This window comes from Mchenga conophoros, linkage group LG10 (genome assembly GCF_057382185.1).
Source record: "Mchenga conophoros isolate Kocher_MC1m ecotype Shallow Benthic linkage group LG10, M_conophoros_male_GT1.1, whole genome shotgun sequence".
NCBI lineage: Eukaryota > Metazoa > Chordata > Actinopteri > Cichliformes > Cichlidae > Mchenga > Mchenga conophoros.
The window spans coordinates 623149-911506 of record NC_140535.1 but is presented as its reverse complement, the minus strand read 5'-3'; the positions used below and the strand labels follow the sequence as shown (position 1 = coordinate 911506).

General features: G+C 42.3%; 5 protein-coding genes, 3 long non-coding RNA genes and 2 pseudogenes across 12 annotated transcripts; 5 read left to right on the top strand and 5 right to left on the bottom strand.

Annotated features, from left to right (window-relative positions):
* Window positions 1-2835: 2835 nt before the first annotated feature.
* On the bottom strand, window positions 2836-50347 carry hlcs (holocarboxylase synthetase (biotin-(proprionyl-CoA-carboxylase (ATP-hydrolysing)) ligase)). Of its 2 annotated transcripts, none has more exons than XM_085288063.1 (11): window positions 50109-50347; window positions 46760-46900; window positions 43899-44061; window positions 42657-43636; window positions 41603-41782; window positions 34919-35199; window positions 13016-13083; window positions 11600-11760; window positions 8964-9078; window positions 4373-4586; window positions 2836-3398 (listed from the first exon to the last, which is right to left on the bottom strand). In XM_085288063.1, the coding sequence occupies exons 1-11, from the start codon at window positions 50157-50159 to the stop codon at window positions 3227-3229; spliced, it is 2526 nt and encodes an 841-aa protein (XP_085144189.1). In that variant the 5' UTR covers window positions 50160-50347; the 3' UTR covers window positions 2836-3226. The 2 variants fall into 2 exon arrangements, with proteins under 2 accessions (XP_085144189.1, XP_085144188.1); XM_085288062.1 differs by lacking the exon at window positions 50109-50347 and adding an exon at window positions 49578-49913.
* On the top strand, window positions 49861-52620 carry LOC146565155 (uncharacterized). The gene is made up of 2 exons (XR_014894051.1): window positions 49861-49997; window positions 50120-52620. It is a non-coding gene; the product is annotated as an uncharacterized LOC146565155 (long non-coding RNA).
* Window positions 52621-57937: 5317 nt separating this feature from the next.
* rexo2 (RNA exonuclease 2) lies at window positions 57938-66353 on the top strand. The gene is made up of 7 exons (XM_085288091.1): window positions 57938-58177; window positions 58448-58531; window positions 58610-58687; window positions 62755-62866; window positions 63700-63808; window positions 64269-64322; window positions 65925-66353. Exons 1-7 carry the CDS (start codon window positions 57953-57955, stop codon window positions 66040-66042), a joined length of 780 nt encoding a protein of 259 aa, XP_085144217.1. The 5' UTR covers window positions 57938-57952; the 3' UTR covers window positions 66043-66353.
* Window positions 66354-82110: 15757 nt separating this feature from the next.
* On the top strand, window positions 82111-201046 carry LOC146565153 (CXADR-like membrane protein). 2 transcript variants are annotated; one of them, XM_085288084.1, is made up of 7 exons: window positions 82111-82299; window positions 169525-169682; window positions 170594-170792; window positions 189733-189900; window positions 190623-190745; window positions 194169-194310; window positions 200024-201046. In XM_085288084.1, exons 1-7 carry the CDS (start codon window positions 82266-82268, stop codon window positions 200349-200351), a joined length of 1152 nt encoding a protein of 383 aa, XP_085144210.1. In that variant the 5' UTR covers window positions 82111-82265; the 3' UTR covers window positions 200352-201046. The 2 variants fall into 2 exon arrangements, with proteins under 2 accessions (XP_085144210.1, XP_085144209.1); XM_085288083.1 differs by lacking the exon at window positions 82111-82299 and having other exon boundaries at window positions 167262-169682.
* A 16398-nt stretch (window positions 201047-217444) lies between these two features.
* Window positions 217445-219178, bottom strand: LOC146565152 (uncharacterized). Of its 2 annotated transcripts, none has more exons than XR_014894042.1 (3): window positions 219076-219178; window positions 218209-218652; window positions 217445-217675 (listed from the first exon to the last, which is right to left on the bottom strand). It is a non-coding gene; the product is annotated as an uncharacterized LOC146565152 (long non-coding RNA). The 2 variants fall into 2 exon arrangements; XR_014894043.1 differs by having other exon boundaries at window positions 218209-218690; window positions 219076-219171.
* Window positions 219179-230699: 11521 nt separating this feature from the next.
* Window positions 230700-234693, top strand: LOC146565151 (uncharacterized). The gene is made up of 6 exons (XM_085288035.1): window positions 230700-231083; window positions 231393-231655; window positions 231851-232041; window positions 232175-232268; window positions 232450-232643; window positions 233264-234693. Exons 1-6 carry the CDS (start codon window positions 230886-230888, stop codon window positions 233449-233451), a joined length of 1128 nt encoding a protein of 375 aa, XP_085144161.1. The 5' UTR covers window positions 230700-230885; the 3' UTR covers window positions 233452-234693.
* Window positions 232769-236347, bottom strand: LOC146565150 (uncharacterized; annotated as a pseudogene). Its single transcript, XR_014894041.1, has 7 exons — window positions 235719-236347; window positions 235320-235448; window positions 234920-235113; window positions 234276-234423; window positions 233976-234180; window positions 233745-233900; window positions 232769-233679 (listed from the first exon to the last, which is right to left on the bottom strand). The product of XR_014894041.1 is annotated as an uncharacterized LOC146565150 (transcript).
* Window positions 236348-236529: 182 nt separating this feature from the next.
* Window positions 236530-240906, bottom strand: LOC146565149 (uncharacterized; annotated as a pseudogene).
* A 1530-nt stretch (window positions 240907-242436) lies between these two features.
* Window positions 242437-244163, bottom strand: LOC146565148 (uncharacterized). Its single transcript, XR_014894044.1, has 3 exons — window positions 243009-244163; window positions 242764-242934; window positions 242437-242684 (listed from the first exon to the last, which is right to left on the bottom strand). It is a non-coding gene; the product is annotated as an uncharacterized LOC146565148 (long non-coding RNA).
* A 5948-nt stretch (window positions 244164-250111) lies between these two features.
* LOC146565147 (uncharacterized) lies at window positions 250112-266860 on the top strand. The gene is made up of 3 exons (XM_085288033.1): window positions 250112-250536; window positions 254681-254807; window positions 262907-266860. Exons 1-3 carry the CDS (start codon window positions 250264-250266, stop codon window positions 264502-264504), a joined length of 1998 nt encoding a protein of 665 aa, XP_085144159.1. The 5' UTR covers window positions 250112-250263; the 3' UTR covers window positions 264505-266860.
* Window positions 266861-288358: the final 21498 nt, after the last annotated feature.

Below are 288358 nucleotides of genomic sequence, written 5' to 3'. Positions count from 1 at the left end.
TTAGCATCAGAATTGTTGTCTTAGGGCCAAGAAAGATGCCAAGTGGATTTATTTTACCAAGTGGATCATCATGGCCTTGCCATATTGGTCCATTTGATTGACCTTTATTATAATTATGAATTTATTTTATTTTCAGTTGCTACAAACGGGACAGACATGACTGTGGGATAGGACAGGGAGAAAGAATGAAAGAAAGAGAGGGAGAGAAAGAAAACCAGAGGGGAGAAGAGACGGTGAGAAGGGGGGAAGAAAGAAAAAAAACAAACAAAACACCTGGATCACCTGTATGGAGAAAAAAAACAGAAGAGAAAGCAAACAACAAAGAGCAACATAATAAAAAACAGCACCATCACAATAAACTAGCTAGCAGTAGATAACAGTATTTACTAAATATTAAACGATATTGTGCAGCACGCAAGATAGACAGCGCACAATGTGCTTTGAGGCAGCAGCCAAGAAAGCTGTAGTCCGCGTCTGTGAACACCCGTGTGTACACCTGTGTGCATACCTGTGTGGATCAGCATGCTTGCATTCCAAAGGTTTCTCCATGTAACGATCTGCTAGGGAGTGTGGGGAGCCATAGCCCCGTCCACCAGGGTATGAAGCAGGTATGGAGGAGATCCAGGCCCCAGATATCCAGAGGCCCCAGAGTACAAGGACCCGAGGAGGACCACCAAAAGGGGGGGGGGGAACCGTGCCACCCTCCTGGGAAGAGCTGAGTAGAGCCCCAAACGAGAGGTCACCCAGCAGCTACGGAGCAGAGGCCAGAGGGGGTTGCAGTGGCGTGCCCGCGGGCTCTGCTGGCAGCCAGCTGTGCCAGAGACGACCGAGCTTCAGGCCCAGAGGGCAGAGGCCTGAGGGCATCCCACCCCCGGAAGGGGCCCAGCCGGGCCACAGGCGCCAGGCCCCGCCAATCGGCCACCAGGAGTGAGCCTTTTCTGCTTCTTAATTCAGATCAAACTGAGGTTATTGTACTCGGCCCTGAAAAGCTTAGAAATATGGTCTCTAAGCAGATTCTTACTCTGGATGGTATTACCTCGGCCTCCAGTAACACTGTGAGGAACCTTGGAGTCATGTTTGACCAGGACATGTCCTTCAACGCACATATTAAACAAATATGTAAGACTGCTTTCTTCCATTTGTGCAACATCTCTAAAGTTAGAAACATCCTGTCTCAGAGTGACGCTGAAAAACTAGTTCATGCATTTATTACTTCCAGGCTGGACGACTGTAATTCATTATTATCAGGAAGTCGTAAAAACTCCCTGAAAAGCCTTCAGCTAATCCAAAATGCTGCAGCAAGAGTCCTGACAGGGACTAGAAAGAGAGCAGATTTCTCCTGTTTTGGCTTCCTGTTAAATCCAGAATTCAAAATCCTGCTCCTCACATACAAGGTCTTAAATAATCATGCCCCATCTTATCTTAATGACCTTGTAGTACCATATCACCCTATTAGAGCACTTCGCTCTATACTGCAATAGGTGTAGGCTGCACTGGTCACTCCACTTCATTGATATTTATATTTTAAAAAAGTGCAACACTGTAACAACTGCCACAAAAACCAAAAACTTTTGTACTGTTCAGTTTGTACTGCTGCTCATTCCTGTGCAATACCCCATCTGCCCCCCCCCTCACATTCCTATTTAAGATTTTCTTTATTTAATCACTAGTGTGTACATATATTTATATATACATACATATATATTTAGTCAGTTAACTGAAAATCTCTTTTTTCTTTTACTATATCTAATTAATATTTTGCTCTTACTATTTTTCTATTTATTTATTATTTTATTTTTTTCTACTGTACCATTCTGCTGAGTGACTGTCTTCTGCTCGCCAAATACATTTCATTGCGATGTTGACCCTGTGCTAACTTGCATATGACAAATAAAACTGAAAACTGAACTGAAACTGCTGGGGGATTCCCATGATGCACTGCGTGTTTCTTCTTCACTCACTATGTGTTAACAGACCTCTGCACTGAATCATATCTGTTATCAATCTCTGTCTCTCTTCCACAGCATGTCTTTTATCCTGTCTTCCTTGTCTCACCCCAACCAATCACAGCAGATGGCCCCGCCCCTCCCTGAGCCTGGTTCTGCCAGAGGTTTCTTCCTGTTAAAAGGGAGTTTTTCCTTCCCACTGTCGCCAAAGTGCTGCTCATAGGGGGTCACATGATTGTTGGGTTTTTCTCTGTATCTATTATTGTAGGGTCTACCTTACAATATAAAGCGCTGTTGTTGTGATTTGGCGCTATATAAATAAACTGAATTGAACTGAAATATAATAGTGATGTCCAGTTGACATAAGCGGGTGTCATTACTGCTGACGTGATTAAAATTTTACAGAATTGAGATTCCCCTCCGTGAATCACAACTTTAACGTGGTGGAGGAAAAAGCAGTTCAGAAGACCGTTATCTGAGTCAAATCGAATGTTTGTTTGACAATTTGTATTCAAATAGTCATTTTCATGAATGCAGGACGTCAGGAGAGTGGTGCAGTGAGTGTGAGAGATTGTCAAGAGGACAATGATCCTAAACAGTGCAGTTAAAGCATACCTGGAAAAACATACAATGGAACACTGACAGTCCTGGAATGGCCTTCCCAGATCCTGAAGCAGTTACTGAAGCAGTGGGGGATCAAAAAAAACGAACAAAAAGCAGCTAACATCCAAAGAAAAGCTTTGTCAGTGACTTGCTAGACTTTTCAACACATCTTTATCCTCAGGCCTTTCAGGACACTCCAGGGTCCTCCATATGTCGGAACATTTGAAGCTTCCCCTGAAAATCATGATTACAGAAAAAAGGGTCTAACCAGGGAAATGACAAAAAAAACGTGTGTGGAAATCTTTATTTTGCTGAAAATAGCAACAGTCCAAATCGCACTGTTCACTGTTTTCATGGAATCATTCTAGTGACGGGTACAAGATTTATTTTGAAAGACAAAATGAATATACATTGTAAGACATTAACATCATTTAGTAGTCCCAGACCAGCACACCAGTCATTACCAATGCAGAGATCTCTGCATGTTTTTTCTGTCTTTGTCACTATTGTATGTTTCTGAACAAGTAACCTGACCAACATAAAAACATCTGGTTAACATGGTCCAGTACACACACACACACACACACACACACACACACACACACACACACACACACACACACACACACACACACACACACACACACACAATGAGTCTGTGCTTTATGAATTTGGTCCTAATGTGTTTTGATGACCACCAGATTCTTCAGCATATCAAACGAGTTTCCATCCGGCTCCACTGAGACCACACCCTGCTCCTTGCTGTGCACCTGGAGGAAACCGTTGTGGTCCAGACCCATCACCTGAACCTCTGGGCCGTCCTCACTCCAGAGACGCACCCAGGTTCCACTGAGGTCAGAACAAAGAGAGCAGTTTTTACAGTTTAAATGTGAATGTGGGGTCTAGTAAACTTAATTAAGTTGAACAGTGGTTAAAACCCAACTCCAGAGCCACTTTACTCTTACATGAAAAACAAAACATCATCTGTTTCAGGATTTTATGTGCCATTTTTCTTTTACACAGTTTTGTTCATGTTATGCTTCGTGGGGCGATCGTGGCTCAAGAGTTGGGAGTTCGCCTTGTAATCGGAAGGTTGCCAATTCGAGCCCCGGCTTGGACAGTCTCGGTCGTTGTGTCCTTGGGCAAGACACTTCACCCGTTGCCTACTGGTGGTGGTCAGAGGGCCCGGTGGCGCCAGTGTCCGGCAGCCTCGCCTCTGTCAGTGCGCCCCAGGGTGGCTGTGGCTACAATGTAGCTGCCATCACCAGTGTGTGAATGTGTGTGTGAATGGGTGGATGACTGGATGTGTAAAGCGCTTTGGGGTCCTTAGGGACTAGTAAAGCGCTATATAAATACAGGCCATTTACCATTTATGTACTTCTGAATGCACAATGGAATATAAATTAGATTTGACTGCATTTTAGTAGCGTTTGAGGATATATGTACATAAAAGATTAAAAGTCTATTAACAGGCGAATCAGAAAAAGAAAGTTAAATATGACTGAATGAGATTTAATCACAAGATAAAGAGAACACATTTAATTACCTCAATTTGTATCCACACAAGAGATTGTTAAATATTATGTAATTTGTAATTAGAGAGATATATGACATTACAGTTTCCCTGTATTAGAGACTGGGTCAGTAAAAGCAAAAATAGGAAGTGGTATCATAAGGATACTTGATTTGAATCCGGTCAGTGCATCTCTACACTGAAAATCGCCCATTAAATCCTTGTTCCCATGTTGCTAAAAGAAAGTGTGTGATTCTAAGTAAAAGTGAAATCTTAGTTCAAAGCATCAAGAGTTGTCTACGTTACACACCTGTGGAGCCATCTCTTGTAGTACGTGGGCAGGACAGACTCTGGGCCTCCTTGCTGGAAGTTGTCAATAAGGGCCTCCAGGCAGTTGACAGTTCTCGCGATGAGCTGGGCACAGCTGAGCGGCTGCAGGCTGCAGTTGTGCTGTAAGTTGTACGACTGGATCAGGTCATTGATGCACACTGTTGGGTTGCTGTTTGTCACATTAACCCCACAGCCTGTAGGGAAGAACACGTTTAAGAGATAATTACAATATTCTGAGATAACCTGGGTTTGTGCACATTCATCCATGCACAGCTCTCGAGGTTCCTCCACAGTGTTTTGATCAGGATCGTGATTTTGACTTTTACTCTGAGTCATTATTGCACCTTGATTTTTTTCCTCTTTAGCCACTATGTTATAGAGTTGCTGCTGTACTTGAGGGATCGTTGTTATGCTAGACAATCCGATTTTGGCAAACTTTAGCTGTCAGACAGATGGCCTCACATCTGACTGCAGAATACTTTGCTGTTTTACAGTTAAATATGATATCTCATGGTGGACTGCAGCAAAAGCCCAAACCATCACCTCCCCACGCTGTGCTAACAGAATTCGTGTTACTATAAAAGGACATTGTTCCAGAAATCTTCTGGTTTATTCAGATGCAAACCCAAGCCATGCTACCAAGTTCATTTTTGAGAAAAGAGGCTTTCCTCCAAACAAGCCAAACAATTTCAGTCCAATCGTACTATCGTGAACTTTAACATTTAACATGCACCAATGAGTGAACACACTGTAAGCAATTTCAGGCCCAAGGTGAGGACGCAAAAATGTTTAGCTGGATAGAATGTGTGATATGTGAATATACAGCAGAAATGTAGGTATAAATTCTGCTGCTTGTTTTCTATGGTCACCAATGTGTACGTTATTTTCATGCCGTTTTATTCAACAGATTATAATTTCTTTGCAAAAACAAATTCCTTAAAGCAGAGATGAGAATACAACAGAGCTGTATCGAACACCACTGATCTGCAGTGACTTTGGTGCAGAAATGAGGGGGTCATTCAGGCATTGTTTATAAAAGATGAACTCCAAGAAGCTAGAATAGTGGTGTTTTGGTACAATAGTAGCAAAGGGCCAGCATACCAATGTTTTCCCTGATAAAACCTTACTGTCCGTTCTGCTAGGATTGTAACATTTTATTCTTTAACTGACTTTGCATTGTGTCAGCTGTGACAACCGGGGATGCCCCATCCTCTGCAAAAAAACAAAACAAGGATGTGCACAGTGTGTACTGGGTAGCTAGTGTAAACTCCTTGCAGTGTCGAACAAATAAATCAACCAAGCTGTGAGGACCAAAGAAACCACATAAACAGGAATGGTTATTTCCAGCCAAACCAGTTTGAAAATGATCGGCAAAGACCATAAGAGACACACACACACACACAGCAGGGAAGTAAGCGAAGAAATGAAAGAAAAAGCAACAGAAAGGTGGAGAAGGGAACTCTGAAGAAAAAGGAGCGCGGCCAGACTCTACCTGCTTTGCTCACAACGCCGCCCCCTTGTGCTGATGCTGGGGGCAGTACCCCCACTGTTCCAAGTAAAGACTGGCGTCCTGGATCTAGATGAGGCTTCGGATCAGAAGGCAAATGCTACACTTCACAGGGAAGTGACAGAAATGGCAGACACAGGGGTAAAGGTGGTAATTCAATCCACTTGGCAGGTGAATGAACTGAAGCAGGCCATTGCTGAGCTTACCTTGAAACAAGAAGGATCACTTAGCACTGGGAGTTCACAAGCCCCCTCGGACTGCACACCAAAAAGATTATCCACGAAGCACAAACCAGTGCCAGCACGCCCTCCATGCCATCGACAGGCTGCATATTAAGGGTCAGCCCTACAGGAGGACTCAGATTGGAGGACGAGATCCAAGACAAGTGGAAAATTGGAGGAGGATCCACACGACTTGAAGGAAACAACCAACAACCCAGATTCAGGGTACACTAGTGGGAGACTTCACAGGGGTATTCACTCCTCCACCAATGAGTGGTGCAGAGGGGTCCCAGCTCACATTTGAGAGATCTCCACCCCAGACTCGTAGGATGTGACCGAGAGGTCAAGGCGGGGAATCAATACCAATAACCCAACTGCCACTACGAGTAGTAGATGGAAGAGGCCTGCTGTATGTTCCCCAAAGAGACATTGAGGCCTACCTTCCAAATTTCCCCCAGTGGGAGGAGGAGCCTCAGACCACCCTAGAGGGAGAGACGATGGGAGACACCTACGGAGGTGGAGACCCGAGGGCCCTGCTGAGTAAGTTGGAGGGGAGAGACACCACACATTAACTACTAAAGGAAGCCAGCATCGGGTCATGAGAAGGATACGCTATACTATTCAACCTGTAATGGGATCACCTGTGGGAGTTCTAAGGAAGGAATGCCCAACTGACAGACTATCGGAGACATAAAAAAGGAAATAACACAAAGAGATGCTGGAGTGCTTAAAATGGGCTGCCACCCTGTAGGAAAGGCATGCAGGTGCACAACATAACTCCAATAATGCAATCCAGGCAGTCTGTAGCCAAATCAGGCACAACAGGGCCTCAGGAGCCTTATCCCTCTTTTCCAAACCCATTCACAGGCAGAGGAGCAGGAGTGTCCAACCAGAGACAGTATGAAGGAGCGCCAAGGCCAAGGTTCCCCAATCAGATGCCATTCTAGATCTATGAATAAATCTTCTTTTTTTTGGTACCGGTACTAGTTTTATTTTGTTGTATTTATCCGCGACACCTTAAAGGCCGGTCTGTGAAAATATTGTCGGGCATAAACCGGTCCGTGGCGCAAAAAAGGTTGGGGACCGATGAACTAGGTCACGGGCTGTCACACATGCAATGAGCACAACCCAAGGGCGCCCTACAAATGCCCAGTGGTAAGGTTTCCAGTCTCAGAGGCTCCACTTCAAGATATCACAATTGACTTCACTGATGTGGGAGTGGGTCAGGTACTTTCTGGTGATGGTGGAAAAGTTCACAAGCTGGGTGGAAGCAGTATCATGCAAAAATGAATCAGCGCAGACTGTAGTGAAGTGGCTGAAAAACAAGTTAATACCCTGGTCTGGGGTCCCGAGGAGCATATGCTCCGATGATGCCTCGTATTTCTCAAATAAAGAACTGGCAGGGGTAGAAAAGGCTCGAGGTATAACACAGTTTCAGGGCCGTTTGCTATCCTGCCTCACAAAGGCTGGTGGAAAGGGCAAATAAGACTCTGAAGAGAAAGATTCTTGATTTCTCTTATGGAACTAGACTGATGTGGGTGGACTCTCTCCCCATTGCTCTCATGTCAATGAGAACCTCCCTGCCCTGGCCCACCATGAGTCATATGCCCTCTCTGGATGTCTGGCAGGTGAGTCGTGATGAACATACGACAGCGTTGACTAAACTGACCAGAGTTTTGTCTAAGCAGGTGCAGCTGGCTGAGCCCGAGGCAACTCCAAATGAGCAGTAAAGGTTGGTGAGTGGGCATGGGTGAAAGTTCACAAGAGAAAGTGGCTTGAACCCAGGACTGGACCCTATGAGGTGATTCAATGTATAACCCATGCAGTCCAGGTAAAGCTGGAGCTAATTGGTACCACCTGACACACTGTGTACCTGCACAACCACCCTAGCGAACTTTGGGCGAGGTGAGGACTAATCTGGCAGAAACCGGCGACAGACAGCCGACAGAAACGCGTAAACCCCTGCATGTCCTTGTTAGTATAAATAGCGTGCTTTCTAGCTATTCCACTTTCCTGTGATTGTTGTTGTATTCCATGTGCTAGACGGCTATCGGATAGGTTGATCGTAGCTGTTTTGTCTAAGGAGAAGAACTCTACATCATAACAGTTGCCATTGTTCCGAGTGGAGGAGGAGTCAGAGGGTGACGAGGAAGAGTAGGTGTAACAGGAGGGAGTAAAGGCCTCTGAGGGCAAAAGCAAGTGTAGTGTTGAAGGTTTGAAGCTCCAGGGCACCACAGATGCCCTGTAAAATGGAAAGGGGAAGACAATGTGTGAGATAAAGGTTTACACCTTAACAGGTGTAAGAGGAGGGACTATTTAGTGTTATAGTGAACAGCTTAAGAATTTAGATGTCTAGACAGTGTTTAGTTAGAAATGGCGACAGTGAAGAAGCTTCAAGGTGAAGGGACACAAAGTCCTATGATAAGGTGGGTCATCGGGACGGCGTGAGACAAAAACAATATCCAGTATCTCAGCCAGGGTGGCCTTCATGCTAACTAAGATGTGAGAAGTGATTAGGTGAAAGGTGAGAGAACAGGGAAAAACATCTAGTACCCGTGTAGCAGAGTAGGGGCCTTCCCTTTTAGGTGCTGCTCTTCAGGATTGCTGAGAGGCTGGGACCACCTCGGGGCGCCAACGAAGGCAGAATAAATGTACACTAGGATTTCTCCTCATCGGTTTTAACCAATCAGACGCCCATTCTCATATAAAACTTTGTATACTGCTACATTAAGGTACTCTCTTATGTTAACAAGTTTAAAATGAGCATGTTAGTTTAGCCATGTGAGGAACGGCTTCATGTTGATATGAGTGAAATGTGTCCGTTGAACCGTGCAGATTGTCACCTATGAGCAGATGAAAAGTTGATCCCAGTACTGTGGAAGTCACCAGCACTCCTCCGAGCTTCATCAGGTTACCGTAGTAGATGTCATTGGGCCACTTCACCCTCAGATCTATGTCCTACAGGAGGTTAAACGTCATCTATCTTACATGTACTTTAATACCAACACAATGATCTTTATTATACTTCAAAATGTGTGAAAATAGTCTAATAACATTTCCATGTGATTAACAAGGTTATGGTACCAAGTAATTGCATGTTAATGACCATGCTTGGATATGTTAATTTCCATTATGAGGTAAATACTAGGCTGTCTTCATGCATGCTCTCCCAAAAGGTTGATTCTGTCCATCTGGATGTTTTCAGTGGGAGAAATGTTTCATCATCAGGTGACGTCTTCAGTCTCAGCTGACTGCAGGTTTCCAACCTTATAAACAGGACATTTGCACAAGGACTGAAACTAGCACCACTGAAGGAACGATGGGCTGGGAGGTCAGTTCCTTGATCAACCTACGCATACGGATCAGTATTTAAGGTTTGACTCCACATCCACTGGAGCACAAACTGGGTGTCATCAGGACGCTACAACTGCTGCGTAAGTGAAAACCCGTAGTGATCCCGTACATGTCAGGAGTATCGGAACAGCTGAGACGCATTTCTTCCAAACACCGACACAAACAGAGTAACATAGTGTACGCTGTTAAGTGCAGGAGGATTGCCAGGATTTATACATCGGGGAAACCAAACAACCTCTGGCTAAGAGGATGCCACAACACAGAAGAGCCACCTCGTCAGGACTCTGCAGCCTGTTTACAGCTACAGGCCAGTGGACACTCTTTCAATGATGAGGATGTAACATCCTGGACAGGGAGGAACGCTGGTTTGAGGGCGGAGTCAAGGAGGCCATTTATGAGAAAAGGGAAAGACCATCTCTGAATGGAAGAGGGGGCCTAAGGGTAGGGCTGCTCGATTATGGCAAAAATGATAATCACGATTATTTTCACTGAAATTGAGATCACGATTATTTGACGATATTTATTTAACCCTTTAAGACCTACTATAGAACCAAGTCCACCAGAGCTTATATTATTTTTTTACATGCTGTAGTGCCATTTGTGGGAGCATTTCAAGTTGCTATACATCAATACAACTGTTATAGCCCATATTTTAATAATATGTATGCATTAAGTCCATAGTAATTACATAAATTGCAAAAAAGTGCAATAAACTACAAAAAAAATTGAAAATCGCTTTTGTTTTGTTTACATATATTTCTACTTGGAGAAATTTAAGAGGTTTATCCCTCAAAACTTTAAATACAATAAAGTTGCAAAAAATAGTTTCCCACCACAGGAAATTTATTTTGAGTGTCTTCATAGTTTTATTTTGGAGATACAGCAATTTTTATATACTGCAGGAAAAACAAAAAAATCCTATGATGCAAATTTGCAAAGAAAACAGCAGGTGCATCATTTCACTGTGGGAAGTGTTACGAACAGCTGATAGGAACGGCAAAGCGTGTTTCTGGAATATTATGTTTTTGTTCCTGCAAGCGCTTTTTATGCAATTTTTTCAAAGCTATATGTGGAACGAAACCGTGACCGAGGACAAGCTGATGGCATCAGATGTAAGTACAACTCCTCCGGTTTCATATGCAAAACAAATTATTGCGCTAGCTTACACGGTTCAGGTTCTACAGGGATTTAAAAATAGTTACACAACACGGAGCGTGCTGCTCTGACCGGCTTTAAAGGGTTAACAATAACTTTAAAAAAATAATATAAAATAGTGTGCAACACCACTGAAGTTTGTTTTTTTTAAACTCTCTTTTCAACCAGCGGCAGTCACTCTCCAAATAACTTCTGCTTAGCTTTCCGAGCTTCCCTCGGGTCCTCTTAATCAGCGGTCTCCAACCTTTTTTGCGCCACGGACCGGTTTATGCCCGACAATTTTTTCACGGACCGGCCTTTAAGGTGTCGCGGATAAATGAGGGAGGGGCTAATAATCGGCTCAGTCATTTTTAATGATCGTTGAAAGCCCAGATCGTAATCGTGATTAAAATTCGATTAATTGAGCAGCCCTACCTAAGGGTACATCTGTCACCATCTTACATGCTGTGATTGCAGTCACTGCCCAACTCTCTGTGAATGGGACTCATGGGCTTTGATCAGTGGTTGTTGATCAATGTCCATGATAATTTGCATATTAATGATCAATCACAGTTCATTCAGTGGTGCTGGTTTCAGTCATTATGCAAATGTCCTGTTTATAAGATTGGAAACCTGCAGTCAGCTGAGACTGAAGACGTCACCTGGATGATGATGAAATGTTTCTCCCACTGAAAACGTCCTGATGAACAGAATCAACTTTTGGGTAAATACTAGGCTAATGATGGGGGAACAAACACAGGGCATATGAGGAAAAACCTAAAAGAATGAATAAAATAAAACTTACAGTAAGGGCACAATCATCTTTTAGAACAATAGAAGAACATCTAAGCAGGAAAAAGGCCGTAACGCTGCAGTGCTTCGAATAAAATGCTTTTAATACAGTGACATTAACTGGTAGTAATGCTGTAATAAGAACATGGACTGCTAAACAGTTGGATGTCTTAATGTTATTATGGAGATATTGGGATACCTGATATCCAGGAAGTGAGCAAACAGCCTCCACTACAGCAAGAGCAACCAGGTGCTGCAGGAAGGGAATCCTCTGTCCGAGCTTGGAGTTCAGCTCAATCTGGACATTCAGAGTGAACATGGCACAACCCAGAGGGCTGAGCCAGGCATTCCTTCCCCGACCTACAGCACAAAGCACAAGCAGCAAGTTTTACCAAACACCTAAAGCATACTGTGAAATAGACTACCAGTCAGAAGTTTGGACACACCTTCTCATTTAATGTTTTTCTTTAGTTTCACACTGTTTACATCGTAGATTCTCACTGAAGGCATCATGAATGAACACATATGTAATTATGCAGTAATGAACAAGTGTGAAATAACTCTCAAAGCCAGCCTTTGCTTTGATTACTGCTTTGCTCACTCTTGGCATTCTCTCCATGAGGTCGTCGCCTGAAATGGTTTCCAACGGTCTTGGAGTTCCCAGAGATGCTGAGCACCTGTTGGCCTTTTTGCCTTCACTCTGCGCTCCATCTCATCCCAAACCATCTCCACTGGGTTTAGGTCAGGTGACTGTGGAGGCCAGGCCATCTGGCACAGACATCACTCTCCTTCATGGTCAAACAGCCCTCACACAGCCTGGAGGTGTGTTTGGGCTCATTGTCCTGTCCTGGCATGTGGCTGCAGGATGCTGTGGTAGCCATGCTGGTTCAGTTTGCCTTCAATGATGCTTTTCCTTAGTCGTGGTTTCTTAGCAGCTGTTTGACCATAAAGGCCTGATTCACACAGTCTCCACTGAACATGTAGAGATGTGTCTGCTGCTGCTCTGTGTGGCATCTATCTGAGCTCTGATCTGAGCTGCTGCTTGTGATTGTGATTCCTGAGGCTGGTGACTCGGATGAATGTATCCTCAGCAGCAGAGGAGACTCTTGGTCTTCCTTTCCTGGGCCGATCCTCATGTGAGACAGTTTCATCGTAGTCTTGATGGTTTTGCGACTCCACTTGGGGACACATTCAAAGTTTTAGCAGTTTTCCGACTGACTGACCTCCAGCTCTTAAAGTAATGATGGACTGTTGTTTCTCTTTACTTAGCTGATTGGTTCTCGCCATAATATGAATTCTAGCAGTTGTCAAATAGGCCTGTCAGCTGTGCACCAACCTGACTGCTGCACAACACAACAGATGGTCCCAACGTCATTAAGAACAAAGCAAAGGGTTACTTTAAATGTCTTATATTTTAGATTCCTCAGAGTTATTTATACATTTTCTCTTTGCTGCATTATTCTATATATCTAGCTTCATGTATTTGATGTCTTCAGTTTGTATCTACAATGTGGAAGCAGTAAAAATAAAGAAAAACCATTAAATAAGAGGGTGTGTCCAAATGTTGGACTGGTAGTCTACGTACAAAATGAAAATAAAAAATGAATGCACTGACCTCTTCCCTGGCTTTGTTGAGTAGCTACTACTAGTAAACCCATGTCTCTTGGTAAGTGTACAGTCAGCCTGAGGAGAGACAGAAATGTGTCAAAGTGTCTCTGTGGGACATGTTTCAAAAATTCTCTTATGAAGTGAGACACACAGAGCAGCGAGTTCCAACGTGTTTATTTTACTCGCAAGGAAGCAAAAGTAACACAGTGAACGTCTAACGAATGCAACTGCTCACCGGGGCAAACCTGGTGTTTCATCTATACACTTCTGTCACGGCCAGGGGATCAGCAGGCCGCTGACTAGTAGCGGTCTCTTTCTCTCTCTCGCCAGGGCGGAACTCATGGCGGGTTCACGCCCTCGGCCCACGCCCCTCTGAAGAGGAAACACCTGGGCCTCATCAGTGCAGCCAGCATTTAAGCCAGGGAGTGGCTTCTACTCATCGCTGGATCGTTGTGTGTGACTCGCGTCAGTGCAGCCCGGCTCTGAGCAAGTTCTCTTTCGTTTCCCTGCGCAAAACCTCTAACGTGTGTTTCCTTCTGTACATAGATCCCCTGGACCCGACCCTGCATTCCCCGAGTGGATTCCTGTTTTTTGTGAGTGTTTGGAGAGAGACTGGTCACGATAGGAGAGAGTCAGAAGAGGAGCAAGTGTCTTTTCCCTACCTGGATTTCCCCGGAGCCTTTTCCCTGTCACCGCTTTGTATATAGCACTACCCCTGTACTATTTGTATATACACCTGGTGGAACAGTAATAAATACCAACTGTGCCTCTGAGTCCTGCGTGTGAGTCCTCAAGCAAACCATGACACTTCCAGTGTTATCCTGGGAACAGATGTGTGTGACGCTCTTACAGAGAAACTTGGTGTGTTTGTACTGATTCCAACTGCTTTGGATAAAACACAGCAGAGGAGCCACAGCAGGCCCGTGCACAGAGACACGTTTCTTCAGCTTACTGTAAAGAGTGTTGTATAGCTGTAATCATTTTCTATAAGACCATCGGTGAAAGTGATATTCTGTGTCACACTAATGATGAATTCTCTTAATTCAGTCTCTCTACTAAATCCAACAATCTCACTAAATGTGTGTTTATTTTTCCCAACCTGGCCACTCCAAACTGAGATCCAGGACAGTGACCAAGAAGAATCCAATAACGTAAGTTAACTAATCATTTATATCAGCGGTCCCCAACCTTTTTTGTGCCACAGACCGGTTTATGTCTGACAATATTTTCATGGACTGGTCTTTAAGGTTTCGCGGATACATACAAGGAAAAAAAAAAACCAGCACCGGTACCAAAAACAAAGAAGATTTATTCATAACACATAGGAAAGGACCCAAAGAAACCAAGTTAACGATAAAAATGATAAAAAATAACGATAAAAACCAATAAAATCCCTGAAAACCATAAATTTCACACCCGAGTGTCAACTCTCGCAGCCCGGTACCAAATGACTCACGGAACGGTCCGTAGCCCGGGGGTTGGGGACCGCTGATTTATATGATGAAGGAATGATGCAAAATGGGATGAGTCGGACTACAGAGATGAGGTCAACAGACTGACTGAGACTGACTGAGTGGTGTTCAGTTAACAACCTCCAACTGAACACCACGAAAACTAAAGAACTTATCTTGGACTTCAGGAAGGGCAGAGCAGACCCGTCCCCACTTTACATTCACGGGAACTGTGTGGAGAGGGTACACTCCATGAGGTTTCTGGGCGTGCAGATCTCTGATGACCTCTCCTGGACTGCAAATACCACGGCGGTGGTAAAAAAGGCCGAGCAGCATCTCCACTTTCTGAGAGTGCTCAGGAGGAACAACCTGGAGGAGAGGCTGCTGGTGACATTTTACAGAGCCACCATAGAGAGCATCCTAATGTACGGCATAAGAACATGGTATGCAGGGTGCTCAGCTGCGGACAGGAAAGTACTGCAGAGGGTCATCAACACAGCCCAGAAGATCACTGGCTGCTCTCTGCCCAGCCTGGAGGTCACTGCAAACTCTCGGTACCTCAGCAGAGCTGGCAATATCATCAAGGACCACTCTCACCCCAGCAACCAACTGTTTGAACTATTACCGTCAGGCCGACGGTACAGGTCACATAAAACCAGGACAAACAGATTCAGGGATAGCTTCTTTCCCAGAGCTATCACCGTAGTAAATAAGCACCATACCGTCACTGCCATTATATTATGCTGCTATTCATACTGTCATTATATTATGCTGCTATCCTGTATATATCGTACTTACTATTGTTTGAGTACTTGCGATTGTTTTATTGTACTTTTTATATTTTACATTTATATTTATTATTGAATCTTGCACCAAGGGAGTGGCACTCCAATTTCGCTGTACTCTGTACAATGACAATAAAGGCTATTCTATTCTATTCTAAAATACTTTGTGCATGTGTACTTTAGATAAGTCTGATTAGATATAGATAAGAGCACTATATGAATGTGTGTGTGAATAGGAGAATGAGACTTGGACTCAATTTAGCAGAAATGTGCTGCAGGAGAACCACGTCAATACAAAAGGATACAGTTAAAACAGTTTTAACAGACAGAACTAAATAAAAGCAAGTTTGCACAGGTAGGTTCAGTTTTTAGGTCCAGTAGGAGAAAAACAGACCATGTGACCATGAAGGGGAGTGGACATGGTCAATAAATCTTGAACTGAAGCCTAAATTTCCAGTCCTATCTATGCTCTACACTCGTGCTTCCCTTCACCGTTCAAATGAAAGTCAGAATTTCAAATTTGAAAAGCACAGCCTTCCTCAGAGTGTCAGTATGTCTGGTCAGGGATTTGTTTTAAACAGCTCTCCTTAACCATGTGTCCATTACTGTTGGCTACAGTTCACACCAAACACTTATGTGTCTGGTGGCTGGGCCTTAGTCCATGGGGCCCGGCCGGGCACAGCCCATAAAAGGGAGATGGGCCCATCCTCCTGTAGGCCCACCACTCGCAGGAGGCACCGTGGGGGTCAGGGGCAATGTGTGTTGGAGGCAGAGGCGGAGCCAGACATTTGCAACACCCAGGGCTTAGCCCAAAAGGGTAGTATGCATGTGGGATTTTTTTTTTGGGGGGGTAGAAATGACTGAATGATTAATTGGCTCTGTTTTGAGTTTTGTTCAAAAAAAGAATGACTTCATATAGGGAAAAATATATATCACATATGCAGGACACCTTAAACTAGTTTTTTAATTAAGCAGCAAGGCGGAACAAAATCAGGGCTGTATCAAGACACGAGGACTAAACCCCAATTCAACCAGAGCCAGAACTGATCCGGAATTAAATCAGGACTACTGAGGACTTAATCAAGACAGAACCAGAATCAGAACTAGATGATAGTAGCACTAAAAATCATCATAGACCTGCACTACACTTATTTTTTAATTCTACCAAAGTCCACTATTTAGATTTAGAAAAGTTTATATAATTATTTAGCCTTGTTGTGTAAACAAGCTGCATAACTTAATAAATATAGAATTTGAAAAATAACAAACCTAAAAAGAAACACTAGGTACGAGATACATGAGGACCTATGATACGGTGATACTTTTGGTAAACAACCATTTGACTAACATGTGTGTCTCACCTGCTCTTGTTCATCTCTGTTCTGTCCTCATTCTCTCTCTCCCTCTCGCTCCCTCTCTGCTCCTCCATCTCCCTCTCTGTGCTGACAATCATCAAATATACAGCTGAAACCAGATATTTACTCTTCAGATAAAAACACTTTTTTTAATTGTAACGTCAAATCAGACTAAATGTTTATTTTTTAGATAAATATAAAAAACACATTTGTTAACTTTAAGAGTAAAGAGAGAAACTATCTGTATTTCTTAATTGCAAATGGCACCAAATTGTATTCAAACTGAGCCACACTTATGGAGCTCCACAGTTCTTTTCCTGGTGTTTTGGTTGACATGTCTTGATTTTCCCATGTCACAGAAACAGGCTCTGTGTTTTGCCTTATATGCATCCACAGCTGTGCCACCAGTTTACTCACATGGACTCTACGAACCAATCAGAAGCTTCTTCAGCTCAGAATGGAATCGTCTGGAGTTTTCTTATTAATTAACAATAAACTTAGTGTATATGTACTCCTAAATTTGATGAAAGTGATAAAAAATAGACAGCTCTGTCTCTCTTTATTCTGACATTTAACTAATTCAAAAGATATTTCAATATTTATTTATGCAAAACAAGTTTACTCTAAATTGATGTTGTACAGTAAAAATGTTTTATGTTTTCTCCCTAAAGTGTAAATATCTGGTTATAAATGTGAATATCCTGCTGTGTACTGAAATCCCTCTTGTTTTGCATAGAAATATACTGAACAACATACAAAGCATAATATATAAAATAACATTTACCTGAGTTTTTTCTTTGAAAGAAGCCTCTAATGTCCATTCTTATATTTCAGTACATAACTGAAACCGATTTAGTCGGGAGGGTAAGAACTGAGAATATGAAATAAACACGCGTAAGCTAAGACTCTCTAAAAAAATAGCATTTGTTCGGCTTTTCATTTCGCCATTTGTTGATTCACTTGAAGAGCGAGTAACGTAATATTGGTCAAGTGATCAGTTTGATATCAATCTTTCGTGATGCACCGTCATATTTACATTATTTATACGGTACGAATGATTTGCTTTGGTACCTGGTCAAACTTAAGCTCTCCTTAGTATGGCTGGCTGCGTTTCTCCAACAGCGCACTAACAGGCAGCAGCGGCCCCGCCCTCTCGCTCAGTGCCTGAGCTCGGATCATACCAATATCAGGGGGATTCATGCACAGTCGTAAATTCCCACAGTGTGCACTATGTGCTTCGAATATTGTGTGTACTTTTTGTTTTATACAGTTGTCAGCCAGGCATCTAACTATGAAAAAATTACACTCCAAAAGACCCCGGGCTTCTGACAAAACAACCCGGGCTTAAGCCCAGTAAGCCACCCCCACGCTCCGCCCCTGGTTGGAGGACGGCCCGGAGCGAGGCCTTGTCAGACCGATCCCCGGCTACCAAGAGTAGCAATTAGTACATGGAATGCATGTATAGTTGTGGTCAAAAGTTTACATACACTTGTAAAGAATATAATGGCTCTCCTGAGTGTCCCGTTATTTCTAAAACTCTGATTTTTCTCTGATAGAGTGATTGGAACAGATACTTCTTTGTCACAAAAAACATTCATGAAGTTTGGTTCTTAAATGACTTTATTATGGGTTAACAGAAAAAAGTGATCACATCTGCTGGGTCAAAAATATACATACAGCAACATGAATTAGCAATTTTGGTGACTTAGAAAGTTGTCAGTGAACTGAGCTTCATAGCATGGCCTCTTCACTTCTTGTGAGTGATTATGAGTGACTACAGCTGGTGACTTCTCTTAGGCCAGTTAAATAGGGCTCATTGGATACAAACACCCACAAACGCTAAAATGGGAAAGTCAAAGGAGCTCAGCATGGATCTGAAAAAGTAAATTATTGACTTGAACAAGTCGGGAAAGTCACTTGGGGCCATTTCAAAGCAGCTGCATGTCCCAAGAGCAACAGTGCAAACAACTGTTTGTAAGTATAAAGTGCATGGCACTGTTTCGTCACTGCCAAGATCAGGAAGAAAACGCAAGCTATCACCTGCTGCTGAGAGAAAATTGGTCAGGAGGGTGAAGAGTCAACCGAGAATCACCAAAAAGCAGATCTGCCAAGAATTAGAAGCTGCTGGAACACAGGTGTCATTGTCCACAGTCAAACGTGTTTTGCATCTCCATGGACTGAGAGGCTGCCGTGCAAGAAGGAAGCCCTCGCTCCAAAAGTGGCACCTTAAGGCTCGACTGAAGTTTGCTGCTGATCACGTGGACAAAGATAAGACCTTCTGGAGGAAAGTTCTGTGGTCAGAAGAAACAAAAATCGAGCTTTTTGGCCACAATGTCCAGCAATATGTTTGGAGGAGAAAAGGTGAGGCCTTTAACCCCAACAACACCATGCCTACAATCAAGCATGGTGGTGGGAATATTATGCTGTGGGGCTGTTTTGCTGCCAATGGAACTGGTGATTTACAGAGAGTCAACGGGATAATGAAGAAGGAGGATTACCTTCACATTCTTCAACATAACCTAAAATCATCAGCACGAAGGTTGGGTCTTGGGCACAGTTGGGTGTCCCAAGAGGACAATGACCCCAAACACACATCAAAAGTGGTAAAGGAATGGCAAGTCAGGCTAGAATAAGTGTTTTAGAATGGCCTTCCCAAAGTCCTGACTTAAACCCCATTGAAAACGTGGACAATGCTGAAGAAACAAGTCCATGTCAGAAAGCCATCAAATGTAACTGAACTGCACCAATTCTGTCAAGAGGAGTGGTCAAAGATTCAACCAGAAGCTTGTGGATGGCTACCAAAAGTGCCTAATTGATGTGAAAATGGCTAAGGGACATGTAACCAAATATTAGCACTGCTGTATGTATATTTTTGACCCAGCAGATGTGATCACTTTTTTCCATTAACCCATAATAAAGTCATTAAAGAACCAAACTTTGTGAATGTTTTTTGTGACAAAGAAGTATCTGTTCCAATCACTCTATCAGAGAAAAATCAGTTTTATAAATAACGGGACACTCGGTAGAGCCATTATATTATATTCTTACAAGTATGTAAACTTTTGACCACAACTGTATGTATGAATGACATAATGCTTTTAGACTATAAGTCACATTGAACAACACATCCATAAAAAACTTAATCTATGACACATTTATGGCCTTTATCTAGCTCTCATCAATCCTCAGTTAAATGCACAAGCATGTGCTTGGACTGTGGGAGGAAGCCAGAGCAACCAGAGAGGAGACTCAAACACACCAGGACAGCAGGCTAGCCAGCAGCCTTCCTGCTGGGAGGTGCTACTGCTCACCACTGCACCACCATGCTGCCCAGAAGTCTTGTAATTTGGCCTGGGGACAAATAAAAAGAACACTTTTCTTCTCTGAGTTTCACTGTTGTTTCACTGACCCGAGCACTTTTTTCTATGCTCTTCATATGTTTGTATCATTTCAATACTTGGGGTTAGTATACTGCCATTACATTTGGTATGTAAACTGGAGCAAGCGGGGCTCGACCACACCAACCTTCCGATTAGCAGGTGACCTGCTTTCCCACCTGAGCTACAGCCACCCACAAAAATTTAAGAAGATGAATTTATATGGACTGCATACCCAGGGAAAAGCATTGACCTTTACGCAGCAGCAGAATCGTTTTCAGGAGCTCCGCTGACATCCCAACCACAGCCAGGCAGCAGGTCATTGGTACAATGAAGCTGAACATTTACTCTGCAAGGTTCTAATCACTGATCCAAGCACTGTGTTTACATTCAGCTCCAAATGCAATTAAAGCTCAGTCACTGACTCAAGGCAACTGTTGGTCAGTGAATACAGACTGAAGCAGCACACTCTTTCTGCTGTTGTAATGCAAAGTTGGTGTGAGGTCAATCAAGCTTAAGCTCAGTCCCAGTGAGAGGGTTTCCCAGCTGTGCTTAGAGCTTTGTAGCACGCTGCCTGTAAGAAGTGTTTCCAGCTCAGGGACGTGTGAGAGGACAGGCTGTGTAACCTCCACTGTAACCTATATTAGCAATGAATTCATAGGCCTTTAGGCTCATAGCCAAGGTCATTGGTACAGGTGATTATGATATATGTTGTAGGACAGACATAATAGTGACAGGGCCTCGTATGAACCCCCAAGCAAAATTTACGTCAGTCTTGAAAGGATATCTTTTGGATATGATGAGCTGACAGTAAAGAGGAGGAATGTAGCCGAATCTTTTCCCCTGTTTTAAAGACACGTTTGTTTCGGATCACAGGGGTTTTCAAACCCTTTGTCATCGCTGCAGTGGTGATTTGAAAAATGTTGCCTCATGCTGGAGTTAATGCATTCACAAGATTTTCAGAAAACTGTGACTTTGACCTTGAGCTGGAGGTTATTGAAATTCACATTTTTAGTAGATACACCTCTGGTGTCAGTTTCAAAATGCTACGTTGCCTCATTCTTGAGTTGTTGCCTTCACAACAGGTGGGTGTCCATGCTGCCTGCCCACCTGCCCGTTGGGTGATGAATACAGCCAAACAGCCTCTTAAGGCTGAGGGGTAAAAACAGGTGACAGCACACATTTTAATAATGTTTCTGGTGCCCAATAACTGGCACCATGTGCTCACTTCTAAAAGGTCTTGAAAACTGATATTAGTCTGTGACATCATCACAGACTAATATAATATATTTGTATTTAAATGAAGTTGCAGTCGAATGGTTAAACCACGACACCAAATAATTCAGTAATTCAGAGTGGGGAGGGCTGGAAGTGGCTGAACCAGAATTAGTTTGTAAAAATGGTGCAACTTCAGTGATGTGGAACTGGTTTGGTGTTTGTCCGTCAGATACCCACCAAAGCACATTTGTTTCGTAGAACATGCAAGTGGGCCGTCGTTATTGCCGTATTTGTCGGACTAAGGGGCTTGTAAATCTGGGAGTAATCTGGGTCCTAAACGCCGTCCCATTCTGGTCCCAAAGTCAAACGAACACTGCAGCATCACTGAGAGTTAAAAACTGTCTAAATTCTTTCATCTTTAATAAAACGATCAGCATTGCTGCTTTACCAGGTGTAACTATGAAGTTTAACATCCAGGCATCCATGAAAACCGAATTTATTACATTTAACGGTGTTAGACGTTAGCAGGAAGTTAGCGGAAGTTAGCTCGCTAGCTTCCACCTAAGCATGATATAGCATGTTCTGACTGAGAGATTTCTGAAACAATTCAAACGTACAGCTCTGCTATCACTTCCAACATAAATGAAAACAGAAAACTAAACAGCAGTGACGTTTGTAGGGTTACTGAAGTTGGGCTAGCTGGTATATAATGATCTGCTACGTGATCGCTAGCGACACAGCTATGTTAGCATAGCATAAACACAGTGAAGCTGGAGGATGAATGCTAACTTTATTCCACTCGATAAAAGTTAATGTGAAGGTTCCCGATGGTTAGAGACAAATGCAATCTCATGGCAGGATGCTGTAAACGGACCAAACTTCAGTCAGGAGAACAACTGAGATAATCCATCCACAATACGAGGTTAGTCATTAATATACTGCAACAACATGGGAATAGAGCAGCTGTGATAGAATACAGCATTAATGAATCAATGGTACAGAAGTGGAGGAAGCAAGAAGAATGAGTTGAATAAAGTTTGATTTATCTGACTGCTTTGTTTCGTTTAATATGCCTTATAATCCCGTGCACCTTATGGTCCGAAAAATACGTATTTGACCTTTTTATTTGGCACACTGCAGTTTAATGTTGCAAAGCACCTCTTTTTAACTTCAGTGGATATTATACATGGTTATGCTCAGGATATGTCGGCCCATTTCTACTGGAAATGCCTTTTGGTTAAGCTTTCAGCAAGGAATTTGCATTTGCACTGTTAAATTTTTATATAGCTTTAATGCACATAAAACAGCTGCTTGTTTAAATTAAAATAAATGGATGGGTTTTTTGCGCTAGTAAAGTTGTGGAGTTGTATTTTATCTCACATCAATTATATTGTCACTTATATCGTTATCACAAATTTTCAAATATATATCGTGATAAATATTTTTGGCCATATCGCCCTGCTCTATAAAGCAGCACATTTGACACACAGAGAGAGGAGGAGCACGCTCTGAACTCTGTTTGGGCGGCAGCCGAGCCGAGGGGGTCACCCTCAGACCCCGTAGGTAGGTCAGGAGGATAAACGGCCGCCACCCGAGTCATCCTGTGATGAGGAGCTACATGCCATCTTTCACACACAGCTATGAGGCAGCAAACAAAGAGAAGAGTGGAGTCTGGTTTTTACTGAACAGCTTTCACGTCCATCCAAACCACGGCTGTGTCCTAAAACACACACGATGAAGCCTTTCCAAACACAGATTATTGCATCCTCCAACGTTGCCACCAGCCGCCCAGGTCCACATCACTCACCACTTACTTCCCAGATTAAAGCATCCCAGATGAAAAGATTATTCCTGCCATCAATGCTCATTTTAAAAAAAGGATTTGCAGTAGATAAACGTGTTTGCATTGATGCTGGTGCAGCAACAAAGGGATGATCAATAAGGGAGGACAAACTAATCTGTAAATGTGATTAATTGAGCTAATCCTGTATACTCTGGTGCAGCAGAAATTATCATTTCCAAATAGCATTATTGGAAGTGATCAATGAGAGAGGGCTGCTCCATTACTAGCGGCCAGCTGAGGCACCAACGACCTTGCCTTGCTGACTGCCTGGTGTGGAAAGGCCAGCAATGCTCAACAATCCATTAGAGTCAGCGCCTTAAAATGAATGGGATGCAAATCAGTCTGTACACAGCATGTCACAATGGAGCGTGTTTCTGGTACATAAAGAGCACGTTGGACTACGCGACTCTACCTGTAGCTAGCTTTTACCTTCAGCTTGATTTCAGAGTCTGGAGTTTATCTTCCTTTGCACTCACACACTGCAAACTCGTGTCTGCTGCATGCTTTAAATGGATACAACAGACACGGGTTTGCAATCAAGAACCAAAGAAGGCGATTTGCTCCATGCACAGCTATGGGCTTCACACACAGTAGTGTAGCACATACACACCAACTGACCTCCTCTGCAGGTTTGGTGCTGTTTTGACTTCATCACTGAAACACACTTTTGCATGCCTTCGTCATCACTGTGTAAAGCGTGACCTAAGTGGCGCTGTGTGGGAACAGCTAATTGCAGCTGACCTCTGCTTAAACTTAAACTTAAAGACCCTCCAGTGGCTCCTCATTTCTGTTTCTGTCATCACTGACTAGTGCAGCCATCGTTTTTGTTCAGAATCATCACAGAGAGCCTGATAAGTATTTCTTTAAGGAACACCGAGCTTCTTGGTGCCACCATCTTTCCTGCAGGATGGCTTGCGTTGCACTGGATTCCGCAGCACAGGACTGAGTCAAACACGCCTCCATATGTTTCTCCAAATACGACGCGGAGGACGTTTAGGCATCTGCTTCCAATTTTTTATAATTGCAGGTGGAGCATGCAAGGTCAACTAGGGCAATTTGATTTTTATGGTCTAACCTGTTGCCACAGAAGACGAATCCATGTTGTTTCCACCACAGCCGTTGTGCAGCATGTACTGTTCACAGGAAACAGGACCTCATCCCACACACACACACCGTTAGCCTGGAAGTTCGATTGCTTGTCCAAACAAATGGTGAGTGGACAACTGGAAAAACAATCTCGTAAGGTTGTTTTTTTTGTTCACAGAATTTTCCTATTTGTGTGACTCTTACACCAAAACACCATTTTCTAACATTATTTACGGAGGCTGCAATTTCACAGTAGTTTTTACGAAGCCAATGGTTTTAAACTGGGTTATTCAAAAATACGTTTCACAGAACAATGAAAACTGACTCTTTATGACCACAAGTGCAAATCCACTACTGCTTCTCTTCATTTATGCATGTCAGTTTTTGACTGAAAAATAAGGGAAATATAATACAAGAGCAAAAAGTGGACCCTTGGGTTTTCATGTCCAAGTTCTTACAAAGACGTGAACATGTAGTCAGTGTTGCTGCAGACCCAGGGATCAAGTTCAGCACAGCAGGAAAAGAATCATTATGCTCTCCAGGCTAGCTGAGTGGCCTCTCGTAGTCTCTCATGTTTTCCACCAATAAACACTTCAGCACGTTAACAAACCTTAACAAAACACCAACTGCTTACTGATATGCCCACCAGTCCCATCAACGCTCACACTAAAAATCAACTATGAGGAAAATAATGACAGGAAACAGCATACGACTCGAGCGGAAGATTTGATTAGAGCAAGTCCAATGTCACAGTCTTACAATGCAGGTTTGCAATGGTTAAACAGTTCGTGTTTTCATGTTCACTTCTTCTTCTTTTTATTACTTAAGTTACTGTGTCGTGTTGTACGTAGCGCCGATGTGGGATAGTTTTTCAGTTTCATTGTACTATTGTACTATGTATGACTGTGCAATGACAATAAAGAGTTATCTTATCTTTAAACTTTTACTCCTCTTATTTACAGAAAAATCCAACAATCAGATGAAACCCTGTGAGCAAGCATTTGGCAAAAGTAGGAAGGAAAAACTCAGTTTAAACAGGAAGAAACCTCCGGCAGAACCAGGCTCAGTGCCAGTACCCGGCCCACAGCTTACGTGTAAAACAGCTGTGCAGATGTGAAACCGGTCATTTGATCTACACTTGAGAGTGGTGTGTGTGTGTGTGTGAGATCCTGTGTGAGGGTGTTGTGCGTCGTGGTTGGGTCTGCTGTTGCGAGAATGTCTCAGCAGCCTCCCTGATGCTGCGGGGTAGCAGGTATATGTGTACATTTCTAAATAGTTCATTGGTACATTCACTCTGGGTTCGGTTGCACTGTCTCCTCGCGGGGTGACTCACAGAGTTAGCCCGTACATGTGGAAGATGAAATGGGCTGGAGAGATAGCCTCGATATGATAGAGAACGGTTACATTGTAACCTTGGTTCTCTGACTGAGAAACTAACTCTCCACCTTCAGGCCACTCGGAGACATGTGCCGATCAAACCATCACCGGTTTCACATCTGTGCAGCTGTTTTATATGTAAGCTGTGGGCCGTGTCCAGGCTAGCTGGAGTGTCTTAAAGAAGTTTCCACACACCATGACCCAGCGGGGGTCATACCCCATACATGTGGAAGATGTAACGGACTCGAGAGATAGTGTCTCATTCAGAGAACCAAGGTTACAGTGTAACCGTACGACCTACTGATCTCTCTCTATACCCCCCCCCCCCAAAAAAAAATATTAAAGCTTTTGTTAAAATGTAAAAAATGTCAAACTAACACTCAAACTGCTGAGGAACAAGTAAATAAAAGAGCACATTTTCACACTGAAACAAAGGTGACATAATATCAGTGAGACTTTCATGTCATTTCCCAACAGAACACATCTTCCCACGTACAACCCCTCCCTTTAATAAAAGTCTATAAACAAATTCAAAAGTGAAATTAAAAGAGAAACTGCAGTGTGAAGCTTCTCACTGACACACAATGAGATTCCAGTGTGGTGTGAGCTTGTGAGAACACCGTCCTGTGTCTCAGTGCTGACTGTAATTAGCTGCTCACAGCCAGACAAAGCATTAATACCCTGAACAAACACACAGCCTGCCAGCCATTGAGCCTCAGCTTCAAGACTCTTCATTCAAGCAGCTAAACCTGCGTTTTCATCAGCTATTCAGTTTGAGGCAGCGCTGACCAGCAGGAACTTTGCTTTCAGACCGTCTGTGTCTATTAGCATTTGTGGCAATGCATAATCCTCCTTCTGACAGAAGAAAAGCTCGGTCATTGTCACTTCAAAGGACTCTAATATCTGAAATTCGTCTCTTCAAACTTTTGTTAAACAAACACAACTGCGAGAAATGAGAGACCAGTCCCTTAATATCCTCACTAATCCATAAAGCTGAGGTTTCTTATCATGAACAATAAAACATCAGGAACAACAATATATCTGTGCAAAAATACTCAGCTAGCCAAACAAAGTAAATCAGTGTCTGGAAGCTCGGGCAGACTACAGCTGCAGCTCTAGTTTAAACACACGTTCTCGCCTCTGTAACCACCGACTCTGTTATTCACTCAGGTCTGAACTGCATACAAGTATTTCTTACTTTTTATGATCAGCATGTTTTGATTATGACCTGAACAGTGCAAAAAAACTCATATTAACGGTTAAAGAACAAACCTGGATCACAGCATGTTCAAACAACATGTGTGTGAATGGCTGTGGGACAGTAAGCTTTAATGTTTCAATGGGTCCAGTTCCAATTTCACTGCTCTGATGATCAGAAATAAACAGCGTAGGTTTCGCTAATTCGAAGAAAGTCCGGATGTGCTGAGTTTTGTTCGTAGCATACACCCCTCACATCTCACTCCCATTTTGTAAACCTTCCCTTTCACTCTTGCTGCGATCCTTCTGACCACTCGTCTCCACCCTGTCACTCCTACATGTTCTCCACAGCCCTCACTTACTTCTCTGCCACTCCTGACTTCCTGATGCAGTACTCAGTTACTTTCTTGGCACCATATTGCCAACAGTTTTGTTAAAAATTCCACCGCTCCCTCTCCTAAACATCTCCATATCTCCACAAAAAGCGAGAGCGAGTCCAATCACAAGTGATACACCATGAGCCAGCAGCCAGAAGGAAGAGGAGAAATGCCCGAGAAGATGAGCAGCCTCAAGCAAAAGAGAGACTGAGGAACGTCACGCTGATAAAATAAAAGGCGGATGACACCTCAACACAGTATTCTGGTAAGCACATGAGAGCGATAAGGACGACGTGAAGCTTTCTAGGCCCAACTGAGAGACAGACTTACCAGTGTGAGGAGAACAGAGCAGATTTTTTTCCCCTGGGACCAAAACCAGACCGACAAATGCAGGAAGCTAGATTTCCATGTGGTTTAGATCTTGAAAGTTCCACAGCTGAAGAGCTGGTGGTTACAGAAGTAACCACCAGCTCTTTTCTCCCGCTGGTTCACCAGGAACCAGCGGGAGAAAAGAGCTGCTGAAAAGAAGATGGATAAACTGGGAAGCAAAACCATAACTTGATACCTTGGGCTGAAAAAAGGCAAGATTGAGGGGAGGTTCAGACACAACACCTTGCCAAGCCCCAGAAATGAGCTACACCTGAAGTACAGGGGCGCCTGTTTAGCTCAGGCGACCACATGCTGTATGGCTGAGGGTGGACTTGCAGCCCTTTGTCGTATGTCTTCCTGTCAGTCTTCACTGTCCCGATCTAATAAAGCTGGAAAAAGGCCCAAAAAAGGTAAATGCTGGATACATGCTGGGAAATCCCGTCAACCATTGCTACAGGTCCTCTGAGTCACTGGGTCCAAGCCAAAAAAAAAGGATTTGGGTGAAGGGGCATAGAACGGGAGGTTATGGCTGCTGTTTAGAAGAAACCATCAGGAATTAAAGATAGGCTAGCTGCAGGTCGCAGCAGATGGCCCCGCCCCTCCCTGAGCCTGGGTCTGCCGGAGGTTTCTTCCTGTTAAAAGGGAGTTTTTCCTTCCCACTGTCACCAAAGTGCTTGCTCATAGGGTCATATGTTTGTTTTGTTTTTTTTAAGAGTAGGCCTACCGTACAATATAAAGCGCCCTGAGGAGACTTGTTGTGATTTGGCGCTGTATAAATCAAACTGTCGCTGCTGCACCACCCAAAGATGTCCTTGGATTAAAAAAGTGAAGCATCTAGGAAGGGTGGCCCTCGCCTGATGAGGACTCATCTGACGGCCCACCTGGTAACAGCTAAGGTCTGAAAGATAAACTTCCTTTGCAGTTTAGAATCACACAAACACACAGTTGTGATCAAAGGTTTACAGACGCTTGTGATAATTTGGGGTCAATCAATGAACTGTTCTTTGTGGACAGCATACACTGTGTGCAGTGTGAGTGGAAAGCACTCTGCTGGCAGCAAACAGTAATTGTGATTTCTTGTTGATAAAACTTTCAGGTAAATTTTCAAGTATGACATCACCATAAATGATGGTGGATATGAAAGCTCACTTTTTTTATGCCAGGCTCATTTTCTATCCTCCATTTATTCTACGTCCAGGAGCAAAACGTAGCTTACCGTGAAAAACAACATCTACAGCTGTGTTCATCGATGCAACAATTAAAAAACACACTGTGTGCTGCTCTAACACTTCACCTAAATATATTCAGAATTATGGTATCAATCCCTTTTCAATATTATAACATATGAATATGCATAAACATTCTGAATAAAATTCACAGGTTAATGAAGATCAAACTATAAAGACGTGACTGAAGTGCTCAAGACAGAAACCATCTAAAAAAAGCTTCTGACAGTCTGGACTGATGAAACCACGATTGTAGTTTTAGCCGAACGAAGGGAAGTAAAAGCTATGGAGAAGCTATGTTGACGAGATTTTCTTTTATTTAGAAAAGAACCAAATAAGATGAAAACGTCTGTTTCATTTGAAAAAAAGGCAGCGACACAGTGGAAGCCCAGATGTGCCATTTTGATTGGGATGTGTATTTTTACACATCTGTGTGCACAGGAAGCTTTTTGAAAGATTTGTGAAGCTGAACTTGTATAAATGATCACTTTTTACTCAGGTTTGGATGCATTTGTAGAGCTGTTTTCATTGTAGTCAGATTGCTTTGTATGGACTGAAGCACACGGACTTTTTTCTTATACAGTGCTTTTCTACTAAGCACCATATACAACTTCATTCACAGCCATTCATACAAGCAGTTTTTTCTATGCTTTGTCTTACTGAAGTGTTTTCTATCTAACATGAACATAAAACTATAGCAGGCAGGGATCAAACCAGCAGCTCTGTGATCAGTAGATGTTCTACCTGAGCTACGGCCTCTTGTGAGTCCTCAAAAATGACACACAAAAGTAACTGTCACTTTAAGCTTGTGTATCAATCCATGCACATTTGTAACACGTCTCAACTCAAAGAAAAATGGTGTTTTTCCAGTGGCCAAGTCAGTCACATGATCACAACAAACGGGGAGCAACTGAAGGTGCTGTAATAAAGATCTATCAGAGCATCTCCGGGCAGGAAATGCAGTATTTGGTGATGTTGTGGGTTCTACACTTCATTCATCTAATTATTGACACAAATCCTTACATTTAAATTTGTTACTTCTTCCAGTGACCTCTGAGCCCCTCAAAGATGTCTGTGATCCCTAAACATCTTCTTATTAAATTCAAGCTCAAAGTCTTCAATCATGTCATGGTTGTTTGATATAAAATCCACTGTTGATGTAGTTTTTTTTTAACCTGAGCACACAGAAGAGCTCTGAACAGTAGTGATGTGCGATACCACTGATTTCCTTTCCGATCCGATACCAAGTAATATTCAGGGTGGTATCGACGACACTGATCCGATACTTTGTACAAAAACTTATTTTATTTATTGTATCTCAAATTATAGCATCATAATGATTACAGGACATCAGATTACTTGTTCTTATCACGTAATAATGCAGAGTTCATCATATAGAAATAAAAATCCTGAAGTTGTGGCTATTTGAACACGTTGCCTGCCTGCAGCACTAAAGGACTCCATGAGAGACGTCTGTCTCCCCTAGCAGCACCTGTCCTTCTCCTCCTCTTCAGTTCGCCTCAACATTACCCTCGTCATATTCTGTGATACGATTTACTCTGAGGTGTTTGACGAGGCCAGTGGTGTTGTCACAGCACCTCACTTTCTTGCCACATGTATCGCAAACCACGTCTCGGCTGTTTGTGGATGTAAAACACGTCCGCACATGACTCCAGTTACGCTCAGCCATTGTTGTGAGTGCGCACGCCAAGGGGCTGCCACATTTATACAGCCATATTTCGCACATGACTATGAAAGGCGGAAGAGGAAGTAGTTCCTTCCAATTGTAGACGATCCGAATGATATAGGTTATTTCCACTGTGTTCCTGTTAATGATAAACTACAAATTTACCCTAAATTACTAAAATATCGATATTTTAATGTGAGAATCGTTTCTAGAACATAAATGATTGGTATCGGAGAAATCGATATTTCAGGATTGATCCGCACATCACTACTGAACACAGAGCACCTTGGGACCAATGAGCCAACAGATGAAGACAATGCTGAACCTCTAAGGTTCAGTAAAGGGAGTTAAAGGATACGTCATCTGATGGCAAAGCAAAATTATCACCAGATGAACAGATGCAACAGACAAAATGAAACGGCTGATGTGCCACTGAAAAAGCAGAGACTGCTTTCTAATTGAAATCTACTTTAAAGTAACTGAAAGTTGAAGAGCTTGAGGAAAACAAAGTCCCCACCAGTTTGTGTTGAACTGGAGAAAGCCTGATCCATGGAGGCTCCAGACCAGTTTACCCATGTTTCTCTACAACTGTTTAAAACTGTCAGTTCTCCCCCCTCAAAAAGTGGTTTTCTCTTGAAATAATAAGGATCACGACTACTTAAAAAACACGAATGCTCGGAGAAATAGAACAGGCATTCCTTAATAATAACATTAATCAAGGCCACTCCAGAGAAACATCTGGAAACTCAAACATTAGCAGTGAAATCAAACTGCAGCAACACGTTTGGGGTTGTATGGCCTACTTATTCACCCCGCTTTAGTTTCTGCATAAGCTTAATGACAACACTGTCTGTTCCAATCAGCTCAGCGCTGCTCTACGATCCATTTTTCAAACTTTATGACAGTTTTAATTGCTCCCACCTGCTGCCTCATCGACCCGCTCAACAGCCACTTTCAGTCACATGTGTGGATGCAGACAAAGAAGTCTATTAGGTGCAACTTGCCTTTGCTCCAGTGAGGTCACTTGGGCATTAAATTAGTTCCAGCCCAGTTCCAGTACGAAACACTACATGCATTTGAAAACTTTGTCTTATCTTTTTTCTCTCTCCGTTGTTTGCTGTCAAATGTTCATAAAGAGGCACTTTGACCAACTAGTGAGTGAACATCATGGAGAGACTGACATCCAGTGGTCTGTCCTCCATTATCCCTTTGCTTATTCAACATGTATTGCATGCATGCATGACATGCATATATGCATGTGCAAGGTTGGCGGTCTGGGCCTTGTTAAAGCTGTGTCTGCACTGTAAGATGTATTTTTAGTGTATAACTAACAGCTGATATTAAATGTCAGCACAGTTAGTGCAGTGTTGTTAGCCAGGGATTGATTCCTAATCTCAGTCAGGTCACAAGAGAGCGAGTGAAAAGCTTTGACTTAAACTATAAGCCACAACACTGGAAGCACTGGCAACTCCAAAAAACAGCATGTTGGGTCCTGGTAATCATGCTGATATTACTATGATAGTACCACTCACCTAATCTTTGGTCCAAAAACAACACACACCTCATTGCCATGTCAACCCCCCCCCCCACATGTGTGCTGCAGAAACCAATGAGCCCAAGGTGTTATCTTGACCTCCAAAGTCCCCAGACTTCAGTTTGACTGAGCATGCACAGGATGTGCAGGTACATCTGATCCACAATCTGGCATACCCCACAGCACACCAGCAAAGCTTCAGTGCCCATGTCTGCAGGCAACATCCAAACTGAGCTACACACAAAACTAGCTGGTGGTTTTAATGTTAGCTGCATGGGTGTATTCTGTGCAAACCATCATGACAGAAAAAACATGCAGTCAGAGTTTAAAGGAAGTACACTCTGTCTTAATTCTAAGCTTTCATGCATATGCTTAAATTATTTAAATCTAACCTCAGATGTAAAACTGTGTGTTTTACATCTGACGTTAGATTTAAATCCTTTTTGACTTAACAAAAGTTCAGCCAAATGCAGAACACATGCATGAACCACGTGAAGCAGAAATAACTTGAAGTAATCCTTTTCTGTACGACTTCAGTCTTTCACATGACTGCCCAGGCCCTCTGGCTGCAAAACAAGGTCAAACCATCATCGCTCTACCACTGTGCTCACCACTGGCACCATTGGTGTTGGTGCCGGTACGCTGTTTGGTTTCCACCAAACGTGCTACTGTGCATTACGCTCAAACATCTCATATTTGGTCTCGTCCATCCAAAGGACACTGGTACAGAAGTATGGTCGTTCGTTCAGGTGCAACTTCGTGAGCCTAAGCTGTGGTGTGGTTCTTTTTACAGAGAAGAGGATTTCAACCCTTCCAAAGAAGCCCAACTTGTTAAATCTTTCTCTAATGGTACTATAATAAACTTTAATATGCTACCTGATACCTGTAGAGTCTGAGATGTTCTCTGAGTGTTTCATGGTCTGAGACTAGGGTGACATCGGGTTGTCTCCTCTAAAGACTGGCAGCTGTATTGAATGTCTTCTAATTGTAAATAGTGTTTTGTACCGCAGATTGTTTGCAAATGGCCTTCTATCGCTTCCCAGAAGAGAGTTACTTTTTAAGATCATTGCTGGCCTTTTTCCTCCTTGTGTTAACACACCTCACTCGACCAGCAAACTGCCAAAACTCCTGCTTTTATAGCAGTGCTCACACTGATGATGATCAATTAATGCATTTGATTAGCAATTAGCGCATCTGATTTCTGGCTGCTACTTACCCTCTTAATGCCTATTAGGCTTGGACATGTAATAGGACGTTATTAGGTTTTCACACATTGCTTCTACATTTTGACAAAATTAGTGTCAGATAAACACTGACAGCTGGGACAGACTACAGCCCCAAGCATGAACAAAAAGACAATGAATAGAAATAATGACATGTGTGATGTGTTGGTGTTCATCTGATAAATATTGACATACATTTCAAGACCTGCTAGGGACCAGAAGATATTGTCATTATTTTTGTGATTTAAAATGTAATCTAAAGGTTCTGTACTTTCTATGACTACTTGCTCCTGAAAATTTGGGTTTGCCATCAAGAATTCTAAGCAAGGTTGGAAGAAATATCCATTTTCTCTCTTAAATATGCAAATTTGTGCATCAACATACCCTGAAATCCATTTACCAATTTAGCCAAAAAAAGACAACCCTAACCATGGATTTCTCTGGGATTGATGTGTTTGGCTCAGTAACAAGAAAAGATTTTCAAACCATGTTTGAATTTCCATGTAAAGACCTGATCTCACTTTCCACATACGAGCTTGTATATGAATTTACAGCAACTGCTGTGATAATCTTTTTCTGCTTCATTTGCCTATTTATTAACATTTAATGAATGAAGGTGCTCCAACTAGCACTTCATTTACATTATCATGCCCAACACTGCCCAGCCCCAAAACAAGTCACCATCTGGACCAAGGAAATTAATAAGAACTACTAATTATTGTAGTATGTTTTGTTTGGATTCATCCAAAATCAGGAAATGAGCAACTTCTCATTCCTTAAACAACCCAACATGTTTTCATGGAAAACCTGTTAGTGGAAAAATGTCGAGCTGTTTCAGATGGGTCAAATTACTGGCCTGCATCAAGCAAAGAAAGAAACCGACTCTACTAAATACGAGTTAAGAAATGTCCAATGCAATAATACCTGGAAACACCTGGACACAGGACTCAAAGCTATGTGCCGAGAACTCAAGGGACAAACACCCAACTGTTGTACTGCCGCACAAAAACTATCAGTAAGACTTATTGGAAACAAATTTCAGTTTGCTGGGACGCATAAAGACTGGACCCTGGGGCCGTGGCAACAACTCATGTGGTGTGATGAGTCTAGATTTAGCCTGTTCCACACTGATGGACATAACAGGGTAAAGAACAAGATCTTGGACAGCTGACCTGTATGGCAGTGTTATGGGCTACAACGTGTAAATACTGACCCATACTGTAGGCATATATTATATCAGGCTCATCCTGTGAAAGGACAGGTCAGGGAACATGACGCATTATAACACATGGACTGGCTGGACGTTACCTCCATCAAGAGGCATCTCTAGGATGTGCCGGAGAAGACTTTACACATAATGCAACTCCATAGTTTGTACTTTTAGGTCTCGAGCATTCTAAATAAGATTATGTTATTTCGCCCATTTCAAGCCAAATGCAGTGAATGATATGGTGTAAAGCAGGGGTCTCGAACTCCAGGCCTCGAGGGCCGGTGTCCTGCAGGTTTTAGACGTGTCCTTGATCCAACACACCTGATTTAAATGCCTAAATGACCTCCTCAAGTTCTCCAGAGGCCTGGTAATGAACTAATAATTTGATTCTAGTGTGCTGACCCAGGGTGAGATCTAAAACCTGCAGGACACCGGCCCTCGAGGCCTGGAGTTCGACACCCCGGCTGTAAAGCTACAGCCCATACTGCCGTAGTCTCATCTCAGAGCTACTTGGATATTTCATTGTTAGAATAAACTCCTGCTGGCCCAAGTCCACATTTCAAACATTAAACAGATTCTTAGAAACACGCGTTACCCCTCTAATAGATCCATGGTAGAAGTGACAATTTCGGCAAACAGCACAGTGTGACCCAGCAGCTTGGTCTTCAAGTTCTTGCTGTAGGTCTCCATACTAAAGTGGGCCCAGCTCTGCGACTCTGCAGAATTAGTGACCAGGGCCACAGAGCCTTCAGGCAGCAAAAGAGCATCCTGAAGGTCTGAACCAGACATCATGACGAGGGAGGCCTTGGACAACGTAAGGACACCGTTGTGTTCTGCATGCGCCTGGAGCCATTTCAGGAATCTGGCCTTGGCCTCCTGTGTTGAATACAGAAGAGAGGACATCAGTTTGGTTTTATTTTACAGACTGTCAGTAGTTTAAATTGCTTTAGGACTTATGCACAACCACAGTGGTATATCTTAATAATTCCGGTCCGTTTTAAGTTGAGAAGTGTGTTTAAGGGCACAAGTCACCATCAAGTGCAGCTCTACTAAGGAGATGCTCTGTCCACACTGCTGTCCTGCGCAGGCCCAACCCCCTCAGTGAGATCAGCAACCACCTCCCTCTACATGGATGACATCAAGCTATATGCCACTAGTGAACGAGACACCGCCGCTCGCCTAGTTTCAAGTCACTGTTACCACGGGGACCACTGTTACCTTCACCCTCCACATCTTCTCGAGGTCTTCTCTCAGCCCGCTTTTCTTCCCTTCGTCCTGACGTTGCACTCATTCAGTATCGCTACATCTATCACTGAGGTCGTCTTCCCCTGCGCTGCCTGCAAGGAAAGCTTCAACCACCACCTGCAGAGCCGGAGAATGATGGCTGAGACTAGTTCTGCTGGAGGTTCCTTCCTGTTAAAAGGGAGTTTTTCCTTCCCACTGTTGCCAAGTGCCTGCTCACAGGGGTTCGGTCTGATGGTTGGGCTTTTCTCTTTATTACTGCAGGGTTTTTAAATCTACAATATAAAGTGCCTTGAGGTGATATTTGCTGTGCTTCATAAATAAATATAATCTCGTCTTGATATCATCCAGGAGTGTGATCAGGTCAGAAACTGCAGATGGTACAGAACAGAGCCACATGAATGCTTCAGGACAAATATAACAAGGCATAAATGTCTTAACTGGTTGGCTATAAAACACGTATTCATTTATTCTTTACTGATGTTTTCAGAAATATTATTTTTTTACAAAGATTCTAATTATTTTGTATAAAAATTTCAGTGTACACAGACATGAATATTCTGGCAGACAGGCTACAGGATTTTAATACCAACGGTAAAAACCAATAAAATAAACAGAACAGCTTTATACAAGACTAAGGATGAATGGACTCTGTTACCAATACAGAAACTGGATTTAACTAAAGTTTAAGACGATATTTATTTGCTCTGGCCTAATTTATTAGGGGTGCAACGATACTCGTATCGATATTGAACCGTTCGATACAGTGCTTTTGGTTCGGTACGCATATGTATCGAACAATACAACATTTTTAATTTATTTTATCAACTTTCCTTCTGATGATGCTGTCTGTGTTGAGCGCTCAGTGGATCTGCGCTCGACAGTGCAGCCTAGGCAGAGTAGTCGAACGCAGATTCACTGAGCGCAGGGCAAGCTAGCGAGACAGAAGCTAAGCTCTCCTTGCAACATGGCAAACTGGACCTCCCCCACCCTCATTCAGATCTGGCGTTTGGAATTATTTTGGTCTTCATGTGACGTATGACCCTGAAGGTAAGCGCGTCATGGACTAAAGTAAAACAGTATGTTGGATGTGCCACGCAATGCTCAATTACATGGGTGGGAACTAGTGTGTTAGCGCAGTTAGCTCGTTAACGTGTTGGCCGTCCAGCCCCACGCACGGGGCGATCAGGGGTAGCTCGTTAACGGAGATTCGCCGTGTTGTGGCGTTAATGTCATTTCAGATTAACCTGAAAGCACTAGTGGGAACACAACGAATATGACTGCACATTTACGCCGACATCATCCTAGTGCAAAGACAAAAACAACAAGCATGCTACTAACTTTACACGAGTCATTTAGACAGCTGTTAGCACGTGATTCTCCTTATGCTGCTGAGAATATAGCCCAGAAGAAGCGGATAGTATAGCTTTTATTTTGGAAAGACACATTTCTCTGTAACAAACTCTTTTCCAAAGATGAGTGATTCCTCAATCAGATACAGGGCTCGCAAAATCGCTAGCCCGACGTCCTGGGGCTAGCGATTTTTCCAGTCGGGCTACCAAAATCTATCTCTTCCCTGCCCGTCGGCCTATCGTAGGAAGGAAAAATATATGTCAATGCTTTTGCATTCTTTCAGAAATGTAGCTGGGTAATTATGTCATTGGCATCGGTGAGCCACTGTCAATATGTGACATATTGAAGTCGCGTTTGAATTTGCGCTTGTTTTTTGCTTTCACTTTGCAATCGTGCGAACTGTGTATAGAGAGCGACAGCACTGATCTGTGAGTGATGATAATTTGCACCAATTCCTCTGACATCGTCTTATTAATCGTTAGCTTACTATGCAAACATGACAAGTGAAATCTCCTGCAGCTTAAACATGTGAGAGGTTGATCGCAGAGAATCGCTGAGCTTATGTGAGTGCGTGTGTAAAAGCAGCAGGATATATATTTTAGTTCTGCTGAGCCAAATAAGACAGGTCAGGGTGAAGAAGTGACAGCCAAAGAAAAGCTTACCACAAAACGGAGAAGTTATGACAAATCAGACTATAAGGCAAAAAGAAAGTGCAGCTTTATGGTTTCATGGACAAAATAATTTCTGTGGCTGCGATATGATGAGCTAAATAACCAGGGCTGCACATAAGTGGTCCGCAGGTGCGCATTCGCTGTCAAAATAAAAAACACGCACAAGATATGAAGTTGCAACGCCTGTTTGCGTACATAAGATTTTCAGGAGGAGGACAGACGTTTGTTTAGAACTCTTAAAGATGTCGAAGAAGCTCCTTTAAGCAATTACTTTGGTGTTCCTCCACCTCCAAAGAAATGTCAGGGGTCCGAACCACAAAAGAAGCATGTATTCTCGGAAAAGTGGTTGCAGGAGGTGAGCTGGCTTCAAATAAATGATGAACGCACAGAGATGTGGTGCAGAATGTGCCGTGAAAATCCCACTCTAGGACAAAAACAGCCTTTTATATGGACGCAAACGCGCGCTGCAACTTCTTATCTGGTGCGCGTCTTTTATTTTGACAGCGAATGCGCACATGCGGACCACTTATGTGCAACCGTGTAAATAACATAATGTTCTGCCGGGTGTGTTGTTGGTTTTCCCTCGATTTCTGAGTCGACAAGCGCCTTTGTTACTGGGACCAGTCATTTTAAGAAAGGCCCCCATTAGAACCCATGAGAAATGCAAGAAATGCATTATTGCTCAGTCTGCAGTAAACTGAAGAGTCCCTGCCCGAAGGGCTACCAGGGATTTTGAAATTTTGCGAGCCCTGAGATATATATATATTTTATTACTTTGTTGTTTCAGCAACATTAAATTTAAAAACTGTACTTTTGAGGTAAAATATATATTTATAATTTTAATAAATGACAAATTAAAAAGGCATGAACATTTTTTTGTATCGAAAAAATATCAAACCGTGACACCAAAGTATCGAACCGAACCGAGACTTTTGTGTATCGTTGCACCCCTAATAAATAAATAAATAAAATTATATATATATATATATATATATATATATATATATATATAAAAACAAACTTGAGTGTTCAAACCCAGCTCATCACCACGCTCAAAGTGGCTGCAGGAGCAGCTTTTAATCAAAGGTAGTGCTACTGCAGTGACCACAGCATCGATGTGATGCAAACCAATAGTATGAATGTTAGCTTGGCAGCATTTTTAAATAAAGAAACAATGAAATAAATTACCTTTATTTTTATCATACCAGTGGTTTAATGTGAGTAGTTGATAATGTATGAGATATGGGTAAGAGAGGGAAGATGACTTTGCCCATTTAAGACAAAATGAATGGTGTACTGCACACCAAATACATGGACTGATTCTTATAGAGCACTTTTTCTACTCTCCCGGAGTTCTCAAAGCTATACAACATGCCACATTCACCCAATCACACCCATTCTCACAAGCACTTTCTGTAATCCGAGTGCTTTCTGACGACACTCACACACATTCACAGACCGATGCATAGGAGAGCAACTCGGGGTTAGCATCTTGCCCAAGGATACTTGACATGTAGACTGGAGGAGCCAGGGATCGAACCACCGACCTTCCGATCGGTAGGTGACCTGCTCTGCCTCCCTGCAGCGTCTGTATTGGCTACAGCCAATTTCTTTTAAAATGTGACACTCAGTCATAGAGCTGCTGTGAAGAAGGGCTCCTGCTACTGAGCAATGTGGGCCTTCAACGCCCCCTAGGGGTTAAAAATAAATAAAAACTCCCAGCGCCAAATTGTTCTCTCTCACACACACACACACACACAAACAGTGCATGAATATTTCCAGTTTTTCCAGGATGTCTGTACAGCACACAGTGACAGTGTCTGACAGCACTCAGAACAATGGGAAAGTTCACCGAAGTCAATAAAGAGCAGAGGAAACCTGCAGGTTAACTATGAACTGAGGATCTGTAATTCAGATGTGTCACCTTTTTTTTGGCCTGGATGAGGAGCCAAGGTGTCCTCCTCACTATGAGCCAAGACACCAATCAAATTAAATGAACTAACGTATTATATTTATATAAAAAATGAAATTACTTTTGAGTAAATATCTCAGCAGCTGTGAGTTAGCCATCATTCACACAACACTGATTGCTTTATCAGGGCTGTAGCAGATTAGCACTCTGTGGTAACGCTGCGCTCTCCAACCTGAATCCTGCACTGGATCTAACTGGTTTTTGAGAGTTTGGAGGGCGGAGCCTAAAGGGAGCAGGCTCCTAATGTGATTGGTCACTTTGATGGACAGTTCAGATTACTGCAGTAAACCAAGTTACACCCTTGTAACAGTGCTGTCAATGATTCAGTTACAGTCAGCTGACTTACCAACATCTCACCCGCACTCTGAGGGATTAAGCCATTGGATACAGGCTAAACACTGAGACACATTTCTATATAAAGAGTAGAAATGTGATATACAAGAACCAGTCCATTTACAGTCTGGCAAATGTGCCATAACTGCAGAGTCTGCACCAATCCATGGCACGCTCCATCTTCCTACGAAGACTCCAGAACCACAGGATACTTGAAGCTCCTTACTTTGGGCAGCACTGAACAATTTGACACGTATGGCCTAGAATTAGAGACAAGCACAGGTGGAATCCAACACCATCCCAAGGATGTGGACACAGCTGTCACCATTTAAGGACCTGATGGCACTTAACAATAGACGCAGAGTTCAGCTGTGCACCCTACATGTGCCCACAATTCCATATTCAAACCTTAAAAGGAGCATCTTAGGTGAACTTTCAAAGGTCATGTCACCATGTTGGATGGTGAGTGGTTGAAAGAAGCTGCAGCAGACGACAGCACCAATCAGCTTCATCTGTTAGACGAGGTTCCTTCTGCGTCAAAGACATTTTCTAATTATTCAGCACGAACAAGTTTGGAGCCTTCGGTGCTTTCAAACTCTGTTTCCATCCTTGGGTTGTGAACAGTGTGTCATTGTGTGACCTAGCCCTCTTCTACAAGGCCAGGAAAACAACTATTCATGAAGTTAGATGGGTATCTTCATTCTCAACATCTAAATGTGATCATAGATGATCCGTGTTAGCTTGTTGCTGCTGTAATATTGCCAAACGGAATAAACGCTGTGTCAAACATGTAATGGACAATCTTGGTAGATTTAAAATGTTCTGGCAATCCCGCCCTGCTGGCAGCACCGTCCCTCCACAGAAGTCTACCAGATAAGAGTTACCTTCTACTATTGCTCCCTAACACGAGTTCAGATTAAACAAAGGCATCTTATTTGCCTTTTTTCCCCACATTGTTATGATGTCATAGTTTTGCAGTGTGGTAGGTCAGTTGCAGTGTTGATCCTGGATCTACACTAGTATAATGCAGGAACTACATCAACGTGGGTGCCTCAGATACACCGTTAACTGAACGTGCATGTGTCTGGTTTATTAACTTTTAGAGTTAGGGTTTGGTTCAGTTTTCACACAGGGTTTAGGTAGCACTTCTTTGGAACAGCTCGTTTTGTTGGTTATTCTGGCCATGGTTCACCCCGGAGTTTAAGCTGGTGGAGCAATAAAGCTCACCTTAACTTTGAATTGGCTACTGGGTTTGTGGCTTTGGGGGCCGGGGCGGGGACACCCGTGTTTGAGCTTTATGTTGCGCTACGGACGTAACAAAGGACACCTTTACCATGTTATTAAAAAACTATGATTAATTAGAATGAGCATTAATACAATTTAATCAAAGTGATAGAAAACGTGATGTAACTTGATTCTGTTGCAGTTTTCAACGAAGGCTCAGTCCCCAAAATTATCTGGGCTAGCTCCTTTACTCAACAAGTTATGAGGTCTCAAAATGCCAGAAAAAGAAGAGAGTAACTTTATCCTAACCCTGTAACTTACAGTAACTATAGTACTTCATATTTAAAATATAGCACATTTAATGAAGCAAAGCTACTGTACTTCAGGTGGGAGGCACTCACTGAACCTATTTCACATGGAGAGATGAGCCAATAGGACATGAAGCTGTTCTTAGTCTTGAACACAAGAACGCTGAGTATCTTACCTGAGAGGTAGCGAGCAGGTGTACCGCACTTGGACTTGGAGTCTGACTTGGTTCACATTTGAGGCCTAGAGAGGTGAGGATTTCTGTCAAGACTTCATACCGCGAGGCATTGTTGACCTTCAGTTCATCAAAAGCATCCAATGGCAAATTCTGAGAGTTGGGAGCAGTTTCAAAGTGGACCTGCAGATATACATGTTTAAGTAAAAACATCAGAAGATGCAGGAAACATTGATGTGGCAGCAAAAATGAGTATTATTTATTTTATACTGCAAATATTTGCACCTAATAAATCTGCTTGTAATCTAGACATCATATGACTTCGGGCTTCATTTACTAGCCCAACAGTTAGCAGTACCACATACCCACTGTCAGCACCCGGATTCATTCAGAATGCATAAATAATGATAATAATAATTATGATAATATTTCTAGACCCGACTGCAAAACGAGGACAGAACAGTTCCTGGATTATAGAAGTTTCAGGCTGCTGTGGCAGTTAATTTACTGCTAGCTACACCATTAATAAAGGAATCGTGTGCTATAGGGAGACTGCTAGATCAGCTGATCTTCTCTTAGATCTGCTGCTATAGGCTCAGACTGCTGGAAACATCCCATGATGCAATTATCCTTCACCTGAAGGCATTTTTGCCTCTATTGGACAGTGCAGCACTGAAGATGGAAAATCAGGAGAAAGAGCAAACATCAGAGTTGAATCCAGGCTGCTGCACTCCTGTGGTGGGGAGTACCCACTGAGCCACTCACACTCATGTCAGTCACTGAGACCTCACACATCTGAACCTCTTTCTTCCCGTTAAGAGATTTTCCAACTGCCGCCAAGTCCTTGGACGTGGGATCGCCTGAATGTTGGGCTTTTCTCTCTAACATCACATGGGCTTTATGTGTGAGGCAACTGTTGCTTTGATCTGACACTACAGAAATACAACAGCATGCAGGTTCACTGTCCCACATGTGTTAGCACTACTGCAGGCCTCAATAAAAGCATGCTATTCATTGTCCCCGAGGACAATGAATAGCATGCTTTACATGGGTTTACCTGACAAAGGACAGCTTCTCCACTGTCCCCTCCGTGGGTCAGTCGTACAATAACCATATCCTTCTTATGGGGGACATCCCCTTTCAGCTCCCCCCACAGTTCAACTTCTCCTCCCCCCCGAGGATCCCTGATGTAGACTTTCCCACTCGCCAATATACTCAGATTCAGCTCTGTGCTGTCTTCCTTGGTGAAATTCAGCTTGTTGACCTGCATGCACTGGCTCTGCCTGACTTCCAGGTAGAGTCCTGCAGGGCACAGAGAAGAGGCTAGCCCGAGGACTTTGCCCCCCTGGCTCAGGTAGGTGAGAAAGCGGGTCTGAAGCTGGGGACTTAGGGTTTCCTCTTCTGCCAGTACCAGGAGTCTTGTGTTTTCCAGCCAGGGATCATTCAGTGCCTGCTCTGGCTGGAGCGGATAGATGATGTTACTTTCCGTGTTTATACATTCTGATAAAAGCTGGCGAACTGTCTGAAAACGTTCCTGACAGCCCCCCGTGTAGACGAGAACATTTGGGAGTTTGCCACCGCTTTGACCAAAAAACCCTCGGGAATCATTTTCAAGTTCATCGAGACACTTGTTTCCAACAGAGTTATCATCCGGTAGGTCTGGAATATTCTCAGCGGAGGCATATTTGACAGAGAGTATAGTACTGTTCTCCAGTTCCAGACATTCATGGCAGCTGGACAGATGCAGGTGGTGTCCGTGGCCCTCCATGTGGTGATGATTCCCCAGGGAGTGTTCCTCCAAGTCACCGAGAGATTCCAAATCCTGGGAGCTGCGGAGTGGCTCTGACCCTCGCCGGTCCTCTAACCTCCTCTTTACCTCTGGGATGAGAAGGAAGCTGCCTTTACGGCACTGCAGATGATGGTGGCGAGCTATGGGCTCTCCAGTGCTACAGGGAAGCAGTGACGACTGTGCCCGTGGGCTCTGTGGACACTGCTGGTCCAGCAGTGCACTCAGAGTGGATTCTTGCAGGAGGACAGCTGTGGAAATACAACCACACCACAAAAACATCAGAACCATCTACTGATCTATCTTTGTATTCAAACTTCAAACAACTGTTTCTGTCAACCACTAAACTACTGAACAGTAAAACAGTAACAATGTAAGCTCTTTGGTACAGTTCTGGTATCCAGCAGCTTCGGAGAACAAACAGCTCAGAGCCGCTGAAACCTTTCATTCAGCTGCGAGGTGTGATACCATGTAACAAAAACATCGTAGAAAATCTACTTGAAGACCACATACGGACTATCTTTGAGGGCGTAAGTCCATTGTCCAGCTGGAGGCGATCTTCTATGAAAGCTATCCCGAGCTGGCTGTAGCTCTCCACGCTGGCTCGAGCGACTGCCCTGAACGGCTGGCCAGGGCAACACGCCACAGGGAGACAGCAGTCGGACAACTTCAGCACCTGCACAACACACAGTGACACGTGTTAGAGTTCAGCATGCCCCGCCTACTACATCATCACCTGGTGTAAGGAGGGATTAGTACAGAAACTATAAGCCTGTAATGATGGTCACGTGTCTATTTTCACCTCACTTCATAAAAGCTAACCTAATAACAACCACAGCATCATCCGAACAGCATCAATGGCTCCATCAGCACAAACCAGAAGAACATGTACCTTATCCCATATTTGTTAAATGCATATTTTTCTGTGTGCTACATTTAACATTGCTAAAATACTAAATATGAAAACCATCATAACCACCAAAACCATTATTATCCACATTCTGCATTTTGTGCCGGTTCATTCAGTGTAGTGTTTTAAAGAGGCACAAAGGCTCCAACAAGGAAACAACGGCCTCATTTACACTGATGTCACGTCAGCACCTGCCAGCTGCATGCTAGCTACAGACGCTTGTGTTAGAAAACACACTTAAGTACAAAGACCTGGTGAAGTACTCTGATTTGTGACGGCAACATTACAACAATGGGATTGTCCCATTAGCATGGTGGGTAGCTAATGTGGCTAACGTTACGTATGGCCGATGCTCCCTTCTCTTCATAGTTCTGTATTAAAGCACAGCCAACTGTACATTCAGCCGTTTTTCTTTCTGTTGGAACAAGCATCAGCTCATTAGGACAAAAGTGACAACCAGCCAAAGCCATTTAAAAGAAAATTATTATCACTTTAGAACCACGTCACTGACAAAAATCAGCATTCACATAAGCTTAAGCCCTCAGCTACGATTAAGGGAACTTTCTGAATGTGACAAAGTGAAGTACAGTGGTTGCAAAAGTATTCGGCCCCTTGAACTTTTTCACATTTTGTCACATTACAGCCACAAACATGAATCAATTTTATTGGAATTCCACATGAAAGACCAACACAAAGTGGTGCACACGTGAGAAGTGGAACGAACATCATACATGATTCCAAACATTTTTACAAATAAATAACTGCAAAGTGGGGTGTGTGTAATTATTCAGCCCCTGAGTCGATACTTTGTAGAACCACCTTTTGCTGCAGTTCCAGCCGCCAGTCTTTTAGGGTCTGTCTCTACCAGCTGTGCACATCTACAGACTGAAATCTTTGCCCATTCTTCTTTGCAAAACAGCTCCAGCTCAGTCAGATTAGATGCACAGCGTTTGTGAACAGCAGTTTTCAGATCTTGCCACAGATTCTGGATTGGATTTAGATCTGGACTTTGACTGGGCCAGTCTAACACATGGATGTGTTTTGTTTTAAACCATCCCATTGTTTCCTGGCTTTATGTTTAGGGTCGTTGTCCTGCTGGAAGCTGAACCTCCGCCCCAGTCTCAAGTCTTTTGCAGACTCCAACAGGTTTTCTTCCAAGATTGCCCTGTATTTGGCTCCATCCATCTTCCCATCAACTCTGACCAGCTTCCCTGTCCCTGCTGAAGAGAAGCCCCCCCAGAGCATGATGCTGCCACCACCATATTTGACAGTGGGGATGGTGTGTTCAGAGTGATGTGCAGTGTTAGTTTTCCTCCACACATAGCGTTTTGCATTTTGGTCTCATCTGACCAGAGCAGCTTCTTCCACATGTTTGCTGTGTCCCCCACATGGCTTGTGGCAAACTGCAAACGGGACTTCTTATGGTTTTCTGTTAACAATGGCTTTCTTCTTGCCACTCTTCCATAAAGGCCAACTTTGTGCAGTGCACGACTAATAGTTGTCCTGTGGACAGATTCCCCCACCTGAGCTGTAGATCTCTGCAGCTCGTCCAGAGTCACCATGGGCCTCTTGGCTGCATTTATGATCCTGAACGCTTTAGGTAGACGGCCTTGTCTAAATCGAGAATCTGTGGCAAGATCTGAAAACTGCTGTTCACAAACGCTGTTCACGTGTGCACCACTTTGTGTTGGTCTTTCACGTGGAATTCCAATAAAACTGATTCATGTTTGTGGCTGTAATGTGACAAAATGTGGGAAAGTTCAAGGGGGCCGAATACTTTTGCAACCCACTGTAGGTTTATTTATTTGGACACTAAACGTTGTTACGGTTACTCTCTTGGTGAGCAATGGTGAGGACAAACATGGCGTTTAAATTATGAGTTTCTTTGAAAGAAATGTGGCATTTTTGTTGTTGTTTGAATCTTGCCTGTAAATTAGCATGACATGGGACCTTTTAACTTTTATTGAAAAGTTAAAAGGTGTAGTAACTGATGAACGTCTCCAGTAGAGGGCACTATTGGGCTTCTTTTCCTGGAGCAACTCTCCTGTTATTAGTTTCATTATTACAGCGTCCAATCAGTCAGGGGCAGAGGATGACTACTTTGATGAATAGTTTTGTTTTACACTGCAGAAAAGCTGCGATCAAGAGAAACTACTGAATAAATGAGCAGATACCTCCACCTTTTTTTCCTGAGCTTACCAAACAAAATCCAAATTTTATTAATTTCATTATTTTAAAATTTTGACATTTGTCTTTAACCCTCATGCTCGGGTCCTCTACCAGAGGCTGGGAGCTCGAGGTTCCTGTCCAGTATCTTTGCTGTTCCCAGGACTGTGCTCTTCTTAGACATCTGTCCTGAGCTGTGCTGGAGCCAGTCACCCAGTCAGTGTTTCATTTATATTTATATACATACAAGCTTGTTGCTTCATAATGAGAACAGAAGTTAAGAAAGCACATTGCTTACTTTCTTTTTAGACGGCCGATGAGAAGGAGAGCCCACTTTATGTTCTGTAGCTTCTATGATGAAAAAAATATTGTCTATTCGTGGAGCACAAACGGTAGAGGACAGCAGGAGAACAGTCCACTGGCTGAGGTCCTCACATACCTGGAAAAGTACAGACAGAACAGACGACAAGTTCAAACACTACAAAGTGTTACACATAAAGTAGTTAGTAACAATAGTCGCATGTTTTCTCGGTGTCCCATTATCAAGTATGGTATCAGCGTGGTGTACAATGTGACCGATATGAAAGTGTTGGGCTAAGATGTTATTTCGTTGTGGGAGTGGCTTCAGCATGACCAGCTGTTAAAGCTCCGATGCAAAGACGAGTCCCTCATACTGTAACAGCTGACCTGATCCTCTGTATTCACTCTTCCCATGCTTGTGCAAGACACGAGTGGTAGTTACAATCACCTCGTTCTGTTTTCATACAAGGGTGCATTCTGATCCTAACACTGCTCAGCATTTCACCATGCTCCATTTACTTATTCTGCTACATTACTCAGGCTCGCAGGCCAGACCTGAGGTGCTCGACTGTGGATCACACCAGCAATGTACTATGCAGCAAAGTCTGTGCAACATCCTACCTAATGATCCAGGGATCTGTCTGATAATGGAACCAGTGGCCTGGAGAGTGGGAACTCATGAAAGGGCCCGGAGGGTACTATTAGTGGGTTCATCAACAAAGCTGACATGGCAGACTGACCTTTACTAATACACAGTGACTTACAAAAGTATTCGGCCCCCTTGAACTTTCCCACATTTTGTCACATTACAGCCACAAACATGAATCAGTTTTATTGGAATTCCACGTGAAAGACCAACACAAAGTGGTGCACACGTGAGAAGTGGAACGGAAATCAGACATGATTCCAAACATTTGTTACAAATAAATAACTGCAAAGCGCCGTCCAGCCCCATGCACAGGGCGATCCGCGGTAGCTCGTTAACTGAGATTCGCCGCGTTATGGCGTTAACGTCATTTCAGATTTACGCTGACAGCACTAGTGGGAACACAACGAATATGACTGCACATTTACTCCGACATCATCCTAGTGCAAAGACAAGTGGAAGCAGACAAAAACAACAAGCATGCATGCTACAAACTTTACCCGAGTCATTTAGACAGCCGTTAGCACAGGATTCTCCTTATGGGGACCTGATATGTTTAATATGCTGCTGAGAATATAGCCCAGAAGAAGCGTATAGTATAGCTTTTATTTTGGAAAGAGCCATTTCTCTGTAATAAACTCTCTTTTCCAAAGATGAGTGATTCCTCCATCAGATAGATCCTGTAATTTGAGACAGATGTAAAAAAATATACGAGTACTGGCTAAATATGAGGAAAAATGCAGCACTCCTACAAAGTCTCATATTCCAGCACACATTCACAAAAAGACAAACATTCAAACTGCAAATGATACGGAGTGAATTAGTTTAATGTTGTTTATGCATGTTGAACACTTCTAACATTAAATTTTAGGTCATGATGATTTGAAGAGCTGAGACCGGAGTGACACAAGTGTTCAAAATAATTAGTTTCTGATTTATAATTAGATTGTTAGCTTTTTTATCTAAAGCCAGCATGCAGGCTTAAGAAAAACAGCAAACACCAAATGAGCTACGTCTCAGTCTACAAATGTTACCGCCCAGAAACAAAAAAAACTACTGAACCAGTCTTGCTGTCAGAATAAACTGGAATATAGCCAAGCCAACTCCCGTGAATGATTCGCTTACTGCACTTTTCCAGCTGACAGCTGGTGTGTCTGATGTACTGGCCACCTGGTCTCAGTCAGCAGTGCCCTGCACTCTCAGTGTGAGCTGACAGAAAGGTGACTGTGGGTAGCACCCAGTAAACATTGCTTTGAACTTCAGGCAGCGGTACACCACATCTGCATGCTGCCATGTGACTGGCGGATTGGAGATTTGTGTGACTGGAGCACAGGCTCTTTAACAGCTGTACCTATTAAAGTGCCTGTGACTGTATGCCATATGTATTTGAAAATGTGTCTCGATTTCAGTGTTCTTGAACTTGTTTGTAGTTTTCTGTAATGTGTTTGCCTTTATTCTGACAGATGCTGCTGTTACCCAGTCACACAGCTGCATAACTGCCTGTAAAGTCTGTCATTCTGGCACTACCCTGGAAGTTCAAATCCTAGCAACCAAGCCAATGAAAAAGTAGGATGTAGCACTACACCAGGGTCTGGCCATAGACTCAGAGCAGCATAAGCACATTGTATAGAGCACAGCTCACAGACACCAGTGAGACACTACAGTGGGACACTACAGTGGAACACCACTGAGACACTACAGTGGGACACTACAGTGGAACACCACTGAGACACTACAGTGGGACACTACAGTGGAACACCACTGAGACACTACAGTGGGACAGCAGTGAGACACTAGTGAGACAACAATGGAACTACAGTGACATTACAGTGAGACACTAATGAGACACCTTTGAAATTACAGTGACACTACAGTGAGACAACAGTGGCACAATGAGTTTTGTGTTGTTGCTGCGCGCGCGCGCACGCACGCACACACACACACACTGTATCACCGAGTGAACGCCAGCCTAACTCGCAGCTTTCCATCCGTTTAGCTGCGGTACAGCTTCAGAAAGGTGCTCAGCGTGCTGTTCAGCTCAGGCTCCGTGGGGACCTGCGCGTGAGCCCACCGCACACACACAGCTGTCAAACTGATTAGTAAGATTGTAACGCGTTCAGGAAGTACTCGCTCTCCACGGTATGACGTAAGCGTGTGTCCGGTGACCAACCTGAGGCTCGCTTACATACACGGCCTTATCTCCCCGCTGAAGAAACACGTTGTCCTCGAGCTGAAGCGAGCCTGAACGCGCGCGCGCGGCGCGGCGCGAGCACAGGCTGAAGCTGAAGCTGCTGCTGTTCAGACCGCTCCGGATCAGCGCAGAGTAGCACCTATGAAAGCGCACCCACATGTAGACGTAGCACAGCGTTATGAGCATGTTAGGCTGCGCACCGAGCGCCCATGGTGGCTCCTCAACTGAAACCAACTCGGAAGCATTACTGCGTCCACAGCCGAGACGCTAACAAGAGGACGCTACAGCTCTTCTTCTTTGGTTTCAGTGGTAGGTAGCGACAAGCGGCGGGGCGCATTACCGCCATCTATGCGAAAACCATTTCGGTTTCTTCTTCGAGGGATGACTGCCCTAATCCAGGTGATCTAATGGAGCATTGTTTACATCCAGTTTGAACGTCTCGGTGTCGCGTTTGTTTGCAGTCCTTTAATAAAGTCAGTCATTCACAGTGAGTGTTCATGTTCTTCATACCCTCCTGCCAGCGTTTACGCAAACGACTGTCCTGTCCATGTCATGCTTCATCGTGCTAACAAGCTACCAGCGGCTCTGCTGAAGCTGTCGTGGTCCATCAGCTGCTGCAAGGAGGACGTGATGAAGCCGACCGATGATCAGTGTGCGCGCGGTCTGCGTCAATATGGTGAACACAACATATGATGGTTCAATCACCATTTTTGATGCAGACTTGTGTCGGTGGAGCTGAATGACTGTCCACAGGGCTGTGATGTGCAGCAGCAGTTTGTGCCTGCTGTTTCCAATAAAACTCGTCTGTGTCAGATTCTCCCATTTCCACTCGCACTGCAAAAGCTGGTGATGTCTGAATACTTAATTAAACTTGTGATCTCTACACAGAAGAGTGAGAGAAGGAAGGAAGCTGAAGTTAAAAGATTGTAGTTATATGAAGAAAGTTAGAATATAAAGTATTTATTGAACCTTTGATGAAGAAAGACATTAACAACCAACAAATCAAAGCCGTTTGTCATTCATAAATCCAAGTTCATGTTAAAATGCTTTGGTTACAGTGTCACAGATTTTATATTCACATATGAACAATAGTATTTATTAAAATAAAGTTATTAACTTTATTTGTTTACACATTGTGAGTTCATTGGTGTGAAAGTGTGCCCCTCCTTCCTGATTTCCTCATTCTTTGTGTGTTTATCACACTTCAGTGTTTCAGATCATCAAACAAATGTAAATATTAGACAAAGACAACACAAGTAAACAAAATGCTGTTTCTAAATGAAGGTGTTTTTGTTTGAGGGGTAAATAATCCAAACCTACATGGTCCTTTGTGAAAAAGTGATGCCCCCTAAACATAATAACTGGTTGGCCCACCCTCAACAGCAACAACGGCAATCAAGCATTTATGATAACTGGCAATGAGTCTTTGACAGCGCTGATGAGAAACTTTGTCTCATTTTTGCAGAATTGGAGGATTTTTGAGCAGAACCGTCTTTTCATGCCACAGCATCTCAATTGGATTCAGGTCAGGACTGTAACTAAGGCACTCCAAAACCTTCATCCACTCACAGTTGGACTCACTGGTGTGTTTTGGATCATTGTCCTGCTGCAGAAGTGCGCTTCACCGTGAGGTCTTGAACAGATGCTCAGACATAAAGCAGAACAGCCCCAGACCGTCACACTACCAACACCATATTCTCCTGCTGGTATGATGTTCCTTTCCTGAAAACCAGATGTAACGGGACACACACCTTGCAAAAAGTTCACCTTTTGTCTGACCAGTCCACAGAATATTTTCCCAAACGCCCTGGGGATCATCAAGATGTTTTCTAGGAAAACTGAAAGCCTTTATGTTCCTTTCCTCAGCACTGGTGTTCATCTTGGACCTCTGCCATGCTGGCCATTTTTGCCCAGGCTCTTTTTGTCTTATGGTGGAGTCATGAAAACTGACCTTAAGGGAAGCAAGTGAGGCCTGCAGGTCTTTGGATGTTGTCCTGGGGTCTTTTGTGACCTCGTGGATGCACTCTTGGGTTAAGTTTGGTCGGCCGGCAGCTCCTGGAAAGGTTCACTGCTGGTTCATCCACCTTTCTGGATAATGGCTCCCACTGTGGGTTGCTGGAGTCCCACAGCTTTAGAAATGGCTTTATAACCTTTCCTAGACTGAGAGGGCTCAGGTACTTTGTTTCTCATTTGTTCCTGAATTTTCTTGGATCACAGCAGGAAGTCTGACTTCAGAGGATCTTTTGGTCTATTGCACTTTGTCAGGCAGCTGTTATGTAAGTGATTTTTTGATTGAGCACAGGTGTGGTAATAATCACGCCTGGGTGTGGCTATTCGGCTTTCTAAAGATGTGATACACCGCAGGTAATGTTTTCACACAGGGCAGGTTGTAGGTTTGTGTTTTTAACCAGATGTTTAAGATGTGTTTACATTCAAACTACTTTTCATCACACCAGTGTGAAAAAAGGCCAACAATGACTTGATGTCAAAGTAATAAATGATCAATGCACCGATTTATTATCAAACTATACACACATGTTCCAGTGAGATATCCCTACAATTAAAATCAGTCAGTTATTGGAGTATTGTCTTTAGTCATTCTAAAATGATGTGCTTGTTTTCCAACCAGGAGACCAAAGTTAACGTGGTATTGATTAGTTAGCCAAAACAGTTCAACCATGAAGAAGTGTTTCTAAAAAGGAAACGAAGAAGGCTCAGGTGAGTCGCAGGTGAGATCGTACTGTAGCAGACAATAAGGAACAAAACAGACCTGTGACGTAAACATTAAATGATCTAGCTGATCAGGCTGCAGGACAGATGCTCTCCTCTCTAATGTACCCATCACAGAATAACCATGGTTACAAGGGGACTCTGAAACTCACGATCGGTGTCATATCGATGCAAAAGTAGTAAAACATAGTAAAAGAAATATGCTGTGTGCATGACTGCTGTCACTGAGTTTTTAAAACAAAGTGAATAAATACTTCTGGAGGAAATCATGTGAATAATGAAAAAACACAAATCCTTTATTATCCTGTTTTGTGTCTTTTTCCAGTTTCTCCAAAAGGTGATTCTGTTCATCTGGACGTTTTCAGTGGGAGAAACGTTTCGTCATCATCAGGTGACGTCTTCAGTCTCAGCTGACTGCAGGTTTCAATCTTATAAACAGGACATTTGCATAATGACTGAAACCAGCCCACTGAAGGAACAATGGGCTGGGAGGTCAGTTTATAATCATCAATATGTAAAGTCTCATGACCATGGTCAACAACCACTGATCAATAGCCATGAGTCCCATTCACAGAGAGTTGAATGGCTGCAATCACAGCATGTAAGATGGTGACAGATGTACCCTTAGGCCCCTCCTCCATTCAGAGATGGTCTTTCCCTTTTCACGTAAATGGCCTCCTTGACTCCGCCCTCAAACCAGCGTTCCTCCCTGTCCAGGATGTTACATCCTCATCATTGAAAGAGTGTCCACTGGCCTGTAGGTGTAAATAGACTGCAGAGTCCTGGCCTGATGAGGTATATCTTCTGTGTTGTGCCGTCCTCTTAGCCAGAGGTTGTTTGGTTTCCCCGATGTATAAATCCTGCCAGTCCTCCTGCACTTAACAGCGTACACTATGTTACTCTGTTTGTGTCGGGGGACCCGATCCTTGGGGTGGACCAGTTTTTGGCGCAGCGTGTTTTGGGATTTAAAAGCCACAGAGACCCGGTGTTTAGAAAAAATGCGTCTCAGCTGCTCCGATACTCCTGACACGTACGGGATCACTACAGGTGGGCAGCGGTTGTCCTTCTCTCCTGGATCTGCTGGAGCTTTCTTTAGGAGCCTTCCCAGCTTTGACAAAAGTCCAGCTGGGATAACCACATTTACTCAGGGCCTTCTTGATGTTCTTCTGCCTCCCTGGCCGCTGTGTCAGGTTTACGGTACACATCAGCTTTTAGATGTCCCCCATTACTGATGGAGAATTTGCATAATTAAGATTAAGGAACTGACCTCCCAGCCCATTGTTCCTTCAGTGGGCTGGTTTCAGTCATTATGCAAATGTACTGTTTATAAGATTGAAACCTGCAGTCAGCTGAAACTGAAGAAGTCACCTGAATGAGTGATGAAACATTTTTCCCACAAAACGCTACGCCCAGATGAACAAAATCTACTTTTGGAGATTTACTTACCTGGATGATTGAGCATGCGTCATGACGTTTTTCCAGTTTCCATTTTCTTTTACGTATCTGTTCAAAGATAGAAGTATAGTGCTGTCATAGCAGCAAATATACAACAAACATCAAGCACTTGTATAAAATGGGAGTAGAAACAGAGATATGATATATACTTATAGAGATATAGCTATAAATATACATACAAAAGAACAAGTATAAGTGCCAATATATGTTGTGGTGTACAAAGTGACAGGGTGCACTGAGGTGTGATTAATCTTGTTCCACATGTGTGGATCTGACCCCAGTGGATTAATGAAAGAGTCTGACAGCAGCAGAAGGAACGACCTCCTGTAACAACGTCAGACAGCCAGGCTGAAGGAACCTGTTGCTGAAACTGCTCTTTTGTCCAGGGTGTAATGGAGGGGGTGGGAGTCCATGATTAAGAGCAGTCACTGATCACCTCCTCCAGGGTGGTGAGCTCATGCCAACGCCAGACCGATAGAACATATAGAGCAGCGTGCTGCAGACACAGAATGATGCAAGCCTTAGAGCTGGCGATGGCTCCGTGGGTGGCCGAGGGGAGCCCATCATTTGCAAAGTGATTATGAAAGTGCTCTAAAAATAAAAGGAAAAGGAAACAGAGTCAGCAATAAAGGAAGTGATGTGACCGAGAAGACAGACGCCATTGGATGCAACGTGCACAGAATCCAGCAGGAATAAGCAGCAGCATTAACATCTGCAGCTGTGTTCAACACTGGGAGGGAAATTGAAAAGAATTTAGAAATTCCAAATTCCATAATTGATATCACTTATCGATTCTCATTGGCTCCGCTTTGAGACCATCTCTGAGGCATCAAAGACTTTACATCCTGGACGGTCAAATGTTTGTGGGTGCTGGAAGCGTTTCCCCTCTTTGTTGTGATCATTACTCCAAAAAGTAATTATTGCACATAGAACACTTTTCTTAAAAGTAATGACGCACCTTACTTAATTACACCCAGGAGAAAGACATTTGTTACGTTACTCATTACGTTACTTTCGTTTTACTCTTATGATGTTGTAAAATGATCTGAAACACACTGCTGTCTGATAATAAACCCAGAGGCCATAGCCGCACACACGATTCTACTGTAGAAACATGAGCAGGCAGAAAGCTGCAGCCTGACTGCTCATCACTTTGTTATGTTTGTTTTAACGTACCGAGCAGTACATGGCCAGGCCCCAGATGATTTATCCAGGCTTCTCACAAAATACACTGCTGCTCGTTGTCTCTGCTCAGAAACAGAGTTTGTTGGTTGCTCCCCGAACACGACTGAAGAGGAAAGGGGGCGGAGCCTTTCAGTCTGTGGCACCAAGGCTGTGGAACAGTCTACCTCCACAACTACGTTTGGTTGACTCTGTGGAATCCTTTAAAAAGCAGTTAAAAACTTTACTGTTTAAACAAGCCTTCGGTTGACCAACGCTTTTTACATTTTGAATTTACATTTAACCTCTTATATTGTGTATATTGTGCATTTTGCAATTTATCGTACTGTTTATTTTAATCTTTGTGTACAGCGCTTTGTGACTACCTGTCTATGAAAAGCGCTTAATAAATAAACTTTACTGACTTACTTACTTACCTGTTCAGGTGCTGGTCTGGGGTCAGCTTTAACGTCACTCTGGGTTCTTGGCTAGCTTAGCGTTAGCATGCTGCCGAGTATGATGCAGTTGTGTCTGTCGTGGAGCAGTCTCCACTTTACTATCGCGCTCTCATCCTTCTGTGTAGTGATGGGCAGATGAAGCTTCATGAAGCACTGAAGCTTTTCATCCAATTGGTTCACCCCAGTGCAAAGCGTCTTGAAGCTTCATTTGCTCTAGTAGGACATCTACTGGATGTAAAAATATTAGTTGGCATGAATTTGAAGAGTGTGGCCGTTTGCACACAGCCTGTAAATGTCAACAACAAAAGGAGTGTGTAAAACATCTATATTGTAGTGATGGCAGCATACTGTGTATATTTATACTGGCAGTATGGAAAATGATCATTTGGAAATGCTTAAAATGGAAATGATCATTTCCTGTGAGGTGAGGTGTGGTTGGGGTGTGGACAGTAGTTGTGCTTTTGTAACGTTGAGGTATGGACAGCTACACACTGAGGCTTTGAGCCTCAGTCCTGCCCACATTTCATTCTCTAAAAACTAAATTTTCACTGCTTTTATGACCTTTTTAGTGGGGATAACATTTTAAACATTTAATGATTTAACAAATCTTTTGAATCCTTTGTCCTCCACAATGCTAAATGGCTGTGAGTCCTCAATCACCATGCTGACCAGGTCTTCATCTATTTGAGATTGTTCTCCTGAGGAAAGACAACAAAAACAAAGCACAAATATAAATATCACACACGTAACTTATTACAGTTGTATAATATTGATATATCCTTTAGTAACATTACAGCATGCTATATTATCGTGGCATTTGATGGCTCACCTGGTCTTGCTCCATAATCGGTGTTCCCCCTTTTCTCATGCAAAGCTCTGTAGTGCCTAAGCATGGATGAGGTGTTGTTGTTATATCCCAGCTCCCTGGCACATAGCAAACACTTCACCTTGTACAAAAGTAAAGCTGCTTAACATAAATTGTATTGCACCATCAGTATTATGAAAATACATCTTCTGTAGAAATTTACATACCTTGTTGGGAGTAATAAAATCACAATGTTCCCACACAGGGGAGGACATCCTCCTCTTCTTAGCTGGCTCCATTCTCTCCTAACCTTCTCTCCTCACTACTCGACACATGTAGTGATGGGTTTTCTAGCTCTTTTTAGAGAACCGGCTCTTTCGGCTCGACTCACTAAAAAGAGCCGGCTCTTTCGGCTCCCAACGGGCTCTTCAGGTTGTTTTGTTGCTTCAATTAATTTATTATTAACAATAATATAAAATTATGCACAAAAGGAATTACTAATGTAAAAAAAAGAAGTTGTTTTATTTATATATGTTTATATATAAATATATGCGGTGGCCCCTAGAGACAAAGCACGTACAAACTCCAAAACACATTTCTAACATTAACTGAACTTCCAAAACAGAGCTACCTAGATCACTTAAATGACACAATTGAAAGCATGTGTGTATTGTTTGTGTATTTATACACAGGCACTCATATATATTCAAATAATTTAAAAAATGTTCATTTACCTGTTACTACCACACACCAAATCCGGTCGTTGGTACTTGCTGGCTTGTGTAGCCACGAGGTAACAAAGCTCAACACTGCGCCCAGCATCCTGGAGCACTTCTGTTGTCTTTTGTACGTGTTTTGAGTTTTTATGTGGTTCTGAGTTTTTACGTGTTTTGGAGTTTGTACGTGCTTTGTCTGTAGGGACCACCGTAAATATACTTTTATTTATTCACTCCACATAAAATGTAATAAATAAATCATATAATACAAAAACCAACTATTCACGGTTCAACTTTTAACTATTTAAATTTTCAGCTTTTTCCTTTTAAACATATTTAAAGTGTAACAACATTAAACACTGCAAACCACAACACAATTAAATATAAATTAAAAATATGAAAACAAAAAGAAGATGCACATTCTCTGTCATATGGGCCTGCATGAATAAACTTTCTGAATCCGTTATCATCCGCAACTGAAAATAGTTGTGGATGATTACTATACCTTTCTAATGTGACGTTGTTGTCCCTGCTCTCTTTCTCTCTCCCTTGGTAGTTACCTAGCATGTGTAACTACCGCGCCTCCCCCCTTCTTCCCAGCGCAAAGCACAAGGCTCACGAGTGGAGTGAAGCTGAAAAAAGTGTGTGAGAGAGAGGGTGAGAGAAAGAAAAAAAAACATGGCTCCCAATAAGGAGCCGGCTCGCGTCGTTCACGTCAAAGAGTCGGCTCTAAGAGCCATTTCGTTCGCGACCGACACATCACTAGACACAAGCGTTGAAGCCTCGATACAGTCACATCACTACTTCTGTGCAGTAAAAATGAAATAAATGTCCGCATCCACGCTACAGACTGCGGCACGGTTTCAGTTGATCGTAGCCAGAGTGCAAGAACTGACAGGCAGGCAGACCAACGACTCCAAGCACCTGGACTTCAGTAGTGATCTTGATAGCTGTACACGTACATCCACACCAGCAGGTGGCAGTAATGCAGCAGTTCGTTGCTGAAGTCTGTGTTTGAAAAGTTTTCTTATGGCAAATAAGACCGGAAATGGGCTCAGCATGCCGGTGTGCTCGCGCAGTTCGGCATGGGTGCTCGCTACATTCAGCAAGAGTCTGTTCGCGCTGTCTCTCGGAAAGGCAGCGCTTAGCCGGCCAGGAAGTCCGCTGTTAGCACCAGCCGCAGGTCAGGCATCAACAAGAGGCAGCATGACAGCCACGGGCATGTCCCGGAGAATGGTGTGGGTGGACCTGGAGGTGAGTCACGTCGTGGGAACTGTGGTTATTGCTACAAGGCACTAAACGCTTTACTTAGCCTTTGAATGTAACGGTAAGCTGTGGAACTAGATGGCGCATATAGCGCTGGATGCTGGAATAGTTGTGTGAAGTGTCCAACGAGCTGTAGGCAGTCCACGCAGGAACATGGCACGCGGGTGTGCAGACTTGAGCTGCTGTTCTCAATCTGTCTGTGCTGTTTATAATGACGACTACGTGTGTGTGTGTGTGTGTGTGTGTGTGTGTGTGTAGATGACAGGGCTGGACGTTGAAAAGGACCAAATCATTGAAATGGCCTGCCTTATTACAGACTCTAACCTGAACATCCTGGCCGAGGTAATGTGAACGTGAACACTGGAGCCTCTGCTCGTCTCTCTGTCATACAAGTTCAAGGCAGCTGTTGTTTTTCTCCAGGGGCCAAACGTGATCATTAAGCAGCCCGACGAGCTACTGGAAGGGATGTCAGAGTGGTGTAAAGAGCATCACGGAAAGGTAAGCCGGCGTTTGTTCAGGGGCTCGTACCAGTAAAGCAGAAATACAGATTGTTTTTCTACACGTCTGTCAAAAGTCTGTGCTGGAAAGCACCTCTGCAAGAAAACAAACTAATCTAGAATGCTAATGGGAACATGCAGCTCCTTACAACCACGGCCTTTAACCATAGCGTGAGCACGAATGTTCCCGGCTCCTACACTCTTATGAGTCTCTGAATCAGTCTCTTCTTATTCATCGTAGAGATTGTGCAGACATATGTTCTTTCTGCTGGTTGCACTGTGCCATTTGAATGCTCCCTGAGTCAAAAACACTGATACTAAATATAATATATATTAATTAATATATATTAATATATAAATCAAATTGAATTGAAGCTTTAACGTTAGTGTTTTGGTTGCTGCCGTGGTGGTCGTTCTGGAGTGACCCAGTGCAGATGAAAGGGCGGCGTGTGGTATTATGGGCTGTTACTCAAGCGTTCTTAGGAACTTATTGTGTTCAATACACAAAAACCTTTACTGGCTAATTCGTGTCAATTAATAAAATCTAAAATGTTCACTCACCTAAACTTAAATGAAGGTTCTGGTTAGTGTAGCAAATCAAGTTTAATACTTGTCACATTACTGAAGTCATTTTTATGTTCCAGTTTCTCACAGGCTCATAGGTAACTGTACAGGTGAGACCTGCCGTTTGCCTGTAGGACAAATTCAGAACACGAAGGCTCTGCTTGAGATTCCAACTCTTAAACTTGCTTTGGTATTGTTTCACTGAAATTCTTGAGATTCAAAGAGATGTTGATGTGAATGAAGGTGGCCATCATTAGGCTGACAACGTAACACGAACCCATTAAAAACATTAACCTCTTACCTAAGGGTGGTCCTTAAGTTGACATAAGGTAAGTGGTGACCAGTGTACTGTGGGACGTGTCGTATCTCCCACAGTACACCAGACACTAGGGGTGCAACGATACACAAAATTCACGGTTCGGTTCGGTTCGATACTTTGGTGTCACGGTTCGATATTTTTTCGATACAAAAAAATGTTCATGCCTTTTTAATTTGTCATTTATTAAAATTATAAATATATATTTTAACTCAAAAGTACAGTTTTTGAATTTAACCCTAACCCTTGTGCGTGTTTTTTATTTTGACAGCGAATGTGCACCTGCGGACCACTTATGTGCAGCCCTGGTTATTTAGCTCGTCATATTGCAGCCACAGAAATTCTTTTGTCCATGAAACCATAAAGCTGCACTTTCTTTTTGCCTTATAGTCTGATTTGTCATAACTTCTCCGTTTTGTGGTAAGCTTTTCTTTGGCTGTCACTTCTTCACCCTGACCTGTCTTATTTGGCTCAGCAGAACTGAAATGCTTTTACACACACACTCACATAAGCTCAGCGATTCTCTGCGATCAACCTCTCACATGTTTAAGCTGCGGGAGATTTCACTTGTCATGTTTGCATAGTAAGCTAACGATTAATAAGACGATGTCAGAGGAATTGGTGCACAAATTATCATCACTCACAGATCAGTGCTGTCGCTCTCTATACACAGTTCGCACGATTGCAAAGTGAAAGCAAAAAAACAAGCGCAAATTCAAACGCGATTTCAATATGTCACATATTGACAGTGGCTCACCGATGCCAATGACATAATTACCCAGCTACATTTCTGAAAGAATGCAAAAGCATTGACATATATTTTTCCTTCCTACAATAGCCCGATGGGCAGGGAAGAGATAGATTTTGGTAGCCAGACTGAAAAAAATCGCTAGCTCCGGGACGTTGGGCTAGCGATATTGCAAGCCTTGTATCTGATTGAGGAATCACTCATCTTTGGAAAAGAGAGTTTATTACAGAGAAATGTCTCTTTCCAAAATAAAAGCTATACTATCCGCTTCTTCTGGGCTATATTCTCAGCAGCATAAGGAGAATCGTGCTAACAGCTGTCTAAATGACTCGGCTAAAGTTAGTAGCATGCTTGTTGTTTTTGTCTTTGCACTAGGATGATGTCGGAGTAAATGTGCAGTCATATTCGTTGTGTTCCCACTAGTGCTTTCAGGTTAATCTCGTTGAAATGACCTTAACGCTACAACACGGCAAATCTCCGTTAACGAGCTACCGCCGATCGCCCCGTGCATGGGGCTAGACGGCCAACACGTTAACGAGCTAACTGCGCTAACACACTAGTTCCCACCCATGTAATTGAGCATTGCGTGGCACATCCAACATACTCTTTTACCTTAGTCCATGACGCGCTTACCTTCAGGGTCATACGTCACATGAAAACCAAAATAGTTCCAAACGCCAGATCTGAATGAGGGTGGGGGAGGTCCATGTTGTAAGGAGAGCTTAACTTCTGTCTCGCTAGCTTGCCCTGCGCTCTTCCTTCTGACTATGCTGTCTGTGTGGAGCGCTCAGTGGATCTGCGCTCGACAGTGCAGCCTAGGCGGAGTAGTCGAACGCAGATTCACTGAGCGCTCCACACAGACAGCATCGTCAGAAGGAAAGTTGATAAAATAAATTACAAATGTTGTATTGTTCGATACATATGCGTACCGAACCGAAAGCACTGTATCGAACGGTTCAATATCGATACGAATATCGTTGCACCCCTACCAGACACATTGTCATTTCAAAAATAACCTTTTTCCCCAATCGTGTGTTTAAGTCTGACGCCATTAGCTGTGTCCTGGTCCAAACTCTGTTTCAGGTCCCAAAGTCAAACAACACTGCAGCATCACTGAGAGCTGCAAACTGTCTAAATTCTTTCATCTGTAATAAAATGATCAGCGTTGCTGCTTTACCAGGTGTAACAATGAAGTTTAACATCCAAGCATCCATGAAAACAGAATTTATTACATTTAAGTTAGAAGTTAGCAGGAAGTTAGCTCGCTAGCTTCCATCTAAACATAATATAGCATGTTCTGACTGAGAGACTTCTGAAACAAATTCAAACGTACAGCTCTGCTATCACTTCCAACATAAATGAGGACAGAAAACTAAACAGCAGTGACGTTTGTAGGGTTACTGAAGTTGGGCTAGCTGGTATATAATGATGTGCTACGTGATCGCTAGCGACACACCTATGTTAGCATAGCATAAACACAGTGAAGCTGGAGGATGAACGCTAACTTTTTTCTACTCGATAAAAGTTAACGTGAAGGTTCCCGATGGTTAGAGACAAATGCAGTCGCATGGCAGGATGCTGTAAACGGACCAAACTTCAGTCAGGAGAACAACTGAGATAATCCATCCACAATATGAGGTTAGTCATTCATATACTGCTGCATGGGCTGCAGTTACATCGTAAGGGTTTAAAAACTGAGAGGCCGGCAGTGATCATGGACTGTTTTTAGGGGCTTGTTCAGATTAAACAGAACAAGATACAAAACATTAAAACATGTTAAAAACACAACAGCCTTAATAAACACAGAGTTGTTTGGACTGAAGCAGGGTTCATACGTCATCACTTAAGGACCAGGTTACTAGTGTATGAAATTTACTATCATTCAGGTGACAAAGTCCACATGCTTAACTCCAAGGTTTGACGTATCCAAAACAAAATCTTCTGATCCTCTGTAGCTCTTAAAATGAGATAAATGCAGCTTTGCACAAGAGCATGACATGTGACACCATGTCAGACTAACGTTAAACCAGAATGTAGACAGTGTGTGAAGTCTCCCTTTGCTGCTTCAGTAGAGGTTAAGTAGCACCAGGTGCTGCTAATCAATGGACTGATTAATCAGAAGTTTTGACAATTTGCTGGTCTGGACATCAGCAATGATCTTACAGAAACAGTTGGTGCGACCCGTCAAATCATTTAAAGTTCATCATTTTACAGTGAGAAAGATTCAGGGAGGTGCAGACAGTTACCAATCTTCCCAGAAGTTAATGTTATTGTAACCTCAGGTTGTGCAACACTGAGAGAAAACCCAGACACAGCAGTTCAGATTTTAGTATTTGTGCTCACGCCTGCTTTTCCTTTCCACTTTACTGTTGTCTTGTTTGAACGATGAGGCGTGTTTTAAAGTGAAGTAACAAAGTCTGTTGGTGTAATTGTGTCTTAGTCAGGACTGACCCAGGCTGTACGGGACAGTAAAATCACCCTGGAACAAGCAGAGTATGAGTTCCTGTCCTTCGTCAGACAGCACACACCACCTGGACAATGTCCCCTCGCTGGTAAACTCTTTCTGTTCATGTCCTCAGAACCAAGACCTGGGCACAAAGTTATGATTCTGCATGTCTGTCTGTGGTACTGTGTGGGTGGCTGGATTATGCCTAGCATCTCTGTAATGACTCTCCGGTGAAGCTACAGGAGCTCGAGGAGAATCAGCTTAACTTTTCTAATTTTCCGAGGTTTCCATTTGGGTTGCTGTGATTACTCTAATTAGATCGGGGTGGGGAACTCCAGGCCTCGAGCACCTGCAGGTTTTAGATCTCACCCTGGATCAAATGTTCATCACCAGGCCTCTGGAGAACTTGAAGACATGTCGAGGAGGTCATTTAGCCATTTAACCTGCAGGACACCGGCCCTGGAGGCCTGGAGCTCCCCACCCTGTGTTGGATAATGCACAGTGAGCTCATGAAAGTGATTAACATGCTGAGTGTGAAAGGACTGAGTCAGGTGTCAGTGTAGGTGATCTGTTTCTTCTGCTTCACCCTCCTCATACTGGACTCAAAGCTCAGACTATCCTGTAGATCAGGGCTGCCCAATCCCAGTCCTCGAGAGCTACTATCCTGCAGCTTTTAGATGCATCCCTACTCCAACACAGCTGAATCAAATGGTTTGATTACCTCTTCAGCATGCCATCATGTTTGGCAAAGGCCTGATAACAAGCCATTCATTTGATTCGGGTGTGTGGGAACAAGGATGCATCTAAAAGCTGCAGGACGGTAGCTCTCGAGGACCGGGATTGGGCACCCCTGCTGTAGATCATGTGTGTAACAGCAGCACATGTGCTGGTGTCAGTGATTGGCTTGAGGAGTCATGCTTGTGATTGGTTGTTCTACAGGTAACTCTGTGCATGCAGATAAGAGGTTCCTGGACAAGTATATGCCACAGTTCATGTACCACCTTCACTACAGAATCATCGACGTGAGCACCATCAAGGAGCTTAGCAGGCAGGTGACTTTAGGAGATGTAAACTGTGAGAGTTGTTGCAGCCAGGCCGCTTTGCATGAGCTGACCTCAGAATAATCTGGCATCTTCATGTGGAGAGCCACTGTTAAACACTGTTGGTCACAGGGAGTGTCGGTGGGGGGGACTACACCCATAAACATGAATGTATATTATGTCTAATTTCCATTTCCTAATTAAACCCTTTATAGAAATGAATGGCCACAGATTCATGGCTCAGGTATTTTAGAGTTTACAGTGTTTGCCAGAGACAAGCTGCACTCACTCACTTGGTTTCTCACTTTGATGTGAACTAAAGTTGTGAGAACCGTTTACTGGAGTTAATGCACCGCTGCACATCATAGCAAAGAAAAGGTTGCATGGCATTTTCATCTGCATGCTGCCCATACATGAAAATCATAAATGTATCAGTACGATTGACTTTCTTTCTACAAACACTTTCAGACGTTGGTTTCCAGAAGAATACAAAATGGTGCCTCACAAGAAAGCAACACACAGGTAAATAAAAAGAAAGCTGCATCAACATATATATGAAACGGCTGATGAGCTTCAGTTTTATTTATACAGCATCAAAACCTAACAACAGTCGCCTCAAGGTGCTTTAGATTGTAAGGTAGGCCCTACAGTAATACAGAGAACCCCAACAATCAGAAAACAGTTGACCTCGGGAAGGAAAAACTCCTTTTTAACAGGAAGAAACCTTCAGCAGAACCTCCGGTTGGGGGCGAGGCGACGAAGACAGGATAAAGACATGCTGTGGGAAGAGAGCCAGAGATTAATAACAAGTGTGATTCAGTGCAGAGAGGTCTGTTAACACATAGTGAAGAAGAAGAAACACCCAGTGCATCATGGGAATCCCCCGGCAGCCTACACCTATTGCAGCATAACTAAGGGAGGATTCAGGGTCACCTGGTCCAGCCCTAACTATATGCTTTAGCAAAAAGGAAAGTTTGAAGCCTAATCTTAAAAGTAGAGATAGTGTCTGTCTCCTGAATCCAAACTGGAAGCTGGTTCCACAGAAGAGGGGCCTGAAAACTGAAGGCTCTGCCTCCCATTCTACTTTTAAATACTCTAGGAACAACAAGTAGGCCTGCAGTGTCAAAGCATGACCTCTCTATAAGAGAGTGAAGATTGCACCTGATTATTGAAGATCTTGGATGAGATGTTGAACAGAATAGTGTACAGCCAACCTTTCTCTTCCTCAGGGTGATAAGGCCTCGAGGCCCTGCAGGACACCGGGCCTCGAGGCCTGGAGTTGAACCCCCCTGGTGTAAAGCTAGTTACACAGATGCTGTATTGGGTTTAGCTTGGTCCTGCTGAAATATGGAAATATGAAAAAAGACATTGTGGGAGCGTATGCTGCTCTAAAACCTGTACAGTGAGGGGAAAAGTATGTGATCCCCTGTTAAGGTTGCACACTTCCTGAACTCAGCAGTCAAACAAAGAAACAAAGCACAGAGGACTTTCACATTTCTACCACAGGTGCATCTGTGAGGAGGGTGAGGGGTACCACTGGTGTTCATTCTTAATGAGGACAATAAAGACACGTCCTCATAAGGACAGAGATTCATATTGCTGTGTGGTAATTATGAAATGCATCTTGGGCCATAGTGATGAAGGAACATGGACATAATGAAACTTGTAGTGAAACAAAGTTTCTATGGGGAAGCAACCTCGTGCGTTACTTGTAGAAAAGTGTCACGGCCCAAACACATTACTCTGAACTGTTGTAATATATTATTTTGTAATAATAATAATAATAATTTCAGTCTATTATGTGATGTTAGTGGACTATTGCACAGTCCGAAAATGTAAAAGGCCTCCACAGCCTAATCTTCAGACTTTGCTGTTCATATCGCTTTTTTAGACATGAAGCTGACATTCTGATAGGTTAATGGAAAGTTTATGTTTTTTTAAATCTTCCACCATAAATATAAGTTTAAACAAACACGCAGCCTGAGCTCAGGGCGTGGAGCTGAGCTTTTAGGTGAGAGCCACCTTTGCAGAATCTTGTTTTAATCCTGGAACGAAGTGTGCATGTGGAGGCGAATGTAGAAATATCCACGATGGTGAAGTTAAAATGGAGCTTTTCTTCTTTAGAGCGTTGGAGGACATCCGGGAGAGCATCAAGGAGCTGCAGTACTACAGAGCCAACATCTTCAAAGCATCAGAGAAGAATTGCACGATTGTTGAAAATGGAGGCAGCAGTATGAGTTAGCACATAGAATGAGAATATAGTCTTCAGTGTTATTATTGTATTGCCATCGGTTTTTGTTTGTGCACTTGCGAATGCTCAATAATCCTTTGTTAGAATATTGTTAGTGGTAAATTTAAAGGTTTCATTGAAAGAAGCAAGCAGCAGTTGGTTTTTTGTTTTTCTTTTCAGGAGAAATCCTTTTGTCCAGGTTCATGATAGTGATCTTTGGTAGATTGGATTTTTGTGTTGATTGAGACAGTGTCTGATGCAATTTTCAATTGTTCTTGTTTTGAAAGTGAAACCAAATAAACCTGGTTGTGCCTGTGGAAAAACTTCTTGTTTCCTTACTGTCATGTACCACATGATGCAGGAAATGGGAGCAACTATAACAGAAAATACCCAAATATTTGTTTATCCATTTCAAGTTCTTTATTTTCAATGTGCTGTGGTGTAGATAACTGGAAATGCAGTGCAATGACATGTTGGAATATTTAACATCTAAGTGAAGTGACGGACGTGAATGTTCCAAACTCAAACGTCTTCATACTGTTACATTTCTAACAGTACAGTAGTTTTATTTTCTGATCATATGTTTGGAGCCTTTATTGGACAGTGGCAGCAAAGGGCCACTCTGGGTCAGATTCAAATCCTGCCCATGTAGCATGTGGTCTGCTTACTGAGCTAAACTGGCACCCATATAGCAGGTTTGAAAAGTTGTCATTGCTGACTGGTGACGTGGGTTCAACATAAATGGAAATGATGTGTTACTTGTTTGAGTCAGTAAGTCAAAGCTCATACACAATATGCAAAGAATGTACAGCAGGGTGGTGTTAGCTTAGAGTACAACTTGGTTTAAACTGATTTAGACGAAGTGCAATGTCTTTGAAAGTGTAAGAGAATCTTTTGAATAAATGGAAAATGCTTCAAATCAAGACCAGTAAGTTACCTGACTTTAAATTCAGTGCACAGTATGTATTATTATATAAACCTGTGATGTTTGACAGCCATTGCATTGCAATCCATTGTAGCAGCTCTGCCATGAATTCTTTACATTTTAGTTTTTTGTTGACATTTTAAAATGTTCATTTTGTGTTTATTTTCGAGGTAATATCAAAATCCTTCAAAGACAGCAATCTTATCAATGCCTCTAAGGCTTTATTTGTTACGTTACATTGTAGCCATTCTCTTTGGTCTTGTCCAAAGGACATTGTTCCAGCGTGGTGTTTTTTACCACCTGTCATACTGGGTTTGGTTTGCCAAGCTGCAGTTTTCTTCTGTATAACCCCCTGCCAGATTGATGGGTAGCAGAAATTGCTTCTCTAAGATCATTGTTGATGTCCAGACCAACAAACTGCCAGAGTATTGACTCAAATACTTTGTTATTAGTGATGGGATTTCCAGCTCTTTTTAGAGAACCGGCTCTTTCGGCTCCCAACCCGCTCTTCAGGTTGTTTTGTTGCTTTAATTAATTTATTAACAACAATACAAAATTATGGACAAAAGGAGTTACTAATGTAAAAGAAAACCTGTGGTTTTATTTATATATGTTTATATATAAATATATACGGTGGCCCCTAGAGACAAAGCACGTACAAACTCCAAAACACATTTCTAGCATTAACTGAACTTCCAAAGCAGAGCTACTAGATCACTTAAAATTGAAAGCATATGTGTATTGTTTGTGTATTTATACACAGGCACTCATATATATTCAAATAATTTAAAAAATGTTCATTTACCTGTTACTACCACACACCAAATCCGATCGTTGGTACTTGCTGGCTTGTGTAGCCACGAGGTAACAAAAGCCCAACACTGCCCCCTAGCATCCTGGAGCACTTCTGTTGTCTTTTGTACGTGTTTTGGAGTTTTTAAGTGTTTTGTCTCTAGGGGCCACCGTAAATATACTTTTATTTATTCACTCCACAAAAAATGTAATAAATAAATCATATAATACAAAAACCAACTATTTACATTTTAACTTTTAACTATTTAAATTTTCATCTTTTTCCTTTTGAACAAATTTAAAGTGAAACAACACAGAACACTGCAAACCACAACACAATTAAATATAAATTAAAAATATGAAAACAAAAAGAACATGCATATTCTCTGTCATATGGGCCTGCATGAATAAACTTTCTGAATCCTTTATCATCCACAACTGAAAATAGTTGTGGATGATTACTATACCTTTCTAATGTGATGTTGTTGTCCCTGCTCTCTTTCTCTGTCTCTCCCTCCCGCTCTGTTCCTGTGCGACTGCGAGTGTAACTACCGCCCCTCCCCCCACTGCTGCTGAGCGTAAGCACAAGGCTCGCGTGCGGAGTGAAGCGGAAAAAAGTGCGAGAGAGAGAGGGTGAGAGAAAGGAAAAAAACAAACAAACCCCACGGCTCCCAATAAGGAGTTGGCTCGCGTCGTTCACTTCAAAGAGTCGGCTCTGAGAGCCGTTTCGTTCGCGTCCGACACATCACTATTTGGTATGAAGATGCACAGTAAAGAAGGTCAGACATCAACTAGGGAGAAAGTAGAAGGACAAACAAAGCCATATTGTCATTCTCTATGTAGCAGGTTTATCAGAGAAACTCAGGAGAGTCTTCTCCAAGCACAACATCCCAGTGTACTTCAGACCAAACAACACACTCAGACACCAACTGAGTGGAGGATGATTTTGGAGTGGGATCAGGGTGTAGCCACACAAATATACTACGTCAACCTCCTAAAAGCTTGGTGAAGGAAAGACACGAGTTAGGGCCCAAGGTGCCAAATTCAACTATTCCTGCCTCACTCTATTGCAATAGGGTTGGTAGATGCAGATGTGTCCTTCCCCTGCCTGGACACTCCACACTCAAAGAGCACCATTTTGAAATGTGTTACCTATAGTTTAGCTGCATTTAGTGTACTTCCTGGGTAAAGTCCACTCCGGAGTACCAAAATTGACTGATGTTGCATTCTTATGGAAAACTTGAGTTTTGCTGGAGCATTTATGTGCTTTGATATTCCTGCTTGACTTAATCTCTCTTATCTCGGTTTACTTCATATTGGCAGATGTTCCTTTCATTTAATTGGTTGTGGCAACTACTGTCTCTGTGTATTTTAATGGCCTTTTAAAATTAAATAATACACAGACTCAGGCCAGCTGATAGAAATGTGAAGTTATTGAATTTCCCAAATGAATACATTGACATGAACAGCCAGTGAGTGGAGCTATTTTCACTTCACCTGGCTCCCGGGGTATGCCATGAATCAAAGTGTTGTGAACATACTGCCTACGGCTCAACTGATTCAGTAACTGTCCCTGCTCATTTCATTGGAAGAGACGGACAAACAATGAAGGCTGTACAGCTCGAGTTCATGACACCATCACAAGGTCGGAGGCTGCACGTGTCAAAACCCTAACGAAGAAGGACAGCCTGTGTGGCTGTGCAAACATGTATGCTGCCACTCTAGCTGACTTTGCACTTTAATAAAGTAGATGCAAAAGTTAATCAGTAAAAGAATGTAACAACCTTTATTACTGCTTTATTTGCCTTCACTTTTACCTCCAGTTACAACTTTATTGTGGCTACTGTCAGTCAGCTCATCGGAAAATCAAGGTAGTGAACATCAGATTAGGGCTGTGCGATATGACCAAAATCTCATATCCCGATATAAGACATCTATCGTCCGATAACGATATAAATCACAGAAAATTAACATTTTCTGTAAATTCTGTGAATCTCGGGCAGCTCGACTTGCCTGAAGTGTTTCCAGCTGTGCGTCATGTAGCTGGAGTCGAGTGTTTTAACTGATGCATGAAACGATACATTTTTAGACATAAGTTGTAACGGCGCCGTTTTCTTTGTGAGTATTTATTACACGGCGTGCTGCGGGGAAAAGCTTGTTTTAAGTTTGAGTCTAAGCTTTATTTTTTAGCACCTGGCGGCTCTTTTTTACTTCTCATCCGTAAACACTCTGCATCTTTCACGTGATTCAGTTTATTTTGAAAAGTCTCAACAGGATCTTGAGCTTTATTGTGAAAGGTTTATGTGGAAAATAAACAAGCAGACACGCGGTGGTTTTACCGTTGTTGTTGAAAGAAATTAAGAAATGAATATAGCCGCTACAATGACCATCAGAACCATGAAAAAAATATTGCCGTAAACAGTTTATTTTGCGACACCACGAAACAAACGACAGCGTAAAATGAAACGATAGATGTTTTTATATCGTCATCCGATATATATCGTTATATCGAACAGACCTACATCAGATTGCCCCGATGCATCCGTGGCAGTGTGTATGACAGGTAAAAACATGGGTTGTACAAATGTGTGTGAGTGCTTTGTCTGTTCATTACTTACATATTAAAAATACTATACTTACTAGGCCTAAGAATCACCACCTTAAGCGTGAATGATGCGGTGAATACTTTTTAGAAAAGACTAGCAGTTTTCTACATCAGTAGCATTTTAACCACACAAAGCACTTCACAATACAAGCCAACAGAGTTTTGTGTGGCAGAAGTTGTGAAAAGGTGGAGCTGAAACACTACGAGAGAAAAAGAACCAAAAAACTCAAATGAGCTGACATGGTAGCTGTGAGGGCTGCTGCTGCACTTTAAACAGTAGTAGCAGCAACAACAAACAACTAGCAGCAAGCCCTCGCTCTCACAGCAGGCTGCTATTAGCACCACCTGTAGAGAAGTGGGGGGGGGGGTCCCAAAAAGAGTGAGGAGGTGACCGAAATAAATAGGAGGGACATAATTAGGAAGGGAGAGATTCAAGTCAAATAAATTGCTACTTTGACCATGAGCCACTCCTAGTAGCTAAAGTGTAGCTTTTAACTGTCACATGCTGCAGTGCAGTGCAACTAAGGACCGACCCTAAAAAATCTTGGCCCTAAAAGTCTAAAAAATATGATGTCCAACCCCAGATTTCGTATTTGATAAGGTTTGTAGTCAGACCTTGATCAGGTGACCGTGAATCCTTCTTTAGTTACGTTGCAATAGCCGTAGACTGCTGCGGGCTTCCCATGTTCACTCACTTTCCCCTATACCTGTTCACTTAAGTTATTCAGCAGATCAAGATAAAAGACAAGTTAAAGTACAGCCCTCAAAGAAGTTTGCAACAACTATGGTTAGCACAAAGTAGGGATGGGTATTGATAAGATTTTCACAATTCCGATTCCATTTTCGATTCCATTTTCGATTCTATTTAACGATTCGATTCTTTATCGATTCTTTTTAAAAAAGGAGAACACTAAGTTCGATTAGCTTAGAACTTTCTTTTATATCTTCTCTTTGAACAAGGTAGAAATTTAGGAGTAACATGGCCTTACAAACCCAACAGTGAGATCTTAAGAGATCCATAGCCTACGGCTCTTCAATGGGGTGTCACAGGGTTCCCAGGAAAAAAAATTGTAAATGTAAAATAATAAAATAAATATTCCTCTGTAGCAATAACAAAGTATAACATAAATTATTCAGTAGCAATTACACAAGAATATCCAGTAATGTCCCTGCCTACAATTAAACACATTCACTTACCGAAAATCGGTGGCATCTGCTGTGGCAAATGGGTGCAAGCCTTTTACCACAAACTTAGTCACTGCTCGGTGGCATTCGTCTATCCTGACCTGAAAGGAGACGCTACCGGTAGACTGCAGCCAGCCAGACTCTGTGTCATGGTCCTGGGCCATGTGGGCCCAGTATTCTTAGTTTTCATGTATTTTTGTATTTTGTTCTTTATTTAGGCCATGCTTCCTGGGTTGATCTGTTACGTTGTTCCTTATGTGTTTTCCCTTCGTGACTCTTACCCCCTGTGTGCCCCTCTGTGTATTTATGAGCCCTCGTCTCTCTTTGTGTTTTATTCTATGTTTTCCCCAGCCCGTTATGTCTGCGTTCTCCCCGTGCTCTCTCTCCTCCTGTTTGAACCTCTGTGTACTTCCTGTTTTACTTTGCCCATCTCCCATCAGTGTTACGTTCACTCCTGCCGTGTCTTGTTATGATTATCAGTGTCACCTGTGTTCCCCGTGTGCATCCACTTCCCCTGATCATCCCTCATGTGTATTTAGTCTCTGTGTTTCATACAGTCTGTGTCGCGTCGTCTGTGTTCCCACCCTCCATGTTTCCATGCCCGGTCTGTTGTATTCATAGCCTTACCTTAGTTCATTCCCAGTTTAGGTTTCTGTTTAGTTATTGCTTTTGAGCTGCCCTTATTCTTGTTTGTTTCTCTTGCGTTACCAGCCACAATAAAAGGCTCGCTTTTGTTTAAAGTTTACTCCCGTGTCACTCGTGTCTGCACCTGAGTCCTCCACGCACTCTCCACACGGTCTGTCACAGCGGACCGTGACACTCTGTCTGTCTCTCTCATCATCACGGTCACCTAAATGCACAGTAATGGCAGGTTTTGTAATAAGGCAGATCGCGCTAACATAATATGCACTGTTAGTTGATTGTTTACCTGCCGCATTAACGGGAGAGGACGTGCAAACGTTACCGCTGCTGCTGGGTTGAGATTCACGAGTCCGGAGAGGAATTAAAAACATGACATTCATTTAAGGTCATCGCGTGTTTTGTGAGCAAATGCTTTTGCATGTTCGTAGTGTTTCCTCCCTTAAATGAAGTATCTACTTTGCAAGTATTGCAAGTTGCCCTGTTGTCATCCGTTCTCGTAAAGTATAACCAAACTTTTGAGCGTTTGAGCCGCTTACGCGCCGTGTTTCCTGCCAGATAAATGACGCTCAGCAACGTGGTGACGTCATTCGGGGCGACTGGAATCAATAAGGGAATCGTTTACAAAAATGGCAAACGATTCCAAGGAACTGAAACGGTGGGAACCGGTTCTCAACAAGAACCGGTTTTCGATACCCATCCCTAGCACAAAGACACAGGCTGCACATGCAGTTAAAAATCACAGCTTGTCAGTTTTTGTGGCTCTTTAATAACATAGGACATATGTCATTAGAAAGATCAAAAGCTCCTAAAAAACTGCATTTGTCTAACGAATAACCTGTTTGGTTTAAAAATGTGAAGTTTATGATTTCTGTATACTAATATAATTCAATTCAGTTTTAGTTATACAGCACCAAATCACAACAACAGGAGCCTCAAGGCGCTTTATATATATCAGATAACCAGTGTAAAGCAGCAAACGTAAAACGGCAGGTACAAAAATGACTATAAAGCAAATAAGGACAAAGACATGAGCAGATAAATGCAGTGACCTTCCCTCACTGAGATACATACAGCAGTCACATTCATTTAAAGCAGAGTTGGGAAAAGGCCAGGCACTTAATTAACTCTCCTCACAGAGAACAGAAGTGGCACTAATCTAAAAATAGATAAGGTTCAGTTAGCTAAATTATATATACCTGAAGCTCCATCTAGGTATCCCCTCCTCCTACATCCTGCAGTATGTATCTGAGCAGCAACACAAGCACACACTGAAGGTAAGTGTGACTGCACTCAGCTTAAACATTAGATGTGAAGGAGGATAAACACCACTTTTCATAAAACAAACAGGAAAATGTGGCTTTCAAGAAAGAACTAATTTTATATTATATGGTAAAAAGTTCACACTATTTAACCTTGGAAAAGTTTTAGTAACGGGCAGCATTACTAGATTCAACTCCAAAATCGAATCTATTTTTACAATTAATAATTTTTGGCCAGAAATTGCAGTCTTGAGAAATTAAAGAGTGTAGTAGGCATCGACGTTGTCCACATATGCTGCAGTTTATTGAGGATTACGTAAATTCATTAAATTCAATTCAATTCAATTTTATTTATATAGCGCCGAATCACAACAAAAGTCGCCTCAAGGCGCTTCATGCATGCATTAAAGACTCTAGTGTGGGCTTCTGCAAGACTGCTAACCATTAGACTTATAAATGATGACTCTGTTCCTGGTTAATGCTCAATATCTGACTTTGTGTAGCTGTGTGTAGCTAATGTGTCCAGTCTATACACTGTTAGACATTTTATTGTATTTTTACAGTAACTTACTGGCAACACTATTGCCAGTAAGTTACTGTAATTACTGATCTACAGTATCTTTACCGTTGTGATGTTTTACAGTTCAACCACTTTACTGTAAACGTGGTTTACAGTTAGAAAGACTTACCGTGATTAAGTTTTATAGTATCACTGTACTGCAAATGTGGTTTATGGTATAACACTGTAATTGTGTTTTACAGCAAATAAAAATAATGTTAACATTCATATTCAATATAAGAACATTTACAAAAAACAATATAATTCAATAAAGTAGTCTCAGAATAGTGAATTAAACCAACATTTATTGTTGATATTTTTTTTAACAAGAAAAACATTTTTCAACTGAATAAAAACAATGTCAATAACCAAAATAAATAGAAGCGTACATGAAAACTACACAGTCCTTCACCTTTCTGTGTCTGATTTTTTTAAGGAAAACAGTTTTTCATTCCACTAAAAACAGGACAAACCCACCAGCATGAACATTAAATAAACTATTACAATTGTAAAACAAAAATCATTTACAAAATGTAATAATTATCAGTGGGTCCCAGGAAATAGAATGTGACATGGGATTTAGATTTCCGTTACCAGGATGGTCGGGTTCAGCGTAGTCTTTATCACCACCTGTCAAAGACACATCATCAATATTCATGTTTGCTCAGGTTATTCACTTGTTCACATCTGTCTGAGATCATTCATACTGTTGTATGGATGTGTGTACAGTATGTATATAATTATCAGCTATGTAAAAGATATTATCATCTCTGTATTCTTACCTAGTTGGAAGTCCTCCATTCAAACTCAGAGAGCCACTGGAGGAAGGTGGTGATCCGAGGGCTGATGCTTGTAACCTTCGGTTCTCCTGTCCTCAACGACTGGACAGTTATGGGACCATGGGTGGTGCCACTCCCCTGCCGCCCGTCTCTTCCATCAAAATGACCTACCTACCTTTTCCCTTTCTGCGTAGGAAACGCTTCAGGAAACGGGGTAGAAGGAGTGGTGCCCGCGTTCGCGTCAAGGCTTATATTAGAGCCATGGCTATGGATTACCCTTCTACAAGTCGTGAGCTGTCACGATTTATCTTCTACTCCAGGAGCCGCCTTGCGGCGAAATTGTTAAGTCATCGTTGGATATGCCCTGTTGGCCCTCAAACCTATCCTACCTGTCCAGTGGCTTATCACTCTGCTCGGTCTTGGATTACACCGCCTGGCCGTGGTGTTCAACACAGCAATCTCAACACCCTGCGACGGGCTACCGCTAATGACCTAGCTCCTCGGACTCGGATTGCTTTATTTAATGTTAGGTCTCTTTCAAATAAGGCCTTTCTCTTAAATGACTTTTTCCTCACCACGGGACTGGATGTTCTATTTCTGACGGAGACATGGACTTCTCCGGGTGAGTTTATCCCCTTTTCTGAGCTTCTCCCTCCTGACTGTGCCTTCTTTAGCTCACCAAGACTCACCGGTAGAGGTGGTGGCCTAGCCTCGGTTTTTAAAAACAAACATGAAGCACGGCTGCTACCCTCCCCAACCTATTCTAGCTTTGAAGCTCAGTTATTGGAATTGACTGGCCCTCGGACTACTCTGTGTGTTGTGGTTTATCGTCCGCCTAAATACCACAAGATGTTTATTTCTGAATTTGCTGACTTCTTGGGATCCATTCTTTTTAAATATGGTTCTGTTATTATTTCTGGTGATTTTAACATTCATGTCTGTTGTATGGATGACCAATTGGCTAACGATTTTCTAGCACTAACTGCTTCTTTTAATCTTACCCAGTGGGTGAATGAGCCTACCCATGCTAAGGGCCACACCCTTGATTTGGTTTTTTCATACGATGTGGATATATGTATTAAGGAAATTAGAAACACTGGACTTTCCGACCATTCTCCGGTTATTTTCGATCTTGACCTTGGCAACACCGGATCACGCTTTGAGGCTCCTCTTTGCCCTACGCGTACTGTGAATGCTGATACTCTGTTGAAATTTTCTAATTCTTTTGTGAACTTTTCATTTACTACGTCAGATTGTCTTACTCCACATACGCTTGAGAATTTCGCCAATACTCTATTAACTACATGTTCCTCTATCCTTGACATTGTAGCACCGATCAAAATGAAACGCCCCAGAACCTACTCACAATGTTGGTTAAATGATTCTGTTCGCGCCTTACGACGTATGTGTCGACGGGATGAGAGGAGGTGGAGGAAAGATAATCTCCAGTCATCATATGACATTTTATGCATTAGCCGCTCGAAGTTTCAATCAGCTGCCAGAACGGCTAAAGCAGCTTTCCTATCTAAAATTATCACCACCAATGGAAACAACCCTCGAATTTTATTCAAAATTTTCAACTCTGTGGTCAACCCCTGCCCCTCTATGCCTCTGCCGTGCTCCCCGGGCCTTTGTGAAAAATTTTCAAGTTATTTTTTGGATAAAGTCGCATCTCTTAAACCTACCCTTCCTTTGGTGACCGACCGTATGCCCACCCCTGATTGTTCTACTACTTTTTGTCAATTTGAACCTGTTTCTCTCTCTACTCTGAAGCATCTAATTGAAAAACTGAACAATACTAATCTTGTACATGATGTTCTTCCATCCCGTATAGTCAAGGATTGTTTTAGTGCAATTGGACCTTGTCTATTGTCCATATTGAACTCCTCCTTGCTGTCCGGCTATGTACCATCAGCTCTTAAACATGCTATAATCCAACCTGTTCTTAAAAAAAGTAACCTCGATCAAAATGATTATGCCAATTATAGGCCGATTTCCAAACTTCCCTTCGTGGCTAAAATTCTTGAGAAGGTAGTTCTGCTTCAACTTCAGACCTACCTGGATGAGAATAACATTAATGATAAATATCAATCGGCCTTTAAACAACACCATAGCACTGAATCAGCGCTGCTTCGTGTCTTCAATGATCTTTTACTAATGGCTGACAATGGACGCCCCTCTGTCCTAGTGCTATTGGATCTTTCATCGGCATTTGACATGGTTGACCATAACATACTATTGGCGAGACTAGAGCACACTGTAGGCATCAAGGGCGCTGCCTTGGATTGGTTTAAATCTTACCTCTCCGATTGGCTCTCTTCGGTTCACTTGGCCACCTCCTCCTCCTCCGCTGTACCTGTTTGCTGTGGTGTCCCCCAGGGATCTGTGCTAGGCCCTACCCTGTTCTCACTGTATATGCTTCCTTTAAGTGTCATTTTTGAGAAACACCACATTGCCTTTCACTATTATGCCGATGACATCCAGATCTATTTTGAGCTGAATGATGATCTAGCTATGTCCGTGAGTAACTTTCGAGAGTGCATGTGTGAGGTCAAGCAATGGCTTCTGGCAAATTTTCTTATCCTTAACGATAAGAAAACTGAAATTATGATCTTTGGCAGTGACGCTCTTCGTGCCAAACTTCATGATGCTTTTAGTTTTCTCACTAGTTCTTTCCCTGACACTGTTAGGAATCTGGGTGTGCTACTTGACAGCTCATTTAAACTTGATAAACAAGTATCTGCTGTCGTCAGATCTAGTTTCTACCAACTTCGCCTTATTTCCAAGGCCAAACACTACATCCCGCACAATGACTTGGAAAAGCTTATCCATGCCTTTGTAACGTCAAGACTAGATTACTGTAATTCACTTTATTATGGTCTCCACTCTACCCTTTTACATAGATTACAGACAGTCCAGAATGCCGCTGCACGCATTCTAACTAAAACTAAGAAGTTTGCTCACATCACTCCTGTCCTTGCTGATCTGCACTGGTTGCCTGTGAAATTTCGTATTCAATTCAAAATTCTGTTGTTTACTTTTAAAATTACTAATAACACAGGGCCAAGTTATCTTAAGGAACTCTTAAATTCATATCTTCCTACGAGGGCCTTAAGATCTTCCTCACAGTTATTGTTGGTTCAGCCCAGATCTCGCTTGAAGTCTAGAGGTGATCGAGCGTTCGCTCTAGCTGCACCTGAGCTGTGGAACAGTCTCCCGATTGGCATCCGGGCGTCTGATTCTATTCAATCTTTTAAATCACGGCTTAAAACATATTTGTTTGAACTTGCTTTTTCTACTAGTTAAATTCTCGCCTCGCTTCTTGTGAGTTATTCTATTAATGTGTCTGGTTGTTTTGCGTTGTCCTGCGCTGTCAATGTTTTCTATCACTGTGTTTGATGGTACAGCTTTACTCTGTTATAGCTGTGTGCTATAGTTTATTCTTATTAGTGGTCTTTACCTGTGAACATAATCTCACACTTATATGACTCTGACGTTATAGTGCTAATTATTTTATTATTTTATTGTTGCGTTGTCTATGTTCTCTATCACTGTGTATGATGGTACAGTTCTACTTTGCTATAGCTGTGTGCTATAGATTATTCCTATTAGTGGTTTTTACCTGTGAACATAATCCCACACTTATATCACTCCGATGTTTTAGTGTAAATCATTTTATTGTTTTATTGTTTTATGTAAAGCACTTTGGCATGCCCCTGGCTTTTAATGTGCTCTATAAATAAAGATTGTTGTTGTTGTTCCTCTTTACGACACGACCTGTCTTGCGGCTTGTACCAAGTTTTGCAGGGCATTTTGTTCCCATGTCTGGATTGATCCTCACAAAGAACCTTTTAACGGAAAAAAGGCTGCTTTAATTTCAAAATTAAAACATACATTACAGCAATCACCTATATGTTTCTGCAACTGTAGTCAAGCTATCACATATATTTCATTCTTAAATGGTGTAAGCTTTAATGGTGTAAAGTATTTACCTCTGTATCATCTCCAGTGTGATGGACGCTGACTCCTGATACTCAAGGTTGAAAACGTAGTATGACGCAAAGAAGACAGCAAGGGTGCTGGCAAAGTCATGCATGTGCTCAGGCTCATAAAATACCGTGCCCTCCAAACTGATCATCCAGCGGCTTGCAGACATGAAATTATTCCCTAAAAACAGACAAGAGTCCAATAAGACAATGTGCTCACCCTTACAAATAAGGTTTCCACAAGAATGCTGGATAGCAGGCCTCACACTGTACAAAAATTGAATCCACACGGTTTGCTGCTATTTCTCTTATTATTTATTATGTAATGAAAATTATGATCAATTACAGGAAAAAACTGCCTAATGTTTTGGCATTTTGGCCTGTGCTGAAATGTTAGGCTGTTTTTTCCCGTTGGTCATTGTGTATAATAAATAATAAGAGAAACAGCAGCAAACTGTGTGTATTCTATTTTTATACAATATAAAACAGACAAACCCCTGTTAAGTAAGTTGTTGTGGGTACAAATACCACAATAATTACATAGATTTTTTACAAAAATATTACAAGAAGATTGAAACTATTTACTTACCAAGCGCTATTACCCTTGGTGTGATGAGTAAGGTCATCTCTCTCTCAACAGACATCTTGGTGGAAAAAGCCTTTAAAACACAAAAGGAACTGATTTGAATGATGATACCCAAAATCATTGAAATATTTTTCCTTTGTTTATGTTGACAGTATCAGACAGAAAGTTTTTTGCCACACTCCTTAACCTCACATGGTTTACTGAGACTATCATTCCCTGAGTATTTAAACTGTGTGATCGACCTGTTTAGTTGTGCATAAGTGAAATGCTTTTCCTGTTTCACTAAATGACTGATGTACAATGCCAAGTCATTAGAGACTACACCTTCAAATAAATCATGACCCAAACATGGGGGAAGCCCAGTGCAGACATGAAAATATTTCAGAGAATTGAAAGGTGAGTCAAACTTTACCCCCTGTACCATGTCTTGGTCAGTGGTGGATAGCTGTTGTACACTCTCCTTGTGACCAGTGATGGTTCTTTTTGGACCAAGCTTTAGTGGTGTCTTTTCAAAGTCTGTCCTTTCAATCAAGCAGTATCTACAAAAATGCGTACTACAACTGAAGTTTTCAGTGAAACCACCTAAGCAGTGTGAACCAAGATTATCTCCACAAATGGAAATCAAGGCCGCTTTGAGGGTATTTCCATCATCTGTCTCAATCACTGTATCTTCTAGATCTTTAAGGTCTGTGATAATACTTGAGAAAACTTTCTCCTGACCAAATGTCTTGAAGTCCCTTTCTCTGCACAGCATCACCAACTGCATGGGATCAACTGAAGAGCGATTGTGTGGCTGGACCTCACCTAGACTCATGTAAACCCCCAAAACTTTATGTTTTTTCTTCCCTGACCCAAGAGGATTCACAACCTCAAATCCATCCTGGTAAAGGATGATGGACAATGAAGAAGGATTGTCTTTTAACAGAGCATTTTCTTTTACATTTCTTCCATCTGCCACATCCTCTACAACCATGTTGGAAGAGGTATGATCTTTGGATTGGTGATATTGCTCTTTAACACTTGACTGTCTAAGGAGGGATTTTAATGTCTCTTTGATGGAAATGTACTGGCAAAAGCATTCCTTTCCAGCAGCATCACTTCCCAGATAAATCTGGGTGGGTTCAACATAGTCAAAATACTGCTTGTAAAATGTTCTCCTTGTTTTGTCAGATCTGAGTATTCCTTTGTTGTATATTGTGAAGACATCCTCTTTAGAGAGATTTTGAATAATCATTTCTATCTCAGTTTGTGGTATGTCTAGCTCAGAAAGCTTGCCCTTCAACTTGTCAAAAACATCTGACATAGAAGTGCTATGGACATGCTGAAATCCATCAAGAATACACTGTATTGTGCTCGCTGGCAACAGCATCTTGGCTTGCATTTTCAGGTAGAAAAGAGCCAAATTATGTAAAAATGTCTCTTGTTGAGAGAGAAAGCAATCTACAGTGTTTGCATGGCATTAAAGATAAAGATGTAGCAGAGGCAGCAGCGTACTAGATGGTGATGGAGGAAGTGAGGAGGAGTAAAACTGCACCATCACTGACTTGGGTTCAGATCTTGTACTTTTCTCATGGTCTCCCCTCATACATAGAAAGGTCTATTTTTGTAATTTTGCCTCTGTACATCTTCACATTAAATCAAAAAGTCAAGGTGAGATTAAAGTACACACTTTGTTTTTATTTTGTTCAGCACTTTTGCAATCACAATTATGATCCGAATGTGATGTCGTACTAAACACTTTTTCCAAGATGAGCTCTATAAATTCTCTCTAGGCTCCTCTTGTTTGTGTGTTAGTTTTATCTGTTTATTTATTCATTTCTATCAGTATTATTTCTCTTATTTCAGCATATGTGTAATATAACAATGTCTAGCCAAAGGCACACAGAGAAAGATCCAGGAGAAGGGGGGCCATCAGTACTGAAGACCTGAACCCAAATACGACTGTTGCTTCACCCTCTGCATCTTCTCTAGCTCCTCTCTCAGCTCTTGGTATTTCTCCAGATTCTTGCGTTTCTTCTCCCTTCTTCTCACTTGTAATCACAACATCTATTACCAAGGCCATCTTCCTCTGCTTGTCCACTACTTACTATGTCCAATTGGTAAGTTACCACCAGTTTGTCTGTCTGTATCAGGAAGTTCCACAGACTCGGTCATTCTTCACCACCCTTGGGGGCGTCTCCCATTTTGACCTCGGGACTTCCAGGCCATACTCTGCACAGATGTTTCTGTATACTATGCTGGCCACTTGGTTATGGCGTTCCATGTATGCCCTGCCTGCTAGCATCTTGCACCCTGGAGAGAGTTTTGAAAATGATTTTATACTTGTAGTCTGTAATATCTATTAGACCTTATATAGATGTAATATCACATTCTTGTATAATAATTGTATAAATTGCAGGTCACAGCAGCACACAGAAGGTCCAGTTTATTTATAGCACATTTCCAAACAGTCCATGATGCAGAAAGGGCTTAACGATGTAAAATGATAATAAAATAAATAAAATCCACAACAATGAGGCAGTAAAATGTAGAAAAACACACAAGTAACTAAAATAAGTGATTAAAAAAATCTAAAACAACAACTAAGGCTGTTAAAACCAAAATGTTTAGGTCAACGTGCGTTAGCAGCCAGACCATAAAAATGTGATTTTAGTGACGATTTCAAATGTTTGTGCAGATCTGGGCATCTGCACTCGTCCGCAGCTCTGCTTGTGATTAGCTGCAGGAGTAGCAGCAGGACGCACAGACAGGAAGACATCAAGGAAGCAGCACGCTGACGAGCAGACAGGTCAGCAGACACGAGACTTTGCGCTCGGATGAAGGGCGATGCTGACTGTGGCGTGCAGTTGAGGTGCGGTTCCGGGTCTCGCTGTAGTCGCGGTAGAGTCCTCCCCTGCTTGGATTTGTCCTTGGAGGGATGTCGGCTTCTCATCAGATCAGTCTGTTCGTGGGTAAGCTTTGCTTTAAATGTCATACAGTGCAGTGTGTGTGTGTGTGTGTGTGTACTGCGGGTTCTTGCTGCACTCCCACACAGCTTTGAAAAAGTTTTCGCGGTACTGTTTGAAAAGAAGCTTTGAAAAGCACCTCTGTGGATTAATGTGCACATACAAGATAAGGGCATAAATACCTCAGTACAGTAGACACCGCACAGACTGCTTGTCAAATGACAAAGGAAGATTGTTTTATGAAGGACAGAATTATTCCCGTTTATATTATTAGAGAAATAGAATAAAAGACTGCACCTGAGCTGTGGTTTCACCTGCAGACAGAGTAAGACCAGTGTTCTTCCACAGGATATATGTGTGTGTGTGTCAGTGCTCATGTTGATAAAAACATTGGACAGCAGTGTTGTTGATGGAGTTTTTACCGTCACAGTACTCACTGCCCACATTCAGCTGACTGCCATTTTGTGCCAAGAGGAATTTGTCACACATTTCCAGATGGACAGTCTTTTGAACATCACGAGCATCGTTACTCTCCGTGCTCTGAACCTTTCTCACTTTATGTCCTTGTTTCTCTGCCTGTTCTGTGTTAGGCAAGCAAAGAAGACAAAACGATGGATTGAAGTTTGGAATTAGGTGCTGATTCCATCCTGATTTACCTTCATAGTGTGTAGGGTGTGTGTAGCTATTTATGTGCAAATTTCACATTATGACAGAAATGCCTAAGACTTACCAAGCATGTTAGCATTTATTGAGAAATATGAAGGTGGAGTAAACAGAGCTGCTGCAGGTTCTGCTGACCATTACTGTTTTAGAAAACAAGTCCCACACGAGAGAGAAACAGCACCACCATTGGTATGCTTGTCTGTGGGTGATGAGACACTTCATTACTTGCATTATGGGAAAATGTTAGACGAGCCACAGCAAGCACAGCTTGTTGTACTTCATCAGCTTGTCGTGCAGCTAAGTAAATGTGATGGAGCCACCATGACACATCAGTTTGTTTGTGCACTGACACCATATCTGATTATGTGGGTCATGTAGTAGTATTCAATTTAGGATTCAGTACAGTTGAAGTATGAAGATTGCTAAAAGCTGTCTGTAAACCAGCTCTCGCCCTCATCAGTCCTCAAAAAGAATTCATCTCTTTCAGTTTGAGTGGGTTAGGGTTTTAGTGTACTTTCTCTTTGAGCTTTAGGAAACTCACCTCTTTGCCTCCTGTTGAGTACTGAGAACTATCGACCTCCTTGCTTACATTGAGCTGATTTGCACAAACAGTGAGTTCGGCCTTATTCCTCTGCTTGTGTCTGGATAAAGAGATCAGCAGTGGCAGGCCAAAGGCTCTGTTAAGAGTGGAGATGATAGACGTTAGGGTGTGATGTGTTGCAGCATTCTGTCCTCAAATCTGTGGCAGCTGCCCTCCCTCGTCTCCTTTTCTTCTTGTTGAGTGTCTCAGCAGTGTGTGTCATCGGTGACTTTGACAGCCAAAAGACTCAAATAGGCCAATAGCTTTGGATTTGTTGTTCTTTGGGATGTGGGGAGCAGTGCACTCCCTCCGCCCGCAACGATGCACATGCCATCTCTTCTTTCCATCACTCCAGATTCACCTTAGGACTTCAGTGTGCATCTCGCTCAGACACTCGTCATGTTTGATAATCAGAGTAGAATCTCTGTACACTTAATGTCAGAGTGCCGAGTACAGAAGGCCTGTTTCACTCAGACTAAGGAGGTCAGGTGGCAGGAAGTGGCAGTTTTGTCTTGTTCATCCAGAACTGTGAGAAATGTGAGTAAAATGTATACCTTAAATACATCAATGTAAACTTTGTTTAGACTTGGCTCTAATCATCGCTCCATTCTTGATGCAACCATGAGTTTATGTGCCAGTACAGATCCAGTCGGTGGTGGACACACGGTCCTGCCTGGTGGAACTGATATGGGGCTGCATGCGTGTATGTAAACACTGAGTTTTAATTGGCTGTGTACAGCAGCAGGGATTGGTCCCCCTTCTGTCTGCAATAAAAGTTTGCACCACATGATAGTTTTTAATGAACTGATTTCTCACATTTATGAGTTTCCATCAGATTTCAGAGCACTGAATGAAAATGACAGTCACAGGTTTGTTTTCTTTTTTCTCACTTGTGGCCATTTTTCCAGTTCCAGTATTTAAACCTTCCCTGAATGGCTTTCAGAGTAATGATCATTCAGGGAAGGTTTAAAACCATGGAGAAGTCTTTTTATGGCTGTGGGTAGGGATGGGTATCGTTTACGTTTTATCCGATACCGGTGCCAAACTGGTACTTTTGAAACGGTGCCGGTGCTTAAACGGTGCTCAAACCGGTGCTTAAAGAATGGAGAACACAAAATTGGTCCAAAAACCTCTCATGTTCAGCTGTTTTTTTGTAAAAAGATAACAATGTTAGCCTTTTCTGCAGCTATGGGGCATATATGGTATCACTCTTGGCTGGAAGCAGTGCTTAAACAATGGAAAAAACACAAACTTTGTCCAAAAACCTCTCATGTTTAGCTGTTTTCCACTTTTTCTTTGGTCATTTTAGCCTTTTTGTCCAGGGTGAAGGGAGTATCTGCCATCAAACAAGAAGACAGCCGCATGTAGCTATGATGGTGTTTGCTAGTTCACCTTACATGCATTAATGTAATAACGTGGTTAGCCTACTCAACGTAAATTACACACGAACAACATGAAGCTACTCACGCAGAGAAGAACGGCTGCTGCTGCATCATCATCCTCATCATTTCTGCTACACTGGCAGGGCTAGGGGCCAGGACTCTCCTCTTCTGGTTTTTGGGGGATGTTGCTAACTCCGGGTCCGATAACAGGCACCACACCCGCAGTAGATGCGCTCGGTGTGAGGTCTCGCAGCAAGCTATCAAATACGGCGCATTTCTCGGCTTTAAAAGAACGCTATGTGTCGCCAGGTGTTTCATCAGATTTGAGGTGTTACCTCCTTTGACAGTATCACAGTATCAGCTTAAAGCACTTGTTGCTGCTGAGTTTGCATATTTTGCTGTGAAGTACAACCAGACTTTGACCGCTTCGCCTTGGACATTTTTAATCTGTAGCTCTGCTCTAAAAGAACGTACGTACCTGGACCCGCCTACTATCCTCAGAAACGTAAAATGATTGGCTAGAATTCAAAGTGTATCACAGCTCAGAAAAAAAAGCACCGAAATAAAGCACCGAAATGTGCGCTGCTTTTCGGTCTGGTTACTACTGTTTATGTCAGAACCGGTGCCATCATGGCACCGGATACCGGTACCCATCCCTAGCTATGGGTTTGATTTCCATCATTACAGATGGTTATACATTACACATGTATAACCATGTTATTGCACTGAGGACTGAGGTTACAATTCACTTCCAAAGTAATATTCCAATATTATTTCTCCACAGCCACATCGGAGTGGCTGTAGGTCAGGAGGGTTTGGAAGGTTGTTCGATCCCTGACTGATCCCCAGTCTGCATGCCAAATAACCTCAGGCAAGATATTAAGCCTAAGTTGCTGTGCGATGCATCCATCAGAGTATGAATGTGTATGAATGTTAGTTAGTGAGCATTTAAAAAAATCATGGAAGAAACAGCTTGTATGAATGGGTGAATGTGGCATGTTGTATAGAGTGCTTTGAGTACTCTGGGAGAGTAGAAAAGCATCCATTTACCATTTACACCCACAGATTTAAACACTGTTCGGTCTGTGTGGACGTATTTTACAATTTCCAATAGAATACAAAGCAAAACCCTTTAGTGCGACCCAGACAGGTCACCAGTCTGCCACAGGGCTACACAGAGAGACCGACAACCATTTGAATTTAGAATTACCAGTTAACCTAACCCCACAAACCCCACAGTCTTTGGACTGCTCTGTAGCCTGACAGAGCAAACCACCATGCCACCAGTGAATTAAAGTGAAGCTACTGCTCATTTCCAACCCATGCCCCTTGTTGGGCTTTTACATCCATAGCTGAGGGCTCTGCCTCCAATTCTGGAAACTAGGAACAATAAATAAGGCTCCACTTTTAGGGCAAAGTGCTCTTAAGTACAGTAATGAATTATTTGTAAGTGAGGAGAAGATTTTAAAAGCATTTTTTCACATTCAAGGGTGGCCAGTGAATAGAAGCTAATATGTTATTAAGGACTTAGAGCAGTCAGGATGTTTGATATGCATCTTACAGGCCATATGGAAACCTGAACTTATTGATACAGTTTTTAAAGGCAGATATAATGATTTTATTTTTGTCTGAATTTATATACAGAGAATTACAAATAGACAGTCTTCTGTATTTCCTTAAGCCATCTCCCCCAACCAGTCGCAGCAGATGGCCGCCCCTCCCTGAGTCTGGTTCTGCTGGAGCTTTTCTTCCCCTTAAGAGAAAGGTTTTTCTGCCCACTGTAATGTATTGCCTACTCATAGTTCATCTGATTGCTGGGGGTTTCTCTGTATTATTGTGGAGAGACTGTTGTTGTGATTTAGTGCTACATAAGTCAAATCAAATCAAATCACTTTTATTGTCACATCACATGTGCAGGTACTCTGGTACAGTACATGCGAGTGAAATTCTTGTGTGCGAGCTCCACAAGCAACAGAGGTGTGTAAAAATACAATACCGTAAGTACAAGCAAAATATAAAAATGGGTAAATCTGAGAATTATATGAATAAACATATGTAAAATATAAGAGTGTATGCGCATTACTGAATGTGTGTACTAAATATGTATATCTACGTGTGTGTGTGTGTGTGTGTGTGTGTGTGTACATATTTTAAAAATGAAATAGACTAAACAATAAAATAAAATATACAGAGGTTGGCAGTTGGGAATGTGCAAAACAAGTGGCATTTATATACAGTGTGGAGTGCATAATGTTGAAGTTCTGGTAAGTGAGGGTGAGGTGACTATGAAGTGTTCAGCAGTCTGATGGCCTGGTGGAAGAAGCTGTCTCTCAGTCTGCTGGTTCGGGACAGGATACTGCAGAACCTCCTTCCCGATGGAAGCAGTCTGAACAGTTTATGGCTGGGGTGACTGGAGTCCTTGATGATCCTCCCCGCTTTCCTCAGGCACCGCTTCCTGTAGATGCCCTGGAGGGAGGGAAGCTCACCTCCAATTATCCGTTCAGAACACCGCACTACTCTCTGGAGAGCTTTGCGGTTGTAAGCGGTGCTGTTGCCATACCAGGTGGTGATGCATCCAGTGAGGATGCTCTCAATGGCACAGCGATAGAAGGTCCTGAGGATGCGGGGGCTCATGCCGAATCTTTTCAGTCTCCTGAGGAAGAAGAGGCGCTGCTGCGCCTCTGCGTAGTGTCGTCCGCAAACTTCACAATGATGCTGGAGTTGTTAGTGGCTGTGCAGTCGTAGGTGTAGAGTGAGTACAGGAGAGGGCTCAGTACACACCCCTGTGAATGAATGAATGAATGAATGAATGAATGCTTTATTGGCCATATGCAGGTTGCCCCACAGAGGAATAGGACCCCAGTGGAGCACCAGTGTTCAGTGTGACGGGGGATGAGGTGATGCTGCCCAGTCTGACCACTTGGCGTCTGTCAGACAGGAAGCTAAGGATCCAGCTGCAGAGGGAGCTGCTCAGTCCTAGATCCTGCAGTTTCCTGTCCAGCTTCGAGGGAACGATGGTATTGAATGCTGAGCTGTAATCTACAAACAGCATCCTCACATACGTGTCTCTCTTCTCCAGGTGTGACAGGGCAGTGTGTAGTGTCAGGGCTATGGCATCATCAGTGGACCTGTTGTGGCGGTATGCAAACTGTAGAGGGTCCAGTGAGTCGGGTAGTGCAGAGCAGATGAAGTCCCTGACCAGCTTCTCGAAGCATTTGCTTACGATGGGGGTCAGGGCTACAGGTCGCCAGTCGTTCAATGAGGAGATGGTGGAGGATTTGGGTACAGGGACGATGGTGGCCAAATTGAAGCAGGCTGGGACTACAGACAGAGAGAGGGAAAGGTTGAAGATGTGTGTGAACACTCCAGCCAGCTGAGCCGCGCATGACCTGAGGACGCGGCCGGGAATCCCGTCCGGACCAGTAGCTTTGCGTCTGTTCACCTTCCTGAAGCACCTCCGCACATCCTCCTCAGACACAGTGTGCGCACTGACGTCATCCGCGGTGCGCACACTGTCCGTCTCATGGTGTTCGCTGTGTCGAATCTAGCGTAGAATACGTTTAATCAATCAATCAATCAATCAATCTTTATTTATAAAGCACTTTTCATACAGAAAAAATGTAGCACAAAGTGCTTTACATAGTTAAAAGCAGCCCACCCCACCCTCCAACTCACTCCCCACACTCTCAATACACATATATCCCCCCACCCCCCCCCACACACACATACACACACGCGCACACTTAAAGAGTAAAAATTGGGCTGGGCTCGCATGAGCCAAGTGAGGAAACATTATAACAGAGAGCCGTCTGCACCAGGAGCCGGTCACAGACCGCAGCCTCCGGGCTGGGCACACAGCAGGAGGGAGGCCAAGGAGCCCCCCAAACAGGCTGAGAGGACCCCAGAGACCCAGCAGCCACGGTCAATAACAGCCCCGGTGCAGAGAGCGCCCTCCGAGGAAACACTGGAGATATGACGCAATACGATATATACAGGGTAAAATGATAAAATAAATAAGAACAGGATACAATATAAATATAAATATAAATAGAGTAAGAAGATTAAAAAATGAATAAGAATAAAATCAAAAAATATTAGGTAAATCCTAAATTAATAATAGAATAACAGGATAGAATAAATAAGCATAAAAAATAAATAAACGCTAAGTAAAAGCTAAATTAAAAAGGTGGGTCTTGAGCCTGTTCTTGAAAACATGTACGTTCTCTGCGGCCCTGAGCTCCTCCGGCAGGCTGTTCCACAGACGAGGACCATACCACTGAAAAGCTGCCTCTCCGTGAGTATGTGTCCTGACTTTAGGGACAATCAAAAGGCCAGTACCAGAGCACCTCAGGGTCCGCGAGAGTTCGAATGGTAAAAGCAGATCTGAGAGATAAGAAGGCCCAAGACCATTAAGACATTTAATGGTTTAGATCCTCACACAGAGAGGCCGTGGTCTGCGGTGTGCTGGTTTTCCCTCTAAAGTCTGCGATCGTGTTTAGTCCCTGCCACATACTCCGAGGGTTGTCAAACTGTTGCTCCACCCTGTCCCTGTACTCACGTTTGGCTGCTTTTATCGTCTTCCGGAGTTGGTAATGTGCGTGTTTGTAGTCCGATGTGTTCGCGGAGGCAAAAACGGTGTTCCGTGCCGCCAGTGCTGTGCGAACATCTCTGTTAATCCACAGTTTTTGATTTGGGAAGGATTTAACTGTTCTGGATGGGACGACATCTTCCACGCATTTCCTGATAAATCCGCAGACTGAGTCTGTGTACTCATCGATGTCATTAGCAGCCACGTGAAACATTTGCCAGTCCTCATGATCAAAACAGTCCCACAGCGTGAACTCCGATTGGTCCGATCAATGGTGCACTGCTCTCAGGGTTGGAGCTTCCTGTTTCAGCTTCTGCCTGTAGGCGGGCAGGAGCAGGATTGAGCGGTGACCTGATTGGCCGAACGGGGCGTGGGTGAGGGCTTTGTACGCATCCCGGAAAGAGGTGTAGCAGTGGTCAAGTAGCCGGTCTCCACGAGTGTTGAAATGGATGGTGAAAAACCTGAAGAAAGTTGGTGAGACTTTCTTCAGGTTTCCCTTATTAAAGTCCCCGGTCGTGATAAACGCTGCCTCTGGGTGTGCGGTTTCCTCGCTGCTGATCGCGCTGTACAGTTCCCTGAATGCTCGGTCAGTGTCGGCTTGTGGGGGAATGTAAACAGCCGTAATAATCACTGCTGTAAATTCCCTCGGTAGCCAGAATGGCCGGCACTTAATCATCAGGCACTCCAGGTCCGGTGAGCAGAAGGATTTTACCGGGTGCACGTTCGCATAATCACACCAGCTGTTGTTGATCATGAAACACACCGCCGCCTCTGCTTTTCCCAGTAAGATCCTGTGACCTGTCTGCGCGATGCACGGAGAACCCCGGTAGTTGTATTGCGGAGTCCGGTACCTTGTCCGATAGCCAGGTTTCTGTGAGGCAGATCACGCAGCAGTCCCGCATCTCTCGCTGGAATGAGATCCATGCCCGAAGCTCGCACAGCTTGTTCTCCAGAGACTGCACATTAGCCAGTAATAAACTGGGTAACGGTGGTCTGTTAGTGCGCCGTCTCAGTCGAACCAGAACGCCAGATCTTCTTCCTCTGCGTCAGCGTTTGCGGCCTCCAGGGGCCCAGAACAAAGGCGTCTCAGGTGAGATGAATGGGGGGTCTGCAAACGGAGGCTCCGCGTTGCAAAACTTGAACTCCGGAAAGTGATGAGAAAGTCCATCTCTTATGTCCAGTAAGGTTTGTCGGTTGTACACAGAGAGACATGTGCTACTCGTGAAAAAATAAAGGAAAAGTAAAATTAAACACAAAAACCAGCTGTTGCTTGGGGGAGCTCGCGACAAGGCTGCAATGCTCGGCACCATCTAAAATTGAATTGAATTAATTGATTTGAGCTCAGTTATATCTGATATTGTCAACAAATGTAACGATGTATCTTCTACAAACCAGCAGATACCCAGTGTGTGGTGTTTTGTAAAGATGCATATTAGTTAAGTCAAGTGGCTTCACTGTCATTCCAACCATGTGCAGTGGTGATCATAATTAATCATGCTTTATATTGGACGTGACAAAGAGTTAGTGTATTAGAAAAAGGGAAACAACTATTAGTGTAACGTAGACTTGAAGTCAAGACCGCCTAAACCAAGACCAAGACAAGACCAAGACCAGAGGGTAGCGAGACCAAGACAAGACCAAGACAGACTGAGTCAAGACCAAGACAAAGTCGAGATGAGATCAAGACCAAGACCGAGACAATAAAGCCTTTAAACTGCAGCCAGATGCTGCTTTGTTTACGGGTGTCAGGCATATTCATGTGTTTTTGCGATGCACTTGCACAGCCCTCCTCACCACTGTCTACTGTCTCACCCACTCACTGAGAGGACAGACGCACGCTCCACTTGACTGTCGCGTCTCTCACCCTCTCTGTTTTTCACATAATGATATTATCCTATATCCTCGCATGTGATTGGCCACAATATGGAGGGATTGGAGCATAGCTGAGCCACTGTGTGAGAGCTGAGCAGCGAAAGGAAATTAAGTGAGGAGTGGCTCTCGCTCAATGGGAGTCGACTCTTCTGATTCACTACAAAGTACTCTCTAAGCACGGCTCGTAGAGCTGATGCTTTTGCACATGACACATTATCGAATGTTACGTTGTGTGTCACTCCAAATCTCCCAACCACTATGTCGATCTGAGACAGCAACACCGAGACAGCGAGACCAAGACAAGACCAAGACCAAAGTCCGTGGAGACCAAGACCACGTAAAAGTGGTCTGGAGACCGGTCTGGAGACCAAGACCAACTCTAGTGTAACGGGTCAGTGCAATATCAGGACAGTCAGAGCATGTGTAATCCTGGGGTTTGTGCAATATAATTGATGTGTTTCCGTTATTGTTCTCTATTGTCCTCTGTTGTCCATTCTTCTTGTCATTGTTTGTTCTAATATGATGTGATTACTGTTTTTGTTCTTGTCACATGATCTGTAAATAGTGTCTCTGTATGTTTTTACTAACTTGTGTGTAAGACCAACCTGCCAGAGGGTCTGCAGATGGAAATTAGCCCAAGGCTATAATCTGGCATATTTGTTAAAATGTTCATTAATATGTATTTTCTCTCTTTCTAAATAATTAAATTAAATTAAATTAATAACATTAAATTATTTATTAAAGGAAACAATGTTCTTCCAAGATCATGGTGCTACATATAACAGACAATCAACATGGGACTACATAAAGTGCAAGTGTGCAAAAAACAAAAATCAAATCAAATCAATTTTATTTATATAGCACTTTTAAAAACAACAACTGTTGACCAAAGAACTGTACGATAAAATAATCAGATAAAATTTAAAAGGAAAGTAAAATAAAAGATAAGAAAATAATAAGAATAAAATAATGACAGATTCATACAGAATTAAGACAAAGAGTAAAAATGGGTCTTTAAACGAGTTTTAAAAGTATCCAGTGTTGGTGAGGTCCTGATATGTAAAGGCAGTTTATTCCACAGTTTCGGAGCAGTCGCAGCAAAAGCCCGATCTCCTCTGTGTTTTAATCTGGACCTAGGGACAATTAGAAGCATTTGGTCCGCAGACCTCAAAGGTCTTGCTGGAGTATAGGGCTTTGGAGTTGTCACGCCGCAATGCATTATGGGAGCGCACCACCATTTTAGCAGGCCACGAATCAAAACAAACACACTGTGTTGGAAGGAAGATTGCTACGAACCACACTTAAAAGCAGCTCAAAAGAAAAAGGACGTTATAGAGACAGATTGCGTCCAGATGCAAAGAGACGGTACTTACAAAAAATAGCGTGCATTGGAAATGTAGACCCGTATGAAATACGGCTGTGGAGTAGAAACCCTGAAGACCAACCGCTATTGACTTAGCCTGATATATTTTCGTACCTTGTCTGTGGAGTCAGTGCATACACAGCGAACCAATTTTGCAATTATAAATGTCTGGAGGCGCACATCCAATTCACCAATGATTGGGTACAAGATTTGGCTTTTTTTAAGCCTCCACGTTGTGAATTCGCCGTCATTCAAACAAAGGTAAGTCAGCTTGAGTACTGCGAGTAAAATGCGTTTGATTTCCCCCTGAACATTCAAGTTAGTGCATTCATGAGGGGAAATTACAGTGAGAACATGTGGAGGCTCTGTTAGATGGATAACATAGTGAGATCAGTGCATTGATGTGACATTGTCCTGAAGGATGTAGTTATTCTATATGGTTAAAGAAATTGCACCAATTAATTCATATTTATTATAAATAATCCTAATTATACACCTTGCTTCCGTGTTTGTGTCCTGTGTGACAAAATGTATTCTATTTTGGTTTTATACATTGATTAATGACCTGCAGAATCTCCTTATCATATTAAGTGATTCATAAAAGTCGAACTTTATGCTTTCCGTGATATCCGTAATATCAAGATGGCGCCAGTGTGTACAGCCTGCCGTCTGACTCTGTTTGTACTAGTGTTTTATTTTTACTTTGTGTTAAACCATGCTAACTCTCTGCTTGTATATGATCGCCAAATGCTGCTGGCTTTAAGATCCTCTCAGTTAAAAACTCGTTATTGCAATCGTGGATATCAGGGAACCTTCTCCCCACCGCTCCTGTCAGGAGTTCCAGCTTGTCTCTGTTGTGTTCCGGCGCTACCTCAACTGAGAGGGCGCCGTAGACGCCATGGGAAACGCAGTGGCTTATTGGTGAGAATGAAGGCTACCTGGACACGATTTCGAAAAATACCTCACCCTATCCCGACTGGATTTGACCGCGTCAACTACTGGCACTCTCTGGACATGGCTTACACTTGCCTGACACCTGTTGTCGGGCTTACGACAATAACCCCGCGCCAGCGTCCCCCCGTCTTCGCTCAGGTGGAGTAAACCCTCAGAACCTACGGCCGATAGGTCGGGCACCCACATCGACCGCTGAGCCACCTGTACCACTAAGATTAAGTCTTGTTAATGCTTGATCGCTAGCAAACAAAACTTTTATTCTTAAGGACTTCTTTACTGATCGGGGACTGGATCTAATGCTTTTAATGGAAACTTGGCAGAGAGTCAGTGAGTCCAGCTGTTTTACTGAACTTTTACCGCCTGACTGTGAATATCTTAATGTGCCGAGGATGACTGGGCGTGGTGGTGGAGTGGCAGCTGTTTTTAGGAAGAAGCTCTCTTGCAAACAACTCACTCGTATTCTAGTTTTGAACTTCTGACGTTTGAATTGAGGCATCCCCACCCGACACTCGTTGCAGCTGTATACAGGCCTCCAAAATATCACAAGGATTTTATCCAAGACTTTTCAAACTTTTTAGCTGGAACTGTGCCAAACCATGATCGAATCTTAATCGTTGGAGATTTTAATATTCATGTGTGTTGTCCCTCCAATTCATTGGCCAGAGACTTTTTAAGTTTGATAGACTCCTTCAGTCTTGCTCAACTTGTGTCTGGGCCAACCCAGAAACAGGGTCATACATTGGATCTTGTGCTGGCTTTAGGGTTACCGGTCCTAAGCATGGAAATATGTGATGCTGTTTTTTCTGATCACTGTCCTGTTGTGTTTGATATACTTATCTCTCCGCCATTTTACACCTCTTATTTCAACACGTCGTTGTCCTGTCTTTAACCAATCTACAACAGAACAATTTTCTATTGCTTTTAAAAAAGTTTTAAGTTCTCCCCTTGGCTTTGGTACGAAGGAAATGACAGTTAATTTTTATGATATATGTAAAACTATCCTTGATGAGTTCGCTCCTTTTAAAACTATAAGCTCGAAACCACGACCAGACCCATGGATAAATAAGGCCACTCGTTCAGCCAGACGAGAGTGCAGGAAGGCTGAACGTAAGTGGAAAAAAGATGGGCTGCAGGTGTCCTATCAGGTATCAGGACATTGTAAAAGCTGAAAAGTCAAGGTTTCTTTCTAATGTTATTGAGAATAGCTCCAATAATTCTCGGGTTCTTTTTTCAATTATTGACTCTGCCCTGAATATTTCCCCAGCTTCTTGCATTAATAGTTCCTCAGACACCTGTGAAAGGTTCCTGCAGTTTTTTTATCAATAAGATAAAACAGCTTCGATCTATGATCGCCCTGCCTTCACATGACGTTTCTAAAATATTCACCTGCTTTGCTGATTTTGATCAGTTTGAGCTTGTGTGTCTTGATGAGGTGGAGGAAGTATGTAATGGCACAAAGACATCATCGTGTCCAAATGACATTATTCCAACACATTCTAAAAAAGATTTTTAAGGTTGTCAGTTCTGACATTTTAGCTATTTTTAATAGCAGCCTTAGCTCAGGTGTTGTACAGCCTGTTTTAAACATGCTATTGTACCGCCTGTACTTAAAAAACCTAATCTCAACTGCTCTGTCCTCACTAACTTCAGGCCTATTTCAAAGCTCCCCTTCCTGTCGAAAATTTTGGAAAAGATTGTGTTTGTACAGCTGCAATCTTTTGTAAACAGACACAATGTTCTTGAGAGGTTTCAGTCTGGTTTTAAAACTCTTCATAGTACAGAAACTGCACTTTTAAAAGTTCTTAATGATCTTTTATTAGCCACTGACTCAGGTGACTCAGCTGTGCTTCTGCTTTTAGATCTGACCGCTGCCTTCAATACTGTTGACCACAGCATCTTAATCTCGCGGTTGGAGCATTGTGGCGTAAAGGGCACCCCATTAGAGTGGTTCAGGTCATACCTGTCTGACAGGACCTTCTCTGTGAGCTTTGGCGATTTTATCTCTTCCTCAGCTCCCCTTACTTGTGGTGTTCCCCAGGGATCTATACTGGGGCCAATATTGTTCTCCATTTATATGCTGCCTCTAGGTCTAATTTTTAGAAAATGTAACATTTGTTTTCATTCATATGCCGATGATACTCAGATCTATCTTCAACTGAAGGGAAACAGTCCTGCCTCACTAGATCCCTTACTTCAGTGTCTCTGTGAAGTTAAATCTTTGATGGCCTCTAACTTCCTTAACTTCAATGTGAACAAAACTGAAGTGCTAATTTTTGGACCAAGCGGCAATCCCAGCACCTCTAATGTTAACCTGCACAGTCTTGAGCCTTTTGTCAAATCACATGCCAAAAATTTGGGGGTTATATTTGACAGCAATTTCACCTTTGAAAAACAAATTAGCTCAGTCGTACAGTGGTCTTTCTTCAAACTGAGGCTTTTATCTAAGGTGAGATCATTTTTATCTTTTAAAAACTTTGAACGGGCGATTCATGCTTTCATTACATCCCAGCTGGACTATTGTAACTCCTTATATGCTGGAGTTAGCCAGACCTGTCTGGCAAGGCTGCAGTTAGTCCAGAATGCTGCAGCTCGTTTTCTGACACGTACTAAAAGATGTGAACACATTTCCCCGGTGCTCGCCTCCCTTCATTGGCTCCCTGTCCACTTCAGAATTAATTTTAAAATTTTATTGTTGACTTACAAAGCCCTGAATGGACAGGCTCCCGGGTATTTGTCTGACGTCTTGCAGACTTATACCCCCCTTAGATCTCTTAGATCAAGTGATTTTTTGCTTGTAGCTGCACCAAGGTCGAGGCTGGTTCATAGAGGCGATCCAGCATTTGCAGTTGTAGCGCCTAAGCTGTGGAATAACAGGCTCCCACGGTCAATCTTTTTAAATCTTATCTTAAAACGCATTTTTATTTACTGGCTTTTAATACAGCATGAGAGTTATTTGTTAATTCATATTTGGTGTTTGCTATCAATACTCTAAGTTATTTTATTAGGTATGTTGTATTCTTGTACAGCACTTTGGTCAACGCTCCTGTTGTAATTAAATGTGCTATATAAATAATTAAACTAAACTAAACGAAACTTTCTCCATCTCTAAAGTGATTACATCATTTTTTGTTGGCAGATTTAGAATGTAACATGCAGCGTTCTATAGATGGATACATAAAAAGATAAAAAATTACATGTATGTAGGGATGGGTATCGTTTAGGTTTTATCCGATACCGGTGCCAAATCGGTACTTTAGAAACGGTGCCGGTACTCAAACGGTGCTCAAACCGGTGCTTAAAGAATGGAGAACACAAAATTGGTCCAAAAACCTCTGATGTTCAGCTGGTTTTTTTGTAAAAAGATAACAATGTTAGCCTTTTCTGCAGCTATGGGGCATATATGGTATCACTCTTGGCTGGAAGCAGTGCTTAAACAATGGAAAAAACACAAACTTTGTCCAAAAACCTCTCATGTTTAGCTGTTTTCCACTTTTTCTTTGGTCGTTTTAGCCTTTTTGTCCAGGGTGAAGGGAGTATCTGCCATCAAACAAGAAGACAGCCGCATGTAGCTATGATGATGTTTGCTAATTCACCTTACATGCATTAATGTAATAACGTGGTTAGCCTACTCAACATAAATTACACACGAACAACATTAAGCTACTTACGCAGAGAAGAACGACTGCTGCTGCATCATCATCCTCATCATTTCTGCTACACTGGCAGGGCTAGGGGCCAGGACTCTCCTCTTCGGGTTTTTGGGGGATGTTGCTAACTCCGGGTCCGATAACAGGCGCAGTAGATGTGCACGGTGTGAGGTCCCACAGCAAGCTATCAAATACGGCGCATTTCTCGGCTTTTAAAAAAAACCCGCTGGCGTGTCGCCAGGTGTTTCATCAGATTTGAGGTGTTACCTCCTTTGACAGTATCACAGTATCAGCTTAAAGCACTTGTTGCTGCTGAGTTTGCATCTTTTGCTGTGAAGTACAACCAGACTTTGACCGCTTCGCCTTGGGCATTTTTAATCTGTAGCTCTGCTCTAACAGAACGTACGTACCTGGACCCGCCTACTATCCTCGGAAACGTAAAATGATTGGCTAGAAGTGTATCACAGCTCAGGAAAAAAAAGCACCGAAATAAAGCACCGAAATGTGCGCTGCTTTTCGGTCTGGTTACTACCGTTTATGTCAGAACCGGTACCATCATGGCACCGGACACCGGTACCCATCCCTACATGTATGTGCTAACTTTCTAAACACTTTATTCTTGTCTTTAAATGAACTTTGTCTGTGTGTGTTTCAGGTCCTGCACTCTCAAAGACTGAATAAACCAGCATTGCAGCCATGGGTCAATGTGAGCATCACAGGGAAGGTTGAAGCCACCCACTGCACCTATAAGGCCGGAGTCGTGGAGACCTGCAGCCATGTCACTGCTCTTCTGTTTAAAGTACACTCAACAAAAATATAAACGCAACACCTTTGTTACTGCTCCCATTCCCCATGGGATGGACGTAGAGACCTAAAATTCATTCCAGATACACAATATAACCATCCCTCCCAAACAGTGGTCACAAATCAGTCCAAATGTGTGGTAGTGGGCACATCTGCTATATTGAGATAATCCATCCCACCTCACAGGTGTGCCACATCAGGATGCTGATCTGACATCATGAGTAGTGCACAGGTGTACCTCAGACTGCCCACAACAAAAGGCCACCCTGGAATGTGCAGTTTTGTCTCACAGCAAAATGCCACAGATGCCACAAGCAATGAGGGAGCGTGCAATTGGCATGCTGACAGCAGGAATGTCAACCAGATCTGTCGCCCGTGCATTGAATGTTCATTTCTCAACCATAAGCCGTCTCCACAGGCGTTTCAGAGAATATGGCAGCACATCCAACCGGCCTCACAACCGCAGACCTCGTGTAACCACACCAGCCCAGGACCTCCACATCCAGCAGGTTCACCTCCAAGATCGTCTGAGACCAGCCACCCAGACAGCTGCTGGAACAATTGGTTTGCACAACCAAACAATTTCTGCACAAACTGTCAGAAACCGTCTCAGGGACGCTCAACTGCATGCCCGTCGTCCTCATCGGGGTCTTGACCTGACTCCAGCTCGTCGCCGTAACAGACTTGTGTGGGCAAATGCTCACATTCGATGGCGTCTGGCACGTTGGAGAGGTGTGCGCTTCACGGATGAATCATGGTTCACATTGTTCAGGGCAGATGGCAGCTGAGAATGTCCCAGTTCTTGCATGGCCAGCATACTCACCGGACATGTCACCCATTGAGCATGTTCGGGATGTGCTTGACCGGCGTATACGACAGCGTGTACCAGTTCCCACGAATATCCAACAACCTCGCACAGCCATTGAAGTGGAGTGGACCAACATTCCACAGGCCACAATTGACAATCTGATAGACTCCATGCGACGATGTGTTGCACTGCATGAGGCAAATGGTGGTCACACCAGATACTGACCGGTTCTGGGTCCCCAGACCCCCAATAGCGCAAAAAACTGCACATTCCAGGGTGGCCTTTTGTTGTGGGCAGTCTGAGGTACACCTGTGCACTACTCATGATGTCAGATCAGCATCCTGATGTGGCACACCTGTGAGGTGGGATGGATTATCTCAATATAGCAGATGTGCCCACTAACACACATTTGGACTGATTTGTGACCACTGTTTGGGAGGGATGGTTATATTGTGTATCTGGAATGAATTTTAGGTCTCTACGTTTATATTTTTGTTGAGTGTAGAAGCAACAGTGTTGATCTGTGGCACAAGGACTGTTACAGATGAACCTGCATACTGGGTTTTGCTGGGTAATATGACCAAGATACAATCAGTGGTTGGCCATAAGATAGACTTCTCCTCTTCAGCTGCCCCCAAAAAAGGCTCTCAATCAAAACATAAACAGACCATCCGTAGTGACAGGTAAAAGAAGCCGTCCTCAAAAAAGAAAAATTCCACCTGCTACTGTGGAGGAGTTGGATCAACTGATGGGGAAAATATTTCTCTAAGCATAGTTCTGTTCTGAATAACCCATAATGTTTTATTTAGGGCATAGGTGTCAAACTCTGGCCCGCGGGCCAAATTTGGCCCGCAGCCTAATTACATTTGGCCCGCGAAGCCATACCACATTACTATTAGAGCTGGCCTACTGGTATTATATACACCCAGCACGCCCCTGCGGGCGGTTTATCCTTCAAGCTCGGGTCCTCTACCAGAGGCCTGGGAGCTTGAGGGTCCTGCGCAGTATCTTAGCTGTTCCCAGGACTGCGCTCTTCTGGACAGAGATCTCCGATGTTGTTCCCGGGATCTGCTGGAGCCACTCGCCTAGCTTGGGAGTCACCGCACCTAGTGCTCCGATTACCACGGGGACCACCGTTACCTTCACCCTCCACATCCTCTCGAGCTCTTCTCTGAGCCCTTGGTATTTCTCCAGCTTCTCGTGTTCCTTCTTCCTGATATTGCTGTCATTCGGAACCGCTACATCGATCACTACGGCCGTCTTCTTCTGTTTGTCTACCACCACTATGTCCGGTTGGTTAGCCACCACCATTTTGTCCGTCTGTATCTGGAAGTCCCACAGGATCTTAGCTCGGTCATTCTCCACCACCCTTGGGGGCATCTCCCATTTTGACCTCGGGACTTCCAGATTATACTCGACACAGATGTTCCTGTACACTATGCCGGCCACTTGGTTATGGCGTTCCATGTATGCCTTGCCTGCTAGCATCTTGCACCCTGCTGTTATGTGCTGGATTGTCTCTGGGGCATCTTTACACAGTCTGCACCTGGGGTCTTGCCTGGTGTGATAGACCCCAGCCTCTATGGATCTTGTGCTCAGAGCTTGTTCTTGTGCTGCCATGATTAGTGCCTCTGTGCTGTCTTTCAGTCCAGCTTTGTCTAGCCACTGGTAGGATTTCTGGATATCAGCCACCTCCTCTATCTGCCGGTGGTACATACCGTGCAGGGGCCTGTCCTTCCATGCGCTTAGCGTACAGCCTCAGGGTGCTGGACTTGGGGTGAAACCCTCCATGCATGGTAAGGAGCTTTCTTGTCTTTATGTCAGTGGCTTCTATCTCCTCCTTTGGCCAGCCTATTACCCCAGCAGGGTACCTGATCACGGGCAGGGTGTACGTGTTGATGGCCCGGATCTTGTTCTTACCATTCAGCTGACTCCTCAGGACTTGCCTGACCCTCTGCAGGTACTTGGTGGTTGCAGCTTTTCTGGCGGCCTCTTCATGGTTCCCATTCGCCTGCGGGATCCCCAAGTACTTGTAACTGTCCTCTATGTCTGCAATGTTGCCTTCTGGTAGTTCAATCCCCTCAGTTCTGACTAACTTCCCTCTCTTTGTTACCATCCGACTACCATCTGCCAGTCTTGTTAATGATCTCACTGAGGGGGTTCAGGCCTATGCAGAACAGCAGTGGGGACAGAGCATCTCCTTGGTAGATCCCGCACTTGATGGTGACTTGTGCTATGGGCTTGGAGTTGGCCTCTAGTGTTGTACGCCACATCCCCATTGAGTTCCTGATGAAGGCTCTTAGGGTCCCATTGATCTTGTACAATTCTAGGCATTCCAGTATCCAGCTGTGGGGCATTGAGTCATAGGCCTTCTTGTAATCAATCCAGGCAGTGCACAGGTTGGTCAGTCTGGTCTTGCAGTCTCGACTGACTGTTCTGTCTACCAGTAGCTGGTGTTTTGCGCCTCTGGTATTCTTGCCTATCCCTTTCTGTGTGCCGCTCATGTATTGACCCATGTGCCTATTCATCTTAGCCGATATGATGCCTGACAGGAGCTTCCATGTAGTACTGAGGCAGGTTATTGGTCGGTAGTTGGAGGGGACCGGTCCCTTCTTGGGGTCCTTGGGGATCAGGACCGTCCGACCTTCGGTTAGCCATTCCGGGTGTCTCTCGTTAACTAGCAGCTGGTTCATTTGTGCTGCCAGACGCTCGTGGAGTGCAGTCAGCTTCTTTAGCCAGTAGGCGTGAACCATGTCGGGCCCTGGTGCTGTCCAACTCTTCATACTGGAGACCCTTTCTTGGATATCTGCCACTGTGATGGTTACTGGACCCTGTTCAGGGAGGTCGCTGTGGTCTGCCCTCAGATCCACTAGCCACTGAGCATTGCCGTTATGGGTTGCGTCCTTCTCCCATATGCTCTTCCAGTATTGTTCCGTCTCCAGCCTTGGTGGTGCTGTTCTCTTATTATTGTTCCCTTGCCACTGAGAGTACACCTTTGCTGGTTCTGTGGAGAACAGCTGGTTTATTCTCCTGCCTTCTATCTCTCTGGTGTACCTCCTCAAGCGGCTGGCCAAGGCTATGAGTCTTTGCTTGGCAGTTTCCAAGGCCTCAGGTATGGACAGCTTGCTGTATTTCTTATGCATCTTCTTTGTCGCACCTTTCTGCAACTCCGTTAGTTGGCTAACCTCCCTCCGTGCTACTTTGATCTTGCCCTCTAGCCTCCTTCTCCATGGAGGGTACTGCCCCTTGTGGCTGTTCAACTTGTAGCCAAGCATCTCTGTCATGGTTGGCTGTGTGGCAGGCGGGCAAGCAGGAGTGGTGGATCCAAAATGCAGGACTCAGACACAGAAGTTCAACTTAAAGCGCAGCTTTATTGCTGGAAAACCTCTTACTAACTAAACTCACCCAAAGACAAACAAAAACGCTGGTGGACTAAAACACTGAAGCAGAATACTGAACTGGAACTAGAGCTAGAGCTGGAAACAAAACACTGGTAACACGGAGGCAAAACACACACAGCTTGTTGAGGGTACGACGCAACACTGACACAGAGAAACACAGGGTCTAAATACACTGGGAAGTAACGAGGAGAATGAGACACAGAAGGAGAGCACAGCTGGGGGAAATTAGAACTGACGAGACAAGCAAAGCAGGACACATTCACATAAGTCACGGACCTTCAAAGTAAAACAGGAAGGATCACACAGAGACGCGAACTTGACACAGTGGAGACTGCAACTAAGAAACACAGACATAAACCATAAGGCAGAGGACTCTAAGAACCGAGAGACACAGAGGGGAACTCAAACATGCAGACACAGACTTACACAGAACAGAGGGGACATAGAGAAACATGAAGGGCAAGGGATCGAAACTAGAAACCATAGAAACTCACACAAGTACAATAATACAAAAATTACAAAGAACTGAAACGCTGGGTCAGGAGACCCAGGACCCTGACAGTACCCTCCCCCCAAGGGCTGGCTCCCGACAGCCCAACACAAGGAAAAAAAAAACGAAAACCGCCCAAAACAGAAAACAACCCGACCAGGGCGGGCGGCGGGGGTCCAGGAAGGAGGGCACGAAACAAAAACACCGAAGCACAAGAAAGCCCCAAAACAAAACACGAGACCAAAAAAAAGAACAGTTCAGGGGGCCGGCCAGGGGGCCGACAGCACAGGAGTCCAAAACAGAAGAGTTCAGGGGGCCGGCCAGGGGGCCGACAGCACAGGAGACCAAACAGTTCAGGGGGCCGGCCAGGGGGCCAACAGCACAAGAGTCCAAACAGTTCAGGGGGCCGACCGCGCGGAAGGCAGCGGCGGCGACGACGAAGGAGACGACGGAGCAGTTCAGGGGGCCGGCCGCGTGGAAGGCAGCGGGGGCCACTCAGGCGAAGGCGATCCGGACCAGGCGAAGCACAGGCTGAAGCTGGGCCAGGCGAAGCACAGGCTGAAGCTGGACCAGACGAGGCTGATGACTCGGACGAAGCTGGACCAGACGAGGCTGATGAAGCTGGACCAGACGAGGCTGATGAAGCTGGACCAGACGAGGACGAAGACTCGGATGAAGCTGGACCAGATGAGGACGAAGACTCGGATGAAGCTGGACCAGACAACGACGAGGCGGCCGCAGGTGGCGGCTGGACAGGCTCCTCGGGCCCTCCAGCTGACGCGGCGTGAGGCTGAACGGGCCCCTCGGACCCTCCAGCGGAGACAGGAGGCTGAACGGGCCCCTCGGACCCTCCAGCGGAGACGGGAGGCTGAACGGGCCCCTCGGACCCTCCAGCCGACGAGGCATGAGGCTGGTGTGGTTCTCCGGAACCACCAGCTGACGAGGAAGGCTGCTGGACGGGCTCCTCGGGCCCCCCAGCTGAAACAGGAGACAAAGGCCGGAGCGGTCCCTTGGACCCTCCAGCGGAAACAGGAAACGAAGGCCGGAGCAGTCCCTCGGACCCTCCAGCAGAAACAGGACACGAAGGCCGGAGCGGTCCCTCGGGTGGCTGCTTAAACTCCAGGGGTCCAGAATCAGCTGAGGACTGGGACCTAGCCTCTGGGGAAGCCCTGGAGCGGCAAACTGTGCCAAAGGCGGCTGAACTACGAAAAGCACCTTGAGGTAAAACTATACTTTCTCCCTGCATGGAGTGAGTGTGTGAGACCACTATTACTGGAGCCAGAGTTACGGGTAGCGGGGGCACTGGAGCTACTGGGGCCTGCGCTACAGGCGGCACTGGAGCTACTGGGGGAGGCTGCGGGGCAGCTAACCGAGCTGAGGGAGGCTGCGGGGCAGCTAACCGAGCTGAGGGAGGCTGCGGGGCAGGTGACACTGGGAGCTGAGTTGCTGGAGACACAGGTGCCGCTGGTGTACTGGGGTGAAGGCAACGAGGATGCAGTCCCTCTCTTAAGGGAGGATGGAATGATTTAGTGATAAGGCTTGATGGGAACAGATGCTGATGCTGAGAATACCAGGCAGCGAGGGCTTCCAGGAGGGTAGCTGACTCTACCGTGCCTGGACCGCCCATGCCAAACAGTTCGACGCATATCCTGGCTCTCAGAGCTGTTATTAGTTGTTTTAATCTGTTAATGTCCAAAAAACCAGCTGTGCAGAGGGTGGAAGACAAAAAGTTGTCAAAAAAGACCACCTGAAGGAGTCTCTTGGGGGTGTCCTCAGCGTGGATTACTTCCCGGCAGTAGTTCCACAACTGCGCGAGATACTGAGACCGTGAGTCCGCAGGATCCATTTGATGGTTGCGTCGTTCTGTCATGGTTGGCTGTGTGGCAGGCGGGCAAGCAGGAGTGGTGGATCCAAAATGCAGGACACAGACACAGAAGTTCAACTTAAAGCGCAGCTTTATTGCTGGAAAACCTCTTACTAACTAAACTCACCCAAAGACAAACAAAAACGCTGGTGGACTAAAACACTGAAGCAGAATACTGAACTGGAACTAGAGCTAGAGCTGGAAACAAAACACTGGTAACACGGAGGCAAAACACACACAGCTTGTTGAGGGTACGACGCAACACTGACACAGAGAAACACAGGGTCTAAATACACTGGGAAGTAACGAGGAGAATGAGACACAGAAGGAGAGCACAGCTGGGGGAAATTAGAACTGACGAGACAAGCAAAGCAGGACACATTCACATAAGTCACGGACCTTCAAAGTAAAACAGGAAGGATCACACAGAGACGCGAACTTGACACGGTGGAGACAGCAACTAAGAAACACAGAGACATAAACCATAAGGCAGAGGACTCTAAGAACCGAGAGACACAGAGGGGAACTCAAACATGCAGACACAGACTTACACAGAACAGAGGGGACATAGAGAAACATGAAGGGCAAGGGATCGAAACTAGAAACCATAGAAACTCACACAAGTACAATAATACAAAAATTACAAAGAACTGAAACGCTGGGTCAGGAGACCCAGGACCCTGACAATCTCACTGATCACTGCTGCCGTATTGTAGATCAGCTTGCTAGTGTCGGTAATCGTGGTTGTAGGTATCGTCCGTAGTGCTGCATTAACATCATCTAGCAGACCTTCTGAGGGTACTTCACGTAATCTTGGTAACTGACTACGGGGGATACAGGTTTCAAGCTTGGCCATGATCCTATTTTTCAGGTCAGTTCCTCTCGCACTCAACGATCCTTCTCCTATTGCACTTGGGGCTATGTACCCAATCTCGGGTGGGGGTGATGATATCTCCCCCCTGACCTGGCGTCCTGACTCCTCCTTGCCGTAGCATTTGTGTTGTACCTCGTCAATCTCTAGCTGTGAGAGCAGTCCCTTCTTTCGAATGTTGGAACACTGAGCTACTAGTTGTTTCGCCGTCATTGTGGATGTTGGATATCGAAGAATCCATAGGTCCCGCATCCTATTCATGTAGCCCCTTCCGCCGGGGTTACTTGCGTAGTAGCATTCCAACAACGCCCTGTTTTCGTCTCTTGCCCACCGATGCCTTCTTGTTCCAGTAGCCCACTTTTCGTCAGGGTGCCCTGGTTCCTCAACACCTGACGCGGACCTTGTTGATCCGGGCGACGTCCGAGCCGGCATGCCTTCATATTTATCTGTCTCGCTCATGTCTGCGGTAGGCTTGCTTAGCATAGGGGGTCTAGCCTTAGGACCCTTACTGGATACAGACGCCCCAGGCAGGAATCGAACTTGCGACCCTCTGCTCCAAAGGCGTGTAGTCTACACTATCCAGCTGATATATATATATAGATATATTTATATCTATATATATATATCTATCTATATATATATTGTCTAGTATTTAAGCTTTGCTTGTTCCATATTCAGTTTTTCAGCAAAACTTGTTTGACTCCATAAGAAGAGATTCATTCTTATATCTGGAGGAAGATTTTTTTTTTTTCAATAAATATTAATGTTAGCCCGCGACTTTGTTCCAGTTTTGAATTTTGGCCCACTGTGTATTTGAGTTTGACACCCCTGATTTAGGGGGTCTACATTTGTGCCTGACGTGCATTGCCATGTAAATAATTTGCATTTACTGAATATGTACTTACTACATATAAGTAACACTGTTGAAAAGTTGAATAAAGAAACAAATAAATGTTTGCCTTTTTTTTTTAATTAAAACCACTTTGTAGAACATCACATCAGTAACAATGTAGAATCAATGTCATTAATAGTTTACAAACGACAAAATGTTCACATAAAATCATGACAGCATTTAAATAATATCACCCACTACTAGCATTCTGTAATTTACTCTCTTTTGAAAACTTAACACTACATATACAGCACAAGACTTTTAAGAGTATTTAACAAGAGCATGTTTCCCTGGTTTTACTACCACACTGGGGCACATGTTCACCCTCACATGGAAGAAGTAATCTGATTGGCATGCTGGTATGTAGTAGAGATGGCACGATACCACTTTTTTATGCCGATACCGATATGAATCCGATATAGTGTTTTTTAATCAACAAAACTGTTTTTTTAAATATCTTGCTGCATTTTGTATAAGTTCATACTCAAGTTTAAAACAACAACTACACTAAAGCTATTCTGTTATACCTGTATGCAAAAGAGAATATTTCATAGTTCAGCAATACTGATCAATCTAATAAACTTAGACCTACACCATCCTCCCTATTCTGGTATTTTAAAGAGTACTTAGCATAAATATTAAGCAACCTAACTAATAGGGTTCCAACTCCCAGCAACAACAAAAATAAATAAATAAAAAATAGGGAACCACCCCTCACGCTCCACCTCATGATGCTTAATCGACGTAATCAACCTTAATTTGATGCAGTGTGAAAAAAAATGCACAGAAATCAATTATTTTTCAAGAAATATTAAATAGATTCAACAGCTTTCTTCAACAAAATTGCAGACTGCACAGATGGTACCTTCCCAAAGGAAAAAGTACTATAGCTTACTAGGGTATATTAGACTTAATAGTCACTGTATACAGTAATTGACTTCTATTCATTTTACATCAAATTAAAACTTTGGGTGTTAGATAATTAATTATTAAAAACAAGACATTTTAAATGAGAATAAGAAAGAAAAGTATGTCTTTGTGCCCCCTTTTCCCTGTTAATGCCCTATCGGCCCCCCTGGCTAAACTTTGCTAGATCCGCCCCTGCACAGTTACCAGCGTCAGCTACGTAGAAAAAGATCCTGGTGTAGAAAGTAATATTAAATAAATTCTAACAACAGCTGATCAAGCTTAAATGTGCTGCTGTTGTTCAGCTGCTGGTTTCCTCTTTCTGGTGCAAAGTGGGCCAAAAGCAAACCAGAGACACGGACTCGCGACAGAAAAGCCGATCAGCTGATCATTGATCAGTTTCATGATTGAAGTAGCAGCAGGAGAGGCAGTCGCTCCATATATCGCTTGTTAAGCTTAACGCAGGAATGCTTTACAAACATTCAGAGATGGACTTACACACTTGCTTTACTTCTCTCGGGGATAACTTTGTCGGAGATGAAATGCCGGGTAGCTAGCGAAGCTCCAAATGCTATCCAGACCACCACAGGTCCCGCATGCCACAGCCGCTCTATCACGTGATGCATACTGCTCCGACGTGCTAACGTTCTGAGGTGAGTTACGGCGTGTTGCAAGTTTTCTGAGGTGCTTTCGTGATATTTAATGGATCGGATTACATTTTTTATTTTTCTCCGATATCCGATCCAGTAATTTAGGTCAGTATCGGACCGATACCGATACGTAATATCGGATCGGTCCATCTCTAGTATGTAGCATGTGGTTTGAAGCAGGGATTTTGTAGTGCCCCATGTGTAGCGTTGGAACCCAGTCAGGATTTGTTTTATCCATTTCATAGGCTGGTTTGCTACAATAATGAAAAACAATTAGGAACTCTATAGAACGTATATCTACAAAATCACTCATTAGGATGTTTGTTCTAATTTGCTATGACCTATAAAACCAATAGGCTATAAAGAGTAATATGAACTTATTTAGATCCTACTCGTCTCACAGCTGCTATCCAGGCTAGATGCCCTCTTTTGGTAACATCCAATACATAAGCTCCCGCACGTTGCTTCTAAGTGGGTAAAGAATAAAAAGCGAGCCCATTTTCCAGCTTATTCCCTTCCCGGTCATGTGATCTAACAACTTACAACACAGCAAGGGCGAACCTTTGCTGATGCTTTTGCTCCTTTAGCCCTTTGTTTGGCCTGCTAAAATGGTGCCTCGGCAGTCACGTCCCCTCCCATGACATCATGCTCCAAAGCCCTATACCAATTTAAAAGATCAGAAAGATATATAGGAGCTAGTCCATGCAATGTTTTAAAAACAAGTGTCAAGATCTTAAAATCAATTCGAAAACTTATTGGCAGCCAGTGTAGCAAGGCAAGTATAGGGGATATGTGCTCTCGCTTCCACTTGCCAGTCAGAAGCCTTGTTGCAGCATTTTGAACCAGCTGTAGTCAGCCAATAGATGACTGTTAGGTCTGTCTAGCACATAAACCTATTCGCTGTAACGTTCAAGACAATTTAATTACACAACAAAAGCATTGAACACCAAGTAGGCAAAGTTCTTCGTGTTACTCATGCATGAGGGAGAGAACCACGACAAGTGCCGTTCCTTCGCTTGACCCCAGTCGCTCTCGTCCGCTCCCCCATAACATTGTTCTTTTATTGCGCTCACATGAATATACATAGGTTCATTAACATATGACGTCTACATACACACAAAGAGCACCTTGCCTGTGTGTGTGTGTGTGTGTGTGTGTGGGTGGGTGGGGGGGGGGGGGGGGGGGTGGCAAGATGTGACCCTGTGAAGACTCCCCAAAGCTGGTGCTGACATAGCTACGTTTATCCTACCAAAAACCAATAAGACAAGGTACGACCTCTCTCATGCTCCCAGGATGTAGGTGTGAATGCCAGAACACTCTGGAATGCACACCAAGCCTTTGCAGACTATTAAGGATCAAACCTCTACCAACATGACATTGATTATACAACTCTAAGCATATATGAGTAGATATTTCTAAGCATAAATGACAATCAACCATACAATAACATAACAACGACGAAGTAACATCAGAGTAGAGACTGTTGCAGAAGTCGAGGCGAGGTGAAATAAAGGCATGGATTGCTTTCTCAAAGTCTCTGAAGCAGAGAAATGGCTTCCCCTTTGCAAGTAGGCGGAAGTGAATGAAGCTGTACACAGTACACAAGACAGTGCAGACACAACAGTGCTATAGAAAAGTGCAAAAGACTGAGTATTGTACAAAAAGTAACTTGGTGTATGAAGGTGTGTGTGTCAGTCCCTCACTGTTCATATTAAGAATATGTGTTCCAGCTCAGAACCCTGTGGAATTTAGTTACTAACTTTTAATTCAATTCAATTTTATTTATATAGCGCTAAATCACAACAACAACAGTCGCCTCAAGGCGCTTTATATTGCACAGTAGATCGTACAATAATATATACAGAAAAAACCCAACAATCATATGAAGCCCTATGAGCAACCACTTTGGTGACAGTAGAAGGAAAAACTCCCTTTTAACAGGAAGAAACCTCCGGCAGAACCAGGCTCAGGGAGGGGCGGGGCCATCTGCCACAACAGGTTAGGGGTGAAGGGAGGAAGAGGGGACACAGCCAGAGATGAATAGTAACTAATGACTGAATGCAAATTGGTTGGTGTGAGAGAAGGAAGACAGGATAAAGACATGCTGTGGAAGAGAGGCAGAGATTAATAACAGATATGATTCTGTTAGGTATGGCTGTGTGCAGGCAGGAATAGGACCCAAGGTGCAGACTCCGGAGACAGACGTGAACTCAAAAAAGGCTTTAATTTAATACTCAAAATATAACATAACTGAAAAAACTCAAAACAAACTTAAACTAGAGAAATGACAGAACACACAGCTAGGAAAACGGTAGATCACGACACAGACACAGAGAAACACTGGGCTTAAATACACAGAGGGAGCAATCAGGGAATGGGTAACAGGAGGGAAACACAGCTGGGACAAATCAGAACTGACGAGACCAAAGAAGCGTAAACTGAACACACTGAGATAAGACACAGACCTTCAAAGTAAAACAGGAAATGCATAACACAGACTGAACAAAGACACAGGCTCATAAGCAGGCACTACAAAGGGAACAGAGACGTGGGAACAGGGCAGACACAAAACACTGACTGAACACGGGGATATAGGAACTTAAGATACACATAGACGCGAACTAGACAAGGGGATGCAGGTGATAGGGGAGACAGAGCAACTAAAGAAGACAGAGACCTAAGCCATAAGACAGAACTCAAAGAAACCAAAAACTAGACAGTATAAATAATATCATAAACTCAAAAACCCTGGGTCGACGACCCAGGCATCCTAACAGATTCAATGCAGAGAGGTCTGTTAACACATAGTGAGTGAGGACGGTGACTGGAAAGGAAAAACTCAATGCATCATGGGAATCCCCGGCAGCCTACGTCTATTGCAGCACAACTAAGGGAGGATTCAGGGTCACCTGGTCCAGCCCTAACTATATGCTTTAGCAAAAAGGAGATTGGCATATAATTAGCTAAGACTGCTGGGTCTAGAGATGCTTTATAAGTAAAGGTTTAACTGCAGCCAGCTTGAAGGCCTGTGGTACATAGCTGATTATTAGAGGTAGGTTGATCATATTTAAGTTTGAAGCATTAATTAATGGCAGGACTTCTTTGAGCAGTTTTGTAGGAATGGGGTCTAAAAGACACGTTGATGGTTTGGAGGAAGTAATTATTGAAGTTAACTCAGAAAGATCAATTGGAGAAAAAGAGTCTAACTTAACATCAATGGTACTAAGAGTAGCTGTAGATAATATTATATCTGTAGGATGATTATTGGTAATTTTTTCTCTAATGATTAAAATTTTATTTGTGAAGAAGTTCATGAAGTCATTACTAGTTAACGTTAAAGGGATGGTTGGCACAACAGAGCTCTGACTGTTTGTCAGCCTGGCTACAGAGCTGAAGAAACCTGGGTTGTTCTTATTTTCTTCAATCAGTGACGAATAGTAAGATGTTCTGGCTTTGCGGAGGGCTTTCTTATAAAGCAACAAACTATTTCTCCAGGCTAAATGATGATCCTCTAAATTTGTAACACGCCATTTCCTCTCCAGCTTACGAGTCATCTGCTTTTGGCTACATGTTTGAGAATTATACCACGGAGTCAGGTACTTCTGATTAGAGACCTTAGTTTTCACTGGAGCTACAGTATCCAGAGTCGTACGTAGTGAGGAGGTAAAATATTAACAAGATGATCGACCTCTGTTGGCGTAGCGTTCAGGTAGCTGCTCTGCTCTGTGTTGGTACAGGGTATTAAAGATGCTAACAGTGGGTGGATTATATTCTTAAACTTAGTTACAGCGCTTTCAGGAGACTATCTCTCCACACCGTTACATATTCCATATGTACGGGGTAACTCTGTAAGACACACACCCCGCGAGGAGACAGTGCAACTGAACTGCCGAGAGTGAAGGTGCCGGGAGTCAGTGACAACGTAATAGGCACACCACCCTGGTCAGGGCTTCGCAGACGCAAAGGCCGAGCCAAGGGGCGAAGGCAGCAGTCTGCAGACGCCAGACTGGCCTGAACCGGTCATGCAGGATGCTGGACTGCAAGTGACCGCAAGGGACGCAGGGCCGCTCAAGGTCAGCCCAGGAACCGTGAGGCAGACCGTCAAGGAACGCAGCACACCAAGCTGTCAAGTAGCATCCTGCTGGTTGCATAGGCCTACGACATGCGGGCAATGCCAGGCAGAGTCGGCGCTACAGGCTGGAGAACTCTCACTCGCCACAGTGAGGTCCGACTGGCGTGTAAGCCGGCAAAGCGGGCAACATGCCAGGGGAACACAGCCAGCAACCGCAGGTCAAGCTAGGGATATGACCCGTCCATCCTCTAGACAGTGACATAGTGCCAGGGAGAGAGAGCCTTTTGCAGCAGCTCGCCCACTCAGTGGATGGCCGGGCTAGGACGAGGCTCTGGGCCTGTTCCAGGAGCAAAGCAGCTGACCTGCACCATCCATGAAAGGGGAAGGGCTCAGGCCACAGAGGACCCAAGTGATGAGCGACCCAAGGTTCGTCACGAGGGCATAGCAGCCATTCTGCACCGTACAGGCTGGAGAACACTCACTCGCCGGCTGAAGAATCAGACACAGTGAGGTCCGGCTGGCGTGTAAACCGGTGAATGCGGGCAATATGCCAGGGGAACACAGCCAGGAGCTGCAGCAGCTGATATGCCAGAGATAATCCAGCTAAAATAGGCTGGTGAACGCTTACTCGCCACAGCGAGGTCAAACTGGCGCGTAAGCCGGCGAATGCGGGCAACACGCCAGGAGAAGACAGCCTAGAGCTGGATTGCAGCCAGGGACATGACTCGTCGGGGATGTCAGCTCACTAAGCCGGCTCTGCCAGCCACGTAGACCCGCAACATTTGGGCAATCTGCCAGACAGAGAGCCAGCGCCGAAGGCCGGAGAACTGTCAACCGCTGGCCGATCCATCAGATGCAGCGAGGTCCGACTGGTGTATAAAACCGGCGAAGCACGGGCAATATGCCAGGGGAACACAGGCTACAGCAGTGCTGACCACTTGGCCCCACTCAAAGGATGTCAGGAGGGAGGAGGGCAGCTGGAGGACAGCGGAGCCTAGGCTCCGCGTCCTCCCCGCCTCAACTGAACATGAACACGCCTGCATAGGCCCCTCAGCTTCTTCACAGCGAGGTGGCCGCAGGGTAGACAGGCAGTTCCATCAGCCAACCCTGGTCGCTCATAAACATCAAGTTCCTGACAATCAACCTTCACCAGCCCAGGCCTCACAGACGCAGGGCCATGGGAGGTAATGCTGTGGGAGGGGCCTGGAATCAGGCGACCCAGACATGGGTTCACTCGTCCGGGCCCCACTCCAGTGGTAGCCAGAGGGGATGGAACTTCCTCAACATCCACCTCACGATAATCAATCTCTACCGGCCCAGGCCTCGCAGAGGCGGGGCCATGGGAGGGAACACTGCAGCCATCATCCCCATTTAGCCTGAGAGGCACAGGATTGGGGCGGGCACTCCATGCCCAGCCGCCTGCAGCTGTCATGTCAAGCCACCAGCAGGGCATAAGTAACCCTCACGCCCTGTTAGGGCATGCCGCCCTGTCCAGGGAAGGCCCGAAGTGGCAACTAGGGACCGGGGGGGGGGGGGGGGGGGGGGCTATTGGAGGAGGGGTCAAAGGCAACTACACCCGCCATGCACGGCAGCAACCAACTGCGGGCAGGGGACCATAAATGCTGGGAGGCAGGGCACTCAACTGCCTGCAACCAGACCAATCAGGCAGCTGCGGCACCTGAGGCAGGACGTGCTGAGGGACTAGATGGCACCTCAGGAAGGGCTAATTCCCACACCCGGCATGCTCCAATCAAGAGCCGAAGGGACCCATCTCGCCCGACACTGTGCCTGGGGACCAGCAGGGGGCAGCCCAGGGACAGGTGGGCAACACCTGAGAGAGGATGGAAGCTTCAACATCCGCCACCTGATAGTCAACCTCAACCGACCTAGGCCTCACAGAGGCGGAGCCATGGGAGGGACGCTGTGGGAGGGACCAGCAGTGAATCAGCAACAGGTGTGGGAGGGGACCCAGCCCATGACCTGCCTATCTGGTGTCCACAGCAGTGGCAGCCATGTTCCCCATAGTAGCCTGCTCTCTCATTTTTGGAGGCAGGAGAAGGGGGAGGGGCGGGCCATTTAAATGGTCTTTCAGAAAACCAAGCACGGTTTGTCTAGTTCGTGCTGGCAACAAAGCATTGCATGGAAGCATCAGCTTCTTTAGCCAACACAGTAGTGATGTGTTGGTCACAAACGAAACGGCTCTCAGAGCCGACTCTTTGAAGTGATTAACGCGAGCCGGCTCCTTATTGGGAGCCTTGTTTTTATTTCTTCTTTCTCTCACCCTCTCTCCCTCTCACACTTTTTTCTGCTTCACTCCGCACGTGAGCCTTGTGCTTACGCTGAGCAGAGAGGGGAGGGGTGGTAGTTACACTCGCACTAGCACAGGAACAGAGTGGGAGGGAAAGAGACAGAAAGAGAGCCAGGGACAACAACGTCACATTAGAAAGGTATAGTAATCATCCACAACTATTTTCAGTTGCGGATGATTAAGGATTCAGTTTACGTTTATTCATGCAGGCCTATATGACAGAGAATGTGTATCTTCTTTTTGTTTTGCATATTTTAATTTATATTTTATTGTGTTGTGGTTTGCAGTGTTTTGTGTAGTTTCACTTTAAATTTGTTTCAAAGGAAAAAGCTGAAAATGTAAATAGTTAAAAGTTGAAATGTAAATAGTTGGGTTTTGTATTTTATAATTTGTTTATTACATTTTATGTGGAGTGAATAAATAAAAGTATATTTACGGTGGCCACTGGAGACAAAGCGTGTACAAACTCCAAAACACGTACAAACTCTGAAGCACATACAAATTCCAAAGCACGTGAAACCTCCAAAACATGTACAAACTTCAAAACACAACAGAAGTGCTCCAGGATGCTAGGGGCAGTGTTGAGCTTTTGTTACCTAGTGGCTACACAAGTGAGGAAGTACAAACGACCGAATTTGGTAAATTAAATTTTTTTTTTTATTATTTCAGTATAAATGAGTGTTTGTGTATAAATACACAAACAATACACATGCTTTCAATTGTGTAATTTCAGTGATCTAGGTAGCTCTGTTCTGGAGTTTGTACGTGCTTCGGAGTTTGTACGTTTTTTGTAGTTTGTACGTGCTTTGTTTCTAGGGGTCACCATTTATATTTATATCTAAACATATATAAATAAAACCATGTTTTTTTACATTAGTAATTTCTTTTGTGCATAATTTTATATTGTTGTTAATAATAAATTAATTAAAGCAACAAAACAACCTGTAGAGCCGGTTGGGAGCCGAAAGAGCCGGCTCTTTTTAGTGAGCCGAGCCGAAAGAGCTGGTTCTTTAAAAAGAGCCGGAATTCCCATCACTACAGCACAGCATGTTCTAGGCTGCTTTAACATTGTTATTTATTTTTCCTTTTTCGCCCAGTCACAGCAACACTGCTCGTGCCTATCGTCAAAAGGCAAAAATGCCATACACAGACATGTATGGAAAGCTGCCATACTTCTGCTATCAAGCAAGGGGGCGGGGCCACATGCTAACCACGAAGTGCTAACAGGTAGCCGGCACTAGCCGCAACCTGAATTCCCCTTTCACTGTTTACTAGCTCCTGTGTCACAGTGCTGACAGTTAAAAGCATATGCTTGGAACTCTGACACATTTCCCCAATGTAGCCGAGCTACGAGCGGAGCCCTGCTGGCCGCGTTAACCCGCGAGCTGCGGGCAACACGCCAGACAGGCTAACGGGCTGGAATGCTACTCGCAGGCCGGCTAACGATTAGCCGCCACGAACCGTAGCCTAATTCCCCACTGTTTATTCCCCAGTGTTAAGCAGGCCAACAGCGAACACTTGGAATGCTGAAGCCGTATCCCCTCTGTGTTAACACACATAGCAGCCGAGCTGCACAGTGCTCAGGCGACAGCGTATGCTTGAACGCTGAAGCCGTGTCCCCTCTGTGTTTACATACTTCACAGCCAAGCTGCACAGTGCCCAGGCGACAGCGTATGCTTAAACGCTGAAGCCATGTCCCTGCTGTGTTTCCTCACTGTAGCTGAGCTACTTGCTAGCCGGCAGCCGCACAGTGTGGTCCGACCAGCACATAAGCCTATTTTTCGAGGCCATAAGCCGGAGAAGGGTGTCAGGGCTCTGTGTGCGGGCAGGCGGAGAGGAGGATCCAAGCGCAGGACTCGAACACAGAATTGTAAATCAAAACCTCAGCTTTATTGCTGGCATGAAAACAAAACATAAACAGAGCAAAGGTACTGAACACTAGAATGCTGACACAAAGACACACAGGCATAATCTGAGGGGACGACGCGACACTGAGCACGGAAAACACAGGGCTTACAGTGGGGCAAAAAAGTATTTAGTCAGCCACCGATTGTGCAAGTTCCCCCACTTAAAATGATGACAGAGGTCAGTAATTTGCACCAGAGGTACACTTCAACTGTGAGAGACAGAATGTGAAAAAAAAATCCATGAATCCACATGGTAGGATTTGTAAAGAATTTATTCGTAAATCAGGGTGGAAAATAAGTATTTGGTCAATAACAAAAATACAACTCAATACTTTGTAACATAACCTTTGTTGCCAATAACAGAGGTCAAACGTCTACTATAGGTCTTTACCAGGTTTGCACACAGTAGCTGGTATTTTGGCCCATTCCTCCATGCAGATCTTCTCGAGAGCGGTGATGTTTTGGGCTGTCGCCGAGCAACACGGACTTTCAACTCCCGCCACAGATTTTCTATGGGGTTGAGGTCTGGAGACTGGCTAGGCCACTCCAGGACTTTCAAATGCTTCTTACGGAGCCACTCCTTTGTTGCCGATACATGGCCCCATTCATTCTGTCCTTAACACGGATTACTTGTCCTGTCCCCTTGGCAGAAAAACAGCCCCATAGCATGATGTTTCCACCCCCATGCTTCACAGTAGGTATGGTGTTCTTGGGATGCAACTCAGTATTCTTCTTCCTCCAAACACGACGAGTTGAGTTTATACCAAAAAGTTCTACTTTGGTTTCATCTGACCACATGACATTCTCCCAACCCTCTGCTGTATCATCCATGTGCTCTCTGGCAAACTTCAGACGGGCCTGGACATGCACTGGCTTCAGCAGCGGAACACGTCTGGCACTGCGGGATTTGATTCCCTGCCGTTGTAGTGTGTTACTGATGGTGACCTTTGTTACTTTGGTCCCAGCTCTCTGCAGGTCATTCACCAGGTCCCCCCGTGTGGTTCTGGGATCTTTGCTCACCGTTCTCATGATCATTTTGACCCCACAGGATGAGATCTTGCGTGGAGCCCCAGATCGAGGGAGATTATCAGTGGTCTTGTATGTCTTCCATTTTCTGATGATTGCTCCCACAGTTGATTTTTTCACACCAAGCTGCTTGCCTATTGTAGATTCACTCTTCCCAGTCTGGTGCAGGTCTACAATACTTTTCCTGGTGTCCTTCGAAAGCTCTTTGGTCTTGGCCATGGCGGAGTTTGGAGTCTGACTGTTTGAGGCTGTGGACAGGTGTCTTTTATACAGATGATGAGTTCAAACAGGTGCCATTCATACAGGTAACGAGTGGGGGACAGAAAAGCGTCTTACAGAAGATGTTACAGGTCTGTGAGAGCCAGAGATTTTCCATGTTTGAGGTGACCAAATACTTATTTTCCACCCTGATTTACGAATAAATTCTTTACAAATCCTACCATGTGAATTCATGGATTTTTTTTTTCACATTCTGTCTCTCACAGTTGAAGTGTACCTCTGGTGCAAATTACTGACCTCTGTCATCATTTTAAGTGGGGGAACTTGCACAATCGGTGGCTGACTAAATACTTTTTTGCCCCACTGTATATACACAGGGTGGAAATCAGGGAATGGGCAACAGGAGGGAGACACAGCTGGGAGAGATCAGGGCTAACGAGATGGGGGAGCTACGCTGCACACACTAACATAAGACAAAGACTTTCACAATAAGACAGGAAACAAGAAACCACTAAACAAAGATGCAGACACGACACAGAGACAGACTAGACACTGAACAGAAACTGCAATGAGAACCCAAAACCTAAGAACTGATACCTCACGAAGAATAACTGAAACAGATCTATAATGATAATAATAATAATAATAAACAAAGCACCAGAACATCAGAAAATAATCCATAATGCAAAAATAAACCAAAATATAAGAAACTCAAAATGCTGGGTCAACACTGACCCAGAACCGTGACAAAGGGAGACCAACCAAGGGGAGAGCTAAGGGCCAGCTAAGGGGAACCAAGCTAAGGAATACCAGGGGAATACCAGGGGAGATGCAGCGCCCACAGCGGATGCCGAAAAACGCTCCTGACGGACGCACATACATACAGCACTCTCAAGGCACTCACACACACACACAACACAAGTGGAGATCAAATGATCACCGGTGTCACGTCTGCACAGCTGTTTTATACGTGAGCTGTGGGGCGTAGCCGGGCGTGCCAGAGTGTCTTAAAGAAATATCCACACACCATGACCAAGGGGGTTGTACCCCATACATATGAAATATGTAACGGTGTGGACATATAGTCTCAATATGCTAGAGAACTACTGTGATAAAGTCTACTCTCCAAGGTTCAAGGTTCAAGGTTCTTTATTTGTCACATGCATAGTTATACAAGTATAACACACAGTGAAATGTAGCCTGACACGCTCCTCGACATGTGCAAAAAAATTGGGGGGGGGGTGTAGAGGAAGAACATTATATATATATATATATATATATATATATATATAGTATATACATTGGGTGAATGTGCAGTAGTAGCAGCAAGCAGGTGAATTCTGTACATTAATATGAATAGACATCTGACTATTTTACAGGATAGACAATATAAACATATTTAAAATTAAAGGAATTGAAATGTACATTGTGCCTTGGTTTAGTGTCTGGAAGAGTCCTGTCTCAGTCAATTATAGATGATGTGAGAGGGCGGGTGTGTGTGTTTAGGGTACGGATGGCTTGGGGATAGAAGCTCCTCTTGAGTCTCTCTGTCCTTGCCCGGAAGATGCGGAACCTTCTACCAGATTGCAGAAGTTGGAACAGTTTGTTTCCAGGATGGGACGGGTCCTTCAGTATCTGCACTGCTCTAGTCCGGCATCTCCTGGTGTAGGTGTCCTGAAGCGGGGGGAGAGCAATCCTGCAGCAGCGTTCTGCTGTACGGATCACTCTCTGGAGAGCTTTTTGGTCCTTCACACAGCTGTTCCCAAACCACGATGTCATGTTCTGTGTGAGGATGCTCTCCACAGCGCCTGTATAGAAAATCCTGAGGATCTTTGGAGAGACCCTGAACTTCCTCAGTTGTCGTAGGTGATACAGGCGCTGCCTAGCCTTTTTGGTCTGGACCTGAATGTGGGCAGCCCATGTCAAGTCTGAGGAGATGTGGACACCAAGCTACTTGAAGGACTGCACCCTCTCCACTGGAGCTCCATTGATGATAATGGGCTTGTAGTCTCTGTGCTGACCCCTTCTGAAGTCCACCACCAGCTCCTTGGTCTTGCTGACGTTCAGCTGGAGGTGGTTGTCCTGGCACCACGATGCCAGATTCTTCACTTCATCCATGTAGGCCGTCTCATCGTTGTTGGAGATGGCACCCAACACCACTGTGTCGTCAGCAAACTTCACAATGGTGTTGGAGCCGTGGGTGGCCACACAGTCTGAAGTGTAGAGGGAGTAGAGCAGTGGTGAGAGGACACATCCCTGAGGTGCTCCTGTGTTGATGGTGATGCTGTTGGAGAAGCACCTGCCCACCCTCACCACCTGAGTTCTGCCAGTGAGGAAGTCCAACACCCATGCACACAGACGGCTGTTAAGTCCCAGATCCCTCAGCTTTGTGAACAGTCTGCAGGGCACTATTGTGTTAAACGCTGAACTGTAATCAACAAACAGCATTCGCACATAGTTACCCTGTTTCTTGTCCACATGGCTGAGAGTGGTGTGTAGGACGTGGGCGATGGCATCCTCTGTGGATCTGTTGGATCTGTAGGCGAACTGCAGCGGATCTGTGGTGTCTGGGATGGAGGAGGAGATGATGTTCTTCAGCAGCCTCTCAAACACCTTCATTACTACCGAGGTCAGTGCAACTGGCCGGTAATCGTTCAGGGATGAAGGTTTGCTGTTCTTGGGCACAGGGATGATGGTGGATCTTTTGAAGCATGTGGGGACCACAGACTTCGCCAGGGACTCGTTGAAGATGTAAGTGAACACACCTGCTAGCTGGTCAGCACAGCAGCGCAGCAGACGGCCGGTGATGCCGTCTGGCCCCGCCGCTTTCCTTGTGTTCACTCTCCTCAGTGCCGCTCGGACGTCATGCTCCGCGATGCTGGTCACCGGTCTCTCGCTGATGACGTCACTGTCCTCGGTAGTCAGGCGGTAGATAGCATTAGCCGCCTGGCTAACCTCGAAACGGGCGTAGAACTGATTCAGCTCGTTGGTGAATGCAGAGTCAGCGTTGATCAGCGCAGTGTCCCTGGCTTTGTAGTCCGTAATGGTGTGTAGTCCATGCCACATACTCCGTGTGTCGCCCTAGTGGAAGTGGGACTCCACACGTTCCCGGTACCGGCGTTTGGCATCTCTCACCGCGCGCCGCACGCCGTATGAGGCCGCTTTGTAGGCGCTCATATTGCCAGTGGCGAGACCCGTGTTGTAGGAGGCGGTCCTGGCGTTTACTGCAGTGCGGATCGATCTGTCCATCCACGGTTTCTGGTTTGGGAATGTGGTGACTCTCGCAGTGGGGATAATCTCCTCCGCTAGCATATTGACGAAGCATACTGCTACTTCCGTAAACTCGTTGATGTCGACTGCGCATGCTCTGAACATGTCCCAGTCGACGTCGTTGAGTGCGTCCTGTAGCGTAGCTTCTGATTGGGCAGTCCACCGTTTTACCTCCCTCGTGGTTACTTCTTCCCTCCGTATGCTTTGTTTATACTGGGGAATGAGGAAGATGGCGTTGTGGTCAGACTTCCCAAAAGCTGCTGTGTAATCAATTATCGTAAATGTAAATGTTATCAGGAAATGATCAGACAGGAGAGGGTTTTCAGGAAACACTGTTAAATGTTCAATTTCTATGCCATATGTTAACACAAGATCTAGAGTGTGATTAAAGTGGTGGGTGGGTTCTTTTACATTTTGAGAGAAGCCAACGGAGTCTAATAACAGATTAAATGCCATGTTGAGGCTGTCATTTTTTGCATCTACATGGATGTTAAAATCACCCACAATAATTATTTTATCTGAGCTGAGAACTAAATCAGATAAAAAGTCTGAGAAATCAGAGAGAAACTCTGTGTAAGGCCCAGGTGGACGATAGATGATAACAAGTAAGACGGGTTTCTGAGTTTCACAGGTGGGGTGGACGAGGCTAAGCATCCGACTTTCAAATGAATTAAAAGTCTGTCTGGGTCTTTGGTTGATTAATAGGCTGGTGTGAAAAATTGCTGCCACACCTCCCCCTCGGCCTGTGCTTTGAGATTTCTGGTAGTTAGAATGACTCGGGGGTGTTGATTCATTTAAACTAACATAATCATCCTGCTGCAACCAGGTTTCTGTAAGGCAGAGTAAATCGATTTGTTGATCGATTATTAAGTCATGTACTAACAGAGACTTGGAGGAGAGAGACCTGATATTTAATAATCCACATTTCACTGTTTTACTCTTTGGTTCAGATGTGGATACTGTATTGTTCTTTCTTTGTGATTGTTTATGTTTAAGTTGTTTGTTGCTGGTTTTTAGTTTGTTTTTTGTCTGTTTGGGAGCTGACACAGTCTCTATGGAGATGGGTTTTTGGGGGGTAGCAGGAGGAGAGAAGCTGCAGAGAGGCGTGTAAGACTGCAACTCTGCTTCCTGGTCCCAACTCTGGATAGTCATATTTTGGGGGGTTTAATAAATTTGTCCCTATTTCTAGAAATGAGAGCTGCTCCATCCAAAGTGGGATGGATGCCGTCTCTCCTAACAAGACCAGGTTTCCTCCAGAAGGTTTGCCAATTATCTACGAAGCCCACATCGTTTCTGGGACACCACTCAGACAGCCAGCAATTTAAGGAGAACATGCGGCTAAACATGTCACTCCTGGTCTGATTGGGGAGGGGACCAGAGAAAACTACAGAGTCCGACATTGTTTTGGCAAAGTTACACACTGATTCAATATTGATTATAATGACCTCCGATTGGCGTAACCGGGTGTCATTACTGCCGACGTGAATTATTATTTTACTGAATTTACGTTTACCCTTAGCCAGCAGTTTTACATTTCCTTCAGTGTCGCCTGCTCTGGCCCCTGGAAGACAATTGACTATGGTTGCCAGTGTCTCTAGCTTCACATGTCTGAACAGAACAGAATCACCAATTACCAGAGTTTGACCCCCGGCGGGTGTGTCGCAGAGTGGGTAAAAATGGTTAGACACATGAACAGATTGGGGGTGTACCTGGGGCTTCCGTTTAAGACTATGCTTCCTCCTCACCGTCACCCAGCCACCCTCTTTCCCCAGCTGCTTGGGGTCTGCTGGGGAATGCTGTCTCGTCTTTGACCTCCACTCCTACCTTTGTTTGATGTTAGTCTTGATAGTGCATTTCCTGCCTTACTTTGAACTGTGTTTTTTACATGCTGTGCTCTAGTTTTACTACATGCTTTGTGATTGCCCTGATTGTTTTCATATGTGGGTAATAACTTTCCCATTGGTCAGTCCACCGTGTACAAATAAACCTGCAGTCTTGTGCAATTACAGATGTAACTGAGTCGCTAATATGCAACATTAGTCCTGTGACAGACTGGTGACCTGTCCAGGGAGTACTGCAGCTCGGACCCTCTAGCCTTCCTGTCACGTGCAGGGCAAATTTGCCAACTTAAAAAACTCATAAATATTGTGTTTTACATCCGATTGCCTCGAGGCCTTATGACATCCGCCACACTATGCACTTGAACATATAAAAGTGATGAGCACCTCTTTTCATTGAACTTTGAGTGTTTTAATCAACCTTGTTACATCTGGGATATTCCCGGTCGAAAGTGACTGCCATAGGAAATGAATGGGAATCCCCCCCCCCCCCCCCCCCCTTTGGCCTCTGACTCCTGAATGGCCCACTGAATGACCCATTGAACCACCCACTGAACCGAATTTGTTGGTGAAAAATGTTTGTCATGCTAATTTCAGAGCTGTTAAAACAGACTGGTCAATTTTGACAGAGAGCACTAAAGTTGGGGGGGGGGGGGGGGAGCACAACTTTAGGTCTAGGAGTCTGAACCCCCCAGCCCGGAATTGGATATGTGAAATAATATTGATAGTAGGACTACACAGATCAAATTTATCAAAAGAAGATATATTTGCCAGCTGAAAAATTGTCTATCTCAGTCACTTTATTATGATAACTATTAACACTTCAGCTGCACTCTTGCCTCCTTAATAGTGATTGCATTATTAGTTAGTGTTATAGTTCACTTGGTGTTTATTGAATTTCTTCGAGAAATAGCAGATTGGACGGTCCACTCCGTGTTGATCTGCCTGCAGCAGAACCGCACCCGCTGCAGTTGCGGTGGCGTCCACCTCCAACTTAAAAGGGGATTCAAAGTTAGGTGCTGCTAAAACTGGGGCACTGCACAGTAGAGTTTTCACTGACTCAAAAGCAGTTTGGCACGCCAGAGTCCATATCAAGAGTTTGGTCAGGCTGACCAGGTCAGTTAGGGGAGCGACTACGGAGGCAAAGTTTTTACAGAAACTTCGGTAATAGCCACACATTCCGAGGAAGCGGCGTAACCCCCTCCTTATTTGTGGAATCGGAAACTCAATAACAGCCTCTACCTTCGCGGTCACGGGGCACACTCGCCCATGACCCACCTGCTTTCCAAGGTAGGTGATGGTTGCTTTCCCGAACTCACATTTGGTCAGATTTACAGTGAGCGATACTTCCTCAAAACGCTTAAAAATAGTTAAGAGGGTTTGGAGATGATCGCTCCAGGAAGCAGAATAAATGACCACATCATCTAAGTAGGCATCACAGTTAGGGACCCCGGCCAAAACCTTAGCCATCAGGTGCTGAAATGTGGCTGGTGCATTACGCAAGCCAAAGGGCATCACACTGAAGGAAGTGATTGGGGGTAACGAATGCAGAGATCTCAGATGCTTTAGCAGTTAAAGAAACCTGCCAATATTCCTTTAATAAATCCAGTTTGGTCACATAAGTAGCGGATCCCACCCACCATCAACACAGTCATCCATCCTAGGTAATGGGAAAGAGTCTGCTTTAGTGGCCGCATTTACCTTTCGGTAATCCGTACAGAATCGAGGAGTATTGTCAGACTTGGGCACTAACACACATGGAGAGCTCCATGCGCTAGCACTTGGAATGGCTAAGCCATGCTCTAGGAGATAATTGACTTCTCTCTGCATTATTTCCCTTTTCAATGGATTCACCTGGTACGCATGTTGTTTAATTGGCTTATGCCCCTCTACATCAATGTCATGACATAAGACAGTGGTTTGGCATGGGTGATCAGTGAAAAGTTATTTTTTTATCAGAGTAATGATGTCAGTTCGAGCAGTTTCAGGTAAGTAGGCAACAAATGATTCAAGATCATTTAAAATGAAAGAGTTTTTCAGATGCCCACTACCTAATGCATCATCCCTCCCAGATAATCCGTCATCCGACAGTTTGTAAGTGGGGAGGATGGCAACAGCGCACACCGGGGGCGCTGTTGTATTTTGTGCACGTGGATGGAATAGTTTCAACGTATTCACATGACAAACCCTGGTTTTTCGCCGCCGATCTGGAGTGCGAATCACATAGTGGTTATTGTCGAGTTTACATTCAACACTGTAAGGACCAGCGAACTGCGTTAGTAAACTGGACCCCACCACGGGCAATAACATCAACACTTCCTCCCCTGGTTGGAAACTTCTAACCACAGACTTTTTGTCAAATCGAGCTTTCATTTTAGTTTGCACTTGCTTTAGGTTTTCCCCGGCTATTTTCCACACTAGGCGAAGCCTGTCTCGAAGCCGACTCACGTCCGGGGTCTCCGACAGCCATTTTTCCCTCAAAAGTTGGAGAGGGCCTCGGATCACATGTCCGAAAACCAACTCAGCGGGGCTAAATCCCAGGGACTCCTGTTTAGCCTCTCTAACAGCAAACAACAATAGGGGCAACCCCTCATCCCACCCCCTACCAGACTCCAAACAGAACTTACGTAACATAACTTTAAGAGTTTGGTGGAACCTTTCCAAAGCACCTTGACTTTCGGGGTGATATGGACTAGATGTAACATGCTTGGCATGTAGTTCTTTAACAATCTGTAAAGTGTGTGTAAGTCCCCATAGGGAAATAGTTCCTTTGCATTTAACCCATTCACCCAGTGAAGCAGTGGGCAGCCACCAATGCAGCGCCCGGGGAGCAGTGTGTAGGGACGGTACCTTGCTCAGGGGTACCTCAGGGTAGCCGTTCAGTGGAGTCGAACCCCCGACCTTCCGATCATGGGGCTACCACTCTACCTACTGAGCTATCCCTGCCCAATCTGTGCAAAGACTCTGGACATGAAGTTGGTGCCTTGGTCTGTTTGAATGATTTTCGGCAACCCAAACACAGAAAAGAATTTGATCAAAGCTTTAATTACTGCTTTCTCGTTGCTGAGCACATTACCGTAAGAATATACCGACGGCCGGCTTTTGTTCTCGGCAACGGTCCTACACAGTCTAGTATTACTTTTTCAAAAGGTTCACTCATTACAGGGATAGGAGATAACGGCGCAGGTGGAATGGGTTTATTGAGTTTGCCCACCAACTGGCAGGTAGCACAAGATCAACAGTAAGAAGCTACATGTTTTTTTAAGCCAGGCCAAAAGAAATTACGCAACACTTGGTAATAAGTTTTAGTTATTCCGAGGTGCCCAGCCATGCCAGCATCATGTGCTAAGCTTAGCACCTGATCACGATGCTGAGATGATACCACCACCTGTGTAACATTTGATGTTCCACTCTGATCTGAGGACCTCCGCCTCATTAACACGCCATCCTGCAGGAAAAAACGGGGAAGGGGGCTTTCCCCGGCCGTAACAACGGCTGCAAAACAGGAACTTAAAGACTTGTCATTTTCCTGAGTGCTTATCAAAGCTTCTTTATTCACATCTCCACCCAATTCCGGCATTAAATGTAGCACACTGCATTTTTTTTCACACCGTCTTTCCCCACTAAAGAAAAATGCTTTTGCTCCATAGCCACAAACGTATCTGCAAAACTAACGACATCAGCAAATTTGTGCGCTTGCGCCCGCGTAACAGCACAAACGGGAAATACTGTCACTTTTAGATCAGTACCATCTGAGGCGGTAGCAACAGGGGTATCCACCACTTCAGGCGGTGGGAACACTTTTCCCCCGGACAAATCACTGCCCAAAATAAATGACGCACCTTTAAATGGCAACTGTCGCCGTACAGCGACTTTCACAGGGCCGGTTGTAATTGGTGAGTGTAAATATATGCTGTGGAGTGGCGCATGCAGAACACTCATTTCAATTCCCCACAGCAACACATCCGTGTGGCAGGCGGTTTTATCCGACAGTGGCAACACATCATCTAACATAAAAGATTGATGTGCTCCAGTGTCTCGGAGAATAGTGATAGGGATCCTGTCCTTCTCTTCTCCTGTTACCGAAACGAAGCCTTGGGAAAGGAATGGTTTCAAACGTGACTCTCCCTCCATTTCTGGGTCACACCCCTGTATCCGATCAGGACATATAGGTGGGGAAACTACTTTAATGAGCCCCACGGGTCCGTTAGACCATCTGCGCTGCTCCTTCTTCCGCAGTGCAGGACAACAGGCAATCAGGTGACCAGACTCACGGCAATAAAAACATTCCCGCCTTTCAGTTTCCTCCTGTCTCGCCCTTCGGGTCTGTTTAGGAGATTTTTGTCTCTTTTCCTGCCCTCCCCTCACTTCTCGTGCTGCCTCATGTGAGAAAATGTTTTTATGTGTGAGGGTAAATTCGTCCGCTAAAACTGCTACTTTTTTCCAGGGACATCACTTTCTGCTTGTTTAAATAAACTACTAACTGATCCGGGAGACACTTCTTAAATTCTTCTAAAAGTACCAATTCCTTCAATCCCTCAATATCCTTCACTTTGCTGGCTTGCATCCAGCGTTCAAACAAGCGATGTTTCTCACGGGCAAATTCCACAAAAGTTTGATCAGCGGTCTTTTCACTTTTACGAAATTTCTGACGGTAAGCCTCAGGAACTAATTCATACGCGCGCAGAATGGATTTTTTCACAATATCATATTGGAGGCTGTCATTAACGGAAAGGCTAGTACATACTTCTTGAGCCTTGCCGATTAACTTACACTGGAGTAGCAGTGCCCAAAACTCGTTAGGCCAATTCAATGTAGCTGCTATACGCTCAAAAGCACTGAAATAGGAATCAACCTCAGCCTCCCGAAACGGAGGTACTAGTGTAACATGTTTGGTGATGTCAAAACTTGTTGAAGTAACTGTGGATGTGTCAGGGCGACCCGAGACAGGTGTGGAGGCAGCGGAAACAGGTGTTGAGGCAGCGGCGGGCTTGCGCTCTAACTCCAAAGCTCTAACACGGAGGTGCATAGCTTGCACTTCAAGCTCCTTAGCGCGAACCTCCACCTCCCTAATACGGAGGGTCAAACAGAGGTCCTCCGTAGACCCTACTGCCTGAGGCTCCTCAGCCACCCTGACTCCACCTCAGCCGCACCAGGCTCCACCTCAGCTGGGAGCACATTAGCAGGCCCTTTGGCATCCGGCTCCGGCTCAGTCTCCGGAGCCACCTCCACGCCGCCCCTGCCAGGCTGCTTTAGAGCTGCCTTCAGGGAAGGGAGAATGCCCTGCTGCACCAAACCTGCACACAAAGCAACGTTCACCTCCGCTTTACGGGCATTGTAGGACACTTTAATACCAAAAAAACTTGCTATAATAAGCAAATCTGCCTTTCTACACAACTCTATCTTATCCCAGGAAGGCGAGGTAACAAAGTCATCTAAAGAAAACTCCATCCTCCCACACACACACACCTCATGTCCCCCCCCCCCCCCCCACACACACACACACAAAAGAAAAGCTGACTGAACAAACTACAGACCACAAAACCAGCCAGAAAAAAAACAGACAAACCGGACGAGCCCCCAAATCATGTTACGACCTGGCTCAGAATGACCGTGACAGGAGCGGGGTGTCCCGCGACTTCCCATGCCCAAACAGACACAGCCACAGCATCGGACTTTTAAGAATAATTTATTCACAGCAATGGCGCTCAATACAACGGTAGTGCGAGTGTATGATTAGCTCAGGGTGAGCTTAGGCCAACACAACAAACAAAAATCAACCTAGGCTTCTGTAACAGGTATTACAATTAAATAATATGAGATACACATTAAATTATTGTCTCGACAACTTTGGACTAGTATCAGAAAGTTCTAGGTAAGACTATGGAGCCTTGAAAGGATCAGCAGAGAAGGAACCACACAATGATAGATAAGATGTGATTTGAATAGAAACTGTATTGAAAGTTGTAAAGTTTACAAACCCTGCCTGTCTAAAGCTGGCTTCCTACAGTGCACAAACGCACATTAAAATCAAAACCAAACATCCTCTTTAAGGAAATTCTCCAAAGAGTTTCAATTAAAGAGCTTCCGCTCCTGTTGCTCAGTCCACTTCTCTTTGGGAAGAGAAATTAGAGTTCCTTGTGTGTGTGTGCGTGTGTGTGTTTCTGTCCACTGGTTCTAACACTACCCGGGTAGATTTTTAATGTGTTAGTCTTATCTGTGTCAAGGAATGTAGTTATAGTCCTGAGGTTTGCTGAAGATGGATCCCACGGCTGGCCACACCGTACTCTGGTCCGTCTACAGTCACTCTCTTGGGATTGGCTAGCCACTGAACCCAAAGGGTTCAGATCTCGAATGATCCAGTCCTGGTCAAAAACCAATCTATGCACACAGTTCAGAGTGCATACATTACTATTTTATCTATACTTCTTCCATCACTCATCTTTCAGTCAAGTATTGCTCAAGTATAACAAATTATTTTAGTTATACAATGTCTCAACCATCATGAAATAACTTGAGTTACATCACACAAGGTTTTACCCTTTTTAAAATAAATAAACTTGTAAGATTCACTCTTCCATATTTATCCTTTTAACAGCTCGCTTTTAACTGTTCTTCTTTTTAAGATATTTCAACTTGAATTATTTCTCAGAAAAATATATCAACTTCTTAAAACATTAATACTTCAACAGAGTGATGAGATCCCTCACATTTTATAATCACATTTTATGAACTTTTTGCATCTTTATTAAATGAATTAACTTCTAAGTCAACAAAACTGAAAGGGTGCATTTAAGCACTACACGACAATATTACTGCTTCTCCAACGTTTTGGAAAGCTAACAAACTCTGATGAATCACAGTAATGTTAGAATACACAGAAATACACAGAAATCGCTAAGCAGTAGCTTAATACTAGCGGTTAGCTGGGCACATTTTAATATACAGTGGGGCAAAGAAGTATTTAGTCAGCCACCGATTGTGCAAGTTCCCCCACTTAAAATGATGACAGAGGTCAGTAATTTGCACCAGAGGTACACTTCAACTGTGAGAGACAGAATGTGAAAAAAAAATCCATGAATTCACATGGTAGGATTTGTAAAGAATTTATTCGTAAATTAGGGTGGAAAATAAGTATTTGGTCACCTCAAACAAGGAAAATCTCTGGCTCTCACAGACCTGTAACGTCTTCTGTAAGAAGCTTTTCTGTCCCTCACTCGTTACCTGTATGAATGGCACTTGTTTGAACTCATCATCTGTATAAAAGACACCTGTCCACAGCCTCAAACAGTCAGACTCCAAACTCCGCCATGGCCAAGACCAAAGAGCTTTCGAAGGACACCAGGAAAAGTATTGTAGACCTGCACCAGACTGGGAAGAGTGAATCTACAATAGGCAAGCAGCTTGGTGTGAAAAAATCAACTGTGGGAGCAATCATCAGAAAATGGAAGACATACAAGACCACTGATAATCTCCCTCGATCTGGGGCTCCACGCAAGATCTCATCCCGTGGGGTCAAAATGATCATGAGAACAGTGAGCAAAGATCCCAGAACCACACGGGGGGACCTGGTGAATGACCTGCAGAGAGCTGGGACCAAAGTAACAAAGGTCACCATCAGTAACACACTACAACGGCAGGGAATCAAATCCCGCAGTGCCAGACGTGTTCCGCTGCTGAAGCCAGTGCATGTCCAGGCCCGTCTGAAGTTTGCCAGAGAGCACATGGATGATACAGCAGAGGATTGGGAGAATGTCATGTGGTCAGATGAAACCAAAGTAGAACTTTTTGGTATAAACTCAACTCGTCGTGTTTGGAGGAAGAAGAATACTGAGTTGCATCCCAAGAACACCATACCTACTGTGAAGCATGGGGGTGGAAACATCATGCTATGGGGCTGTTTTTCTGCCAAGGGGACAGGACGACTGATCCGTGTTAAGGACAGAATGAATGGGGCCATGTATCGTGAGATTTTGAGCCAAAACCTCCTTCCATCAGTGAGAACTTTGAAGATGAAACCAGGCTGGGTCTTCCAACATGACAATGATCCGAAACACACTGCCCGGGCAACAAAGGAGTGGCTCCGTAAGAAGCATTTGAAAGTCCTGGAGTGGCCTAGCCAGTCTCCAGACCTCAACCCCATAGAAAATCTGTGGCGGGAGTTGAAAGTCCGTGTTGCTCGGCGACAGCCCCAAAACATCACTGCTCTCGAGAAGATCTGCATGGAGGAATGGGCCAAAATACCAGCTACTGTGTGTGCAAACCTGGTAAAGACCTATAGTAAACGTTTGACCTCTGTTATTGCCAACAAAGGTTATGTTACAAAGTATTGAGTTGTATTTTTGTTATTGACCAAATACTTATTTTCCACCCTGATTTACGAATAAATTCTTTACAAATCCTACCATGTGGATTCATGGATTTTTTTTTCACATTCTGTCTCTCACAGTTGAAGTGTACCTCTGGTGCAAATTACTGACCTCTGTCATCATTTTAGGTGGGGGAACTTGCACAATCGGTGGCTGACTAAATACTTTTTTGCCCCACTGTATTCTTTAGCACTTAAAATTAAACATCTGCACATCAGTGATGCTACAGTGCTTTAAACATAAATATCACAACTCCGACTGGTTTTGTTTTTTAAAGCAGAAAATATATTAACAGCAGTCAACTACATGTCTTTATGGTGCTAACATTCATGTAGCATCGTGGTGAGATAGCTCGCCCGCCCCTACTAGTATGTGAAGATAAATTGTGAATTTAACTTTTATTTTAGCTTTTCTTACCGGATCTTTCAGCTAATTTGGTGGTTGCCTCATGAGTAATGGATTTCAAAACAGGAAATGTTGACTGACAGAAAGTCATCACAAGGCATACTCGCCTCCTAGTGGCGGGGAGGGAAAATTACACCTCCAGCCTTATTCAGCAGCACAACCCACAAATCTGATGTGGGTTACACTTCGGTTCCCCTTTTACCTCTTCCAGAAAATAAACAAAGAAATGACACAGTCTGACCTCCCTGGTCTAACAACACAGGAGAAAACGAGGCTTCCCAAAATAATCGGCAGCTCACCCTTACTTGCTCCGCACTTCACACACACGGCCAAATTTAACTAGGTAGCTATAACTGTGGCCGCTCCATCTGGACCGGCGGCAAGTGCATGGGAAGTTTTCACACACACACCCCTTTCGCAACTCTTCAATCGTCCTTTATGGATTACGTCCAGAGCCGGAGCCAGTTACATCAGGCCGTGCCTTCCGTCCACCAATCACAGCCGAGCCCCTGCACAGGTGAATTAGCATACACACATTAAGAAACAAACAAACCAACAACACACGCACGTAACACATCTTCTTTGCTGAAGCCTTCGCAAGTTACTCCAAACATGACAAGCTTCTCATCCACGTGATCTTCCAAACTCACGCTCAGGAATCCAGGGGGGGAGACAAGGACAGGTCCAGAAAGATCTATGTACAAGGAAACAGGTGGTTAGAAACAATATGACGAGATCACAAAGAACACGAGAGCAGAATAGAGCTGGGGCTACACAAACACAGGTTGCACAACGATCCAGCAACGAGAGACACTGAGCAGCCGCCTTAAGTAGTGGCTAGAAGAGTCAGGTTAACAGGCTGCAGGTGAGTGATCAATTACCAGTGTGTGGGCCAAAAGAGGGAACCCATAATGAGTTCATCAGAATGACATCAAGCTGTATGCCAAGAGTGAACGAGACACACCACCAGGATACACAGCAATGACATTGGAATGTCATTCAGATTGGAGAGGTGTAGTCAGATGATAACAAAGAGAGGGAAGGTAGTCAGAACTGAGGGGATCAAACTACCAGAAGGCAACATTGCAGACATAGAGGACAGTTACAAGTACCTGGGGATCCCGCAGGCAAATGGAAACCATGAATAGGCCACTAGGAAAGCTGCAATCACCAAGTACCTGCAGAGGGTCAGGCAAGTCCTGAGGAGTCAGCTGAACGGTAAGAACAAGATAATAATAATAATAATAATAATGGATTGCATTTATATAGCGCTTTTCTAGGCACCCAAAACGCTTTACAATTCCACTACTCATTCACTCTCACATTCTCACACTGGTGGAGGCAGCTACAGTTGTAGCCACAGCTGCCCTGGGGCAGACTGACAGAAGCGAGGCTGCCATATCGCGCCATCGGCTCCTCTGGCCAACACCAGAAGATGTGATCTATCAACACCTACGCCCTGCCTGTGATCAGGTACCCTGCTGGGATAATAAGCTGGGCAAAGGAGTAGATAGAAGCCACTGACATCAAAACCAGGAAGCTCCTGACCATGCATGGAGGGTTTCACCCCAAGTCCAGCACCCTGAGGCTGTACGCTAAGTGGAAGGAAGGAGGCCGGAGACTGGTGAGTGTCAGTACCACAGTCCAGGATGAGACAACAAACATCCACAAATACATCAGGAAGATCGCTCCAACCGACCGCGTGCACGGTGAATACCTCAGGCAGCAGAAACCCAAGAAAGAGGAGGGAGACGAGGAACCATCATGGAAGGACAGGCCCCTGCACGGTATGTACCACCGGCAGATAGAGGAGGTGGCTGATATCCAGAAATCCTACCAGTGGCTGGACAAAGCTGGACTGAAAGACAGCACAGAGGCACTAATCATGGCAGCACAGGAACAAGCTCTGAGTACAAGATCCATAGAGGCTGGGGTCTATCACACCAGGCAAGACCCCAGGTGCAGGCTGTGTAAAGATGCCCCAGAGACAATCCAGCACATAACAGCAGGGAGCAAGATGCTAGCAGGCAAGGCATACATGGAACGCCATAACCAAGTGGGCGGCATAGTGTACAGGAACATCTGTGCCAAATGTGGCCTGGAAGTCCCGAGGTCAAAATGGGAGACGCCTCCAAGGGTGGTGGAGAGTGACCGAGCTAAGATCCTGTGGGACTTCCAGATACAGACGGACAAAATGGTGGTGGCTAACCAACCGGACATAGTGGTGGTAGACAAACAGAAGAAGACGGCCGTAGTGATACTGAATGACAGCAACATCAGGACATCTGAGTTCCGAGCTATCTGGAACGCTGCATATGTTTAGTTTGACAGTCTACACACACAAATGTGTAATTAATTGCATATGTGCACATCCACATCCCATCTGTTGTAAATGCTGACATTTACAACAGATGGGACAGTTTGAATTTATAAAACACCTCATTAGTTTGGCCTGAATTATTTGGATATGTCTCATCTCCCCCAAAGGTGGGGCTCATCTCAGGGGGAGATGAGACGGCGTACAGAGCTGAAGTTTAGAGGCTGTCAGATTGGTGTGTAGATAGCAACCTGGACCTCAGTACCACCAAGACAAGAGAACTGGTAGTGACTTCAGAAGAAGGAAGTCTGAGCTGCAGCCTGTCAGCATCAACGGGGAGCGGGTAGAAAGGGTGTCCAGTTTCATGTTCCTGGGTGTGCACATAGACACAGACCTCCAATGGAGCTCAAACACCTCTGTGGTTTGAAAGAAGGCCCAACAGCGTCTCCACTTTCTGAGAATCCTCAGAAAAATGGACCTGAAGGAGCTGCTGACCGTGTTCTACCGCTGCTCCATTGAAAGTGTGCTGACATATTGCATCTGTGTGTGGTTCTCCAGCTGCACCACAGCACACAGAAAGGCACTCCAGACGGTCATCAATATGGCCCAAAAAATCGTTGGACATCCTCTTCCCTCCCTGAAGGACCTGTACAGCACTCGCTGTCTCAAGAGGGCACGCAGCATCCTACGGGACTGCACACACCCAGGACACCGGGTGTTTAAGCTGCTGCCGTCTGGCAGGAGGTTCAGGCTGCTGAGGTCCCGAACAAATAGACTCAAGGACAGCTTTTACAACAGGGCAACAGCCCTGATCAATGCTAACAGCTGACCTGACTGGATACCTCCCTGGACTTTTTTGGGGGGGAGGTAACAACGGTAAAAACAGTAACAATAATAATATTTATATTTATAACAAGGTGCAATAACAATTAATGTGTAATAATAACAGTGTGCAATTCAAATACACGTATTCTTCTTTTTTATTACTAAGTTAATATACTGTGCTGTGTTGTTTGTGTTGCATTGTGATGTGTCGTATTGTGTCGTGTTATATGTGGTGCCGACGTAGGACAGTTTTCCAATTTCATTGTACTATTGTACTATGTATGACTGTGCAATGACAATAAAGAGTTATCTTATCTTATATCTTGCTATTATATGTATATTTCCTTTTGTTTTTGAGTATTTGCATCGAGATCTAATCAACTGATACATAAGCTGAAGGGGCACTGGACTAATAGGACAAGATCATATATGAAACTAAATACATTTTTATCATCAATCAAACCCATCGAAGTCCTCATCCTCTGTGTCTGAATTGAACAGCTGCGCTAAATCTCCATCAAACATGCCAGGTTCACTTTCTTCACTGTCAGAGTCACTTTCCGTGCCGTGCGGCTCCTCGGAAATGATGCCGGCTTTTGCGAAAGCTCGAACAACAGTGCCAGCAGACATGTTAGCCCAAGCATCTACAATCCATTGGCAAATTGTGGCGTAACTCGCCCGGCGCTGCCTTCCACTCTTAGTGAAACTGTGGTCTCCATCGGTCATCCATCGCTCCCAGGCCGCTCGCAGCCTTACTTTGAACGGGCGGTTCACACCGATGTCCAGCGGTTGGAGTTCCTTTGTCAGGCCTCCCGGAATGACAGCAAGCTCACAGTTCATTTGTTTCACTAGTTTTTTTCACATCGGCTGTGAGATGGGCACGCATAGAGTCACAGATCAACAGCGATGGTGATGCGTGGAAAAAACCACCTGGTCTCCTTACATACACCTCCCTCAGCCACTCTTTCATCATTTCCTCATCCATCCAGCCCTTTTCATTTGCCTTAATGATGATTCCTGCTGGAAACTTCTCTTTAGGCAAAGTCTTTCGCTTAAAAATCACCATAGGCGGCAGTTTCTGTCCATTAGCATGGCAGCCAAGCACAACAGTAAAAGAAGACTTTTCGTGCCCCGTTGTGCGTATCGCTACCGTGCTGGTCCCCTTCTTCTCCACAGTGTGACTCACCGGGATGTCAAAAGTGAGCGGGACCTCGTCCATGTTTGTGATGTGGCTGGGCTGGATGTTTTTGTCGCCGATGTGTTTGCTGCAGTAGGAGCGGAAGATGGCCAGCTTTTCCTTATAATCCGCTGGAAGTTGCTGCGCTACCGTAGTCCTGGTCCGGATGGAAAAATGGCACAGTTTCACAAAAAGTGAAAGTGAAACTGCTTTTAGCTGAATGGTGACCGTCGAAACGCTTCTCCCGCTTGTTCTTTGCTCAATGATCCACCGCTCGAGTCTTTCCTCCAACTCGGGCCACCTCGCCTTATGTCCGCGGAAACTCAGCTGCGTTTTCTTGACCTGCCGGAGCTTGTTTTCTAGCTTCCTCCATTTGCGAACCATCGATTCGTTAATCTTAAATTCTCTCGCCGCTGCTCGATTTCCATGTTCCTCCGCGTAGCTGATGGCCTTCAGTTTAAACTGTGCTTCATAAGCGTGTCTCTTTGCCATTTTCAGGGTTGCGCCCACACTTCACCGTTTAGCGTTCTCATGGTGTTCTCTACTACGTCCTCCTTACAACACACAGGGCGCACTGCGCTATAGGGCGTGCCGTACTTTTTGAAGAAAATCTAAGACTTTTAAGTGCGCCTTATGGTTGTGAAAATACGGTACAGAGAAAATGTTAAAGCTGTTTCAGTTTAGAACAGTTAAAATACACTGAACAAAAATATAAACGCAACACCTTTGTTACTGCTCCCATTCCCCATGGGATGGACGTAGAGACCTAAAATTCATTCCAGATACACAATATAACCATCCCTCCCAAACAGTGGTCACAAATCAGTCCAAATGTGTGGTAGTGGGCACATCTGCTATATTGAGATAATCCATCCCACCTCACAGGTGTGCCACATCAGGATGCTGATCTGACATCATGAGTAGTGCACAGGTGTACCTCAGACTGCCCACAACAAAAGGCCACCCTGGAATGTGCAGTTTTTTGCGCTATTGGGGGTCTGGGGACCCAGAACCGGTCAGTATCTGGTGTGACCACCATTTGCCTCATGCAGTGCAACACATCGTCGCATGGAGTCTATCAGATTGTCAATTGTGGCCTGTGGAATGTTGGTCCACTCCACTTCAATGGCTGTGCGAGGTTGTTGGATATTCGTGGGAACTGGTACACGCTGTCGTATACGCCGGTCAAGCACATCCCGAACATGCTCAATGGGTGACATGTCCGGTGAGTATGCTGGCCATGCAAGAACTGGGACATTCTCAGCTGCCATCTGCCCTGAACAATGTGAACCATGATTCATCCGTGAAGCGCACACCTCTCCAACGTGCCAGACGCCATCGAATGTGAGCATTTGCCCACACAAGTCTGTTACGGCGACGAGCTGGAGTCAGGTCAAGACCCCGATGAGGACGACGGGCATGCAGTTGAGCGTCCCTGAGACGGTTTCTGACAGTTTGTGCAGAAATTGTTTGGTTGTGCAAACCAATTGTTCCAGCAGCTGTCTGGGTGGCTGGTCTCAGACGATCTTGGAGGTGAACCTGCTGGATGTGGAGGTCCTGGGCTGGTGTGGTTACACGAGGTCTGCGGTTGTGAGGCCGGTTGGATGTGCTGCCATATTCTCTGAAACGCCTGTGGAGACGGCTTATGGTTGAGAAATGAACATTCAATGCACGGGCGACAGATCTGGTTGACATTCCTGCTGTCAGCATGCCAATTGCACGCTCCCTCATTGCTTGTGGCATCTGTGGCATTTTGCTGTGAGACAAAACTGCACATTCCAGGGTGGCCTTTTGTTGTGGGCAGTCTGAGGTACACCTGTGCACTACTCATGATGTCAGATCAGCATCCTGATGTGGCACACCTGTGAGGTGGGATGGATTATCTCAATATAGCAGATGTGCCCACTACCACACATTTGGACTGATTTGTGACCACTGTTTGGGAGGGATGGTTATATTGTGTATCTGGAATGAATTTTAGGTCTCTACGTCCATCCCATGGGGAATGGGAGCAGTAACAAAGGTGTTGCGTTTATATTTTTGTTCAGTGTATTTTGCACTTACAATCTTGCATGGGATTGTTGGCAATAAACAGAGAGATTGCAAAACATAATAAAAGCACGGATGAAATAGGTGGGGCAAACACGTAGGTTAGCATTAAAATGCACGACTACCCCAGCTGATTTCACAAATAGTTCCACTTCCTTTGTAGGAGAACCCCATCAATTCATTCACCTACTGTGGTAGTAGTACCGTGGTGCAGTATTATGAGTTACACGTATATGGACCAGCACAGACATCCTTAACCTGGTGCGACTGTGTGGCATCAATGCCTGATTCAGACACGTGAGCAAAATAAAAAATGAGTCCTATAATCTGCTTCCCTTGAGTCTAGAGTGTTCCTTGTGTCATTATTAACATGTCTGTCTGTTGTCAATATTGCTTTCTTTCTTTTGTATTTTAGTGCTGTCTATGCTGCTCACAGTTAGCTACACCTGCAGCATCTTGTTCCCATGTTTCATCTAAAGGTTGTGAGAGTTTTATTTATCTGTACAGAAATTCATCAAGTCCTTACTGCTTACTGAAGGACTATGAGGCCCAGAAAAATTCTTTGTCAGTGGGCCTTTTCTTCTTTTGCTGACAGATAGTGGGTTTGTTGTGATAAATTAAATCATTCCAGTCCAACTGAAATCATTTTTAATTAGTGCAAGTACACTTCACTTCAGGCTTATGGGTTCTCTGCTTTAAATTGGAGCTTTGTGATGCCACAGCACCCAGTGCGGTCTGCAGCACTACTAACAAGATCGTCCAAAAAGTGCATTATTGTAAATAATAACATAATTGTGAATCACAGACCTAACTGGTCACAAGGTGCTTAGGGAAAAATGAGAGGCTTGTCTTGTTTGGAGTAACTTCAGCAGAGAAGATGACACTACATATTAATACAGTCACGTAAAGATTATAAACAAGTTGTTAAACATTAAATGTTCATTTTCTGTGTCATATTTCAAGTGCTTGATTAAGATGGTGAGTGGTTTATTTACATTCTGGCAGAAATCACATGCTGTGTGAAGTTGACACTGGTGGTATCAGTAAATAGCCACAGTTTAGTTTTCATTCCACATGCAGCTATAGCATTAACCCTTGTGTGGTGTTCGTATTTTTGTTACTCAGCCAGTGTTCATGGGTCTGGTGGACCCGCTAGAGTTTTGGCTTTCCAAATTAACACTATCAAACAATTTTATGTTAAATTACTCAACAGATGTTTACTTCATCCCAATTACAAGACATATGAACAGCAAACATGGTTAATTTTTTCCCTTTACCTTTGTTAGATCACATTTATGAATTAATGTGCTTCTCGTTTTTCTTTTATATAAAATGTTATAAATAAATCAGTTATAATCAAGTGGAGTGAGTGGAAAGACACAACACATTTACACGTGAAAAAATAATTAATTGTTTAATTTTTCTTTTGAAAAAAACTGAACACGGGTCTCACAGACCCGAACACCATACAAGGGTTAATAAAGACGCCTTCATTTGCAGGTGTTGTTCCTATTCATTTAGTGTAGAGGGTTTGCATTGTTATAGTGTAGAGGTTGTTGTCATATAGAATGGCTTTTTTCCCATTACTTCCATGACTCATGACAGCATTTTTACTTTGTGTACTTTTAAATCGCAGTGTCTTTTCATTCAGGTACATTACAAAAGCCCAACTAACGTTTAGTTTTGCTCTTGTTTTACACACCCCATGTCAGACATGTACATCCTCACCAGCTGTATGTCTGTTCTTGCTACATACTTTAGGGTTGTTTGTGGTGAAGTTTGGCATTTAGGACACAAGTCCTTTCAAAACAAGAGGAAGTGCAAAAAGTCCCCAGTGTTTCCTGAGTTTCCAGTGTTGTATATAATACATGATATGCAGTACTAGGTACCATATATCATCTAAATAAGATATATTGTCTAAATGTGTAAGGATATCGCCTTACATTAGGTTTATTTAGGCCAGTCTGTTTCATGGAAATTGGGGAAATGGCCTGATACTTGCACAAAGGGAACATTTGTTATTAAATGCTACCCTCCCAACCTGTTTCTCATGTTGAGGCTGTGTAAAAGAATGGGGCATAAAAGGCTGCTTTGTCATCACAGCAGTAACAAACACAAACATCTGAAAATGAAGACCTTCTCCGACAGACTTCATGCCAGGGGTGTCTAACTCCAGGCCTCGGGGGCCGATGTCCTGCAGGTTTTTAGACCTCACCCTGGGTCAGCACACCTGAATCACATGATTAGTTCATTACCAGGCCTCTGGAGAACTTCAAGACATGTTAGGGGTGTCCAAATTCATAGGCTGAATCCTCCTGAGGACCCGTCCTTCACGGTCTACGTGGGCTGGGTCCTCAGAAGGTCAGGTAGACAGGAAGCGAGCGGCTGTGAAACTGGACGGTCTAGCCTTCAGATTTGCATCACCGCTGTCTCGGTGGAGTTTAATAAACTCGTCCGTCTGCTCCTTGCTATCTAAAATATAACAGGACACTGGTGTAAATTCTCGACCATCTCACACTTCTGTTTAATCAGTTTTCTGTTTGACGTGGATTAATAAAGTTTTATTTTATCTAATCTAATCTAAGAACTTTAATCTCAGCCAAACCGATTTACTCAGGAACAAATAAAACACTGAAAAAAGCCAAACAATAACATTTTTAGGTTATCTAAGTGACTTATATATCACGTTTAACCTGAGTAGTGCAAGACCACGGTGATCTGAAAATGATCCGCCGGGAGTTCTCGCCGGCTCTAGTGACCCTCGAGCTCCCGGCTTGCTATCGAGCTGGTGGATAACAGACGTCTCTGAAAACGTCGGAGCACTTTTGCAAATATGTGATGTCTTGATAAACCGAGCAGATATTTGAAGTTTACACAGCTACTTTCTCACCTGAAAATATGTTGAAAGTGTATTTTGTGACCCAGAAAGAGTAAAAAGAGTAATATTAACCCTCTGGGGTCCAGGGTGTAATTGGCCGTTTTTGACTATTTTTGATTTTATATTCTATATTTCCCCTTTAAAAACTGTTTATCTTGCCTTGTTTGGTGTCATTATTTTCAGCACAACCTCAAATATTTGAAATTTGAGGTTTTTTTTTCATTTTGGCATACTATATTAGCACAATTGATCTAAATTCAGACAAAAAATAAAAAATCTGAGTAGGAAAAAGTTATATTTTTTTTACTGTAAAACCCACAAACATGTTTAACGAATCATTTTCATAACTTGAAATGCAAATAGAAATTGTACATTTCTAAAAGGTTTTTATCAAAACTCTGGTTTTACGTGGCCCATCGACACAATTCACAAAACTGGTATATAGTTTGAAGTCCGCACTTTCGACCCAAGTTGAAATGGAGACTCTGAGTCGCTGCATATTGTAGCTGTGTCATCTTAAATTGGTCATGTGATTTTGATGCGCCGGCACGTCTGTCGACACCAGAGAGTTAAAACTTAGTAGCCACCATTGTTGAAAACTGGAATTGGCTGGGCCGTGCTATGCATTCTGGGATATGGTGGGCCACAAAGGATACACCCGACCCATCCTTCAAATTCGGGAAAAAGGAGGACGCATTTGTCGGCTGCATTCGGGGGAGTCTACGAATTTGACTCTTTGAAGTGAACGACGTGTTTTTTTTTCCTTTCTCTCACTCTCTCTCTCGCACTTTTTTCCCGCTTTTTCTCCTTGTGCTTTGCGCTGGGAAGAGGGGGGAGGGGCGGTAGTTACACTCTCAGTAGCACAGGAACAGAGCGGGAGGGAGAGACAGAGAAAGAGAGCCAGGGACAACAACGTCACATTAGAAAGGTATAGTAATCATCCACAACTATTTTCAGTTGCGGATGATAACGGATACAGAAAGTTTATTCATGCAGGCCCATATGACAGAGAATATGCATCTTCTTTTTGTTTTCATATTTTTTCATATTTATATTTAATTGTGTTGTGGTTTGCAGTGTTTTGTGTTGTTTCACTTTTAATTTGTTTAAAAGGAAAAAGCTGAAAATTTAAATAGTTAAAAGTTGAAATGTGAATAGTTGGTTTTTGTATTATATGATTTATTTATTACATTTTATGTGGAGTGAATAAATAAAAGTATACAGGGAGTGCAGAATTATTAGGCAAGTTGTATTTTTGAGGAATAATTTTATTATTGAACAACAACCATGTTCTCAATGAACCCAAAAAACTCATTAATATCAAAGCTGAATGTTTGTGGAAGTAGTTTTTAGTTTGTTCTTAGTTTTAGCTATTTTAGGGGGATATCTGTGTGTGCAGGTGACTATTACTGTGCATAATTATTAGGCAACTTAACAAAAAACAAATATATACCCATTTCAATTATTCATTTTTACCAGTGACACCAATATAACATCTCCACATTCACAAATATACATTTCTGACATTCAAAAACAAAACAAAAACAAATCAGCGACCAATATAGCCACCTTTCTTTGCAAGGACACTCAAAAGCCTGCCATCCATGGATTCTGTCAGTGTTTTGATCTGTTCACCATCAACATTGCGTGCAGCAGCAACCACAGCCTCCCAGACACTGTTCAGAGAGGTGTACTGTTTTCCCTCCTTGTAAATCTCACATTTGATGATGGACCACAGGTTCTCAATGGGGTTCAGATCAGGTGAACAAGGAGGCCATGTCATTAGTTTTTCTTCTTTTATACCCTTTCTTGCAGCCACGCTGTGGAGTACTTGGACGCGTGTGATGGAGCATTGTCCTGCATGAAAATCATGTTTTTCTTGAAGGATGCAGACTTCTTCCTGTACCACTGCTTGAAGAAGGTGTCTTCCAGAAACTGGCAGTAGGACTGGGAGTTGAGCTTGACTCCATCCTCAACCCGAAAAGGCCCCACAAGCTCATCTTTGATGATACCAGCCCAAACCAGTACTCCACCTCCACCTTGCTGGCGTCTGAGTCGGACTGGAGCTCTCTGCCCTTTACCAATCCAGCCACGGGCCCATCCATCTGGCCCATCAAGACTCACTCTCATTTCATCAGTCCATAAAACCTTACAAAAACCAGTCTTGAGATATTTCTTGGCCCAGTCTTGACGTTTCAGCTTGTGTGTCTTGTTCAGTGGTGGTCGTTTTTCAGCCTTTCTTACCTTGGCCATGTCTCTGAGTATTGCACACCTTGTGCTTTTGGGCACTCCAGTGATGTTGCAGCTCTGAAATATGGCCAAACTGGTGGCAAGTGGCATCTTGGCAGCTGCACGCTTGACTTTTCTCAGTTCATGGGCAGTTATTTTGCGCCTTGGTTTTTCCACACGCTTCTTGCGACCCTGTTGACTATTTTGAATGAAACGCTTGATTGTTCGATGATCACGCTTCAGACGCTTTGCAATTTTGAGACTGCTGCATCCCTCTGCAAGATATCTCACTATTTTTGACTTTTCTGAGCCTGTCAAGTCCTTCTTTTGACCCATTTTGCCAAAGGAAAGGACGTTGCCTAATAATTATGCACACCTGATATAGGGTGTTGATGTCATTAGACCACACCCCTTCTCATTACAGAGATGCACATCACCTAATATGCTTAATTGGTAGTAGGCTTTCGAGCCTATACAGCTTGGAGTAGGACAACATGCATGAAGAGGATGATGTGGACAAAATACTCATTTGCCTAATAATTCTGCACTCCCTGTATTTACGGTGGCCCCTAGAGACAAAGCACATACAAACTTCAAAACACGTAAAAAGTCCATAGCACGTAAAAACTCCAAAACACATACAAAACACAACAGAAGTGCTCCAGGATGCTAGGGGGCAGTGTTGAGCTTTGTTACCTAGTGGCTACACAAGCCAGGAAGTACCAACGACCGGATTTGGTGTGTGGTAGTAACAGGTAAATGAACATTTTTTTAAATTATTTGAATATACATGAGTGCTTGTGTATAAATACACAAACAATACACATATGCTTTCAATTGTGTAATTTAAGTGATCTAGGTAGCTGTTTTTGAAGTTCAGTTAACGCTAGAAATGTGTTTTGGAGTTTGTATGTCCTTTGTCTCTACGGGCCACTGTATATATTTATATATAAACATATGTAAATAAAACCACGTTTTTTTTTTCATTACTAATTCCTTTTGTGCAGAATTTTATATTGTTGTAAATAATAAATTAATTAAAGCAACAAAATAACCTGAAGAGCCGGTTGGGAGCCGAAAGAGCCAAGCCGAAAGAGCCGGTTCTAACCCTAAAAAGAGTCGGAAATCCCATCACTAAAGTTTAGCTAATCCACCGCCTCCTTTAATAATAACGATACTTGTAAGAAATTTAGCCAGTTTGCAGCTCTGGGTACCAGGATGAATGAATTAGAGAACCAGCTCCACACCATTGGCCCTGGCCTCCACCAGGCTGCTGTAGTCAGAGTGAGTGAAGGTAGCTTAGCCACTATTAGCTGTATTAGCCAGCAAATGATGTTGAAAATCAGTCCAGCTGGGTGACTATGAGCAGGAAGCATAGCCCTAAATAGAAGCCCCTTGTACACCACCAGCCTCTGCACACTTTAAATTGATTTTCCCCACACAGCAACACACCAAGAAAAAACATGGCAACTGTATCGTGAGAAGCATAATGCTAGACACATGACCGAGCATTGTTTATTGCCTTCCATGGGCCAGAGCAGGCGGCACTAAAGAAGCCCTGAAACTGTTACTGATATTTCCCATCGGCAGTGATGCCAGAAGTCAAAGGTCATTAGAACATGTTTACCATGTTTAGCATACTGTATTCATCTTAAATCGCTGTCTGTTTTTTTCTTGCCCTGTCTGGCACTTATGACAGCTATATAGAATCTCTATAGGCTCTTCTTGTTCCTGTGAATCTGTTAGCTGTTTATTTATTTCAGATTTTACATTATATGTGGTATGGTATGACGACGTCCAAGGCAGGACAGGCAAGAAAAAGAAAAGAGGAAATGGTGGGAGGTGGGACCTTCTGGGGGAAACCTGGTCCGTCCCACTTTGGAAGTAGCAGCTCTCATTTTTACAAATCTGGCCAAAGTTATTAAACCCAGGAAAGCATGACCCCACCCCCACAGAGACCTCTCTGCTCCCAGACCACCAAACCCAGACCAAAAATCAGCAAATAAGACATTAATTATGAAAAAGTCACAGACAGAATAATTAATACACATACTTAACAAACACTGTCAACTGAACCAAAGAGTAAAAAAGTTAAACGTGTATGATTAAACATTAGGTCTCTCTCTCTAAAGTCCCTGTTAGTAAATGATTAAGTAGCTGATCAACATATTGATTTAGTCTGCCTTACAGAAACCTGCTTACAGCAATATGATTATATTAGTTTATTATTATTATTATTTTTTGCATGGGATTAATGAAGACGCTGTCAATTTTAGAAACTCCCACCATGCTGTCAGAGAAGCGCTGATGTTGATGCTTTTAAAGCATTCATGTCGTTGGATGTTTGAGCTGATAAATGGTAGGTCTGAGATCTCTAGATTATTGCAGAGTGCTTGTTCTACATCTAGCCAAGGTTCATCTAAGAGGGTGTGTTTTAGCCATCCTGAGATAAACTGAAGCCTGTTGGCTAAGAAGTAGTGCTGAAAGTTAGGCAGTTCTAGTCCTCCTTTATCCTTGGTCTTTTGTAGTGTTTTTAAGCTTATACGTGGGGGTTTATTTTTCCAAAGGAATTTGGACATACATGAATCTAGAGATCTGAACCAATCTTGTGGTGGTTTAGTTGGGATCATTGAGAATAAATAATTTATTTTTGGTAAGACCATCATTTTTATAGCGGCAACCCTTCCCATGAGTGATATGGGTAGACATTTCCATCTAGCCAGATCATCTTCTACCTTTTTTAAAAGTGGGATATGGTTTAATTTAGTTAGATCTGCAAGCTTGGGAGAAACATTAATACCTAAATATTTTATATTTCCCGATTGCAGTGGTGTAGAAGAGGAATTATGGAGGGAGCAATTAATCGGTAGGACTGTAGATTTTGACCAGTTAATTGAGTAATCTGATATTCTTGCAAAAGAGTTTATCAATTCAATCACCCCAGAGATATTGGTTTGTGAATTTTGGAGAAAGAGTAACACATCATCCGCATAAAGGCTGATTTTATGTTCCACGTTCTTGCATTTTATGCCCTTAATTACTGAATTCTGTCTAATTGCTGCTGCTAGTGGTTCAATAAAAATTGCAAACAGTGAAGGGGAGAGTGGGCATCCCTGCCTGGTGCCCCTCAAGAGACAGAAGCTGGAGGATGTCTGGTCATTTGTTCTGACACAAGCTGTTGGGGAATTATATAATATTTTTAACCAGTTTATGAAAGAGGATCCAAAACCAAATTTGTGTAAAGTTGCAAATAGAAATTTCCAGTTAACTCTGTCGAATGCTTTTTCTGCGTCTAAAGAGAATATTGTAGTTTCTAGGTTTTTACTGTATGAGTAGTCTATCAAATTAAGTAATCTACGTGTATTTGTTGATGAGTGCCTACCTTTTATGAAACCAGTTTGGTCAGGATGAATTAAGAGGGGGGTTATTTTCTCCAGTCTCTTTGAGAGAGCTTTGCAGATTATTTTAAGGTCTACATGTATAAGGGATATTGGACGATAGCTTGAGGGATATACAGGGTCTTTGCCTGGTTTTAGCAGGAGATTAATGTTTGCAGAATTCATATTTGATGGAAGTCTGCCCTTTTCTTTGATTTCCAACAACGTTCTGCAAAAAAAATGGTGCTAGAATCGACCAGAATTCTTTGTAGAATTCTGCAGGAAAGCCGTCTGGACCTGGAGCCTTATTATTGGGCATACTTATCAGGGCTTCCTGGAGTTCACCTGGTGTCAGTGGTGAATCCAGTGCCATTGCTTGAGTGTCCAATAATTTTGGAAGAGTTATGTTGTCCAAAAACTGATCAATTTCTTTTTTAGATGGGTTTATTTGTGGTGAATACAACGTTTTATAGAAATCCCTGAAAATGTTGTTTATTTGTATCGGTTCATATAATGTGTTCCCAGATGAATCTTGAACAGCACATATAGTTGTTTTTTCTTTCTTTATTTTTAGCTGGTTTGCTAGAAATTGACCGGATTTATTACCATGTTCATAATTTTGTAGGCGTAGTCTTTGTACTAAGAATTTTGTTTTTTTTTTATCAATTATCTCATTTAATTCTAGTTTTGTTTTGCGTATTTTGTTCAATGTTTCCTGATCTTGGTGGGACGCGTAGGCTTCTTCTAGTGATTTGATGTTTTTTTCTAATTCCTGAATATTTTTGTTTTCTTTTTTCTTTTTATGTGATGAGAAAGAAATTATTTTACCTCTCATCACAGCTTTCCCTGCTTCCCATAGAACAGAAGCTGATGTTTCGGGAGTGTCATTATAGTCCAAATATGAAGTCCACTCTTTTTTAAAATATTTAATAAAGTCTTCATCTTTAAGTAGTGATATATTAAATCTCCAGTTTTTTCTTGGCGTAGTATTATTCTTGTGCATTAGTGTTAAAGATACAGGACCATGATCGCTGACAGCTATAGGATCGCAAAGACCAAAGTCGCAGAGGTGGGACCAAGTCATTGTTTTGCAAGTCTCAAGTAAGTCTCAAGTCTTTATCCTCAAGTCTCAAGTCAAGTCTCAAGTAATGTCAGCAAGTCAGAGTCGAGTCTCAAGTCACTGGTGTAAAAGTCCGAGTCAAGTCACAAGTCTGAAACTTTGAATTTCAAGTCCTTTCGAGTCTTTAAAAAAAAAAAAGAAAAAATAATGTTGCAGTTATGCTAAATGTAAATATTAGACCATGTAATTTTAAAATCTGTGTTTTTCTCAACACATGACAAAATAGTGAACTTAGAAAATATACACAAATTGTGAAATTGCACCTCTTTAAAATGCAGCTCAATTAAACCTAGCTCCAAGAATAATTTTCACCGACAGTTCTGAGATAAGCTGCATGTTATTCTTGGATGCGGTTGTAGGACCAGCTTTAAAATCGCATGACAAAAATATCATACACATTAAAAAAAACTGTATCACCAACGTAGCCTGGAAAACATTTGCTAGTTGGATGAAGTCAGCTATCTCATCGTAGCATATTTATATGCATATTTATAATCATACGGTTCTTGGAGTGAGTGCATACACTCATGAAGTTTAGTAACTTCCGGTCACTGCAACAAGCCCAGGTACAGTTTACCGACGGATGGGTGCAGGACCTTGAAATGCACCGTGTAGAACGAAAGACCATCGTACGTATCATAAGTTTACCAGTCTCACAAATCGTCGTCATAAATACACATTCCTTAACCGTTTATTAATAGGACCTTTGAGCTCAACGGTAATTAATTAGTAGTGGAAATAATTTCTGGTACCCATCACAGAAATGTAGCAGTGACAATAATACTGTATGCTGTAATCGTACTGGACAATTGGTGATACAAAAAACCTGTTTTATCCTGTGAATAAAAGTATATGTTTTTGTCAATGTACCATAATAACAGAAGCGAAACACAATATTGTGTCAGGACAATTCACTATTTATGCACAATAAACAAAGAAGCATAGCGCGACAATTTCTGTTCAGCGCCAGACTTGCTTGTAACCTATATCACCAATTATGTTAAGAAAAATGCCGTATTAACTACTAAAAAACACTGACCTTCGTGTAAATGCTTGGAGCAGACTAACCTGTGAGCTGGAGTGTTCTGGGACGTTATATTTGATCTTTGAATGGCTGCAATCCAGTCGCGTCTTTGTTACTTCGGAAACATGGCTCGAACAATTTCTCTTCAACGACGTAATCCGATAACAACCGATCTCTTTACCCGTCGGCTTCCCGTGGCTGTCATGCGACCGGCTATTGCAGTTAATGATACAACAGCTTCTTGACATTTTTGTGTTTCTTTTTTATCGCTGTATAACTGATTTTAATTGAAAGCCTGCGTGCGCTAGTACCGCTTGCCACGAGTTCCCAGAATCCTTTGCGGTTCTACCCGTGAATGACGTCACATTTTCAATCTCTATATAATATGCATGTTAAATTTTATATTTGGGGTAAAATATCAAGTCTTTTCAAGTAAACCGGTTCAAGTCCAATTCAAGTCCCAAGTCATTGGTGTAAAAGTCCAAGTCAAGTCACAAGTCTTAGAACATTTTTTCAAGTCAAGTCTAAAGTCATAAAATTAATGACTCGAGTCTGACTCGAGTCCAAGTCATGTGACTCGAGTCCACACCTCTGCAAAGTCGCTCATATACTGTTTGATTATATTTGTGGACTGCCAATTACGCTGAGTTCCCGCTGTATTGAGCCTATCCATGTCTTCATTTAGTCCAAGGTTGAGGTCGCCTCCAAGAACAAGTGTGCCATCTAAGTGTTCAGAGAGTGCACTGAAAAAACCGTGAAAGAATGAGGGATCATCAACATTTGGACCATATACACTTGCAATACATAGCTTTTTATCAAGTATAGATAGTTTAATGATTAAGAATCTGCCCTCTGGATCTATAACTGTATCGAGTACCATGAAATTAATATTTTTATGTATTAAAATTGCTACTCCCCTTTGTCTAGAATTATAACAAGCTGAGAACATATTGGGAAACTCAGGTGTTTTAAGTTCATTCGAACCTCTAAGAGGTCTGTGGGTCTCTTGTAAAAGGACAACATCTGCCTGTAGTTTTTTGAGTTGGTTAAATATTTTTAACCTCTTTACTCTGGAGCCAGCTCCATTTATATTCCATGTAATGAACCTCAGTGTACCCATAGATGTTTGTGTATAACTAGGGATGTATGCTGTGTGCGTCGCTTAGCCAGGTGGAGAGAATATGTCACTTGTTCATAAATAAAGAGAAGGAGAGAGAGAAAAAATGTGTGGCGAGATGCTCCCTGAGTCTGACTTTGTGTATGCATAGTTACTAATATGAGTAGGCTTGGCTTAAGTGTGTGTATCCTAAACGACTGTGTGCGCTGTCTGACTGATGTAAATGTGCTGCCGTTGAGCGCATGGTGCGTATGTGTCGAAATAAAGGATGTTTGTGGATGAGTGTCGAAGCAGGTGATCGAGGCAGTGAAAGGAATAAAGAAAGAAACCAAGGACAGGGGTGAGCAGCATAAAACCAAGAGGGGGAAAAGAGAGGAGGGAAAGAAAAAAAAAAAAAAACAGAAACAAAACGTAAACATTCCAATTAAATCACTGACGGAGAGTGACGGTGTTAATTCTGCTATGAAATCACACTTTAAGATGCGATTTGATACTGGTAAGTTAAACAGATGTTAATGCAAGTTAATGTGAGTGGATAGGGAAATGGTGCAGCTGATTCTTATCTGGTGTGAGGTTAATACAGCCACGGAGTGATGTTGGGGTCGCGGTGGAGCTGTCCGTCCACGTACAGCCGGTCCACAGCGATGACAGCGTGGGAGCCCTTCTGGATGAAGCCGCGTTGATTATATTAGTTTAAACGAATCAGCACCCTCAACTCATACTAACTGTCAGAATCTGAGGTGAGGGTCAGTGTGTCCATCCAAATATCAATAACATTGAGACAATAGGACAGGGGTCAGCAACCTTTAAGACCCAAAGAGCCATTTGGACCCAGTTTCCATGCAAAAGAAAACACTGGGAGCTGCAAATATTTTTTGACATCTAAAATGAAGATAACACTGTATATATTGTTTTTTACGTTTATGCTTTGTGTGAACAACTAAGGTGTGTTGCTTATGAAATCCATGAAGTGCTACAGAGAAAATTACATTTTATTTATGTAATTAACACATTTTGAACTCTTAAAGAAATATAACAAAAGGAAACAAAAACTGTTGTGAGCCACCCCCCTTATATCGCTTTTGGACTTTTGGAGCCTTGAACTGACTTTTAAAAAATAATTGGAAAAAAAGCACTATGCTGCTAAAAAATGAAAAATAGATATTTGCAAAATTCTGCCTAAATATGTATTTTTTTTTTTTTTTGAACTTTTAATTGCAAAGCAGGGAAACAGCAGTCACCAGCATATACACACAGGACAAAGATGCATCTACATGTATAGCAGGACGTGGGAGGCAGAAAGAGAAAGCCAACAGCAATATTCATAAACAATGAAAAAGGTTAACAATCGTCCCTTTGTTGCCAGGCTAAATCCCGTAAGCCCGATTTCAACCTCTGAGCAGAAGGAGTGTTCAAGTGGGCCAAAAAAGGGTCCCATATGCGATAGAAAAGGAAAGGTTTGTCCTTAAGTGCTGTAGAGAAGGCTTCCATTGGCATGATACATATCACAGACTGTAGCCACTGGTTGACAGATGGGGCCTTATCAGAAATCCACAGTACCATAATGCACTTTCGAGCGTAGTGTAGCAGTATGTGAAGGAGATCTTTGCTGCGAAAGCCGGCAGGTAGCTCATCGTTCAGTCCTAACAGGCAAGTCCTTGGACCCTAAATATGTATTTTACCAGGTTAATGTGTGTGGCGGGGCATCGTCTGCAGCGCCGCTGCAGGGGAGGCGGACGCACCTGAGCGGCACCCCCAATCAAGCCTCGCCGCCTTAACGTCTGTGCTATCTATACTGTTGTATTGTTGTTGGTGTGTGTCGGGCTGTGAGCTGAAAAGCTACAGCCAGCTGTATGCGTACAGCAACCGTGTGTGAAAAGCGGTCGATAAAGAGATGCTGAAAAGCGTGTTCATGCAAACATCGTCGGGTCTGCCGTGATATGTTTACAATAGGACTTCTGCTGCTGAACCTCTGCAAATTGGGGCTGTACGAAGTCACTTCATCTTTATGCAGGACAGTAAGGCAAGGCAAGGCAAGTTTATTTGTATAGCACAATTCAACAACAAGGTGATTCAAAGTGCTTTACAGAGACATTAGAAACAAAAACAAATAAAAAGCATGATTTAAAATTGATTAAAACAAGCAAACAAACAAACAAATTAACAAACAAACAAAACAGTATATAAAATCAAAACAGATAAAATCAGAACGATAGATAAAATCAGTAGTTAAACGTAAGTTTTGAAATTTAAGCTTAAAAGTGTGGATTTGGTGCTTTATTCAAATGCAGCTGAGAATAGGTGAGTCTTCAACCTGGATTTAAATAAACTGAGTGTTTCAGCTGATCTGAGGCTTTCTGGGAGTTTGTTCCAGATATAAGGAGCATAAAAGCTGAATGCAGCTTCTCCGTGTCTGGTTCTGACTCTGGGAACTGATAAAAAACCGGATCCAGATGACCTGAGGGATCTGGAAGGTTCATACTGGGTCAGGAGGTCACTGATGTATTTTGGTCCTAAACCATTCAGAGCTTTATAGACCAGCATCAGGACTTTAAAGTCTATCCTCTGACGGACAGGCAGCCAGTGTAAAGACCTCAGAGCTGGACTGATGTGGTCCACTTTTTTGGTCTTAGTGAGGACTCGAGCAGCAGAGTTCTGAATGAGCTGTAGTTGTCTGACTGATTTTTTAGGTAGACCTGTAAAGATGCTGTTACAGTAATCAAGCCTACTAAAGATGAATGCATGGACTAGTTTTTCCAGGTCCTGTTGAGACATCAGATCTTTTATCCTTGAAATATTCTTGAGGTGATAGTAAGCTGACTTTGTTATTGTCTTAATGTGTTTTTCTAAGTTTAGGTCTGCATCCATCACTATACCCAAATTTCTCGCCTGGTTTGTGGTTTTTAGGTGTATAGATTGAAGTTCTCTGGTGACCTGTAATCGTTTTTCTTTGGCGCCAAAGACTATTACCTCAGTTTTGTTTTTGTTTAGCTGGAGAAAATTGTGGCACAACCAGTCATTGATTTCCTCAATGCATTTACCAAGAGCCTGTACAGGGCCTCGGGCTCCTGGTGACATTGTGATATATATTTGTGTGTCATCTGCATAGCTGTGGTAGTTTATTTTGTTGTTCTTTATAATCTGTGCCAGTGGGAGCATGTAGATGTTAAACAGAAGGGGTCCCAAGATGGAACCTTGGGGAACTCCACATGTGATACTTGTCTGCTCAGATGTGAAGTTACCTATTGATACAAAGTATTTCCTGTTTTCTAAGTATGTTTTGAACCAGTTTAGTACAGTTCCTGAAAGACCTGTCCAGTTCTCCAGTCGTTTGAGTAATATGTTGTGGTCAACTGTATCAAATGCTGCACTGAGATCCAGTAAAACTAGGACTGACATTTTTCCACTGTCTGTATTCAGACATATGTCATTAAACACTTTGGTCAGAGCGGTTTCAGTGCTGTGGTTCTGTCTAAAACCTGACTGGAAGGCATCGTAGCAATTATTCTGTTTTAAGAAGTAACTGAGCTGTTGAGAAACTGCTTTTTCAATGATCTTACTTAAAAATGAGAGATTTGAGATCGGCCTGTAGTTGTTCATTTGTGTCTTGTCAAGATTGTCCTTTTTCAGTATAGGTTTTATTACAGCAGTTTTTAGTGATTCTGGAAACACACCTGATAATAAAGAAAAGTTGACGATCTGTAACAGGTCTGACTCCAAAGTCTTTGAGACCTTTTTGAAAAAACTTGTTGGCAGGACATCTAAACAGCAGGAGGAGGAGTTCAGGTGACCTAAGATGTCCTCCAGGTCTTTGCTGTTAATAGGGTGAAACTGTTTCATGGTGTTTAAACAGTTTTTTGGTGGACACAGTACATATTCTGGATCTGCTGTTGATGTACCAATTGCTTGTCTAATTTTTTGGATTTTTTCTGTGAAGAATTTGGCAAAGTCATTGCAGGCCATGGTCGAATGAAGTTCAGCTGCCACTGACACAGGAGGGTTTGTTAGCCTGTCAACTGTAGAAAATAAGACCCGAGCATTATGGCTGTTTTTAGTGATGATGTCAGAGAAGTAGGACCTCCTTGCACTCCTCAGTTGTAAATTATAATTGTGAAGTTTCTCTTTATAGATGTCATAGTGAACCTGGAGGTTTGTTTTTCTCCATCTGCGCTCAGCTTTCCTACACTCTCTTTTTTCATTTTTCACTAGTGTGGAGTTTCTCCATGGAGACTTTTTCCTTCCAGAGATAACCTTCACCTTAATGGGAGCAATTGTATCCATTACATTTTTTTTTTTTTTTTTGCCTGTCCCGTTTGGCTCTTTTGCATCAGAATTGTTGTCTAAAGGCAAAGAAAGATGCCCAACGGATTTACTTTACCAAATTGACCATCCCAGCCTTGCCGTAATGGTCCATTTGATTCACCTTTTATTGTTTATTTTATTTTCACTTACTGAATACGGGACAGACTTGACTGGGGGAAAGAAGGGGAGAAAGAAAGAGGGAAAGAGAAACAGCTGAGAAGACGGACGGGGAAGAAGGGCAAAAGACAAAAACCAACAGAATGAGCAGAAAAAAAAAGAAAAAAAATGCATATATCAATCACCTGGATCACCTGCTGAGAAAGAAAAAAGAAAACAAGCAGAAGAGAACAAGAGTAATAGAATAAACAACATCACAATGATATATGGGAATATGGCAGTAAATACTAAATATTAAACATTATTGTGCAGCACATAAGATCAACAGAACACAGTGTGCTTTGAGGTAGGAGCCAAAAAGGGTGTAGTTTGTGGGTGTGATCACCCGTGTGTACACCTGTGAGCATGGACGCGCTTGTTTTTTTTTTAAAAAGGTTCCTTCATGTAATGATCTGCTAGAGGGTGTGGGGGGGCCACAGCCCCGTCCTCCAGGGCATGAAGCAGGTGTGGAGGAGATCAAAACTCCAGACATCCAGAGGCCCCCAGAACACAAGAGACCAAGGAAGACCAACAGAGGGGCAGCCGCGCCACTGTCCCAGTAAGAGCTGAGGAGAGTCCCAGATGAGGGCTCACTCAGCAGCCGCGGAGCAGAAGCCGGGGGGAGTTGCAATGACGCGCCCGTGAGCTCTGCCGGCAGCCAGCCGTGCCTGAGTGACCGAGCCCCAGGCCGAGAGGCCGGGGGCACCCCACCTCCGAAGTGGCCCGACCGAGCCCCAGGCTCCAGGCCCCGATAAGCGGCCGCCAAGGAGTGAGCCGGTGTGTACCTGGACGCCCATCCCCGGACACAAAGAACCACCAACGCACCGACACCTGAGGGAGTCCGCCACTGGCAGGGGAAGTGGTGGTAGGGGGAGATAGGCCTCCAAACCTTGGAGGGCCTGAGATGTCCCCAGAGAGGTGGCGTCTGACACCCAACCTGACATATAGACACAGACATACAGGCACACACAGACACAAACATCCATTCCCACCCTCATGCTCTCATATGCACTTACTCCACACTCAACCAACGTGGAGACAGACAGAAAGGGACGCTGTACACACGATCACACTCCCCAAGCGTACTCTACAAACCGGGTCTAGGTACCCTTCCCCCCTGGAGGGGGGAACTGCACCTAGACCCAGGTGGTGTTACCCTTTTCCCTGCGGTGGGGGGAGGCAGACCGCCCCGACTCTGCAGCAGCAGGAAGGCCCCACACTCCAGACCGCAGTCGGACGGCCAACTCCTCCTCCTAGCCCCCCCGCTCCAGCAGGTCGCAGAGAATGGGGGTGAGAGAAGACTCCAAACCTCCCTCCACCCGCTCATTGTAGTGTTGATGCATGTGTGTTCTAAGGTGCATTTAAAACCCAGGAGGGCATGGAGCTACCTGCCAGAGAGCAGCAGGTAAGCGCATGGTCTCTCCTGCTAGCCCTCAATGTCTACGTGTATTTAACATTGAGAGGTGGGCAACGACGCCAGGGGTGAGGTGTACACCCTGATGGTACTTTGGTTTCCGTGTATCGTGCCCACCCCCAAGATCCTATATGTATGTGTAATGAGAGTGTGAGTAATGTGAATGTCTAAGTTGTGGGATAAAATTGAGGCACAGGCAGCCAGAAGGGGACATTACATTTAACATGTTAGCATTGAAGCTATTGACGAGCTCATTGACTGACCCTCTGGACAGGCCAGGTGTTAATGGGAAGACCTGGTTAAAAATTGCACTACTGTGTTCAGTTATACACCGTTTTGTGATCACTGTTGTTGATATATTTATGTGGGCTGAGATTTTACTTTCAAAGAAAACACAGTAATGATCAGACACGCCCACATCAGACACAGTAACCTTTGAAATGCTCAGGCCCTTGGATATCAGTAGGTCAAGATTGTGTCCTCTATTATGTTTGGCCTCTGTTACATGCTGAGTCAGCCCAAAGTTGCCCAGAGTGTTACTCAGGTCTTTAGTCCCTTTGTCCTGAGGGTTGTCCACATGAATGTTAAAATCCCCAGCAATAATTACACAGTCAAAATCAACACAGATCACAGACAGCAGTTCACTGAGGTCATTAAAAAAGTCTGTGCAGTATTTGGGAGGCCTGTAAACATTAAGAAACGCAACTTTGGATGGGGCCTTCAGCTGTAAAGCCACATATTCAAAAGACTGAAAACTTCTAGGAGATAGCTGCTTACATTGAAATGATTCATTAAATAAGACAGCGACCCCTCCTCCTCTCCTGCTCACCCTGACCTCACTGATAAAACTGTAGTTAGGAGGGGTCGTCTCGATGAGAACAGCTCCACTGTTACTTTGGTCCAACCAAGTTTCAGTTAAAAACATAAAATCAAGGCTGTGCTCAGTGATTAAATCATTAATTAAAAATGTTTTCCCAGCTAAAGATCTAACGTTTAATAAAGCCAACTTAAGTGTTTTAGAGGTATTACTTGTCCCCTCGTGTTTGGGAGCAGTCTGTGGCACACAAGGTATGTTTACTATGTTTAAAGATCTTTTAGAGTGCAGCTCTCTGTGTTTTGACCAGGCCACATGTCTCCTGTCACCTAAAAGTACAGAAATTTTAAAACCTTCTAATAAACAGGGTCCCAGCTTCTCCTGGGAAAAGTCATCACTGCCATAATCCTCACAGCCCGGACCCTCCACACATCACACATCAGACTGCGGAGACAGGGCATGAAGAGGAACTAAGGGGGGCGAGGCTGGGCAATGTGACTTCGATTGCTCTGTTGAGGGCGGGGCTCGATGGCGAACCTTTGGCCGCTCTGGTGGGGGGTTTATGGGGGACAAAAAGGGATTGGGCCGGGGGGTAGATCTGAGCCCAGCATTGACCCGCTCCATCATCTCCTCAGTGAATTTCAGGTGTGGGGAGGAGGGAGAAAGGGAGGGGAGGAGGGTGATGGCCTGTCAGGGGTTTGGGGGACTGGGGAAGATCGTGGTCCCTGGTCCTGGTCGTTGGTGTTGTTAAGAGAGTTGGAGGCAAATAGGGACCCCTCTTCTTGCCTCAGATGTCTCTCCTTTCTGAGGCTCTTCCCGGGTGTGGGCAGATGGAGCTCCTCCTCAAGGTTTCTGCTGGGCTTTGTCTGTTCTTGGAGTACTGTTTGTTCCTCTTTATGAGATAACTCCTCGTTTATCTCAGCCTTGGCACCAAGCACAGATGGATGACGTATGGAATAAAACAAGTTGGAGGTGAACAGTTTCACCCCTGACTTGTTAATATTAAATCCATTTGCTTTAAACAGATGCCTGCGTTCCCAAAAAATATTAAAGTTGTTGATAAAATGCACTGAGTGGTCAGCACATGCTGATATGAGCCATTTATTCAGTGTAAACAACCTGCTGAATCTCTCGTCTCCTCCTCTGACCGGCGGTAGAGGTCCACTGATGAATACAGCTGCATTCAGAGAGTTTACAGTATTTAATAATCCAGTAAAGTCCCGTTTCAGAACCTCCGACTGTTGTTTGGACACATCGTTTGACCCTGTATGCTAGGGCTGAACGATATATCGCATTTGCGATAATATCGCGACATGATCAAGTGCAATTTTCTAACCGCAAAGGCTGCGATTATACTCTGGACATGTCCAAATTCATGGGCTGCATCCTCCTGAGGCCGCATTTGTAGACCGATTACGTCACAGCGACGCGCCGAAGGCTGTCCAAATTACTACCATATCCCAGAATTCATAGCGCGGCCCAGCCAAACTCCAGTTTCCAGCAATGGCGGCCGCTACTAAGTTTTAAAATTACTCATACTAATCTTTCTGGGTCACAAAATAAACTTTTAACATATTTTCAGGCGAGAAAGTAGTTGTGTAAACATCAAATATCTGCTCGGTTTATCAAGATATCCCATATTTGCAAAAGTGCTTCGACGTTTTCAGAGGCGTCTGCTACCCACCAGCTCGATAACTAGCCGGGAGCTCGAGGGTTACTGATGCGGCCGAGAACGGCACAACTCCCGGCACATCATTTTCAGATCACCGCGGAGTTTCGCTGCTCGGGTTAAACGTGATATATAAGTCACTTAGACAACCTAAAAATGTTATTGTTGGGCTTTTTTCAGTGTTTTGTTTGTTCGTGAGTAAATCGGTTTGGCTGAGATTAAAGTTATTAGATTAGATAAAATAAAACTATTAATCCCCCGGGTGGGTTCCTCCTTGGTTTTCACACAGCTGACTAAACGTCAAACAGAAAACTTATTAAACAGAAGTATGAGACAGTCGAGAATTTACACCAGTGTCTGGTTATATTTTAGATAGCAAGAAGCAGACGGCCGAGTTTATTAAACTCCACCGAGACAGCGGTGACGCTAATCAGAAGGCTAGACCGTCCAATTTCACTCCTTTAAACTTTAAAGGCGTGTTTGTGTGTGTGTTTATACAATTGCTATTATGTTTGCACTTTATGTGTAATGTTACTGACTGCAGAGATCAGTAAGATGTGTGTATTTTTTATTTATTAGTTTTATTTATTTAATATTATTTTTTAATTGAATGACTGTCTAGTAGTTCACAGATGTCGAAAAACTGAGTGTGGTAAAGCCACTGATTTTGTTTATGTATATTTCTGCAATCTGCACATTGTACTGACTTTCATTTTAATGTTTACACCAGGGTTCCTTGTCAGCACTTTATGCTCAGATGTTTGTAAGCTAAAAATAAACTATTGTGTATGTTCAAATATACTGTTGTGATTGAAGAAGTTAAATAAAAATGTCAGTCATCAATTCATGCATCACCTCATGTCATCATAACAGAGGTCTGTCTTCCAGGAAAGAACAGTTTAAAATTAATGTAATATAGTATTGGCCATACTATATGATGTATTGCTTGTCTTTGTTTAATAATACAGAAGACAAAGACCTTAAAAAATAATCGCATATCGCATCGCAATCGCAATATTGGGGCAAAAAATCGCAATTAGATTATTTTCCATAATCGTTCAGCCCTACTGTATGCAGAACAATGTTTGTCACAGTTGGATATTCATCTGCAATTTGAAGAATTCTCTCCTTCAGGTTGTTGACCATATCGTTAGGAAAGCAGAGGACTTTAGTGTTCTTACCGCACATCCTTTGTACATCCTTTACGGCAGAGTCACCCACAATCAGAGTTTCAGGCCTAGCCTTTAGCTTTCCCTGTGGTCTTTTACTTTTCAACAGATTTTCAGACCTTACTTCGCTGCTTTTAGATGGATGGTTGTCTGATATAGATCCAGGGTCCTTTGATAGTGGAGCAAATCTGTTCTGCAGTTTCACATTCAGTTGTTTTGGAGGTTTGTTGTTATTCTTCCTATTCACGGTTGTCCAGTCCTGTTTCCTCTCGTATACAGGGGTAGAAGAGCTTCTCTGTCTCGTAGGAAGTGAAGGCCAGTCAGTTTCAGAGATTTCAGCTCGCTGTACTCTGCCCGTGATACGTCCTCCCCCTTCCAGGAGACATGATTTATGTCTTGGTTTTGCACCAAGACAGTCCAAGGGGGGATTATCACTTGAGGATTTATAATAATGCACAGAGTCTACTTTCTTGGTCATGTTATCTGTGCTCCTTAGCTGTGTACTAGCTTGCTCATTGCCATTGTTTTGAATCAAAGGCAAGGTTGTTTCATTTCCACACAGTCCATTTACCGCCACGTTTACTTCTAAGCGATGAATTTTTGTCTCCAGTACTGCAATCTTCTGCAGGAGGCTGTGGTAGTCATCTGTGGAGAGGGAAGGCATCTTGTTGCTAGTTAGCCTAGCAGTTAGCACCTTTCCAGGCTATTGAGGCTGTTCGGTGCCCAGACGCTGTAATCAGGCTTCAGCTGTGTCTAGGCCACAGACACACGGAGCGCTGAGGACAAGGTAACCATAAAATGTTGCTGTTTCTGTTAAGAACACTTTAGTCCTAATGATCTATAAGTGTCCAGAAGCTATCGCAGGTAAGCTCATACGGAAAAAACGGAAAAAATCAGCATAAAAATCAATGAAAAACAATAAAAGAAGCAAAGCATTTAAGAGCAAAGAGATGAAGCGTCCACACTCACAAAAGGGGAGGAGCAAGCTGACCTCTGTGAGGCGTGAGCAGTGTTTGTTTTTAACATAGTTCGCGGTGGAGCTGCTGACATAATGTGGATCCGAAGATCAATAATTGGCCTACCTGGGGTTGAAAGTCTGCACGGCGTTTCGGGGGGTACACCGGCTTACGCTAGTGTGACCCTTATTTTGAGCGATGAAAAAAATAATAAAATATAATTTTATTTTTATTTTATATTTTATATTTATTTTTATATTTCAATATCACAATAATCTTCCAATTTAGAACTACAAGTTAAAAAGTTAAAAAAGAACTAACATATATAAAATACACTTCAGCTAAATACTTCTAATTTATTTTCCCAAACCACGCGGAGCCGCAGTATAAGGACTAAAGAGCCGCATGCGGCCGACCCCTGCAATAGGACAATAGGAAAGATACTTTCTCTCCTCTAGGTTCAGTACATTGTTGCCGCTCATCCAAAATGAGACGTCTTTGCAAACACCATTCTTCTCAAGCAGGCTCACGTTGCTCCACCCCCTCTTCCATAATCTGCTGTGATTGGTTGTCCTGCACTCATGTGACTGAGCCTTACTGAGCAGTAACATACTGTAGTGAGTCAGAAAGCAGAGCATCGTGTTGAAGTACTCTGAATGAAACACTGCAAACATGATGCATGTTTCTCTACTGTGGCCATACCACCAACTTATATGAAGACTTAAAGGAGCTTGAAAAAAGAACTTTGTCCTTGAACAAGCAGCAAAAGAAATGAAGGGAGGAGGAAGGAAATCCCTGAAACAGACAAAAGAAACAAGGGAAAAAAACTCAAATATAATTGAGTCTCTCAAGAAAACTGAATTACCATTAGCTGATTAACAAATAACTTCAAACTCTGCAGCAGTCAAGATCCATGCCCAGTCATTGCTACCAGCAGGTACTGACCGTAAGACCATATTGTGAACACACCAATGACTTTTACTCATCACTGCACATTTACTGGCAGGCTGCAAGGGGAAGCTGCAAGCTCCCAAGAGCGACACTGATGTCAAGCGATTCAGCTGTTCTGCATTATTTTAAAAGGAAGACATATTTGGATGTGCAGGCATACTATTTCACCAAACTGACAGGACTAAAACTGTTCAATTCAATTGAACTCAATTCAATTTTATTTATATTGCGCCAAATCACAACAACATCCTCAAGGCTGTGATGGCAACATCACTACTATGCATTGATACTGTCATAAATATGACCTTTAATTCAACCGGCTGCATTTCCATCTTATCAGACTGAGATGTGGCTAGAACAGTTATGAGTAGCTCCTTCAGTAACAGTTTTCAACTTTTTTTAATCCAGCCCTCAAAGGGTTAGTGATTTTGTCTTCCACTGACATTGTTACATCTTTTATTATCAACAAATTACACAGTGTTCTTCATTAAAGACTCCTTTTCTTCTGCCTGTCAGCTCTGGCATTGTTACACTAAATATAAAAATAATAAAATTATCTAACAAGAGGAACCTGCAGATAGAGCTCTTGTTGGTAAAGCAAATGTGTTTGGCACAACACAGCGTTCAGACCATGATCCTTCTTTTTAACATTGCTGCACATGACATGTTTGAATTCAAAAAGAGTTTAATATTTTGGAACAGTTAAGCGAGGCATTGTCTCAATTGTTGACGTTCAGTCTTCAGCTGAGCAACTTTCCAGCTGGCACCACGCATCCTCTCCAGGTTCCAACATCACTGAAGAAGGGGAGAGCATGAAATAAAGTGCAGCTACCCTACCAACCTCCCCTGCACTGCTGCACCACCCCTCCCCTGCAGTGGAGCCATAGACCACACACACCCCTCCGCCACAAGCTCAAATTAAAAAAGTGTGGCTAACGTCGATATTGTATCTTTTACCATTTTAAACTGTACTGGGACATGCAAACTGGATCACATATCTCCCGTACTTGCATCATTACATTGGCTACCAGTCAGCTTTCGAATTGATTTAAAAATTTTAACACTTGTTTTTAAGACCTTACATGGCTTCGGAATTTTTATGTGTTTTCAAATTTGCATGTTTTTTAGAGTTTGTATGTGCTTCAGAGTTTGTACGTGTTTTGGAGTTTGTCCACGCTTTGTCTCTAGTGGCCACCGTAAATATACTTTTATTTATTCACTCCACATAAAATGTAATAAACAAATTATAAAATTCAAAACCCAACTATTTACATTTCAACTTTTAACTATTTACATTTTCAGCTTTTTCCTTGGAAAATTTTTTAAAGTGAAACTACACAAAACACTGCAAACCACAACCAGTGGCGTGTCTAGAAAATTTTTGTTGGGGGGGCAGGGCAGGTAGGGGCACAGATTTGGAGAAGGGTGGCAGATGTAATTGGCAGATAGTGTTAAAAAAAATTCTACCAACCGTTAACCATAATTCAATAACCCTGTAAACCTAATAACCGAATGCGCTTTTAACTCTTATTAGAATGAGATTTTAACCACTACGGTGCAAAGTTTTTAGATACTGTGTTGATAAAGTACAAGAGATACAATCAGTGCTTTGTCAGTGTTTATTAAGCATTCAAGGACAGCAATGTTTTCATAGTATTTTTACTGACATATAGTGCACATATGTTTTGGGCAAAAACATTTTTGAATATTAAAATACAAACATTTTTAACATACAATTGGCAAATTAGCCAATGCCAATGCAAAACTTTATTTGCCTATTAAAAAAAGAAGATAATCTGTGCACAAGTCTGTAAATGATTCTTTAAATCAGCTGTGTTGAAGTATGGAAACATCTGAAACCGGGAGGACAGGAGCCTTGAGAACCAGAACTGCACATCCCTGCATTGAACATGGCACAGCCGTTTCATGGGGTGATTTACACTCTATTCATAACATGGAGCTGGAAGATAGGATAAGTAATGAGAGAAATTAGCTAGACCGCACAGTGTAGTGTAAGTGCTGCCTTATGGTAAACTTTAGTAATATTGATGTATAAAGAACAACACTGGCTGATGATTAAATACAATCAGCTGGCATGGTGACACTGCCAGTATTAACCTGCAACCAATTCTGCAGCTCCATACAGCAATGTTACGACTTGGATTATATCTTATAACTAGGGATGGGTATTGATAAGATTTTCACGATTCCGATTCCATTTTTGATTCTGTTTAACGATTCGATTCTTTATCGATTCTTTTTAAAAAGGAGAACACTAAGTTCGAATAGCTTAGAACTTTGTTTTATATCTTCTCTTTGAACAAGGTAGAAATTTAGGAGTAATATGGCCTTACAAACCCAACAGTGAGATCTTAAGAGATCCACAGCCTACGGCTCTTCAATGGGGTGTCACAGGGTGCCCAGGAAAAAAATTGTAAATAATAAAATAAATATTCTTCTGTAGCAATAACAAAGTATAACATAAATTATTCTGTAGCAATTACACAAGAATATCCAGTAATGTCCCTGCCTACAATTAAACACATTCACTTACTGAAAATCATCTGCTGTAGCAAATGGGTTCAAGCCTTTGACCACAAACTGAGTCTCTGCTCGGTGACATTCGTCTATCCTGGCCTGAAAGGAGACGCTACCGGTAGACTGCAGCGAGAACTGCCAGCGTCTGAGCCAGACTCTGTCTGTCTCATCATCACGGTCACCTAAATGCACAGTAATGGCAGGTTTGTAATAAGGCAGATCGCGCTAACATAATATGCACTGTTATTGATTATTTACCTGCCGCATTAACGGGAGAGGACGTGCAAACGTTACCGCTGCTGCTGGGTTGAGATTCACGAGTCCGGAGAGGAATTAAAAACATGACATTCATTTAAGGTCATCGCGTGTTTTGTGAGCAAATGCTTTTGCATATTCGTAGTGTTTCCTCCCTTAAATGAAATATCTGCTTTGCAAGTATTGCAAGTTGCCCTGTTGTCATCCGTTCTCGTAAAGTATAACCAAACTTTTGAGCGTTTGAGCCGCTTAGGCGCCATGTTTCCTGCCAGGTAAATGACGCTCAGCAACGTGGTGACGTCATTCGGGGCGACTGGAATCGATAAGGGAATCGTTTGCAAAAATGGCAAACAATTCCAAGGAATTGAAACAGTGGGTTTTCGATACCCATCCCTACTTATAACTCATAACTCTTATGCTAGCTTCCCCCAGTAGCCTACTGTCTGAAATATTTGACGGTTGCAATAATTCTTTAAGTGGCGACCGTGGCTCAGGGGGTTGGGAAGCGTATCTGTAACCGGAAGGTTGCCGGTTCGATCCCTGGGCTCTCTGCCCTGGTCGTTGTGTCCTTGGGCAAGACACTTTACCCTATCGCCTACTGGTGTTGGCCAGAGGCGCCGATGGTGCGATACGGCAGCCTCGCTTCTGTCAGTCTGCCCCAGGGCAGCTGTGGCTACACCTGTAGCTGCCTCCACCAGTGTGTGAATGTGAGAGTGAATGAATAGTAAGTAAGTAAACTTTATTTATTAAGCGCTTTTCACAGACAGGCAATCACAAAGCACTGTACACAAATATTAAAATAATAAAAGAAACAATAAAATCAATAGACATTATATACAATGTAAAAGATCAAATGTAAATAATGTAAAAAAATATAAAATATGTAGATCAACAAAAGGCTTGTTTGAACGGAAGAGTTTTTAACTGCTTTTTAAAAGAATCCACAGAGTCAAGCAAACGTAATTGTAGTGGTAGACTGTTCCACAGCCTTGGTGCAACAGACTGAAAGGCTCCGCCCCCTTTTGTCTTCAGTCGTGTACAGGGAACAACTAAGAGACTCTGAGTCTGTGAGCAGAGATGACGAGCAGCAGTGTATTTTAAAAGAAGCTTGGATAAGTAATCTGGAGGCTGGCCATTTAGTGCTCTGTATGTTAAAACAAGAATTTTAAAGCAAATTCTAAACTCTATTGGGAGCCAATGTAAAGAATACCGGTATAAGATGGGAGTGATGTGAACACGCTTGGTAGAGCTAGTTAGTAGTTTGGCTGCTGCGTTTTGTATTGTCTGGAGGCGAGAGAGAGATGATTTATCCAAGCTAGTAAACAGGGAATTACAGTAATCTAAGCGTGATGACACAAATGCATGAATGAGTTTTTCCAGTTCAGCTGAGGAAACCATATGTCGCAGTTTAGACATGTTTCTTAAATGATAGAAACAGGAACGAGACAAAGATTTTACATGAGAGTCAAGGCCCAGAGAAGAGTCAAATATTACTCCAAGATTTCGAATATTTGACTTGACAGATGGACAGAAAGAGGCAAGAACCTGATTTTAGAATGTAGCTCAGGAGGAGCTATGATCATGGTCTCGGTCTTGTTAGTATTTAAAACGAGGTAGTTGCTTGAAAGCCAATCAGAAACCTGGGTTAAGCACTGGACTAGGGTGGACAGCCTATCCAGCTGATGAGGCTTAAAGGACATATGGAGCTGAATGTCATCAGCATAAAAATGATAAGACAGGTCGCTAAAAGATTGAATGATACCAGCTAAAGGAAGCATATAAAAAGAAAATAGTAATGGACCTAAAACTGAACCCTGTGGGACACCACAGGTCAGGGCAGCAGTGTTAGAGGAGAACCTATCAGTCCTAACAGAAAAGGTCCTGTCTGATAAGTAGGAAGAAAACCAGTCTAGGGCAGAGCCAGATACACCAGCCAAAACCTTCAGCCTGTTAAGTAGGATTTTGTGGTCGATGGTGTCAAAGGCTGCACTAAGATCAAGAAAAATGATCACAGAACAGTTCCCTGCGTCAGATGCCATTAATAGATCATTATAGACTCTTAAGAGAGCGGTCTCTGTAGAGTGCTGCTTTTGAAAGCCAGACTAAAAAGGGTCAAGAATGTGTAATTTACATAATAGAGACCTGAACTGATTTTCAACAATTTTTTCAAGTAATTTACTGACAAATGGCAATTTTGAAATAGGTCGGTAATTACTAGCAGAGCTAGGATCAAGATTCTGTTTTTTTAACAGAGGGGTTACCTCAGCATGTTTAAAATAAGATGGAACACAGCCTTGCCTCAGTGAACTGTTGATGATGGATAGTAATGTGGGACCAATGCTGGTGATAGACCTGGACAGGACAGAGGGAGGTAATATATCTACAGAGCATGACAAGGATTTCATTTTACCTAAAACTATAATTAAGTCATTTAGTGTGATTGGAGAAAAGGAGGTAAATGATCCAGGACAACAAGGGGTATCTTCATAAGGGGAGGCACTTGAGAAAATTTTAGATTTCAAGTCCATCACCTTATTTACAAAGTAATTAAGGAAAGTATTACAATCTTCATCAGAAAGCAACAGAGCATGCTGGGTTGGAGGAGAAACAATACTGTTGATGGTATCAAATAGAATTCTTGAATTATTTTTATGACGATTTATAAGATCGCATTAGTGGCATTGTAAAGCGCTTTGGGTGCCTTTAAAAGCGCTACATAAATCCAATCCATTATTATTAAGTGTTATTTTTTCCTTGGTATTCTAATTTCACCAAAGTTTACTAAACTCAACAAACTTAATATTACTTACCAGGACATTTATTCTCTCCTCATTTTCTTTCGCCGAAAATTTGTTTTCTGCCCTGCCGTCTTTCGCGCTTGGCTCTCCTTCCTTTGCTAATGTGATGCTCATAGTACAGAAGCCGATGCTGCATTCACTTACACTCGGATATCTGAGCTTCACTGTGAAAACATAATCGAGCATTTGATATTTGATTGAATTTTATTGTTTTAGCTTCGGATTGGCACCTGGGGTGGCCAGTCTGGTTGGGGGGGGGTGGTATGTGCCCCCCCAGGCCACCCCGCTGGACACGCCACAGACCACAACACAATAAAATATAAATGAAAATATGCAAAACAAAAAGAAGATACACATTCTCTGTCATATAGCCCTGCATGAATAAACGTTCTGAATCCTTAATCATCCACAACTGAAAATAGTTGTGGATGATTACTATACCTTTCTAATGTTGTCTCTTGTTGTCCCTGGCTCTCTTTCCCTCCCGCTCTGTTCCTGTGCTACTGCGAGTGTAACTACCGCCCCCCGGAGTGAAGCGGAAAAAAAGTGCGAGAGAGAGGGTGAGAGAAAGAAAAAATAACCCACGGCTCGCGTCGTTCACTTCAAAGAGTCGGCTCTGAGAGCTGTTTCGTTCGCGACTGAAACATCACTACTGTGAATTTCACATTCCAGCCGCAGCATATTTGGTGCTTGCTTGGACATTTAGGGGTTTCTTTGCTGTAAAAAGAAGTTTTCATCCCAAGCAGTGAGCAGCGGACACTAATGTTTTTGTCACTTTTTATCGAATCAAACTCAAAGTAAGGTCAGTACTTCCACGCTTTAAACGCTGCGCAGTCATACTCTCTCCCACACTAAATATATGATCCATTTTTGATCTGCACACAGCTGTTGCCATGAATGTCGCACTCGCTTACGTCACTGTCATGAGACACTCTCGCAAAAAAATCATGGTTTTAGTAACGCAGTAACGCAGCCTGCTTACGGGAAAGTAACAGTAATCTAAATACATTTTTTGCAATAGTAATCCCTTACTTTACTCGTTACTCGAAAAAAGTAATCGGATTACAGTTACGCGTTACTTGTCACGCGTTACTGCCAGAGGTGGAAAGTAACGAATTACATTTACTTGCGTTACTGTAATTGAGTAGTTTTTTTTTGTGTATTTGTACTTTTTAAAGTCATTTTTCAAGTCTGTAATTTTACTTTTACTTAAGTATATATTTTTTAAAGTATTGTAGTTCGCTACGTTTTCAATCACACCCATTACTGAGTAAATTAAAAAAAAAAACCCACAACATTGCGCTTTGGAAATACTGCAGGGAATGATGGGTAGTAGAAAAAATTGGCGCTAAGGTCACGTTAAAGATGGAGTCTGACATCGGTGTTATGGATCCAGTGAAAAAAGAAGCCCCGTCGAATTCGGCTGACCCTGAACTCGAAGAAACGGATGTAAACCCCTGGCCATATTTAAGGGACCATTTCGGCTTTAAGTGCAAGAAAGGCAACAGCTTTATTATGCAGTGTAAGCTGTGTTTGCCCAGAGAGACCGAGTTAGCAGCTTTTAAAAATTCCACATCAAACCTGCGCAAGCATGTAGAGGTAAGTTAAATACAACTCGTACCGTTATGGTAGCAAAAAGGCTGGGTTCAAATTAATCACATTAAGTTAAGACATCTGTGAAGAACACAGATAACGTTGGTTGGTACTAGAAACTTGCTGTAATCGGGCACGTTGTTGTCCACGCAACTTACTTTTTTTTTTTTACTGGGTTGGTAAATTGCCAAAAGAAAATGTGTTTACCTACGTTTTTCCTGTTTATTAATAATAATAATTTATTTAAAAAAATAGTTTAATTAAAGACAGAAGCGGCTACTTTCTTACTTAACCCACATATGTTCACACTGCAGGCAAAAGAATAACAGAGCGCTCACTTACCTTAGATTAGTCAAAGACAGCTGACTTCTGTTACTTGTTAATTAGCACTTGCAACCTCCCGTTAACTAGCCTGTTACTGTCCAATAAATAAAAGGGCCAAGTTTAAAAAATTAAAAAACATTTTTAAAGCAGCTGCCGTTCAGTTCAGTACTTGTACTCTTATTTGACAGTTTAGAACACATTCTCATGTGAAAGAATGATATGGTTTTGTATTGAAAACACTGTGATACCTGACAGTTTGGTTGATTGGTTTGGTGACCATTATCCATTTTCATGTATAGACTTGCAGTTTAACTGCCACTGCTCTTTAATATGTAAAGTTTTTCTTTTCACTAAAAAAGAACTACTTTGAGATTTATATCCCACTGTCTTTTTTTTTGCGCTACTCAGAAGCAGCTGTCCTCCTGCTGACAGAAAAGTAACTATGTAACTTTTACTCTGAGTACATTTTAAATGAGCTACTTTTTACTTTTATTTGAGTACATTTTTAGACAGGTAATTTTACTTCTACTTGAGTAAAATTTCAGCGAAGTAATAGTACTTTTACTTGAGTAAAATATTTTAGTACTCTTTCCACCTCTGGTTACTGCCCATCTCTGCTGATAGAGGCCATGTTTGTGGAGTTAATGAACCTGCCTGAATAGTTATTCAGATCTCACTTAAAATCTCACATTAAAACCAAGGCTTTGACTATCCAATTATAAGTTTTGAACAAATCATTATAACTTGACCAGTTTCTGAATGACATGAGTTTTAAAATATCTAATGTAAGTCAAAAACTACACTGCTAAAGCATCTATTTTCTTTGAATAGACACTCTTGTTCATTTTCAGATTTTACAATAAGGACTAAGAACATAAATATGCAAGCTGGCTAAATTGTTACACTTTTAAATTTCTATATCTTCAAATCACATTTCTGTCTAGGATTCATGAATGTTTATTATTTATTATATTTATGTTGATATCTGATGCAGTGAACAATGATCTTGAAGAAGCCTGTATCTCTACAGTTCTGCTGGGTGTGCTAATGACATGTGCCCAGACAGTGATGAAGAGGGTTGTTGGAGACAATGCCACGCTGCCCTGCCACCATCACTTCTGGGTTGGTGATCATCCCACTCTGGACATTGAGTGGCTGCTCCTCAAGCCGACCAACAGGCAGAGAGTGGTATGTGTCTCTCAATGCATGAGGTTCACTGCCCATTTTGGATAGACAACAACAAACCTACTGTTACCTGTTCTCTTCCATAGTCTCATAGTCATTTTTAAACTATTATTTTAGTAAAATATTATTTTTATTAATATTTTTTAATTGATATTTTAATATTTAAGTTACTTTGAATTTTTTCAGTTGCACAGGTTTTCTAGGCATCATGAAAAGTTTCACACAAAGGTTGTATGAGTTAAGTTGTAGTTATAGTCGTTTTTCTATATAAAACTATTTTAGCGATTTTGTAGTACATAAAAAAACTACAAAAGAGTGCATACCTTTTGCAAATGGAAAACAGCATTTATCCATAGCTGTTGCAATTAATGTATTTTGCATTGCCTTGTTAAATGCACAGACAGAAAATAAAGAGCATTTCAAAGATCTGTTCATAGCCAACAGCTCGCTATTCTATGATGCAAATTCTGCAATCAAATACATTAAAACCTGATATTTTTCCAGAACCTTCCTCACCAACATTTAAAAGGATTTCTTCCTCTCCACATGGTCTACCTGTCCACTACATTTCATGAAATTCAGTATGGTAGTTTTTGTGTAACCCTACTCCAGGCAATCAAACGAACAAGCAAAGAAATGGCAACATTGGGTTCTTGACATTGGTAGTATGCAAAGGCTCAACAAAGCAGTGTTTTATCAGCATCCTTCCATTTTTAAATAATTATTTTTTCAAATAATTAAAAACATATATATTAAAATTCTTAAGCACATATAGTTCGACTCTCTCTCTGATATATTTGCTCATGGTTGTAGATAAACTGGACATTGTTGTTCCTCTATATATGCATTATCTTGCATGACATGTTACAAAACCACTACCATTACTACCCACCTGTTTCACATCCTCCTACCAGGTGATTACCTACTTTTCTGGAAGAGTTTTTGACCCCAACGAAGGACAACGCGGTCGTGTAGCTTTTGCTGGAGAGTACTTAAAAGGCGACGCATCTCTGCTCATCAGTGACTTGTCACTCACAGACTCAGGAGAGTACAGCTGCAAAGTCAAGACTGGGCCACGGTACCACTGGAGTACCATCAGTCTCACAGTGCTAGGTAAGTAAAAGACAGCCCTTGGTTCACAGAAACTAGAGATATATAGGTAGAAGATACATAAAGTGCCATGAAATCCATAACCTATGAATTAGAGCAGTCGTTCTACAATAGTTTCAAGTTTTACTGTCATATAAAGATAAACAGCGTAAAATTCTTTGGCTCGTGCTCCTCAACAACAACAACAACAACAACAACAACAACAACAACAATAATAATAATAATAATAATAATAATAATAATAATAATAATAATAACAACAATAAAATACTTAAGCATTAAATAATAAGAGAATTTAAGATAGTTGTTTGGTATTTACATTTTTTGCAAAAATCTTGTGCAGTGAGGATTTAAAGTGGTTAAAGTGACACTGTGTAGAGTCTAGTAGCTATAGTGAGTGTGTAATGATGTGTGCAGAATGTCAGCAGTTCCAAAGCCAGATGGCTTGTGGGTAGAAACTATCCCTGTGTCTGGTATTGTGGGTCTGGATGCTCCTAAACTGCCTGGATGGACAGCAGGAGTGTGAAAAGTCTGTGGCTGGGATCACAGAGGATCCACTACATCTTCCTCGTGCAGCGCTGTCTATGGAAACCTTGCATGGCTGGCAGTTCAGTCCTGGTGATGCGCTGTCTGATCTCACCACCCTCTGCAGAGCTTTGGTCCTGAGCGTTACAGCTTCCATACCAGGTGGTGATGCAGCCAGTCAGAAGACTCTCAATGGTGCATCGGTATGAGTTTGTTAGTATTCTGGGGTTCATGCCGAATCTTCTCAGGCGCCGCAGGAAGAAGAGCCGCTGTCTTGCTGCTTTTGTGATCACACCAACATGGTGTGACCAGCTCAGATCCTCGCTGATGTTGATGCCCAGGAATCTGAAGCAGATGACTCTCTCCACCTCTGCTCCTTCGATGTGGATGGGAGTGTGGCCTCCTCTCTGCAGTCTCCTGTAATCCACGATGAGCTCCTTGGTTTTGCTGACGTTGAACAGCAGGTTGTTGTCGCGGCACCATGATGTCAGGGCTCTCACTTCTGCCCTGTATGCCATCTCATCTCCATCAGAAATGCAGCCGATGATGGTGGTGTCATCTGCAATATATGATGGTGTTGGAGCTGTGTGTTTCTGTACAGTCGTGGGTGAACAGGGTGTACAGCAGGGGGGGTGAGCACTCATCCCTTGGGGGCACCTGTGCTGAGTGAGAGTGTGGATGTCTGTCAGGAAGTCCAGGATCCAGCTGCACAGGGAGGAGCTGATGTTCGGGTCACTGGTCATATCATCCAGACAGGACGAGTCTGGATGATATGATGGTGTTGAAGGCGGAGCTAGAGTTAATGAACAGCATATGCACATATGTGTTTTTCTGGTCCAGGTGGGAGAGGGCAATGTGAAGTCCACTTGCTATTGCGTCTGTAGATCTGTTAGGCCTGTAGGCAAACTGGAGTGCTCAGAGCACTTCATAGCAATGGAGGTGAGTGCTACTGTTCGATAGTCATTTAGGCAGCTCACATTAGTTTTCTTTGGGACAGGGGTGATGGTGATCCTCTTAAAACATTTTGGGACAGCAGCCTGGTCCAGGAGCTTTCCGAGTGTTTATTTTCCTGATGTATTTACACACGACTGCCTGAGAAATCTGAAGAGAGCAGCAGCTGTCCTCTTCCAGCAAAAGCTCTTGAGATAGATGTTTATCAAAGCGTGCATAGAAGGTGTTAAGCTTATTAGGGTAGAGAAGCAGTTACCTTCCTCACTCTGCCGCTGTTTCCCTTGTAGTCTGCGATGGTCTTCAGACCACTCCACATGTTCATCCACATTCCTCCACATGAGCTGCTTAGTGTTGGAGGGAGGTTGGAACAGTCAGAATTTACATTCAGAAGGCAATATCCTTGGATTCTGCCAAACAAACACAGATTCTCACAAATGCTTGTACAGGACTGTCACGATGCACTCAGGAGTGAGCGACTCTCTCGTACAAATAAGAGAGAGATATTAGATATTGGATGGGGCCGCTTTATGTAAAAGCATATGGTTCTGTGAAAAAATCTAACATTGCCCTATTTACCCATCCTGCAATCCAAGCACTCCATTTAGAGCTGGTCTGGAATCAGTCAACTGAGACATTTTTGGTAGCATTGAAGAGATTTGTTGCTCTGAGAGGCGTTATCTATTTCGACAAAATTTAAGAGAGCAGACCAAGACTTAAAAGGGCTATAAAAGACCAATAAAGTCCTGCAGTTATTGAAGTTTTTCTCAAAAAGGGGCATCACCTGGAAGTTCATTGCAGAGCAAACAGCCTGGTGGGGTGAATATTGGGATCATCTTGTCCAGTTGGTGAAAACCTGTCTCAAGAACGTACTAGGAAGAGCTTCACTCAGCTTTGAAGAAATGTGCACTGTACTAACAGAAGTCAAAGCTACCCTGAACTCTAGACCTCTCACTTTTGTGCACAATGAGGAAAATGAGGCAGCCACTTACATTCCCACCAGGGAATTGGGTGGTATAAGACGGATCAACAAGAAAACAAAATGAATAGGAGCCTAAAGTCCAAAAACAAGAGCATAAGCATCCAAAACATAGTTCACTGCTACCCTTGTAGCAGGAACAGGGAATGACCGGGCCCTAGCCACCTTTACCCAGGGAACTAGAACAGGTGTAGAAAAAGGCTGGACCGTAGTCGCCCTTGGGACAGGAACATGCTGAGGTGCTGAATAAGTCTTTACAAAGTCCAACACAGCTGTAGAAAAATGACACACTGACTTATTGCTTGTTGCCTCAGGTTCACTACATGGTTTAATAGTAACTAAACTAGAAAGTTCATTAGGCAGCTCTGAAACTCCACTGCTAACCCATCTTGAATTTGCCTCCGATAAAAGAGTTCACAGTCTTAACCAATGCTACTGACACGGAAAGAATTTAGAGTCTTTATGCTGGCAGACTAGGGTTTGAAAGGGTGGCAGTGCTACTCACAGGAGACATAGACTCAAGTGGAATAACTGTTTGAAGTTGACACGTGGACCTCTGAGAAGAGGGAGTCTGTGGGACCGAGGCAACATATCACTCTGAAGTGCTGTGGTGTATCTTGAAGGCCTGAACATGAAGATGAAACCTGGCGAGGATACGGTAACCTTGGAAACATGGTGTGAACATAACCTGACAACGAATAACAGGAAACTCACACACTGGATACACAGAGAGGAGACACATGGGAAACACAGCTGACACAAATGAACATGACACCACAGGGGAAGCAAAACTCAACAAATTGGACATAAAACACAAGACTATCAAAATAAAACAGGAAACATAAACATGAAGACCAAAGACACACGGGGAGGTAAACGTAAACAGTTTCTGCCACTAGAGTGGCCGATAAAAGACGAAGTCATTTGATTTCACAGGCAGGCAACAGGTGAGACAAGCACATAAGCTCAAGGAATAAATCATAATGAATGCAAACCACAAAACTCAAATATATCAGAAAATGATACCAGACTAAACTATTTTTAAACAGTAACTAAATCATCATGATACCAAGAGAATATACAGTTAGCTCAGGATGCTGAGTGAAAACAATCCTGTCAATTGTCATTAGAAGACAGCATTTTCCAGGATCCTTTGCAGTAAGAAAAAAAATGAGGGAAGCCATTATAATTTGTGCTCTTCTGTTGTTCAGTGTTTCATGTTGTCCACCATTTTAAAGTCTCATATAAAGTCTATCGTCTCTTTTACAGATATCCTGTCTGTTTTCTTGGCTAAGGGATAGGACCAGGGATAGCTCAGTAGGTAGAGTCGGGCCCCATGATCAGAAGGTCGGTGGTTCGAATCCACTAAACGGCTACCCTGAGGTACCCCTGAGCAAGGTACTGCTCCCTGGGCGCCCAATGGCTGCCCACTGCTTCACTGAGTAAATGGGTTAAATGCAGAGAGGAATTTCCCCACGGGGATCAATAAAGTACACTTTTCTTTTCTAAGTGGATTTGCTACATCAGGGATATTTCAATCGGCTTTGCAGTCTTTAGGACCAGCGGCAAAAAAGTGGTCTGGTAACTCAAAGTGAGACCCAAGATTTCCCAGAATTCAAAAAGTTAAAGTTAAACAAATTTGACCTTGACCTTAAAGAGCCTGGTTTGACTGAAAAAGCCAGGAGAGAGCATGGTGAAATACCTGAGAGAGGTCTGGCCTTTGCTGAAGAGCTTGTTGTGACACCTGGTCCCTCTACATCACAGCTAAGAGAAAGTAAAAGGTTCTAATTCCCAGCCAGAGTCCTAAAAGAGGGATTTTCTCTATTTCCTAATTATAAAGCATTTTTATTGTTAATAATGGATTAATTCAAAATACAGGTTTGATCAGTATATAAAGGAAAAATATAGTTTAAGTAGTGAAAATGATTGTTTTAATGTCAGAGTTGTGTGTGTGCACATGAGCCAGCCTCAACCTTGTGTGTGTCTGAAGGAATGAAGGAAGATAAGAACTGTGTTGCCAACTCATCATAGAAATAATCCTGAAGAACCATAGCATTAGGTTTTTTAAGTGTAAAACACAAAACCATGATTTATATGTGGTTGTACTGATGGTTAACACAGTTGCACTTAAAACTAATATAATATAACATATTAAATGCAAATACATAAGGATCAGCCACAGAAAAATGATCTGTGGCTAATTCTAAATACAGGTCCTCTTCTGCTTCTCTTGAATATGGTGTGCCACAGGGCTCTGTTTTGGGGCCTTTATTGTTTTTGCTGTACATACTCCCTCTTCAGCACTTATTGAGCACTTTTAAAGATATTTCTTATCACTGCTATGCAGATGATATTCAGTTGTATATCTTCTTTAAGCCCCAAGATGTTTTCCAAACTACCGATTTTACAAAGGTGCTTAGATTCCATTAGGGGATGGATGGCTGATAACTTTCTTCAGCTAAATAAGGGGAAAACTGAAGTCCTTGTTTGTGCTCCCAAAAAACTGGTACCTATGGTGAGGGAAAACTTCGCTACATTTGCCAAACCTTCTATCAGGAACCTTGGTGTAACTTTTGACTCAGCTCTGACTTTGGACACTCATGCTAATTTATTGGTTCGCTCCTGTTTTTATCATTTAAAAAATATTGCTAAGGTGAGTCCCATTATATCACGCTCAGAACTAGAAATGGTCATCCATGCATTTGTCTCATCTCGTTTGGATTATTGTAATTCTTTGTTTACTTGTTTATGTAAAGCCTCCGTGGATCGTCTCCAAGTTGTTCAGAACGCTGCCACAAAGCTTCTGACCAAGTCTTCTAAATACTCCCACGTTACACCTCTGCTGATCCAGTTGCACTGGCTCCCCATAAAATTAAGAATCCACTTCAAGATTTTGACTTTGACATTCAGCACCAACCTATATCAGAGATCTTTTAAATCAGTACATCCCCAGCAGGTCCCTGAGGTCAGGTGATGAGGACTTGCTGGTCGTCCAACATACGAGGCTAAAAGCGATAGTGTTTGTAACTGTGGCCCCCAGACTCTGGAACTCCCTTCCTTTGAGCCCGAGATCTGTGGACTCAGTGGTTTCATTTAAAAAACAGCTAAAAACCGATCTTTTTTGGGATTTGGGATTTTTGTCTTGAAAGGTGGTATACAAATACAATTTTACTTTACTTTACTTTAAGGGTTAATTATTCTTAGTTGCTTAATACTGGCATGCTGAATATCAATAAAATAAAATAAATATGTTTAAGTTAACCAGTATAATGAATCAGAAAATACAGTAACAGTGATTCTAATAACAGGCTTCACTGAGAGCCTGCACAGAGTCTGATCTTGGTGTGTGTGTGTGTGCAGGAAGTGAATTATATCCATTTGTAGTTAAATGTTTAAATTTAAATGATTTCTTTATGTTAAGAATAACAAAGAAAATGTAATGAGGTGATTTTAAAGTGTAAAAGCTGGCATGCTGAATATCAATAAAATAAAAATAAATAAAAGCTTTGTTTTAAATCATGTAAGTCAGATAGAGAGATAGATAAGGTATTTAAACGTCAACAGTTAGACTGTCCAAAATGCAAAATGTGACATCCAGTAGGGAAATGAGGGAGAAAGGGTGAGCAGATGTAAAAGAGATTTTGGGTTCTTCCCTTTCGTCTTCTGTGAGCAGTTCAGACGATTCCAGCAGATAGAGTCCAAACTCTGAACCTGTGAATTGATTTTTGAATTTCTGGATTTTCATCTGCTCATTTTTGCTGTTTGATGGTTCATTCAAAAGTATTTTGATTTGCATCATACTTCCACTAAATGCCCATCTGCTTTCCTGTTGGGTGAACAAAATCAGCATTAGCTCGGAGCAGGTTGTTAGATAAACATAGTTAAAGTATTTAATAATTGTTTAATGATGTTTTTATTATTTCATTTTGTTTTTGCTTTGCTCCTGTTAAATCGCTTTAACAAAGTCTAAATGGTGGACATATACTTTACTGTTTCACAGAAGGTTAAAAAGTCTGAGGATTCTTCTTTATTGGTGCAAATAGCTCTTACAGGTTATCCTAGCTATATTAATAAATTTATAATTCCTTGGAGCCTCCTTTCCAGGCCACTAAAATCATCCCAGAAATAACAATTGCCATGATCAATAGAGGAGCTACCATTAATATTCCTGCATTTATTCCCGTGTTCAGTGTTGACTGGAAAGTCCTCTTTATCCCATAATCTAACTTGTCAAAAATGAGCAGAGAAAAGCCAAAACCAATTTGCAGGTTTACAGTTTGGGCAGCAGTTGATCCCTCTGGCACCTGAAAGGAAAGAACCTCTGTGTCTTTTCAACTTTCATACCTGCCCCCCCTGTCTTTCTGGATATCTTCTGAAATGACATCTGGCCTCACCCACTGTGACATCCAATCAGCTGATGTCCTTATCTTCCTCTCTCATTCTACCTGACTGCTCCACATACATGGTTTAAAAAAAAGTTTAAACTTTAAAATCACTTCATTACATTATATACCTTATTTCTAATACTCTGAACAGAGAAAAGTCCATTATGTATGAACATTCAGTCACATATGAAAATACTTTAATTTAGTTTATGCTATTTTACTTTAACTAGATCTATCGTTAGCTCATTCTAATATGAAAATGTATTTCTTCAAAATCCCTTTTTGTTTTAAACACATTCAAATACTTTCTCTCACCTTTTCTCTTCAAAACTCTGTGCTTACTAATCACACAACACAATATAATTACTTTCATTAAATCACACATTTTAAAAGTCAGACGTTCTTTTAGATAAGTGGCTCCTTGGTGTCACTCGCTCACTTGCCCCTCCCATCCTTTTCACATAAACACATGCACACACAACTTCCAAGGTCATCTTTGCAAAAACAAGCCACTCCATATGAAATCTAAGTGAAAGGCCTTTTATTAGAATTATTATATAGATTATATATTTTTATTTATTATATTCAGATCAGAAAAATCATATCATTTCAAAAATAATTTCAGCAAAATCATATATGGTTCTCTGTTCAGCTACAACACTTAGTACCATTTGTTTTATTCAGAATCATGTGTAATAATGCGTTGTTATCTTTCATATTCCTGCAGCCACACAGACACTAATCTGCCAAGTGTGAAGCTGGATCATGTCTGTGCGCACAAAGACAGGGTGGCTGTAGCTCAGGAGGTGGAGCAGGTCATCTACTCATTAGAAGGTTGGTGGTTCAGTCTGCACCACTGCTGCAGTCTCCGTGCCAAATATCTGTGGGCAAGATACTAATCCCAAGTTGCTTTCTGATGCATCTTTCAGAGTGTGAATGAGTCAGGCATGTTGTATAAAGTGATTTGAGTGTTAGAGAGTAGAAAAGTGCTAAATAAGAATCAGGCTATCATTCATTTAGCAAAATATAGGCGTTAGAATAATTTCCATTGCTTATCTGATTTCTGGGCAGCATGGTAGTGCAGCGATTAGCACTGTTGGCTAGACTTGTAGTCAAGACCACCTAAACCGAGACCAAGACAAGACCAAGTCGAGACGAGACCAAGACCGAGACCGAGAGTGAAACCAAGAGGACAGACGCACGCTTGGCCACAATATGGAGGGATTGGAGCATAGCTGAGCCACTGTGTGAGAGATGAGCAGCGTAAGGAAATTAAGTGAGGGTAGAAATTACTGAAAGATTAATAGGCTGTGTTTTGAGTTTTGTTCAAAAAAGAATGACTTCATATAGGAAAAAAATATATATCACATATGCAGGACACCTTAATCTAGCTTTTTAATTAAGCAGCGAGGCAGAACAAAGTCGGGGCTGTATCAAGACACGAGGACTAAACCCCAATTCAACCAGACCCAGAACTGATCCGGAATTAAATCAGGACTACAACAGTTCAAAATCAGGACTACTGAGGACCTAAAAATCCTCATAGACCTGCACTACACTTATTTTTTAATTCTACCAAAGTCCACTATTTAGATTCAGAAATGTTTATATAATAACTTAGCCTTGTTGTGCGAACAAGCCTGCAAAACGTAATAAATATAGAATTTGAAAGTAACATATTGTATCTAAAAAGATACAGTAGGCACTGGATACATGTTCTGATGAGTTTTGGCAAACAACCATGTGACTAACATGTGTGTCTTGTTCCCTCTCTGGTCTGTCCTCATTCTCTCTCTCTCTCTCTCTCTCTCTCTCTCTGTGCTGACAATCAAGCCAAACACCAACATCATCAAATATACAGTTGAAACCAGATATTTACTCTTCAGATAAAAACACTTTTTTAATTGTAACATCAAATCAGACTAAATGTTTATTTTTTTAGATTTGTTAACATATTTGTTAACTTTAAGAGTAAAGAGAGAAACTATCTGTATTTCTTAATTGCAAATGGCACCAAATTGTATTCAAACTGAGCCACACTTATGGAGCTCCACAATTCTGTTCCTGGTGTTTTGGTTGACATGTCTTGATTTTCCCATGTCACAGAAACAGGCTCTGTGTTTTGCCTTATATGCATCCACAGCTGTGCCACCAGTTTACTCACATGGACTCTACAAACCAATCAGAAGCTTCTTCAGCTCAGAATGGAATCGTCTGGAGTTTCTTATTAATTAACAATAAACTTAGTGTATATGTACTGCTAAATTTGATGAAAGTGATAAAGAATAGACAGCTCTCTCTCTCTTTATTCTGACATTCAACTAATTCAAAAGATATTTCAATATTTATTTATCTAAAACAAAACAAGTTTACTCTAAATTCATGTTTAACAGTAAAAAAAATTTTTGATGTTTTTTTCCAACAGTGTCTAAAATATCTGGTTTCAGCTGTGAATATACTGCTGTGTATTGAAATTCCTCTTGTTTTGCATAGAAATATACTGAACAACATACAAAGCATAATATATAAAATAACATCTACCTGAGTTTTTCTTTGAAAGAAGCCCCTTATGTCCATTGTTGTATTCATCAGTACATAACTGAAACCAATTTAGAGAGTTTGTTTAGCCGTGGAGGGAAACAACTGAAAATATGAAATAAACACACACATGTGAGCTAAGACTCTCTAAAAAAACCAACATTGTTGTTGTTCAGCTTTTCATTTCGCCATTTGTTGATTCACTTGAAGAGCAAGTAACGTAATATGGGTCAAGTGATAGTTTGATATCAATCTTTTGTGATACACCGCCATATTTACATTATTTGTACAGTACGAATGATTTGCTTTGGTACCTGGTCAAACTTAAGCTCTCCTCTGTCTGCCTGTCTGCGCTTCTCCTACAGCAAACTCGCAGGCAGCAGCTTCTCCCCCCTCGCTCACATGCGTAAGTGCTGTGCTCAGTCGCCTAGTGCCTGAGCTCGGATCATACCAAAATTACGGGGAATTTACGACTGTGCGCTATGTGCTTCGAATATTGTGTGTAGTTTTTGTTTTATACAGTTGTCAGTCAGGCATCTGACGATGTTGATCTGAGAATGCAAGACCAAGACAGCGAGACCAAGACCACGTAAAAGTGGTCTCGAGACCGGTCTCAAGACCCAAATAGAGGAGCTAAATCAATGCACTTTTGTGAAAGACTGGGTGGGACCAGTTCCATGCAGGGCAGAGAGTGTGGATAAAGGCACGTGACCATCAAAAGGACACTGCAGTGTTGTGATGAGTTTGACATACTGGAGACAATTTTGTTAAAGAAGAGGGATGTGCAGGTAAAAGAAGAGCAGTTTAGCCTATTCCAAGGTAGAAGGAACCAGGAATCAAAGTGGCCAACAAACTAAACCAGGAACCAAAGGGGCTGTTCATCCATTTTGGTGGGTTGTATGTTAGGATTTGACTGGAAACTATGTGATATGGACTAACAGTCCTGGCATAAATCAGGAAGTAAAGATATGTGAATGGAGTGGAGATCACTACATCTTCAAAAATCAGGATTCACACCTAAGAGTAACTCAGAAGAGGTTGGAATCGCTGGTATCTGGATTGCCAAGGACTACAGCCAGCCATAACAAAAAGTGGTATAGAGGTAGATAGGCCACTTGGCTGGAATTAGTCACTGAAAGAGAAGAACCCATTCATATGTAGATGTGCATTGTGTGGCCAATGTGATTCAAGTATCTTCTAGCATGAGAGGAATTGCTGTCTCCTGGAATCATGCCATTGCCAAAGTCAGATGGATTGGCCATCACTGGAAGTAGGTGTGGCTGAATCTTGAGGTGAGGTGGTACCCATCCCTAATATAATCAGGAACTCTCTAGATGCTGAATCAAAAGACATTGTTGGGGACTTGAGGGAGGCAGCAAGCCACGCATAATTCCCCTGATACAAAGCAGATTCCTGAGACCATGTGGTGACCAAGAAGCAACAAAAGGTTCTAGGTAACCCTAACTTGGCCCGGGCAAAGAAGCAGAAATATAACCATAGGTTTGAAATTAAAAATGGAAATTGAAATGCCTACAGCACATAGAGCCAGCAACAAACAAGATATTGGACTTGAGGAGTGAAGACAACAGCCTAGGAAATGACAAGGATATTGAAAAAACAAATTTTCACCTTTGCCTGATGATTAAGGTTATGTAGCAGGCCTGGTAGCAGTCCAGAGATGTGTATGTTGCGTAGGACAACCTGACTATTTTGAAAAATCGGTGTAGGTTCCACTACTCCATTCTCACTCTTTTGTGATAACTAGACAAATAGATGAGAAAGAATCAGCTGCTAGGCTGGAGATGGGAGTGGCAGAAGTGTCACACAGTGTCTAGTGGAGCCCCATAGTTCTTATGGTGAGGAAAGATGGGTCTATACAGTTCTGTGCATTGGATTCAATGCAATTCATTTTAATTATACAGCGCCAAATCACAACAATAGTCGCCTTAAAGCGCTTTATATTGTAAGGTAGAACCTAGAATAATACATAAAGAGAAAAACCCAACAATCATATGACCCCCTATGAGCAAGCACTTTGGCAACAGTGGGAAGGAAAAACTCCCTTTTAACAGGAAGAAACCTCCGGCAGAACCAGGCTCAGGGAGAGGCGGGGCCATCTGCTGTGATGAGAGAAGGAAGACAGGATAAAGACATGCTGTGGAAGAGAGACAGAGATTAATACAGTGGTTGCAAAAGTATTTGGCCCCCTTGAACTTTTCCACATTTTGTCACATTACGGCCACAAACATAAATCCATTTTATTGGAATTCCACATGAAAGATCAATACAAAGTGGAAGTGGTGTACACGTGAGAAGTGGAATCATGTATGATTTATACATGATTCCAAAAAAGTTTTTACAAATAAATAACTGCAAAGTGGGGTGTGTGTAATTATTCAGCCCCCTGAGTCAATACTTTGTAGAACCACCTTTTGCTGCAATTCCAGCTGCCAGTCTTTTAGGGTCTGTCTCAACCAGCTTTGCACATCTACAGACTAAAATTCTTGCCCATTCTTCTTTGCAAAACAGCTCCAGCTCAGTCAGATTAGATGGACAGCGTTTCTGAACAGCAGTTTTCAGATCTTGTCACAGATTCTCGATTGAGAAGAGAGTATAATAAACAACATCATTGCGATGATCTATGTGAATATAACAGTAAATACTAAATATTGAATATTATTGTGCAGCACGTAGGATCGACAGCGCACAGGTAGGAGCCAAAAAGGGTGTAGTTTTTGTCTGTGAGCACCCATGGGAAGTGCAGCCAGGGACATGGCTTGTCGGGGGTGTCAGCTCACTAAGCTGGCCCTGCCGGCCACGTAGAGCCACAACATTTGGGCAATCTGCCAGAGAGAGAGCCAGCGCCGCAGGCCGGAGAACTGTCAACCGCTGGCCAATCCATCAGACGCAGCGAGGTCCGACTGGCGTATAAAACCGGCGAAGCACGGGCAATACGCCTGGGGAACACAGCCTACAGCAGTGCTGGCCGCTAGGCCCAACTCAAAGGATGTCAGGAGGGAGGAGGGCGGCTGGAGGACAGCTGAGCCTAGGCTCCGCGTCCTCCCCGCCTCAACTGAACATGGCCATCTCCACATGCCTGCATAGGCCCCTCAGCAAGGTGGCCGCAGGGTAGACAGGCAGTCCCATCAGGCAACCCTGGTTGTCTGACCGGAGCAAAGCGTCAGAAACATCAACCTCCTGACAATCAACATTGTCCGGGGGGGGGCGTTGGAGGAGGGGCCAAAGGCAAGGCAACTACTCCCGCCATGCACGGCAGCAACCAACTGCGGGCAGGGGACCATAAATGCTGGGAGGCAGGGCACACGACTGCCTGCAACCAGACCAATCAGGCCGCAGCAGCGGCACCTGAGACAGGAGGTGCTGAGGCTGCATGATAGCATCAACCTTGAGGTCCACTCTACTAGATGGCACCTCAGGAAGGGCTAATTCCCACACCTGGCATGCTCCAATCAAGGGCTGAAGGGACCCATCTCACCCGACACTGTGCCTGGGGACCAGCAGGGGGCAGCCCAGGGACAGGTGGGCAACACCGGAGGAGAGGATGGAAGCTTCTTCAACATCCACCACCTGATAGTCAACCTCCACCGACCAGGGCCTCACAGAGGCGGAGCCATGGGAAGGACGCTGTGGGAGGGACAGGCAGTGAATCAGCAACAGGTGTGGGAGGGGACCCAGCCCATGACCTGCCTATCTGGTGTCTACAGCAGTGGCAGCCATGTTCCCCATAGTAGCCTGCTCTCTCATTTTTGGAGGCAGGAGAAGAGGGAGGGGCGGGCCATTTAAATGCTCTTTCAGAAAACCAACCACGGTCTGTCTAGTTTGTGCTGGCAACAAAGCATTGCATGCAAGCGTCAGCTTCTTTAGCCAACACAGTAGTGATGTGTCGGTCGCGAACAAAACGGTTCTTAGAGCTGACTCTTTGAAGTGAACGACGCGAGCCAGCTCCTTATTCCGAGCCGTGGTTTTTTTCCCTCTTTCTCTCACCCTCTCTCTCGCACTTTTTTTCCGCTTCACTCCGGGGGGGCGGTAGTTACACTCGCACTCAGGGGGGATTGCAGTGACATGCCCGTGAGCTTCGCCAGCAGCCAGCTGTGCCAGAGTGACCGAGCCCCAGGCCGAGAGGATGAGGGCACCCCACCCCCGAAGTGGCCCGAGCGAGCTCCAGGCTCCAGGCCCCGACGAGTGAGCCGGTGTGTACCTGTACGCCCATCCCCGGACACAAAGAACCACCAACGCACCGATGTCTGAGGGCGTCTGCCACTGGCAGGGGAAGGTGTTGGGGGAGATAGGCCTCCATACCTTGGAGGGCCTGAGATGTCCCCAGAGAGGTAGCGTCTGATACCCAACCTGAAATATAGACACAGACATACAGGCACACACAGATGCAAACATCCATTCCCACCCTCATGCTCTCATATGCAATTACTCCACACTCACCCAACGTGGAGACAGACATAGAGAGACACTGTACACACGATCACACTCCCCAAGTGTACTCTAAGAACTGGGTTTAGGTACCCTTGCCCCTGGAGGGGGAAACTGCACCCAGAACCAGGTAGTGTTACCCTTTTCCCTGGGGTGGAGAGAATCAGACTGCCTTGACTCGGCAGCAGCAGGGAGGCCCCACATTCCAGACCCCAATCGGATGGCAAACTCCTCCTCCTAGCTCCAGCAGGCCGCAGAGAACGGGGGTGTGTGAAGACTCCAAACCTCCCTCCGCCCGCTCGTATGTAGTGTTGATGCATGTGTGTCCTAAGGTGCATTTAAAACCCAGGAGGGCATGGAGCTACCTGCCAGAGAGCAGCTGGTTAGTGCATAGCCCCTCCTGATAGCCCTCAATGTCTACATGCATTTAAAATGGAGAGGTGGGCAACGGCGCCAGGGGTGAGGTGTACACCCTGATGGTAATTTGGATTCTGTGTAGCGTGGCCACCCCCAAGATCCTATATGTATGTGTAATGAGAGTGTGAGTAATGTGAATGTCTAAGTTGTGAGATAAAATTGAGGCAGAGGCAGCCAGAAGGGGACAGAGGGGGGGGGGGGGAGGGGGGGATGCCTCCCCTGCACCCTGGTGACACACCTTTACCCCAAGGCCCTGCATGTGTGGGTGGTTGTGGTGGAGCGGGAAGAGGGAGGCAGCTGGAGATGGGGAGGGAAGGAAGGGAGGGGCAAGTGACCCCTCCCTGGGGCCAGCTCCCCCGCTGACCCCAGTAGGCACCCCCCATACTCTGCAACCCGCCAGGGAAAGGGGGCCCAGGCCCATCCGGACCGGGGCCCAGTTCAGCAGCGCCGCCTGGCCCCACAGAGCCCGGGACAGCCTTCCCGACCCCACCACAGAGAAAACTGCACCCACCCCACCATCCACTCATCTTCCAGACTACGCAAGACAATAGACAGCCAGGCTGAGATCTTCCTCCACCTCTCCTGTATCTCCCCCTCCTGCAGAGTGAGTTCCTGAAGATAGGAGACCTCCTGCAAGATGTAACAGCCTCCCCCACCAGTTGAAGAGCCCCCCAGGTGGCTCGATGCACCGGCAGCACCCTGCGCCAGAACTGGGCCCCCATACACCCACCCACCCACAACCCCGGCAACACACCAACCAGGACCCAAGCCCCCAAGGCCCAGCCAGGGCCCCAGCCAAGAGACGGAGCACCCCCAGAACCCCACGCCCGTCCCGGACCCACCCAGGGGCAGCCAGGCTACCAGGTCAGTAACCCATGTCCGTCAGCACAGACCCTCCCCTAGCCCCACTGCACGCAGCCACGAGGAAACCGTCACCTAAGAGCCAACCGAGCCCTTAATAGGCCATGGCCGCAACCCCAGGTTGAGCCCCCCAAGGAAGATGCTCCTGGGGAACCCCCCGACGCCCTAAGCCTGTCCCTACCCCCACACCAATCACAACAGCAAAGGTGGGACCAAACTATGACCCCCCACCCCCACTAGGTGATGGAGCTGATCAAAGGAGCCCAGAGCAATTGATCTATTGTGGTGGCAGAGGCTGTATCAAGACTAATGTAATCTATTAGATAAATTCTATATTGGTTAGAATTAAGATCATTTTTATTTTTCCAGTTCATGAGGACTGTTTTCTTGGCTATGCATAGGGCAGTGAAAACCATATGGGCCATATTCTTATCTGTAGTGACATTATCTAAGCTGCCCAACAAACACACTAAGGGGGAAGTTGGAATGTTACATTTCAGACACTTTGATAAGTCTTCACATATCTCGCGCCAAAACTTCTGAACTGGTGGACAGAACCAAAGAGCGTGGATATAATTGTCCGGTGAATTGGTTTGGCAGTGTGAGCAGTTGTTGATAGACATAAAGCCTATCTTGAACATCCGATGACCTGTATAGTGCACTCTATGTAGTATTTTGTATTGAATTAATTGAAGACTGGGATTTCTAATTAAATGAAAGGTTTTTAAGCAAATCTGAGACCAGAAGTTTTGGTCTAAGTTAACTGATAAATCTGCTTCCCATTTTGCAATAGGAAGTGATATTGATTCATCTGTTTTAGAAAGCATTCTGTATATTTTGGATAGTAATTTGGGGGTTTTAAGAGTAAGAAATTGAACCACACTTGGTGGTGTTTGTAGTTCAACTTGACCCGGTTTAAATTTCTTTTTTACTATGGATTTAATTTGTTGATATTCTAAAAATCTTTTCTTGTTGATCCTATATTGTGTAACTAGTCCGTCAAATGGAATAAATTCTGTTCCTTCTAATATATGTTCCAAGTATTTGATTCCTTTACAACACCAATCTGAAAGGTTTATCATATTATTGTTTTGTAATATGTCAGGGTTGTTCCAGATAGGTGTACGTTTGCATGGGATTAATGAAGACTCCGTCAATTTTAGAAACTCCCACCATGCTGTCATAGAAGAGTCCTGTTAGTAAATGATTAAGTAGCTGATCAACATATTGATTTAGTCTGCCTTACAGAAACCCGCTTACAGCAATATGATTATATTAGTTTATTATTATTATTATTTTTTGCATGGGATTAATGAAGACGCTGTCAATTTTAGAAACTCCCACCATGCTGTCAGAGAAGCGCTGATGTTGACGCTTTTGAAGCATTCATTTCGTTGGATGTTTGAGCTGATAAATGGTAGGTCTGAAATCTCTAGATTATTGCAAAGTGCTTGTTCTACATCTAGCCAAGGTTCATCTAAGAGGGTATGTTTTAGCCATCCTGAGATAAACTGAAGCCTGTTGGCTAAGAAGTAGTGCTGAAAGTTAGGTAGTTCTAATCCTCCTTTATCCTTGGTCTTTTGTAGTGTTTTTAAGCTTATACGTGGGGGTTTATCTTTCCAAAGGAATTTGGACATGTATGAATCTAGGGATCTGAACCAATCTTGTGGTGGTTTAGTTGGGATCATTGAGAATAAATAATTTATTTTTGGTAAGACCATCATTTTTATAGCGGCAACCCTTCCCATGAGTGATATGGGTAGAGATTTCCATCTAGCCAGATCACCTTCTACCTTCTTTAAAAGTGGGATATGGTTTAATTTAGTTAGATCTGCAAGCTTGGGAGAAACATTAATACCTAAATATTTTATATTTCCCGATTGCAGTGGTGTAGAAGAAGAATTATGGAAGGAGCAATTTATCGGAAGGACTGTAGATTCAATCACACCAGAGATATTGGTTTGTGAATTTTGGAGCAAAAGTAACACATCATCCGCATAAAGGCTGACTTTATGTTCCACGTTCTTGTATTTTATGCCCTTAATTACTGTATTCTGTCTAATTGCTGCTGCTAGTGGTTCAATAAAAATTGTAAACAGTGAAGGGGAGAGTGGGCATTCCTGCCTGGTGCCCCTCAGGAGACAGAAGCTGGAGGATGTTTGGTCATTTGTTCTGACACAAGCTGTTGGGGAATTGTATAATATTTTTAACCAGTTAATGAAAGAGGATCCAAAACCAAATTTGTGTAAAGTTGCAAATAGAAATTTCCAGTTAACTCTGTCAAATGCTTTCTCTGCATCTAAAGAAAATATTGTAGTTTCGATGTTTTTACTGTATGAGTAGTCTATCAAATTAAGTAATCTACCTGTATTTGTTGATGAGTGCCTACCTTTTATGAAACCAGTTTAGTCAGGATGAAGTAAGAGGGGGGTTATTTTCTCTAGTCTCTTTGAGAGAGCTTTGCAGATTATTTTAAGGTCTAATAAGGGATATTGGACGATAGCTTGAGGGATATACAGGGTCTTTGCCTGGTTTTAGCAGGAGATTAATGTTTGCAGAATTCATATTTGATGGAAGTCTGCCCTTTTCTTTGATTTCCAGCAACGTTCTGCAAAAAAAATGGTGCTAGAATCGTCCAGAATTCTTTGTAGAATTCTGCAGGAAAGCCGTCTGGACCTGGAGCCTTATTATTGGGCATACTTATCAGGGCTTCCTGAAGTTCACCTGGTGTCAGTGGCGAATCCAGTGCCATTGCTTGAGTGTCTAATAATTTTGGAGGAGTTATGTTGTCCAAAAACTGATCAATTTTGTTTTTAGATGGGTTTATTTGAGCCAGGCCAGCTACTAGGTGGCATAGGGGGCTGCCCTGCCGCCTCCCCCAGTTGTGCAGAGATAAATCGAGGCGCTCAAGCTGCCTGGGCGATGGCAGCAGATCCATCCTGTGGTCTCCATGGGCAGCCCGCAATGAACAGTTCCAGGATCTCCTGCTCCATGATGCGAGCCTCTCCTTGAGCGGACCTGGGTTACAGCCACAGCCTCGCTGAGTTGACTAGCGTAGGGGAAAGGCTAGTCCTTCGGCCCCATCCGACCCTCCCAGAACCGCCAGCGATAGTCCTGTGGTACAAGGCCCTGTTGGACATCTGCAAAGCTGCTGCTCACACGCGGGCAGGCTGAGAGCCACTGCATGGGCTTTGCCAGACAGCAGCGGGAGCAGAATCAGCACTTACTCCTCCTCCAACCAATGGTACACAACCGCCATGGCCCGCAAGACCTCCAGGAAGGCGGGGGGTGGTCGTCTCCCTCCCCCATACAGTAGAGGGACACTGGCGGGGGCCAGCCCAAGCTACCAGACTTCCCAAAAGCCCCATCCAGTGCTCAGATTGGTCCTGCAGTTGTTCCAGCTGGTGGCTAAACACCACCTCCTGCTCCTACTGCATACCGACCAGCTCACCCACCATCCAGGCCAGCGCCTCCACTGGCTGGGCCGGTCTTGGTTCTGCCAGTGGAGGCGCTGGGTTTTGGCACCACTGTGGAAATGATGTACCCGCCAACAGCGTTTGCAGTTGCACACGTTTTTATTTGCACTGTTTTTAACTGGACAACTTTTCATCTGCCCTGCTTGTAGCCCTAGGTCCCACCTCAGGTCCCAGCACATCTTTTATCGAGGAGGCATGACTAGATGATGGAGCTCAAGTTTGAGTCAGCCTCACACCTGAGGCTGATTCCGCACCCTGAACCCTCTGCTCCACCCCTCCCCTGCAGCTGAGCCACAAACCACACCCTGCCACATGACTCAACAGCATTTTGAGAATGTCTGTGTGTCTGTCTGACTGTATGTCCACAGTGAAGCCATCTGAGCCACAGTGCTGGATGGAGGGCAAATTCTTGGAAGGCAGTGATGTTAAGATGAGCTGCAAGTCCGCTGATGGCTCTGATCCTATCCATTACAAATGGGAAAAAGTACTGGACGAAGGCAAATATGTAGACAAGCTGCCTCCACTGACACTGATAGGTAAGTCTGTCAGATGTACCTAGGGCTTTTTAAAACAAAAATTTAAACCTTGAAACGAAGCAAAAAAGAACAAAACACACACATCATTGTGATGTGGTAGGGCATCATAATGAAAACATAAAAAGTGTGTTGTACAGCTCTCTCCATGCCCAAAATATATATACCTCGATCTGGTCAACTTTGACCTTTGTTTATCCAACCTCGGTACTCACGTCCCCCAAGGTCAAGTGTATTGTTCTGGAATTTGAAGATGATCTATAAAAAATTGCAGGTAATATAAACTGTTTAATGATTTTCACATTTGGTGTTACTGACCTTCAATTTTCAAAAAAATTCTACCATGATGCCAAATCTGAAAAATGCTAAACTGTGGACACTAGATGCTGTGCATGCTAACATAAAGACAAACAAACAGAACCGATTACATACTCGTTTTACTGCATAGTCATGTTTCAGCTCTTAAATAAATGAAGACTTCTGACTAATCTAAGTTATTCTGTTCTCCTTTTATCTTTTTCAAGTACATTTAGCTTGCATAAAGAATCTGTCAAAAGTATTTACTTTTTAAAAACAGCAAAGATTTGTACAAAGGCCATGGCTATTTCTTTATGTTAACTCATCTTTAGGTACATTTATTTCACTAGAAATCAACTCTTTTTCAAACAACACCATAAAACAGTAGTGCACTCTTAGATGCTGTCTTGTCATTCTTGGTACATCAGATTTCAAAACCCCAGAGATTGTGGCACTGAGGAATTTGACCAAGGACGATGCCGGACTCTACAAATGCACAGCCAGCAATGATGTGGGAGAAGAGAGCTGCACAGTGGAAGTCAAGATACACTGTGAGTGAAGAACTTTTTTTGAACACTGAATAAGTTAACAATTGCTGCTTTTGATTTGCAGAATAAAATCCCCTCTTCATGTCATTGTAGAGCTCATCTGCAAATTATTTTCATACACACTGCCTGAAGTGCTATAGTGAAACTGTAGGTGAACGTGACATTCTTTTAAATTGCAGATCACAACATCTCTCAAAATTTGTGGTCTGTCTGTGCTTCTCAACCTTAAGTTCACTGCTTCTTAAGTGGAATCTCAGTTATTTTCCTAAAATCATTGATCATTTTTCTTTTAGCAAAAATGTGGATGAAATTTGTTGAAGTGGATGGGAAGACAGTCTTTTCTCTATAGTTCAAAATAATACATTGCATTGTAAACTCACACTTGAAGGGGCTTTCTACACTCATTATTGATCAGATCCATCAATTAACACTAGACTCCATATATGATAGTGTTTTTTTGTTGATTCTGAGTGGAAAGGTGGTGCATTGGTTCACCCTATCACCTTGCATTAGTGGTTTAAATTTAGATTGGCTGGGGCTTTGGTGTGACAAAGCCTCCCTCAAACTTTAATGTAATGCAAATGGACTTATTCTTATACAGTGCTTTTCTATGCTCTTTCTATGTAAATGCTTTCTATCTAAATCCTACTTCGGAGAGCAACATGGGGTTAGTATCTTGCCCAAGGACATTTGGCATGCAGACTGGAGCAGACAGGGATCAAAACACAACTGAAGACAATGAGGGAATAACTATGGGCAGAAACATCATGAGATATTGTGTGTAGGTATTTGAGGTAAAAAATGAATTTCATCCATTATGAATATGAATATTGTGAGAAAACCTGGAACAACTTAAGTGCTTGTCAGTACTTTCCCGGATCTGCTGTACCAATCCATTCTTTTCCTCATACCACTAGCAATGCAGCTCTTTTGATTTGAACATAATAAAAACCCTCAGTGGCCACATGGGAAATGTTCTGGCACAGGACATAAACTACTCTCCCAGTCCTCCCTCTGACTTTGAGTCAGCACTGTCATCTGTGGGACATATTTGTCCTACATATATTACACGCTTGACAGTGGCTTGTGCAGTAGCCTGGAGTTGGTCTCCAGCAGTGTTGTTCAAATTACTTGAATAAAGTAATTAGTTACTTAGTCACTTTTTAAAGAGTCAAACTCAAAGTAATGTCAGTATTTCCCAACATTAAATGCTGCATGGTGCTGCTCTATCCCGCGCCCCATGTTTTCTATTCTTGATCTACACATGTGTCTGTTGGTGCCATGGACGTTGGAAAGTAACAGTAATCTAATTACCTTTTTGCAATAGCAATCCCTTACATTAAAAAGTAATTGGATTATGTGTTACTGCCCATCTCTGGTCTCCAGTATTGTCTTCCAGTGCACTGAGTTCCTAAGGAACATTACTAGTGTACTTTAAGCCTTGTATAGTGCCAAGCATTCCTATACCTGTGAGATCTGATTGAAATGACCTCCTCAACATGTCTTGAAGTTCCCCTGAGGCCTGGTAATGAACTAATCATTTGATTCAGGAGTGTTGATCCAGGGTGAGATCTAAAACCTGCAGGACACCGTCCCTCGAGGCCTGGATTTGGACACCCCGATCTAAAGGATAAAGATCACTCTTTCAAGGATGTCAGTGTTCACATTTTAGACAGACAAGACAGATAGTTTGACAGAGAAGTGAAAGAGGCCTTCTATGTCCACTGTGAACAGCCATCTTTCAACAGAGGAGGTGGCTTATCACACCAACTGCTTGCCACCTACAATGCAGTTTTGAGATCCCTTTCCCAAGGTGCCTCAAGCCCTACTTACATCTTGCGTCAGTTGATCTCAATGGGTCACATGATATAGGGTGAGGGAAGGTTTGTTCTGCTGATGAACTCTGCTGTTAATGACTTACAGCTTTTTTAACATCTTGGCTCATGTGACAAGGCACATCATCAATAGTGGTTCAACGACCTTCTTAATGGACCACCCCCACTAGGGTTTAAATATCTGAGACTTTCCACCATTTGGTTTTATAACTGAAGAAGCTTTCAGATGAGAGGTGAAGTGTCTTCAAGAAACTTTAAAAAGTCCAGTTTCGTTCTTTTCCAAGCTCATCAGACAATATAGGAGAAATCTGCTCTCTCTTTCTAGTCGCTGTCAGTACTCCTGCTGCAGCATTTTGGATCAAGTGACGGCTTTTCAGTCAGTTTTTAGAACAACCTGATAATAATGAACTAAAGTAATCCAGTCTAGAAGATTAATTGGATGAACAGGATTTTTAGCATCATTTTAAGACTGGATTTTTCTAATTTTAGATATTGTGCAAATGGAAGAGAGCATATCTGTTTAATATTTTTTAAGCCTTTGTGTTTTATGCTTGAATCATTCAAGTATACAAATACTTACAAAATACACACGGGATTCTTTTGATAATGCCGAGAGCACGAATTCAGGCGGTTCAACGTTCCAGCGGTGAGCTGCTCTGTGCCACTGCCTTAAATAGCAGCTGGGGAAATCAGCCAGATCAGCAGCAGGTGGAGACAATCACACAGGTGCGTGGGCCAAGAGCGAGAGCCCGTAACGAGCTCCACCCAGGCAGAGAGGAGGAGGAGAGACAAAGAAAACAAAAACAAAAAAGAACAACAACAACAAAACCTGTAGCCAGCGTGAGCCAGCCAGAGAGACATGGGGACCGTGACAGAACCAGTGCCAGCCAAACAATTTATCAAAGAACCCATTTTAAATGGAATCTTTAGACACCTTGTTACTAGCAGCCTGGTGCAAAACACACCTTGAATCAACAACAAGGTGATTTAAAAAGACAGCCAAAAATCTGTTACAGCTCAATATGGTGTGCTGTGTGTCTTTAAAATAATTTGAGGGAAACTGGACAAGTGGAAGACAAAAGAGGTGGCAGGCCTTTAACAAACTACAAACTTTCCAATTGGTAGACAATGCACTCTTCCTCCTGAGCCACAACCACCTCTTAGAATAAGTATTTGCATTTATATTTGCACATACTTCAGTAAATCACTGAACATATTTCCAACTTTTCAATAAATAAAAAGTGATGACTCAAGACTTTCTCACAATACTATAGTCGACAACTTGGAACTTCTGGAATAGCATTATTTAAAACAATTTTAAAATGTATTGATTTTCAAGGTTCAATTATTTTATATTATAGCTATAATATATAATAGCTGAAGGGATAAATTGGGGTTTTTTTTTTATCTGGCTTTAGCTTTTATAATACTGGGGTGTGTTATATAGGTTTCTGAAAATGATAAAGACGGGGAGACAAGTATTTTACTGAAACTTGCATGCAACTGAAAAATAGCAATGGTGAATTTGATGCATTGGTGGTTGTAGCATAATAGTGTGTCTTACATCAATATTTTTTGTTATTTTTGGTAGATGTGAAGGGAATTGGTGTGGTAGCAGGTGTAGTGGTTGGTGTGTCCTTCGCCATTCTGCTTATCTTACTCATCATCTGGTTGGTATTCTGCAAAAAGGACATGGAAAAAAATGAAGAGGAGGAGACGCCCAATGAAATCAGGTAGACAATGCCTAGAATATTTCTTTGCACATGATAACTACCCATGACAAAAAACTTTACTTTTACAGTTTTATTCAATATATTAATATAATTGCTGCATGTTATACAATCATTCATTTCATCGTTTCAGCCATCTCATTACCAGAATCACTGAAATATATGTATAACCTGTATACCTGTAGGACTGCATTTCTGATCCATCAATGTTTCTGCATGAAATAAAAACTTCAAATAGATGAATCCCAAAATGATAGTTTCAATTTATGGCTGTATTGGTTATAACAGCAGTTACCTTTTCTCACTTTTTACACAAAGTGATTGTATTAGTTTGAATTGCAATAATTCAGACTGTTGTGGAATTTTTCTATTAATTAACCAGTTACAGAACAAGAAAGTTGAAAGTATTCACTACTGATCAGAAGACTTAGAACACTCTAATCCTTCCAGTTATTTATTGCAATTCAAGTCGTTCAAATCCAATGAATAGCTTGAAATGGTACAAAGGTAAGTGTTGAACTGCCAGAGGTTTAAAAAAAGGTAAGGTTACCCAACACTAAAAAATAATGTACATTTCAGAAAAATGGCCTTTTTCAGGGAACACAACATGGTTTTAACAATTTAAATCTGTTCTGCAACAATGGAGGTTGATCCAGCCTTGAAAGCTGGTGCTACTAATTCCTACAGGTGTTCCAACTTCTCTGGATTACTTCCAGCTCCCTCTGTCTGCATAAAAGCAGTGTTGGAGCACACTGATGTACCCTCGTGAGCATCACTTGAACAGTACTGTACTGCAGAAAGTAGTGTGTTGTACAGAAATGGTGAGAAAAATGGAATTAACAATGGAAGAGAGACAGACCATCATAACATTTATAAATGTAGGTCTGTCCTACAAAGAAACTGCAAAGAAAGTCAAGGTGTCAGTGAGTACAGTTTCCTTCACCATCAAAGACACTCAGAAACACCCCAGTTTCCACAAAACGCAAGATACCACGATAAAACCATTCAGGAGCTGAAATAATCGATTTGTACCTTTGGCTTAATCATTGCCCAGCATATCTGAAATGTCTCCGCCAAAGAAAGCCTCGAACCTAGGCAAGAATAAGACCATCGACAAATGGTCGAGCATCGAGCTTGATGCTAATGATAGTTGCACCAGCAGGGCTTTGGCTGAGCCTAAAGTTGTCACTCCGGATGACAAGAGTGAAATGTATAAGATAAGATAAGATAAGATAAGATAAGATAAGATAACCTTTATTAGTCCCACACGTGGGAAATTTGTTTTGTCACAGCAGGAAGTGGACAGTGCAAAAGTTATGAGGCAAAAATTAGAATACAATAAGAATAAATACAGTACACAACTGTACAGAATAGAATAAAATAAAATACTATATACAGTAGAATAAAATAAAATAAATATACAATAAGATAAAAATAGAATACAAATACAAATACTATATACAACTGAGTAAAAATACAACGATGACAGAAAGGATTATTGCACTTAGTATTATTGCATATGTATGGATGTGTGTGCTTGATCAGTTAAAGTCTTTATTATGGAGTCTGACAGCAGTGGGGAGGAAAGACCTGTGAAATCTCTCCGTCCCACACCGTGGGTGCCGCAGTCTCCCACTGAAGGAGCTGCTCAGTGCTGTCACAGTCTGCTGCATGGGGTGGGAGATGTTGTCCATCAGGGATGACAGCTTAGCCGCCGTTCTCCTGTCACTCACCACCTCCACTGGGTCCAGAGGGCATCCTAGAACAGAGCTGGCCCTTCGGATCAGCCTGTTCAGTCTCTTCCTGTCCCCAGCAGAGATGCTGCCGCCCCAGCAGACCACGCCATAAAAGATAGCAGAAGCCACAACAGAGTCATAGAAGGTCTTCAGGAGTGGGCCCTCCACTCCAAACGACCTGAGTCTCCGCAGCAGGTACAGCCTGCTCTGCCCTTTCCTGTAGAGGGCGTCTGAGTTATGAGTCCAGTCCAGTCTATTGTTCAGATGAACACCAAGGTAGAATAAGATATGCCAGGAAACATGTAAGACAATATCTGAATCAATCCTGGAAAAACTTGATGAGCAGTTTGATGCTTTTGAGGCCAAGTTCCAGTTGGTGCTATCCATACAGACTGACTTACAGAACCGCATGGAAGGTCAGGAAATTAGCGGTCAACGCCCCGGGAATAGCGAATGGGAACGCTTGAAGCCAAATGCGAGGACCTGGCAAAGCTTGTAAAGATTCAACCCAAACTATTGGATTTGGAGGCCTGTACTCGGAGACTTAATATAAAAATTGTTGGCATAAAACAGTGCTCAGAAGATAGGGAGTCCGAAAGAGTTTATTTCCAACCTCATCCCCGAATTATTGGGTGAGCAACACTTCCCACATCCACTTAAGGTCGACCACGCTCATCGATCCCTATGGCCTAGGCTGGCAGCGGGACAGAAACCGCATACCACCATCGCCCGAATACATCACTTTCAGATGAAAGAGCTTATTCTATGCCTCGCCAGGATGCAACCGATGGAGTACAAGGGGAATAAAGTTCTGATCTTCCCAGACTGCACCAGCGAAGTAATGAGCTAGCACTGTTCCTTCCGGAATGTGATGCAAGCCCTGAGAGAAGATGGAATTAAATTCCAGCTATGGTACCCAACAAAGCTGTGTGTGCACTAGAAAGATGAGGATATTCCGGAGGTTTTCAATGATCCAGAACAAGCAGAGGTGGCTCGCCAGCGTTAGAACTATAGTGCTACAGAGAAGGAGTAACTTGCGTATCAGCTGTGATTGCATGTCTTCTTTTTTCTTCTTTTTTCTCTCTTTTTGTCTAATAAGGTGAGCGAGCTTTTAGTTTGTGTTGTGCCTCACGCTGTGGACTATCAAACAGACTGCACTGTGTTGCTCCTAATTTCTGACTTTTTAAAAAATGTTTTGTTTTCTTTATCTGTATGCTAACTGTCAATCCACAGTTTGCATACAAACTGGCGCCGATCAGCTTTTCCAGAAAGCACATAGTTCAGTAAGATCATCTGGTAATGTGTCATAGTTATATAATTATATTAGTTAAGTAAGTGCAATAGAATACACGCATCTAAGCCACAAAACAAAACAATACCCCAGCGCCTATCACCCGCCTACCCCGCTGCTCCCAAAAATGACATGCATCTATCCCCTAGTAAACCAAACCGAGGCTGCTGGCCAAATTGTGAACCTCACTTAAAGGAATCACAATGCCCGGATGAAACGGATGATAAAGGATTCAGAAAGTTTATTCATGCAGGCCCATATGACAGAGAATGTGCATCTTTTTTGTTTTCATATTTTAATTTATATTTAATTGTGTTGTGGTTTGCAGTGTTTTGTGTTGTTTCACTTTAAATTTGTTTAAAAGGTAAAAGCTGAAAATTTAAATAGATAAAAGTTGAAATGTGAATAGTTGGTTTTTGTATAATATGATTTATTTATTACATTTTATGTGGAATGAATAAATATAAGTATATTTACAAGGCAGGAAGTACCAACGACCAGATTTGGTGTGTGGTAGTAACAGGTAAATGAACGTTTTTTCTTAAATTATTTGAATGTATCTGAGTGCTTGTGTACAAATACACAAACAATACACATATGCTTTCAATTGTATAATTTAAGTGATCCAGGTAGCTCTGTTTTGGAAGTTCAGTTAACGCTAGAAATGTGTTTTGGAGTTTGTACGTGCTTTGTCTCTTGGGGCCACCGTATATATTTATATATAAACATATATAAATAAAACCACGTTTTTTTTTTTACATGAATAATTCCTTTTGTGCATTTATATATTTTTTTATCTTTTATATTTTTGTTAATAATAAATTAATTAAAGCAACAAAACAACCTGAAGAGCGGGTTGGGAGCCGAAAGAGCCGGTTCTCTAAAAAGAGCCGGAAATCCCATCACTAATAACAACGATTCTAATATAATAGTGGCTGGAGACCTTAACTGTTATCTTGACCCCTTCTTAGATACATCATCCACGTGACTAGCACACCATTGTTTTTCTTGTGACATTACCAATAAGTTTGATGTGTCACATGGCCCTCTTCCTATTGAAAAAACAAAAGTTGTATCCAAGATGGCCGACTTCTAAATGGCCACCATGGTCACCACCCATCTTGAGGAGTTTGCCCCCTCACAACCATTCCCATGTTATTACGGTGTATCCATATAAATGGCCCACCCTGTACTTTATGGGAAGCACTGAAGACTGTTTTGAGGGGTGCGATAATTTCTTACACTTCAGCTCTTAAAAGAGAAAGAGAGAAACGTCTGTCGGAAATCAATAGCTTTCCTGTCCTGGAAAGAATGTATCAAACCTCTAAATCGTCTATGGATTATAAAGAGATACTGAAATTAAAATATTAATATAATGGCATTATGAGTGGCCTAGTCAGCAATTTACTCTGGATTTTGCGACAAAAGCACTTTGAGTTTGGGGATAAACCTGGTACATTGCTAGCACGACAGCTTTTGTTTTATATTTTTAAAAATTTAAAATTAAATTATCCAAAAAAAAAAAAAACCACGGAGGAGGAAGTGTGATGGTTTGGGGCTTTTTGCTGGATCCAGGGTCGGTGACTTGTACAAAGTGAGAGGCACCCTGAACCAAAACAGCTACCACAGCACTCTGCAGCTCCATGCAGTAGCCTCTGGTATGGACCTAGCTGATCAGGAGTTCATCCTACAGCAAGATGATGACCCAAAACTTGAAAACATGGAGTGTCCAGCACAGTCTCCAGACTTAAACCCCATCAAGTTGGTTTGAGATGAACTGGACAGAAGAGTGAAAGCAAAGCAGCCTACAAGGTCCACATTTATGGGAACTTCTGCTACAGATATGTGAGAATATTTGATTTCTATTGTAGAAAGAATAACACGAGTGTGTTCAGCTGTTATATCTGCCAAAGGAGGCTACTCTAGTGAGTCAAAAGTTTAGAACAGCGGTACTGGCCCTTGAGTCTTTCGGTACTGGGCGGTGAGATTTGAGGCTTGGGTGTGAAATTTAGGCATTTTTATCATTTTTTTTTTTTTAAATCATTTTTATCATTAACTTGGTTTCCCTTCGTCCGTCTCCTCCTCCGTCTTTTCCCGTGTGTCATGAATAAATCTTCTTTTTTTGGTACCGGTACTGGTTTTATTTTGGTGAATTTATCCATGACACCTTAAAGTCCGGTCAGTGAAAATGTTGTTAAATGGTAAATGGTAAATGGCCTGTATTTATATAGCGCTTTACTAGTCCCTAAGGACCCCAAAGCGCTTTACATATCCAGTCATCCACCCATTCACGCACACATTCACACACTGGTGATGGCAAGCTACATTGTAGCCACAGCCACCCTGGGGCGCACTGACAGATGCGCCCCAGGGTTGGACATAAACTGGTCCGTGGCGCAAAAAAGGTTGGGGACCGCTGGTTTAGAACACATTTTGGTCTACAAATTGATTCCATGAATTTTTTCTTTTGACTCCAGTTGCTTATTTGTACTATGCTTCATTACAGAGTGCAATGTGACAGTAAACTTCATAATTTTCAATAAAAAACTGGAAAAATTGGGGTGTTTTAAAACTTTTGACTGGTACTTTTCTACTAAAAGTATACTTTCTACTTTACTAAAGCTAAACTTTCATGATCAATTTCAGTTTCGTCCTGCCAGTAAATCATGCAGCTATGTTCTCATTTCAGGGAGGATGCAGAAGCTCCCAAAGCCAAACTAGTGAAGCCCAACTCCCTCTCCTCATCTCGCTCTGGCAGTTCCCATTCGGGCACCTCCTCCACCCAGTCCATGGTGCACAACATGGGACCTAAATGTCAGCGTGCCTTTGTTCCTGCTGTGGCTGCCCTTAACGAGAACTGCCAGGCTTTCCCACAGTCTCCACCTGAATGCCATCAGAAGATTCCCAAGATCCCTGAACATCTTTTGCACCCACTTCCATGTCTACCTCTCACTCCAAACCCAGTCACTGCTGTTATGATCAAACCAGCTCAAACCAGGGCCTTCCAAGCCGTGTAGAAGAAAAATCCAGTTCCTCAACTTACTTCATTCACACTGTGACAAAACACTTTCAGCAACTTAACTCTTGAAGAATTTCTGCAATATAAAAACAGTTTTGTTCTGGTGTCATTTATTTGTACACAGTCACCTCTGTAGGTTTTAGAGAGAGATTGTTAGGTTGTTAAAAGTATATTTCAGTATACTTTTAACAACCTAACAATCTCACATACATCTGTTAACACCTGTAGTTTTACTTTCTGACAAAAGTTTAGGTTTTTATAGATTTGGATATGATGCACAGTCTCAGAGGTACTTATTGAAAATTTTTAATTCAGGTTCATGGACCAGTTCTTACCATTGTTCACTTTTACATGAAAATGCAAAAATACCTGCAACACAGTCTGATTGCAGTTTGTAAAATACTGTTGGCCACAAACTAATTTGTGGCCATGGACGTTAAATATTGTATTTTTTAGTTGGATCAAGCTCCACTGCAGAAAGAACTACGTAGTGGTGCTTGCATAAGTCACAGGACCTAAAAACTTCCGTCTGAGAGTTTTTTTTGTTTGCTTTGTGTGGGACCACCAGGGGACTCCACTCACATCCAGCAATAAGGGAAGAGGGAGGGGTAATGTTTTTGGGTTGTAGGAGGTGTTTTCTGCCTTGTGAGTTCAGTTGTGTGAAGCTGAAATTAAAGTTGGAGTAAAACGTGATGAGGTCTTGTGTCATCCTTACGTACCTCCACATTGGTGACCCCTGAGACAAACATGCTGAGGCCTGAAGAGGAAACCGGCCCTTTCCCAGAAGCATCTGTGGCTGCCAGACTCCCACCTCTGCCTGCACCTGCGTTTGCTTTGGTAGTTAAAGTACAGGACTTTTGGCTTCACGACCCTCCTTCATGGTTCGTGCATGTCGAAGCTCAGTTTGCTCTTTGTGGAATTTTATCTGAAGACATGAAAAACATGTGGTGGCCTCATTGGCCTCATTGGACTCTGCTGTCCAATGACCCTCCTCCAGAATCCCCTTGGCCAAAGGAAATACACCGCTCTCAAGGCGCTGCTGCTGCGGCGCCACTCCCACTCCGACACAGAGAAAAGAAACTCCTCTCTCTCAGGCTTAGGTGATGGTACCACTTTCAAGCTCATGGAGAACATGCTGTGCTTACTGGGGATGGATGACATGGAGTTCCTCTTCACACATGGTTATCTCCGACAACTGTCTGCTTCTGTGTGGGCTGGCACCCACACTAATTCTCCCAGAGGCCTCTGGCTCAGTGACAGTGGCTGGGATCACGGCACGACGTTTCAGCGCCAAAGTGAAGATTTAAGACCCAGGGAAATGAGCCCGCCAGTGGTCTGTAGCAGACGTGACCAGGAATGGCTGCTCTTCATAGAAGACTCACACTTGGGGAGACATTTTCCTGCCCTCGGCTGGTTCTGAGAGGCTAGCTAAGGGCTGTGTGCAGCTACTAGCAGCGGCTAATGGCTCCCCCATCAAAACATTTGGTGAAAAGGTGCAGATTTTCTTTGTGCTCACAGACTACTGGTTGATGTCGTTAACAGATGTTTGATCAATGCTGTGTCATTTTCTTCACTGCTATGCTAATCTTGTAGTTTAATGTAGGTTCATGTTGATTGCATGTTGGATGATGTGTTTTTGGGGAATACTGTTAAATATGTCAGAACAAGATCTAGAGTGGTGGGTTCTTTTACAATTTGAGAAAAACAAACTTAGTCTAATTCTGTCTAATTAGATTAAACACAGGAGTGTCGATTAATTTAAACTAACATAATCATCCTGCTCTAACCAGGTTTCAATAAGGCAGAGTAAATCAGTATGTCTATCATTTATTAATTCATGTATTAACAAGAACTTAAAAGAGAGAAAGACTTAATGTTTAATAGTCATAGTTTTTACTATTTGGGTACTATATTGTTCTCTTTTTTTGGTGGTCTGGGACCAGGCACTCTTTAAGTGGATGTGGTTTTACAGGGCTAACAGGTTAATCTATGATTAAGCATTTCTATACCAATGAGTGTTTTTGAGGAAATGGTGCCTCTATTCATAAAGAATGAGCTACTACCCTAAATACTAAAGACTATGCTAAGGCTCGTTATTATTATTGCGCTTTTTTCCTCTGTCTGAGCACTCAAAGCGCTTTATACAATATGCCTCATTCATACATTCACACAAGCACTTTGTTCTATGCTTAAGTGCTTTCTATCTAACATTCCAACTCCACTGGAGGTATCAGAGAGCAATTTGTGGTTAGTTTCTTGCCTAAGGATATTTGAAAACGAGCTGCCAGGGATCAACCTTCCAACTTTCTAATTAATAGATGACGTGCTCTAACCCCAATCTTAAAAGCCTTGGAGAAGTTTGGAGCAACAAGAAGGTCACTTGGTGTTCGCTCTCTCTGCGGTAGAGCATCACTTACTGTTCCTGCTCAAACACAGTGGTGTCTTTGAGTAGCTTATCTGCTTAGCAGTTTAATTAAAAAGTTTTAGATACATTCTTTTTTCATAGCATAATCTTCACGTGCTTCATCCGAAGCACACTTTCTGTGTACTCACTACCTAATTTATAGCCAAAGTATTCACTCACCGTGTCTTTACTGTTTCGCTAGCTTAGCTTAGGTTGTAGCCGACTCGCTAGCAGCATGGCCTCTTCACCTGTCCCTCCTGCACTTTCCTGCTCATTGTGTCAGATGTTTAGTTACTCCTTGGCCTCCTTTTGTAGTAGTGATACTTGTAACACATGTAGCATATTTGCAGCTCTGGAGGCCAGGATTACTGAATTGGAGACTCGGCTTCGCACCCTTCATTCACCCGTAGATAGCCAGGCCCCTGTAGCTGGTGCAGCCGAAACGAAAGACCAAGACAGACTTCAATTCATTTGAAAGCCTGATGCTTAGCCTTGTCCAGCTGTAAAACTCAGAAACCAGTCTTACTTGTTATCATCTATTGTCCACCTGGGCCTTACACAGAGTTTCTGTCTGATTTCTCAGACTTTATATCTAATTTAGTTCTGAGCTCAGATAAAATAATTATTGTGGGTGATTTTAACATCCATGTAGATGCTAAAAATGACAGCCTCAACATGACATTTAATCTGTTATTAGGCTCAATTGGCTTCTCTCAAAATGTAAAAGAACCCACCCACCACTTTAATCGCACTCTAGACCTTGTTTTAACATATGACATAGAAACTGAACATTTAACAGTGTTTCCTGAAAACCCTCTGCTGTCTGATCATTTCCTGATAACATTTACATTTACAATAATTGATTACACAGCAGTGGAGAGTAGACTTTATCACAGTAGATGTCTTTCTGAAAGCGCTGTAACTAAGTTTAAGAATATAATCCACCCACTGTTAGCATCTTCAATGCCCTGTACCAACACAGAGCAGAGCAGCTATCTGAACGCTACTCCAACAGAGGTCGATCATCTTGTTAATAATTTCACCTCCTCACTACGTACGACTCTGGATACTGTAGCTCCTGTGAAAACTAAGGTCTCAAATCAGAAGTACCTGACTCCGTGGTATAATTCTCAAACACGTAGCCTAAAGTAGATGACTCGTAAGCTGGAGAGGAAATGGCGTGTCACAAATTTAGGTGGAGAAATAGTTTGTTGCTTTATAAGAAAGCCCTCTGCAAAGCCAGAACATCTTACTATTCATCACTGATTGAAGAAAATAAGAACAACCCCAGGTTTCTCTTCAGCTCTGTAGCCAGACTGACAAACAGTCAGAGCTCTGTTGAGCCAACCATCCCTTTAACGTTAACTAGTAATGACTTCATGAACTTCTTCACAAATAAAATTTTTATCATTAGAGAAAAAATTACCAATAATCATCCCACAGATGTAATATTATCTACAGCTACTCTTAGTACCATTGATGTTAAGTTAGACTCTTTTTCTCCAATTGATCTTTCTGAGTTAACTTCAATAATTACTTCCTTCAAACCATCAACATGTCTTTTAGACCCCATTCCTACAAAACTGCTCAAAGAAGTCCTGCCATTAATTAATTCTTCCATCTTAAATATGATCAACCTATCTCTAATAATCAGCTATGTACCACAGGCCTTCAAGCTGGCTGTAGTTAAACCTTTACTCAAAAAGCATCTCTAGACCCACCAGTCTTAGCTAATTATAGGCCAATCTTCAACCTTCCTTTCATATCAAACATCCTTGAAAGAGTAGTTGTCAAACAGCTAACTGATCATCTGCAGAGGAATGGTTTATTTGAAGAGTTTCAGTCAGGTTTCAGAGCTCATCACAGCACAGAAACAGCTTTAGTGAAGGTTACAAATGATCTTTTTATGGCCTCTGACAGTGGACTCATCTCTGTGCTTGTCTTGCTAGACCTCAGTGCAGCTGTCAGGGACCTGGGTCTGAGGGACTCAGGGTCCTTGAGCAGTGTGGACTATGATTATTGTTATTATGTGTGTTTTTGATGGTATTCTCTCCTTTTTTGTCCTCCTTCTCCCTGTGTGCTCCCGGATGTTTTGGGTTGCTGAGGGGGACTGCGAACCGGAAGTGTTCCCGCACTGGAAGCTGCCACACGTGCTGCTCGTTAGCCTTCACCAGCTGCAGCCGATGGCCTCATCAAGAGCATCCTATTTAAGAAGGTGGCCGAGCTCCAGTCAGCACGGGATTATTCTATATTAAACTTGTAAAGTACCTCCGTTGATGAGTGTTTATGTGAACGACATCGCTACTGTGTGTTTCCTGCTGAGCTGTGTGTGTTTTGTGTCACCAGGAGTCGGGAGTGAGGAGTGTCGTCACGAGGGGAAACTGGGTTTTGGAGTCGTCACTTTTTCACTGTTTATGGACACGTGCACGGTATGGGATTCACAGAGGAATCACCACAGGAGCTACAGTGCTGGACATAGTTGTTGTTTTTGTCCACTCACCATAAATAAATCCACTGTCCTTCACTATAAGAGTCTAGCGTTTGGGCCCTACTTTCCTCAACTCCACGGCCATCGCTGACCGTGACAGTAGCATTCGATACTGTTGACCATAATATCCTATTAGAGCGATTAGAACATGCTGTAGGTATTACAGGTACTGTGCTGCAGTGGTTTGTATCATATCTATCTAATAGACTCCAGTTTGTGCATGTAAATGGAGAGTCCTCTTCACACACTGAGGTTAATTATGGAGTTCCACAGGGTTCAGTGCTAGGACCAATTCTGTTTACATTATACATGCTTCCCTTAGGCAGCATCATTAGAAGACATAGCATACATTTACACTGCTATGCAGATGACACCCAGCTCTATCTGTCCATGAAGCCAGATAACACACACCAATGAGTTAAACTGCAGGAATGTCTTAAAGACATAAAGACCTGGATGGCCGCTAACTTTCTGCTTCTTAATTCAGATCAAACTGAGGTTATTGTACTCGGCCCTGAAAAGCTTAGAAATATTTGATGATGTTGGTGTTTGGCTTTTTAGTTAGCACAAAGAGGAACAGAGAGGGAGATGGAGAATGAGGACAGAACAGAGATGGAACAAGAGCCGGTGAGACACACATGTTAGTCAAATAGTTGTTTGCATTCATTAGAACATGTATCCAGTACCTAGTGTGTCTTTGTAGGTTTGGAAAAGCCCGGATCTCTCAGGGTCTCCTGTGAGGAGTGTGAGGGTGCTTTGGGAGCATTAGGCGTCTGGCCTGTTGTTATAGGCCATTCAGTTCCTGTACAACCATAGTGAGAGCTTGGTTCATATTGCTGGCAATAACTCATTAACGGTGAGTGTTGGACTCGGTGGCTCCCCTTTGTCATCAGGTCTGTTCAATTTGAAGCTGAATGAGAAGTGGCAAGAATGAAAATTACTATCTCCAACTTAGATACCATGGTTCCCAGTGGGAAAAAGGTTCAGTGCCCAGTCTGGGTCGAGGAGTTAGTAAGTTTACTAATAACTTTACCAGTTTAATGTTTTTGATTTGATTTGATTTTATTGATTAGCATTCAAATTCAAATCTCAGTGAAAACAGTGAGAAAAAAAAAACAAAAAACAGTGAAAACAGAACAAAAATCTACCATAAAGAAAGAAAGCATGAGACAAGGCTAATCAAAAGGTATTGGCTGAAGCATTTGCTTATTACGCCAACCCTTTTCACAAAATATCTTTTTGTATGCAGCTCCTGTACACAGGGCTTGAAGAAAATAATAAAACAAAGCAAAAACCAAACAAAACAAAGAAAAAAAAAACTTTCCACCTTAGATAAGTAACTACATCAAAGTAAAGAATCAAGAGGTTGTTGTTTTTTTTCTCCTTTTTGTTCTTTTCATTCTTGATATATATATTTTTCTAATACTCTATTTTTAAACATGTTTTTAAACAAGGAAAATGAACTACACCTTTTTAAATCACTGTCATAACTATTCCACAGGTTAACTCCTCTAACAGAAACACATCTCTGCTTTATATTTGTCCTCATCTTGTTTTTCTTAAAGAAATCTGTTCCCCTTAAGTCATATTGACTCTCTCTGACTTTGAACAGCTTCTGAGTACTGGGGCAAAGCAAGTTATTTTGTGCTTTATACATTATCTGTGCCATTTTATATTCAACTAAATCATAAAATTTCAGGGTATTCAGATTAATAAACAAAATGTTAGTTGGTTCTATATAGTTTGATTGGTTTATAATTCTTATAGCTCTTTTTTGTAACTTGAAAATATGAAGAGTGTTCGTTTTATATGCATTACCCCATATCTCCAGACAGTAAGTCATATATGGAAGCAACAGAGAACAATAAAGTGTGTATAATGATTTTTTGTTCAGGACATGCTTTGTTTTATAGAGAATAGCAATGGTTTTTGAAATTTTTGTTTTCACGTGGTTTATATGAGACTTCCAACTCAGCTTATCATCAATTATCACTCCAAGAAATTTATTTTCGTATACTCTTTCAATTTCAATTCCATTAACCCTTATTTTAGATACATTTTTCACTTGTCTAGTGCCAAAAATAATCAATTTTGTTTTCTTTATATTTAATGATAACTTATTTACATCAAACCAGTTTTTTAATATATTTAACTCCTTTTCCGCTGTAGTCAGAAGCTGTTCTAAGTTTTTACCTGAGCAGTACAGAGTCGTATCATCAGCAAACAATACACATTTTAACAGTTTGGAAACACTACATATGTAATTTATATATAATATAAATAATTTAGGGCCCAGCACAGAGCCCTGAGGAACACCACAAGTTACCTTCAACTGCTTAGATTTTACATTATTGAATTCGACATATTGATATCTTTCATCCAGGTAACTTTTCATCCACTTGTATGCTATCCCTCTTATGCCATATCTCTCTAGTTTATTTATTAATATAGAATGATCAATTGTATCAAACGCCTTTTTTAAGTCTATAAAAACACCAACAGTATATTCCTTATTATCTATAGCATTAGATATCCCTTCAACAAGTTCCATCACTGCCATTGAAGTGGACCTTTTCACTCTAAAGCCATATTGGTTATCACTTAGGAGATTATGCTTCTCAATATATTTATCAAGTCTATTAACAAATAACTTTTCTAAAATTTTTGAGAACTGTGGGAGTAGTGATATTGGCCTATAATTGGTAAACTGACATCTCTCTCCGTTTTTATGGATTGGAATAACTTTTGCTATTTTCATTTGTGAGGGAAACACACCAGTTTGAAAGGACAGATTACAAATGTATGCGAAAGGTTGCACTATATATTCTATAATACTTTTAACTAATATCATGTCAATACCAAAACAGTCAGTGGACTTTTTATTTTTAAATGTCTTCACAATGTTAATTATTTCTCTATGAGTTGCAGCACCAATAAACATGGAGGACACATTCTGAGTAATATGTTTATTTAGGTCGTTATTATTTCTTGACTCTGGAATTTCTTTTGCTAAATTAAAGCCAACATTTACAAAGAAATCATTAAATTCATTTGCAATGTCTTTAGTTTTATCAAGCACAATATCTTTATCTTTTTTAAAATAATCTGGATAATTCTTATTTTTTGAGCCCTTTTTGATTAGACTGTTTAATATCCTCCATGTTTCTTGTGTGTTACTTCTACTTTGCTCCAATAATTTGTGGTAATATTCTTTCTTACTTGTTCTTATAATATTTACTAATCTATTTTTATATAACTTGTACTTTATTTCAGCATCTTTTGTCCTCTGTTTTATGAATCTCTTATATAGATTATTTTTCTTTTTACATGCATCTTCTATCCCCTTTGTGATCCATGGCTTATTTGATCTGTGATGCTTTCTAGTGATTTTCATTAAAGGACAATGTTTTTCATATAGTGAAATTACAGTTGATAAGAATGCATCATATGCACTATTTGAATCTTCATTTGCAAAAACCTCATTCCAATTGTGTTCCTTTAAGTCCACCTGGAGGGCAGCAATGGCTCTTGTTGTTCTATGTCGTATCATATCAAATATTTGATTCTTTTGTTTAGTTTTAATCCCAAAATAATTTTGAAAAATTGCAAAAACAGGAAGATGATCGCTTATATCAGTTATAAGAAGTCCACCTACTATTTCATGGTCAATTTTATTTGTGAATATATTATCTATCAATGTAGCTGTATCAATTGTTATTCTACTTGGTTTTATAATTACAGGGAAAAGGGAGTTACTATACATTGTATTTATGAAATCTGTTGTTTTCTGATGTCCATTTGGGTTTAGCAAATCTATATTAAAATCACCACAAATTATTTGCACTTTTTTATCATTTAGGTTGCTAAACATAGCAGCAAGTTTTTCATTGAATATCTCAAGGCATGAACCTGGTGTCCTATAGATGCAACTTATAATTATATTGTTAGCTTTTTCAACATGAATTTCAATAGTGACACATTCCAATATGTTATCTATGGTGCTTGACATGCATTCAATCAGACTACATTTCAAAACTTTATCTACATATAAAGCAACACCACCTCCTTTTTTATTCACCCTGTTCATTGTAAATAATTCGTATCCTTCCAGTCCCATTTCACTAACTTTCTCATTATCGAGCCATGTTTCTGATATTGCAATTATATTAAACTTTTTTAACTTACTTAAACATTCTGTAATTTTAGAAAATTTTTTATACAGGCTTCTACTATTGAAATGTATGACCGACAATGCATTTGCCATTTTAATATTCACATTGAATTGGTCATCTGTATAGTACTCACAAGTATTATTGGTGTTATTGTAGAAGTGGGTATCTGGGTCAATGCTACTTTCAGGGTCATTCATGTTGTGCTCTGCATAGTTAAACGTTTTGAAGTTCGTTTTCTCAGCGTGTGTGGCAAAATAACCACCTTGACAGTCCTTTTCATAATCAAAGTCTTCCTCTTCAATATCTCCGAATGGAAACCTATAATCTGTGTCCAAACTTGTCATTTATGTGTTTTTGTTGTTGTTGTTTCCATTGTTTTTGAGCCATAAGGCCAGAAATACTTTCCATACCCATTGTTCATTATCCAATCGTCACTTTTCCAATAGATTCCATAGCAGATTCCTGATTATTTATATTGCTCTAAGTCTTTGAGTTCTCTTATCATCACAACTTTCGCTTCTTCGGGATTGCCATTTAGTCTTATCATTACTTTGCAGTTCCTCGTCCATGTCGCTTGTATCTTATTTTGTTTTCTCAGGATGCGTGCCTGTCTTGCAATTTCAGCAGTCTTTTTCGTTAAATGTTCATTTAAATACACACCAGTCCCTTTTAGCTTCTTACCCTGTTTCAGTAACTCAATCTTTGTTTTGCGACTCACAAACCGAAGAATGATTGCTGGCTTTGTTTTACTGTCTTTTCTGGGGAGCGTGTGGCATGCTGCAATATGATGGCTCTGAATACTTACATTCTTCGTTTGAAGGAATTTTATCACTTGCTGTTCAAGCGTTTGCTGCTCCTCTACCTTTAAATGTCGTTTCTGAAGCATTTCTGAATGCAAATGTGAAGACGATGGTATTTTAACTTTAACCTTGTAACTTTAAATTGTGATATTTATTTTTTAATTCTCCTTTATAGTACAGCTAAAGCAAAGTAGTTAATCATTGTTTGTAGAATACATGACTGCCCTGCTAATTATTGTTAGTGACTGATACCATATAATCCATCCGTCAGGAGCTGATAGCCACACATTCTCTAAAGGAATTTCTGGTAAAGAGCAGGCTGAAGCAGCAAAGCAACCAAAGACCATGACATCATCACCACTGTTTTACTGCTGGTATGATGTTCTTGTTTTGAAATGCTGTGGTAGTTAATTACTTCCCTCACAGGGCCTAGTCGCTTTGGACAACTCTTTTCCCTTAATAAATCAAATCATCATTAAAAGAAATATGCACTTACTGATATGTTTACTCAGCCTTTGACTAGTTTTAAAGTTCGTTTGACAATCTGTAATATTTAAATGTGACAAATATGCAAAAGAAACAAACAAAAAGGTCAGGGGGCAAACACTAACTATTTACATGTAAAAATGATAATACAATGAATACAGTATAGAGTTGTAGTGCAATTTATCAGAACTCAAACTTAATGATGGAGAATTAAAAGAAAAAAAATCTACTCATTAAGAAAATTTTGTTCTAGTAACCTGAGAGTCATCAAGGCAAAATTAATAGATTAATAAATTAAAAATAAATAACAAATAAATAAATAAATAATAAAATGAATAAATACATTTCTGAGTTAAGTTTAAACTACATTCTTAATAAACCATACAGTTACATAGATGCACTTCACATATAGGCTAAAATAATCTGTGGACATTATTATTTTATATTATATATATATATATATATATATATATATATATATATATATATATATATATATTATTATATTCTTTTTTTTTAAATGTTAACAATATATTTATTGAGTTCTTTTATATTACAAAACAAGCAAATGATAGTACAGTTAAAATAAGATTTAGAAAAAAACTTAGCACCAAGCATCGTTTTCTAAATTAATGCCCTCCATAATGTCTCGAAATCTCAGTTAAATGTTATGGAACTCCAAAGCGTTCAAAATTAAATAAATAAATAGGTCAAGATGAAATAAATAACTATGTGAATAAATAAGACACAGATATGTAATGTGAGAATGATATTGTGAAATAATGGAACACATTTTGAAAAAAATGCTCATTATTCAGTTCAGTTCAGTTCAGTTCATTTTTATTTCAAACATTTCAAACATGTGCCTTCACAATCATTACAAAATATCATTCCATTATTTGTTTGAAAAGGAGTAGGCTGAAGTATTTACTTATTTGTCCCTACCCCCTCAAGTTTTACCTCTCATTCATTAAATTTTTTTTTTTGTCTTAAATTAAACAAACATATGAAACATATAAACATATGAAGTAAAACAAAACATAACATACATAAATCAAAAACAAGAAATTAGCAAGCCCCACCACAGTATAGTTTCTTTCATATGAAAAATACAGAATGTGTATATTTGCAGATACACAAGTTATGGAAAAACAACAAAACAAAACAAAACAAAAAAACAAAAAAACAACCAAAAAAGAACCGCAACACCATTACCAGCAACATTACCATCCTGGGTTAACCCCGTTTTCTTCATTCTTATACTTATTTAAAATTAGGTTTTTATATTTTACTTTAAACTGTTTTATGTTTTGACTGTCTTTTATTTCTTCTGTTAGACTGTTCCATAATTTAACTCCTGCAATTGAGATTGACATAGTTCTTAAAGTTGTTCTAGCACTTTGTATTTTTAAATTCCATTTCCCTCTTAAGTTATACCCACCTTCTCTTTCTATGAACAATTTACAGATTTCTTTGGGAAGCAATTTATTTCTGACTTTATACATTATTTGCGCTGTTTTAAGCTTCACCAAGTCTTGGAATTTAATAGCTTGCATTTTGACAAAGAGTGCATTTGTATGGTCCCTGTACCCTACATTATTTATTAATCTAATGGCCCTTTTCTGTATTATAGTTATTGTTTGTGTGTTACTTTTGTATGTGTTTCCCCAGACCTCTACACAGTAGCTCATATATGGCAGTAGTAAAGCACAGTATAAAATGTGCAGTGCTTTCTGATCCAACATATGCTTTGCTTTTCCCAGGACGGCAATGCCCCGTGCCAATTTCCCCCGAACATAAGTAATGTGTGGCTTCCAACAGAGCTTGTGGTCAATGATCACCCCAAGAAATTTTATTTCATTTACTCTTTCTAAATATACATTGTCAACACATATTTCTACTTCGATGTTTTTCTTTTGGTTTCCAAACAACATAAATTTGGTTTTATCGAGATTCAATGATAATTTATTTATATCAAACCACTTCTTTAATATCGTTAATTCCTGTGTGATCATTTCCAAAACCTGTGGCAATTCCCCACCTTCACACAGTATATTTGTGTCATCTGCAAATATTACAAACTTTAAAATCTCCGATACTCTGCAGATATCATTTAAGTACATAATAAACATTTTTGGACCCAGTACTGAACCTTGAGGTACTCCACAAGCTATATCCATCAAATTAGATTTATATTCATTTATTTGTACATATTGTTGCCTATTCCCTACATAGCTTTTTAACCATTCCAAAACCACTCCCCTAAACCCGTACTTTTCCAGTTTTTTTAATAGAATTTCATGATTAACAGTATCAAACGCCTTCTTTAGATCTAAGAAAACTCCGAGCGCATACCTCTTATTATCCATACATTCCGTTATCTTTTCCATTAGATCTATCAGTGCCAAAGCTGTTGATCTGTTGTTTCTGAACCCATACTGACTATCTGTCATTAATTCATATTTTTCCACAAAACTGTCAAATCTTTTTATGAAGAGTTTTTCCAGTATCTTAGAGAACTGGGAGAGTATTGACACTGGTCTATAGTTTGTAAAATGATGTCTTTCACCGGTTTTGTAAATGGGAATAACTTTAGCAACTTTCATTTTTTGTGGAAAAACTCCTTTTTGAAACGACAAGTTGAATATATATTTTAATGGTTTTACGATACCATCAATAACTGTCTTTACCGTTACCATATCAATATCATTCCAGTCTGTACTGGTTTTGTTCTTAAGTCCTCTAACCATGTCATAAATCTCTTTCTCTTCCACTGCTCTTAAAAACATTGAGCTACTATTCCTTTCAATATTTTCACCAGTGTCCCTTTCTATTCCATCAACCTTTATTTCTTCTGCCAGTTTTGGCCCTATGTTTACGAAGAATTCATTAAAGCCATTTACTATCTCCTCCATGTTATTAATACTTCTTGTCCCTTCTATAAAGTACCCAGGGTAATCATTATTCCTTGTTTCATTTTTGATTATTCTGTTTAATACATTCCATATATCTCTTGTGTTATCTTTATTGTGTTCTAACCTTTTAATGTAATACTCTCTTTTACAGGATCTCATTATATTAGTTAATTTATTTTTGTAAGTTTTATACTTCATTTCAGTTTCTATTGTTCTCTTTTTTATGAATTCTCGATATAAGGTATTCTTTTTTTTGCTGGCATTTTGTAGTCCTTTTGTCATCCATGGTCTTCCTGCATAGTTGTGTTTCCTATTGATTTCAATTACTGGGCAGTTTTTATCAAGTAATGTGTTAAATGTTCTTAAAAATCCTTCGTAAGCTTTATTAACTTCTGTTTGTTCATATACAATATTCCAATCTTGCTTTAAAAGTTCGTTTCTAAGACAATTTAAGGTCTTCTCTGTTCTTATTCTTTTGTAAATAATCTTATGTCTATCGTTGTTCACTTTATAATGGCAATTATACGATGCAAAGACTGGTAAATGGTCACTTATATCATTGATTAACAGCCCACTTTTTATCTTTCCTTCTATTATATTTGTAAATATATTATCTAATAGAGTTGCACAATGAGATGTTATTCTGGTCGGTCTTGTTATCAGTGGAAATAAACCGATGCTGTACATGGAATCAATAAATTCTTCTGTACTCTTATTATGATTTGGATTCAATAAGTCAATATTAAAGTCCCCACAAATAAACATTCTTTTCTGATTTATATTTGTAAATAAGTCCTCCATATTATCCTTAAATATCTCAATCTTAGATCCTGGTGTTCTATATATACAACTGACAATTAGGTTTTTCCTTTTTTCTATAATTATTTCCACTGATAAACATTCCATCACTCCATCAATAACAGTTGTCATTCTTCCCATTCTTTTGTACTTTAGGTTTTTATCAATGTAAAGTGCCACCCCACCTCCTTTCTTGTTGATCCTGTCTACATGAAGGAATTCATATCCATTTATTTTAAAGTCTTCTTCTTTTCCAGGAGTTATCCAGGTCTCCGATATGGCTATCACATTGAATGGCTGTTCAAACTGTGTTATGTAGTCTTTGATGGATTGAAAGTTTGCATATAAGCTTCGACTATTAAAGTGAACCATTGTTATACCCTGTTCTACCTTGAATTCCTTTTTAAGTTGCTCATTTGTATAATAATTGCATTCATTTGTCTTATTGTTAAAGAAATTACAATCAGGATCTATGTTGCTGTCATACATCAATGTCTTATTTTCAATATCTATATGAGTTGTTAGTTGAAAATTGTCAGACATCTGCGTTGGTTGTGCACTTGGACGGTCACATCATATTTAGCACTGTTTTGCATTTATCAGTTATATTTTTCTAGTTCAGTCATCTCTTTGATGACTAGAACCTTAGCCTGCTCTGGTGTTCCATTTAACTTAATGAATATTTTACAGTCTGACGTCCAAGTTGACTGTATTTTCTTCTGTTTTCTTAATATTCTTGCTTGTCTTGCAATGTCTGCATTTTTCTTGATTAGGTGTTCATTTAAATAAACATTTGTACCTTTTAGCTTTCTTCCTTGCTTGAGCAGTTCTTTTTTCTGTTTTCTATTAACAAAACGAATGATAATGGCAGGTATTTGATTTTTTATTGTGAAATATATTGCATTCTGCTATATAAATTTACTTATTATTGTGAAATATTATTTCATGGTCATTATTTTTCACAATAACAGAGATTATTCCTGAGGCATTTTATTTATTTCCAGCCGTTTTTAGTCCAAAATGACCTTTTTTCAAAGTCAGTCTTTATTTCAAAATCCCGTTTTTCCCGATGGTCTATTTATTTCATAATGCGACTTTTCAGCAGAATGACTTTGTCTGTCAATCAATGTAAGTGGGCTGGACCTTTGCACCTATTGGCTTATCGTTTTCCATCGACTAGTTTTCCTGGATACCGGCTCCGCGGACGGCTAATACAGCTAGCAACAGCGTGCTAGGTCAAAAGTCACGGAGGATGGCGGACTGGTGTGAACTTCAGCCAGTTCTGCTCATTTAAGCAAATCAGATAGAGAGGGATCATTTACCTGTAGATACTGTTTTGAGTCGTTTAGATGTTTCTGAAATGCCCGGATGATAATTGCTCTTCAAGATGTTCGCATCGATGACAGCATTGTCAAAGGTTTAAGATCAATTCAGCACCGTGTTCGTTTGGAATACGCCGAGGAAGAACAGTCTTCAAATGTTGGCCGTCCACGTCTAGAAATCCCAGTGCAGCACTCAGGACTTTAGTGCTGTCCGGGATAACCGTCGGGGTAATTGCCGATACATTTTCTGTGTCTCCGAGCACAATTAGGAGGAAAATGACGGAGGATGGTCTAAGGTAAGTTTATGCTGTAATTGAGCACCTGTGTGATTCTGTACACAGCATTGTTTAGGTGTTGACCTTAATTATGACGTTTGACAATGAATTATTATCGCTTACTTTTTTTTGTTACTGTCTAAAGTGGGGCAGCTACGGCTAAAGCTATCGGCGACTGGGGTCAGTGGAGCCTGTAGGAACCTTTTACACAGAGAGTAGACCCACCAGCTTTCCACAGTCTACTTACTTATCACATCTTGTTAGACAGCAGGGTCATTAGTGCTTTAAATAGTACATAGTTGAATGTTTCATTGCTGTTTGCAGTTGATTGTTCTCTGATAATGCATAACAAGGTTGATGTTAAATAGCGAGTTTATTGAAATGGTTTTGTCTATTTCAGCAGCATTATAGATATACTTTCTCTGGTGTCTTCGGTAAAGCTAAAACAAGAATACATTTACATCCTTGGTTCTTTCAGCATTAATTGGAAAACTTTGAGATTTGCTGTGCGCCTCCCAAGCCATTCTCTTTTATCCCACCTGTCAGGTATAGATGGCAATACTTTAAACAAAGTTAAATTTGTTATACCTGAAGAGAACCAATCCTGACCTAGAATGGGTGAATGAATAATTAGTTGGTAGCCAATGCCTAAGCAACTCACATAGGCCCTGGCAGACTCAATAAGTCCATCTAGGAACAGCTGCAGGAAACACCTCTTCAGTTTAGATTTAAAACATGTGCATGCTCTTTCAGGTTGATGAGGATTATGGTGTGGACTGGACAGGACAACATAATCGCTGCCCATCAAATGAGATCACCATTCCTGAGATTCAGCTCCCAGATGCACTGAATGAACAAGACCCTGCTGTGCTACCAATACTTCAAAATCACTTGTAGAAAGACATTATTACATTTAATCAGTTTCTATGTCAGGAGGATTTTTTTTTTTTTTTTAATTTCTACAGCTTTGTAGCTAATACTGACTCAAAACAGCATAACCAATTTCATTTTCAACAAAACAGTGAGTGGCTATAAAACAGGATTTGTTTTATACAGCTGTCACTTTAATGATATTCATTTCTTGGTTGGATATACAGTACATGTCAACTCTGAGCAGATTTAATACAATGAACACAGAGTAGTGTAACATCTTAATTCAAATAATTTTTTCTAGAAATTTTTTTTGTATCAGTAGCGAGTATAAACAAAACATATTGTGTAATTTATAATGTACAGTGAACAACTGATTTTGATATCTGAACTCTTCATCAGTTTATATTAAAAAAAGCCATAAATGCACACCTGTACTCTGTATTTTTCACTGTCAAGTGTATTAAAAAGAACTAGAACTCACTAGATTGTCCGTTTCTTTGAACACCGAGTACAGTAATGTGATGCAAGAAAGAAGAAATGGTCTAATCTTACCATGTGGTTATGGAATCAATCGTAAACCAGACCAAAACCTGAGTCAGTAGAGTTGAGACACACCTGAATGTCCATTAGAAATGACTCATAGGTACAGTAGTGTGCAGGAAGACGTAGTACTTCAAAACCGGTGGAAGACTTTGGAAGATTGCTGTTGACCACTTCCACAGTCATTTCTCGGCAAGACTTCCCATCCTGTCCAAAACTTGATGAGGGCTTTTTGTTGTGCACAAGATGCTGCAACAGAAGATTGTTTTAAACTATAATGACATCCTATATTCATTATTTTGAATCTTTTATGGAGAAATACCATAAAGATGACCACTTACATACAGGGCACCAGACATTTTTGCCCCACTCAAATTGCTGTTGTAGCTTTTATAGATATTTTTATGTTAACAAAGCTAAAAGTAGTCTACATACAATTCTAGTGCAACTGATAATGCCACCACTCTTATGTATTGCATGGAGCAAATAACAAAACAAAATTATACTATAGCGTAGAGCTGGGCGATAGAACGATAACGATATGTATTGCGAAATAACTTTTTCTCAATAGAAAAATTAAACTATTGCGATAGACCTCACCGCTCTTGTCCTTTTTATAAAAATAAAAATAAAAATAAATATCGTGATATGAAAAAATCTCATATCGCCCAGCTCTACTATAGTGTACTTTGTTAATGACCCAAGATCACTGGACTGTATGTAATTTACCAAAGTATAATCAGAGAAAACCAATGGCAAAATACCTATCGCAGCAGACTTACCATTTTCAATGAAGGACCGAAGGTAACCTGCCACTCTGCATTTATCCTCGAGAGCATTCCTCTTCTTCCTCATCTTCATCTTCTGTGGCAGGCCACAGTCATTTTATAGCTTTACTTATCTTGTAGTCTTAAGAGCATCAGCAACATTAGGTGTATTTTTATTAAATGTAACCCAGCTGTTCAACTAACCCACGCATACAAAACAGTATATTGGTGTTTTGTGTCAACAATTAATGTTCATCCTTCATAAATTAACCAAATAGCTTTACTATTCAGATGTTAAAAGATGTGACCTGACCTTACCTCACAACAGGGAGCAGTCTCTGATTCCCTTGGTAAGAAAGGAGGAATGATGTCTGATCTTTCTGTCAGAAGCGGCCATACCATGGTTTCCTTAAGCCCTTTCCTCAGCTGCTTGACTTGACGACTTGTTTGTGTTATGACCTACAACGGTGAGACCAAACCAAAACTGAAGTTGGAGTCTGTAAAGTGACACACACTTTAAATGTTAAATATTTAAAGAACATCCACTGTACTAGTAAAAGCATTTTCAAATTATACCCACTTACAAAATCACTACGTTGAACTAAAATTGCTTTCTTTTCTTTCACATAGATTACTTGTCTTCCATATTAGCACAGAAGATAAGCCACTTTAAAACAGTCATGAATAACTATTACCTACAACAATGTAAATAGTAATACAGACATTAACCCAGAAGACAATTATTTTCTCTTACCTAATTTATAGAATTCTTTGCTATGATAAAAAACAGTATTAAAAAAAATCTGTGACTAAACTGATTAAAAAGCTCATTTTTGCCAGACAGACAGACTAACCAAGCAATAATAACATATCGTTACTTACCCTGAACAGCGTTTCGTGGAGTGGAGCTAGCTGTGATAGCGTTAGCATTTGCTAACGTTAACACTGTGCGGTTGTGATGAGAACTTGGACCAGGGACCACTTCCAATGGCGTGTCCAGCGGGGTGGCCTGGGGGGGCACAGGCCACCCCCCAAACCAGACTGGCCACCCCAGGTGCCACCCCAAAGGCAAAACAATAAAATTCAATCAAATATCAAATGTCCGATTATGTTTTCACGGTGACGCTCAGATATCCGAGTGTAAGTGAATGCAGCATCGCTTCTGCGCTATGCGCATCACGTTAGCAAAGGTAGGAGAGCCAAGCGCGAAAGATGGCACTGCAGGAAACAATTTTTCGGTGAAAGAAAATGAGGACAGAATAAATGTCCCGGTAAGTAATATCAAGTTTGTTGAGTTTAGTAAACTTCGGTGAAATTAGAATACCAAGGAAAAAAATAACACTTAAAGAATTATTGCAGCTGTGGAATATTTCAGACAGTATGCTACTGAGGGCAGCTAACATAAGAGTTATGCGTTATAAGATATAATCTAAGTCGTAACATTGCTGTATGGAGCTGCAGATTTGGTTGCAGGTTAACATAGCTGGACTGGCCATCGGGCATACCGGGCATATCCCCAGTGACTTATTTTTTATTTTTTTTGTAATGGCATGAACAATGAGAGGTGGTGGATTGGCCAGATGCAGGTCGATGTGTAGAAATAACTCCGTTGTTTGGTGGTGGCTATGACGGGGCTTCCACAGAGGCAACAGGTGGATGAGGGAAGGGGAGGCAGGAGGAGAGACCCGAAGCAGCCACCAGTCCGAGTGTCAGGTGAACTGAACTTCAGGTAAGAAGTTATGACCTGCAGTCTATCTGGGTCAGATATAAACCAAGTTTAGGTGGAGTTTATTTTCATGTTGCTGACTTTTTACTGTCAGTTGCAATAACTCATACTGCGTTCTAGCCAGTTTGACGGAGTTTTTATACAGCTGGGTGGGTGCTATGATGTTACTGATAGTGAACTTTATTTTATTCATAAGGTTAGTAGAGTTGCCAACGGCTCCTTAAAAAAATGGAATGGTCCCTCATTCAGAGAAAATATTACACGTTTCGTATTGAGCTGAGAAGAGACGCAGTTTGTCCCGAACTTTAGCTAGAATGGAAAAAAGACACAAAGCTGGATTTATTCTGTCTTTATGCTGCACAGCTGCCTCTTCTCTCATTCTCTCCCCCTCCCTCTCCTGTTGCTACTTCAATCATGAAACTGATCAATGATCAGCTGATCGGCTTTTCTCTCTTGTTTATCGCCCACTTTGCGCCAGAAAGAGGAAACCAGCAGATGTTGCGCTAAACAACAGCAGCACGTTTAAGCTTGATCGGCTGTTGTTAGAATGTATTTAATATTAATTTCTAGTATCAGCTGATGTTTGCTGGAGCCACAGCTGTAAAGCTGCTGGTCATGATGTCTGTTTAGATATGTGGTGAGAGGGAAACATGAAGATGAAACCAGGAGATGTCCTTACTGAACCATCAGAGCTGAACAGGTGATGGAGAAACAGGTTTACCTTTTAGGTGACATGAATGAGTTGAAGGGAAGTTATGAACTGTTTCTGAGAGACAAATAACACCAGGATCCTTTTTTATGTAGCAGACAGCTGGTAACTGTGCAGGGGCGGGTCTAGCAAAGTTTTGCCAGGGGGCCAGGTAGGGCATTAACAGGGAAAGGTGGGCACAAAGAAATACTTTTCTTTCTTATTCTCATTTAAAATACCTAGTTTTTATTAAATAATTATCTAAATCTTACAACCAAAGTTTTTATCTGACGTAAAATGTATAGAAATCATACATATACCAACAAGACTGTACATCACTGTCACAACAGGGTTTGTTTTCAGTCAAAGTCTTTATGGCTTTACTACCTGGTGGGTCGGTCTGTAGTAAAAATGCCCAATTTTTTTGTCCCAGTCCAGCCCTGCAGGTTAATACTGGCAGTGTCACCATGCCAGCTGACTGTATTTTATCATCAGCCAGTGTTGTTCTTTATCAATATTACCAAAGTTTACGATAAGGCAGCATAGAAAGTATTTACTTGCTTTCAGGTTTCATTCAAATGTTAGTCTTTTCAGTTGTTTCCCCACTTTTTTCCTGTTTCAAAATCAAACACCAGTTTGTGAGAAGATTATCTTCTTTTTTTAACAGGCAGATAAAGTTTTGCATTGGCATTGGCTAATTTGTCAATTGTTTGTTACAAATGTTCGTATTTTAATTTTCAAAAATGTTTTTGCCCAAAACATATGTGCACTACATGTCAGTAAAAATACTATGCAAATATTGCTGTCCTTGACTGCTGAGTAAACACTGACAAAGCACTGATTGTATCTCTTGTACTTTATCAACGCAGTATCTAAAAACTTTGCACCGTAGTGGTTAAAATCTCATTCTAATAAGAGTTAAAAGTGCATTTGGTTATTAGGTTTATAGGATTATTGAATTATGGTTAAGGGTTGGTAGAATTTTTTTTTAAAACATTATCTGCCAATTAAATCTGCCACCCTTCTCCAAATCTGTGCCCCTACCTGGCCCCCCCAACAAAAATTTTCTAGACACGCCACTGACCACTTCATCTCCAGTACACTGCTGCAATACGCAGACTGAGGTGAAGACGTTCAATCTAAGCGGTTAGCAAGTTCTCTGAGTAACTCAGAAACGGACTTGTTTCCTGCAGCCATGCCCTTCACAAGAATTGATACACCTGTAACGTTATTCGCGCCCAGTGTTTTGCATTTGTCGGTGCCTTAAGTTTATTTTGAGCTGCATACTGCCGCCAGCTGCATAGGAGACGCATTGCACCATTAAACCTAAATCGACAATTCATGTGCTATTACTTATGTCTGAGTAAAGGAGCAACCAATCACACAACTGGCTCCGCCCTGTCTTTCTTGATTGACAGACAAAGTCATTCTGCTGAAAAGTCGCATTATGAAATAAATAGACCATCGGGAAAAACGGGATTTTGAAATAAAGACTGACTTTGAAAAAAGGTCATTTTGGAATATAAACGGCTGGAAATAAATAAAATGCCTCAGGAATAATCTCTGTTATTGTGAAAAATAATGACCATGAAATAATATTTCACAATAATAAGAAAATTTATATAGCAGAATGTAATATGTTTCACAATAATGAGCATTTTTTTCAAAATGTGTTCCATTATTTCACAATATCATTCTCACATTACATATCTGTGTCTTATTTATTCACATAGTTATTTATTTCATCTTGACCTATTTATTTATTTAATTTTGAACACTTTGGAGTTCCATAAAATGTGACCACATTTCTTTTATAATCTGCTCCCTTTCCTCTGAGAATATAAGCAGGGCTGGACTGAGACAAAAAATTGGCCCGGGCATTTTGACTAGAGACCGGCCCATCAGGCATTATAGGAAAAGCCATAAAGCCTTTGCATGAAAACAACTGCTTTGATGTACACTGATACGAATGTGGCAGGATGAATGTTATCCCTCGGTCTAACCCACTTTCAGCCTGGCACCTTAGGGGGCGCTGGTATAAATAGTGGCCATTTGAGTGTCCCTGGGTCGCTTGCCTGTGATCTCCTTTTCGGTCACCTGACTTCCCCCTTGGTGTGGTAGAGATCATTTGCGGGTTACTCTTCTGAAGTCTCCATCGCGGCTGGTCGTAGCTATAGAAGCCTCCTCTGAGCTATTCTGCTTACGTTCTATGACACGGCTTACTTGGTACGTAATCAACTTTTGTTACGCTCTCTGCCTTCTATTGTTCTTTTATAGTAATTATTTATTATGTTTCGCAGGAAGTGTGGGCCTTAGTTTTGCGCCAAGCTACGTGAACTGAAGTGCTGCTGTTTTGCCTTGCTGTGCTTTTACCGTCTGTTCCCGTTGTGAGATTTCTTTCCCTGCTGCTGTCAGCTTTTACAGTGGACGTCGGCGTGGACAACGGCCATATGCATGCCAGTTATCGGAGTCAGCTGGCGTGCATATTGATTGACTGTTAACTTGTCGTCGTGTGACGGCAAGTTGGAGCAGTACGGCGATTCCGTTTGCTCCAGATTTTAGAGTTTTATCCAGATTGTATGTTGTTTTATTGCTTTTGATTTGAAGTTTGGATTTTTGTTACACCACTGGTGGGAGGCCCTTTTTCTAGCTGTAGATCACCAGTGTGGTCTTGCAGTTGGGTTATCCCCCGGTGCTACACATTAGTTTGTTGTAATATATTAAAATTTTCTTTGTTTCTTTTATTCAGATGCGGAGTGCCGACGTGGAGGAGACTAGGGTGCCTTGGTGGTGGGATCCCTTGAGTGTACACACCCGCCTTGTTTAGTTTATTAGTGTGATAGTGTGTTGCACCTGTGTGTTGGTGTGTTTTCTTTCTTTAGTTTGTGTGAGGCATCCCTGCCCCTCCACTGGTAAGCCTCGGCTCTGAATACCTTTTTAAGCATATTTGTACGTGAATATTTATGATTGTGTTTTTATTTGGTGTTTTAAATAATTATTAATAAATTGTCAATTTGTTTATCATTGAACCTCGTCTCTGGACTGAGTATAGCGAACCTAGGCGCCTTTTCGATGATTTAGTGTTATTTCCAGTATTCTCTGGGCGGAATTCCCAGGGTGGTGTTGTCTCTTTTAAAAAAAGAAAAACTGTGAAGAGTATTTATTTTATTTCTACCCCGTCTCGCCACACATATATACCAACAAGGCAATCTAATGAACGTAAACCTACACCATCCTCCCTATTCTGGATTTTAAACAGTACATAGCGGAAACAAAAAGACTGCTTGGTAGAGTTAACCTCCTGAACTATCTACAACACATGGTAGAAACCTGAAATTAAGACCAAGAACACTAGAGGTGAGACATGATCATTAATTAATATTAAAATTAATAAATGACAGATTTAGTGATATTTTCATAAACTATTTATTTACCAAAACAATACAAAACAGCATGGTAGCACAATATATTTTTTTAACACAACAAGGAGACAGAGAAAGAAAGGTGAGAAAGAAGAATAAGAATAACACTTAATTGAGTTTTTGATGGCATTTTACACACAGTACTAATACAGTATCTAGAAAATATGGGAAAATACTGGCATCATATACAGTACTTACTTCTGAAGAAATTATATGGGAACCTGAAAAACAGGACACAAGTGAAAGGACAAAGAACAGTGAATGGCAATTGATGGACTTGCTCAGATGATCACACTACTGGTCGTTGTGTCCTTGGGCAAGACACTTTACCCTACCGCCTACTGGTGTTGGCCAGAGGGGCCGATGGCGCGATATGGCAGCCTCGCCTCTGTCAGTCTGCCCCAGGGCAGCTGTGGCTACAACCGTAGCTGCCTCCACCAGTGTGTGAATGTGAGAGTGAATGAATAGCGCTTTGGGTGCCTTGAAAAGCGCTATATAAATCCAATCCATTATTATCATTATTATTATCATTATTATTATTATTAACTGTAGCCCTGCTGTCAAATTTAAGTAGACGGGTGCTGAGGTTTTGAAATGCATTACTTGGAAGAGAAACTGTTCTGACCTGGCTAAACTTCCTGGGGTCCAACCATGCCAAATCCGCAAGAAGAGGGCCATGTATGACAAATCGTCTGTGGATTGCTTGAATAACTGTATCCAGGATGATGTTGTGCACTTTCACCTCATATGATTTCTCAGCATTGATTTGCAACTCATCTTCAGGCATCTCTCTGGCCTTTTCTCTTCTTGGCTCTCTTTTCAGGTAGTTCAGCCTCCACTTCCATGTCTGTGTTGTTCTCCCTCTCCTCTAGTTTTTGATTTGTCTGTTTCACAAATGTGTCTGCAGCTGCCTTCACAGTTGGAAAGTCCCTGGCGATACTTTTGAGGCTATCTTGTGCGGCAGTCACCACATGATGGGCAGAGATAATGTCCATCCCCTTTGACTGGAGGTACTTCGACAGAGAAGTTGTTGCTCAAACACTCTAAGAAATATCTGTGCTGTTAACACAGTTTCATGCTTCAAGAGACACTCTTTAAAGCCTCGTGCTTTGGCACGAACAGCTGGCTTTTCTTTTTCCCTCTTTTCAATGGCTTCCAGCGTCAGCACTACATCAACGAAGAGGCCATCATCTGGTTTTCCAAAATGTCCAAAGAGTTTTTGGAGGGCATCATGCTTGGCCCACCACCATGTCTCACCTATTGGACTGAGGCGTCTGTGTCTTGTCTCTTGGGTTTGCTTCTCCCACAGATTAACCCTGTGATAGGACTCCTTGATGAACACAGCTATGTCATTAAGTAAATTAAAGAGTGATCCACTTTCAATGACACTTTGTGTTGTGTCAGCAAGCACAAGATTAAGTATGTGTGCATAGCACCACACATGCACATGAGTTGGAGACTGGGCAGTCATAAGTGCTGAAAAGCCTTTGTACTGGCCCTGCATATTTGAAGCACCATGTGTTGCATTCCCAATGCACATGGCCTTGTCTAGATTCAGATGCTCTAAAACTCCGGAAAGCAAGTTTACAAAGTACTGCCCCGTGGATGCTTCGCACCTCACTATGGAGACAAGCCTCTCCTGCACAGCCTCAGTAACACACCTGATGATTACTGAACACTGATCATAACCTGTGATGTCTTGGGTTGTGTCTAGCTGAACAGAAAACACCCCAGCTGTCACAATCAGCAGGGCTGACTGTGTGTAGAGTGAAGGGTGGACCCAAATGCAGACGGAAACAAAATGTGAAACATGACTTGAATAACAGAAAACGAGCCATTTATTGAGGCTGGCAAAATAACTGTAAACAAAAGGCAAAATGCAAGGCTAACAAACTAAACTGGGTGAGCTAAATTAACTTAAAAACCTACAACAGGAACATGGACTTGACATGAGGAAACTTGACGCAACTTCTTGGCTTGCAAACAAAGCAGACGATCTGACAATGACACACTGAAAACACAGGACTTAAATACACAGGAGGTGATTAGGGGAAGTGGGAACACATGGAGGAACAGCTGACTGACATGAACCTAATGACAGGACAGGGGAAGTGAAACTAAATACAATGAACAAAGAACACACGACTCCTTCAAAATAAAACAGGAAACACTGAAACTAGACATGACAACACAAGCTTAACAGACCTAACACGTGATGAACGATACAAGAACTCAAACATAGAAACCAAGGAAACAATAAATAATAACTGCCTTTCCTTAACTAAAGCTAAATAGGAATGACACAAACTAATCACATATCTAAAATGAGACAAATACAAAATGAACTCAGAGCGCTGGGTCAGAGACCCAGCCTGTGACACCAGCTTTCTGGACATCACTGGCGATGCTCTCTTGAATGAGATGGCCAAGTGCATCAATCACTGAGTTAACAGTTGTTTTGGAGAGTAGGGTGATGAGAGATCCTCTACCTCTTGATCCACTGGTCTGATGCAACTTCTTGCTTTTTTCAATGCAGTCATTCAAATGTTCTCCAAGGCACATATCATACTTGCCTATCAGTTCCAGAAAGTTACCATGATCGATGGTGTTATCACCCAAAGTGTATGCAGCCTCATTCTCCACATGCCTATAGCTGAGTCCCCTCTTCCCAAGTACTTTGATCACATCCACTATACGCTCTAAAACTTGCCGTCTCTTTTTCACTTGTGCTCTGTGAGCTGACTGCCAGCAAACAAGCTCCTGATGTTGCCTTTTGAGCACCTTGAGAAAAAAGCTTCAGCACAGGTCTGGTGTGTAGTGCTCTTTTCATGCTCCTCTGTGTGCAGATGTATATGTCGCCAGTCACTCATGCCTGTTATAAATCATCAGAATACTTTATTGATCCCTGGGGGAAATTATTTGTGTGCTGGTGTCAGTCCGCCTTGCAAATGCCAGACACACAAAGCTGAACAATAAATGGTGTTCTTTGCCACTTCTGTTGGTGCCATCTTTACAGCTGAACACCCTCATCACAACTGCACTGCTGCTGTTCTGCTGTGGTTGGTAATCTAAGAAGGCCTGTAATATGGCAGGTTCAGGGCGAGCAAAGTAATCTATGCCCTGGCTCTCACTCTCCTGCTCTTCCAACTCTCTCTCTTGCTCTTCTGTATGTCCCTGCTGCTCCGTCTCTCTCTGCTGCTCTTCTGTCTCCTCTGTCACAGACTTCTCCACTTTTGATGATAAATCAGCCTGGTGCAACATGTAAGGATTGGCACAATTTGTTAAGATTTTGAAGAGTTTGAGAAACCAACCATAAGCATAAAATAAAATTCACTATCAGTAACTTCATAGCACCCGCCCAGCACTATAGAAACTCCGTCATGCTAGCTAGTACGCAGTACGAGTTATTCTAAGCGACTGTAAAAACTCAGCACAACGAAAATAAACAACAACTAAACTTGGTTTATATCTGACCCAGATAGACTGCAGGTCATAACTTCTTACCTGAAGTTCAGTTCACCTGACAGTCAGACTGGCGGCCGCCTCGGGGCTCTCCTCCTGCCTCACCTTTCCCTCATCCACCTGCTGGCCTCCACCACTTGCTGATGTTGCTAAATCTGTGGAATCTCTGCCATAGCTACCGCCAAACAATTCAATTATTTTTACACATTTGGCAGCGTCTGCCTGAAGGGCTTGTTTCTTTTTGGCCCTAATTTTTTCTTCACCTCCTGTCCTTTTTTTGTTCTCCATTTTCTTTAGTTCGTCTATAAGATTGCTAAACAAGGGGGAGGGTGCATCCGACCTCCTCGGCTGTAATTGGTCCAGCCCAGAGTCGATCATGACCAATTGGCCAATCCAGCACCTTTCATTATTTATACCCTTCCAAAAAAAAAATTAAAAATCCATCGGCCCATAAAAACAAAAAATCGCCAGCGGCCCGCCGGGCAAATGCCTGGTATGCCCGATGGCCAGTCCAGCTATGAATACAAGTCATTCCAATACAATACATGATGCCATCTTCTTCACCTACATATGACTTGAGGGTACATCCATTTTCTTCCAAAACAAAGATATGAACCACGTGGCCTGCAGGAGTCCAGAGTCAATCAGTTTTAGCTGTCTGGAGCTAAAAACACAGTTCTCTCGATCCAATATGCACATTTTTGCAATGATCTTAGAGTTTATATAATTGATTTCCAGTAATGCTGTAATATTGGACAGCTACATACACGGTTAAACTTTCTGTCTAAACATTTACTACAGCTATATGGGATGACAGGGGACCAGTGGTTCAGTTTGACTGGGGTTATGTAAGTTCTCATCAACCACTTATATCAGAGGAGTTTCATCCTTGTATTAATTGATTACCTTTGGGCTTTTAAACATGCAGTTTCCCAGTCCGCCTCCTGTACAACTTATCAGTAGTGAGTTCCTTATCATGTGTTGTGGGTGGCTGTAGCTCAGGTGGCAGAGCAGGTCAGCCACTAATCAGAAGGTTGATGGTTCGATCCCAGGCTGCCTCCTGGCTGCATGCCAAATATCCTTGGGCAAGATACTAACCCCATGCCTATGGAATGCCAGGACTGCCATAATGAATTAATTAAATACACCATTAATTAATTAAATGTGTCAATAATTAATTAAAATTGGAATTAAATAAATAGTTATGACACATGTAAGTAATTATTTAATTAATTATTTATGTATTTCACATTTCATAAGTCACAAGATGGCGCCAGTGTTCACGGCAAGCCGTCTCCTCCGTTTTTGTTTGTTGTTTATTGTCCTTCTCTCTATGTGCTGCCCTGATGTCTCCACGTTACTTGTCTATGATCGCCAAACTCTTTTGAATCTCCGGCCTTTGGACTACCAGACACAAGATTTTAAATGGAGATCTGACGATCCTCCTCCGCTTTCGAAGGACTTTCCTGATTACCTCCGCCACTTACCATCTACCTTCTCTCAAAGGAAATGTTCACGGAGACGGGGTAAACGTGGCGGCATCCGTGTTCGTATCAAGGCCCTTTTAAAGTCCTATGTTGCAATAAATGATCGCTATTCTACAAACATTCTGTCATCTATTTCTGCCCTCCGAGACCATGCTAACTTCACACTGTTCTGTCATCGCTGGATTCGCCCTGTCGGACCTTATGGTTACCTGGACCTCCCAGCTGATCTTCCACCCGGTCGGTGCTGGGTGCGGTCCTCCAGAGGAGGCCTGAATCTCGGCAACCTTCGCCTGCTGCGGCGTTCTCCTACCAGTAACAGTGTGACCACTCTCCGTATGGCCTTATTAAATACAAGGTCACTGACGAATAAGACTTTTATTTTAAATGACCTTATTCTATCGTCGGGACTGGATTTCTTATTCCTGACGGAAACTTGGCTTCGCCCCGGCGAACTTTTTCCCTTCTCGGAGCTGCTCCCACCTGACTATGCTTTTATTAGCTCACCCCGGACCACTGGAAGAGGTGGAGGGCTAGCTTCAGTTTTTAAAAACAAACTTCGATGTCGGCAGCTGCCACCTGTTCTGTACCGCAGTTTCGAGGTGCAGTTATTGGAAGTGAACTGCGTCCCCTCCATCCTCTGCGCTGTGGTGTATCGTCCCCCGAAACCTATTAAGGATTTTCTTCCAGAATTTGCTGATCTACTGGGGAGCCTAGTGCCACGTTATGACCGTATATTAATTGTTGGTGACTTCAACATTCATGTTTGCTGTGAGGACAGTTCGCTAGCTAAGGATTTCCTCGCTCTTATTAGCACCCTCAATCTCACCCAGTGGGTAAGTGAACCAACTCACACTAAAGGTCATATACTTGATTTGGTCTTATGGTCTGGATATTTGCATCACGGACATAGAGGACTTTGGGATTTCAGATCACTTTCCGGTTTTGTTTAATACTGTAGCGAGCGATGTGGATTTGAACAGTGATGGTCCTGTGCGGCAATCGCGCACGATTAACTCCCAGTCAATCGCCCACTTCATTGATGCTTTCCTTGACTCTCCCCTCTCTGATGCTAACTGTAATGGGGTTTTATCAGCGGATGAGCTTGCTAACCTCTTTTATACTACATGCGCTGTGTTGGGGGAAAACTCTGTAAAAGACCCAGGAGAAATAAAGACACAATGAGACAAAGTTACTTTCTTTATCAAACGTGTACACGGGTGAGCTGCTAAGAACAACTCACACCATGCACAGTGGCTTGGTAATTTTTATAGGAAAGACAGTGAGAACAGGATAAGAAAATACAAAACAAATAAAATAAACAACTCCATATGTGGCGCTAGTCTCGTCAGCAGAGAGCTGGGAGAAGGCTGTGAGAGATAAAACAATCTAAAACAATATGTCCCAGAAACAAGATGTCTTTGCTGGGAAAGTCTAAAAAGATCATTCTAAACTAATCTAACCATAGGCAAAGGGCAGACAAAAGGCATCTTTGTACATTTAAAAGAAGGTAAAGAAACATAGAATCATTTTTCCTGTAACATTCCCTCCTGTTTTAACTTATTTTAAATGTATACAACAATTGTCTATGAAGGTTATTTATTAAGTATCTTAGGCAATTTTTTTAATTTCCAAAATTTTCAAAATGTCAGCATAGCAGAAAGGTCCGTGTACTTTTCGGTATTTGAAGTTTTGTTTCAGAAACCAAAACGAAAAAACGATATTTAAAAGAATTTTCATTTTTTAAATTTTTGATAAAGAATAAAATGGGCGAAAATAACTTGTTTTTTCATTCGGTGGTAACAAATAGCCGTCATACACTTAAAATTAGACGTGCTTTTTTGGATTTCTTCGTGATTCAAATAATGAAAGTATACTAGCGCAAAAACAAAAAAATAGACGCATTTTCAATGTCTGAAACGGGAAGTACTTCTTCTGCGCGTTTTTTTATGGCGCGCGCACACCGTCCCCCACACAAGAGATCGACGGCCTTAAAGTTACACTGGAATAAACAGAGGATGGACCATTACGTTGTTTTTAGGAAAACTAAGAGAGTGACACTCCGGGACGAAGACATGACTGCAGAAAAACTGGGTCGCATCTTTCAGGTAGATATGTAAACTTCGCAAACTTTGCTTTCAGCAGTTTTTTTATGAACGTTATTGTTCTTCCTTACTGCGGAACGGCTAACGTTAACATTTGGTGATTTCATGTAGGCCTACTTTTACTAATACTATGTCTAGCCGTCTTCATTGTGCTAATATGTGAATTGTGCACATGTGCTAATGTGTAAATAGTTATTCATTGACTTTTACCGGCTACTAGCTAATAAGTAAGCCTTTAGAGCCTATTAACCGTGTGCACAGGAGTAACACGTTAGCAGAGCAACGTGATTTACGGAAACTTTTCTTAAACAGGTATCCGCGCATACTCTGTACATCACAGATGATTCAAACGTGGCTATGTTCCCCGGTGCGGTCTCTGGTGTTTTCAGCGCATTAGACCTTACACCCAGAGGTCACTATGAAGTCCACGGAGAAGACATGGAGTCAATTCCAACAGCAGGTTCCAGCGGGCAGCGTTTTGCATTTATGCGAGCACCAGCTGTGGCAGCGTCTGCACCTTCACGTTCACAGCAGGCTACTTCAAGTTCCCCTATGTCCTCCAAAACATTTCAGAGGTAGGATGAGTCTGTGTTCTTGAATATTAAATTACAGAACAGGCAAAATAAAAAGAAACATAAGGTGCATGGATAGTTGAATTGTTAAGAATAGCAAAGCTGTTTTAGTACAATTTGCCTATAGCAATCACTGAATGGATTTGTGGCCTGCTGTCTTTTACAAGATATGTAAAATTATTATGTTTTGTTTTACAGATCAGTGTACTTTGCAGATGTAGTTGGTGGGAGGTTGATTCCCAATAGAATGGTGGTTGTACGATTCCTGGAGTCTGAGGCTACGCTTCAAGGGATAGTAGGAAAAGTGCAAGATGCCATTGGTAATTACAACCCAATAATTTTGACAGATGCACAGGGCAATGCAATTCTGGAGTCGGAGGGCACAACAGGTGAGCCATAATATTACAGCTAAAGCCCATATCTTATGGAGAGACATGTCTTACCAGACTCTTTGTAATATTTATTGGGTAATATGGTATTGGCTTCTAAACAGGTTTCTTTGGTTTTGTTTTTCATCTGTAGGGTCACAGTACTGGAGACAAAATGCACGAAAAATTCTTGCTGTGCCTGAACAAGACTTTAATTGCCTCCAGGGAACAAAGAGGAAGAAACTGAGGTATGTGAATAAATATGTATATACTATAGGATGAACATCAATATAGAAGAATTAATTTGATTTAAATCCTATAATAGCAGTAAGACATCACTACATAAATCATCATCTATCAGTAAGTGATGTGATGTTTCTTTAAGCCAGTAAGTAGCTTTGACATCTGATTATCCATTTTTATTTGTAGCAGCCGTAAAGATGATGACAGTGCCAGTTTGGGAGAAGTGAGTGACAAAATAGAAGAGTTGGTGTTGGCATCTCAAAGTCTGCCAGCTGTCACAGCAGCAATCAAAGAGCTCACTGATCTTGCAGTTGCCCAGAAAGTCACAACCCCCAAGCTGCAGACACTCAAGGAGGGATTTAGCTGCGTGGTTTGTATGAGTATATTCAAATGTTGCTTAGTAAATACATTACATCTACACTAACATTTTAATTACAATTAAAACAATGTCAAACCACATTCAATCATTACTTTGGACAAACATTTTTTTACCAAACATAGGCTCTTTATTCAGCAGTGTCCATTTAAATACTTAGGCACAGACAATCAAGATGCAGGTCTACTGTAACATAACATTCAAAAGTTTACATGCACATTTAATTTGGGTTCTCCTTGCAATCTTGACTATGAAAGTATAGCTTTTCAAATTGATTACAATGTCAGTATGGGTGACGGTACACTGTTCACAGTAATGTAAAACTAAAAAGTTCACATTTAAAATGGGACTGTAGTTGCATATATTGAATCAAGTACCTGTAACTTTTTCATTTTTCTTGCTTGCTAATTGAGAAAATGTACTGATTTTGCCCCTCATCAATTATAGACAAAAATATAGACAGGGACTTTCTCAGAACAGCGTGAACAAGAGGAATTACAGAATAACCAAAAATATTCTGCATGCTGTCTGTAAATTTATGTCAAGACTGACTTTGAACCTATAGTTTGAACTAAATTCAACATAAATGGATAACAGTCTCACTTATCTGATTTACTTTTGCAGACATCATTGAGGATCCAGTGTTCTCACTGTGCTGCAGAAGCATTATTGGCTGCAAGACATGTGTGGAACAGTGGCAAGAGACATCACAGCACTGTGCAAAATGCAGGGAGAGTAACAACGGAGTTCTACAAATTACTGGTCTAACAGCTGCATTTTCTGTATTGAAATCTTTTTTTGCAGAGGAGTAATGTAGTGTGTACACACAAATGTTTACAGTCAGTTGATTTTTTTTTTTGTCTGTTCTGTACAGTTTACAGATGCAGTGGTTCATACATTTCTCTGAGTTATGTTTATGAGACAGAGCAGAGCTTCTTTGTATGGCATAAAGTCACCATTTACGGCTCTAAAAAACAAATGTGAAATATCAGGATATTTTTATGCAAAATGACTCTCTGTTCTAAGTTTGTCCTGTTCGGTCGCCTTGAGGCGACTTTTGTTGTGATTTGGCGCTATATAAATAAAATTGAATTGAATTGAATTGAATTGAAGGGATCAACTCCAAAAGTCGAATATTCTTTGAGTGCAGATCCCAAGTGCTGCCTGTAAAGGTCTGCTGCTTCAAGTGCATTTGGCAAGAGCTCTGGAGAAATTCTTCTTTTACACCCATGTTCTGCAAAGTGATTTGGTATGCCTTTTCCTGTAAAAAATAGAGGAGGTGTTTAAATGTTCATTATCAGGGTTGTAAGCAATCTGACTTTTTTTTTTTTTTTACCTGGGATTCTATGAGCATTCCATGATTCTACCACACTTGCAAGACCAATGTTACACAGCTGACAGGTTAGATTGGACACACAGTATCGCACAAGGTTATCCTCCATATCTATCTCCTCCTGGTCCATCAGCTGGAGTAGGGCAGTTTTTAGTGGGTAGTTGACACGGTTGTTGATTTCAGGACAAATCCTTTCAACTGTGTGGTTCTAAAAGAGTTAAAAGAAACATGTCTTAAATGTACGTAGTAGTACACGTAATAGTATAAGAATTTCAGCTGATGTTAATGGTACTTAAATCTTACTCTTGTGGATGAGGTCTGTAAATAAGGCAGTCTCTCCTGATTGAAGCGATGATGTGACAGCATCTCTTGCATGAACAGTGTTAAATAAAATTCCTTTCCATGGTCTACTCGCACCTGGTCCCACATACCATAGGTGATCACTGCAGGTCTGGTACAGGAAAAATAAAGAACATTTATTAACTATTTTGCTTTAAGACCAGCAAAGGTGTTATTATTTTGAATGTATTCATTCATGTTTTTTTGGGGTAATATTTTAGTTGTAGTAGGACAACATATATTTCTTAAGTTTCTTTGCAATGTCACTGTCATGCTCAGACTTTAGATGTATGTCAGAACAATTGAAAGATATGTGGAAATCCAAGAACCTTGTTCCATTCATAAATGAACACTGATTAATTGCAATAAAGTAGTTAAATGATTCATGTGCAATTCCATTTTATTTATTTTTACATTAATAGAAAATGTTGATCAAAATGTTTGGTAAGTTCTTAATATATTATATTCAGGAACATAACCAGACCCATCTGTTGCATGTCTAATTTAAATTCAAATATTGTAAATTTGGGTGCAGCTCATGTCCAATATGACTAACATGTCCATCAAAACACTTAAGATGAAATAAATGGTTTGAGAGGTTGTATTACCTGAAAACATATTCATAGATGCTCAAGTTGTTTTTGATTGGCATTGTGGAATGACTCACAATCTTTTTACTGAATCCATCTACAGCTAAAACATGGGTGACTCCAAACATTACAAGTTTCTCGTTTTGGTCCAGGTGAACCTTGTGCCCCATGCATTCAGCATGGTACGGTGTGGGATTAAGATTCCGAGCTCCCTTACAAAAAAATCACAAAAATAAATGACAGCTGACTGGATAAAGGCAGATTTGATCATACGTTTGAGGAAGAGTCAAGTAACTGTTAAAGCAGGGCGTACATCTGTTAAACAGAATTAGGCCCTACCATTACATGATGTATATCACAAATATGACAAAGAACATTGGAATACAGTTCTAGTGGAAGATTAAATAACATAGGCTACCTGGCGTCTTGCTTCATGATAAGGTTGATGCACCTCTCTTAAAATTGACCCAATTCGTCCCTCTGCAGCATGTACCCCTTTTGTGGACAGATAGCCCTTCATCATTTTGCGGCCATATGTTGGGCCCACCTGTTTAAAATAAAAGATCATGCTACTACTAGAACAACAAATGTAAAGTAGCTTATTCTGAAAGCAAATGTGTAAAGCTAAAGTATTGTGCTAATTAACTGTACAAATACCAGTGAGAGACATCTTTAAAATAACTAACGTTACCCACCACCCGCAAGACGCTAAGACGCTAAAACGCGCGGGCGCGCGCACACAGTCTAGACTAACCCCCTTACAACCCAGTTAAGACAACCATACACAGTCATAAGGTGAAGGAAGAAAGTACCTTACCTCATTTATAGCTTGTGTCACCTCAAGCTCCAACCGTGTGTCCGAGAGTCGACAGCTAGTGATTTGCTCAGCACAAAACTTTCTAACATTTCTCGCAGAAAATCCTCTCACTTCCCCGTGTTCATATGACAGACGCTCTGATATAATTTCCGATGACAGGCCTTGTTTTGCCATCTCCATGATCACGTCTGAGTATTTTTCCAACGTCATGATGTCCACACTACAGTGTTTGCCATAAGTTTGCGCATCACTTGTACAGGTTGTTGACCTACTAAAACTTCCGGTTCAGACAAAATAAATAAAGGGCCCTTTCTCGTTCTTTTTTCTTGGGTTTTTCGTTTCTGATGTGCGAAAGGACAAAATGAAAAAAACAATTGTTTTACGTTTTTCATTTTAGCTTTTTAAGTTGAGAATTAAATAAGTGTCTCATTTTCTTTTTTAAATTATACTTTCTGAAACGAAACTTCAAATACCGAAAAGTACACGGACCCAGAAATGGCAGTCATTTGGTCTAAAGAATAAAACAAAAGAAAATAATAAAAAGAAAAACATAGTAAATGAAAATCATAGTAAATGAAATAACAAGTGGAATAAACAAGAAAAAAATAAAAGGATGAAAACTAAAATGAAAACTTTGTATTTAAAAAAAATGATGAAAACCTAATATGTAAAATGAAAACTTCAAAAAAATACAAGGATGAAAACCTTATATTTAAAATGATGCAAACCTTAAATTGAAAACTTTATATGTAAAATAATGAAAACTTCATATTTAAAATGAAAACTTTATGTTTAAAACTGAGAACTTAAAAAAAAAATAAAAAAAAAAATAGATAAATAAAAGGATGAAAACCTGCATAACCTACTAATGTTTTAATCAGTGCGTGATCACTTGACAAGTCATTTTTAATCACCACGTCATTTATTAGCAGTTAGTACAAGTTCTCCTCTAACAGAATTGCAACGGGATGTTGTTCTTCTTGAGGCACGGCAACATAAGCAGTCATTGTAGTTTTTATCATCTTTGAAATCATTACTCTTAGGCATGGCAACACACACAACACTAATATGAGCAGTGCTATCATGATGAGACCTAGAAGAAAAAATGGCTTTGCTACAGCAGCCAGCCATGAACCGCTGAACAGCCAGTCAAGCCAGCCTTGTGCTGTAGCTGCTCCAGGTGTGTGGTCAGTGACATATTTTTGCAGAGCGGTCAAATTCTGCAAAGCTTCATAAATGTCTCCTCCAGTTTCGTATCCATCAGGGATAAAAGTGCAACATGTTTCCCCGATCAGCTTGCAAACTCCTCCTTGTGATGCTGTTAACAGGTCTAGTGTCAGTCTGTTCTGCAGCACCATCGTTCTGATGGCCTGCTGTTCTCCTGCTAAGGCAGTTCCCAGGGTCTTAGTCAAGTTGATGTGTCGTAGCAGAGCATATCGGTTGATTTCCACATGATCCCGCACCTCGGCAACTCCAATGCCGGGGATCAAGCTCTGTAAGAATTTCACTCCACCTCCCCAGATGCGAAACTCTCCCGGCACTCCAGTGTCCACAGTAATGCCGAAAGAATTGGGGGAGGCGATGTCCACTTCACGTCTCTGCCGGCTGCTTGGATGATGTGCAACACTTTGCATGAAGAAAACGTGATCTGATAATTCCACCAGGGCGCACAGACCTCCCCAACCTTCAGGGAGTGACAGATAAGCCTTGTTGCCACATAGGAAGTACCAGTCAGCCAAAACTCTGGTTCCTCTGCTGCTGGGTGCCGTCCGTGCACATCCTGTCTGGTACTGAGTCTTTGTTTGTAGTGGCATTCGGTAGCTGTAGTCGGAGCGTCAGTTTAGGCCCATCAGCGTCGTGTTACTGGCACAGGTGGCGTTGATTGAACAGGCCATACACTTCCTCTCGTTCCTTGGTGGGCAGAAAGTGTATATGTGCTTACATAGGTGAGTAGGCAGCTCCCCCACTGCCCGCGAGCCATTGTTCATCACACATACTGGCAGTTGTGATGCGTTCAGTTTGTTCAGTAGAATTACATCAGGCAGCGGGTCTGAGACTTGGGGCCAGGTCAGTAGGTATGTCTGTCCGGAACAGTTCACATTTGTGAGTGATGATGACCTCCAGGTTGCTTTCGCTGGGATGCTGTAGTTGGCTTTGGACCAAAGAGTACCGTAGCCTGGATGTGTTGCCAGGCCCAACAGGCACCAACTGCGATCTTCAGGTATGCTGTACGGCCACAGGCCAGACGTCTGCGAGGATAGGGGCATATGGGTACATGCATAGCAGTCAGTTTTGTTATTCAAGTGAGCTGTAGTGTTCATAAACTGCCACCAGAAGTTAGTGGCGTAGCCATGGGGAAACTTGGTGTACTTTCCTTTGTCATACAGTGTCTGCCTTTTCTCCACATAGCGTGACTTGTTGTCCCTCACGGAAGCAAAGGTGAGGAGCCCGGCCATGGTCAGGGCCGCTGCAGTTGATAAGAGCCACCACCTCATGACGACGGAACACACCCTCCTGTCGCGAGTAGACCCCCCGGCCAGGAAAGCTGACCCCTCCACCGGGCGAGATCACAACAAGCGGGCAAGCCTGCCGTCAGCTGTGTTTAGATGGCTTCACTGACTCGCCTGCAGTGACTCTGATGGATCCAGGATGGTCGTTCCGCAATTTTGCAAGCGGTCGGTGTAGTGAGGAGGACTTGGTATGGCCCCTCCCACCTGGGTGTGCTCCAGTTTTTCCTTTGGAGCACCTTGATCAGAACCCAGTCACCGGGCTTTAGTCTGCAAGACACTGGAGAAACATCATCAGGTTGTTGATTATGTACAATGATCTCTTTGTTTTCTAACAGCTTAGACATCCATTCTGCTAATGTGTTTTCTCTGATTGCTTTGTCTATTGGTTGACTGGTAATAGGCAGTGGAAACGGCCTGCCATGAATGATTTCAAATGGAGTTAGTTTATGGGAGCCTTGTGTTAAGCGCATCCACATTTTCACTAAACCCAAACATTCAGGCCACGGCCTTCCTGTTTCTGCCATGCATTTCCTGAGCCTTTGTTTTATAGTGCCGTTAGTTCTCTCTACAAGGCCTGCGCTCTGAGGGTGATAAGCACAGTGGTGTTTTATGCTGAAACCGAGTGCTTCAGAGACCTTAGTGATGACATCATTTACAAAATGAGTGCCGTTGTCTGACCGTATCAAAGCTGGGATGCCATATGTGGGTATGAAGTGATTGCACAGGCACTTTGCTACTGAAATTGCATCTGCCTTTTTCACTGGATAGATTTCCGGCCACTTTGAGAACACGTCTATAACCACTAGGGCGTATTTTGACCCTTGACATTCGCTTAGTTCAATAAAATCCATATGAATTGTGTGAAAAGGATGAGGCGGAGTTGGAAAACGGCCTCTTTGTGGTCGCAGGTTACCCTGAGCATTATATTTTTGACACGTCATGCATGTTCTGACAAATTGTTTTGCTGAGGTTTCAAAATTTACAGTGTAGAATTTACAGTGTAGAAATGAGAGTTGACAATACTGGTCAGTCCCCCCGTTGACAAATGCGTACAGCCATGAGTCACTAATGCCGCCATTTTGTGGAGGAATTTTGGCAACACTGGCTTGCCATAACACATCATTAAGTCGTTTGTCAGAACTGCACCGTGTTTTAGCCATTTTGCCTGCTCTGCTGTGCTTGCTGCTTTTTGTTCATTTTTCAACACATCCAGTGGAATCTGATGTGTGTTTACTGCCATCAATGTCATGTTTGCCTGTTGTGCCGCCTATTTTGCTGCTCTGTCAGCAAAATTGTTGCCTGTAGTAATGAAAGAGTCAGTAGGCGTTGTAAGAGGTTGGCATGCTGGTTTGCCAATTGGTGTAATCATTCCTCTGGTTTTCCAGATTTTTTGCAAAATGATGCACAGCAGAGAAAACATACTGGCTGTCTATATAAATGGTTATTTGTTTATCTTTGTGTATTTCACATGCGCAACAATCTCGTGTGAAGTGACCTTCCTCTCCACGGTTCTAGCAGGCGTTGTCTCTATGTTATCTGCTGTTTCTGCGTGGCTGTCTGCGGCCTTGGTGTTTGTGACTTTGCTCACCTCTCTGTTCCTGATAGCCACCTGCGAATTAGTGTTTTAGTCTGTTGTCAACAGTCAGCCTTATTTTTAAGTTACAGAATGCTTCTCCCTTTTTTTGTTTTTTGTTTTTTTGTTTGGGAGAATAGATGCAACTCTACATTTTCACTTAAGGCAGTTTTAGATAATTTCTAGTTCTTCAAACAATGCATGGATCTCACACATTTCAAACTTTCAAGTTAGGGTTGTTTCCCATTTATACAAATATATATATTTAACTTTGCATTGCTCACAGCTCATAGCTCACAGCTCTAAACCTAGGCATTTTTCAATCATATGCCTAATCACTATGTGTCACTGTGATTCTCAAGTATGGTCACAAGTTCGTTTAAATTCGTCTCCAAAACCAACAAAATAATCAAACAAAAACAAAAAACATAAACGTGTCAGGACACAAAAGAAAAAGAAAAAAAAAAATGCTGCCACCCGAACAAGGCAGAAGTCTCCATATGTTGGCGTTTAATAGCATGCAGCTTGTAACATACTAGACTAATGCGCCTGTGTTAATTCAGCTCCATATTATTGTGTGAAGTTGCACTGGGTTGGGAGTGGTTTTGTGTGTGTCACATTTTTGGTGAGCCAATGGCTGGAATGAGGTTGGACTAATTAGAGGCAGGTGTACTTGATTGCACTGATACACTGGTCTTCTTATAGCCCACACTACAAACACTGCTGTTTTGTTTTGTCTCTCTGTGCAGGTATGTAATGTGATGAAATCAGATATGTTTGGGATGGATTGGTTTTGCACTATGAATTTTATATTAAGTGTGTCGTTTTGTCTCTCTGTGCAGTCCAGGGCCTATTATATGCCACAGCCTAAAGGCAGCAGAGTTGCAGAGGCTTGAGTGACCACTGACTATATGCTTGCAGGGTGGTGGGTCTCCAAGGACAACTTCTAACCCTGTTAAAGGCAACATGTGGAGTGCAACTTGGCTGTGTGGCATAGCTGGCTCTGGCCTTGGGACTGTGTGTTTTTATACAATTCTTAAGTGGGACACTGGACTGTTTTATCTTTTATCTCTTGATATATTTTTTGTCAATAAATTATCTTTTAGAATTTTATCGACTGACATCTTTTTGCCCACGACTGAGACGGTTGGTCAGACCTAGAGTCTTTCTTTGGGTGTGTTACAGCAGCTTCTGCTCTAAAAGAAACAAAGAAAAGAAAATGTGGAACATGCTCATCAGCTTAGCAGTGTCTACATATTTAATTCAGCTTCTCAATCCTGTAGTTTTAGCTGTTGTCTACAGGGTTTTGCTTATTGGTTGTTATTATAGGTGTGCTCTATATCTCAGCAATGTGTCATTCTAGGATGATAGGTTTCAAGCTGGTCAAGTGCCTCTATGCACTTCATTAGTTTAGTTATTCTCTGTATTGTCTTCATCTCACATGTCATTACACTGAGTTTCAGCAAACCTTAAGCTTGATGCAGACTACTGCTTAACAATTATTCACCTCACATCATAACCGATTAAGGTGCCTCTTCATATTAATATTATGTCATTGTTAATATTATCCTCTTTGTCTTATATAACAGCAATAGCATATTATAATATTTTATCAGTGTGTACCACTATACTACTACTGAGCCAATTTGTTAGTTAGGATCATCTTATTCAGCAAACAGATAATTTTGAATTCATCCAATCTGCGGTCACATTTGTTCTCTCTGTTGCATGGCGGACCAGGCAGGTCTATTATAATATATTATTTATATTTCATTTTGTATCCATCAAGGGCTTCAGATGACCTGCAGAATCATCCTTTTCCCAGGGTGGAGACAGTTACCTTTTCACACACTGTCCTTGGCTGAACAATGACACAGCCTTAATATACCTTATGTATTTTAGTAAAATATTTTCATGTGAATTATTTGCTTTATATTCATTTTATACATTGTGGGCATGGTCATCATGCCAACTGTGTTTCATTGTTAATATCACTTTACAGGTTGTTATCCTTGCTATTATTAATTTCAAATACTCTAAAGATAATTTCTACTGTAATTTTCCCTTTGTTCATCTTTATTTCGTACTTTTTATATTTATATCTACTCAGTGGGGTCTGTTTTCAACCCTTTTAAACTACTTCAGACTACCTTGATCTCTAGTTTTCACTTAATAAGGGATTATTATGTTCTTCCTGATATGGGTGGTGCTGCAGATGCGGCTGCAGGAATGAGTGTTGGTTTACTAAAAGGATTGTGGGAACTGCACAGTGTCTCGTCTTCTGGTTTTACTAAACTGGTAGTTGAGTTCTATTCTTCTGACTGTTTATATTTTGTTTTCTTAAATCTCTCAGTTTACAGACACTGTTTTTGTCCGGCGTCTGGACTTTTCTTTTCTCACCACTGCTCGTCAGCAGGAGTGAGTTTTAATTTCACTTGCTTGATTACCCATCTTACTTATGTGTTTACTTATTTTTGTTTAAGTAATATATACACACACGATACAGCTGCTATCACCTTCACTGGTATTAGAGACGAGAGTGGTTGCTCACACGCCCTTCTACTTTCGGACTATTTCCAAAAGCGGTGTGAACTTTACGAGACGGAACTCGACCGTTCTCTCAACTCACTGTCACGGCTCAACGGCACGAGGGAACAGGGATGGACACAGGCGCAGAAACCAACCCGGAAGCGAGGTGACAGAAAACAAATGATTTATTTCCGCCCACAGGGAAAACAAAGGTGAAACACAAAGCGACGCCACCACACTAGTGGCGCGTAGGATTCGTCTGTGAAAATGAGGGCGACCTAGACACCTCTAGGAGACGGCTGAACAGCGGGGACAGCGGGGAGGTAGAAACAGGACTAGGTAGGGGCCGGGGCACTGGAACAAGAGGAGATCACGATCAGAGGGATCCAGCAGACAACCAATAATCCTCCGCAGTTGAATTGAATTGCCTTACTTGGTTTCAGATGGAGGGGACAGGTGGAGCGGAAAACCCGGAAGCGGTCGAGGCGTGGGGAGGCAGGCAGGTGAGCAGTGGGTCGGCAGGCCACGTTGTGTGAGCAGCTGGCGGCCCAGGTCCAGGAGGACGGGAGCGAGGGGAACAAGATCTCCACTCCGGGTGCTATCGCTGAGGACAAGAAAAGACAGGTCAGTCGTCACACGGCGTTAAGACAAGGTTTGAGGATGCTCCACTGAACTAACATGGGAATAGCAGATACTCAGGCGATGAGTGGTTGAGAGCGCAGGTCTGATATACCGCTGGCACGATTGCTCACAGGTGGTCAGCCAGGGAGGGGCAACCGGACTCCGCCTAAAGGAGGAGGAGCCGCTGTCTGAGACCTGCAGGTGCCCAACCAGACCATGACACTCACCAGCACGTCAGTGAACAGCAGTAAAAGAAAAACACAGTAGGAGCAGCTCAGTCTCTTATTGGACCGTGAAAATTCAGCTTGCTCCATTAATTAAAACAATACACACACACACAGCTTCGACGCGCGCGACCGGAACCCTTATAATAAGGGGAGCTCCCAGAGCTACTTACTCCCTAGACCCAGTCTAGACCCAGCTGGGGGAGCTACCCAGAGCTCCAAAGCTACCAGTCGACGAGCTCCCAGAGCTACCAGTCGACGAGCTACGCTACCAGTCGACGAGCTTCCAAAGCTACCAGTCGACGAGCTACTTCCGCTATTTTAAATTCCCTGAATTCAAAATGCGCTTTTACGCAAGATTGTGTCAGTGTGTCTGTATCTACCTGGTCAGTGTCGCCGGTCTGGTCCACCTCGATCGGGTCCCACCACCGTGGGTCGCTTTCTAAGACGTTGGCCAAGACTCGAATTTAACGCTCTTGGTCTTTTATCACACACCTAGTATGTGAGCTGTCGACAGGCGAGCAACGTGGACTGGTCACGGAGATGGGACACGATGGAGGCGCTCCGGCTCCGAAGGACCAAGAAATGTTGGGGGAAAACTCTGTAAAAGACCCAGGAGAAATAAAGACACAATGAGACAAAGTTACTTTCTTTATCAAACGTGTACACGGGTGAGCTGCTAAGAACAACTCACACCATGCACAGTGGCTTGGTAATTTTTATAGGAAAGACAGTGAGAACAGGATAAGAAAATACAAAACAAATAAAATAAACAACTCCATATGTGGCGCTAGTCTCGTCAGCAGAGAGCTGGGAGAAGGCTGTGAGAGATAAAACAATCTAAAACAATATGTCCCAGAAACAAGATGTCTTTGCTGGGAAAGTCTAAAAAGATCATTCTAAACTAATCTAACCATAGGCAAAGGGCAGACAAAAGGCATCTTTGTACATTTAAAAGAAGGTAAAGAAACATAGAATCATTTTTCCTGTAACACGCTGACATCCTTAATTCTGTGGCACCTCTGAGAATTAAACGTGCCAAATCCTCACAACCCTGGCTAAATCATACTACTCGCACCCTTAGGCGTGAATGTCGTCGTGCTGAAAGAAAATGGAGGAAAGACAAACTCCACGTGTCTCTGGACATCCTCCATAATTGTCTATCTAAGTATCAAAAGTCTGTTAAAGCTGCCAAATCTGCCTTTTTGTCCAGCATTATTATGACTAATAGCCACAACCCCCGAGCACTTTTTAATACTTTTAATTCTGTGATAAACCCTTGCACTACCACTTATAGGGATGCCTCCCCTGCTCTTTGTGATAAATTCTTAAAGTATTTCTCTGATAAAATCTCAGCTCTAAGGGCTTCTCATCCATCTCATCCATCATCAGTTTTAGACCCAGTTCCAGCTCCTGAATGCTTGACTGTCTTTCAACAGTTTGAGCCAGTGTCTTATTCTGCTTTAAAAGATATAATTGATCATCTCAAAATCTCTGGTTCCCCGCATGATATTCTTCCTTCTCGTTTCTTTAAGGAAGCTTTACATGTTATTGGTCCTTGTATCTTATCTCTGCTGAATGCATCATTGTCATCAGGTTGTGTACCGTCTGTCTTTAAGCATGCTGTTGTGCAACCTATTATGAAAAAGAAAAATCTTGACCCTAATGCTCTCACTAACTACAGGCCGATCTCTAAACTCCCTTTTATTTCCAAAATATTGGAAAAGGTAATTCTAAAACAACTTCAGGCCTTTTTAGATGCAAATGGTATTAATGAAAAGTTTCAGTCTGGTTTTAAACCTCGCCACAGCACAGAGACAGCCTTACTTAGAGTTTTTAATGATCTTCTTTTAACTGTTGATTCTGGATATTCTGTGGTCTTAGTTTTACTTGACTTGTCTGCTGCTTTTGACACGGTTAACCACAACATTCTTCTATCAAGATTGGAACATGTTGTTGGTCTCAAAGGTACGGTTTTATCTTGGTTTAAATCCTATCTCTCAGAGAGGTCGTTCTCTGTTGCTATGGGGCAACACTCCTCGGCTTCTGCCCCTATTTATTGTGGTGTGCCTCAAGGGTCCGTGCTCGGTCCTGCTCTTTTCTCTTTGTACATGTTGCCGTTGGGATTAATTTTTAGAAAACACAACATCTCCTTTCACTGTTATGCCGATGATATCCAGATTTATTTACCTTTGAAATCTGATGTGACTGCTTCTTTGCAACCTCTGTTCAACTGTTTGCATGAAGTAAAAATTTGGTTATCACATAATTTTCTTACATTGAACGAGAATAAGACCGAAATCATAGTCTTTGGTAGTCACACTCCGCTAGACCAGTTAGTTGATGCCCTAGGCCCTCTCGCTAGCTATCTTTCGTCCACTGTAAGAAACCTCGGAGTGTTCCTGGAGGGCTCTTTTAAACTCGAGAAACAGGTGTCCACTGTGGTAAAAAACAGCTTTTACCAGTTGCGTCAGATTTCCAAAGCAAAGCCTTTCCTTCCTTTAAAGGACCTTGAAACGCTTATCCACGCATTTATTACATCCAGATTGGACTACTGTAACTCCCTCTACTCGGGCCTCCAACACTCCTCTCTTTGCCGGCTCCAGTTAATTCAAAATGCAGCGGCGCGTCTTTTAACAGGTACGAGAATTTATGAACACATAACTCCAATTTTAGCCAAATTACATTGGCTCCCTGTTAAATATCGTATAGATTTTAAAATTCTTTTGTTCACTTTTAATATTTTGAATAATTTAGCGCCCAGTTATCTTTCTGATTTACTCCATTCATACAATCCCAACAGGGCACTTAGATCATCCAACCACAGGCTCCTAGCACAACCTAGGACTCGAATCAAGTCGAGAGGCGACCGGGCCTTTGCATCCGTGGCACCCAGACTCTGGAATAACCTCCCCGTTCATATTCGCACTGCCGAGTCTATCCAGTCTTTTAAATTACGTCTTAAAACTTATTTTTTTACTTTGGCTTTTGATTCTGTCTAGTTGGCTGTTTTAGCTTGTTGCGTTGTTACCTATTGTTTGTTATCCTCTTCTATTGTTTGTTTTAACTGTCTCATGTTTTTATTGACTGTGAAGCACTATGGTCAACACTGTTGTTTTTAATATGTGCTATATAAATAAATTTTGATTTGATTTGATTTTAATTAATTATTGACACATTTAATTAATTATTTAATGATATATTTATTTATTTCATTTTGGCAGTCCTGGCGCCTGGCTCTCATCATGAAATAATTTTATCTGTCAGCCTCACCCATCAAACTCAGGAGGCGGGGTTAACGCTGCCCATGCAGCTTCTCTAACATTTGATTGGTTGCCGTGCAAAGTAAGTCAAAACAGGTCGATCCTAGATAATCGATTGCTTGTGTAGACTTGGGGCAGCCAGGTATCCCAGAATGCAGATCAAATCACAGGCAGCAATGGTGGTGGTGTAGTTTTAAAATACCCCGTTTTTCTGTCACCAGCTACACTTTTAACAGTGTTTTAGCCGCGACTGTCGCGCCGTATGTCTGGTCAGGTTGTCAACATAGAACATGTTTGCAAAAGTGCTCAGATGTTTTCAGAGATTTCACTAGCTCTGCTAACAATTAGCATGCAGAGTGCACCGAGGGGGTTACGTTAACCGGTTTGTTTACATATTCCACTCTCCGTGTTCCACATGTTGCATTCGCAGATTCTCATTTTCACCGAACGATCGTCTCTTTCCGCCTGGTCTTGTGTCTCTGTGCTTCTGTAACATAAAGAACGAGCTGACATTTTTCTCACGAAACCAGCGATCAGCTCAACAGACCCTCAGTTTACCTGCATGCATCCTCCTCCTCATCTGTCAGCTGTTTAACACCTGCTGCTAATTCAAGAAACATGCCTACGTTACCTGGTGATAGTCACAGTTTAACTGGGCAGCCGGTGCTCGATATAACGCAATGTCAGCGCATTTTTCTGCACAAGATAAGTAAATATAGTGTTTTCCCCGAGCGCAGAGCTGCTGGAGCTCGTTTCCTTACAGAGCACTTTATAGGCGAACAGCTTTATCAGCGGCTGATGTCCAATCACCGGCACACAGCTTTGAAACCTCAGCTGAGTTTTAGCTCTCAGTGGTTAAACGCTGGACTTCATTCACTCAGGTTCTGTCTGTCGGGTCACGTTTACTTCGCTGTTTTATTTACAACTGAGCAAATCGGTTTGGCTGAGGTTAAAGTTACGTTTCATAACTGCATAGTTTCACAGACATTTAATGGTTCACTGGCACATGTGTTAGACTGAACTATCATCTAAATATCATCTGTTTTTTAATAGTTATTCAACTGTATTCTAAGCACCAGCTGTCTGTTAGAATGTGATTTTTTTTTCTCTCTCTGTTGGCAGAGGTATAAAAATGCGCAGGAAAATCTGACATGCATGGCGAACTTCACCGACGATATTTAGGGAGGAATAAACACACATCAAACATAAATGAACCATTTGTCTGTCTCCATAATTGAGAGTATTTTCTCTTCTTATGTCAACACTCTCTCTCTTTTTTTTTTTTTTTTTTTCTTTTTTTTGCTTTTTCGGTCATGTTATGTTTACCTGTCAAAGGCTTGTTACAAACTATGAAACACATCGTGCAGACTTCTGGATGTTAGAAGAAAACTAATACTGCTCATGAATGAGACTAAAGGCAGGAAGGTGTCCTTTAAAACTAAACATGTTAATAGGACCTCCCTGTTTATATCATAGTTTATGATATAGCACGTGTATTTCAGTAATAGCCTGCTGAGGCCACTATATGTGCTGGCCTCATATCAAATGTGAAGGCAGACTGAGTCTATGTTTGACGTTTGTTTATATCTAATCTTCCTTTTCAAACATTTAAACAGCAGCGAGTCTGCAGCTGAGGGAACACAAACTCAAACTGTCGGAACAGGTTTGCTCGTTTCTTGGATTCATTTGGTGATTTATTAAATGTATAACTGTTATTCTAATCTGCTGCTGAGTCTCTTACACTTTTCTTTATGCTGTATATTTTCACGTCTCTGGAATAGTTGGCAGTTAGATAGTCAGCTGGGAAACTTTGTGTTAACTCATGGAGCTGAGGATATCGTGGATGTGCTGACCTCGCTGCGTGGTGTACAGAGCGAGGTCAGCATGATTAATATTCACAATAAAAATATTAGCCGAACATCATGAAGTCTGTATGTGTTTCATAGTGTCGAACAACCTTTGTACAGTTAAAGCCAGCAGTTACTACATGACGGAAACACCAACGTTATCTCTTTTATGTGTTTATACACAGGTCACGCTGATTACTGAACAAAAACCCAAAGATCAGATGTTGAACAGATTTATTTGCTCTCTCTCCTCCTTAAACATGTTTTTAATCTGTTGAACTTATCAGAAAAGAGGCAGATGAAGTGACTGAAATGGTGCTTGTTAAAACACTGGCTTTGGGATTTGTATAAAAAGTTTAACCCATCTGAGAAAATTATTTCCACATCCATCCGTTCTTGGGAGAACATTACATAAATATGACCATTCTATTCTGTCAAAGACCTGACGAGCATCCAGTGATAATAAAGCTGTATCCTTAGCATCAAATTTCTCATGAACCCTTCTTATGTTGTGAAACCCTTGACGTTCTAGTACAAAGCCATTTTAATCATTATGAACTAAATGTGTGATACTAATCTTCTTGCTAAAACTTTACAAAGTATTTCAGTGTCCAAACCCGTCTGACTTATTGGTCTACATGATGAGGTTTCAAAGTAACCATTGCCTGTCTCAGAGTGAGAGCCTCATTTTGATATGCTTCTTCATACATGTTAAAAAGCAATTATTAAATAAAAGGAATTAAGCCATGGCTTTCTGCCATCAATTAAAATACAGTGAAAATAACAATGAATAAAGTTTGACAGGTTAGAGTGAAATGGCAATCATATCAAGTCAAGACAAAGTAAACTTTATTGTCATCTCTGCTATATCCAGTGCAGCATACAGAGAGATGAGACGACAAGGCTCTAGTTACATCAGTGCAAAGCAAGCTAATAAATAGATATAAAAATGAGACAAAAATACATACATAAGCTTGAGAGTTACAAGAGTTACATATATATTTCACCTGTAATATTCTGAATATTTGTAATTGAGCTAGTCGTATACATTTAGAGCTACTTCTTATATTTTGTCAATGTTGTAATATGTTGTATTATTCAATTTAGTTCAGTCTTTTCCTGAGATATTACACGGGTGAAACGTTGCCCTGCTTTATTTGGGACTACACAGCATTTTATATCCCAGCCTTTTGGATATTGAGACACAGAAATACACACACAAGAACAAACTCGTTTGATTATCTGTGTATGCATGAATCTATAATAAGTGCCAGACAGAATACGAGCTGTATTAACAGTAAACAGTAATATTACTAAGAAGGCGATCCAAAGTCACACCGCAGTGTGGCGCTGCAGCTAGCGCTGTCACAGCAAGAAACTTTATGGTTCCATGTCTGCTGTGGATATCTGTGGGGCATTTGCGTGTTCTCCGTCTGCCTGCGTGTATTTGCTCCAAATATTCGCCCTTTTCCCACAGTCCAAAGTCCTGCGAATTTGAGCTGATGGCTCTTCACTAAGCTAGACAAAGTGCTTACAGTTTATACCAAAGGCCTGCCTCCAGATGTTTTGAGTGTGCAAAACTAGTGCGGCGTATACAACCTCATCATCCTCCTAAAATACACTGGAATACTCACGGGAATACATCGCAGTAATATAACGTGTTTATGTCTTTTCTTTATCTTGGAGTGTCGTTTTTATTTGGAATGAGGCATTCACTGAGCAGTATGAGACTAAGTTGTGGTTGTGCAGGATTCCCAGCAGCATTCCTGTAGGCTCCGCCAACAGCTGTCCAAGTGAGACTGTCCGGCAGAGCGCAGGCTAGAGGAGGGGAATGGGACCGAGAGCTAAAGCAGTGAGTTCATCAGGACAAACACACAACGGATACCGTTCCACAACAGGTATTCGAAGAATTTGAAGAGACAGCCAGACTTTTAGGGAATTCATTCAGCTTGAATTTTTAGGAAAACGGTATTCTGTGATGTCTTTCCAAGACCTTCGAGACTCTTTTGAAACGTTCTCGCAATACATGAAAACGGGGCGCAGTCGGAATAAAGAGCGATTGCAAGCCAGCCTGGCCGGGTTATGCGAGCTTGGGCTTCTCAAACAGAGACAGGAAAGCAGGGTGTTGCGCGCTCTTGGGATCAAGGACCCTTCGTCAACCGGGGGCCCGGATTGGGGAGCTCTATGCTCGGAACTTTGTGCTATGGACGCACCAAAAGGGAAGGAAAGCTGTGGTCTCAATCTCCACCATGTAAGTTCTATTTGTCCTAGCTTATTAGCCAAATTAATATTAAAGTTAGTATAGCCGATGTGAAAGCCAGCTACTTTAAATTTCAGTTGATCCGTTTTCCAAAAGTTCGCATACGAAGACAGCTGATCCCATACATAAGGGTGTGTGTGTGCGTGTGTGTGTGTGTGTGTGAGGGGGGGTAGCGGTGTGTAGTGCTAATACCCGTGCCTCGTTTCTTAGCATTTACTTGCGCTGACTTGTAGGGATTGATTGGCTTTGAAATAGCTTCTTGCTTTTACATTACGATGGTAACTATAACGACCTAGAACGCGAAAAATGTCGGTGGCTGCTCTTTGTGCGGGGTTAGTGCATGAAAACGTGGAGAGCCAGGCATACATTACCATTTTTGGTCAGTTTGGGGGAGCTTCATTACATTATCCATTTTATGCTGAACACAGTGGCTTATCCAGAGATCTGTCTGTTGAGTTTGAATCATTTCTCACATGAAGACTGAGGTCATTATTTTGGCATTACACCAAACCATCTTTGAGTCTTTAAAATGAATTCCACGAATCAACAGCAGATAAGAAGTTGCTCTGTGGCCTTGGGATGCAGATTCTCATTCAAATACCAAAGATGTTTCTTTTATATATTTATATCATTGTAAATTATACATTATGCTATATATTGCAGCACAATGTAGCATGGGATAATCATTTACAGTTTTGGAATTTAATACACTATTATTATCTCCAAGGATGCTGCACTTTGTCTTGGTTTTCACTTCCAGAAATAAAGATGCAATTTAAAAAATGTAACCATGTCAACAACAGTTTGTAGTTTGAAGTATAAGACACTGTTTTTCACATTATAAAGAGCCATATTCATTCTGTGCAAATCTGAAACTCTTACTGAAACGAGGTAACATCTGAAAGACAAGTAGCTGCCATTTCTATCAATAAATCTAGTGTGCACTTAAAACATGAGTGAGACAAATGTCCTCCTGTAAAAGGATGCAGCAGATGAGCTGCTGACTGTGACAGTGAACAGTGTAAGACGTGCTACATGGTGAATGGTGGAGTTTGTCCGACTCGGGATAAATAGTTTAAATGTTACAACTATGCCATATAATTCTTTTTATATGACTTTGCACAATACTAGGAGCACTGGGAATACAGGGCTTGATTGTAAAGAAACAAATAGTTCCATCTTGTGACTTTCTCTCTATCTACAGAATTTAGAAAATGTCCAAACTACTCTTAAGGTTGCACACAACACTCTGCCCTAACCCCAAGAGAAGATATTGTGACTTGGAACATTTGCCTCTTGGTTTTTCTTTCTGTTTTTTATGTAGCTCATCGGTTAATTCCTAAACCATGACACCTAATGCAGTGGCACTATGGCTTCATATTGGTTTCATATATAATTTGGACTGGTTGGGACTTATAGAGGTTAATACTGAAATTAGTCATTCACCCCTTGCTCCCTTGTATTTGTTTATGTGTGTGGCAGTACTGGAAAAAAGGGACAAAAAGGCCTTATGTCTGCAATGTGGGAACAAAGACAACTAGACTGAAAAAAAAATGATGCGTATGCATGAAGAGAGGGTATCTGTGTTTATTAGTGAGGAGTTGCTGACAGCTGACAGCAGGTGGGGAAACAGAGCAACCTTCACAGTGGCCTCCAGCGTGTAAAGAGATTAATGAGAGGGTATTAGGCAATGTGAATGCATAATGTGTAGTGTGTCTGTGTGAATGCAATTCAATTCAATTCAATTTTATTTATATAGCGCCAAATCACAACAAAAGTCGCCTCTAGGCGCTTCATAAATGCACTCTGCATTATCTAACAACTATGTTAATCATAACTGAATACAAGGTCTGATTGTGTTCCTCCCTCAATAAACCACCAGAACAATATGGGAAGGACAGTTTTCTTAAGGTAGGGGGACACATTCAAATCTGTATAAATGCACTGCAAAAATAGGAAAGACTCTGTTTACTGCCAGCATTATTATTATTAGGGCCTCTATTTATAGTGAAAGCTAAATTAACTATAAACTTTAGAATTCAAAAATTGCATTTTGCGGCCTACAGTGGCATACTGGCTAAATGTTTACTCCCAGTGAATAAACCATGTTTCTTATAGCTTAACAAGTGAACTGCATGTTCACTTGTTAAGCTATAAGGTACCTGTTATTGTACATGACGTAGTTTAATTGTGATAGTAAGTGTTTGTGGGTGTAGCTGTCTGTTAATGTCTAGGTCACTGCTCTGTCTGTTTCTACCTACTCTCATCCCGGGAACGACTAGAAAGTATTTTTGCATCTGCTCACACAGTTGTGCAGTTAGGGAGTAGTTGTATGAGATTCCAAGAGATTCCTATGACTTCATTTAAAAGTATGTATGATGTCAACTTCAACGAATTATTAAATTATTACATTTACTTATATTATTAATGATTATAGGGTCCCTTGGGGGCAATGTTCCCTCTAAGCTGTGCACTGCTGGCACGCTCTCTGCACACAAAAAAAAACTAACCTGAATTGAAATTAAAATGAAAACTTTAACAATTCTGTTCTGCATGTTAGTCAGTGACTGGCTGCTCCCGTATGGGATCAGAACGATGCCGCCTTATCCCACAGTCCAGCCAATGATGCGATTCACATTCGTATGCAGCTAATCAACGTGGTTGACAGGCTATGACAGCGTCCTTATGTGCGACACCGGTGTTTTAGCAAAGCGGCTGATGTGGAGTGAAGCCACGTTAATGACAACGTGTCCAACCATTGGAGATGTGAGCAGGACAGACGGAACAACTGACGGACAAAGTGTGGACTTTATACCAGTTTTTAAATCGTGTTGATCGGCCACGTAAAACCAGAGTTATGATAAAATATCTGCAATGTTTGTTTTTCTTCCTGAATACTGTCGTTGTTTCTATTTACTGCGGGAAGAAACGGTAAAAACGCCGTTTTATAAGGAAAACGCTGGAAAGCCTGTGAGCAAAACAGCCCCCCTCCCCCAGCCTTTCCTATTGGTGGAAAAATGATATGGCAACATGGCCTTTAGTTGTTTAGGGAGGGGGAAGTTTTAGGAGTGACGGCGTGTTTTGAGAGATTTGAGACGTTTAGCACAAATCTTGTGTAGTTAGTGTGTAGTTAGTGTGTAGTTAGTGTGTAGTGTAGTCAATAGTTGTGTTGTGTGTCAGAACAATGAGGCGCCTGCTGAGTGTTACAGGTGTTACAGCAGTGACACATCTGCTGCTCTCAGGCCTGCAGGTATCAGGCTGCTGTTCTCCTTCATCTCAGTGGACAGAAATTATTTTTTGGAGCGGCACAAATAATTTGTGTGGCATCAGATTTGATGCAGAACAGCTGATTGTTCTGTAAATAGTTTGAAATGTTTGTTTAAAAAACGCTTTGGCTGCATTTTTAGGTAAACAGCTGCAAAAAACTTTGTTTCCATAACTCAGTTACTTTTTTGAAGAAGTAACTATATAATTAATTGCCCAACATTGGTCATTATTTACTGTATTTGCAGACAGAGTTACAGACTCTCTCCCACAGACTCATAATACAGTCAGAGCTTTATAAAAAAATAAAAAAGAAGAAGTTGTGTTTTCAAACTTGGAGTTCAGGTTATTTTTTCTTCCAATAGTGTTAACATGCTGCACAGGTCATGAACTAGATTTATTTAAATTTTCATTGTAAGTGGGCTAAAGCAGGTAATTAAAAGTAGTCTAACATAAATGCTGTAATTTGATTATTTTAATAAACATGTAACTTGGATGGATTGGATGCTGGCGTGACCACAGTGCACACGTCTGCTGTTGCTCACAGTGGTCCAAGGGACGCTCAGGGAGTTTGTGTGTTCGCTCACACACATGAAACATTAGAGGGGACGTTGCTTGGGGGTTGCATCAAGAAGGGTGTTCAGCGTAAAACTAGCAAAGTAAACATGTAGAGCTGCTGTGGCAGCCCAAAGCCATGAATGCCAAAGCCACTGTTACATTTAATATACACCACAGCGATGAGTAGCTTCTGTATGGGAAGAAAATGTGACATAAAATGTGAACACAAATAGAAGCACACAGCATTGGAATGAATGTTCAGTCTTTGATGATTTTTTTTGACAATTTGAATTTCTTTCTGTGTGTATTACAGACCAGTCTGCAGTTTACTCCCTGGGGTTTAAGCACATCTTTAGAAGAGCAGGTGGCAGAGCTGAAGGTGGACTGTGAAGTCAAATCATCAGATTCCACTGATCTGGATGCCAGCCAACTCATTTCAGGTAAAATTCAAGGCAGGGATAGCTCAGTAGGTAGAGTGGTGGCTCCATGGTTCGAATCCACGGAACAGTCCCTACACACTGCTCCCCGGGTGCCCAATAGCTGCCCACTGCTTCACTGAGTGAATGGGTTAAATGCAGAGAGGAATTTCCCCAATAAAGGGGATCAATAAAGTATACATTATTACATTGAAAGGCTCACATATCTCTATTATATGATCCAGAACTGGAAACTAAGATTGAAAAATACAATCATTTGTGTAAGTTTTAAAATCATATTTATTTATTTTCATTTATTAACAGTTTAGGAGTGAAGAATAGACAGAAAAGGGAGGGAGGGGGAAAGACATGCAGCAAAGGGTCACAGGTCAAATTCAAACTGGGGCATTATGGAATTAAGGCTACATTTTTCCATGTGTTTGAATTACTTTGTATTTGTGTGTGGATTACTCACAAAAGCATGCATTTGTGAGTAATTTAGATCTGTCATGGGAGCATGAAATTCTATTAATGTCAAAAGTTCCACACGGGAAAGAAATCAACAGCACAGTGTGCTAATTCAACAAGTGTAGAGCTCAACAGCTACGCGTGCAAACAAGCCATGTTGCATGCGACAGTGTCTGCTTTGTGAACACTGCAACAGATGCACACTCCTGCAGTAACTCCCTGCTCTTGAAGCTGAATCCTGCACGCACCAATCAACTGAATTTAGACTTTTCGGACAGCAGTGCCCAAACGAAGAAAAACCTCTAGTTTACCATTAAAGTAATCCAGTAACAGCTGTCAGCATTTCCACTGCTACGCAGAAAACAATACGTGTTGACAGTTAATTTGGCTAACTTCATTTTCCAAAATGTAAAGAAATATAGTTTCTAACAGAGCTCAATGTTGCTGCCACAAACTGAGGTACACTGGTCCATCAAGTGACCAATCACATTAATACCCCGCTTCCTTTGGGCTCCGCCCTTCAAACACTTAAAGGTCAGTTTTTTCCAATGAGCATCTCCAAAACTGCAGCTCTTGTGGGACTGTTTACCAGTACTGACACCTCAGTAATAGTAATAGTGGTGATCCAGTGACAGCGACAGCCAAGGCTCATTGATGCATGTGGGGAACAGTGGCTGGGCCGTGTGCTTTGATCCAACACACAACATAGAGTAGCTCACATTGCAGAAAAAAGTTCATGCTGGTTCTGATAGAAAGGTGTCAGAATCACAGTGCATCACAGATGTTTGCTGTTTTGGCAGCAACACGGGGACCAACACAACATAATTGGCAGCTGGTCATTAGGCCTAATCTGTGTAAGTACCACAGTTTACTTTTAACAAAGACAGAATGATTTTACAGGTCTTCGTTTGTTATATGTATGAGACTAGTAGACTCACAACCATGACTGGAAAATAGATGCGAAGAGAATTACTAGTGTGCAAAAGCATAATCAGTAATATCAATAGCAATCTAAGAATATGCTATAATCTCACACCATCCTCTTCAACTAAGCCAAAAACAGATATTGTAGTGGAGGTATCAGAAATACACAGCATTATGGCACTGATTCCTTCTTTAGCACTATGGTCACCCTGGTGTGTCGGCCAGAACACCACTGAAGGCCAAATTGTCCCAGAGTACAGAAGAAACAGCTTGAGGTTTGGTTTGAGGCATTTTATTCTCACGACTCAGTTCCTGTGGCTCTAAACACGGGTGTGCGTGTGTGGTTTGTTATTATTCACGCACACATCACATCCCATCGACAAATCCACCTCTCGTCCGACACTAAACTGGCCACCTTACTAACTGGATGACGTCACCTGACAGTGGGCTGGCTCAAACTAACAGAAGGTTAAACATTAAATGAACAGTATATAAACTTACAAACACCTGTATAAGAACTCAAATAGAATTATCCTTTGAACTTGGGGCCTTTTATACAGATATAGTCTTGCTAAATGAACAAAAAACAACACACACACACACACACACACACAGAGAGAGAGAGACCCATTAACGACTCAGTTCAGAAGGACTGAACGGGGTCACCGTATCACAAAACAAATTGACATCAACAGGTTTGCAGGCGTTTTGGACAAATGGCAGGGTCAGGAAATAATATTTTTCAGAAAAAACTACCTGATTTCGTCAGTGGAGGAGATATGACTGAGTAAAACCCTGAAAAAGTAAAATTTAATTCATAAGGAAAATGTATACACATATGTATAAAAATGACTTTATTTCCCAATTTAAACATGTAGTACAACTCTTAAAATGTGTCTTAATTACTAGTAAACTAGTAAAACACACAGGAAGAGCCCATTTTCATATTCATGTTGACCTTCAGAGTGTTTCCCTGGCTGCCACCTTGTAACATCCTTTGCTTCCCACTCCACTGTATTAGCCAGTAAACACTAATTAGTGCTTTGAACTGATGCATAATACAACCCAAATTATTTCAGCCATCTTGGGTGCCACTGTCAGAAGAAATGGACGATATGGTAAATGATCATTTGACACACCTCAGCTTTAAACAGGTGATTTCACTCCATTTTAGTCTTTAAAACTGGAGATTTTGCTGTGTGATTTTTGTTATTCTTAAAGTGACACTAGAGAGTGTCTATATGAGTCCACTCCTCTGAGTGTTAAATGAACACTTTTGATAGTGTTATATTTTTAAAAGTAACCTAGTCAGTTTTGAAGATTAACAATGACTAACACTGAGCAGTGTTGATTTTCTAACACTGGAACATAACTCAAAATGTTAGAAATATTCCAGTGTTTGAAAATCAGTACTGGAGATTTTGCTGTGTAGGAGAAAGATTTGTAGTAAACAAAAATTGACAAATTTTAGAATTACATATGCCACATTCATTGTGTTTGGGTTTTTTTGCTTGTTGTTTCAGTACAGTGCAGTGGAATAAGCAAAACTGATTAAGTCTAAACAGTAGTAAAGTTCAGCTACAGTTAGCTGGATCATACCTACAGTTGCTTGCAAGGGTATTCGGCCCCCTTGAACTTTCCCACATTTTGTCACATTACAGCCACAAACATGAATCAATGTTAAGACCAACACAAAGTGGTGCACACGTGAGAAGTGGAACGAAAATCATACATGATTCCAAACATTTTTTACAAATAAATAACTGTGTGTGGGTGTGCGTAATTATTCAGCCCCTGAGTCGATACTTTGTAGAACCACCTTTTGCTGCAGTTCCAGCTGCCAGTCTTTTAGGGTCTGTCTCTACCAGCTGTGCACATCTACAGACTGAAATCTTTGCCCATTCTTCTTTGAAACAGCTCCAGCTCAGTCAGATTAGATGGACAGCGTTTGTGAACAGCAGTTTTCAGATCTTGCCACAGATTCTCGATTGGATTTAGATCTGGACTTTGACTGGGCCGTTCTAACACATGGATATGTTTTGTTTTAAACCATCCCATCGTTGCCCTGGCTTTATGTTTAGGGTCGTTGTCCTGCTGGAAGCTGAACCTCCGCCCCAGTCTCAAGTCTTTTGCAGACTCCAACAGGTTTTCTTCCAAGACTGCCCTGTATTTGGCTCCATCCATCTTCCCATCAACTCTGACCAGCTTCCCTGTCCCTGCTGAAGAGAAGCCCCCCCAGAGCATGATGCTGCCACCACCATATCTGACAGTGGGGATGGTGTGTTCAGAGTGATGTGCAGTGTTAGTTTTCCACACATAGCGTTTTGCATTTTGGTCTCATCTGACCAGAGCAGCTTCTTCCACATGTTTGCTGTGTCCCCACATGGCTTGTGGCAAACTGCAAACGGGACTTCTTCTGGTTTTCTGTTAACAATGGCTTTCTTCTTGCCACTCTTCCATAAAGGACAACTTTGTGCAGTGCACGACTAATAGTTGTCCTATGGACAGATTCCCCCACCTGAGCTGTAGATCTCTGCAGCTCGTCCGGAGTCACCATGGGCCTCTTGGCTGCATTTCTGATCAGCTCCTTGTTCGGCCTGTGAGTTTAGGTGGACGGCCTTGTCTTGGTAGGTTTACAGTTGTGCCATACTCCTTCCATTTCTGAATGATGGCTTGAACAGTGCTCCGTGGGATGTTCAAGGCTTGGGAAATCTTTTTGTAGCCTAAGCCTGCTTTAAATGTCTCAATAACTTTATCCCTGACCTGTCTGGTGTGTTCTTTGGACTTCATGGTGTTGTTGCTCCCAATATTCTCTTAGACAACCTCTGAGGCCGTCACAGAGCAGCTGTATTTGTACTGACATTAGATTACACACAGGTGCACTCTGTTTAGTCATTAGCACTCATCAGGCAACGTCTATGTGCAACTGACTGCACTCAGACCTAAGGGGGCTGAATAATTACGCACACCCCACTTTGCAGTTATTTATTTGTAACAAATGTTTGGAATCATGTCTGATTTTCGTTCCACTTCTCACGTGTGCACCACTTTGTGTTGGTCTTTCACCTGGAATTCCAATAACATTGATTCATGTTTGTGGCTGTAATGTGACAAAATGTGGGAAAGTTCAAGGGGGCCGAATACTTTTGCAAGCCACTGTATATTCATAGTGCTTACAGAAAGCTAGTATGCATTCACTTCATTTACTTGACAAAGATAAGCCACAGGGATGTGCAGTCATGCTGTGTTCTCCTATGCAGGGGCACAATTACATACATTTACCAGTGATTCCCAAACTTTTTTGGTTAAGCCCCCCTTTGTTTTACAAGAGCAATCTTATTGTTTACATGAGATGAATTTCTACAATGGCAGATAGAGCCAAAATACTGTTATTGTTAATCTGACTATCTGCAGGTTTTACAGGCTTACATACACACACGCAGTTACTGTCCCTCCATTTACAAAAGCAGAGGCGTCACGGTGTGATTATTTTACGTGTAGTTGTTTTTTCCTGTGTAATAATATTCAACATTTCTATTAATACATTTTTCAAAAATGCCTCTCTGTGCAAAATGGTTTCAAAAACATAAACAGCTGTGGGATCCTGTTTGTCTGTGATTTGAACCGGGGGAACAAATTATGGCAGGATCAGCCTGATGTTATTTGTATCCCACTGTAACTTTACTGTATACAGAGCTAACATCTCCAAAATGTCAGGTGTAGTTAGTCATTACAAAAAGTGTTTGTGAACTAAAAATGTGGGGTACTGTTTGTCCGTGAGTTTGAGAGCCCAGCGCTGCTCCCGACGCAGGAAAAACTAATTCTGTGGCAGAGACCTACAGTGGGGCAAAAAAGTATTTAGTCAGCCACCGATTGTGCAAGTTCCCCCACTTAAAATGATGACAGAGGTCAGTAATTTGCACCAGAGGTACACTTCAACTGTGAGAGACAGAATGTGAAAAAAAAAATCCATGAATTCACATGGTAGGATTTGTAAAGAATTTATTCGTAAATCAGGGTGGAAAATAAGTATTTGGTCACCTCAAACAAGGAAAATCTCTGGCTCTCACAGACCTGTAACGTCTTCTGTAAGAAGCTTTTCTGTCCCCCACTCGTTACCTGTATGAATGGCACCTGTTTGAACTCATCATCTGTATAAAAGACACCTGTCCACAGCCTCAAACAGTCAGACTCCAAACTCCGCCATGGCCAAGACCAAAGAGCTTTCGAAGGACACCAGGAAAAGTATTGTAGACCTGCACCAGACTGGGAAGAGTGAATCTACAATAGGCAAGCAGCTTGGTGTGAAAAAATCAACTGTGGGAGCAATCATCAGAAAATGGAAGACATACAAGACCACTGATAATCTCCCTCGATCTGGGGCTCCACGCAAGATCTCATCCCGTGGGGTCAAAATGATCATGAGAACGGTGAGCAAAGATCCCAGAACCACACGGGGGGACCTGGTGAATGACCTGCAGAGAGCTGGGACCAAAGTAACAAAGGTCACCATCAGTAACACACTACAACGGCAGGGAATCAAATCCCGCAGTGCCAGACGTGTTCCGCTGCTGAAGCCAGTGCATGTCCAGGCCCGTCTGAAGTTTGCCAGAGAGCACATGGATGATACAGCAGAGGATTGGGAGAATGTCATGTGGTCAGATGAAACCAAAGTAGAACTTTTTGGTATAAACTCAACTCGTCGTGTTTGGAGGAAGAAGAATACTGAGTTGCATCCCAAGAACACCATACCTACTGTGAAGCATGGGGGTGGAAACATCATGCTATGGGGCTGTTTTTCTGCCAAGGGGACAGGACGACTGATCCGTGTTAAGGACAGAATGAATGGGGCCATGTATCGTGAGATTTTGAGCCAAAACCTCCTTCCATCAGTGAGAACTTTGAAGATGAAACGAGGCTGGGTCTTCCAACATGACAATGATCCAAAACACACCGCCCGGGCAACAAAGGAGTGGCTCCGTAAGAAGCATTTGAAAGTCCTGGAGTGGCCTAGCCAGTCTCCAGACCTCAACCCCATAGAAAATCTGTGGCGGGAGTTGAAAGTCCGTGTTGCTCGGCGACAGCCCCAAAACATCACTGCTCTCGAGAAGATCTGCATGGAGGAATGGGCCAAAATACCAGCTACTGTGTGTGCAAACCTGGTAAAGACCTATAGTAAACGTTTGACCTCTGTTATTGCCAACAAAGGTTATGTTACAAAGTATTGAGTTGTATTTTTGTTATTGACCAAATACTTATTTTCCACCCTGATTTACCAATAAATTCTTTACAAATCCTACCATGTGGATTCATGGATTTTTTTTTCACATTCTGTCTCTCACAGTTGAAGTGTACCTCTGGTGCAAATTACTGACCTCTGTCATCATTTTAGGTGGGGGAACTTGCACAATCGGTGGCTGACTAAATACTTTTTTGCCCCACTGTACCTCGGCACTTGTGCAGGTGAAGCCAAAGGGAAGATATGCTTCACCATATTTTCTAGTCTTTGGCTTGGAAGGAAGTTGTTTGTAAACAAATTTGGCGATGCTTCATCTCCTGCTTTGCGTTTGTGTGGGAGCCCTGTCAAAAACCTGTCCATTACGCTAGCAGTGTCCAAACATTCTTTCTTTGTTTTGTTTTTTTCTTTTCATACTGTGCCCCCGCCTGCAATGGCGCTGTGCCCCGCCTAGGGGGCGCGCCTCACACTTTGGGAACCTCTGCATTAATCTATAATTGATCAATATATTTGTTGGTGTGTATGATGGAGGAAGGACGAGCTATCCACAGGAAGCATTTTGAAAAAAAATGACCAGGCTTGTGAAGTTGAACAGCTCTAGTTGTTCAGGTTTTTATTTATGTCAAATCGATTTACATACATTCAGATTGTTTTGTATTTGTCATCGGACTGAAGCACAAGTTTGCAAGTATTCAAAATGACTCACAAATCATTGCATTTGTAAATCTTAGCTTGTGTTTGTGGATCATGTCATACACATTTGTGAGCCCTTTCAGATAAGTTTAACCCCATAGTGATGAAGAAATTTATTCCTAGAAACTGGTGGACTGTTGTTAAAAGGAGAACACGGCCCTGTCCCATTTGTCGAGTGTTGCTGCCATCAACTTCAAAATGACCTCTTTTCTATTTTCTATTATGAATAAACTATAGATTTATAAGATTCTGTTTTTAATTTACATTTGACATACATGCCAACTTTTCTTAGAACTGTAATTGTATCATATTTTCATAAGCAGTTCAGTTTCACATCTATAACATAGAGCGACAGACAGTAGCCGATGTTTTATCGGTTTTCTAATAATTCCACTCTTGTGGAAAGGTGCCTTTTTCAAGTTACTGCACATAAAAGGTGTCATATCCTAGGTCTAACCCTAGCCTTTCTTGACACCTGAAAATTTAGCTTATGGCTGTAAAATAAAGACAAAACATTGGTGTAGACATGTTTAATGGTTATCACACTGACGTTTTATTTTAAATCCTTGCAGTTTAAGCACATGGAAGAGTCTAGGCATATTATTCCTCTAATAAGGTTAATAGATTATTGAGTGAAAACTACTGTATTGTTTGTGTATCAATTATAAGTGTCACACTGGTCCATAGTTTTTCATTTTTATCTGCAATGGTCAAGATTCATAATTACAGGTAAATGTTCATTAAAGTGAGAACTGACATCAGAATGATCATATGTATTACCTCTGCTTTTTATTTTTGTTAGGGAAAGCCCGTGTAGCCAAGGAAAATGGATCTTCTGAAATGAATTGCTACCCCGTGACCTCATGTTCCCTCTCAGCCCCCGAGGGGAGTGGTGAGAAAGAGACAAAAAAAACATACATGTCCACCCTGACAAGACATGCCATCGTTACCGGTGCTTTAGGGAAATTGAAAGAAGTTGACCCCAGTCTGTATGATTATCAACAAACCCAAAAGGTTGAGACTTACATATTTGGAGTGATTCAACGACGAACTCTACCCACACGGCCCTCAAAGCCTCGTACGAGCCTGGCACATGATGCCCGAGTTGTTAATGTGGTAAGGCAGAGTAGTTTATGCCAAAAGGATGAACAACATTTACCAAAACAGGAGTTGGCTCAAGAGATCATTGCACCCTCCCAGTGGTCAGAAGGAATTGCTTCAGAGGCTGGCCTTAACCTAGATCAGGAGCAATACCTTAGGATAGGGCCTACTGAAGATCCCCCACTCCCATATCATCTTCAGCAAAAGGGGCTTTATACCAAACCCAGGCAAGCCTCCATGACGCTGCTTGACTATCCACATGGTAAAGATGTCCAACCAGACTCCAGCACTACTGAGCCTGACTTATCCCAACGTCTCCCCAAGTACCAGTCGCCTCCAGCAGCAGCAGCAGCAGCAAAGTCTACTCAACCATCTTCTCCCGAAGATCATCTGGTCAGTGCCGAGTATATTCCGGGTCAGCCTTGTCGGACCTCCAACCGAGCTTATGCACATCACCACACCAACCACCACAAAGGTCCTGGGGTGTCCAAATCCAACCGATGTGCATATTCTCCAGAAAGACTCTATCATCAGGAGCAGCAACCCACGGCTTTTCATATCCAACCCCCAAGGTACAGAGGAGGCCCAAAGAAATGTCGATCAAATGAAGACAGAGGTGGTGCCAGCAGAAAGCCAGGGAAGAAGGCGTGCAGGTCTCAGTCAGAGAATAGCTTACAAAGGTTTCCAGAGCGCAAGTTTAATACAGTCGAGAAGGATGGTAGTGGAAGTGGGAACGCTGGAAGGGGAAGCCGCGGTAATCAACCCAGAAGCAAAAAGCAGCAACAAAGTAGCGGTAGCTACAGGCGCTCGCTGTCCACTTTGGAGCTCAGCCAAGATGAAGCTGATCAGCCACCTGTGACAATACCTGTGCAAAGCAACCAAAACTGCTGTCTTAGGCGCACACGTAAACCCCGTCCTACACACGCATCATATGCTTACCCCACAACCTCGCACCATTTCCACCATCATCAGCACATGGAGTTTCAGTTGGAAAGGGACCAAACGCAACTGTGTCAGGCCACCGATGATTATTCTCACGCAGGTCAGGTAGAGTCTGAGTCGAGCATGAGTGAGGCTGACTCTCCAGATTCCAGCTCATTGTCCAGTGATTCAGATGAAAGTGGTGGTCTGGTTTGGCCACAGCAATTACCCCCAAGACTTTCCCTCCCATCAACACTTGCTCCATCTGGAGCACCTCTGCAGCCTAAGGCTTTTGTCAAGATAAAGGCCTCACATGCACTTAAAAAGAAGATCTTGCGCTTCCGTACTGGTTCACTGAAAGTAATGACCACTGTATGAAATGAAACGAATGCCAAAGTGAAGTAACATGAGATGCAGTCCTTGAGTTTATGTACAGTGATGACATATTACATGGAAATGCTAATGAACTGATTTTGGACATGAATGGGTTTTAGTCTCAACAAGCAATGAAGGAAATGGCTGTCACTCTGCATCTCCAATCTCTGTTTCAAAAGTAAGATGTAGAAATGACATTTTCCATGATAGTAGAAGTCTTAAATAGATGACTCACGCTAAAAAAGTCCTTGTCTTTGTTCAGATAAGTCCTGAAACACTGTCACGCATGCACATGTATATCATATTCCAAACCATGTATATCTTCACTTGAACTACCCTGACACAAATGAAAACGATAAGGGGCCTAATGTTAGACCAAGACTTTTGTTTGGGACTTGGTTGTATAAATCACAACACTACAGACTGTGTGTCTGTAGTGTGAAATTCATTTCACAACACTACTCCTCTTAACCCTTGTATGGTGTTCGGGTCTGTGAGACCCGTGTTCAGTTTTTTTCAAAAGAAAAATTAAACAATTAATTATTTTTTCACGTGTAAATGTGTTGTGTCTTTCCACTCACTCCACTTGATTATAACTGATTTATTTATAACATTTTATATAAAAGAAAAACGAGAAGCACATTAATTCATAAATGTGATCTAACAAAGGTAAAGGGAAAAAATTAACCATGTTTCCTGTTCATATGTCTTGTAATTGGGATGAAGTAAACATCTGTTGAGTAATTTAACATAAAATTGTTTGATAGTGTTAATTTGGAAAGCCAAAACTCTAGCGGGTCCACCAGACCCATGAACACTGGCTGAGTAACAAAAATACGAACACCACACAAGGGTTAAGGCACAACATACCAACAAGGTTTCACTAGAAACCAAGTTTCAAAGGTTTTGGTGAGCTTGCTGTCTGAATGTGCCTACTTTTACTCACCCAAAATGGTGCTATGTGTAAATCAAAAGCACTTATGAGCAGAGCTTAAGTACATTAATATTAATTTGTTTTATTTAATATATTTGCATTGTTTAGTATGTCGTATGAAAGTAAGTCATTCATTTATAGGTATGTAGATGAGCACAGGCTAGTAGAACGACTGCAGCATTTAAATAAAGTCATTGCCAATCGTATTTAAATGTATTTGGCAAATAACTTGACCCCAGTTCAGTCACAGAGAGATGGCAGACTGATAGTAGACCAGTGACTCTGTCTTTATTGCCTGTTTATCATTTTACACATTTACAATAATTTTTAACATTAAGTTTTGTTGCTATCTTCAACCACTGTGTGACTCTGATGTCTCTGATATCTAAGGCTTAATATTCTCTTTCAAGTGTGTAATGTCAACTTTACAAAATTAAGGATGCAATAAGTTGGACAAGGGATTTAAAAATAGCAGATTATTTGAAATCAATCACCATAAAAATGAAATAATAAATGCTTCTATTGTGACAATGACTCAGCACACACACAGGCAGCTTTGCAGGGTGAGTGTCCATTTATTCACAATGTTTACAACACCACAGCACTGAGCACACTCATGTCTCCAGTCCCAGCAGGCTACTCAAACGGGGTGATTGCTCAGACAATCAGTCCCAGCTGCCCTGGAAAACTGAGCTTTCTGGTAACGTTAAATCAAACCGTGCTCTTTTCCCAAACTTAGCCAAATATCTTTGGTGCCTATGAGTAACCAAACAAAGGTCAGCTGCTCTCTTCAAAGCAATTTTATGATCAAGACAGGAATAAAGTAAAAAAGGTGTGGTTATTATTTTATGTTCTTTGCCTTACCAAACAAAGTGCCTTTAGGTGGCTGCTATATAAATAAAATTGAATTGAACTGATATTTGTGTGTGTGTGTGTGTGTGTGTGTGTGTGTGTGTGTGTGTGTGTGTGTGACCAAAGGGGGATTTCTATGGGCTGGGCTGTTTTATGACTTTAGGATTTAGCTGTTTCAGTTAACTGAAGGGGAGAGGAGAAAACATGTCAACACAGCAGCAAAAGAAAAACTTGCAGCCACATTTGAAAATATTTAACACTGAGTCAGAAACCAGTCGATTTCAGCTTTTTTGTGCTATGCTACAGTCCGTTTATAGCTTTTTCTCCATTCCTTCATTCCTCCATCTGGTAGTAGTTAGAAACAGAACCCTCCCTTCTGGCCAAGAACCGAGAGTATTTCCTGCTTAGTTGGTGGTGGGACAGAGAGGCATAGAGCCTGCAGAGGAAACCCCAGAGAGAGAAACAGAGGCACAGTTAGAGCGTGGGAGGAGGGTGAACGAAGGCCTCATGCACATACATCTGGCTTTCATTACCCAGACAGAGAAGGTGATGGTAAGTGAGGGCAGACAGACAGAGGGCTTGTATATCTGCCACTTTTGGAGATACTGTACATTTCTCTCTTATTTTGATGTTTTTCTGACTTTCACTAAGTTTATCTACATTTCAAAAGCTTGGAACCGACTTTCTAAACCTGCCTTCACTGTAAACAGAACAGCAAGAAGGCGTGGCTCATTTTTTTCGCTATTATTTTAACTTTTTTCTGTTTGTAAAAACATGAATCTTGGTGCTCTGGGCCTTCAATGTAAAGCTCGTGTACTAGTCGTGTCAGCCAAGTCCTGAGGGAATGACAGAGCCATCAGAAGAGTAGTCAAAGAGCAAAAGGTTCAAAGAATTTTAAAAAATAAGAGCACACAGAGAAAATGGTTTGGTGTGAATGTTTAATCCCCCTCTAACAGTTTCTCCCCAGGGACACAACACAACTGATATTTTGACGTCATGTTTAAAATGCAGTCAGTCCAAAAAACATAATTATGTTAAACTCAGTTACTCAGGATTTATGGTTTAGCAGGAAATCTCCACCATGGCTGTGTCCTATCTGCGAAACACTTTGAAAACCTACGACATAACCCAACGTGAGTCTCCCAAAATATGTGCATCAGAGCGACAGACCCCACCTCAAAAGCACAGAGAGAGACCACAACTCCCCACAAAGGCCAAGAGCTAAACTAAAACACTGATGTTTAATGCTCATGTCAGCTTTGGTAACATAGAAATCTAGTGTAGTGTATTAATCTTCTTGTTTTACTGTGAAGTTGTAAAATGGTGTATTGAAACATGTTTTAAAGAGCTCAAACAAAGAAAGTTCTTATGTTCCCCAATGACTAATATATTGCTTTAAAGTTTGGAGATGATCCAGTGGAAACCAAAGCTCTGAACAGGCTGAAACCTTTGGCTTCTACAAAGTGTAAACTTGAGATTTTTATTTATAGTGTGTGAGTTTGTAAAACTTTATCCATTCATTGTTATGTCGTAGGGCAAGGGTGGGCTACTCCAGGCCTGGAAGGCTGGCGTCCCTGCAGGTTTTAGACATGTCGTTGAACCAACACAGCTGATTTAAATGGCTAAATTAGCTCCTCAACATGTCCTGAAGTTCTCCAGAGGCCTGGTAACGAACTAATCATGTGATTCAGGTGTGTTGACCCAAGGTGAGATCTAAAACCTGCAGGACACCGGCCCTTGAGGCCTGGAGTTGGACAAAGTCTCTGCACTCCTGTCCCTTTAACTTTCCTCTTGTGTTAGCTTTCTGTTATCATCTCTTATGTTAACAGGTCGGTTTTGACCCGTGAATTAAATCAGCTATAAAATACACTAAACACAATAAGTTATCATCCAATTTGTTTCTCATCTCTTGGTTACCTTGTTAGGCTTATCCATGAAAATGTTGGTTTTAATACTTTTGGTGTGGGCCTCTTTTTTGTCACTATACCCCTCCATTTCAATACAAAAAAAAAATAGGAAAATTAACCTCAAGAGAATCATATTAATAAACAAAAGGTTTTTGTGTTACCTGACTATTACTGAGGGACACATCGCTTAAATAAATCTATTTTATTGATTTTTTCATTTTAAGATTAATAACTAAAATATATATATACACATACATATATACATATATACACATATATATATATATATATATACACATATATATATATATACATATATATATATATATATATATATATATATATATATATACATATATATATATATATATATATATATATATATATTAGGGGTGCAACGATAGATACACAAAATTCACGGTTCGGTTCGATACTTTGGTGTCACGGTTCGATATTTTTTCGATACAAAAAAAATGTTCATGCCTTTTTAATTTGTCATTTATTAAAATTATAAATATATATTTTAACTCAAAAGTACAGTTTTTAAATTTAACCCTAACCCTTTTGCGTGTTTTTTATTTTGACAGCGAATGCGCACCTGCGGACCACTTATGTGCAGCCCTGGTTATTTAGCTCGTCATATTGCAGCCACAGAAATTATTTTGTCCATGAAACCATAAAGCTGCACTTTCTTTTTGCCTTATAGTCTGATTTGTCATAACTTCTCCGTTTTGTGGTAAGCTTTTCTTTGGCTGTCACTTCTTCACCCTGACCTGTCTTATTTGGCTCAGCAGAACTAAAATATATATCCTGCTGCTTTTACACACGGACTCACATAAGCTCAGCGATTCTCTGCGCGATCAACCTCTCACATGTTTAAGCTGCGGGAGATTTCACTTGTCATGTTTGCATAGTAAGCTAACGATTGATAAGACGATGTCAGAGGAATTGGTGCAAATTATCGTCACTCACCAATCAGTGCTGTCGCTCTCTATACACAGTTCGCACGATTGCAAAGTGAAAGCAAAAAACAAGCGCAAATTCAAACGCGATTTCAATATGTCACATATTGACAGTGGCTCACCGATGCCAATGACATGATTACCCAGCTACATTTCTGAAAGAATGCAAAAGCATTGACATATATTTTTCCTTCCTACGATAGGCCGACGGGCAGGGAAGAGATAGATTTTGGTAGCCCGACTGGAAAAATCGCTAGCCCCGGGATGTCGGGCTAGCGATATTGCAAGCCTTGTATCTGATTGAGGAATCACTCATCTTTGGAAAAGAGAGTTTATTACAGAGAAATGTCTCTTTCCAAAATAAAAGCTATACTATACGCTTCTTCTGGGCTATATTCTCAGCAGCATATTAAACATATCAGGTCCCCATAAGGAGAATCATGTGCTAACGGCTGTCTAAATGACTCGGGTAAAGTTTGTAGCATGCGTGCTTGTTGTTTTTGTCTGCTTCCACTTGTCTTTGCACCAGGATGATGTCGGTGTAAATGTGCAGTTATATTCATTGTGTTCCCACTAGTGTTTTCAGGTTAATCTGAAATGACGTTAACGCCACAACACGGCAAATCTCCGTTAACGAGCTATCCCTGATCGCCCCGTGCGTGGGGCTGGACTGCCAACACGTTAACGAGCTAACTGTGCTAACACACTAGCTCCCACCCATGTAATTGAGCATTGCGTGGCACATCCAACATACTGTTTTACTTTAGTCCGTGACGCGCTTACCTTCAGGGTCATACGTCACATGAAAACCAAAATAATTCCAAACGCCAGATCTGAATGAGGGTGGGGGAGGTTCAGTTTGCCATGTTGCAAGGAGAGCTTAACTTCTGTCTGGCTAGCTTGCCCTGCGCTCAGTGAATCTTCGTTCGACTACTCCGCCTAGGCTGCACTGTCGAGCGCAGATCCACTGAGCGCTCAACACAGACAGCATCTTGGAAGTTCCAAGAAAGTTCCAAGTTCCAAGAAAAAAAAAAAAAAAAACACAGACAGCATCGACAGAAGGAAAGTTGATAAAATAAATTAAAAATTTTGTATTGTTCGATACATATGCGTACCGAACCGAAAGCACTGTATCGAACGGTTCAATATCGATACGAGTATCGTTGCACCCCTAATATCGTTGCTGGGTGTTATATATATATATATATATATATATATATATATATATATGTATGTATGTATATATGTGTATATGTGTATATGTATATATATGTGTATATATAAAAAAAAAACACCCAGCACGCCCCTGCGGGCGGTTTATCCTTCAAGCTCGGGTCCTCTACCAGAGGCCTGGGAGCTTGAGGGTCCTGCGCAGTACAGTGGGGCAAAAAAGTATTTAGTCAGCCACCGATTGTGCAAGTTCCCCCACTTAAAATGATGACAGAGGTCAGTAATTTGCACCAGAGGTACACTTCAACTGTGAGAGACAGAATGTGAAAAAAAAATCCATGAATTCACATGGTAGGATTTGTAAAGAATTTATTCGTAAATTAGGGTGGAAAATAAGTATTTGGTCACCTCAAACAAGGAAAATCTCTGGCTCTCACAGACCTGTAACGTCTTCTGTAAGAAGCTTTTCTGTCCCCCACTCGTTACCTGTATGAATGGCACCTGTTTGAACTCATCATCTGTATAAAAGACACCTGTCCACAGCCTCAAACAGTCAGACTCCAAACTCCGCCATGGCCAAGACCAAAGAGCTTTCGAAGGACACCAGGAAAAGTATTGTAGACCTGCACCAGACTGGGAAGAGTGAATCTACAATAGGCAAGCAGCTTGGTGTGAAAAAATCAACTGTGGGAGCAATCATCAGAAAATGGAAGACATACAAGACCACTGATAATCTCCCTCGATCTGGGGCTCCACGCAAGATCTCATCCCGTGGGGTCAAAATGATCATGAGAACGGTGAGCAAAGATCCCAGAACCACACGGGGGGACCTGGTGAATGACCTGCAGAGAGCTGGGACCAAAGTAACAAAGGTCACCATCAGTAACACACTACAACGGCAGGGAATCAAATCCCGCAGTGCCAGACGTGTTCCGCTGCTGAAGCCAGTGCATGTCCAGGCCCGTCTGAAGTTTGCCAGAGAGCACATGGATGATACAGCAGAGGGTTGGGAGAATGTCATGTGGTCAGATGAAACCAAAGTAGAACTTTTTGGTATAAACTCAACTCGTCGTGTTTGGAGGAAGAAGAATACTGAGTTGCATTCCAAGAACACCATACCTACTGTGAAGCATGGGGGTGGAAACATCATGCTATGGGGCTGTTTTTCTGCCAAGGGGACAGGACAAGTGATCCGTGTTAAGGACAGAATGAATGGGGCCATGTATCGTGAGATTTTGAGCCAAAACCTCCTTCAATCAGTGAGAACTTTGAAGATGAAACGAGGCTGGGTCTTCCAACATGACAATGATCCAAAACACACCGCCCGGGCAACAAAGGAGTGGCTCCGTCCTGGAGTGGCCTAGCCAGTCTCCAGACCTCAACCCCATAGAAAATCTGTGGCGGGAGTTGAAAGTCCGTGTTGCTCGGCGACAGCCCCAAAACATCACTGCTCTCGAGAAGATCTGCATGGAGGAATGGGCCAAAATACCAGCTACTGTGTGTGCAAACCTGGTAAAGACCTATAGTAGACGTTTGACCTCTGTTATTGCCAACAAAGGTTATGTTACAAAGTATTGAGTTGTATTTTTGTTATTGACCAAATACTTATTTTCCACCCTGATTTACGAATAAATTCTTTACAAATCCTACCATGTGGATTCATGGATTTTTTTTTCACATTCTGTCTCTCACAGTTGAAGTGTACCTCTGGTGCAAATTACTGACCTCTGTCATCATTTTAGGTGGGGGAACTTGCACAATCGGTGGCTGACTAAATACTTTTTTGCCCCACTGTATCTTAGCTGTTCCCAGGACTGCGCTCTTCAGGACAGAGATCTCCGATGTTATTCCCGGGATCTGCTGGAGCCACTCGCCTAGCTTGGGAGTCACCGCACCTAGTGCTCCGATTACCACGGGGACCACCGTTACCTTCACCCTCCACATCCTCTCCAGCTCTTCTCTGAGCCCTTGGTATTTCTCCAGCTTCTCGTGTTCCTTCTTCCTGATATTGCTGTCATTCGGAACCGCTACATCGATCACTACGGCCGTCTTCTTCTGTTTGTCTACCACCACTATGTCCGGTTGGTTAGCCACCACCATTTTGTCCGTCTGTATCTGGAAGTCCCACAGGATCTTAGCTTGGTCATTCTCCACCACCCTTGGGGACATCTCCCATTTTGACCTCGGGACTTCCAGATTATACTCGGCACAGATGTTCCTGTACACTATGCATGCCACTTGGTTATGGCGTTCCATGTATGCCTTGCCTGCTAGCATCTTGCACCCTGCTGTTATGTGCTGGATTGTCTCTGGGGCATCTTTACACAGTCTGCACCTGGGGTCTTGCCTGGTGTGATAGACCCCAGCCTCTATGGATCTTGTGCTCAGAGCTTGTTCCTGTGCTGCCATGATTAGTGCCTCTGTGCTGTCTTTCAGTCCAGCTTTGTCCAGCCACTGGTAGGATTTCTGGATATCAGCCACCTCCTCTATCTGCCGGTGGTACATACCGTGCAGGGGCCTGTCCTTCCATGATGGTTCCTCGTCTCCCTCCTCTTTCTTGGGTTTCTGCTGGCTGAGGTATTCACTGAGCACTCGGTCAGTTGGGGCCATCTTCCCAATGTATTCTTGGATGTTCGTTGTCTCATCCTGGACTGTGGTGCTGACACTCACCAGTCCCCGGCCCCCTTCCTTCCGCTTAGCGTACAGCCTCAGGGTGCTGGACTTGGGGTGAAACCCTCCATGCATGGTAAGGAGCTTTCTTGTCTTTATGTCAGTGGCTTCCATCTCCTCCTTGGCCAGCCCAGCAGGGTACCTGATCACGGGCAGGGCATACATGTTGATGGCCCGGATCTTGTTCTTACCATTCAGCTGACTCCTCAGGACTTGCCTGACCCTCTGCAGGTACTTGGTGGTTGCAGCTTTTCTAGCGGCCTCTTCATGGTTCCCATTCGCCTGCGGGATCCCCAGGTACTTGTAACTGTCCTCTATGTCTGCAATGTTGCCTTCTGGTAGTTCAATCCCCTCAGTTCTGACTACCTTCCCTCTCTTTGTTACCATCCGACTACACTTCTCCAGTCCGAATGACATTCCAATGTCATTGCTGTATAGCCTGGTAGTGTGGATCAGTGAATCGATGTCTCGTTCACTCTTGGCATACAGCTTGATGTCATCCATGTACAGGAGGTGGCTGACAACTGCTTCACTAAATGAGTGTTACTGTTTATGTGTGTCAAGATGGCGCCGGTGTGCATGGCTGACCGTCTTCGACCCCGTCTGCGCCTCGGCGTTGTACTCCTCGTTGTTTTATCTTTGGTTTTATGTTCTCTAGGTGATTGTACGCTAATAACTTATGATAGAGACACGCTCCTGAATCTTCGGTTTTCCTGTTCTCAACGTCTGGACAGCCTTGGGACCGCGGGTACCGCTATCCCCCTGATGCCTGTCTCCCCCACCAATGTGACCTACTTACCTCTTCCCATGCTCCGCAGGAAACGTCTCAGGAAACGGGGTAGAAGGAGTGGTGTCCGTGTCCGCTTCAAGGCTTATATCAGAGCCATGGCTACGGATTACCCTGCTACAAGCCGTGAGCTATCTCGTTTCATCCACTATCTCAGTAGCCGCTTTGCGGCTAGATTGCTAACCCACCGTTGGATATGCTCCGTCGGCCTTCAAACCTACTCTGCCTGCCCAGTGGCTTACCACTCTGCTCGATCTTGGATAACACCGCCTGGCCGTGGTGTTCAACACAACAACCTTAGCACCTTGCGACGGGCTACTACTAAGGACTTGGCTCCTCGGACTCGGATGGCCTTATTTAATGTTAGGTCTCTTTCAAATAAGGCCTTCCTCCTTAATGACTTTTTTCTCACCACGGGACTGGATGTTCTATTCCTGACGGAGACATGGACTTCTCCGGGTGAGTTCATCCCCTTCTCTGAGCTTCTCCCTCCTGACTGTGCCTTCTTTAGCTCACCTAGGCTTAATGGTAGAGGTGGTGGCTTAGCCTCGGTTTTTAAAAATAAACATGAAGCACGGCTGCTACCCTCCCCAACCTATTCCAGCTTTGAAGCTCAGCTATTGGAATTGACTGGCTCTCGGACTACTCTGTGTGTTGTGGCTTATCGTCCGCCTAAATACCATAAGATGTTTATCTCTGAATTTGCTGACTTTTTGGGATCCATTCTTTTTAAATATGGTTCTGTTATTATTTCTGGTGATTTTAACATTCATGTCTGCTGTATGGATGACCAATTGGCTAAAGATTTTCTTGCACTGACTGACTCTTTTAATCTTATTCAGTGGGTGAATGAGCCTACCCATGTTAAAGGCCACACCCTTGATTTGGTTTTTTCATTTAATGTGGATATTTGCATTAAGGAAATTAGAAATACTGGACTTTCTGATCATTCCCCGGTTATCTTCGATGTTGACCTGGGCAACACTGGACAATACTTAGAGGCTCCTCTTTACCCTACGCGTACTATTAATGCTGATACTGTGGTCAACTTTTCTACGTCTTTTGTGAACTCCCCATTTATTATGCTGGATTGTTTTACTCCACACACGCTTGAGAATTTTACTAATACTCTTTTAACTACTTGTTCCTCGATTCTTAACATTGTTGCACCTATCAAAATGAAACGCCCCAGAACTTACTCACAATGTTGGTTAAATGATTCTGTTCGTGCTTTACGACGTATTTGTCGGCGGGATGAGAGGAAGTGGAGGAATGATAGACTCCAGTCATCATATGATATTTTACGTATTAGCCGCTCAAAGCTCCAAACTGCTGCCAGAATGGCCAAAGCGGCTTTTCTCTCTAAAATTATTACCACTAATGGTGATAATCCTCGAATTCTATTTAAAATTTTTAACTCTGTGGTGAACCCCTGCCCCTCTATGCCACTGCCGTGCTCCCCGGGTCTTTGTGAAAAAATTTCAAACTATTTTTTAGATACAGTTTTATCTCTTAAATCTACTCTTCCTTTGGTGACTGATAGTATGTCTATTCCTGATTGTTCTGCTACTCTTTATCAATTTGAACCCGTTTCACTCACTACTCTGAAGCGTCTAATTGATAAACTGAACAATACTAATTTTGTACATGATGTTCTCCCATCCCGTATAGTCAAGGATTGTTTTAATGCAATTGGACCTTGTTTATTGTCCATATTGAACTCCTCCTTGCTGTCCGGCTATGTACCTTCAGCTCTCAAACATGCTATAATTCAACCTGTTCTAAAAAAAAGGAACCTTGATCATAGTGATTTTGCCAACTATAGGCCGATTTCTAAGCTTCCCTTTCTGGCTAAAATTCTTGAGAAGGTGGTTCTGCTTCAACTGCAGACCTACCTGGATGAGAATAATATAAATGATAAATTTCAATCGGCCTTCAAACAACATCACAGCACTGAATCAGCGCTGCTTCGTGTCTTCAATGATCTTTTACTAATGGCTGACAATGGACGCCCCTCTGTCCTAGTGCTATTGGATCTTTCATCGGCATTTGACATGGTTGACCATAACATCCTATTGGCGAGACTAGAGCACACTGTAGGCATCAAGGGCGCTGCCTTGGATTGGTTTAAATCTTACCTCTCCAATCGGCTCTCTTCGGTACATCTGGCCACATCCTCTTCTTCGGCTGTACCTGTTTGCTGTGGTGTCCCCCAGGGATCTTTGTTAGGCCCTACCCTTTTCTCATTGTACATGCTTCCTTTAAGTGCTATCTTTGAGAAATACCACATTGCTTTTCACTATTATGTGGATGATATCCAGATCTATTTTGAGTTAAACGATGATCTTGCTCTGTCTTTGAATAGCTTCCGAGAATGCATGTGTGAGGTCAAGAAATGGCTTTTGGCAAATACTCTTATCCTTAATGATAAGAAAACCGAAATTATGATTTTTGGTAGTAATGCCCTTCGTGCCAAACTTCGGGATGCCTTTGGTTTTCTCACTAGTTCTTTCTCTGACACTGTTAGGAATCTGGGTGTCTTATTTGACAGCTCATTTACACTTGATAAACAAGTGTCTGCTGTTGTCAGATCTAGTTTTTACCAGCTTCGCCTTATTTCTAAGGCCAGGCACTATATCCCGTATAAAGACCTAGAAAAGCTCATCCACGCCTTTGTAACGTCAAGGCTAGATTATTGTAATTCACTTTACTGTGGTCTCCACTCTTCCCTTTTACATAGATTACAGACAGTTCAGAATGCTGCAGCGCGCATTCTAACTAAAACCAAGAAGTTTGCCCACATTACTCCTGTCCTCGCTGATCTGCACTGGTTGCCTGTCAAATAACGTATCCAATTTAAAATTTTGTTGTTTACTTTTAAAATGACCAATAACACTGCACCAAGCTATCTTAAGGAACTTTTAAACCCATATGCTCCTGCTAGGGCGTTAAGGTCATCCTCACAGTTACTGCTGGTTCAGCCCAGATCTAGACTGAAATCTAGAGGTGATCGATCGTTTGCTCTAGTTGCACCGGAGCTGTGGAACAATCTCCCGATTGGCATCCGGGCGTCTGATTCTATTCATTCTTTTAAATCACAGCTAAAAACATATCTTTTTAAACTTGCCTTTTCTACCAGTTAAATGCTGGCTTGCTTGCAGTGACCTATTGACCTATTGTATTAAATTCTCTGCTATCTTTCCATTATTGGTGGCTTTTATCTGTGAACATAATTCGTTACCTTTATGTATTTGATGTTAATGTGTGAACTGTTTTATTTTTTATTGTTTTATGTAAAGCACTTTGGTATGCCCAAGGCTTTTAAATGTGCTCTATAAATAAAGATTGTTGTTGTTGTTGTTGCTTCGTTCCGTAGTCGGTATCCGTAGCCAGTCTTGTTAATGATCTCACTGAGGGGGTTCAGGCCTATGCAGAACAGCAGTGGGGACAGAGCATCTCCTTGGTAGATCCCGCACTTGATGGTGACTTGTGCTATGGGCTTGGAGTTGGCCTCTAGTGTTGTACGCCACATCCCCATTGAGTTCCTGATGAAGGCTCTTATAGGGTCCCATTGATCTTGTACAATTCTATATAAATATATATATATATATATATATATATATATATATATATATATATATATATGTGTGTGTGTGTGTGTGTGTGTGTGTGTGTGTGTGTGTGTGTGTGTAAGACTGCTTTCTTCCATTTGCGCAACATCTCTAAAGTTAGAAATATCCTGTCTCAGAGTGACGCTGAAAAACTAGTTCATGCATTTATTACTTCCAGGCTGGACTACTGTAATTCATTATCATCAGGAAGTCCTAAAAACTCCCTGAAAAGCCTTCAGCTAATCCAAAATGCTGCAGCAAGAGTCCTGACAGGGACTAGAAAGAGAGCAGATTTCTCCTGTTTTGGCTTCCCTTCATTGGCTTCCTGTTAAATCCAGAATTCAAAATCCTGCTCCTCACATACAAGGTTAGGGTGCTAGCAAATATAATCAGCAGGATTCAACAAAGAGTGTGCTTTGTGAACATTAACTGAAATTGAAAAATTTGTTATCTAAAAGTTTGGAATTAAAAAGGTACACCGATAAGCTACACAAAACACTACTGTGTGTTGTAGCAGGAACAGGAAGTCATACTGCAGAGAGGGCAAACACTAAGTGACAGCACCACACTCTGGTAGAAGGTGGTTTCTGGTTGCATATTTACAAGCCCCAAATGGAAAACACAGAGGATAAGCGTCTAATGCAGGAATGATGAAAAGAAAATACAGACCAAAAACAGAAAGCAAAACCCAGGAGCCATGATGAGTAGTTACACCATGACCAGAAACAGTAGGAAATATACAGCAGCATGTTTCTTGACATATGACAGAGACAATAAATACAAGAGAAAATCAGGCAAATGAAACACAGCTGAAAGTAACCACACATGAGGCAACAAAAAGTAGAACTAATACAATAATATGCACTACCAATATAAACAAAGTTACAAAACACAGACTGAACAAATGAAGTTGACACAGAAGGGAAAGGCTCAGATACTAATACTAACTGAAATAAGCATTAACTGAAACAAAGAACTAAGACTCAACATACTTAGGCAAGTGTCAATCAAGAATAAGCAATCAAAGCAAGAACCAAATGGACTATTAAATAATAAAGAAGAATTTAAATGTGCAAAGCCCAAGACCCTGACAGAAAGAGGTGATCTGTGCTACATAGCAGCAGTTCTCTGTCTTGATGATTCTGAATTTTTGAAAGTCATGTTTGCCTGTTTAACAGTGGCATTCAGTCAGAACAAGTCAAATCTAAAAATATATAAATAAAAACGCGCCATAATAAAGCCATCTCTCTACTTTCATGTCAGACAGTGCTGTCATAAAGCTCCTCATGTGCATTCATCCTTTTCATTACTGCCATCTTGTGGCCAGTTCAATTCAATTTTATTTATATAGTCACAATCAGAATCTGAATATCTTTATTATTAAGTGAAATTAAGTGCAGAGTCAAGAGAAAACATTTAAATATAGTTACAAAAGAATAATACATATTAAAAAAAAAGACTTAGAACGCAGTCAACAGCAGTTGCCTCCTGGTGCTTTATATAGTAAGGTAAGGGCCCTGCAACAATACCAAGGAAACAGAGAAAACCCCAAAAATCAGATGAATCTCTGTGAGAAAGAATTTGCCAACAGTGGGGAAAAAAACTCCCCTTTAACATTCCAGCAGAACTAGCCTCAGAGAAATTATTTGCTCATCATTATGTTTTTTCTTGTGCAGAACTTGTGTCTCGTCAGTACATAATGTTTAACCTTTTTCTTGTGGCATCTTAAGACTATTCAGTCTCTATAGATGTCTTACTGTGAAAAGAGCATAGCATAGGGGACAGCTGGTATGAATAGACTGACGGGCCTAAGCCCTCCCTATCCCTATACTTCCGGCGGCACCACGAGCAGGCAGCAGCTGATAGTGCTCTGGCTAATTCAGAGTCCTTTTTATGGTGTATTGTTTTGTTTTTGTTTCATGAACGAGTTATGATGCAGACCACCCACAACATGCAGACAAAATCAGGAAAAACAGCACAATTTCCCCGACAAATCTGCTGACAGAGCTACGGAGCCTGCGTCTGCTAACTCCCCAACCCCCACCGAGGCAGCGAGGCTCAGCTGGCCGAAACGCAAGCACTGCAAATGTAAACAACAGCGAGGGAAGCGCACCAACACTAGTGCTAGGCTAAAGGGCTAACCCATTCCGGCCAGCACTTCCATCCATCCTGCTCTCCAATAGTGATGTGCAATACCACTGATTTCCTTTCCGATCCGATACCAAGTAAAATTCAGAGTGGTATCGACGATACTGATCCAATACCGATACTCTGTACAAAAACCTAATGTTTCATTGTATTTCATAATACAATATATAATTGTATTATGTAATCGTAATAATATAGCATCATAATGATTACAGGACATCAGACTACTTGTTCATATTGCTTAATAATGCAGAATTATCCTATAGAAATAAAAAAAAAACTGAAGTTGTGCGCTATTTGAACATGCTGCCTGCCTGCAGCACTAAAGGACTCCGCCAGAGACGTCTGTCTCCCCTCTCCTCCTCTTCAGTTCGCCTCAAAATAAGCTCGTCATATTCTGTGATATGATTAACTCTGAGGTGCTTGACTAGGTTAGTGGTGTTGCCACAACACCTCACTGTCTTGCCACATGTATCGCAAACCACGTCTCAGCCGTTTGTGGAGGTAAAATACGTCCGCACATGACTCCGTTCACAATCAGCCATTGTTGTGAGTGCGCACGCCAGGGGCTGACACATTTATACAGCCGTATTTCGCATATGACTGTGAAAGGCCTAGGAGGAAGTAGTTTCTTCCCATTTAGACGATCCGAATGATATAGTTTCTTTCCACGGTGTTCCTGTTAATGAAAAATTACAAATTTACCCCAAAGTACTAAAATATCGATGTTTTAACATGAGAATCAAATCAAATCAAATCAAATCACTTTTATTGTCACATCACATGTGCAGGCACACTGGCACAGCACATGCGAGTGAAATTCTTGTGTGTGAGCCCCACAAGCAACAGAGATGTGCAAACACAACAACACAAACGAGCAAAATACAAGAATGGCCAACCTGAAACTAATAAATATATGTACAATATATAATAGTGTATGCATTTCTGGATGTGTATACGAAATGTTTTCCTGTGTGTGTGTGTGTGTGTGTGTGTGTGTGTGTGTGTGTGTGTATACACATTTTTACAAATTAAATAGTAAAAAAAATAAATAAATAAATAAATAAAAATAATAATAATAATAAAATATATAAAATATACAGAGTTGAATATGTGCAGAACAAGTGGCATTTATATACAGTGTGGAGTGCATAATGTTGAAGTTCCAGTAGTGAAGCTGAGGTGTCTATGACGTGTTCAGCAGTCTGATGGCCTGGTGGAAGAAGCTGTCTCTCAGTCTGCTGGTACGGGACCGGATGCTGCAGAACCTCCTTCCTGATGGAAGCAGTCTGAACAGTTTATGGCTGGGGTGACTGGAGTCCTTGATGATCCTCCCCGCTTTCCTCAGGCACCGCTTCCTGTAGATGTCTTGGAGGGAGGGAAGCTCACCTCCAATTATCCGTTCAGAGCACCGCACTACTCGCTGGAGAGCTTTGCAGTTGTAGGCGGTGCTGTTGCCATACCAGGTGGTGATGCATCCAGTGAGGATGCTCTCAATGGCACAGTGATAGAAGGTCCTGAGGATGCGGGGGCTCATGCCGAATCTTTTCAGTCTCCTGAGAAAGAAGAGGCGCTGCTGCGCCTTCTTCACTGTTTTGTTTGTGTGTACTGACCACGTAAGATCCTCAGTCAGATGTACTCCAAGGAACCGGAAGCTGCTCACTCTCTCCACAGCAGCGCCGTTGATGGTGCTGCTGTGGAGAATCGATTCTAGAACATAAATTACTGGTATCGGAAGAATCGATATTTCAATATCGATCCGCACACCACTACTCTCCAACGTTCACTCCCTGGACTATAAAATGGATTATCTGTGGCTCCAGCATTCAACCCAGCGTGACGTAAAGAACTGTTGTGTTTTCATCATCACGGAAACGTGCACGAACTCGGCTGAAGTGAGCCGCCACTGCTCACCACCAGAGATGGGCAGTAACGCGTTACTGTAATCTGATTACTTTTTTCAAGTAACGAGTAAAGTAAGGGATTACTATTGCAAAAACGGTAATTAGATTACCGTTACTTTCCCGTAGGAACGCTGCGTTACTGCGTTACTAAAACCGTGATTTTTTTTTTGCGAGAATGTCTCATGACAGTGACGTAAGCGAGTGCGCCGTTAGTGACAACAGCTGTGTGCAGATCAACAATGGATCATATATCGAGTGCGGAGAGAGTATGAGCGTGCAGCGTTTAAAGCGTGGAAGTACTGACCTTACTTTGAGTTTGATTCCATAAAAAGTGACAAAAACATTAGTGTCCGCTGTGCGTGGGAAGAAAACTTCTTTTTACAGCGAAAAAAACCTTAAACAACCTCCGAGTGCGCAACGATGTAATGGGAAATTCACAGAGAAACTCGTGGATTCTTCACCTGACTGCTGCGGCACACCTGCACCAGGGTAAACCTCTGCCTACCGCAGTCCTGCTTTACAGGTGAAAATAGAGCAACAGGACCGCTGAGTCTTTGATTTTATTTATTTTCTGCTGTGTTTTACTTGCATCTATTTGAAAGACTGAGTGTAAACACAAAAAATATTTTATTTTATGTGCTGGAATGTGCAGAAAAAAGGTTTAAATGTTAAACTAATTTCTTCCAGTCAGAGAATGTTGCATATAATTAAATTTTTACTTGATGCATAAAGTTAAAAGATTAAAACTGATAAAACAAGTTTTAAAAAAGGACTTTTCCATTTGATTACATTTTGTATGATGGATTATGCAGAGAAAGTAGAATTGGGCTGAAAGATTTATCGCTTTATCACCTATTCAGGTTGTAAATCATGTTTTTAAAAAGTAACTAAGTAACTAAGTAATTAATTACTTTTGAAAATAAGTAATCAGTAAAGTAACGGGATTACTTTTTGGGGGAAGTAATCAATAATTAGTTACTGATTACTTTTTTCAAGTAACTTGACCAACACTGCTCACCACAGGTGGAATTTTTAATATTAAAGTGTCATCTTTTCTATTCACTGAGAGAGTTTTCCTCGATACTTGTTATAGCACTGTATCTCCCACCAAATGCTAATGCTAACATGGCACTAGCAGAGCTGTCTCCAGCTATCAACGAGCTCCAGACTGCACACCAGTAAGCTTTTCTTTTTGTAGTCAGTGATTTCAACCATGCGAATCTCAAGACAGTCCTCTCCAAATTCCATCAACACGTGAACTTTCTAACCAGAAAAAGAACTGCCTGGATACAGTTTACACTAACGTGTGCGGAGCCTACAAGGCAGTTCTGTGCCTGCACATCGGCTCATCTGACCATGCCACTGTGTTGCTGCTGCCCACCTACACATCACTGCTGAAACGCACAAGACCTGCCAGGAAAACCATCAGAGTCTGGCCGAGTGGGGCTGTCTCAGGGCTTCAGAACTGCTTCGAGTGCACAGACTGTAACATGTACAGAGGCAGCCACCCAAAATGGCTTCTTGGACCTGGATGAGTTCACTGTGACTTGCTACATCAGTAAGTGCACAGAGACGGTCTCCAAAAACATCACCACGAGAGCCAATGAGAAGCCCTGGTTCACTGCAGTGGTACGTGCATGTCTGAGAGAGAGAGATGCTGTTTTCCGGTCTGGAGATAAAATGGCTCTCAGAACAGCCAGAGCCTACCTCTCTCGCACCATCCGACAAGCAAAGCGCGCACATGCACAAAAGATCCAGAGCCACTTCCACAACACAAAAAAACTCTTGCAGGTTATGGCAGGGCATTCAGGCCGTCAGATAGTACAAGCCTGCATCAAACAGCTGTGAAGTGCTTCGAGAGACTTGTCATGGCACATGTGAAGGGCAACCTCCTCTGTTCACTGGATCTGCTGCAGTTTGCATACCGGCCGAACAGGTCGACCGAGGATGCTACTTCCACTGCACTTCACCTCTCCCTCTCCCACCTGGACAAGAAAGATGCCTGTTCATAGACTTTAGCTCAGCATTCAACACGACTGTTCCACAAAAACTGTTAGACAAATTTAGCAAGTTGAGACTGAGCACCTCTCTCTGCCACTGGATACTAGAGTTCCTGTCAGAGAGGCCTCAGTCCGTCCGAATCTGTGACAATCTCGCTCCACCCACACGCCAGTCAGCATCCACGGTTCCACGGCAGAGACTGTTAACCGCATGTCAACCGCAAGTTCCTGGGAGTTGACATCTCAGACCACCTCACCTGGACCACCACCTCCATCACCAAAAAGGCCCAGCAGCGCCTCCACTTCCTAAGACGCCTGAAGCGGGCCAACCTTCCTCCTTCCATTCTCACCATGTTCTACAGGGGCACCATAGAGAGCGTTCTGACCAGCTGCATCTCCGTGTGGTTTGGAAACTGCCAAGTCGCGACCTCAGCTAGCTACAAAGGATTGTTAAAGCAGCTGCCAAGATCAGAACATCTCTCCCACTGCTACAGGACATCTTCCACAAGCGCTGCACCAGTAAGGCCTCCTGTATTGTGCTTGACCCCTCACACCCCTCACATGGACTCTTTTCTCTCCTTCCATCCGGACGCTATCGCAGTATTGGGCCACATCCTCCAGACTGCGGGAAAGCTTTTTCCCACAAGCCATCAGACTCTTGAACTCACTACCGGCTCTCCCACTTCCCCCCCACCGCACACACCCACACAAACCATTAACTGATTCTATTGCACTTTACACACCACTACCTCTGACATGCTGTTCTATGGACAATTTTTATTCCCAAGAAAATCTGCTCAAGTTTACAAGCTGCTACACTGTTCACTTTAAACCACTCTAAACTGTGAATTGTAAAATGCAAATTTTATAACATTATCTCTTTTATTGAGAAAGCAATTGAACACGACAGTAGTATGGCTTTTTACACTATCTTTGCTTTCACATTTTTTAACTTATAGTTGAAAAGAAAAAAGAGGGAAAAAAAGGGGAAAAAAAGACTTGGGTTAGGAGGTAGCAGGGTGGGTAAGTTCGCATAATACTCAGAGCTTTAAGGTAAAAAAAAGCATGGTTCATAAAAAAATCACACCTCACAGGCTTAACATATTCTGTCCATTTAGACCATATTCTGTGAAAGGTATCCCTCTGAACTTTAAGAGAAAATGACAATTTTTCCATCGTATAGATCTCTTGTACAGAGTGTATCCAATCTTCCATCGTTGGTGGTTCAGGCTTAAGCCATCTCCTCGTAAGAGGCTTTTTACTTGCGGCCAGTAGGGTATACAAGAGTCTTCTATCACTGGAATTCAGTTTATCCACTGGTACATAACACAAAAATATGGTCTCAAAGGTTAAAGGAAAAACAAATGAAAAAACAATTTGTAGATGTTCATGGATTAGAGACCAATACTGGCGAATAACTTTGCAATCCCAAAAGATATGGAAATGGTTAGCTCCATCTCCCCCATATCTCCAACATTTATCACCAATTCCTCGATATCTTTGTTGAGCAGGGGTGATGAAAAATCTCATAATGCTTTTCCAGCAAAATTCACGCCAAACATTAGACCCAGTGGTAGCCCACTGTATCATGCATGCGTGGCCCCAGCACTCCTCTGTAATTGACAAATTACCTTCTTTTCCCCACATTGCTGTAATATACAGAGTGCTGTCATTTTTACACCGCAGGATGCTGTTATATAGTTTGGAAATAATTTTACTTTGCGCTCCAGATTTGGTTAATAATAAAAATGTTTCTACAATTTGTAATTCGTTTAGGTTCACTTTTAAGTTTTGATTAAAATAATTTCTGACCTGTAGATATCTAAAGAAGTCGTCTGAGCCTAAATCATGTTTACTCCTTTCAAAGCTTTGGCATGCCCCCTTGTGGACAAATGAATAATAATTAGTTATACCTTTTGAAATCCGGTTTTTGAATCTATTATCGTACTGATTTGGGATAAAATCTGAATCATATGCACACCATCTTAAAACCTTGGAGGCATTTTCCAAACCGCAAATTTGTATTACTTTTTTCCAAGCAGATATTATTATTTGTAGTATGGGTTCATCTGCCATGTGTATTTTATTCTGCAATTTTATGTCCAATATTAAAGCTGTAACTGGTTTTCCTTTAACTATTGTTCCTTCAACATCTTTCAATCCGGCAGTGTAATCTGGACAACAGAGACATATCAATGGTCTTAATTGAGCTGCACAATAATATTCTCGTAGACAAAGAAGCCCACGACCTTCCTTTTCTTTCTTTAGTTGGAGCGTTTATATTTAACTCTAGTACCTGCTCCGGACCTGCTCTGTCGCCGCCACTGCCTCCCGCGTGGTCGGCCTCCAGACCGGCTCTGTCGCTGCTGCCACTGCCGTCAGCGTTGTTGGCCGCCTGAATTGTTTCCTCGCCGCCGCTGCCTTCTACGTGGCCGGCCTCCGGACCCGTTTCATCTCTGTCGCTGGCCCCCGGGTTGGCCACCTGTACTGCTCGGACTCCTGTGCTGTGCTGTTTTGTTTTGGTGTCAGTGAGGGCACTAATGAATGTCACAAAGGCACATTGCAATGTAAACACTTTCACCAAGTAGAAAACCAATGGAGTGATACACCTCCTGTTGTCAGACCTGCAGGTTTATCCCTGTGGTGTTCTCCTCTGTCTTTGTGTGGAAAAACACTTTTTTTTTACTGGCACACATAATTTGTGGGACATCTTATTGCGACACCTGATTGTTCTCTCATTTAAGTTTTATTAATATTTTTGATTGATTGTACAAAATTAAACAACAGCAGGTGTATTGGCTGCATTTTTAGATAAATAGTTGTATATGGTCACAAAATGTGTGCATATGTTTTCAAAATGTACAATTTATATTTGCATTTCAAGTTATAATATATATATAATTTACTCAACTTGTCTGTGGTTTTTTTACAGTAAAAAAAAATACTACTAGGATTTTAAGTTTTTGTGTGACTTCAGGAGAGTAATACTAATACAGTATGTCAATGAAAAAACAACTAAATTAAGACACGTGAGGTTGAGCTGGAAAAAAAACATGATACCAAACAAGGCAAAGGGGAAAAAACCCCAAAATGAAACAATTTGAAGGTGAAATACAAATGTAAAATCAAAAGGAGTCAAAAATGGCCAGTTATATTTTGGTCCTCAGAGGGTTAATCCAACAAATCATTTTTGTTCATGACAGTGCAGATTTCTGACATTTTGTGTAATTTAAGCATGTAACAATTTGATTTTTTTCTACCAAAAAACTTGGACTTGTGACTTGTATTTGTAAATGAACCGCTCCATGTTGTGTAGCTTTCTGGATTTTATACTTATTGGGCTACATATTTATTTATTATACAGGCTATATAGTACATAGAATCAAAACTCACATGTTTTATATAACTAAAGTGTTTAATTATGTAGGCTACAGAAAATAATTAAGTTACAGACTATATTTATATGAAAAACGTGTATACTTACTGCGTTTGAATCATTTCCACCATATGTAACCACCTGCATATGTGTTTGAAAAAAGGCTTTATTTTGCCACCCAATTTGATTTCTTTGCCCCCCTCAGAAAATTTCTCTACATCCACCCCTGCGTGTTAGAACAGCGGGTCTCCGGTGTCTGGCAACCGCTCGCCTTTTTCATTCACACGCTCAGGGACAGTGAGCGCAAATATAGTGTTTTTGACAGGAAGTTACTGGCCCTACACCTCGCGACGTGACATTTTTGAGGGTCGTAGCTTTCATAAACCCTTGACATTTGCAATGTCCAAGGTCTCTGACCCGTGGAGCGTGAGCCAACAGCGCCAGTTGGCAGCCATTTCCAAGTTTACGACAGACATTCAGCACGTGGCTGGTAAGTCTAACTGCGTGGCTGACTGTCTGTTGACCGTGCTGGTTTCTCCCGTTTATGTCGGCATAGACTGACGCTATGGCCGCTGACCAGCGTGCTAACCTGGACGTCCTTGCCTTTCAGTCTGAGCAAACGGGCCTTGCACTGGAGGACTGACCCATGTGGAACGGTGGGCCTAGCCTGCTTTGCGATGTTTCCACCGACCGTCCACGTCCGGTAGTTCCCCTTTTTGGCGCCTCTTTGTGGCGTTGTTGCATTTTTGACTCAGTAAGTACACGTCCTCTCTCATCCAGGTGTCCGGGCCTCAGTCAAGCTGGTCAGCTCTAGGTTCGTTTGGTCGGCCCCTCGCAAATCGGTGAAAGACTGGGCAGCGGCGTACATCCCATGCCAACGCAGGGAAGCGTTTTGATCAGGTGCATGTGGACCTGGTTGGTCCTCTGCCACAGTCGCAAGGTTTCACGGACCTTTTGACTGTAGTGGACGACCTGGTGGCCCGAGGCAGTGCCTCTGGTATCCACTACAGCATCAGCGGTGGCCAGGGCATTTTCGTCAACGTCGGTTTCGTGCTTCGTCGTCATGTAAGCAAAATCAAAAATAGTATGGTACCAAAAATTGTTTTTTAGTTTAGCAGAACTTGAAATGTTTGTCCGTAGGTAAACAATTAGTATTGCACACTCAAAAAAAACCAAAGTTATTCTTAGTACTGTGTACTTGCAATGACTATGTTGTCCTAACATAGTTATCTTTACGTAAGCTTTACATTTTTTGAGGCAACGAGTTTCCATACATTGTTTAAGTTCAGAGAAATAACTCAGAATAAATAAGTTGCCCTAACTTATTTATCTTAAGTAATTTTTACTTTGTTTTTTGTTAAATTTTTTAAAAGCTGTGGGAACTAATTTGATTTTACAGTGGATCTGAATAAGGGCCTTAGGTTACACACAGCACAGCAGGACACTCGGGAATCTTTCATTGTTTTTCTTGGAACGTAGCTGCCACAAGAAAGCAGGATTTTTAGCACCTGAAGAACAGCTGAAAGTGCAGTTATA

What these genes read in the sequence shown, in the direction of transcription:
- LOC146565151 (XM_085288035.1), top strand. Translation starts at nt 230,886, where the DNA reads ATGTCTGAAACGGGAAGTACTTCTTCTGCGCGTTTTTTTATGGCGCGC. An exon ending in TCCTCCAAAACATTTCAGAG is followed by an intron (nt 231,656 to 231,850) that starts GTAGGATGAGTC and finishes TTTGTTTTACAG; the next exon opens with ATCAGTGTACTTTGCAGATG. An exon ending in ACAAAGAGGAAGAAACTGAG is followed by an intron (nt 232,269 to 232,449) that starts GTATGTGAATAA and finishes TTTTATTTGTAG; the next exon opens with CAGCCGTAAAGATGATGACA.
- LOC146565147 (XM_085288033.1), top strand. Translation starts at nt 250,264, where the DNA reads ATGTCTTTCCAAGACCTTCGAGACTCTTTTGAAACGTTCTCGCAATAC. An exon ending in GTGGTCTCAATCTCCACCAT is followed by an intron (nt 250,537 to 254,680) that starts GTAAGTTCTATT and finishes TGTGTATTACAG; the next exon opens with ACCAGTCTGCAGTTTACTCC. An exon ending in TGCCAGCCAACTCATTTCAG is followed by an intron (nt 254,808 to 262,906) that starts GTAAAATTCAAG and finishes TATTTTTGTTAG; the next exon opens with GGAAAGCCCGTGTAGCCAAG.
- LOC146565153 (XM_085288083.1), top strand. Translation starts at nt 169,470, where the DNA reads ATGTTGATATCTGATGCAGTGAACAATGATCTTGAAGAAGCCTGTATC. An exon ending in CGACCAACAGGCAGAGAGTG is followed by an intron (nt 169,683 to 170,593) that starts GTATGTGTCTCT and finishes TCCTCCTACCAG; the next exon opens with GTGATTACCTACTTTTCTGG. An exon ending in GAGACGCCCAATGAAATCAG is followed by an intron (nt 194,311 to 200,023) that starts GTAGACAATGCC and finishes TTCTCATTTCAG; the next exon opens with GGAGGATGCAGAAGCTCCCA.
- hlcs (XM_085288062.1), bottom strand. Translation starts at nt 49,784, where the DNA reads ATGCTCATAACGCTGTGCTACGTCTACATGTGGGTGCGCTTTCATAGG. An exon ending in ACCTGCTCGCTACCTCTCAG is followed by an intron (nt 35,200 to 41,602) that starts GTAAGATACTCA and finishes TATTCAACACAG; the next exon opens with GAGGCCAAGGCCAGATTCCT. An exon ending in AACTTTTCATCTGCTCATAG is followed by an intron (nt 4,587 to 8,963) that starts GTGACAATCTGC and finishes TCTTCCCTACAG; the next exon opens with GCTGTGGGGTTAATGTGACA.
- rexo2 (XM_085288091.1), top strand. Translation starts at nt 57,953, where the DNA reads ATGGCAAATAAGACCGGAAATGGGCTCAGCATGCCGGTGTGCTCGCGC. An exon ending in ACCTGAACATCCTGGCCGAG is followed by an intron (nt 58,532 to 58,609) that starts GTAATGTGAACG and finishes GTTTTTCTCCAG; the next exon opens with GGGCCAAACGTGATCATTAA. An exon ending in CACAAGAAAGCAACACACAG is followed by an intron (nt 64,323 to 65,924) that starts GTAAATAAAAAG and finishes TTTCTTCTTTAG; the next exon opens with AGCGTTGGAGGACATCCGGG.